The 205,130-nt window shown below is 37.9% G+C and overlaps 2 protein-coding genes and 1 long non-coding RNA gene across 15 annotated transcripts; 2 read left to right on the top strand and 1 right to left on the bottom strand.

The window, feature by feature from the left end:
* Window positions 1-5,032: 5,032 nt before the first annotated feature.
* On the top strand, window positions 5,033-115,620 carry PPP1R12A (protein phosphatase 1 regulatory subunit 12A). 12 transcript variants are annotated; one of them, XM_085045634.1, is made up of 27 exons: window positions 5,034-5,385; window positions 47,622-47,752; window positions 64,942-65,060; window positions 71,279-71,438; window positions 73,191-73,335; window positions 75,499-75,573; window positions 76,011-76,099; window positions 76,225-76,382; window positions 80,074-80,195; window positions 82,273-82,389; window positions 82,751-82,966; window positions 83,775-83,869; window positions 86,804-86,926; window positions 88,747-88,908; window positions 89,354-89,530; window positions 92,723-92,813; window positions 94,252-94,449; window positions 94,615-94,783; window positions 96,829-96,947; window positions 97,608-97,673; window positions 99,685-99,701; window positions 100,856-100,994; window positions 101,654-101,758; window positions 102,653-102,700; window positions 105,901-105,913; window positions 106,964-107,014; window positions 113,467-115,620. In XM_085045634.1, exons 1-26 carry the CDS (start codon window positions 5,149-5,151, stop codon window positions 106,993-106,995), a joined length of 3,123 nt encoding a protein of 1,040 aa, XP_084901760.1. In that variant the 5' UTR covers window positions 5,034-5,148; the 3' UTR covers window positions 106,996-107,014; window positions 113,467-115,620. The 12 variants fall into 12 exon arrangements, with proteins under 12 accessions (XP_084901721.1, XP_084901750.1, XP_084901785.1 ...); XM_085045612.1 differs by having other exon boundaries at window positions 105,901-105,931; XM_085045639.1 differs by lacking the exon at window positions 113,467-115,620 and adding an exon at window positions 108,611-108,717.
* On the bottom strand, window positions 104,436-106,378 carry LOC146443488 (uncharacterized). Its single transcript, XR_014847830.1, has 2 exons — window positions 105,959-106,378; window positions 104,436-105,325 (listed from the first exon to the last, which is right to left on the bottom strand). It is a non-coding gene; the product is annotated as an uncharacterized LOC146443488 (long non-coding RNA).
* Window positions 115,621-129,275: 13,655 nt separating the features above from the next.
* Window positions 129,276-201,889, top strand: PAWR (pro-apoptotic WT1 regulator). 2 transcript variants are annotated; one of them, XM_085045673.1, is made up of 7 exons: window positions 129,276-129,400; window positions 129,814-130,432; window positions 167,796-167,924; window positions 185,389-185,423; window positions 193,187-193,334; window positions 194,724-194,828; window positions 199,309-201,889. In XM_085045673.1, exons 2-7 carry the CDS (start codon window positions 129,983-129,985, stop codon window positions 199,393-199,395), a joined length of 954 nt encoding a protein of 317 aa, XP_084901799.1. In that variant the 5' UTR covers window positions 129,276-129,400; window positions 129,814-129,982; the 3' UTR covers window positions 199,396-201,889. The 2 variants fall into 2 exon arrangements, with proteins under 2 accessions (XP_084901799.1, XP_084901808.1); XM_085045682.1 differs by lacking the exon at window positions 129,276-129,400 and having other exon boundaries at window positions 129,754-130,432.
* Window positions 201,890-205,130: the final 3,241 nt, after the last annotated feature.

The raw sequence follows: 205,130 nt of genomic DNA, 5'->3' as shown, positions 1-205,130 counted from the left end.
AGGTTATGTGTCCTTTTGGACAAAATCAAGCAAAATAAAGCAAAGATACTTGTTCTCAATAGCAAGAGGACAAAATGGACAACTGTCACAGCAGTGTCTAACACTGCGTCTGCATCCATACACATGCAGTATTTCCAGGACTGCAAAGACTCAATAGAAACAGAGCACCTATACTTCTGTTACACAACATATGGCTCAGGGTTTTTTTTTTCATTACACGACTGGACAAAACGTACATTTAATTGAAAGCAAGAATTATTTAGAAAGCCAAATTTATAAATAAGTCTATTTTCCTATTTCTAAAGGACATAGTGTTACTTTTTAGTAGCCAAGACTTTAGCTTAACCCATGTACTGTTGCAACTGTCCATAGAACAAACGCTGATTTAACAGATGGGTAGACATAAAAATGTGTGAGAGCATCTCTATGTGAATCAAGTTTAAATGTTAGCTTGCACTGCCATTCAGGAATACAGAAATACCAGTCTGTGTAAAGCTCATGGAAGATGCTGGGAGAACAAGCCATTGCAAATCCAATAGAGAACTGCATAGTTTATAAATCTGTGCTCTGGTTGCTATGGTAGTTTTAGTTTAGGTTTTGGTGACTCAGGATTATGCAGCATGAAAAAGTAACCCACCTTCTTCTTTGTACAAGAATCTTACTCAGAACTGACTAAATCAAAGAGCAAGATGCCTGCTTCTTACATAGTTTACTTGAAAATGTTGATAGCAATTTGTGCATAGTCTTCTTACCTCTTTTTTTCTGGATAAGGATTGTACCAGCGATTTCACTGTTACATGGGTGGGTGTGTCACACAATCAGAGTAGAGAATACACCAGATTTAAAGACAGAAAAGACTCTGATTATCAAGTAAAACAATTAAAGAAATGCCTTATTTTTACAATAAATGTTTCTGTCATTGCCTTTTCATGTGAAAAGATACTTTTATATTTGCTTATCCTATCTCTCATTTTACCATCCCTGATTCTTTATAAAAGTCTGTCACGTTTATTAGGAAGTTTTATGTCAATATATATATGTGCAATATTTATCATAGCCTTCAAATTACCCTTTTATCCCAGAGCTGGAATTGATGGCATTAACTTTGATGTATTAGTTTTCCTTCAAGGGGAAGAGAAAAATGTTAAGACAAAAATTTTTAGAAATCACAATGTGTGTAATGCTGTTCAAGATGAAAGACAAGACAACAATTATCCTGTTGGAGGTCAGAACAATAATTCTACATCCCAAAATCTGATGATTTTGGGTAGTGCAAAAGCTTAATCTGTGAATTTCTGTGGTCTAGAAACCTGTGTGAAACAGCTTTGAACAATGGTTGTAATGCTTTCAAGAAAAAACAGAAAACCAGAAAGCACGCAGACAACAATCTCATTGCTAAATCATTGTATTGATCACTTGAAGCCTTCATTAAATTAACTGGAAATATGTACACACATAGATGCTATCTCTGCAAATGTTTACATGGTTATCTCTCCAGAAAAGTAGTCCTACCGAATTCGGTGCTAATATTTGTATGTGGAAAATTACATACTTAATCACCTTTAGTGCTGTGTATATACATGTAAACAAAGGATTTAACAGCATACCTATTGTGTTGTGTAGTCTGGTAGAGATACATCAAAACAGCCTGATAAAACTAGGTCTACTTAGCATGTCCTTAAGTTGCACTCATAACGTAGTTCAAATGGCTAGGTGTCTCTTGTTAGCTTACTATATTGTTGTAAACACACATGCACACTTATGCCATCATCTAATTCACTCTTGTGATGCTCCCTTGCAGTAGTGACTCTTCTAGAATAAATTTGATACTTTTAATACGGTCTTCAAAGACAGCCTTAATATATATTTGTTCCAACCCTCTGCACAGTTGAATATAATGCTCCATGCTTAGGTAGATTATTGGAAAAGAATATAATATTTCTACAGAAGTTATTATTGGTAGTTACATATGTTTATCTCGATTAGTACTGAGTTAGAAGCTGTAGACAGTCTCATCTTCTCTCAGCTACACTGATTTTACAATGAAATAGAATTACTTTAGACATGGGGTAGAATGGTGTTAGGATGGGGTAAAGAATATGGTCCAATATGCCTTTACTGTTGAAATTACATATATTTATGGGAGATATGAGATAGAAAAAATTAGAAAATTAAAAACTGATTGTTGTTGTTATTATTATTATTATTATTATTATTATTCACTTTTTGAAATGTGAACAATTGCAGAGATTAACTAGTTTACATTAATGACAGCTCTACATTTTGTGTAAGGAAGACCATATGCTTTGCTAGATTTAAGAACCACATATAATTTCCTGCAGAGCACACAGCTATCTCCAAAACACATTTATATTCAATATACATGTAATACCTGAATTTCAGCTGACTGTACAAATGACTATATCTTGCCTGTAGAGTCTGCAAACCCCCTCAAACGCAACATAACTCCCAATCCTGAGGTGCAATCCAAAAAAATTTAAAAGTCAAGGAAAAATAATGTCAAGAATGAGGAACTTACAAAGAGCAGCAGTATATGGAAAAAAAATATTTGTTGAAGTTCTTTGAAAAGCTGGAACTGAATCAGTGAAAAATCTTCCCTGGAAAGAAGAATAAAAGGAAAGTATGAGATCTAGTTTTTAAAACCAAACTGTATGATACTTAAAACCAGAATTGAGCGCTAGAAACTCTGCATTTCACTAAAAAGCCAAGAAGAGCAAGTTGGAGTTAAAGGAGGATCCATGACCAGAAAGAAAAAGCCAAGCTGGAAAACTGAAATCAAGGAGAGCGGACAGGAGCTCTGTTGAAAACTTGGAAACATGTTCCATGACATTGAAATTCCTGAGAGAGTGCATTTTGAACACGGGCCTATCGATTTGCTTAGAATTACTTTGCTGCTAATAAAGCACTCTATTTAAATATTGCTTGTGGAAGTCAATGTATTACATTCTTCAGCTATGAGGTTTCTTGACGAGTCAAATTTTCAGACAGCCAACTGAGAAAGAGAGAAGCAGAATGTCGAGGAGGTGACTTGTAAAATGTCTGACACATCTGGGGAAGGAGAAGCCAGCTTTTATCTTGCATTACATTTTTCTGGGTTATAGTTTTCAAGTCCTTAGAAAATGGCACTGTGTTGAGAGTCTGGCCCCAAGGAAGTTTGCCCACAAGGACAAGACCACAGCAGGGGGCTGGAGCCTGCACAAATTCCCTCCTTTGACATGAGTCAGGTGATGCAGCCAAGCTCCCAGCTGGTGACTGTCCATGGCCGATGGTACCAGTGCTATGCCAAAGCACAACTAAATCACTTGTGTAAGTAATAAGCACTGCAAAAACTGGTTTTGAAGTGTAGTCTGCAGTCACCCATATTTTCAAACCCAGGAATCTAAAGTGTACCCCTGGATAGTCACACAGGCTGCCAACGGGAAGGTATAAATTAGGTGCTAGGTAATCATTCATCCTCCTACTTAGACTGCAAATCTCTCTCTGGCAAATCTTTCATCTTGACTACCAGATGTTGTCTTTTGTTCTCAATCACATTACGCCTGCAAACTGTCAGTACATGTATCTCATGCACTGCTGTATGAGTAAGTCTGATGGATATTATGCAAATATCTCCAGATGAAAATCGGTTCTGAAAGACATTAAGAACAGCACGCTGCTGCAGGTACCTTGCAACTACTACTTCTTGTGAAATGTCACTGATATCTTTATCAATAAAAATGGAAATAAGAGCCTGAGTTTGTAGCAAGACTGCCCACCATAAGAAGGAGACATTATAATTAGAAAAGCACAAATCATGCAAAATTTCATGTGTATGAGGTTTGGTGACCCTCTCAAACTATACTTTGCTTCCTGTAATTAGTTGAAAACAAAACTTATTTTCCAGTAAATTCAAAACCACATTTCATCCCCAGAGATTATTCCATTTAAAGCAAAATACATATTGCTTTTAGCTACAGAAAACATGCTGTGCATAGAAAAAACTTTATTATCTGTAATAGCTTGGCTCCTAGAACTTGCAGCTCTGAAGAAAAACATTTTAGTCTTTGTACCTTCAAATGCTGCATGCTTTGTAACTGCTTGTTTTCTCCCAAGAGAAAGGATGGCTGTGCTACCCCAGGTTTTGACATCATGGAAGTGAACTGTAAGTGAAATGGACAATAATCACAGGGCTTTGTGTACTGCCATGTAGAATGATAGCATCGTAGAATGTTAAGGGATTGGAACGGATCTTAAAAATCATTTAATCCCAATTGCCCTGCCATGGGCAGGAACATCTCCCACTAGACCAGGGTGGTCAAGGCCTTATCCAAACTGGCTTTGAGCACTGCCAGGGCTGGGGCATCCACAACTTCCCCGGGCAACCTCTTCCAGTGTCTCACCACAGTCAAGTAAAGAGCTTTTTCAAAATATCTAGTCTAATTTGTACCCATTACTCCTGGTCCTGTCACTACAGCTCCTGACAAAGAGTCCCTCTCTAGCTTCCCTGGAGGGCTCCTAGAGTGTAGAAGCAAATGGGAGTTGCTGCTTTTGTACATCAAGCTGGTCTGACGTGGTCATGTCTAATCTCCCAAAACACAGGACCCTTAGCAAGTTGCTCCATTTCTGTCCCCTTTTCCCTTCAAGTGGCTGCACAGACAGCCCCTTCAGCCAAGCAGCCCGACGGAGGCGAGGCGGGGCGAGACTGCTCTCCCACTTTCACTCGCACTCCCACCCCACTCCCACTCCCACTCGCACTCCCACTCCCACTCCCCCTCTCACTCCCACTCCCCTCCCACCCCACTCCCACTCCCACTCCCACTCCCACTCCCACTCCCACTCCCACTCCCACTCCCCTCTCACCCCCACTCCCACTCCCACTCCCACTCCCACTCCCACTCCCACTCCCACTCCCACTCCCACTCCCACTCCCGGCCCCGCCCTGCCTCCCGCCCCGCTGCCCGCCCCGCGGAAATCTCGCGGGGTTATGCTAACGAGGCCGCCCCGCCCCGCCCCGCCCCCCGGTCCCGCCCGCCCCGCGCCCTCGCTGGGCGGGTGAAGCGCGCGCGGCCGCGGTGCGCTGTGGGATAGTGGCGGTATAAAGTGTACGCTCGGCGCGGCGGTGGCTGAGGGGGCCGGCGCGAGCGGGGCATGAAGATGGCGGACGCCAAGCAGAAGCGGAACGAGCAGCTGAAGCGCTGGATCGGCTCCGAGACCGACCTTGAGCCGCCCGTGGTCAAGCGCAAGAAGACCAAGGTGAAGTTCGACGACGGCGCCGTCTTCCTGGCCGCCTGCTCCAGCGGGGACACCGAGGAGGTGCTGCGACTGTTGGAGCGGGGCGCCGACATCAACTACGCCAATGTGGACGGGCTCACCGCGCTCCACCAGGTCGGTGCCGGGCCGATCGAGGGGCCCCTGGTCGGACTGGGGCGCGGGGAGGGGAAAGGGGGGGCGAGGCTGGCCGAGTGCCCCCCCTTCCCCGAGAAGGAGGTGGAGGAGGAAGGGGCCGGAGGCGGCTGCGCTCCCTCCGCTGGGGGGTGTCGGGGCGGGGAGGCGGCGGCAGGGTCAGCCTGGGACCGGCCGGAGGGGCCGCGGGCCGGGCCGGCGGGGCTGCAGGGGCGGCCGGCTGCACCCCCTCCCCGCGGGCCGGGTGTTGGAAGGGGCGGATGGGCCTCTCCTCAGGCGGGAAGGAGGTGCCGCTGACCCTCTTTCGCTTTCCCCTGTTGGCAGCGCCTCTCTCGGAGGGCCGGGGGAGCGGGCCCTGTCCCGTGGGGGCTGAGGGGGTCGGGGGCAGATGCCCCCCGGCGTGGGAGGGTGGCCGCAGGTGAGAGAAGCGGGCTCCTCCGGGAGGCGCTTCCGCCGCTGCCCCTTGCCCGGGATCCCGGTAGCAGTTCCCTGCTGCCCTCGTCTCCCCGGTTCCGCAGCAGCTGAGCCGATTAAAGCCGCTCGTGTGTGCGGGCGGGCGTGTTGAGAGACGGAACATCTATTTCTCTCCGGTTTCTAGGGGAAACCAGTGTTTTGTTCATTATACAGAAACGCGAATCAATAAGGGCTGCCTGTTTTCATTACCGATGGCTCCCGCCACAGTGTGAAAGCTGAACTTCCAGGGGAGCAGGGCTCTTAATCTTTTTTTCTGTTGGAAAGTAGTAAAAAACCCAAACCATATCGTTTTGTTCTGGCGTGGGTATGTGGGAGGGGGGTTGGTGCCGAGGGAGGTAACTTTCACTTGGGGCAGTGGGGGGAACGGACGTGAAACTAGCTGTGAAGTTTCCTCAAAATGGATGCTTTGTGCATGTTGAACTTCATAGCAGTCTGATTGGAATCTCAAAACGTTAGCCAAATAAGGAAAGGCTGTGGCAATCCGGAGATAATGCGGGTTTGCCTGAATAGTTTTTTTCACTGGAAGGCCGAAAGCTTCCACATAATATTAGATTCACTGAATATATGGAAAGCAAAAAATTATCTTTGACAGGCTGGCTTCTCGTTCTCAAGTTTAGAAGTTGTTCAGTAGTTAAAAAAAATCTTCATGATTATGTGTTGTAGGTTGATCAAGTAAAAATGTTCCCAAAATGGTTAGGTGAGGTAGTTTCTTACATTAAAAAAAAAAGAGATGGTGAATTTGTTTTCTCCATCTCATATAGATTTTTCAAGGATATGAGACTCTAGAAATACATAAATTGCCCTGCAGCACTGGATAGAATCCCCTCTTGTACATGAGATACACAATTCTACTACTCTTTGCTTTGTTTTCTGTGTCTAAGTTGTCACTTGTGCCCCTGTAAAGGGTGTTGGTTTACTTTCAGTTGTGAACTGAACTGGAACAATGTGTGTTGTGGTTAAGCCTGTCAGCGTGTTACTGCAGCACGGTTACCTGACTGCAGGCTAGCCTGGCTCTTCGTTGAGAGGTTTTCTGTATTTATCCTCCTCTAATCAAGTTATGATTGCTTCATGCTTCCAGGGAGCTCTGTATTAGAAGTCATACCTTAACTGGTTAGATCCTTGGGTCTGCAAGTTGCTGTACTCCAGTCATTGGTGGGAAAGGATGACGTTTAGTTTAACTCTATTGTTAGAATAAGAGATGGCGTTCTCTCTTTCTCATGTGCACATGGCATTTTCAAAACGTCTTTGATACTATTTACAAAAAAGCTTTCATCAGGATAATTCTGAGCTTCTTCTCCCCTTTTTTTCACTTTGTAGTCAGCTTGCAGTTTGGAAGGGCAAAGTCTGAGGGAACAGAGGTAAAGGTTTACATCACTGCTAAAATTCTTGCTCACTCTGCTCTTCCCCCCTCCCCTCCTTCCGTGATATCAAAGAGCCTTTTCTGATTTTATGATATTGGAAGCAAATAAGATCAGTTGTGAAGTTATAATCCTCTTGAGGCAGTACAGTGAGTGAATGTTGCCTGTTGCTATAAAGAAAAATACAACAAATCCCTGGCTATAGCTGACTCTGAATGGTTTCACTTCATTATTAACACAAAATCTTATTTTCCTCTAATATGCCATATAAAAGGTGCAAATCACACATGATGCAGTCTATAACATTAATTCATTTAATCAAATTTGGCTGCGGCATGAACAAAACTAATTTTTTTTGTTCCCAAAGCAAACTCTTCAAAAACTTGTCATTTGTCCTGACAGTTTTGACTGACTGATGGTAATTGTGTTCAAGTCCATGTTGTTGTGTTTAAGACTGCCATGGCTTGCTGTTACTTTGTGACTCTTTGGTCGGTTGGGGTTTTTTTGTGTCGTCTGTCAGATCCCATGTTGACATTGCTGCTTCAGAGGAATAAATTTATCTCAGCAAAGATAAAATAGTTGTGCTTTTCTGGCTTGTGTCCTTTTTGTCTTCCATCAATTTATTTATTTTTTTTAGTTACTGAGAGGAGATTAATGTGTCTGAAATAGCGATAAGATGAAATATTTAATATACTATTTTGCCTTTGATTTTCTTGCTACATATGGCAGTTATAGGAAGGGACTTAAGCTGTACTTTCTCTTTCACAGCCCAGATAGCTGGAAGTGCTGAGAGGAAAGTATCATTAATCCTGAAATTCTGGTGAACTTCAGATCTGGTCTCTAATGGAGCATCAAGCTGTGTTGCTAAAGCCATTAGCTAAGCTTTTCCACTGAGTAGGGTAGAATGCCATCACCATCAGAAAGCTGCATGTAGAATAATTTCTCTTTAAGCGTATGGGAAAGAAAAAATTACTTGACTTGGTAGCTGAGAGAAGGAAGGGGGGAGGATATCTATAGGTACTTGTTTCAGCTCTGGACACTGCCAGTGAGTGATTTTGTTTTCTGTCCACATGTGCATAAATGAGTGGACTTGAGTGCATCATATATGAGGACAGGTCAATTAAATTCTTTGGGATCATGCGGAAGAGGAGAAATTGTCAATAGGTGATGGTTATTGTCCCTCTATGTAATTTTGGGTTCAAATGTGCCTCACTTTAAGAACTTGTTCTGCACAAATTCTCAGGTTAGGCCTTCAGCACAGAGGACAAAACTGTAGTGTGTGATTTATATGCAATATAGGATATTGCAGCAGGATAGTGTATATTCAGCTGCATAGTCTGCATTACATATATATTGTGTGTATGTATGTGTAAGACCAGAAAATTTACTTTTAAATGAGAACTTAAATTTTCAGTCATATGTCAGTGCCATTACTGGGGTGGAGGTTGAAGTTTTGAATGTTGCACTCCCAGACGGCTGTTCTACAGGATGAGATATAACTTAAAGTGCAGCTTTTCTAATATGCCTTAACAATAAATGTAAGGGGAACTTGAGAGAAAAAAGAAGCCCAATGGTGAACTGTGACATTGCACATTATTAGTTTCTCCAGAGTGGGGGTAAAAGTGGCATATTCTGAAATCTTAAAAGAATATTTAATATTTTCAATAAAATCTGGTCCCTTAGGCAGGCATATTTCTTCAGAGTGGGGTTCTGTTCTCTCATCCTGAAATCTTAACACCTATCATTCCTCAGAGTTTGGACTTTCTTCTGCTTTCCTTGGCTTCCATGAAAGAGCACTTAGTTCACTAGCTCTGACTGGAATTTATTGCTTAAGTGGCTGAAAGTGGTTTGTGTAGAAGTTACGTAGAGCTTTGTACAGGAAAGTGGAGCTCACCCTTTCTGGGCATCACCATGGAAAGGCTACATGTAGTGGGGAGGGACCACGATGTGGCCAGTTTCCTGAAAGGCTGGATTTCCTGTGCACACTGCTCCCCTGGGAGTATGGGATGTGCAGTGTGGAGTACCTGTACACACCTCAGCTCTGGCTGAGGTTAGGCTGTGGTTAGGTATGACAATTTATGCAGCCTGCTTTTTGGCTGCCCTTTTTGTTTGAGGCTGGTCAGACTTAGGAGATGGCAACCTTGTTTTTTGGCCTCATTCTCTCTGGGTGAGGAAGGTGAACTCTGCAGCCTAATTCTATCACGTAGCATTAAAAGAACGTGTCCTCTGTTCTGATCTTGCCTCTTCCTGGGGAGGGTACTGCTTTTGAGGTAAGATAAGGGAAATTGTCTTGGCTGTTTATGCACTGCAATCATTGCATACCCACAGAGAGTGTTGCTGGTGAAGGCCCCTACTCCTTGATGAAGGATTCATGTGATCTTTTTTTGTCTGTGACAACTACAGTTTAATTAAACAAAATTCCGTGAAGGCTGTCTCTGTATCAAATAGTGGCTTTCTGCAGCTCTTTAAGTATTCAACTGAATGTGAAGGTGAGACTGTTTTACCAACATTATATTCATGTATTAGTTTGCAGACAGAGCAGTATGCAGTGTTAAATAGAAATTTGGATTTGCTGCCACTTTTGTAGAACTCTGCTACGTTTATCCCTAAATAGTAATTAGGATTCTCTCTGTTTCCTTGAATATTTGCTTACTCTTTCTGAGTAAGGACAGTTATTGCTGTCTTAATGTTTCCTTTGGGTTCTATGAGATTTATTTCTTAGATAAGAAGTACCTTACTTTGCGGGAATTTTTCCAATTGTTTATGTGAAAAGTTCTGTCAGGGCTTCTGGTAGCATGTTCTTGGTACCTGATATGGTAACAAGTATCCATACTTGTTACCTTTAGATACCTTTGGGATCAACTGTGTCCTTGTTACAACACCCTTTCAAACATGAGCCAGTGATATAAAAGGGACATAAAATGGCGCTATGTTTGCGTTAGAACTTGATAGAGGGCATTATGGCTTCACTTTCTGGATCTATTCTGATAAATTATAATACAGGTCATGTATTTGAGCTGGGGCTACAGCACATGCAGCATGTCAAGACATAAGAGCAAAGAACAGGTTGCTAGAGTCTTAAATCTCTAGGGTGTTTGCATCATAGGAGCAACACCCAACAACCAAGGGTAAGGAAGGTATAGAAATAGCTCAAAGCTATCCTAGTAACCTCCTAGCTATGACTTTTACCATGCCTCTTTTGGAGAATGAAAATACTGGTGCATGTGGTAAACTTTTTAATTTTTCAGAACTGTCAAGTAGGAGGACTTCATTTTGTACAGAAAGGTTTGTACACAGGTACAAAACTGGTGCCCAAGTCTTACTGTTTGGAGGGGAACCAACTTTTTAGTCCCCAAACCTCCTAACTCATTGTAGATGTTCTACCACTGAGAATTTTGGTTTAATTTTCTCAGTTTGTTGTATTAATATTTTATTGCGGCTTTTTTGAAATATATTTTTCATCTGTACAATAAAGCACAGAGAAAATTAGTCCAGAAATAAATGTAATGTTGACTTCACTCAGTGATCAGACTACAGAGGCATATTTGTTTCAATTCCCTTTTGTAATTAGTTCTTGTGTGGGCCACAGATCTTTCACTCTGTAGTTACAGTAGCTAGGTTCAGATGGTACAATAAGTACTTGTTAACTTCCTACTGATCTTGTCATCTAAGTGGTTTTTTTTTTTTTTTTACACTCTTTGAAATGGAGGCAAGAGGAGGGGGGAAAAAGGTGTGGTTTTTCATAATATACTGTGAGTGTAATAGTGGAAATTTAAATACTGTATTTAAAAAACTGTGTTCTCCTTGGTGTTTTATAAAAGAAATGTGTAACAATCTCTTCACCTTTTTAGCTTTCTTATTTCTGAGTGGTCTGTCAAGTTTGAACCTGGGATTTCTGTGTGTTCTCATTGCTATGGATATTTCTTGTGTGCAAACAGAATAACCCAAGTGAATTCTAGCATATAGAAATTACTAGTAGTATTTAAAGCTGATTTCCATGTTAGTGTAACTGACAGGTTTCTTAAACTTGCTAGTCATGGAGGAAAAGTTCTACATTCCAGTGTAAGGATGAATTCAGCTAGTAGGGCTTTAATATTTACTGAAGCTAATGTTCAGGGACAATTTCTGCTGGTCTCTAAATATGAATTTGCCTGTAGCATTAATGCTGCTTTTACAGTGGAGCTTTGTCTATGGTTTTCTGTGTGTTCTGGTGTATTTTTGGTATTTTTTGAGCACTTTTTCATAAGTCATCAAAAAGTACCTTGTAAGAGTAGATGAGATGTGCTTATGTATGTATGAATAAAATTGATATGAACAGCCTTCATTTAAGGCCTTTTTGATCTTTGCATTGTAGTAGCAAGAATGCTGTTATACCAAGTTACTGGACTTCAGTTGTTAGCTAAATCTGAGGCATGGAGACAGAAGCAGTCAGAATAAATCACTAATGGAGATGCCACTCTGGAGGGATCTGTACTCCAGGCTTAAGAATATATGCTACGTTTTAGTTGGAACAGATGGTTTGACAGGCTCTTGTCCAGTTCTTTACTTGTTTATCCCTTTGCTCATGCTCTCGCTTGCTCCCTTTCTCAAAGTTGTTACTTAGGCTAGTAAGACACTTAGTGCAATCCTCTCAAAAACTGAGAGCCCAGCAAATTGGTAGTCTCTCTGTGTAATTGTGTTTCGTGAGGCTGGGCTCACACCATGTGAACCTGAGGAACATGCATGTGTTCTAGCAAATACTGAAATTTTATCCAAGGATATATTCAGGTGGGTTACACTTAGACAAACTAATGCACTCTGAAAGGAATATGGTGGTAGTTTTGAACAACTGTAGCATGAGTACACCTTTCTGGGATTCTGGCAACCAAGAAATTGTAAATTAAGTCTTAGTACTGCTGTATTGTAGTATAAATATAGATCATACCAAGTAAGACATGCTGTATATGAGGACATTTGCCTAACAAATGTTTTGTCAGTGCCCAACAATTTTTTTTTTGTTTTTTTTTTTTTTTTCTTTATTGATCTTGATAGCTGTAAAATGCAAACTGGAATGCAGCTGTAAGGCAGTGGAGCCATCCATAAGCTGGGCAGCCTCTGATGCTGCTGGATGGGTGAAGACATTCCAAGCTCCTTTACTTTCCTATGTGCATTCCTGAAATAACAGTCAGTGGAAAGCATGGCATAAGAGTAGCAGCATTCCTCAGCTGTTTCCTTTCTAGTAATTTCAAGACTGTAAGACAGAACACGAAGGCAAAAGATGATCATGGTACTTGAAGGGCAGTGGGGTAGTGTTGTTAATTTTTTTTTTTGTAATGCATTGTTTTGACAAGGCATGGTACCCAGCTGTTGAGTTTCAGTTGTTGAGCACACTGCATCAGCCACTGTACATATCTTGGAAACCCTGAATCTTTGCCTTCTCATTGACAAAACCAAAATTAGAGCAATATGATGAAGTCTTTGAACAACACTGTTTCCCATTTATTCCTGAGTGGTGTTAGACTTACCCCATTAACAATGTATTTGTTAGGCTAATGGCTTCTAAAAGTCTGTTAAACAGAATGAAGAGTAGAGTTGACTTTAGGAAGGTGAGACCCCTGACAATCTTGACCAGTAAATGTAGCCTCATTTTGGGCCTACGCACAGGTTTGTCTTCAAGATAGCAAATAAATAGTTCCTATACTACTGTGGTTTCTGAATGCTTAAATTTGTTCTATAACTAACACATAACCATCTATTTTGTTAGTAAATTATCTGTAAGCTGTGGTTGTTAAAAATTATTCTAGCCCTAAAACATTCAAAAGGGCCAAGTCTGACTGATACGGTTTTTATTTTTTATTTTCAGATCAGCCTGAAATACACTTTATTTTCTCATGTTATGATTGCAGTTCAGGGTCTTGAGTAGGAATTATGGCAGCTTGCTTTGATGTGATCAGTTAGCCAGCCAGTGGTGATTATTATACAAGTTTTAGTTCTGAGGTGATTATTAAGTTTTGCAGTTTCTGTTTTACCACCCTGATATTGAAGCTAGAAGAATAACTGGAGTAAAAAATACATATGTATATTTATGTTTATGTTCTTTTATGTTAGTATATATATGTAATATATATTTCTATTTATATATTTTTATTTTTATACATACACTTCTTGAGTATTTGAGTTTTCTTTGTACATCAGGGAGATATTTGCAAGTGTTGGCTTTGTGTTGTGGATCTAATATATATATACACATATATATAATTTGTTTTCAGTTTGTAGGATTTTCTTTTTTTTTTCTTTCACAGAAAGACTGAGATAAATACTAGCATGAAACAAAGACTGAGATAAAGTTACATGCAGTCTCTTTGTTAGTAGTTCTAACACATCTCCAACCTTAAAGGATGAACTTACCTTACTATTTTTCTTACAGTTTCACACTTGAAGCAAGTATTTGTCTAAGGCAAAATAACAATACCTTCATCTGGTAGCCAAGGTGAGTGCAGCTGACACACTGTATGTGTCTGGTCAGTTCTGCCTTCTAAAACACTTAACTTAGATGAAGCTTTCACTGAGGAGCTGCATTCCTCTGTCAAATCCATGATTCTTGTGGGCCCCTTTTGAAACTGGAATACCATCTCAGACTTAGGGCTTTGAAACTTGCAGCTTGCAAATATCCTGACATTTGCTTTAGTGTTCTTCAGCAAAAACCTGTGCTTCTGTTACTGAAGTGGAAAAGTTGGTTTTTTTAAGGCTGCAAAGCATGTTGTCCCAAGAAAGTGTTGTTGCTTGCAATGTGTTTGCAAATAGATGCAATTATACTTGAATAAGTAGGCTTAAGTGAATCTTAATGAAATAAATTAGCATTCCAAAAGTGTGCCTCCCCATCCCAGAGATGAAACAATCTGAAACTACTTGTATTATTTCCTCAATCAGTGTGAATTTTGACTACTGTTCCTGTATTCTGTAAAATATAAGTAACCCTCCTCATTGTTTTTGGACCATTATGTTATTTTTTTTTATTTAGGTATGAAAAATCAATGCTCTTGAACTTGTTTTGCTAATCTGTTATTTGGAAATGTTTTTGAACATGGTGCTTTAGGTGCTGAACCCACTGCAAATAAGGGCAAAACTAATTACCTTAGGTTTTATCCAAAATCAGGAGTGAAAATTGGGGTGCCAACATTGTCTGCAGGCCAAATTTGTATTCTTGTTAAGTAATAATCTCAGTTCTATCAAATAATACAAAACAATGTCTTTAGAAAGTTCGGCAAACTTCACAATTTGCTACCACTTTTGTTTTGTTCAGCTGCTGTAGCGAATTGAATAGTTTTAGGTCCTATTTTTTTTATGACGAGCCTTTACTTCATTTCAGTAGAAAATAAAAGTGTAATGCTTGCCTCTGAAAGAAGAATTTTTGTGTAATGCCAGTTTCTTGGTTTCTGAGTATAGCAGAGCAGAGGGAGTGAGTTGTGCTAGCACTGGGACTCTCAGTGGGTTTTTGTTTATGAATCTCTCTATACATGGCTTTCTGGTCACTAATTTAATACTTTCATGCAGACAGCCTGGCCAAATGCTTGGCATTTGTGTCTCTATAGCTGTGCTTGTATGTGTGTAATAGTGGTAGTGCATGCTCATACTTGTGTGTAACAGTGCTTATTGGGTATTTTTTCACTTAGGAAGAGAAACAGCTTTCCTCCATCTCTGCAGAGGTGTGACTTAACAGGTCTAGTGGCTCTTGTACTTAACACTTCTAACAGACTTATGAAATATTGAAGGCAGGCTTTTCCCTATCTATCAAACATGACTCCAAAGAAAGCTCATGAAGTTACTGTAGAAACAAGTTTTATGTAGCTCTAGGTAAATATAGCAGTAGTGATTTAAAAACTACAGTTTTTGAAAAAAATAGGGAAAAACTTTATCTTGAGAATCACAGAAGATATATATTTTGTAAAGTGTTTTATCAGTTATGTATGTGACATCTTGGGGGTGGGAGAGCTGTTTCTCAATTGTGTTCTTAGCAGTTGAAGAGGTTGCTGTGCTTTGTAATAGTAAAAAATGTGTTGATTGTAATTACAGCAAATAGTATTTGCAATCCCAAGTAGCTGTTAAGACGTGACTGCTGCAGATAAGTACTATGAGAATTTTTTGCTTCAAGAAGCCTAACCTTGTGAGAATCACTTTACCTGTGAACCAAATCTGCAGCTGAATCATTAACAGATTCAATGGCACAAGGAACATGGAAACAGGAGTTTTTCTGGATGCGTATGGAGCAGTTCCTGAGGGAAGATCTACAGCTTCAGTTTGACTTACAAAAACTCTACAAAAACCAGGAAAACCTACTAAAACAAAATGTGTGATTAGTAAGATGGTGGATTTCAGAAGCTGTTGATGCAACTAATGGTTTGGCATCCTTTTTTAGAGTAAGGCACCTGCCACATCAGGTACATATGCTACATTAAAACGTAAAACTAAGAAAGCTCTGGCATGGAAAAGCTTGCATGATAGTAGTCCTATTACAAATACTTTAAAATACTTTTCCTTTTAAGTTTGTTTTTAGGATTTTTTTGTTGTTTTTCCTGTGTGTGTGGTTTGGTTTTTTCTTTTCCCCCCAAAACACAGCATATAAATAAAAGTTGAAGGCTTGCACACTATAGGGAGTCAAATAAAAGACCAAACAGCACTTAAAAGTAACTTCCTATTAAGAAACCTTGGCATCAGAGTCATAGATTCTTCAGTGACATCATTTATAATCAGCTATGCAGAGATATGACTGAAGTGTTTGCTTGAAGATCTGGTGTGTAAGTTCCCCCTTCTGGGAGATCCTTAAAGGGCTTTGTATCTCAACAGTTGCTTACCTGCACATATTGTAGCAAGTCCTTTGTCTTTTCAAGACAAACTCTTATGATGGCATTTGAAAGGCTTAGTTCTTTAATTTCATCTAGGATTTTGAGCACTTTTCATTTCTTCTCTGTAATTATCTAATTTTGTTTTATATTGCCAAGTTAAATGACTTAAATATGGGAGAATTTTCTTGGTGGATGTTTTTCCTATGCATTTTGCTTTGTCATTTTTCACTGCCGATAAGGTATTTGATAACATGCTTTGCATTCTGTTAATACTTGGAGAGTGCTTATGCAAAATTTAAAGAATTAACATATGTCAGCTGATTTGGACTGCTTTACTGCAGCTGAAACTGCAAATATTACTTGGGTTTTAAACTTTAGGTCAGAACCTTCAATTTTTAAAACAAAAATGGTTTAAAATCTGGCTTCAGCTGTTTTGCAGTTGAGCTCATGATAGGCTGTAGAGCTGAGGAGCGTCATTTAACTTGGAGTGACATCACTAACTGTTTTTATCAATACACTTCTGTACTTAGCTTTTGGTAGCTGTCTGATTCATGAGACCTGTATTACACCATACAGTTGCATAAGTTTCCCTTTAATAGGGAAAGGCAGGGTAGAAAACAATCTTCTGCTCCTAAGATAGAACAGTGACAGAGGTAGGAATTTTTTTAATCCAGGTAAATTGCCCTCCTTTCTCTTTTTCTGTCCACTTGTCTCCTTGCTTTACTTGTGCTACAGAAACTGAATTTTTGACAATCAAATCCATCTGCCTTGTAGCTTTCAATAAATAAGCAGCACTGGTTGGTTATTGGTGCTTTTAGAATTATGAAAGCAGTCTCCAAATTCATGTCTTCATCTGTTGAGAGCTTAACAAGGTGCTGGTGTTTATAGAAACCCAGCATGTGCTCTACTTTGATTTCTTCCTCCAAGAAAGGTCTAATGCAGGTTCTTTTCCTTTAGTACTGTCGGCAACCTTTGAGACACATGATCTTTACATTTCTGCTTCTCTTCCTCCTTGTCAGGATACCTAAGATGACTCTCCATCCCCCCAAATGATGTGCACCCCCCTATGAGTGCTCTATAAATGTCTCTCTCTGGAATGTTTTAACTTTGCTTACTGCAAATAATAGCAGAATACAGGAAGTTGTTCCTGTGAAGCCAAATATGTAAACCAAAGATTTCCATATACTTTGGCTTTTGTCACCTCAGAGTGTAGATTGTGAAATGCTTCTGGCACTTCTGGTGACTCTTGATTCACTGGGAATATTACAGCTCTGTTAAACTATTTACCTTAATCCAAATTATTTATCACAGAATCATAGAATGTTAAGGAGAATGTTGGAGGGGACCTTAAAGATCATCTAATCCCAGCCCAACCCCTGCCACGGGCAGTGACACCTCCTACTAGGTTGGTCCAGCTGCCGGGGCTGAGGCATCCACATTCACAGCCTGTTCTAGTGTCTCACCACCCCCATAGTAAAGAATTTCTTCTAATAGCTAGTCTAAATTGCCTCTCTTTCTATTGGCACCCATTACTCCTGGTCCTGTCACTACAGTTCTGACAAAAAGTCCCTCTCTGGCTTCCCAGAAGCCCCCCTTCAGGTACTGGAGGGTTGCTATAAGGTGTCTGTGCAGCCTTCTATTCTCTGGGCTGAGCAGCCTTGATTCTCTCAGCCTGAATCTGTGGGGGTGGTGCTCCAGTCCTTTTATCGACTTTGTGGTGTTCCTCTGGTGCTCCCAAAGGAAGGGCATGAAACTGTTGGAGCAACACAGCGCTCCAGGTGAGGTCTCACAAGAGCAGAGTAGATGGGGAGAATCTTCTCCCTTGACCCACTGGTCACACCCCTTTTGATGCAGCCCAGGGTATGATTGGTTTTCTGGGCTGTGAGTGCATGCTAACAACTCATACTGAGTTTTCAGTCAAATGTCACCCCAAACTGGCTGCAAGATCATTCACCACCGCTCTTTGGGCCCAGCCATCCAGCCAGTTCTTAACCCAGCAAAGGGTGCACCCGTCCAAGCCACAGGCTCCAGCTTTTCCAGGAGTATGCTGTGGGAGATGGTGTCAAAGGCTGATGAATAGCAGAGTGATTGGGTCTTCTGGAATAACTAGGGAATGGTAATATGTCTGCCTCATTTTCTGCAAGGGAGGTGGAGGGAATGAGAGTAGCCTTTAACTTGAAAGTTACACCTGTCACAGTGTCTAAACTGAAAAATGTGGCAGGGCTGTAATATACTGGCTAAATGGACTGGCCTGTCGTGGTAAGAGAATCCTCTCTTTAGCCAGCAAGGGGTGAGTTTCTGCAATTGAGTCAGTGGTCTGGCTACTTTGCTGTCTTGGATTTGAAAGTGTGCTCTGAGGCTTGTTTGACCTGAGGCTTTTGACTTGTCATCACGTGTTCCCTTTGTCTCTGTCACAGGTAATGTCCAGAAAGGCAAGACACAAAGGGAAGTGCTGCATCTCATTAAATGAGGGCAGGAGGTGAGATTGAACTGGTTATGGTAAAGGCTGTAAGAGTTGTGGTGTTGTGTAAAGTTTACTGAAAACCTCGTGCTGAAGGGGCTGAAGTTACAAGGAGCTGTGGTCAAGCAAAGTTACATTTTTCCAGCAGAAATAGATACCTTGTGTAGGTGAGTATCAGAAGCTTATAGGTTAGAGCAAACTTGTAGCGGCTTTGCTCACTTAGCTTTAGAAGTATTTGGAGACGTCTGAACTTTCTGATCTATTTCACTTAAAGAACTTCTAATTTCCACCTCAAAAAGTGGTAGTGAGTTTTTAAAACAGGCTGCTGTGATGATTGTGGTGTAAGTGTATATAATTTTCTCCCCTCCCACTTTAAGTGGCTTTTCTTTGCAGCTATTGAGGTGTTTTCATGCCATATAGTTTATTGATTCTTGTGATATCCCCTGTGCTCAGGATTTAATAGGCAGGTGTGCTGTAGAACTTCAGATGTATAGTAGTGATGTAACCAACCTGTAAGATCATGATGTCTTCATGCTATTTTTACTAGAGTTTACAGTTCCTACGGTTACTTTATGGCTAGAACAGGTGCTTAGCTGGTTGACTGTGCTCTTCAGCCATAAAACAAAGAGCTAAATTTTTGCCTTTAATGGTGTCTGAATCTTTGATACAATAGACTCTTTCAGCATTCTTTTTGAGCTTGGGAATTGAAACCAATGTCAGTAATTTTTTTTTTTTTAGAAGAATGTTCAAATTGACAAGCATTAACCTTCGAGTCTCTAAGTGTTGGCTTTGACCTGTGATTTCAATATACATGTCACATAAAATTAAAGAATTCTGAATTTTCTGTATTTTCATAATTCTTTCCTGTATTTTGCTAGTAGTCATAACAACTTGTACTTCCACTAAGTGTCATAAATCACTAATTCTTTTTTTTTTCCCTGAGTTCTTGCAAAGGACTGTGAGGAAGGAGAAGAATGGATGTTCTGCATGTGTTAATTGGTAAACATACCAGTTATACACACCACTGAATTTTGAGATAGTGAAGTCTTTGAATGCACGAAGCCAAAATCCTTACTCTCCATCACTGTGATATGAGATTATTTAATTTGTAATTTCATCCAGCATTTGACCTAAAACTGCTAGAAGTAGATATTAAATTCTCCAGTAGTAGCTGAATCTCAGTAGTAAAGTTCAGTGCAACTTTAGCCTCAGTTGATGAAGTTCTGGTGCACTTGCTATGATGAACTTAGATTTTATTTTGTGCATGTACTGGCACAAGCAGCTCCTTCAGCTTGTAACCGACTATGATGTGTAATCAAGTATAGTCAGATTGCTCTGACCTCCTGCAAGTTGGTCTCCTAAAATGGAAATTATTCATTTTGCAGATGGAAATTGGAGCCAAGCAGCTGTGAATTCCAGGAGACAAATAGTGAAGCAAATTCATAACTTTGTTCTTCTGTTCAAAAACCAAATGACAGTTGAGTCTTGCATTTGCCACTTGCTTGCAATCTGGGATTTTTTTCCCAAAAAGCCAGCAAGTACTTATATGAAAGCACTGCTTACTATCTGAAGATTTGTTTCTTTTTTCAAATAAATCTTTTCTTCACAATTCTTACTTTCCCTAGCTTCCTTCCCTAAAACAATGAACTCTTGCTGTTCCCCAGCCTTAACTTCTGTGGCTGCTGTTTCAGGGAGTTAGTGTGAATTTGCATTGAATTAGCTTTTATTGATTGGATAGCAGGAAACCAGGATAGGTTGACAAATATGTACATTTTCACACAGCAGTGATACTTTTTATCTATGGTTGTAGAGGGTGGTGTGGAATTGCTGAACTAAAAGGCCTATTAAAAGTAGAAGTGACAAACTATATGCTTAAAAGGACACTTCCATGAATCTGTGGCTTAGTATAAATATACTGGCTAGTTTAGCTTTGGAAATTAAAGACGAAAGCTGGGTGAAATTCTATTAGTGCTGTTGGTAGTGTTCTGCCCCGTTTCCAGGGGACTGACTGCTCATTTAAACTTACAAAAGCATCATTTAACTGATGTAGAAATCTTTAGTCTTGTGTGAAAGCTTGCTGCATATTTTAGGTTTTCATGGAGGCTTGCGACTAGCACTACCTCAGGTTTAGATTTTGACAAAAATCTTTTTTGTACGCAGAAGCAGAACTGGAAATCTATGCAGGCAAACCACCAAATAGTTCTACTAGCATTCCCAAGGGTCCTACATAAACTGTTAAGAAAAATTATGCAGCCTCCTTAATCTGCATTCCTGGTAGCCATACTGAAACCTTGCATTTAAAGAAAGAAGGCTTTTGTGGTTGTGCCCTAAGGCTGGGGAGAAAGCCAAACTAATGCAGTGAAAGATGCAAAATGGTAAGAATCTTATCCAATATCCAAATCACACTAAGAATTCTTTTTGGTGGAAAATGCTTTTTGGATGACCACTAAGAAGGTGAAAGACAAAATAGAGCTATGATTTGCTGGAAATTATGTAAAAGAAAAAAACAACCAAAAAACTTCTACTGGTCCTTGAAGACAAAAAACTGCTGTTGCACTGGTTTTACAACATTTCTGATTTAGCTCTCAAAGGGTAGACACTATAAGCATGATGCTACTTTCTGTTATGAGGTGGGCTGTATATAAAATTTATGAAGTACCTTTAGATGCTGGCTGTTGAGTGCCTGCTGGAAAGCTCTACTTCTGCCACTGAAGCATCTGGAAGATATTTACTTGGCTTTTGTCTGCGTACTTGTAGATGAAATAAAAATGAGAGTGTTTTCTTCTACTTTAAAGGCTTTTTTTTGGTTAGTTTCTAATCTGAGTTATGTGGCTTTTGATTCACAAGGTCTAAGGAGTTCTGACTTCCTCAAATCCTTGGCCATGGAAGTCAAGTACATAATTAGAGATGGGATGCTTACTGTAGCTGTGTACCAAACAATCTTCTGTTTCTTGCTGTATTCTGGTGCCTTTTTTTTTTTTTTTTTCTTTCCAAGGTTACCAGAAGAAATGAAATGATTTTTGCTTTGCACAGCTTTTTCCTATGTACATTTAGCCAGCAGTTTTAGAATGTTGTTTGATATTATATTGACCTTGGTAGCTTGTAGTGTGGTCTTCCCTGTTTGAGTCAATCCAAGCAAGGAGTTTCTCTCCAGTCTAAATGCAAGCATACTGACTTCTGCCTGCTGAACAGGGATGTCTTTGCTCAATCTATTCCTGGATCTAAGAGCTTACTTTTTTTGGCAGGTAGGTAGGCATGTGTTGTAATCTTTCCACCTACTGCAGAGTTAGTCTGGACAGAAGTTGTGTGGTCTTAATTCCTGAAAAGCATGATGTAGGAAGCAGAGAAATGAGTGGAGAGGAGAAATTGTGGCAGAATACCCAAACAGAAAAGGTTTGTTACAAAAAGAGAGTAACAAGTTTTGTTATAGCAAAGCATTCTTTGTTCCACAAAGGAGAAATGTAAAATGCAGTTGTTAATGTTAGTGCTGTGTTAAGTAAGCAAATATTTATTTAATGCATGGGTTGTCTTACATTACTTTCCTGGAGTTTGCAGCAATCTTGCCTTACATTGTCTTTTGGCTTTATTTTTTAATGACATGTGAACATTAAACTAAGAAGGGGACTAAGAAGAGGTGCTGGGGGCACTGGCTTGATGAGAAATGGGTTTGAACAGAAGGTGGTTTTTTGGTGTGGTTTTTTTTAATGAAAGTATGGTTTAGATTGTCTGCTTTGAATAATGATTCTTTGAATTGGATACAGAAACTCAGATGCCCAGTATAGTTCTTCAGGAGTATTGTTTGATCTACCTGACATACAGACACAGCAGAAATTCCTAACGAAACAGTGGCTTCACTTGTGCCAGGCTTTGTATAGACCTCTGGAGACATCATTCCTGCTCTACAGTGCATTGTTGTGGAAGATGAATATGAAGTCTGGGGAGGAAGAACACAATCAAATACATGAAATATGCTTGCTTGCATTTTAATGTTTAATTGTCCATTGCGGTGTTTTGTTTGTTTTTTAACTTACCTGACTAATTTAGAGTACTTGGATAGACATAATTATTCAGAACTTTTTTAGGATAACTTTACTCCAAGGAAACAGGAATGCTGTCACGTGAAATTATCTGATCCTGCAAAATGTAAATATTTTTCTGTAATAGCGTCTTCACACATTTAATGTAATAGCTATTAAAGACAAAAAAGCAATCTTGCTGTTCAAAGACTTTATTTCTAATGTGACAGAGAGGATCTTTCAACAGTCTCTAATTTTTATTAAGTTTTCATTCATATAAAGCCAAGATCCTAAAATAATAAATTAAAACTACACAATTGGTTACCTTCTAGCATATCAGATGGTTAAGATCCCTGGTGGCTAAAGGATCTAAAAGTTGGATTTCTAAAATCCATCCAAGAAGTGATAAAACTGTTGCTATGTGTTACTTGAGGGCAAAGAAGGAATGGGTTAAATTTTGTACTTTGGTGTTAAAGTGTTCTAAAGATTTACTTTTTAAAAGTAGATGGGCTGTAACTCTTGCTTCAAGCTCATTATAATTGTTAATTTCAGCAAATTTTAGCTTGCTTTAACTATGGTTTTGTAGTTGTGATGTTTCTGAACATACTTAGACTCAAAGCATCCAATAAAAACAAAGTAGCTTGCAGTAATGGAAAAAATGACTCAGTACAAGTTGAGAACAGAAATTAGCTAAAAGGCAAACAGTAATTCTTAAAACAGAAGCTAAGTTTAAGCACTTCATAAACTAGGTTGGAGATCATTCTGTTCTTCTGGTTTTCCAGTTACACGAGTGCTTCAGTCATAGCATTCATGTGCCATTTTTACTAAAATTTCCCAGCTTTGCCAAATGGATTTTATACTTTGGTATGCTAGAATTGATCTACTACTACCCCCTTAGTTCAAGAATCATAACACAACACAGTACAGTCATCTGAGATTAAGTTACAGTTTAACTGAGGAAACGCATTATTCACTCTTATAAATGACAGCTGAAGAGTAAGGGTGGTGCCAGTTTGCTTGTCTTTTGCCAATAGCTGTGTACTTCTTTGGAGTAATGACGAGGTTGCTGGTGACACAAGGGCCATCAAATGTTCAGCTTCTGTGGTACTCGTCTGCATGCCAGAGTTCTGAGATCTAGATCAATACTCAGATGAAAGAAATAAGCCATTTCCTTATGAGCAAGACAAATGATGTATTGCAGTTCCACATTTAACCTTCATTTAGACCTCATATCTTCAGTTCAAGACCTTAAGTACAGGGTAATTGTAAATATTAAGCATTAATAGGGAAGATTGCTGTAATTAGGGAGTCATCATGTCATAGTTATGAGTGAGGCTAGCTCATAGATGTCTCATATAAAGAATGATATTAATCAAATCAACAAAAAGGTGCTTCTTTGCTTGAATTCTTGTTTAATTCAAGCTGTTCTCACCGTGTGTTTGCCCAAGCTGAAACTAATAAATAGAATGTTCTTCCTAAACTACATAGTCATTCTGCAGTGTTACATTCTTGCTAGACCTGTAGTTAGACATGTAGCAGGTACCTACCAAAACAATACCTGCAACTTGTTTTGTAATGCACATGGCAATTGCGTAGACATTTATAGATACTTTTTTTTGGTACCTCAGTGCTCCCTAAATATGCTTATAAATTACATGGCAAGAACTAACTCCTGATTTTATGACATCCAAATGAGCTCCACGTTACAGTAAACTGGCTTTGTCATTGGGTTGCTCAGAAGTAAGTGGAAATTAAACACAGAATCACTTCTTTTCAAGGTGCTAGTTCTCAGTGTTACACTTTTACCTTCACATGTCCAGTGCTTGATGTTGGCTTCTGCATGAATGCTGTCTTCATTATGCAGATGACTTAAGGCACAAGCATGCATAGACTTCTTACCTAGATAGCATTAACTTCCCAAATAAGAATGGGGAAGTAATGGAGGAAGGGATTTGGTGTACCTTCATAGGCATTTGCCACATTTGAGTCCATTAACAGTTTTCTAATCTCATTGTTAAAATCCAGAGTCACCTGAACACAGCAATTTAAAACAGGGGGGAAATAAACACAGTGTGCCCTTTTTTGCTGTCCTATTTGAGATAACATCAATTCAAGTTACACTTGACAACTTCACCAATTCTTGTTGATCACTTTTAAGAACGTTATTCATCAATGCCTGACACCTTCATCTGAAAACCTCAGTTTTCAATGCTTGTGTAAGAAACAATAATTAATTTCTTTACAAGTCTTCATAGGTCTCTACTCTAGACAGTAGCGAGCACCGACTCAAGAACTGGATCTTGGTTCTACTCCTGGAAACACTTAAACTCTTGTAAATACCACAACGTCAGTAGGATTATACATAGGGCTTGCAGATTTGCAGCTAAACTCTACAGCCCATGGTATACTTGGAGCATCATTTTTCCTTGCTCAAGTCTGAAATGATATCTTCTAGATTCTCCAGAACTATAGCTGTAACTTAAACACATCTTTCTAGGTTTTCCCTATCTAAACAACTCCTATCCACGTACAGAGTTTGCATCTGTTTTAGCTAAATGAGTTGCTTAGCAAAAGGAACTATCTATGGTAATACCTAAAACTGTTTTATTGCAGTACTTATTAAAGTACTTTTTCTAGTCTGTTGTATAATTATGTGCTTTGCTTTTGGAATAGCATGGTTAAATGCAAACCCTAGAGCAGCGAGATGGTGTAAGTGTATTTTGAGTCATCATTGTTTTTTCTTTACATCTTCATGTGGGACAGCTTTGTGTTTGTTTGGCATAGTTCACTTTTCTTCAGCTTAGTTAATGACTTTACCCATTAATAAATGTGCTGGTGTCCTGCTGCTTTTCATTAAGACTGTAGGAATTGATTCTTGTAACCATCTTAAATATTTTTCTTCTGAACCTCAACATGTACATTGATTTTAATGCAAATATATACATATTTGATTGATGAGTATAACAATAAAGTGGTGTTGTATGAAGATACGAAGAACAGCTGCAAAGTTACTGGAAGTTTCTTGACCAGAAAGTGACTTGAAGTCAACTAGTCTGGATCTGAACTTTTCATTCTTAACTTTGAGCTCAGAAAGTGTTGCATTCTGCTACATACCTTCTTTTACAACTATCCTCTGAAGTCGAGATGCAATTTTGTGATTAAAATGAGGATGAGCACTGCCCCAACATGTGATCAAGGTCAGCTGTTAGTAGGTTTTGGAAGAATGCTTGTTTAGTTTTGTGATCTTACTAGACTTAAAACTTCTAAATTGTCATATATTAAAACTTCTAATTTTTCCAGACCTGAATTTCCATCTTTTTCCTGAATGATCCTAAGGACTGGTGGGCTGAATTTTGTTGATAATCAGTTAACGTATCTTCTCACTATGCCTATGCATCAGGCATGGAATGAGGAAAGGGCAAGATATTAACTGATTCTAGAATTTTTAGCTAATGACTGCTAGTGACTGGATACTAAGGCGCAGAGTGACTGTGCAGCATCAGCTTTTGTTTGTGTAGAACCTCACATCCTGTGCACTGCAGCTTAGGATATTTAATTGCAAAGTATGTGACTATTTTAGCAACCTGTTCTGTCTCAGAGATCAGTGATTTCCTTGGGAAGAAGGTAAACTATAGCCCAGACTAACTTGGAAAGGCAAAAACTCACCTGCCATCTCATTTCCTTCTCCTTCTTGCTCACTAGCACATTACAGAGGAATGTTCATGATGTTCATGTCTGCAGCGTGCTACAGTTGTGTTACATCTTTTGCCTAACCTGATTTATTCTAATGAGTAAGTCCTCAGCAGAGCAGTAGTAGGTATTTTCTGTGCCACTACTAAGGCCAGGAGTGTTAATGCTATATTGCTTCAGTTTTACTTGGTGCTTTGTATTTAGTGCAGGACTGATAGGGAATGAGTTTGATTCTACAAGTGTATCAATATAGTTCTTTCAAACAAAAGCTCAGCATCCCAGCTGAGGCATCCCACAGAGGCAATCTCTGCCCTAAAGATTTCTTCTAAGGAGAGACCATATATGTGGCCTTTTGAGTCCAAGACCACATAAAATGTGCTTTTAGCCAGTTGATATCCTGCAGAGCAAAAATATAGTTGTAGCTTCTCTAAATTTATCTGAAGTAGCTTGGTATAATGATATATTTTTCTGAACTAAAAATGCATTTACTTTAGATAGTTAGGGATATAGATACTGTGAAGTACAGTGCCATCATTATTATAGGCTGAATGCCTACACAAAGACCAGTGCTTACTTGTTGACAGCTCCTGTACATTTCCATGCCCATTCACTCTTATGTAGGGAAGTTTAATTTGTTCTCTTGACAAGTCATGTAGTGGATGAGCCTGTAGTTGGGGTGCAGTAACTTCTAAAATGGCATAAGAACTAACTGAGCAGTCCATTAAATTGCTACTTAGGACAACCCAGTGTCAGGATCTTGAGAACTAGAGTCTTAGCTCTCCTGTGGATAAAATTACATAAATGTAAAACTTCTTAAGGAATCTTTTTAATTTGAGGGAATGCTAACCAAATGAATTCCAAAATTGAGTAAGATGGCTCTTGATTCACAGTCTGGCATATAGGTTTCAAATGTGGTTAGCCTTAGGGCCAAATTTAAGTTCAGACTAAAGTTTCATCTTTTATACAAATATACTTGTAGTGTGTGTGTGTGTGTGTATTTTTACCATGGTACCAAATGTACTCAGTTTCTGTAATAAAACTGGTTCTGGGTCCTGTTTGGCTACACACTGCCTAGTTTTTCTACTTTGTTTTTGTCAATGTCTTTGTTAGATGGAATATATTTGCTGAGGTGCCAAAAAGGCAGCTAGGTCTGGCAACAGCTGGAATTTACTAGAATAAGTAGTTCTGTTCAGACTGTGTTAACTAGAAACATATTGTGTCATTATGAGTCAATAGACTATGTGTTGATTGAAGAACTGTATTCTAGTCCTAGCCTAAAGCAGGTGCAAAATGTTGTCGTTAATTCAACTGGTCTGGTCATCTGGTATACAGAATACTAGGAGGTTTGGATATCTGTTTGAAGAGGAAACCCATTATTGACTAAATTATGCATGGTATTGGCAAAATTGAGTCTTCATAAAGTATTGATATAGGAAATTCTTATCTGAAAAGATCAATGCGAATATTAAGTGGAGGTAGTATGTAAAAAGTTTGGCAGAGTTCTCTGGAAATTTTGGTACTGTGTTAGAAGTGTTGTTTCCCAACGTTTAAGTGCTTTATTCCTTCTGAAAAATAAACCCTAGAGCTAAGAAGATACAGTTGTCATGCTGGCACATACCTCTAACTGCAGGTTTTTGTATTCCTGTATTTATCTGTCTAATCTAGAAGTTTATATGTATTTCTTTTCATGCCCCTTCTTCTACAGTGATATTTCCTTTCAGTGTCTCAAAAGCTCCCTTGCCCTTCTCAAGTGTAAGCCCTGCAGTCCTTTCTATTTTGCACCCCCATCTAGTCAAGAATGTTGCTTTCTTCAGTTCTCCCAGTCCTTTCACTGTAGACTGTGTATTACCATCTCCTTATAAGCACTTGCTCGTTAGAGTTATTCTTGTTGGAATCTAGGCTACAAATAATCTTTCCATGAAGCATGTTGCTGCCTCTGATAAACGCAGGCTGTAGCCAGTAGCTGGCATGGAGATTCATTTGCTGTCAGACCCCTGAATCAGGCTTTTCTGGTACTTTTCCTTTTCACCAAAATCAAGGACGTGGTGTTCGTGAATGCTGCCTGCAGTTTTGAAATTGATCTAGTTTTAATTTTACATAAAGAAATGCATTCAGTTGAGTGTTAAGCTGTGGATTCTTCTGGAGAGCTACTTACATGAACTTAGGGCAAAAGTAATTATATATGTGTAAGATTTAATTCTAAAATGTATTAAAAATGTACTGGAAATGTTCATCTTAACTGTGATATATGAACTAAATAGACTACATGGGTAGATTTGTGTAAGCATTTTCCATGGGAATCCCAGTGCCTTATATGGTCAACTTGCTTTGTAGTGTTCCAGTGAAATGAAGGCAGCCATCCAACAACAGGAAAAAAAACCCAACAGCCCAGCTGGCTTTAGCTTTGTCTATAATACCCTCTTTCTTGGCCTCCTTAGTAGCACAGTAGCTAATTATTAAAACTGAAAATGTGGCAAGAGCCTGTGTAGCTAGTAGAAGAAATTTCTTTAGTGGCAATGACTTTGTACTAAAGATTTAATTAATAAAGAGTAGTAGCATATTGATAATACTGCTTTGTTGCATAATGCACTTTTACTATCTATAAGCTGTTGGACCTTTACCCAAGCTTGTTGTAAACTGGTCATAATTCCAGTAGCTGTTACAGACAGAGCAGAGGGGGACAATCCACTCCCTTGGCCTGCCGGCCATGCTCCTTTTGGTGAAGCCCAGGGCTGGTTTTCTAGGCTGTGAACACACACTGATGGCTCACATTGAGTTTTCATCATCCCTCACTCTGCTGGGCTGCTCTCAATCACTTTTTTGCCCGCCCCTGTGGGTGTGGCTGGGATTGCTGTGACCCCGGTGTAGGACCTAGCACCTCGCTTTGTTGTGCTTCATAAGGTTTGCATTGGCCCATCTCTCAAACGTGTCAAGGTCCTTTTGGATGGCATCGCTTCACACAGCACGGTGTCAGCAGCAAATGTGCCGAGGGTGTGCTCGGTGCTGCTGTCAGTGTTCCCGACAAAGCAATATCTGCCCCAGTACCAACTCATCAGGGATTCCACTTGGCACTGGTCTACATGTGGACAATGAGCCATTGACCACAACTCTTACATGCAGCCATTCAGTCAGTTCTTCATCCACCAAGTGATCCATTCATCAAATCCGTGTCTTTCCAGTTTATAGGGAAGGGTATCATGTGGGACAGTGTCAAATCATTTGCATAAGTCCAGGTAGGTGGTGTTAGTTGCTTTGCCCCATCTACTAATGCTGTAGCCCCATCAGATGCTAATAGTTTAAATAAGTCTCAACCTTTTGCGGCTTGTATATTAAGGGATTGCTTCAGAGTGATCTGTTTCAGGTTCTTCTGGAAAGACCATCTGAGTGTAGTAGCACCAGTGAGCTAAACTACCCTGTACTTACTCTCAAGTAGTAGGATGCACAGAAGCTTTACTGTAATTCTCCTTGTGGTAATTTATGTACTATACTTCAAAAAATGCTCCTGAATGAGAAGCTAGATTGTTAACCTTAGTTATTTCTCTTTATTCAGATACACTGAATCCTGTTGAATGCAAGAATGTCATTACCTTTACTTGTAGTCCTAATAAAAAAAGACAACATATTTTATATTTCAGAAAAGGAAAAAAACAAAGCACTTCATCACTTACCTACTGTGATGAGAGGAATATCAGTAAAAATGCTATAGTATTAATTTAACTTGTAGTGAAGAGTGGTTTTTCCTCTATCCAGCGGTCTGAGGCCTCTAGCATTCTTTCAGTTCATCATATAGCTCCATTACCTGATTTGTGGCAAAAGGAAAGGCCAGTCTACTGAGACCAGTTATAACTTGTCATTGCTTCTACTGATATGGAGCATTCCAATCAGTTTTCAGAAAAACAGCTTTTGTTTCTTTATGTGTTTTGGTCGCAACTTCTACTAGCTTCGTGTAATGACTTCAACTCATTGTATTAGCAGAAATGGTGAACAGATTTCTCTTATTAGTGATTTTTAGTCTTGTATTACATGGTTGTCAGCATTATTTTGTTCTAGGCTGAAGAGTTCTGGCCTCTTGAGTTCTTTATCTGTGAGAAAGTCCATTCCTTTGACCAGGACTCTGAATCTTTACGAAGTCGGTTCTCTTACTGTTTTCAGCTATGAAGCCATAAAGGAAGATGGAATTTTTTTAATACTGAATCAGATCGGAAGAAGCAAAAAGAAAATTCATTTGGATGGATCTATGTTTTAATATTCTAGCCTTTTGGAGTGTGATAGGATTTTTCAGAGGAAATCGTTTTTTCAAATATTTTCAGATTTACCAGAAGAATGCTTCAGGAAGAAGCTGATACCCAACAGAATTTATCATGACCTAAAACAACCTACAGTACCATACAGTGGTATATCTAAGTTAATTTTGAGTATGATAATTCAGAGCACAAAAGCTGTACAGATGTCAGGTTACTGTGGACTTGTAAAATTCATTTAGATTTACACAGGTACTATCTGTGCTGTGACCTCTTTGCTTCCACTAACACAGAGGAGGAAGCTGTAAGATGCAAAAATAGAGTAGGGACGTAGGAGTGAGTCAGAAGAGTGGAGGCAAAAGCAAGCTGTCAGATGTGGGCTGGCTGTCAGGATGAAACTGAGAATTAGGAAAATTAAGTGATAGTGTGGAAAAGAACGATTGATATTGGGAACACTGAAATAATGGAACTCGGGTGTTGGTATATTAGATGGCAGGTAATTAACGTGAAATCTGTACTTGGACTTAACATGCATTAACCTTTTAATACTCTATTACGTCATCATACCTAGACTGTAGGGCTTCATAGAGGATTTGCTCTTGGGATAGTCCAGGATATCTGATAAAAGATGCTGTTCCTTATGGAACTTTTGCTTTATCAGTGAGGGGGGAAAGAAGAGAATGGTGTATGGTTTAGGAGACTGCAGGGAAGTGTGTAGAAACGTTACACGTTTGTGATTGTAAGTGTAATGAAATAAAGCTTTCCTTTAGCTATATGAAACAGGGTATATCCTAAAATCTCAGTTCCATGGTATTTCAAATTGTATGGTTAAGTGAGGGGATATAGCTTATCCCCTTTTTTGTTTGTTTACAATCTGTAAAATTATAACTTTTGGGGCGGAGGTTTTATGAATACTGCTTATGTACCTTATATGCAAATAGTTGTTAAGTGGCAAGTAAGCACACATGAGAGAGTGAGTTCTATTTGGAACAAGATTTAAGTAGTACAGTCTGAACACTGAACAGCAAAGAAAAATCCATAATTTTGAATAGCTGCACATTATGAAAGTAGTGATCATCTCACAGATTGAACTAAGCAAGTTCCTTTAGCCTCTTCCAGGGAAGTAGAGATCATGCAGGGCTGTGCACAGGGCATTGGTTTGTGGGGCCAATTGCTTTGGCTTAGGCAGTGTTAATTAAAACATTTCCTAGGCCTGGAATATTTCAGTGTTTAGCCTTACTATTGCTTGTATATAGGTCTGTGCATAAATGCATATTTAATGTCAAAGTAGAGTCCTTAGAGAAGCATAAAGCTCCAGCATGTTTTGCCTAATTTAATAGTGCAAATTAAGCTGGCGGAACAGCTTTCCCCTCAAGAAGTTGTTTTGTAGAGGTGTGCACTCTAGAGGAGGAAAAGCAAGCTCAAGGCTTCAAAGGTCGTCTTCTGGAATGTCAGGGAGTGGGTTTCTCTTTTCTGTACAGCATGGAGTCAGTTTCTCACCACGTACTCTGAGGTATTTGGAGAAGAGCCCCTAGCCTGATGGATAGAGCTTTCATGAAAATAAATTGAGAACCAGTTTTCAAAACAGTTTGCATTACAGGAGCTTTCAGTTTACAGCATGAACAATGGATGATTGCGTAGTAGGAACAGTCAGATGGGCCTTTGTCCATTTGTTTGCAAGGAGAAAATATGAAAGTCTTCCTGTCAAACCCTACCACTATCTTTGCCGCTGCTCCTCTCCTTCCAGGACCACTGACTGGTTACCCACCAAAACTCTGCAGCGCTTAGACTTTCCCCATACTCAGGCAGTGTGTGTGCTATCTCCATGTAGTCAAATCAGTTTAATTTTTGGGGGGTTTTTTGCACTTGTTCCGCATTTGTTCTTAGATATTTGTGGGGGAAATGCAGTCAGTAAAGCCAGTGTGCACTCCTATGACTGATCTTGAAGCCAGTGTGCTTTTCAGCCAGGTTTTCATTTTTGTGCTCTTTAGTAATAATAATCTTTAACTAGCAGTCTGATGTACAAGAAGCAGACTTTAAAACATTTGTAATTGATTTCGTGATGATGTGCATACTGCTAAGGTCAGGTAAACAACAGTCTTCTGGGCTTTTGTTATTTCTTTCAAGCTGACACAGTCCTGGTAAAGAGGTCAGTGTGTTTTCCATCCTGGTGCAATTCAGAGATGTCAGCAGCCTCTCAGAAGTTAGAAGTCAACACAAATTAGTTACTGCATAATTAGAAATTTTTTGTCCCTTTTGTCCGTTTCCCTAGAATCCCTTTTAGACTGAACATTCAGAAGTGGAGTGCCAGCTCCAGGTGCAACTAAGGCAGTACTGTACTTCACTGCCTTGAAAGGGTGTGCTCTTGCTTCTTCCTCCCACCATGCAGTTTTCTTTCACTCCTCCTTTTTTGTTTATTTCAATGGGTGGGGAGGAAGAAAAGGTTGTTTCTGCCTTGCTGGTTAGTGAATTGGCTAATGGAGAGTGACAAATGCTTTTGGGAGTGTGCAGTTGAGAATGAGGAGGGAGGCTGGGACCTCCCTGTTTGTCAACAGTGAGCTCGTGTAGAATCATGCCCTGAGTGATTATGATTAGTGTATGTTAGCTCAAAGGAATTAGGGTTTTCTGGTTTTATAACACTAGCTCCTGCAGGGAACAGATTATAGCTTAAAACTCATCTTGAAACATAGAAAGGCAAATTATCCAATAGAGATGGTGTTTATTAAGTACTTTGAAATGGTGTCACCTGAATGTCATAGATTCTAAAGCAGAATATTCTGGTGAGGGTCTAATTACTATCAGCTGGGATACTGCTTTTGTGTAACTGCCGAAAATCAAGTGCAGCAGGGAATGAAGATCATGAAAGCTTACCTAAAATGCTTTCCTAGAGTGTGTGTTTTTATCAGCATTCGACTACGAGAACTTTTACCAAAGGTATATTCTCCAAATCTCTTAAAAGTGGTATTGTGTGCTGCTAAAGACAGTGAAAAAATACATTGGTGACAAGTTTCTTTAGTGCCTTTTTTCCTTGGAACTAATTTTTGAGCTTTCAAAATTTGGTATGCAGGACTGAGAATCTAGAAATGAACTGCTGCAGCATGTGTGCATGAATGCATGAATTCCAGGTTCTCCGGCAGAAATGCAGAGGACACCATGATTTTGCCATGCTGATTTTGGCATGTATGCTGTGGGTTACAATTGCTCATCTAGGTACAATATTTTTCTCTTGCTTGCTTGCTTGGATAAAATTGCTCTTCAGAAGGTTAGCAAGAAGTAGAAAATTTAGAATTTACTTGACCACAGGCTTGCCTTTACACACAAATATAACTTGATTTGCAAGGATCAAGGGCTCTGTAGAGGATGGGGAAAATACAGCTGTATCCTTACCCTTTCTCTAAGCATTTCCCTAGAATTGTAGGGACTTAGGGGATAGCAGGTATGACCTCTTGAGGCAGTGCAAGGTGGGGCACACAGAATAGGCATGACCAGAGCAGTGAGTTGGAGAGTCTTAAAGTCTTGCCATGTGAAATGCTGCAGATTTGCTGTCTTACATGTTTGGTGGCAGTGGTGAAGGTGGTACAGCATGAATCAGGGCGTACAAACAAATCAGCCACAATGAGGCTTGAGATGGTGCTGGTACTGGTGCACACACAGCAGTTTAAAGAAAAAGAAGCTGCTTTTGTAATACACAGACAAAAAGTATAACACTTTTAGTATACCAGTGCTTTTAATATAGTGACCAAAAGTCAGTGTATACATAATTCTTTACCTCTGTATCAGAGTAAATAGGGAGTCTGGTTTGTTGTTCTCTTTAATGCCATGAGAAGAGCAGTAACACTGGTTGCAAATGGAGTCTAGACAACTGCTTCTCAAAAATACCATTTGTGCTGAGTTTTCATGCATTCTGTGCCAAAACAGCAGTCAGTCTGATACTTGATGTGGTGAGGGTATATACTATGACCAACAAAAGGAGACATCTGTTTAACTCAGGTTTCGGGAGACATACTTCAAGGTATCCTCTCCTGAGGAAGCCTGTTCAGCTTCTGCACCTAAAGTGTCTTTGCTAGTAAGCTTTCATGAGCATTTATGAACAATTGTTCTGTGTAGGGTCAGCTTTCATGTGGCAACACAATGGGTCGTTGGACCCATGTTGCTTCAAAACTGTTTTGCTGGTGCCCCAGATCATAGGAGTGAATGCCAGCTGTGTTCAGTGTTGATCAGGTCTGGCTCCATGGTGCAAAAAAAGCAGTGGTGCTGTTTGTGAAGCTAAAGAAGCTTTTGGGACAGTATAACTGTTGACATGGTGTCTCCTTCCTGCTGATAAGCCTGAGGAACCTAAGTTTTCTTGGTATCTTTCGATGGACTATTTTTTGTTTGTTTGTTCATTTTTGATTTTATCCAGCATGGCTAACAAGCTAACACTTTCAGACATTTCTTTTACTGCTTGGCAGTGCTAGTACAGTGTTATCAGTCCTTTGCTGTTTACCAGGTATTTCACAATCTGTTTAGAAAACAAACACTGGCAAACTTGAAGCTGCATTAGTTCTTGAAAAGTGGTGAGGAAGCTGCCTAAGCACACTTGTGATATGTATTACCAGGATCTACTGAGTTAATATAGTGATCTGTGTTGTTTTAATGTTCTTCCTTATTACTAGTAGACTAGAAGGTATATGAGCCTCATTATGCAAGATAAAACTTTCTGCTTCTTTCAAAACACACAGAAGCATTTGCTGACCAATTCTCTGTTTTATATATATGTATATGTATACACACACACATACCCTATGTTGTTTCTGGGTTTTTTCCATTCTTAACATATCTAAAAAATGCTTTAGTATTCCTTCCCCTGCCAGCTGTGTTTTTTCATTGATGTTTGTAACTTTCCAATTTTCTACTTTGTTACTGTAAGTTTATACTGTTGATACCCATTTTCAGATTTTATCTTGCTTTTCTCAGTTTTACTTGTTTAAAAAAATATTTTTAACTGCTGCCAAACTTTTGCTTTGTATCTTTGCTACTGTAACTTCCTAATGAAACTGCTTTTTAGAATAATGGTCCGTGCAATACCCATTCAGAGATTAAAAAAAAAGGCTTGAAAATTGGCCCTTTTAAAATGCCATGTGTTGCATATATACGTACTGTTGTGGATGGGGCAAAATAAACTTAGATTGTTTAACTTGTTGGCTGTTGTCTTCCTCACCAGTTTTCAATGTAATTGGGATGTAAGTGGTTTCTTAGGAACTTGTGATTACTTGCAGTTTCTTTCTTAATCTGCCATAATGAGTTTCTAATAGGACAACTGTACCAAAGAATTTCCTGTTTAGATAGACCAGAGGGAGTCCAGTGTCACAGCTGGTACTTCTGTCATGCTCTTTCGGGAGAGAGAGGGTTCCAAAGTGGATGTTAATTTTGCAGCTCGAGAGAAATCGTAGACGTCTGTCCCTGTTAGGAAGTACTTATGGCTCTTTTCTTCTGCTAATGAATAATTTGGATACAGTCAAGAGATAGGTGTTGCCCCAGCAGCAGCCCCAGTCCCCCAGAGTTGGGACTGGGGTTGCTGCTGGGGCAAAGGATGCGCCCTCATGGGAGCACAGGTTTCATCTTCCCTCCAACCAGTGAGCGTTTGCTCAGCAAGTTCAAGGTGTGGCGAGCCTATTGAAAGGAGTGTTAAGTTACACTGTGGCAAAAATGCCTTTTTTAGAAGTTGCAAACTGTATCTGTGCAGAGGAACAGCTGCATAGCTGGCCTTTGAGAGACAGGGAGTTTGGTCTTGAATACTTTTTTTTATTCTTTGTACTGGACAGAGGTTTGTGGTGCATTTGATTATTATCTCTTTATTTGTTTGAACAAACAGTTTTGTTAGCTATTCAGAAGTGTGCAGTGTATTTCATGTGAGTTATTTTAGAAGATTATTTAGCAAAGGGACACCATGAATACACTCTTTTTTAACTTCTAAGGATCTCCTTAAGTGACTTGGCTGACTTGAATTTTGGCTTTAGGTATATCCTGATGTGATCTTACACTTGCAGAGAACTAGAGTCTTGGGGACCTTTGTCTTCTGCAAGTACTTTTACCTTTTGGAGACCATAGGGGCATTTCTTTGTGCAGATTAAATGAGAAGAAAGGCTTTGGACAGATTGTTCCAAATGATTCTCTGTGTGTACCTACAATGTGGAATATGAAAATGTATATGGAAATTATCTGACACTGAATTTTTAGCATTGTCTATACCTTATGCTTTCCCCTGAGTAATTCCTTAAAACAGAACAGAAAGCAAACCAGATCCTGGTTTCTTCTGGTTTTGTTCTGAATATACTTCTGAAAGCAGAAATGAATTGAGCTATTTTAAAGTGAAGTTACATATATATGTGTGTTCCACAGCCAGTCTTTTCTAAACAGGAAACTTGAAGAGCTGCTTCTTGGTTTTTTTTGTTGAAAAACGAAGTTAAAATGCATAAACATCACTATTATGTGTAAAACACAGTGCACTAAGAGGATTATTCTAGAGGTTTCCCTGCACTTCTGTGTTGCCCTGGCTCAGAGCTAGGCCTGTCCTGAGGTCTTACTGCTGGTACACCTGGTAAAGGTGTTGTATGACACCTGCAGGGTTGCAGGGACTGGAAGCTGCAGGTTTCTCACCTGATTGCCATCTGAGTGGACAAAATCTATATTAAAAATATAGTTTTGCGAAAAACCAAATGTTTGGTATTCACTGTAACTTAGTTAGACTGATTTGCTTTTGGATAATTTCACTTAAACACTATTTAATTGGGTTTTTGTAGAAAAACCTTGGTTTTCTGCTGCAATTTTGGGGAGACTGTCAGAATACTTACATTCATTCTGAACCTGCTGATTTACAACCTACATCAGCTTCAAGACTTAATAACATTTTTGAAAAGCTGAAAATTATTTCCAGTTTATCTAGTAAATTCAGTGAATCATAAGTTTGATCACAAATTGAAAAATTCACTGGGATACACATTAAAGAAAAATAGCTTTTCTTTTCCCAGTCTAGGAACGGAAAGTAGCAGGGGCAAGATACTCTTTTTTTAAACACAAAAAATTGAGAAACAGTTAGTTTCCTTGTTTATATGTAGTCCTACCTTTGTTTAAGTAACTGTGCACAGAATGCACTTTTGATAAACAAGTAGATTTACCACATTTAAGATCATCTGATTAATGTTTAAGCAATTTGAAATGCCAGTGTTACTTCTAATTTTATACTTTGTTCCATCCATAGATGAGGTTTTTTATTCAATTCAATTATTGACTTTTTATTAACTTTTTGTATAAAAAATGCATATAAATCTAACTGATGTATTATTCATACTTCACATGTACTTTTTTTATTCTATGTTAAATTGAGTTATTAACATTGCTTATTTATTTGCATAGATTCCCCTGCTTGGGGAGTAAAAGAGCCCTGACTGATACTAGCCTTATCAGCTTACTATATCTGCTTTTACTAGTAATATATTGCACAATGCTAAGGATAAAACCACACATGGCAAGTGCTAATTGAATGACTAACTGCAGTTTTGTACCTGTAATCTTGATTTCTTCTGTTGAAGGTGCTTTTTGTCATCAGCAGTAATGTGTAGTAGGAAAGTTAGCACACAGAAAGTCTGTCTTGATTACTCTGGGATGCTCTATCAACATGTACATTTTTTCTCCTTGATGGGGTGAAGGATTGTCATTGTTTTTCTTAAATTCAGTGTTGCTACTTTTATTCTACTCAGCTCTGCCACTTCACTTAGCTAAAATTAGAAAGCAGTGAAAACTTCCCCTAGATCCCGCTTAAGCAGAAGATTAAATGTCAGCTGATGACTAGAATACTAACTTAGCCTATGAGTTCACAGAGGAAGGCGGATAGCTATGGTCAGGTTTGCTTTCTTCCAAGGCAGCGCAGTCTTCCACTCTGAAGAACTCAGAACTGTATAGAGGCGATAGAAGCAGAGGAAAAAAAAGAAAACTTGGCACATGTGGTTCAAATTTAATACAAAGAACACAGAAGTGACCAAACCTATTTATGTAAACAGATTCCCCTACAAAGTTTTCTTGATGCCTATTTGTTTTGCTAGGTTATTTTGTTTAAGAAAGTGCGTCAGGGGATATCAGGATGTTAAGTATTTTAAAGTGAAAAGCTGCTTTGCCTCAAGAACCTGATTAGTCACCCATATGCTAAAAGCAGGTTTTGTTTACTCATGAAAAAAAACCCAACCCTATTTGAAATGGGATTGGCTACTGTTAAATTTGACTGGGACAAAAATGCATGTCCTATATGACATTGCTTCCTCCTTCTCAAATGTAATTCCTATACATTGTGTGACCATGAAAACTAATCACTATCTACCAAAGTTGGAGCAATAAATGCTTAATGAAAGTGTAGCTGCATAATGGCACTATATTTTTACAGTATGACAGTTTTCTTTACTCGTGAACCTTGTTTCATTTCCATACCTGTCAGGAGGTAGGTGTGGAGGATTGTATGTTTCTGTCCCACTGAGCATGGTGTGTCAGCCACAGAGCGTGTTTCAGCCTTGAGACGAGATGACCTGACAGGGGACCTCATCAATGTCCATGAGTATGTGAAGGGAGGGTGTCAGAGGATGTTTCCAGGCTCTTCTTGGTGGTGCCAAGCAATAGGACAAGAGGCAATGGGCAGAAACTGATGCATAGAAGTTCCATCTGAATATGAGGAGGAGCTTCTTTACTGTGCCCTGGAACAGATTGTCCAGGGAGGCTGTGGGGTCTCCCTCACTGGAGATGCTCAAGAATTGTCCGGACACAATCCTGTGTCTTGTGCTCTTAAGATGACCCTGCTTGAGCAGGGAAGTTGGGCCAGATGACCCACTGTGGTCTCTTCCCACCTGGTCGGTTCTGTGATCTGTTGAAATTGCCTCAGAAAGCAAGCTGTGAAGGCACAGGCCAGAAGAAGGAGAAAGCTGTTTGTGGAACAAATGAGCCTGATACTCAGTTCTGATTGTGACTCCCAAATTCACTGATTTTTGATAGGTTTCAACAACAAGTAGCAAAAATAAGGATCTGTCATACGTAATTCATACATACTTACTTGCCTAAGCCTTCAGAGCTCAAGACAGCTTGTGAATTTGCACATCATACTAGGCATAATACCATGCTGTCAGTCAGATCTTCATTTCTCCATTTTGTCCAGTAAACTCATGTTCTTTCACCTGGTGTGTGGTTATAAAGCTGCCTAAGAAACCTGAAAGTACATTTAAAAGCAAGTTCCACAGAATGTATTAGTGTTGTTTTTAAATTGAAAGAAATCAGAAGGAACAGCAGAAGTTGTTTCTCAGCACTTAATAGCATGAGTTTAAGAAAAAGCCTAGTTTGTGTGAACTTTAGACAGAGGTTGCTTCACAGAATCCAGTCTCTTCACCAGCTTTGCCAATGTGTTGAGCCAGGAGAAGAAAGGGCATTCAGGCAAATAGATCTGCACTAGCATCAGTAACTTAGTCTGTTTGGTTTGATCTCTTCCAAAATAATTTTTTTCCATGACATCTCATTTTCCGAGGATTAGTTGTGGGGTTTAGGCAAACATTTTTGGCAGGTTGTGTTGAGATTTTTCTTTGAGTTGAAGTAGATGAATACCATTAAAGTTTAATACTACACATTTAGTACAGTGGTTTTAATTAAGAGGTAACTTTTGGTGTGGGAATTTCAAGCATTCCTGAAAATAGATCTGCATGGAGCTAAAATAAGAAAACAAATATTTATTTGAAAGGACATTTGCATGTAATACTAGGTAGCCTAGAACAGCTGGGGTTATGTCAGCAAGAACAGGAAAGCAGGCGTTAGACTGGGTTGTTTTTTCCCTGTAATGTCTGTCAAAATGAGTCTTGATCCATTACTGGGATTGCTAACACTAAGGGTATCATCTCTGGTTATAGTAAATAACATGTTGCAGCCAACTCTTCTCTTCCCCTTAGTTATCTTGGCAGGAGGTTAGAGGGCAATAATTCTATCTCTACTTGAAACACTGAAAGACCACTCAAATATATGTATCCTATTACAGTCTTGGTTAAGAACTATGATTAAGCATTCATTAAGATTTAAATAGTGGGAAATCCCTGTGAGATCAATTTTATAACATGTAGTTTATATCAGTCTCAACAGTGATAAATTTTAGTATTTTTCATGAATTGTGCCAGTAATTAAACATACAGATTTAACTATAAATTACAAACTAGCAAAGCTTAAGGGCATGTAATTAATTTAGTAATTCAGTGTAGCAAAGAAGAGACAAAATTGGAGGATGCAAATTACATTATGCTCTTACTGCATATGTGGGTTGAACATATACTGATTTCATGTGTCTCCTGGTTTTATCTTGGAGCTGAAAAAAAAATGTAAGTGAACTTCTGTTAAGATATACTCATGTATATCTTAGAAAAGTTAGACAAGTTGTTTACATGAAGTGGAAATAATAGCTAGAGAAATGTGAGTTCTGGGATGATTTGTCTATTTTTGTCAATGTTTGACTGTTCTGCAGGATTTGAATTAAGTAATTGACGGTTAATGGGTGCTCAGTTTCAATAGGCTCTGCATGCCTTCCCCATGAGACTTGAATGGACATGAAACACTGCATCATCCTCAAGTAGTGTTTTCTTCTTAGGAGAAAGTGTCTTTCTCACCTGCTTTTGCAGGTGTCTAAAATGATTTTCATTTTCTACACTTAGAAGTGAAGTGTTTCCAAGAAATTTCTCTGGAGAAGAGTTTACTGAAACTTGTAGAAGCCATGAGGTACTCTTGAAATGCTTTGGTACTTTGAGTTATTGGATATGGTAATTATAATTTTAACTATTTTTTATGGGCCAGCTCTTCAGGATTTTAAATAGTAGATCGTTCTTAACTAAAAATAACACACAAGTGTGTCATGCACATAATATTTACAGGCAAGTTAAACAAAATAACACTAAGTACTAGTCTAGCAAAAGGGTAATATTACTAGTTTAGCAAGGATAATTGCATTGTAAACTATTTCATTTTTACTAGAAAGCATGCTTCAATAAAGTGAAATATTCAGTCCGAAAACTAGATTCTGTCAGTAGGCAAAGTATCCTGTATTACCACCATACACCAACAAATAAGTGCTGTGACTTCTGGGTTGGCTAAATGAACACTTAATTTCATAATTGAGCAACATTTGTCACCTGTAATACAAGATTGATGCCTGAAGTTCTGTTACAACATCAAAACTCTCCTGTTTCCTAATGTAAACATGAACATCAACAGCAGCCTCTCCACCCTGTTTGTACTGTATTAAACAGAATGCTTGACAAATGTGAAATACTTGCTTTTACAGTGATTACTTGAATAGTAAATAAGTGTAGTAATCACTAATATTTCATAACCTAACTTGTTGGTCATTCTTACTGCCCTTTGACCTGAAAGTGTTCCAGAATATTCAGTGAGTCTTAGGACATTGTCATTACTGGCAGGAGAACCTTAAGATATTATACTTTGTATGAAATCACTGAATTAATGACCTAGTGACAAATTTAGGTGCAAAAGAAAATATTCTGCCTTTGTTCTAGTGACTGTAACTCCCAGATTACTTTGGCTCTGTAGCTTGAAAGTTAGATAACGTTCATGTTTTCATTTCACACACCTTACTGCCAATTCACTTGTTGGTGCTTCATTGTTAATTAATGTGCAGCATAAATATGTGAGTTATTTAAAGTGGAAAGTGTTGCTCAAAGTTGATTTGATTCTTTTGACCAAATTTCTTTTCAGACCTTCTCAGTTAGTGGTTTATGGACAGAAGAAAGATTGCAATATGTAAACTTACTCTTTTTTTTCCCAGTATCAGTGAAGATGAGCAGAAGATGTGATTAGTCGACTCTACTTTCCTCTCTCGTAGCCAAACCTTTCCTCTTGAAGGCAAAAATCAATCCAGACTGAGACCAGTATTCAAACTGTGGGGATTATCTCCTGGTGCTGTGTTCACTAGGAGGTCAGCATGAGGACATGGGTAGAAGCAGTGATTGTCAAGTTGACACTGTGAATTGCTCTGTGGCACCATTATTTCATAGGACTCATGGTTAACCATCTTTTCGTGAAAACTGATGAGTTTAATTCTCTTCAGCCTCTATTCCTGTCTCAGTTTCAGTAGAAATTGGTCTGCAAGGGAGGGAGAGAGGACAGTGAGGTAGACAAAGCAAGTAATGTGATTTCCTTAGGAAGGCTGTACAAGGCCAGATTGGATGGGGCTCTCAGCAACCAGATGTTCCTGCCCATGGCAGGGGTTTGGAGCTAGATGAGTCCCGTCCAACCCAAAACGTTTTATGATTCAATGAAACACTTACAAACAAGATACTAGGCTTAAATGTGTTGTAAATTTAAAAGGACGAGTGGTAGAAGTGGTTGCTAATTTAAAAATAGGTCCTTTGTAGTGTTAGTTGGAAGCAAGCTTTAAACACAGGGTTTGTAGTGGGTGAAAATTCAGAGTGAAATTAAGTTTTGTTTCTCTGATAGTGGAGTTAGGACTTAAAAATGAGTTTCAGAACAATGCTGCTTCTCTGAATATAAAAATCATTTTCACATAATCAAAGCAAATAATTCTGCTTTAATCAGATAAAGATAAGAGTATATTGCGTTCTTTTTCTTATTTTATTTCATTTAAAGTTCTTATGATCTTTTTGATCGCGTTTAGATTTAGTTTAACACGTGTCAGCATAGCTGTAAAGGGAGTGTGGTATGTGATGGCAGAGGGAACAAGCAACCCAAGGTGAAGAGAATGGGAACCATTTTTAACCAGCTCTACTGCTTTAATTTGATTCTCAGGTACATTAACAAAGATGTTCATGTCCTGCTAAGTCCTGTTGGATGCCCTGGAATTACTTCACTCAAAAAATCGAAAGAAGGGATATGCTATTCTCTAGACCCACTGTGTGAGGTCTTCTTCCTGTTTCCGGTATTCACATGGAAATTCCAAATGATTGTTTGACTTATTTTTATCCCATTAAGTCTAATATATTTTTGTGTTCATGTTTTTGGCTCATTTCTGTACCAAGAGTAAATAAGAAAAAAATGAAATATGATGGCCAAGGAGAAATACATGTTTGTTTTCCTAATAGATGCAAAATATCTTAATTTATGGAATAGATCAGAATACTAATCAAATCAGTAAAAGGGTAGATTTTAATCCCTCTGTGGAAAATGGAGATAAATTTTACCAAGATTTATTAAAAAAACTGTAATGTCTAGACATCATTAGATGGCATTACCGTATTAGATGTTAGCATTGATGAAAATCAGTAAAAAATGTGGCCCTGTGTGAGGTACATGGTGTATATCTGTTTCATGTGTGTAGGACAGTAGTCTTAACTGATTGCTTCTTTCCCTACAAGATTTCTGATTTTTTTCAAAATAATTACAGACTTGTTTTTCTTGTCTTTTGGGGAAGAGTACTGTCTGCTGAATTCATTGGGTGGTTACTCACTGAGGAACCTTGCACTTTTGATGCTTCTTTTAAAACAATCTATTTTTAAGGCTGCTTACTAAGTTATGTCTCTCCTTCACCTATGTTCTTAATGCCTGGTAGTGTCAAGAGCCAGGTAGATCACCTGCCACTTGGACTGGGATACAAAGTTGTGGTGAATATAGTTAAAAGTCTAGCATGTTCAGTAGGTATCCAGTTATCCCCTTTTAAATATTTATGGGAAAAGGTTAAAATGCTGTTTCCAGCACAAGCTGGACCTACCTAGGACTGGTCTGTGTGGGAGCCAGGCACTGTTGATTGTTGCTGGTCTTTGCAGTCCAAGTTTCATGTTGTTGTACAAATGGAAAGTGGTTTTCTTTCCTGGACTTCAGTGTACTTCCTTTTTCTTATCACAAAGGGCAACCAGACTTTGTATTCTCAACTTTGCTTTGACTTTATGACTGATTAGCCTAGTTTCTAGATTGATTCCCAAATGAAACAAGGTTTATATTATTGCACTGGCAGCTATCATTCTGTTTCACACCCATTGGCTAACTTAGATCAAATTTCACAGGGTAATGGGTGCTTCATGCAGAAATGCTGCCTCTCAACCAGTTGGTGAGGCTGGGGTTGAGAGACAGAAACCACTGCATGGGATGAAGGGTATCTTGTGTGTGAGCTCCAATGTTCTGCTTGCCCCAGGAGCTGGCTGGTGTGTGTGCTCTACAGATGTGGTTTGCAAGCACTTGGAAAGAGCTTTAGGATGACTTGTGGTTTCACTAAGTGATAACTGAAGCTCTAGGTGGGAACTGTGGCCATGAAGGGAGAGATGGGGATGAGGGGAAATGAGCGCAAGGAACTGAGATGAATCCCGGAAGGCCTTTAAGAGATGTGGGAGACCCACAGCTGTCTGTGTCCTCTGTGCTGATTCTGGGACAGAATTAATCATGAGAATTTATCTTTCTAGGGTCACTGTAACATCAGTGGAACTCTTGTTATTTGCATCTTGCATGTACAGTGCTTTATCCTTTGTAATAACTTTCAGGCTAAGGTCTAGAAGGGCAGTCTATTCAGAGGCTATTGCTTTAAGTTTATCATGCTGCTCCAACAAGCTTTCCTTTTGTGGCTGAGATGTCAGTCTTTAACAACAGAGGCACTTCTGACACTTGATAAATACTGCTTTTAGAAGTGAGCAGTGCAGAAGTGGAAAAACATTTAGATAAAATTTCTTTTATAACATTTGTTTCTTGGCTTTCTGTCTTAAAGTACCAGCTGATAGTCAGAAGTGCCTTTCCTGTGGAAAGTGCGGAGAGTGATAGGGTCTACCCAACACCTACCCATGGTTCTGTTAAGGAGAAAAAGGGGACATGGAGACATAAGATGCAGTAGATTAGTGTTTTTCATCAATAGAATTAATTGCAATTGGTTTTATTCACCTTAAGATAGGTATTACCTTCTCGGAGGCCACAATGAGTTTTTAATAAAATAATTTTGGTTGTTATGAATGTGCAATCTCTGATAATACCTGGTAAGTGTATTTGAGCTCTCCTGATTCTTGCCATGTATGGCACAATAAACTTCCCAAATTTGGTCAAATATTTTTAGCCACTTAGTCATATGTCTTTTAATGTGCTGCATATGTAAGCTTTTGATTCACTTAGCAACAGCATTTTTATGAGTATGTCTTGCCAGGTTTTCTCATGTATACTTGAAAAATAGGCAAGGATTGTTCTGTGTTGGGTTGTTCACAACCAGATGGTTGAGCTTTTTTTTTTTTTTTAAATAGTGCTAACCAGTTTTAAGATATCCTTTTTTTCACAGATGATAAATTTTAGAGGATTTTAAGATAAACAAGCATGCAGCATATAAAATGTAATATTAAAATACCTACATTATAAAAATGTTTCGGGTGTAAATTTATTTTTCTTTATAATTAGCTGGTGAATATTATTATAGACATAGAATATCAGTGCTTGGACAGATTGAATATCTAGAAAAACTGGATATATGGCTGTATATAGTTGATGTTTCTGTTAAGTGAAACATCGGAGTTTCTTGAATTTGCTTTCCTCCTAAACTGATTTACCACGTCTTGTATTCAATTCTTTTTCATCAAGTAACAAAATGTCTTACATAAAGAGGTGATTAGATTCTCTTCTTTCACAGCTTGCTATAAGTGTATAAGCATTGTGCACTGATGATAAGTGGAAGAAATTGAAGACAAATATGCTTGAGGAACTTGTAGTCTTTATTGTTGGAGTATGTTAAGAAATTATTTTATTAAAAGAACTGCTGATTTTAGGGATGGATACGGCTAGAGTTTTCAAGGCGGTTTTCAAGAATACCTTAAAAGGTAGGAAGGTTTTCATTCAAGAATGTGCTTTTTGTTTTTAACTGAAAACTAAATAATGCAAGCAGCATATTGCAGTCTAGTTGCAGTCTAGCTGTACCTAACTAATGCAAATGCAGTTAAAGAAGGATAATTTGTTGCTGGTTTTGTTTGGCTGGTTACACTGGGCAGCAACATTCTCCTCGTGGTGTGGCTGTTGCCTCAGCATTGCCGAATGGAGGAAAGCTTCAGGATTCATCTTGGAATCATGGAATTACTTAAATAGGGATATCTGAATTGTTTTCTTTCCATAGTAAAACATTATGTAACTTGGAGGGTTTTCAGAAGTGTTCTGAAAAGTAGAATTTATACTTTAATTAGAGGCATAATTCTCTAGAAGGATTTAGGAGCCCAAGAGTAGAGGTTCTCATTTCAGCCTTGTGGCTATGTAGTATTGTTGATTTATTAAGCTAAAAAATTAATACCAGTCTTGTGGGGTCTAGCTGCTTGTAGTTCTTGCTGTCCTGAAGTGCAGAGGGACTTTTCTCTCAGTTGCTCTGCCCTTTTAAGGGCAGCAGGCTGGAAGTTGGCAAGAGAACTTACCAAGCACCCTGTGAGAAAAATACTCGAACACAGAGAAGAAAGGCAAAATAGGAGTCAGTCAAGATGGAGGTCTGGAGAATGCCAGTAGTTCTGCATCTAAGCAACGCTGTTTTCTTGGTAATTAAGAGATGTGGGCAGATGATAATATTTTTGCAATTGCCAGAATGATACTCAAGTAAGTTTATAAGCTAGAGTGATGATTAGACTGTTAAAAGATTTATGGTGGTATAGAATATGCTGCAGTAGAAGACAGTAGGGGGATGTTGAAATACTATGTAGCATCCCCTTCATACTTTGTAGTCTCATCTACATTTACAGGTAAAATCACATTATGGTGTTGTTTTTGAAGTGCTTTTTTATCGCTCACAATTCTAGTTCATGGTGTAGCTGTTTATTCAATTATAATATCCACTCAGGTAGCTGAGCCGGGCCTATCATGAAGTGAGGAGCCACCTTGTACTGGAGAATAAGGTTGTGGTGGTGATTGTAAAGGGCTTCTCAGAACACCAGAATGCATTTACCTGATAAAATAATATTTTTTGGCTCTTTTAAACTCTGTTTGAATTCACTGATTTAAAAGGTTGTATAAATCTGAAACACTTGCTGTTTATCTCTCAAATTCATCCTGTCTTGCTGTCAGACCCGAACAAAAAACTCTACTTCCTCATTAGAACTTAAAATACTTACCTTTTCTCCTGAAGATGTTGCTTAAAGATGCACAAGATTGTAGAACAGATTTAATATGAACTTACTTCTTAACTCTTTCTTTCTTTGTAGGCTTGTATAGATGATAACGTAGATATGGTGAAATTTCTGGTGGAAAATGGAGCAAATATTAATCAACCAGATAATGAAGGCTGGATACCTCTACATGCAGCTGCTTCCTGTGGATATCTTGATATAGCAGAGTAAGACTTTTTCCTCTACTTTTAAAATCTATGTATTTTGCTAAGACATTGCTAGAGAGACAGTAGAAGCAGATGGTATTCATAAATTGTCTTTTTAGTTGCCTCTGGGACGTGCAGTAAGGAAGAATGCTTTTATACTGTGTGAAGTGTACTGCATCCATAACTTTGTGCATTGCATTTTTTCTTTCTAGTTTTTTTACATTGCATCTTACATAGGTACAAACATAAACAAAACATAAAACTGTTTGACTGTCAGATTATTTCTTTATATTATTTTCTTTTGTAGAAAGGTTGTTATGGGGGAAGTCCCAGGGACAAAGTTCCAAATCACATTTATTAGTAGTCTGAAACATTATCCTGGGATAAATCTACGTGTAGGAGATAAGTTTTACAGTTGTATTTGCAGTCTTGAAATGTTTGCTTTTCAGCTATGGTATAGAACAGCTGACTAGTTATTTTGGCTGTGGAGCAAAATCCTACAGTAGAAGCTTGATGCCTGTTTTGGTATTAGTTTAAAGCCTACGCACTGCTGAATTCCAGGAGTGGCTTTGTTATTCTTGAAGTCTGTTGAGTGCCACTGAAGATGTGCTAAAATCAAATTTTTCCAGAGGTTGTTTGTTTGAGCCTGAAATGATGATTCTTTTGAGAAAATGCGTGGCATACGTTGTTCAACACACAGTTGTTGCAGTTAAGCGGGTAATACTGTCTTTTTTAAAACCCTTTGGGTAAACACAAACTTCATTGATTTTGCCAACCTCGTTGTGATATCTGATCTAGTGTAAGATTTGGATAAAATACAAAGTAGTATTTTACCTTGTAATGATGTATTAATTGCGGTGGTGAGGAATGAAAATTGTGAGTTTGTTCTGGGAGTTTGAGAGTTTTAATTGCCATAGTCTAAATGGAAATGAAAAAATCTGGAGACTCTAGTATATATTTTCCCTGGAAATTTTATTTTTTGGGTGTTCTTAGAGGGAAGTGCTTTGCATATCCTTGATATAACTGGGGCACTGTGTGACCACTAACCTTGTAATCTGCCTTTCTACACTATGCAGATGTTTGATGCTGTAATCCCCCTTGCATGAGTACTGGAAATGTTTACCTCTTGGCTATACTATGACAAGACTTTCCCTACTAACTGAGATACTATAAGCCTTTCTTCAGTTTAGTGGAGGTAAACACCTGCCTTTTTTCCACAATAGGAAAAAGTTCAGTTAAGTGATCTTGATTTAGCATTGCAGCCTAACAGAGGCACTTGTTCAGAAAAGAGAGAGCGATGTCCCTCATACACAAAACAGTTTTTCACTATTGACTTGGATATCTGAGATCTACCATCTGTTTTTTATTCTCTCAGATTGGAGCAGAACATGTCTGCATATTTTCTATAGATAGCCTTTAGAGAAATTAGGTTATTGGACTATAGTCCTTTGGGATGTGAGACATGTAAGCTGTTGGAAGAGCAGTGTTTTTAAAGTGCATGGAGTTCTGAAGATAAGCTGTTGAAACAAATTTCCAAATACAGCTGAGAAGGGTAACCTGCCCTGAGTGGAGCAATATTTATATCTGATGAGGCCCATAGAGTTTAGATCTTCTTCAAACTGCTTCTCCAGGAGCTCAGCTTCAATTAATTTACAAAAAGGAATTCTACAAACCACAGTTTGCAGCTGAAGCAAAACTGGGGGAAGGGGAAAGGATGATACAATAAACTATCAGAGATTAGAAGTTTTATTTTAATTTAGCCCATAGTATGTGCTGGATCCAGCATCTGCTTTAGTAAGGAGGTGTTCCTGGGAAGCATGTGAATGTGTGTGTGTGTGTGTGTGTGTCTGTGTCTGTGTGTGTCTATGACTGAATCTGATATATTTTATTTTTAGCCCTGAATTATCTGGTTCATGGAAAGAGGCTTTTAATTTGGGTAAATTATGGAGGTTATATAAATAGTTTAAAAAAATTACAGCTAATAGGTTGTCATCCTTCTGTTCTTTGTGATATAGACTAGCATTTTTGTAAATAACATCCATTCATTTCCTATTTTACTGCAAGAGAGAAGACAATCAGGGAATGAGTTCTGGTGTTTCCTAACTCTTTTAATAAAGAGTTGGGAAGAGTCTGACCTGTGCTTCCCTTTCTTATCCTCCTGTGGAGCTGCCTGTTGCACAGCTTTATAGTGCTTCTCAAATTGGAGACATGGCAATCTTATTTCTGCTTTCTCTGCTGCCATCTTAAGTTTCCTTAGGGCTTCCTTCAGATGTAAGTAGTTGGAATTTACTTATTGAAATAGCACAACTCTTTTAAATACTCCAAAATACTCCAAAATCAGTTAATATATAGAATTGGCTTACAATTTGCAATTTTACAATTTGTATTTTTAAATTCATAAGAAAAATATTGCATGATAGTATACTTTGATTTTTTTTTCAGGCTTGCATGTTTCAAAATCTAAAATTATATCTAAGAAAGCAGCTAAGATAGGAGATTCTAATTCTAATCTTAGAATTATAGAGTAGTTGAGTGGGCTGGGACCTTCCATAGATCATCTAGTGCAACCCCTCTATAATGAGCAGGGTCATCTACAAATAGATCAGGTTACTCAGAGCCCCGTTCAACTTGGCCTTGAACAAATCCAAGAATGAGGCGTCTACAGCCTCTCTGGGCAATCTCTTCTGGTGTCTCACCATAAAATCATTTGGATTGGAAAAGACTTGCAAGATCACAGAGTGCAACCTTTGACTGAACACCACCATGACAACTAAACCATAGCACTCAGTGCTATGTCTCAGTTTCTGGAATGCTTCCAGCAATGGTGACTCCACCACCTCCTTGGGCAGCCTGTTCCAATGCTTAACTACCCTTTTCAGTGAGCAAATTCTTCTGATGTCCAGCCTGAACCTCCTTGGCTCAGCTTGAGGCCATTTCCTTTTGTCTTGTTGCTGGTTGCTTGGGAGAAGAGGCCAACCCCCATCTGGCTGCAATCTCCTTTCAGGGAGTTGGAGAGAGGTTTCCCCTGAGCCTCCTTTTCTCCAGGCTACACACCCCCAGCTCCCTCAGCCACTCCTCACAGGACTTGTGCTCCAGACCCATCACAAGCCTTGTTGCCTTTCTCTGGACATGCTCCAGCACCTCAATGCCATTCTTGTAGTGAGAGGCCCAGAACTGGACACAGGATTTGAGGTGTGGCCTCACCAGTGCTGAATACAGGGCAATGATCCCTGCCCTGGCCCTTCTGGCCACACTATTGCTGATCCAGGCCAGGATGCCATTGGCCTTCTTGGCCACCTGGGCACAGCTGGCTCATGTTCAGCCATTGCTGACCAGAAGCCCCAGATACTTTATCCCTTGGACATCATTCCAGCTACTCTTCCCAAGCTTGTAGCCCTGCACTGCATTGTTGTGATCCAGCAATTTGACTTTACTGAACTTCATCCAGCTGGCTTTGACCCACTGACCCAGCCTTTCCAGATCCCTCTGCAGAGCCTTCCTACCCTCCAGCAGATCAACATTCCTAACTAACTTGGTACAATCTGCAAACTGACTGAAGGTGTTGTTGATAAATATATTAAACAGGGCTGGCCCCAGTGCAGAGCCTTAGGGAACACCAAACACCCCAGTGAGGAGTGCACCTGTCCAGGTCATGAGCAGCCAGTTTCTCCAGGAGAATGCTGAGAGAGACAGTGGCAAAAGCTTTTCTGAACTCCAGGCAGACAACATCCACAGTCTTCCTCATCCAGTTGGTGGCTCATGTCATAGAAGGGAGATTAAGTTGGTCAAGCAGGACCTGCTTTTCCTAAATCCATGGCTGGGCCTGATCCCTTGGTTGCCCTGTACTTGGTACTCACAGTGAGGAATTTCTTCTTAATATCTAATGAAAACCTTCCCTCTTTCAGTTTGAAGCCATTCCCCACTTTTTCTGTCACTACATGCCTTTGTTGAAAGTTCCCCTCCAGCTCTTTGGTTGGCCCCTTTAGGTACAAGAAGGCTGCTGTATGGTATATATATGTGCTATAATGTACACATTACTCTTAAGTAGTCCCTGCTGCTACTCAGATGTTCCTGAGTGAGTGCCCCCATGTGCTGGAGGTCTGTGAGATGTATAGAATATGTATGTAGGTGGTAGGGAGCTTCTCTAAAAGAAACTCAGGATATCTCAGGGAGCCAGCACTTCAGCCATGTTTTAGCATTGGTTCCATGCTAATTGCTAGTGGGTTGAGTGAATCTGTGGCATGGGTCCCTACTTGTTGGGGTTTTATTTTGCTTTGTAACTGTAGTGTCTGGTCAGTGGGCTTGTCATTGCAGGTGTATCCCCTGCCCCGTTATGCTCCACTGTTTTCACCAGTCCAGTGGCAGCTTCTCCCAGCAGTATCTCTTACGCCATTTCAGTCTTCTGCTCCTTCAGAACAGCTATCTTCTCTTGAATATGCTTCCTGGCTCTTCTAAAAAAAAAGAATGCATCTTCCTCTTTAAGAAATGTTAGTCTCGCAGAAGGCCACTTCAAGTGAAATACAGCAAGAGAAAGTGGTTCAGTGTGTAACAAAGTGTCGTCTGCTTGCAAATGGGGAGCTATGCTGTAAAAGTAAAATCTGGCATGGAGGGCAACTGCTTCTGCTGTACTGTTGTTTTTGACATCTGTAAATGCTGGTAGTGTTTCAGCTTACTGGAAATTATTTGAATACTTCAATTTTAGAATTGCCTAATTAGGTTGCTGTTCATCCAGTTTATGATTATGTAAATTACCATAAAAGTAACTGTAATATGAGCAAGTTTTAAATTAAAATTATTCAACAGTGCCATAACAGGTGGATTTTGCATAGTATGTTCTCTTTTCTGTTCTTCACCCGTTTTTTCATACATAGCTTTACCCAAAGGAGCCTTTTTTTCACTAATGCGCTGGTATGAATTAAGAAGTCAGCAACAAATGCTTTGTAAAATTAAAGTTATATGAAAAGAAACTTCAATGCAGGAGGACTTGAACAGAAATTTTGTGTACATTCTTTAAGATGGTATTTAATGGGGAGGACCATTAAATTTACCTTTGTAAGACTACTTTCTTGTGTATAATGACTTATTTTATCTGATAGATCTCTTCCACAATTGAAAAGCTTGTATATTTCACTATCAGGGAATAAACAAATTCCATTTTTTAGAACACAAAAAAAAAAATTACCAGGGAGGGGAAATATAGTGCAAAGTGACATTTAAGAAACAATTTAAAAATGCTTATTTTTTTATTTCTCTCTGCTTTGTATTGCACCTCATTAAAATAAACCTGAAAGAATAGAAAATTCTCTTTAGTTCAATAATTACAGTTTGTAATAAAAATTGTTTTCTTGTGGGCTTTGTAGGATGCCTGGTTGTGATCGTGTAGTTGATTTTGTAGTTGTATTTTGAATCTTGTTTGCAGCTATTTAGAGGATACTTTTTCATTTTACCCAGAATGAAAGAAGATGAATCTTCTAACCAGTGTAAGAATAGTATTTTTCAAAACCAACATAGAAGTCAGTGATAGTTACACTTTGTTGCAAAAAAAAAAAAAAATCCGGAAAACCAAAGGAGGAGAGAGGTGTCTGCTGAGGGAAGAATAGCATTTTCATACCTTCATGTAGTAGATATTACAACAGTTTGACAAATTTTGCTGTAGATACTAAAATTCCTCATGGGTTCAAGGGATGAGAAATTTATGGAGGTTGGATACATTAAAAAAAGAAAAATGTGGAATTCATACGTAAAAATGGGATCTGATTGAGAAAGTCCATGAAAGTAGTTGTAAATGTGTTATATGAAAAGTAGCATATATTTGCTCTATTTTTATTCTTCTTGAAGATCTTATGTCTGGTGATGGGCTAGAAGTTAACTGGATGCTTGGACTGAGTCTGTATGGTAGCTCTTATGTTTGAGAGGCATGTTTGATACATGTAGTTACCCATACAAACCCTAAGACTTAGCATGGTTTCAAAATACCCCTTCTTTATTTAAGAGCTTTTAAAAGCTGAAGCATATGATCACAGTCAGAAAGCGAAAAACACCTCAAGGTCAGAGTCTGCTCACGCAGTTTATTTAGGAAGAGAATAGCAGCTTGACCAACTCGGCTGCTGTTAAACGCGGCTCAGCCCCTTTCCTTTTTGCCCAAAGTTTCCTGTGTTGTATATCCCCTCCCTCCCCTAGTATTTTAAACAGACTTTGAAAGGCTTGTGTGTAACCACAGGCTTGCTGCTGATGCCCATCTGTTCTTTCAGACTCAGACACCTGAAAGTGAACCCAGCCAAACTCGTTTGCTGAAGCCTTGGCAAACCATTGTCCCAGGATCTCCTTATTTTAGTAACAGTCCATTAAGACTAAATGAGTGATCCATGTCTGATAGACAGAGGACTCTGAGACATTCCTGCAAACCTATAGTTGGATACCTAGATGTTCAGTGATAGGTGGTTTTCGTGCAGCTCTAATTGCCTTGGGGACACTGCTGCAGGTGCCAGCTGGTAGTGATTCCTGTCTGTAGTGCACAGACAGGACCAGTGCTCATCTGGCAACAGCTAGTCAAGAGAATTTAGTGGAGTTTGACAACATGATTAAAGTGATCTTACTTGAGACTATTGCAGAAATGGAGAGATAGGCACTTCCGCCCTTGGTTTTCCCTCCTCCACCTTCTCTCTTGCATTATCTAATGATCACACAACAGTATGGGAACTATTAGCGTAAGAATAGCCTACAGGGGGTTTGGAGGGTTTATTCTCTTTTGGATCACTGAGCTGACCTGGCTTGCCAGCAGCACATGGCATAGATGCAGGTAAAAAAAAAAGTCTAAGCTGCTTTTCAGACATACCTGGTACTTCTGATCAGAAGCCTGGCTGAGTAGAGCTGCCTGTTTAGTGGTGGAGTCCCATGCTTCATCTCCTACCTCATGAGCCTGAACCACTTAGTACTGTTGAGTGTTCTTTCATGGTATCTCAGGGTGTTAGTGCCAGAAAGTATGTTTCATAGCAATTGTTTTTAGTCCATTTTTCCTCAAAGTTTTAATAACTTGATCATCTGAAGCTGTTACTTACTGGAGGATTTTTAATCCAAACTCTTCTGCTGTAACCCATTTTAATCCTAAAGAGCAAAACAGTACTTAGGCAAAGCAAGCTATTAAAAATGTCAGGGATCACTTCTATCTCCTTCAGCTTGGTTCCCAGTTATGGTTTTAACTAAGTGAGTATGAAGTGATATTATTAATAATACATTCAGAAATGGATCTTTGGAGAATAATCAGAAATTTGGATTTTTGAATGACAAGGTAAAGTGTGGTCTGAGGTAAACCACATCCAAACTGATTATGCAAACTGGTATGGGGTTTGGTCTGATAGAGATGCTGCAAGGTGAATGGATGTTTTTGTTAGGATCCAAAATGTTTATTTAAGTGATACCAGGAAATGTTAACTGGAAGAGTAGAATTAAAACGAAAAGCAAGCAAAGATGAAACTTAATACAACCCACTCAAGAAAATGAAGACTTCAGAAGGATAAAACAAGCCACGTGACAAAATAAAAACAGGGGAAGAAGATATATTCCCAGCCAAAGAAAAACAGCTCTTCTAGAAGAATGACTGACTCTTACAAGTTGATACTAGTAAAGATGCAGTGTTTGCTTTGAGAGCCACGAAAAGGTTATTGCAGGCTTTGGAAGATTATTTCAGTTAATTTCCATTTGCTGCCTCCTTTCTTGAAGAACAGATAGGGGAAAAAACACGTGTCGCCTAGTGTCCTGTCCCCCTACTCAAAAGTGTGATGCTCTGTGCAACATAAAAGTTCCTCCTTCCCCAAACTTGTATTAGTTATCTGCAAGCATAAAGCTAAATTCTGTTAGGTAAAATAATGGACAGACTGGGAGAAGATCAGTGAGGTAGTATCAGTTGACATTTTCTTTTATGAAGATGTACTGTGGCAGTGTCCTATTTCCATCTTGTTTTTGCTGCACATATGTATGTCCTAAGAAAAATTAAATACTAATTAAGTTGTTAAGGTTTATGGTGACGTTCCCTTTTTAAAATCATGTTATTATGTGGTAGAGTTTAATCTTTTCTGCTGTGTAGCTGTGATCTGATGTGTGGCTAAAACCCAGCTGACAGAAATACACAGTAAAATATGGTTGATGGGTTAGAGGAAACTATAGGACTTAACCAATTTTCATACCTGCTTGCTCAGCTTAGGGAGTCGAGGAGAACTGGTTACTCTAGAATGTAGGAAGTGTGTGCTCCATAGCTGCATTCTTTCAGATTGGATTACTCTCTGCATTTCTACTTGTGACCCTAAATATTTTTAGTTAGTGTATTAGTATTTATTTATTATTAATAAAGTTATTAAATATAATATACAGTTATAAATAGATACTAATTATTAGTAGTATTTATTTATTAATAAATCAATAAAATTAATAAATACTCATTGATAAATTAATGAAATTAATAAAACATAAATTAATTAAACTTACTAATAAAATAGTAAAACTAATAAATGGATGCTAATTACTATTAGTATTTATTTATTATTAATACAGTAAGTATTCCTGTTCTTCTAAGGGTAAATGTACTAAAAATTAAGTTCAGAGTTATCTTCCTCAGGAACACAGTTTAATGGAAAATAACTTTTTTTATTTTAAGATGATTTAGCAGTTCTGTCAATCTAATGAAAAGTCAAGGGACTGATGCCCATTATAATGCTCAGAGCACTCTTAATTTTTGGCTGAAAAAGAATTCGAAAGTGGAGCCGATACCTAAAAAACCATCCTGTTTTGAGAAGTAAAGTAGGAGAAATCTTACTTGTTTCTCACAAAACAATAATTTTATTGGTATTCTGAGAACAATTTAGAGTAGATGCCTTACATCTCAGTTCTGAAGGTTGAATGTGATACATATGGAAGGGAACATGTATAGAAGAGTAATAGATATGAAAACCCAGGAGCTTGGATAGACTCAGAAGAAGCAACACTCAGATCCTTCCTGGTTGAGGGCTTGTAACTGCCCATTGCCACCAATAAGTTCCTATTTTCTAGGTGGGACTAGAACAAGGGAGAAGAGCTCCAGATAAATACATGAGCAACCAAGTTCTGAATTGCACAAATGCTTGATGGGTATGGCGTACTGTCACTTGTGAAGGCCTCATCAACCAATTCAAAATTTCTGTGTGATAGAGAGGTGGTGGTAGATTCTTCTTAGACTGTGGAATCGGTGGAATTACTGGTACTGTTGACCACTGAATATAGTATTTATTCAGTTATCTGATATAAAAATAATTTGATTTGCAGCGAAGTTGGTTTAGAGGACTGTTTTCTAGGACAAAACAAGGTTGTGGTATAGATTCTCACTTCTGTGCATCTCAGTTTCTATTTTCTTTCAGCTTTTACTTGAGTGTTTTTCTCTGTTGTGTTTGACCCTATTTTGACACATACAGTAGACTTTCTAATGATGCTAAAGCAATTTATGACCTACTTATCCTTTCTTAAAGCCGTGTCTTTTAGTGGCTATCCTAAACTGCATCAGTTTGGTGCAAATGATCCTAATCTGCATGTGTTTTCCTAGTCTTATCCCTAACTGAGGCAGGATAAAAGATGCTTGAGTTCTTCTTAAATGCATGTAGATGGAGCCATGGTATCTCTAGACACATAGGGCTGATGTGCATTGATGAAAGTGAGTTATTTGGATATAGTTCACATACTAAGACACAGAAACGTGGGGTTTTCCTCTGAACAGCAGATATGACAGGAAAAACGGGTAAAAAAGTAATTATTTGAAACGTCTTTATTACAGACAAGGTACTGCCTATCAAATTTGAATAAAGTGTAGGACTTTCTTTTGGAAAAAAAGTGATTTCAAGGAAATTCAAAGTGGACTGAACAAGTTCAGTACTACTGAGTGATCCTAGAAGCTGCACTGTGATGGCAATGTTGCTTTACAGAGAGGTCTGCTTACTATATTATTACATAATATAATTACAAACGAGATAAGTTCTGTGATGTAATAGTATATGCTAGGATCTGTTTAACACAGGAAAAGAGTTGATCTTGGTTTAAATTTTTCTGATGTAAATGCGAGCATGTGGCAGTTAGAGAAAAACAAGCCTGTTAAGTCCATACTCTTAACTTCTGCTGAAATAGAAATCAACAGGAAAAATCATTATTTCTGATGCTACCATACCCAAATATAGCAATGCTACTTTTGGCATAAGGCAGGAGGGATGATTATCTGCTTGTGGGATCACCTCTCCTTAGCTGAGGAAAGCAGGCAGCAGCAGTCTTCCTTCTTCCTCCTCCTCCTCTGCCTCCATGCTGCTGTTACCTCTTGTTCTCAACCAGTGTAACTCAATCCCAAGTGTTCACCTTGATGACAGTTCTGTAAATCACCACAAATGCTTGGAGACTTGGCACAGGAAAGCATTCCAAGCATAGTGTTGTCAGCTGGAGTTACAGTATGTCCTCTGCAGCAGCAATGAGACATTTTTCATACTCAGCCTTTATTTTTGCACAATAATGCTGCAAACTTCAAAATGAAGGGGAGAACGCTCATTCATCAAGTGCATCATGAAAATAACATTTGATATGCATTTGAAAAATACTTCTTGCTTTGCATAATTTCATTCCTGCTGAAATGTTTGTTCTGTATTCATCCTGGCAATGCCAGGCTCCCCTTCTATTTTTTTCTTGGGTGCTAGTTTGTTTGGGTTTTTTGTGGTTTGTTGGTTTTTTGGTTTGGTGTTTTTTTGTTCTCTTGGGGTTTTTTAGTTCTTTTGGTTTTGTTTTTTTTTGTTTGTTTTTTTTAATAGGCCATATGTTTCCCTATATGACTTTCTTTGTATTTTCCACTTTCTTCACTCACTGTTTATTTTCACCTGAACGTGTCTCTGCCACCTCTCAAATGTCTTTCCCTCTATGTGGATATGGCAAAACTGAAGGCGTAGTTGCTTTTCAGATGCTGCAAGCATAAAGTTTTCCCATTCCATCTTTGCACCATTAAGTTTAGCTGGCCACCTACGTACAAATATTTCTAGAGCTGGCTTCTTTCAGACGTTCCTTAGAACACAAGAGGACTAAGACTAACCAGATACTGTTATCTGCACTGTTTCTTTTATGCTCCTGCATACGGAGAAGGAAGACAGATGGGATTCTACTTAGTGTGCTTCCTTGGGCATACAAGTTGCAATGGAGGCTGGGAACAGCCAGCTTTGTGCAAACTTCAGTGCTGTGTTGGTATGTTATGGAATGTTTGCTTTATAATCATAAATAGGTTGTTTATGTAGGTATAGTATTTATAATTGATAGTGCTGTTTACATAGGATTTTTTTAAATAAGTTTGGTAGCTTTGGGCGTATTTGACAGTTTGAAGCAAAGATGTCTGTCAGTCCAAGATGCCTTTCGTAAGAGCTTCATGAGGGAGAATCAGAAACTGGATTTAATGCAATAGCTGGAAGAGCTGTTGCGTATTGAAGGAGATAAAAAAGTCTTTGCAAACTCATTAATTATTTAGAAAAAAAGATATATGCTGAAGTCTGGATTATACTGATGAAAATTCAAAATAAATGTCTCCTTCCATTTCCATAAAATCTTCTGGCCATTTGTTTCTTTACTGGTTTTTGTTATTCTTTTTTTTTTTTTTTTAAACATCTCTAGCTATCAGAAACTCTTGGAGTTTGTGTTCTGCAGGAGGAAATCATAAATTTACCTCAGGTCTCTTGTTGATATTGACTGTCTTAAAATCATCACTTCTGTATTTCAGGATAAATAATTGTCTAGTTATGCCAAATAGCCCTAGTTGGTCTGATTTAACTTGGTGTTTTACGTAGCTTCTAGCGGATAATACTGTTCATAGGGGGAGCATTCCTTTTTAGAAAGTGCTGCAGCATTCTATTTTCAGGAGAGCAAGATGTGAGTGAAGAGTTTCTGGATTTTGCAAAGCAGCATAACCTTAAAAGTGCCTGAGTTTTGTAACGATTTGATTTTAATTTAAATGCCATCACAGAAGCCTGTTTTTCTTGTGCTAGTCTCTATTGAGTTCTAAATGTTCAGAGGAAGAAGGTTGAGGCACAGCAGTGACTGACAGTGTGGGATGGCATTTTGCAGAGTGCCCGAATAAGACATCCCTGTGAGTTTGACTTTATTGTTTTTCAAGTAATTTGATTTGTTCTCCTTAGGTCTTAAAATCATGTAGGAGAAAGGATTCTAGGCCCACTTGAATTTCTACAGTTCTGGTTCCAATACTGAAACTGGAACCTTCATTTTCTTTTGTAAATCATAGGTTCAGAAGAGAGAACTGCTGTAGTAGCTCAGCTGTGGAGAAAGGAGGTGAGGAAAGTTTTTGGTTTTCTCTCAAGGGGATGAGGAGATCCCCACGGTGCAGAGCAGGTGCTGTGTGAGGAGCCCCTGTCAAGGCAGGCAGGGCTCCTCTGTGCCTCGCGAGACCTGCCCTGCTGTGCACCCATTTTAACACCCTCCACCAAATGCTTATAGGGATTAAAACACAGGTTTCCCAAACTCTGAGGTTGTGGTTTTTTGTCATTACATTTGTATGGGTTTTGAATTACATATTTAAAAGTGAGTGTAACAGTGAGGATGCAGGAGGGGTGGCTGGCTATTCTTACCTATTCAGCCAACCGTATGTTTTCCATAACACTTGATCACTGACACAGGGCATATTTATGCTGTATACCACAATGGAATTTAGCATAATGTTACTCTAATGCTACCAGATTTGCTTTAGGTTTGTATTATTCAAATCATTCAAGAAAAATAGAAAGACCAGGCCTTTCTTCAATATCTTATTTTGAGAAGTGCATCTTATCATTCAAGAATCACATAGAAGCTATAATTATGTCTCTATATATGTTGTCCATACAGGTAGGTATACGTTTGCTTACCTGGCCTTTAAGTGTTATTTTTGCTGCAAGTTAAAAACCAAAACTCCTCAAACCAATAAAACCAGACCCAAACAAAACTACATTTGGAAACAACAAGTAAGCTTGAGGTAGCATTTCTACCTCTGTCTGAGTTAACAACGTTGTTAGGAATTCAGATTGGAAGTGAAACTATTCTACAGTTAGAAAATATTTGAAGAAATATTTCCGGACATTTAAAGCAATAGAAGGTCTGAAAAGGATTAGGCTTTACAGTTTTAGTGTACTTCAATTTTAGAAAAAGTTGGAAATAACAATGTTAAAATTTTATTATTTTTATTTGTTAAATGTCTCTTGAAGGTCTAATTGTTTGGCGAGATTTATTATAGATGTATTTTTGTGCGTAATTTGAAAGATTTGCTAGGATGTACTTTTAAAAGTGCGTAGATATTTTGTATTTTTAAAAAAATAAACAGTGAAATAATTCTGAAAGGCGTTTTTTTTTTTAAAAAAGGCAATTGAAATACATATTCCAAAGATGTTAGAGTTTTTAATTTTTTTTTACATCCTGTGGACTGTGGGGCAATATTTTTTCATTTTTTGTTTCTTGAAATGAGGTTTTGCACAGCTGCATGAACACAGTGACACTTTTTCTGTCTCTGCTGCCCTGTTATCATTCAATTAAGATGCTCATGGAATTAATTTGAATTCCACCATCTATGGATTTTTTAAACCAGCTGGGTTTAGCTGAAATCTTAAATGTTAGCTAATTAGTTAAAAGTTCTTGGCAGACCAGTTGTGCTGTTGGTTGGTGCCCCCACTAGCAATTAGGCTATGTCTCTCAGGAAAGCCACACTGGGCATGTTTATTTTAAATGTTTATGCAACATTTTTTTAGGCAGGTCCCTCTTGTCACATTTTAGGAGTCAAGAACTGCTGTCCACTCTTCTGAGCAATCTGAAGGGGACCACTTACTTTCACTAGTGAGTCTCCCATGAGCTCAGTAAGGAGTTTGTAATGAACTGAATTCAGTGGCCACTTTTCTGCCCTTCCCTGTGCTTGCTACCCTTCTGGTGACCTTCAGGTTCAGCCAGTATTTCAAGTTAATTGTATCTGTAATGACTTTGCAAACTTCTTTCCAGAGACTGTGAACTGGGCCAAGGTTCAAATGTAAACAAATGCCCCCCTTTCTGGTGCTGAGATAAATAATATGAAAATGCTATCTGCTATATGTCATCCAAGTCTGAGCATCTTCCAGATGCTTCTTAAGTTCTAAATTCACAGATATTACTCTATTTTGTATATAAAGTTTCTTCGGAGAGAGGTGTTTCTCTCTCTTTACTCTGTGTCTATATATGTTTGGTTAACAGATGTACACATACACAAAATTAAGTTGTAAGGGTTTTTTGTTGGTGTGCGATTTTTTTTTTTTAATTCAGAATGTAGACCATGTTGCTAGCGAAAATTTTTTTATTTCCAGTTTCTGGGATTGGCTTTGGTGTGGACTGTTTGGCTTTTGTGTAGTAATCTCAGAGGATTGTTATTTATTGTCTCAGATATACTGAGATTCCAACCCTGCTTCCATGTTATTGAAATGTATTTTACATAAAAGGATAGGAGAGTATCTGGGTTTCATAATAATTCTAGAAAATATTTTTTTTCCAAAATCGTTAGTTTCAGTTTTCAGTAGCTATTGAGGAATATACAGCAATGACTCCTAAAAGAAGATACTGTTTTCTGCTCAGTTATGCCCTACAAACTCAGGGCACCATTCACTTGGTCTTGCTTACCAAATCTGTTCCCTTTTTGCACATGTTGCAAAATATACCCTTTTTGTATATGGTGCAGAATCAAGTTGTCTATGCATGGGAAATGATGGGTCTCCTTTCCATTGGTAGCACCTGTAGGTACCAGGCTGACTTCATGTACCATCTGAACCTTGTCATTCCTTTGCTGAAACTAGCTGTACTGTAAATAAACAAATGCATATGCTTTTACAGGACAGGGTAATCTGAATGACTTGGAAAATAAAAAAATGTAGATTTGGTTACCAGGTTTAAAAGGTGTCCTTAAATAGTTGGATTTTCAGTTACTTGGTTTATAGTGAATGTTCTTTCACTTAATTTACCTGAGGGGATCACTGTTAATTTTTTTGAGAGGAATAGCAGAAGGGAGGCCTAGTTGGAGTGGCTGAAGGAAGGCTGGGGAAGGAGTATTCTCACTTCTTTGCCAAGGACTGTGCTGCCCTTCATCTTTGTTCTGTTTCTTCCATCCCTTTAAATCCTCTGAACTTGAAGCAAGTTCACCTATCCTTCCTTTGCTGACCCAGAAAAACCAAAGCCCTGTAAGCACCTACAAAATGAAAATCAGATAACTCTACTTCTCCAACCCTACTAACACCCTAGCATTGCTGATATGATTTTGATCTGTAAGCAGCTTCATTTTTGAAGTTTGCTTTAAAGGATCAATTGATCATGAAGTTGTCCCTGTATAGAAATAATAACTTTTTTTAATGCTGTGGTCGCCTTCTATTTGTTCCCTACGCTTTTATGCGTTCCTTCTTTTATCATGTCTATAAATTATTTACCCAGTTGACCAAATACAGCTGCTTCAATGAGACATGTATTTTCCTTATAAAAGTAGTTTCATTTTCTGCCAGAAGTATTATATGTAAATACATTTAAAAATTTTCCCCCTGTCTATATTAGACTGTAAATATTGAAAGAACATGAATATTCACTCTGATTTTGTAATAAAGATATTTTTTGTAAGTGCTTGACTTAATTTTGACTATGTAAAAAAGTTGGTTTCCCCAATGCTGTTTTTGTCTGTTTAGCAGACACTTGCATAGCAATTACCTGATCTGTGGCCTGGGGGTTGTTTCACTGTTAATACAATTGATATTGTTGAAAAACATTGTTACTCTGTATTAATTTTTCATTCCTGCCGAAGTTAAATCTTCTAACTGGAGAGAGGTCAGTGTTACACCACAGCACTCTTTCAAGGAGAACAGGATAAAACGAACATGGTATATGAGCTTCAGAGTTGTTGGTGGCAGCTGAGATGATGGTTTAAGTTTCTGGGAATTAGTTTTCTTTTTGTCATCTACTTGTTCTTACCACTTCTTGACATAATTACAGAGATTTAGTAACAAGTACTATTTAAATAATACTTTAAAAAATAGAGATGTGAAACTATTTGATTCTGAGTTTTTGATTAAAGATAACAGATTCCAGATATCTAGGGTCATAATTAATGAGCAGAGGTTAAGCAGCAATAAAGTACTTCAAAGCATTTGTATTAGTGTTGGATTAATTTCGTGATTGTCTCCTGCATAATTTGGCATTTTGCAATAGTGAAGGTAAGACAGCACTTTTTATTTTGTACGCCTGCTACCAAATGGATGACTGATTCTTCAGTATATCCTGAAATTTTTTTCTCAAATATATGGAAAATATGAGTTAAGCTCTGCAAGGCAGGAGTATGTTTGCAATTTTTTTTTTGCTTGTGTTGACTCCTGTCATGGTTCAAACTGTTGAATTTTTTAGATTAGTGGAAATATTATGGTCAGAAGGTGCAAGACTGAGCTGTATTGATAAATTGTAATTGTTCATTAACTGTACCTTGTCAATAACTTCATAGGCTTATGGTTTAATACAATTAAATGGTGTAGTACTTTTGTGTCCTGTTGTTGGAATTGATCCTTTGATGTAATGGGAAATTTAGAATTTTGGATTCTTGGCTCCTGAGACAGTAATATTAAATAAGAAAACACAGAGGGTTAAAATATAAAGTACTGTTTTCTTTCTCCCCCTTGCCTCCTTCCCCATCAAGAGCTGACCTTACGAATACTTAGAAGGAGAGGTGATTTTGTGCTTATTAACTTCAAGAAGCTGCCTAAGAGAGCAGGAGTCATCATTCTGGCAAAGTGTAGAAACACTACATGGCGCTGAATTTGTGAGTTCTAGAAAAAGTGGCTTTCTAAGAGGAGGTCATAGGAATTGGTGGTTCCATCCCTATTTACCTTTTCATCACTTGTGTTCATTATCTAGCCATTTTGTTCTTTCAGGTATGTATTAAACATGTTAGGACTCTTTGTGGCAAACTGAACACCAGAAGGCTATTTGTATTAATGGATATTAGGATGCAAAGACATACAAGTATTCAGAGGTTGCAGACAGTCACAAGGGTTTTTATTTACACCCAATATAAATATAAATATAAATGTTCCTATTAGTTGTACGTGTGCATATGATATCCTAGTGGCTGCTATTCTTTTTTTTTTTTTAATCAGTTTTGCTATGTTATTTATGGTGTTTTTTTCTTTGTCTATTGGCAGGTATTTAATTAGTCAAGGAGCACATGTAGGAGCTGTAAATAGTGAAGGAGACACACCATTAGATATTGCTGAAGAAGAGGCAATGGAAGAGCTGCTTCAGAATGAAGTAAATAGACAAGGTAAATTTGAATACAGAGGGGTGGTTGTGTTTATTGGACACTAAATGTATTTTTGAAAATTTAGGGTAAATTGGGACTTTTAAAGTCACTCTATTTTCTAGAGAGTTGTCAATATAGAATGTACAGTGCTTAAGTTTCTATATCTTTAGACAGATTAACATAATCTAACAGTAAACTAGTAATTGTTTCAGGCTTTGCCCGGTTTTAATTTATGTGCTTAAACCCATTTAATGCCCAAAGCAAATGGTTAAGAGAAACTGGAAGACATGATCTGCAGGAAAATAAGAGATACCTACTGATACACAGAAGTAGGCAGTGGATTTGCAAAGGCTTTGATTCAATTAATTGGTAGTGTTAACAGAAATTTGATTAGCAGTTTTCACTTTTTAAAGTCTATCAGTTTTTTAGTTCACACACAATGAACATCAGATTAGACAGTTGTGTACGTTTTTTTGTCTGTACTACCATTTCTCTATTTTAATTAGTTGTTCTTTTTTCTAACAGTACTGTCAGTCTTTGCTCAAGATTTGTTTCTGGAATGTGCCTCAGCCTAGATTTTTTGAGGTTGTTCTTGAAATGTTTGGCTTTACTGATGTGTGATACTAATTGACTGCAGTAGCTCTTTGTAAAAGTGGAATTATTTGGGGAATGACCTCCTCCAAAATCTTTTATATATTATTGCTTTTTTTTAAAAAAGAAATTATTTGTTATATGGGATTTTACAGACATTTTTACAATGCAGATATGCAACATTACACACTAATTTTTATTCTTTTGGAAGTCTAATTAACTGATTTTGAACAGCCCAATTGTGAAATTAGCTTTACCAACCTAAACTAAATGCCACAAATTTCAGTGAGGTTTACATATTTTTCACAGTCAAAACTTAGCATAAACTGTCTACAGTACTGTCTTTATAAATCTGAGAAGAAGGTACATGTTCCCATACTGTAGCTTTTAGCTTCTAAAGGAATAATTTAGGGTATTTTAAAATACTAAATTTCACTTGCTCTGGAGAATCTGCTTTCCAAGATGCCTTTTGCTTTTTTATGCCAGTTGATTTCCTTGCTTGTTTCATGGATGCAGACAAGAAGGAATGCATTATCCCTCTTTCGAAATTTGTGTCTGAAGATGTAAGAACTAAGGTCTTTTACATGCAGAGAGAAAATCAAAGGAAGTATTTAATGATTGTGAATGAGAATGGAATAGAAAGGGTATGAATCTGGATGTGAACTTGTAGTATATGTCTTACTAGATCACATGACAGTTGTCTCAGCAATAAGGTTTTAATTATGCACTTTTGATGGCATCCTTAGCTTGAATATAGATATTACATAAAATAGTGTGTTAATGTTACATTAAAAAGGCTTGTTTAGTCATTATCAGGATCACTCAGAAAGTGCCTAATTGTGTGTATGTTGTGGCTAGAGAAGTTAATAGCTCTGAAATAGGAACTTAATTCCATGTGAAGAGAAACAATTAACAGTAAGGCATTGTGACAGTTTCATCTTTGACTATACATGTAGCTGAATACAATTAGCTCTCCAGCTGTCAGATATTTCATGTTCCTTACATATGATACACTCCTTCATATCAGATAATGCCGTGCCACAGTTTTGGTAATGCAAGTTAACAGTGGGGTCTGTGGAATGATCAGCCCTGGCTCAGTGTTATGGTTAATGGAAGACCAGCCTATTTATTTTGAAAATAAACAAACCTGGGTGACAAAGTATCCTATCTCTGTGTAGGTAAAATATACACTGTGAAAATTAAGTAGGCATTTTCCAACATTTTTGTCTGACAACCCTTAATGTTTATTCCTACATTCATTGTAGTTTCATTTTTGTGTTGTAGTATTCATGTTGTAAATATGGCTTCCTACATATTGGCAGTCAGAGTTGTTTGGTGGCAAAAGATTGCATAGAAAGATCAGGTTCATTGTGATTTCAGATTTAAGTGATGACATTTGATGTTTGTTTCTGTTAGAAAGCTGAGGAGAATAACTTGTTAGATCTCCTTTTTACTGTTTTTGCAGGCCTTATGTCTTTGTAGGAAAAGTCCAAACAGAGCCTTATTTGTGCAACTCAGCGTTCTACTGATCATCAGTTTGTACTTAAGCCAAATTTTTTGCAGGTATCCAGCTGTATTTTAAGGACATGTCTTATTTCAGGCCAAAGTGTGGGAGCCTCTGGAGACACTAAATTCACAAAATCAAACGGTAGAATGCAGTACAGTTCAGTTCTGTGTGACATTACAGGCTTAATAAAAGGAAGGATTTGCAATGTTTCCTCATCCTATTTTAGTGTTCAGGCTCCAAGGTCTGATCTGACTAGAGGGGAGATGGTCAGTGATCCAAATAATCTTCTTGTTATACAAGTTCTATTGTAAGGCGTGTTGGCCATTAAAGAAGTGACGTTTGCTAGTATTATCCAATGTCTGTTTTTCTTCATTCATTTTGATCCCCACATGCGACACCTCTAAATTGCAGTAAGGGTCAGGTGCCTTTTCATGTGTCCTCTTGTGCCCTGCTAAGCAAAGAGCATGACTTGATATAATGTGCAGGAATTGTGAACTAAGGGAATTGCTATCCTGTAACTAAAGCCATACCACTCTGATAGTTGAAAAAATATTTTTCTACCCTAATCTTCAATGGGGAATTATTGGCTTAAATATTTTTTAAGCCTAACACCTAACTTAGTTTTGTAACTTGTGAGATGGTAAATTAAATGCTCAAGTGAGGTATAAAGGTTTTTTGGCACAGTTATAAACACTTCACAGATAGCAAAATCAGGTGTTTTATGGAAATTATTACAAACTAATGCTGAATAAGTATTCTGTTTGCATTCCATGTGGTTTCACTATTTTGTGTATTGTACAAAAACTCTTCTTCTAGGATTTATTTTGTTGTTTCTCCATATCACTAATATCTTTAGCATTGGTCAGTCCCATGTATAAATATATAGGTGCTGCTGCAATCCTCAAAATAATTTAGCTTCATCAAAAATATTTAGTTTCTCAGTGTGATCTGTCATGGTTCTACTCTGCAGTGTTTCAACACAGTCATGGAAGTTGTCTTTTCCCAGTAAAGTTTTCATTTGCACTGGTGAAAACCAGCAGACTTGAAAGAGATGTGGCTTTAGTCCTGGCCAGCCCTGGCCAGTTTTAAATGCTGTCTCTCCTCAGGGCTCGAGTGGGGTTAAGTATAATGGGTTGAAACGATTTTTTTAGCTGTTGATCATCAGATGTCCTCTTAAAATTATTTTTAACTGCTTAAGCAGTTATTTTGAATTATAGGAAACATTCTCAGGAGGTGAGTTAGTGGGGAGAGGTGATGTGAGGTGAATCAGGAGTTCATGATACAGTGTGGTAGCTATTTATTCAGTAACTATCAGAGGGATCACTCCTCTTCCAAGGAGAAACACATGTTCCTCATTCTTAATTATAGGTAATGTAACAAGACTCTCCCAGATGTATTGCTTAACTCAGATTTGTTTATGTGGATAAAATGCGAACTATTACATTTGTATATAAACATTCACTTCACGAAGTAAAAAGTGGGTTGATCTTCCCTGCAGTATCTATAAAACATGCCTTTATATGGCAGAGTCGTCCGGAAACAATGATTCAGCAGTTAAATTTATGCTGAATTTTCATTAAATGCTCACTGAACGACACACTGTTTTCAAACCTGTTTGGAGCTGTTGAGTACCACTTGTTGATCAGAAAAAATGTGGAAGCATTTAGCAATAAATTATTTATGATTTAAGTTGTTAGGCTGCCAGAGAGGTTAAACGTACTGGTGGTGTGAGCGAGTGCTGCGGCTGAGGCTGAGCTGGGAGGCAGCGCATTGCCATCTATGGGCCGTAGGGAGAAACGGTTGGAAACGGATGATGAGCATTTTCTTTTCTCCTGGTATCTTAGTAGAGTCTGGAAAACAAAAGGAAGGAGAAAGGCCCATACAAGGTATAATAAAGACTGTTTACATTCCATTTTCTGTAGTTAATAATGGGAATTTTATATCGTTTATCTCAGAGCCCAGCTTTTTTTTTTTTTATGACACAAAGTTTAATTCCTGTTTTCACACCAGTTATTAATGTGGAATGTTTTATTTAGATTGGCAAGATTCTGCTACTTCTGTTGAAATAGGACCAGAAATGTACTCTCTTGTAAAATAATGTGTTGATACAGCCATTACCCCGCTGCAACCATTATATCTTGTTTGGACTTCAGAAATGCTATAGTTTGTGATATTTGATGGACATCTATATTATTAGTTACTTCTTCTGCAAAAGCATTGCTATTTTGACATAATAACCTGGGTCATTAGGCTTGCATGGAAAGTATGCTTATATGTAACCCATAAGAAGCTCACAAGATCAGGGTTTGGAATGAGTTTTTTCTCTGTTCTTCCTTTATACAAAAGTGCCTCAAAATAACCAGCAACATACATGAACAGTTTTACACTGATAGGAATTCTTCCAAATTCTTCAGGTGAAGGAGGTTACTCATGCTGATAAGGATTCACAGTTGGACTTTGGGCATGCAAAAAGGGAATGGACATAAATGTGACTAAGAGATGATGAAATATAAGCTATTTGCATAGCAGTGTTTTGTAGGTAACACTGACATGTAAATGACTGTACTCTAGAGTATGGTCCCAGGATCTGCTGATCACTGCTGTGTCATTCTGAAAGGCAAGCAGATGCTCAGGCCCACGAAGTTACAGTTTGCAGTAATTCACATATCAATATGTAGGAGCTTCTTGAGGAATGAGAATATGTGATTAACGATGCGTTATTGATTCAGAGTTCCTGGTCTTCACTCTTCCTATTTGTCATACTTAGAAAGTGTTTTGGCTTTTTCCGCTGCTGAGTCCTTCAACAGCCTTTATGTCTTCCTGTATCTTGCAGACTCAGCCTCCAGATAGTGGTTTTTCATCAGTTTCTGATAAAATGTAATTCTATTAATTTTTACCTAAATTGTGAAGATGAAAATGGTTTTGCTGGTCAATTAGTTGAATGAATCTAGGAATGTGGTCAACTCAGAACACTGAATGTTTAACCTGCTTCAATTACTTTATGGTTCTTGATGAAGTTTTATCTTTTGATTGTCCGTAGCATAAGGTTTTACAGTATATATCTCCCAAGTCCCTGCATACCAGTGTGTAAGATTAGATAAATTATATACATAAAAACATCTCACTGAAGGCTGGACCACTGATTTTCTGTTAGAAGTCAACCCAGATACAGTTTGTGCTCTTGATGATCTCAGTTTCTAAACTGCTTTTACTTACGAGTTGTCACCATTCAGCCATCATAGATAGAATTATGGTCATACAAAGTTCTTTTCAAAGCCTCTTTCCTGCTGTGTTCTTAAGTTTGCTCCATGTAGTAGTAATTACAAAAATGCTCGCAAATACATGTTTGAATTGCTCAGTCAGGGTCTGGAATTTATTTCCATCGGTTTAGCATGATGTATATACTTGTTATGATGGTAGATTGTATTTCTCCCTTTTTATCAGTGTAGGTTTTTTTTTTTTGTGAGACATAGTGTAAATAAAGTTGTCAGTATTTCTGGTGGTTTCTTAGTAGAGCTATGAAGTGCAGTATCCAAAACGTTGGCTATTTGTGTATAAGGTTTCTGATTCACAGTGATAGGAGACAAACCAGAAATGCTTGAGAAAGTATAAAATAGGTAGCTCCATCTTGTCATCAGTGTTGAGAAGCGAGATTGTTTCTCTTCCCATAAAGACTTGTTAATAAAACAACTTCAGCTGGTTCCTACTTTGTACAGATACATCAACACAGACTTATTTTGTGGTGCTTAGAAAATTAAAATAGAATTTTTCTCTTTTTTTAACAGGTCTCTTCAGTGGTTATTGCTGTGATGGTAGACATTCTTAAAAGAATGAGTTTGAAGAGTTTTTGTAGATTTATTTTTGTTATTGTTTATTTATAATCCTTCTTCCCCCCAGCTCCTCCTTTTGTTAACAAATGCGTTATGCATGCAAACTGTCTTAAAATATTGGGTGTTTCTACAACCTTGGAATTCATCTTCTAAAAGATATTCATATCTAACTCTGAACGTTATTCAGATTGTTTAGGTTTTATTTTATCAAATAAATGTGGCATAAGATTTGCTACATAATAGAATTTAAGTATTTGAAGTAAAGTATTTCATGTCTTCTCTTCCCCTCTTGCCCTCCCTGTCTGAATTAGGGGTTGATATAGAATCGGCTCGGAAAGAAGAAGAGCGAATAATGCTAAGAGATGCAAGACAGTGGCTCAACAGCGGCCATATAAATGATGTCAGGCATGCAAAATCTGGTGGTACAGCACTTCATGTAGCTGCTGCTAAGGGCTATACAGAAGTCTTAAAGTAAGTGTGGTTTAACTTTTTCATGTTTTATTGTATTGATGTAATGCTGCTTGGAATTGGGCACTTCTAACTTTTAGGGAGTGTATCTTGAAAATCCCAGTCTCTAAAAAGATCTGTTCTCAAAGCTTGATTTTTTTGTTTTCAAGCACTCATAAATCATGATGTTGTTAGCTTTCTATTTCACATAATTCAAAATATGAATACAATATACACGTTGAGCCTGAATACTTAAGAGAAGAAAGTTGATAAAAAACTTGCCTTGTTTCTAAACCCATCTATGTAAGCAAGCTTAAGACCATTTTATAATGCTAGTTAGCTTCCTGGTTGGTGCATGTTTTCAAGACACCGTATTTATTTCCATACATAAAGCAGAGTTTGTAATCCAGGCTAAAATTTTTACATTTAAAAACCAGATAATTTAATTTTGTGTTTTGATGATGATGTTGAAAATCATTACTCTTGAAATCTTCACTGGAAAGGTTTAGGCTTCTGGTGTCCCCTAATTCACCACTTTTCATTAATATCATAGCAGTACATATTGGAGCAAATTTAACTTCTTTTTCATCAAAGCTCTACTTTTATTGTAGTAAAGCATAATTAGTAATGCATTGCTTTAACGTGATTGTAAATTTATTTGACGGCTTTAGCAGTGCTAAAGGAGCACTTACATACTTGTAACGTGTGAAAATGAGCACACAGCCTGACTGAGTATTGGTGCCTTTAAGTTCTGCAGAGCGGTTTATTGAATGGGCGTTCTGTTTCAAAAAACCCTGAAGCTTTAACATGATGAAGACAAATTGTTCTGGTGGAAAAGAGTAATTTTTGTTTTAGCGTAGCAACTGTTTCTGTAAGGGAGTTGTATCTGTAACTGTTTGGTTGCTTTTTAGCTCCCTCAGTTACTGTCTTTTTTGAAGTGCAGTCCATATACTTTTCCCAGGAGAGGCAAAACATATGTGCAGGCAATTCTTGTGGTTCCTTCAAATTATCAAAAATGTATGCTGTGTATTGAATTCAAGACTGCAAGGCTTTGCAAGTATATTAATATAAGTATATTGGCTCTTGAGAAACTGAGAATTTTTTGAAAAGAATAGTTGTTATGTGATTTTTAACAGTTATGGACAGTGGTTCAGAGAGCTCTTAGCCCTTTACATAAAAATGTTTGTTAGGTTAAGTGTCCTTTGTCACTTTGATGCTCACCTGAGAACCATGCTGAATATGAGTGTTGAATGGAGGCAGAACAGCAGGCCCTGACTTTGAGGACCTCTGCTCCATCTCAGAGAACAGTTGAAGCATGTAAACAGTAGATTTTTGCAAAGTTAATAACAGGAGATGAAAGTTTCAAGCAGCTAATATTAGAATGGAAGGAGGTTTTAATACTTTACTAATAAGAACACTGTATCTAACATTTTTTTACATTTTACAACTCTTTTCCTTAAAAGGGCTTTTGTCTATTACTGTATGTACAAAGAAAAATACCTAACTGTATAGAAACAATGGTCTTTGAAGAGGAATAGAGAAGAAAATGGAGAAGGCTCTTTTTGTTGAATTTTCCTTAAAATATATATACCTACTGAACAATGAAAAGGCAGATGTTTCTGTGAGAAGTAAAATTAATCAATTCTCAATAGCCCAACTAAAATACCTTTGAGAAAAAGGGAGAAAAATATAATCATAGAACAATTCTACAATTTTTGTGAAAATCTATTTATCCCTGTCACCAGTGTCAAGATCTATTTCTTTTGATTTCTTTAGGCTTTTAATACAGGCTCACTACGATGTAAATATTAAAGATTATGATGGCTGGACACCGCTTCATGCTGCTGCTCACTGGGGTAAAGAAGAAGCATGTCGCATTTTAGTGGAAAACCTATGTGATATGGAGGCTGTCAACAAAGTGGTAGGATTTTTATGTAATCCTTGTCAAGATACAAAGTTCTGGTCTCTAAAGTGACTTTAGAAGCCAGGGTAAGAAAAGTGATGATAAACTGCTGTTTACTGTACGTGGAGCTTTATATAATGCATGTTTTGTCAAAACAGCATGGTTGTGTTCAGAACTAAATTCTCTGATTGTCTAAATTAGTTTCTAGGCCGACTCTATGCTTAGTTCTATATTAAATGATCCATGCAATCTTTGACATGACAATTCACAATAGAAAGAGTTTGTTGACATCTCAGAGGTACAAAATTAGTGACTTGATGGATTGCATTTCATGATCTCTGAAGAAAATGACGATGCTTTTGGGTAGTGTTTTAACTCATAAAATCAGCTTGTGTTGATATACTATAGAGTTGTTGCTATATTATGCTGATTTGGGTGTGGTGGAAGAAACTTGCAGGCATCTCTGGACCTCCTGGACATAACCTGAGTTCTTCCTGAGCTCTGTTTCTTTGACTTTTATGCAATGGCCTGTGTAACTTGCTGGCTTTGCAAGATCTTGCTCCAAATAGACACAAATTTATTCATGGGTCACATTGCCATCAAAAGGATCCAAACCATTCATTCAGCACTGCAAGTGCTGAGCTCTCATTCTTGTCTTTGCAGTGTGTTTTACAGATAGATTCTCCAATTTATGTGTTAGACCTTTTACTGGGGTTATGAAAATGTGGATGCAATACACTAGAGAGCACTCTCATAAAAGTATGGTCGAATGCACTGGACAAGAATAAGAAAAAAAGGAGGCATGGAGAGATATGAGCTAGTTTTTTTTTGTGTCTGGACTTGTCTATGCAAGCTAGGAAAGATTTGTCTGTTCTTAAGTAAGCTAGTAAGCGTTTTTGCTTTTGGAGACACAAGGATTAAAAACTAAGGATTTGGTTTCAGTTGTATGTGCTTAGCATCTCAGAGAACTCAGCCATTATGGTTAGGCACTTGACTTCAGGTATCAGCTGTTGCAGATTTGGGTTTAAGATGTAACCTTCCAACTACAACAGTTTTTTGCAAAGTGATTTTTTGTGGTCATAGTAGGTCTAGTTACCACATAATAGCTACTTAAAAATAGAAGGCCACATTAAAAACTGTAGTAATAATGCAAATATAAACTTGTGATAATAGTTCAAATGGCAAAAGACCTCAAGCTGTTTTGGCTTATGCTGTTGGAAAGGTGCACATGCTTCTGCTGTATGATCAGAAGCTTTATGGATGTGAAAATTAGTGGTTTAAAGGTTTAACCTTTCTAACTAATGAAGAAAGTCTTCACAGTGCTATTAGGAATAAGTTTGCCTTTAGTTAACAGTTTGAGAAATGGAAGTAAGCACAGACAAATGGGAACACCTTTCATCATTTTTATAAGCTGCTGTGGCCACTTTTAAATGACAGGTCTGATTTTATTACTAGTTATTGTACAGAAGTACTCTCCTAACATCTCAGTAAATCCACCCAACATGTTGATGGACCTGCATTTATGCCAGTGAATCTAGGACTTTGCCTAGATTCCAGCCTTCAACTACATGTCCCATGGAAATCATACACTAAGGAGAAATAAGAGCAAGTGGTTGTGCCATGTCTTTTATAAAATGGAATGTAAATTTTAAAATACAGGTTTACTGTAAAATGTGAAAGCATGACTACTTGAATTTAGTCTAACTTGCTTAAATAATTTAAACTTAAAAAATCAAGCTGTATGTGATAGTCTGAGATGGGCAGGATACTGAATTGCTCAGGATCCATACCTTCAACTGCCATTGTGAGCAGTTGTTTGGAACTGATACTGTGAGAATTATATTCATCAATCTACTTCTCATTTGTACTGGGTTGGTTTTTTTTTTCCTTCAAATGACAGCAAAATTTTATTGTCATGTCTTTATTGCTTCAAAATATGTTTACTCATCAGTTATAAATGTTTTTGTTTCAATTACCGCCCCTCAAAAAAGTAATATTGCAAAATTGTTTTCAAATACTGACAGACTAACAGTTTGCAATAGAGCTTGATTTATATTTTCCAATTCCTCTCTCTAAATGTGCTCCTTAACCTTCATCATCATACAATGAGAAGACATGGTAGTCCATTACATTTAAATTCTGTTGTACAATTACGGTGTTTTACTTCTTCCCCTTCTCCAGGGTCAGACAGCGTTTGATGTGGCAGATGAAGATATTCTAGGATATTTAGAAGAGTTACAAAAGAAGCAGAATCTGGTAGGCCTTGTGCATAGAAATATAGATATATATTTGTTATAGTTTATTATACATATGATTATGGTATCCGACTCAGGCCAGCATATAGATTAAACCAAAGTTTTAAATTCAGAGCTTCAATTCAGGTGATGCCACAGTCATCTCAAAAGGTCTTTTATGCCCTTACTTGGTCAACTATAGTGACCAAAAAGCCTTGGAAGAAAAAAGGTGATCCACTGCTTGCCTTGTCCAGTGGGCATTTTATGATCAGAAGTATCAACAATGAGCATCTTACTTGTAATAACAATTTCTGAGATTTTTGGAGATTTGAGCTTTCATATTTTGAGAGTTTGTACACATTCTAGTGTATGTAGTGTTTAGAGATTTGCCTCCATTTGTAGTTTTGTCACACTGATAACCATTCTAGCAATTAACCTACATCATTCTATGTCTTGAAGCTTCATAGTGAAAAACGTGAAAAGAAATCTCCCCTAATTGAGTCCACAGCCAACATGGATAATAATCAGACACAGAAAACATTCAAAAAGTAAGTAAAATAGGAAAAATTATAAACTCTTAAAAAAGATGACTTTACAATTGTCACAAAGTCCTGCTTAACAGGCTTTAGTAAATTTTTCAGTACTTAGTAAATACTTCTCTTTTCAAACTCAGTAAAGAGACACTGATTATGGAGCAAGAAAAGAATGCATCTAGTATAGAGTCTCTGGAACAAGAGAAAGCAGATGAAGAAGAAGAAGGAAAGAAGGATGAATCCAGTTGTTCTAGTGAAGAGGAAGAGGATGATGACTCAGAATCTGAAGCAGAGACAGGTGTGTTATTTGGAGAATTTCCTTTAATTAAATATTTACCTTATAAATGTACTTATTTAATATCACATGATGCAGAGTTAAGTATGTTACATTTCACTTACTCTTCTGTATTTCACTAAGTTTCCAGCCATTTTAAAGCAAGTTTATATATGTCTAAAGTCAAATCCTAACAGATGTATCAAATGGATGTCTTTACTGGTGGCTGCTTAGGTTAAAGCTGTTAACCAGCTTATTGATTGGCTGCTTAACAATTGATGCTTTTAATTAAATAGAGTAATATAAGCTTGAAGTAGCATGTCAGAAACACTGAAATGTTAAAAGACAGAGACGAAGACTTAGTAGTAGTATTTGCTTGTGAAACTGGTGTAGAGATTGGATCAGCAGAAGTGCAAACATTCTAATTTGTTCTTGTCGTCCTGCAGTAATTACCAGTTAATGAGGCTCCCATGTTCATAATGTAGTAGTGCATATATTTTCAGTGTCTACTGAGATAAACTTTTAAAGATGTCATTTTAATGTTACCTGTTAATTCATATATAACTTCAGTTCAAGGGAAATGGTCTTTGAAACGTTTTGCATTGTATCCAAAGTTGTATCCACATTACTCTCTCTTTCTGTCTTGAGAAATGGCATTAGTGGTTGTTTTTTCTTGAACAATTAGTTGCTCTTGAGTAGCAAGTACTGATACAAGAACAGCGTAGTATCTTGTTCTTTCAAACCAGAAAACAAATGTCTGGCAATAAGTGTTCAAAGATGTATGTTCAATCCTAGTAAAGAATATTAGAATTGCAATGCAGCTATACAAGATATAGACACGGATGCCATTAGAAATAGCCTGTTAATATTTTGTACTTAAACTTTTAAAAATAAGTAACCCTTTCTGGTGAGCTGTCAATTTTCATTTTAATACCTTCTAATCTTTTCACTGGAAAAGGTAAGACTAAGAAGGTGTTTTGGAGCTATCCAATCTATCATAAGCATTTTGTGTATGTAGAAGTAAAAATAACTTGTGAAACCAAACTTTCTATTATGATTTAATTATTTTTTTGTATTTTGAAATAATACAGCATTTCAGTATTAAGCTGAAAGAAAAGTCTGTCAAGCTTTGTAATTACTCTTTTATCTTTTACTTTAGTGTTCTTGCATCCGTTATTTACTGAGTTCTGCTAAACTCAGACTGCTTATAATATATAACATGTAGTAATTTCTCTGTCACTGAGCTGACTGTAATGTCTGCTAAACTTTATGACTCTGGTAACTGTGTTCTTTTCATTGCCAGTAGTTTGTGCCAGGAAAATTTGACTGTGACACAAGAATTAATTTATGTAAACTTCGGGGGTTTTAATATCAACAAGGCTTTATCATACTTTATTTGGCAAGATAGACTTTAAGCTTTTCCCTGTAGAGCTACATCTCTTAAGTTCCAAGATTGTACTTTCCCTTTTTTTACCATAATTCACCTTAAGGTAGAGAAAGATTTTTCTAGTGAAAAATCATATTATTATAAGTAGCATTCTGGCTGAAATATTTTAACAGTGTTAAATATTCTGAAGTACTGGAAACTGTGATTTCTAATCCCTTGCGATATTTAAAATATTTTCCTGAAACTTGTATTTTGTTTCACTGGTTACATGAGAATATAGTTTAAAAATAAATAGTTTTGTCTGTAAGACCAAGAAAGGAAGTATGACTATGAAAGAAGCATATTGCAAAGGACAGGGAAACAAGATGAAAAATAAAATTTTCAGCAGTTCAGGTTTTGTAACCTTCTTTGTTTGACATACTTCAGGATGGTTTTTTTAATTAGTCAATATTAGTTCAGTCATGCATACAACTATGTTCTTGCTGTTCTAGAAATAATTTTTGAATACAGTTGTGAAAAATCCATTTTTCTCCTTCCATGTTTTCATTCCTGGTAACTTTTTCTGTATATTTTAAAGACATATTACTTGCTCACAAATTTCTGTTAGATCTGCCTGTTAATCATCTCAAATTGTACTGTCAGCCCACATTATCTTGTTCAGGTTTTTATCACCTAGAATTTTACCACGATGTTTTTTCATTTGTGTTTAAAAAGAACTTTCCAGTAAGTGCAATTGGTCATATAAGCTGTTTGTTTATATTTGTATTTGTTTTCTGTATAACTAACATTCAATACAGCTATTCAACTATGTCATAACTAAAACCAGTGTCTAACAGCAATACCATTGATTTTGCTATTTGTAATTGTAGATTAGTACTTTGTTGAATTTAAATGTTAGTTGTGAGAGCACTGTGTGAAAACACTGAATACTTTCTAAATTAATTGCTCCTATGCTATATGGGTCATGTAGATGTAAAGATGTGTTTATAGTAGGGCCAAAACCAGTGGGGATTGAATCCCATGTTGCTTCATACTGCACAGATAGGAGGCAAGATCCAATCCCAAAGAATGTGCAGTTTTGGTAGGTGAAACAGAAGTGTTGTGTAACATTATGAACCTCTAGTGGAGGCAGTGACAGCAGTTTTTGTTATCACAATCATGACATCTTCTGTATGTTTGTGTAAGAAGGGTTAAGGTTCATAAGCCATGGACAGAGGAAGAAATTTGGACAAAGCAGAAGAGGGTAGGTAGGCTGGTAGACAGTGAAAATTAGGTAAGAAAAACAAGGGACAAAGAGGGAATGAAGCAAACTGAAAATCAGTGTTCTGGAAGGCAAGTCGCTGCCTCAGCTCATTCTGGTGACCAGAATTCCTGACAGTGTTCTCTGTACAGTTAATTATTTCTTTGAACTCAACATACATAGTTACCATAGAAGAAATGTTTCACTTTAAATTGGCACCTACCTTCTGTAGTTTAAATTAACTATTACAGAATCACAGAATCCAGGAATAGACAGGGTAGGAAGGGAGCTCTGGAATCAAGTCAAACTTCCCTTGCCAAGGCAGAGGCACCTTGAGCAGGTTACACAGGAAAGCATCCAGGTGGCTTTTGAATGTCTCCAGACAGGGAGACTACACAGCCTCCCTGGGCAACGTCTTCTAGCACTCTGCCACCCTCAGTGTTCTTCTTCATGTTGTGGCAGAGCTTCTTGTATTTTAGTTTATGGCCATTGCTCCTCATCCTGTCACTGGACATCACCAAAAAGAGTCTGGCACCATCCTCGACACCTGCCTTTGCAATACTGATATGCATTAATGAGATCAGATTAGATGCTAATGTGCCTCCTTCTGTTACAGTTTTTATGGTCATTAGCCAGCTACTAAAATACAGGCTGTCTTGGGAGACTGTGGAATCTCTGTCTCCAGAGGTTTGCAAGATGTTACTCATCAAAGCCTTGAGCAGCAAGGCTCAGGGACGTGGTCCATACACAGTACTGACTCTCCTTTGAGCAGAAGGTTGAATTAGGTGATCTTCTGAGGTCACTCACTTTGAACCTGAATGGTTCTGTGGTTCTGTCTCTGCATCTCTTCAGTGGTAACACTTGATGAATACCAAAAAATTGTTACATGCACAACCTTTTGGAAAAGAAGGTGGACCTTGCTAAGATACAGGCTGGGAGTGAGGGAGAAAACATGGAGGAATAAATAACAAAATGCTGTTCGTAAAGTTAACTGTCAAATTTGTTGGATAGAAATTCAATTCTGTGTTGTAAAGGTGATGAAATTGTGAATGAAAAATGAAGATAAAAATCTTGTAAATATTTTGCAGATAAGACCAAAACCTTGGCAGCTAATAATGCAAATACGACAAGTACGCAATCATCATCAGTAGCTGTGACGGCGCCTTCAGTAGCTGGTGGCCAAGGAGCTCCTACATCACCTGTTAAGAAGGTAAAAGAAAATACCCTTCTCATGATCTTCTGTGTCTTTTTTCTGTGTAAGCATATCTCTTGATTCTCATGTAAGTAGTAGATTTGGTTAACCAGTGAATTGATGAAAATATACACAAGAATCTTAAAATACTTTCTGTTCTTCCCCAGAAACTGATCATTTTTGTTAAATTTTGAATGGTTTTAATTCTGAACATGGATCTAAAATACAGAACTACAAAGTAGCTGGAGGTAAAATTGTTCTAAAAAAAGAAAAAATCTGTTGTACAGTGAGTGGAGTTCTTGTTTTTTCTGAAGCTAAACTTCATCTTTTGAGAGTCTTTTTAATGTCAGACTCCTCCAGAACCCTCCAGAATTTCTAAAAGGTAGACTTCTAGGGTCTTTGTGCCTCTATTTCTGATGCACTTAATTCAAGGGAGGCAGGCGTGACTAAATGACTTTCAGGAGTCCCTTGAAGCATTCACCTGTTGCTTTGGCACAGAAGTTGAAAATGATACCTGAAATAAGTAGAAAGTGCTGTAGATTTCATCTCTGTTTCAATATGGTTAGGACCTCATGGAAGAGCTAAATAATAGGGATGCATGATTTATTCAATGCACAGCTCAAAACCCACCCCTAGCAAAGCCATATTGCATGCTGGAGGCTTTTTACAGCTTGTAACTTTACAGGAAAAGTTAATTTGAATGAACCTCAGTTTTACTTGGTAACGGGAAGATAGGTATGCCTGGGGAAAAAAATTACTGTAAATAATAATACATAGTCAGAAGGCAATGTACAAGTCAAACTTTTAGAATATCAGAGCATACTGGATAGTAAGCCAGTAAGTCTTCATTTGTCATTGATTACAACTTTTCTATACACATCATAATTAAAGTGTAACCCTCTACTGATGCTTCTGAAAAACAGTGTTCAGGAGAAATGGTAGCCATGATATACTGAAGCCATGGTAGAGAGAAAAGACATACTACTAGGAGAATAGTATGAAGTGTATTTTGCTCCTGGGAGCTTACTAGGTTAAACTTCCATATTCACAGTAGAATCTAATAGTGATTTATCTTACAAAGAATAATGTAACAGATGCAGGTATATTATTTAATTATATGGGGGGGATATTTTTATAAAAGAGAAAATGAGCTTGATTTTAAGGTAAATTATTTGATTTTAAGGTAAACCTTTTATACATAAGTAATACACTTTTAATTTTATTATGCAGTAATAAATGGTTTATATTTTAGTCTTATAGGTAAAAGGTGCAGGATAAAAGTAGACTGTAGTTATCTTCCTAATACTGTGTGAAAAGCTCAGGGCCATCCGTAGCTTCAAAATAAATGCACGTCATGTGAAAACTGATTATCTTGTAGCAAAGCAGGTACCTGTGATCTAAAGGAGCAGTTACAGCTCCTATCAGTGAACAAAAATGCTTTAAACTATTTTTACCAGTGAAGTTAAAGCAGCACTCTCTGTGTGATCTTGCATCTACACTTGCACCTGCTTTTTCAGGTCTGCACCTGCTTTTTCAGGTCTGCACCATCTGTTCTACCGCAGCTGCACTTCTTTTACATCATAGATGGCCAAACCATATGTGCCCACAAAGGGGTGCAGATGCAGTGTATTAATCTGAAGTCAGGTTTTCTTCAGTCTGCATGGCATTCAGTAGTGCTGCTCTCTGACTGCAGGTACTGAAGAGGAGTACCTGCAGTTTGGGAGAATAGCAACTCTAGTGTGGGATGTGATTAAGGGATATAAATGATATATGGTAAGAAGATAAGGGGTATGTTAGTGTGAATCTTCCAGTATTCTCAACAGTGTGAGGATTTAGGCCATGGACGATGTAAGGTCACAGGCTTTGTTGTTCTCTTCTATGGAAGCTGTAATTCTGTTTCTGAATGAGCTAAACATGCTGTGTTAGTTGAAATCTGTTACTAAGCTTTTAAATGTCTTTCTGCTTTTACTATTTTGTGCTATAATAAGCTATGTAATATAAACCTAGGAGCAAACTATATGGTGTTAAAACAGCCTTTTGTTTCTATTTTCATTTCTTTCAATCTTCATCTTTGTCTTGTCTTAATTGACTTTAGTATGATTTCATTCCTCCTATCATGCCTGTCGTGGAGTCAGTAGATCCTGCATCATGGAGGCAGGGCTTGCGCAAAACTGGCATTGTTCTTGTGCCCAATAAGGGTGAAAAATCTATGGTGAGGTTCTTGTGTGCACAGGTTTATATACAGGTTGCAAAATAACATATTTAATCAAAATGTCAATACTAGATTTGCATGTTTCTAAGTTTGTATCTCAAGTTCACAGCGTGTATTACAAAGTGTGGGTTTTTGTAAGCTAACTTTTAGAGGAGTAGTATTCCTTGACTGGTCTTACATTTCTTATCTCATCAACTAATTTAAGAGAAAAGCGCATAGGTTGCGTCTCACTGCAACTTCCCTATGAATTCAGCACTTACGATGATTAAAAATAGTTGTGTTCTCAAATCTCTGCAAGGAGCATGAATTACCACAGGTAGTGTAAATTAGAAATGTAAATTCATTTTCATGTGTTTTATAGTTTCCAACATCTACAACCAAGGTTTCTCCCAAAGATGAAGAGAGGAAAGATGAATCTCCTGCTTCATGGAGGTTGGGTCTTAGAAAAACTGGTAGTTATGGTGCACTTGCAGAGATTACTGCTTCCAAAGAAGCTCAGAAAGAAAAGGACTCTGCAGGTGTTATGCGTTCTGCATCAAGTCCTAGACTTTCCTCTTCACTGGACAACAAAGAAAAGGTAATGATTTTCAGGGTAAAGCAACATTTTGAGGAATTTATATACCTTTATTAATGGAGATGTTAATGATGAATTTTAGAAGTAAGATTGTAATACATATCTGTTATTTACTAAAATCCCGAAAAGTTAAATTACTGAGTTTCTTTGTAGTATCTCTAAAAGTGTAATGTGTACCTTCAGTGTCTTGTAACCTGGTGCATAGGTCTGCCATTTAACCCCATTTTAGAACTTGCAAAGCTAGTAGTAGTTTTTAAAATTTGGGGACATCAGAGGTTTGATAGCTTTTGCATCACTTGGAGAATTATGCTAAAAGAATCTTACAAACAAAAGAGGTCTCTTTTGTATTAATTTTCATTTTATAGTGGTATTTTGTTTACAAAAATTGGTTCTGTAATTAAGCATGGATGCAACTGAACCAAGTGTTGTTCAGGTAGTTGAACAAAATAGAACTTACGGTTCTATTTCAAATACAGGTGTTCATAAGATCTAAAGATTAAGAATGATAATGTGCTGTACTATATAAAAATACTAAACCAGTTGCTTTCAGGAATCACTGTTGGAATTGTACTGCAGCAAGGCAGAAAAAAGATAAATCAAGTCATTAGCATCACTAGAATGGAAACATTAACAGTTTCCTTTTCCTGCTGTAGTCTTTTATGATATTTAACTAGAACTTAATTAGTTAATAGAAATTAGTTCATTTCTATAATTGAGTCACAATAAATACAGCTGTAGTTGTCATAATGATGATTTTCCAGACAAGATAATCAATAATAGTAACACTTAATAAAAAATGCATGTCTTTCAGGAGAAAGATGGAAAAGGAACTCGACTTGCATATGTTGCACCCACAATACCGAGACGGCTGGCCAGTACCTCTGACATTGATGAAAAAGAAAACAGGTGACTCTGAAGTTATTTTTTTTTAATATAAAAGTTAAGTAAGATTTTGGAATGGCTGGCAAACTTACATATTTTAAAACAGTGCTGATTTATAGCATTATCTGGCTGTGTAGATTATGCTAATCCTTATAGCAATCCAATTCCTGAAGGTTTTTGATCTTGCAAATTATTATGACCCTTTCTAGAGTCCAGATTATTCTATGACAAGACCAGAATTGGGCAATGAGTGTTGTCTTCTTGGGAAAGAAAATAAATAGAATCCAAAATACGAAGTCCTAAACTTGTAAGCTACTGAAGGGTGCTAAAAGTAGTTTACTACTTACTTTGTCTTCAGTCACAAAGTGCTACTACTGGGCTACGTTATTACTTTTGATTATAATAAAATGATGTGTTTCTTACAGACATTGCTGAAAACCATATTATGATGCAACAGCCATACAGAAATCATAGCTTAGATAAGCAATTCTTCTACTTTTCTTGTTTACATGCTGACCTTTCATTATCTTTTGTAGATTTTTATTTTCCTTGCTGCTATTGCTTCTGTAGCTTTCAGAATAAAAGAAATAGATAGTTAGGTGCATAGGCTTGCTATCTGGTAGGATTTGGGTTATTTTCATGGTGTATTTACACAGTCAGAACCTTCCTAATTTTAATTTCTCCTTTATTGAGGTTCTACTGGGATGTTTTCTGCAGTTACTGTAGAATGCATAGTACAAAACTTAGAGATCTCCATAATGCCTTGTTTTTGGTTGAATCATATCTAGGTAGTTGAATGTTGGATGACCGGAACTGAAAATCCTTCCATTGCTCAAAATGTGCTGTTATAATCCTTGTCTGTACAATTGATAATCTCTTTATGCCTGAAGAGGAATGTCTTTGTTGCTGTTCCTGAGAACTGTTTGTTTCAATGCAAGTACAAGATAAATACGATATTTTCTTATGCTTGCAGGAAGTTGCTCAAGTTTAGTCTCTGGGTGACAAATTCGGTTTCGAAACAGGGATATTTCAGATCTCATGTTCGCCTAAAGTTCAGTGTAATTTGTTAACATTTCTCATTTTAGTTGTCCAGATGTTTTTTAATCTGTATTTCTGTAATGGGGCAATTTGGAGTTTCTGTTTGTGCTATTATTCTCTGAACTACTATATTCTTTGAGGCTGAATTTTTCAGTTTTTTGTTTGTTTATAGAGAGATTATTATTGTTTCAATTTTTATTCTTTTGAGATCAACTAAAAAACTCCTGTTCTCCAAAAATGTCTTAGCTAGATGATACCTATTTCATTCAATTTTGTTCCTTAGAAGCTGTTGTTGCTTGTTACAAAGGGCTTAAGATTTTCTTTAGTATTGATATTTATTTGTGTTCTTGATGTGCCGGTCTTGACTTATTCACAGATGCGGCTCCAAAAGTTGTTATCACCAATAGTATAGTTTTTCTCAAATGCAGTTAACTGTTGGGTTAACTGCAGTCACCAGTCTTGTTACTCCTAGTGCTTATCAGTAAAACTTCCTGATCTTCCTGAGAACTTTCTGTATGCCTTGGTGTACCAGAGATGAAGCTTGCTTTTAGGCATCAGCACTTTGCCTGCTGTATGATGTGGTAGACAACTCAGCCTACCTAAAGCCATAAGAGATTTTTGACATTTATTCTGACCTTGTTTACCTGAAGAATTTAGCCATCTGCCCTACAGGTACCTTAATAAATTATTAGGATCACTGCCTTTGTCAAAGGTGTTTGTCCTTGCTGCTTAGCTTAATGCTGGGCTCTTGTTCTACCTAACACCTACATATCTTGTGACTTGGTGATGAAGTGTAATCCTAGCTAACATCCTAGTGTGAGCGATAGAAATTACTTCGAGATGAATCCCAGCTGGGCTTCTGGATGAACAAATCTCAGACACCCAGCCTCAGTTGAGTAGCCAGTGCTACAGCAAAGAAGTAGTGTCCTGGGAAAGTGAAACCTTGAGTAATTATGAAAAATTTGTTATGCAGCAGGACTTCTCTGTCGTAGATGAAATCTCATAATTTGTGTTTCTCTTTGCTGGTAAGAAATAACACTATATTGGTCTATTTCATCGTTTTCTAAAGTTGTTTCCAGCTGTAGAAGTGTTAACATAAATTGTCATTGAAAAAGATGTACATTCTGATGGCCAAAGGTATTTGAACATAAAATATATATTTTCAAAGTTTTGTTTTATTTTGCCTTGTAAATGTGGTTGCCTATACATGTAGTTTTGAGAAAGCCATGTTTTATTCTTCTTCTGTCTGAACTTCAAATCTTGAGCTGACATTTTTATTAGAAATTCAGGGGTTTTGTGACAGTTTTCAGGATAGTTTTTCTAAGTAGATTTTTGCAAGGTTATTCCTTGCTGCTATAAACTGCAACAACAGTCTGGAAATTCCTTATGTCTGAAGTCATGTCAGCTAGTGATACATGTCAGGCCCCTCAGGAATGGCTACTGCAAGCCTATTTACACTGGTCTACAGTATCATGAATTCTAAAGGCTTGTCAGCTTTTGAACATCTTATAACATCAAAGAATGAAAAATTCCATCAAATCATCGATTAAAAAGCACAAATATATTTCACTTATTGCATTTGATAATCTCAGGCGCAAACAGAAAAATGCCTTGTTCCTTTTATGAGAAAAACAGAGGCAGCAATGACCACAGATAAAAGCTGACAATTGATTTCATGTTGATTAAATCCTCTTTAGCAGTTTGCTTTTGATGCTGCTTTCTTCTTATATTTCTAATGTTAGTATGAATGTAGTATCTTTCCACAGAGGCTTGAAAATGATTGTCCATAAAAGCAATTTTATTCCTGTTCAGTTATGTTTAAATGTGTTACCCAGGATTTTAATTCAAAGCTCCTGTTCAGCTCACATCAAGAACAGCCTTCTTTAATATGAGTTTGCTAAACTAAAATCTCATTTACAGGGATTCGTCTGCTAGTTCAATACGTAGTGGCAGTTCCTATACCAGGAGAAAATGGGAGGAAGATGTCAAGAAAAACAGTTTGAATGAAGGTCCTACATCATTAAACACAAGTTATCAAAGAAGGTGTGGGATTTTCTCTTATCTTTTTTTTATCAAAATAAACTTAAAAGTTAACCAATACTGAATAATTTTGTAAGGTTAGTTTAAATTTGAATGGTGACATTGAAATGTTCATAATAATTGCAAACTATGTATTGCAATGGTTGTGCTGGTTTTGAACGTGCAGTTGTATGCTGATGCAGTGGTTGTGCTGATTTTAAATTATGTAATTAAAGTTAGATGCTTCCTTTTTCTGATTGTTTATTTCAATTTGGGGCTCATTTGACTCTTTCCAGATGAGTTTAGTAGACAAAGGTAATTATTTTAAATGTTGACATAGAAGTAATTCTGTTTGGTATCTGAAAAGGGGAAAAACACTATCTGTTGAATTCTGGTTATAGCATGACAGTCTTGGAGGTATTGGGCTGCTCTCCTTAATTGTAAATTATAGTCATTCCTATGTTGAGTATCAGCATTATAGTATACATAAAATTCACGTGAATGCAAAGTAAATTATGAAAATACAAGAACAGTTCTCAGGTGTGCTGGTTCCTAATTTGCGCAGTTTTCTCAGGAGGAATCATATGCTGCACATATATACATTATTAACTTTGCTGCATTGTGTAGTTTCAATGTAGCTATTTGAGTTGAATTCTTCATTGTAATTAGTGGGGCAATAAATAGCTCAAATGAATAGATCATCAAATTAACAGATCAAAGAGAAGGTTCAAGTAACTAAGCTGCACATTGGTACATGCTGCTGATGTACATGATAGGTACTTGGCATTTTTTTTGCCTTGACATTGATATTATCAGTAACCAGGCTGTCTCATACAGCATAATACCTGTTTATTTCTTGTTAACCTCTTGCCTTAAAAAGAAAAGCCTCCTCAATTTTCCTAATTTTAAGTTTAGGAAAGATGTTGCACAAATTTCTTGTTCTGGATGTGAAGTATCAACCAACAGTTGATATATGAGAACAATCTTTGCATGTTAGCTTTTTCAGTATTTACACTCCTGTCTTCATACTAAATGTGCTCATCGGTTTTAAATTGCATATGGTGCTTTATTAATGTGTTTCATTGTAGAGTTGTTTCTTATTTGTAATTCTAGAGTTGATAATAATACAAAAAATCATCAATTGCAGAGAAGAATCTTTTCTTAAGTCATTAGCAGTTAATATGATGCTTTCTCTGTCCTAACTGTGGATTCTGAGGTTTAGTCATGGACAAGCAACCTGACCTGGTAATGCAAGATTTATTCACACAGAACGGTGGATAAAAATGTGAAAAACACTGGGTCTGCTTTATAGCTTGAAGAGCAAGGGGAAAACCTGAGTGGGAGGTTATTCTTCCTGGGAATGATGAATGTTTTTTTTTTAATGAGGCAGTATATTTAATTGGTTTCAAATTATAAGAGGAGTGATGATATTGATGACATTTTCTTTCCTGACAAGCTGTGCAGTAAGGTTCTGTATTTTCTGAGGTATTCAGTGTGGGTGAAACAGCAGTTTAAAAATGGGACATTGGGGGCCCTATATGAATACTTTAGTAGATGTGATCAGGACAGTCTTACATAAAAGAGTGAGATTCCATTCTTTATCTTCTTTGGTGAAGAAATGGTCTGGACTAAGGGACACCTCTGCTGCCCTCCAAAGTCATAAATTAAAAGTCCTAGTCAAGGAGACAATGAAGAAAATGCTTCTTTTGCACCAGAAGTGTCCAAGACTCAACTGAGGCAGAGAATACATGGGCAGAAATTTAATGGATCAATCACAGCTTGGTGATATTTTAATGAGTAAATATAAGTAATAAATGCAGCCATTGTACATGTCTCTCCTTCAGCGGCTCCTTTGGTAGAAGACAAGATGATTTGATAAGTTCTAATGTTCCAAGTACTGCATCAACAGTTACCTCTTCTGCTGGTCTTCAGAAAACACTGCCTGCCAGCACAAACACTACAACGAAGAGTACAACGGGTTCTACTTCAGCAGGTGTACAAAGCAGGTAATAGCACCAGGACACTTCTTTCCCCCTTTTTTTTTTGTCAGGTCTACTGTGTGCTTATGTATGTGCATGCGTTCTTGTTTAGTAGATCCTGGGGCTCTGGATTTTTTCACTTGCCTGTTAAATTTGTTGCGATTTTGTACAATTTGGCTCAAAAATTGTGAATGGCTTTCTACTATAATGTGAAAGCCATGTTAGTATAAAAGAATAATTTGAATGTTAGAAGGGTGTGAAGAATTAAAGTTCAAATATTGTGAACTGCTAATTCTAATTTATTCAATTGATTAGCTCAAACTGAGCTTTCATAGTAGAGAAATTTCTCAGTTTGCTTCTTAAAAAAAAATCCATCCCTCAATTTACATGTTATTAGTTGTTTAGTAAAGTGCTTTCATTGTTTAGCTGTTTCCTTTTCTCTTTTTTTGTGTTGCTGCTTGTTATGCTGTAGTACCTCAAATCGTTTGTGGGCTGAGGATAGTACTGAGAAAGAAAAGGACAGTGTTCCTACAGCAGTGACCGTTCCTGTTGCACCATCTGTTGTAAATGCTACAGCCACTACCACAGCCATGACTACAGCTACTTCTGGCACTGTGTCCTCAACATCAGAGGTCAGGGAGAGACGGAGGTGTGTAAAGGTCCTAAGAGTAATGTTGCTCTTACACAAAAGTTGTTTTTTTTTTCTTATTTAAAGGAATGTGTTGGTTACCACAGATTTGAACAGTAGAGTGTGTAAAAGCAGTGTTGTTTTCCTGCTGTATATTGAAACAACTGGTACCTCTGTTTATCTGAGACATTAGTACTAGTACAGACCATTCATGAAATTTAAACTGCAGTATTGTGTGGTTTTGACTGACCTTGGGTTCTAATATGGTATATGGTATTTTCAGATTCATATTTCTCTTAATAGATTAAATGAGTCCTCTTAAAAATACCCACAATGGAACTCTGTAAAAATGCTGAATTAAAAATAATAAAATGAGTAATTAATTAATTGCAACAAGTACATTGCTGCTGATTGAGGCACTGTGCCACTGGCAGTATGCTAATAAGTTACAGTGTAGTATTTTTTCAATCATTTTGTATGCCTGGCATTATTGAGAAGAGAGTATTGAACCCAACACATTCTGCTTATTTCATTGCATGATTTAGGGTCTCTTCTACTTGAAACATAGTCATACAATTTTTTATGCAATGCTTTAAGAGATATTCAGTATGAAGAATGAGTAAGAAGGTGATGTAAATCATATTTTAAGAATATGGTGGGTTTTTCTGTTCACAATTATGTGAAGGATGAGTTAAGATTGGTGCTTATTTGTTTCCATAAAGAGTTGTATCCTGATATTTATGGAAGCAAAAACAAAACTTGAAAAGTTTGTTATTTCCTGTTAGCTTTCCCTCGTTCTTCTTTTTCTCGATATATATAAATGTTTATCCTTTAACCCTTCTGCTGAAATGCAAGTTCAGATTTCTGTGTTGCTCCTGTAGTAGTTTTGAAATGTATCTTCTGTATCAGTGCCAGATATATGTATCTCTGTATGTTCACGGAGGTAATGAAGCTGTTCCTTATTACAGAAGAAAACTTGATTCTTTTGGTTCACTTAAAGCAGTAGCATTTAAAGATTCCTTATAGCTTGAGGCCTAATTAGGGTAATCTGTTTTCGGTGGTCTTCTTTCCTACCCAAAATTGAGATAAAATAACTTCTATGATGTGTGGTTTCTGTTTTTATTATTCCCCACCATGATTCAGGAAGTGTCCACGTGTGCTGACAATCTGTGTCAATAACAACTGTAGTCAGAGCCTGCATTTTTCATAGGGAAATTTGAACTGAATCAAACAAATGAAAAGCTAAACAGAAAACATGCTTCTTTTTTATTCACAAATAGTTTAAAATAGTTCAGATTTTAAAATTCAAATGCTATTTGTCTTATATTAGCTAGAAAGGTAGATAAAATTAGAATTAGGCTTTTGTTGTCTTGTTTGCTCTCACTAGCGTGTGTATACTAATGTGCATATACTGCATATGTTTTAGATACCTGCAGATGGCCTGAAATTCCATGGTTTTCTCAGACTGGGCTGTTTGTGTAACATACTACTGCAGATGTCTTATTGGCATATTGGCATATAAGCATATCCATGAACCTTAGAAATCAAAATTGGAATAATTGCTGCATGCATTTGAGAATGTAGTGCTCTAAATATGAGCATAAGCCTATCTATCTGTATATATGCAGATAGATATATATGTGTGTGTATCTACATATGTTTCTATGCACATGAAAAAATGGATGTATACAAAATAGTACATGCTATATACTTTCTTAAGTGATGAAAGTATGCTTGGAAGAATATTTCAAAGATATTTGGAAAGTAAAGATGTTATAAAGTACTTTATTGATGAAACATGTAATGATGCATCATTTTGGAACAGCTGAAGAAGCTATATTCTTTATTTGACTTTTAGGATTGGTTTAGAGAAACAGGGAAGGAAATCACAAACTTAAGTCCCTGAGTCTTTGTATCATGAATAATACAGCATAGGTAGCCATGTGTGGCACACGCAAGGGATGCTAGGGAAGGGCTCTTTCTACTCTTGAATGTAGCTGCAGTGTGCATCTGAAAAGTTGAGCGTTTTCCTTTTCTCTCAGTGTGATTGAAAGTATTTCAGATTTATTGGAAGGTAGGTGTAGGTACAGCAGTTACTAAAAAGCAAGTTATGTGAGACAGTTCATAGCAATTGTCAAGGCCTAAAGATGATACCTTCTCTGCAGTCAAACTCTCCTAGGTAGGTGGTGTTTCAGGTCAAGTCAGCTAAAGCACCCTAATGGGCACCCTTTTCCTCGTGTGGATAGAGCCACAATAGAGTTCTTGGGAAGTGGAAAGTCAATCAAAAATGCTAGTTTCAAGAGAACCACATAAGGAAATCAAATTAACATAGTGTGGGCTTTTTAAGGTGTGCCACAAGATGAGAGTTGTTTCAACATTTTAAGTATAGCAGCTAATTGTAAATATTTTAATAGGGGTAGAATATAGGTTGTAATCCACAGGTCTGTGTAAATTAAGTTTTTTAACTCTTAAGATTGTTTCAGAATGGTTTTTCGTATGTGCTAAGGCTAACAAATATATTATTAGGTGAGCAAAGAACTACTCTTTCCATACATGAATTCTTTCAGTGTTAATAGATGATGGCATAATCACTAGCCAACTATAGAATAATTAACCAGTGATTCTTAACTATTCTTAACTAATGATTTATAAAAAGAGACAATTAGAAAATACTTTTTACAAAGGGGCTTGGATTAGTTAAAGCACAGATGATTAATGTGAAAATATGGTAACCACCTCCTTAAGGATTTTTAATTTCTGGTGAAGTGGATGATATAATTAGGTTTTCTGCATTAGCAATATGTTTAGGTTTTCCTAAAAGCTTACAAGTTATGTTAAAGGTTAATACACACACATATTTGATATATAAATGTCTAACTGGCTGAATCGCTGAGGTCTTCTGCCCCTGTGTTAGTAAACCTGTGAAATACCAAAAAGCTGGAGTTACATTTATAGAAAATGGTAAAAAGAAATCTAAGTTAAGTAAGAAAACTGTATTTTAATTGAATTCTAAGGCTGCTGTCTTGATGAATAAATAGATCAGTATGATATGGGTGAAATGTCTGAAATGTAATCTGTCTTATACAGTTAAATATTTTCTTCTGACAGCTTTGGTTTTCAGTGTGTCACATTTGGGGGGTGGGGGGGTTGACCATTTAATGCATTTGTACAAAAATTATCATGTGCCAATTTTGTTTGTAATTAACTCTTTAGATCATACCTCACTCCAGTACGGGATGAAGAGTCAGAGTCCCAAAGAAAAGCTAGATCCAGGCAAGCAAGACAGTCTAGAAGATCCACACAGGTATAGTATTACTAAAGCTTCTACATTTTTGAAAACGTACTTGTAACATAACTCTTGAGAAACAGGCATAGTGTACTGCATTTGTTTCCATTTCTAATTCCTTTTTTCTGTGCATGGGCTATTGTATATATGCGGTTGAGCTGATCAACACATGGCTAGCTAATAAGATTCATGACATAGGAAAAAAATTTTCAATCTAGTTTTTGTGGGGAAGGAAAAATACTAAGAGGTTTTTTTTATGTGCTAGTAATCTAGTATATAACTGCATGTCTCCTTGCAGTACTTCTCTCTCTTAGTTTACATACGGACATATTTGGAGGTTCTTCCCAGTTTCTATCAGTATCTATCTGCAACTAGCCCAATCCTAGCACAGGGAAGGACGTGGCAGTAGCAAAACAGAGTATCTCTAATGGTACTTGATTGCTGTTTGGGCAGTGGAGCAACTGCCAACCTCTATCTGCTGACAAACTGAGAATAATCAGCAAATAGTCCATGAATAAAACAGCACAAAGAAATAGTCTAGCCACTGTCCTTTCCTGTTTTCAGTCTGAGTCCATAGCTACATTGTTTACTGATGTTACTTTCGAATCTTTGCAGTTTTAAACCCCTCAAATACTTCTGGTTACCTTTCCTAATGAGGGATCTGTGCTGCTTGGTACAACTTCATCATACAGGAGTTATTTTTTACTTCTTAATACTAATTCAGAGTCCTGAATGATGGTCAAACTACAGGCCAACTCTTGCTGAATCTTTACAGTGAAGAAGCTACCAGGAATTACTGTATAAAACTTTATCAACACTAAAAGCAATTAAATAATTGATACGATGCAAAGTGCCTTTGAAGAATAGATTACAAAGTGTTTTGAGCAATGTCTCAGTAAGATACATCAGCTGAAAAGCATAATAGGGAAAAGCTGTCTTCAAAAAATTGTTTGCTTACTGAGCTTATTTCAAAACTAGTTTTTAGCCTCAAAATAACAAGAGACCTTTTAGTGTTGCTGACCTTAAAATCCAATTGCAAGGAATTAATTTATATAGTATCAACATTTCTGAATATATAAGTATTATATTTTTAGGGTTCTTTCAGAACTGTTTGGTATGCATACGGTCATATTGGAAGCATCTAGTGGATTCTTAAATTATTTCTTTAGGATCTTCTATGCAATCTGTATCTACTAGTTCAGCTAAAAATTGTCTTGCTAGAGAGTCTGTGGTGGATTGCATTACTGCAAATACTTGCTACAAGTCAGAGGGATGTTTGGTTCCAAGATTCAAGAGGCAAGCTTATAGGTAGAATATATAGGTAAAATTATTTCTTAATAGATGGATTTAATTTTCTTAAGTTGATTTTTTTTCTTTAAAATATTTTTGTAATGTGATAATTACATTAATGCTAATGTTATATTAAAATGGTGTTTGCTGACAACTGTTTTTACAGGGTGTAACACTGACAGATCTTCAAGAAGCTGAAAAAACTATAGGAAGAAGTCGTCCCACACGAACCAGAGAACAGGAAAATGAAGAAAAAGAAAAAGAGGAGAAAGAAAAGCAAGACAAAGAAAAACAAGAAGAAAAGAAAGAATCTGAAACTAAAGATGATGACTATAGACAAAGATATTCCCGAACTGTTGAAGAGGTATTTTCATGACGAGTCTCTTTAGATAGACAAATTATGCAAATCTTTACTCCAACTATATTTTTTTAATTTTGGTACTACTATAAGAGTTATTTATATAGTTAAATGTTTTTATATCCTATGGTTTGTATTTGTTATGAATTCTGACATTTTTCTGTTAAATAGCCATATCATCGCTATAGACCAACTTCAACTTCAACATCTTCATCATCCACGTCTTCGCTCTCCACCTCCACTAGCTCTCTATCAACTTCAAGTCAGCTAAACAGACCAAACAGCCTTATAGGTATAACTTCTGCCTATTCTCGGAGTGGAACAAAAGAAAGTGAGAGAGGTAGGAGTACTGTTTGTGAAGGGGATTTTGTTGTTTTAGTTGGCAACGGGCAGCTTATGTTTCTAGAGGTGTTTCAGAATGGGGTGAGATATGTAGGACCACTGGGGATGTACCTTGCTTCCATCTTCTGTACAAAATGTCAAAATTTGCATATAGAGAGGAAAAAAGACCTTCTGTATTTGGTGGTGTTTTCCAGCCGTTTAGTATTTTTCAATTGTTGGGTCATAGAAATGTCAAATATACTGCCATAAATATCCACATAATGCTCTAATTTCTGCTTTAACATGGCAACTGTAATAAAATACCCTATTTCAGGGTCTAAATACTTGCCGGTATTACAAAGGAATTTTACTTGATTAAAAAATTGCTAAAAAACGGGGTTTTTTTTCCAATCCTTCTGCATTGAAGACTTGAACGATGCTTTATTTCTTTAAGGACCTCTGGGTTATGTGAGCAGCTGGAAAAGGAAGGGGAATGTTTCCCATTGTAGTTCAGATGTAACCATACTTCTGGATACTTTTAACTAGTTTATGTAATCTTAAATTGAGGATTAGATGGATGGTTCAGAGATCACAAAAAAGTTCTTCTCTGATATTACAGAGATTTTGCCCTCATTTCGAACATGAATCATGTGCTGCAATTCTAAGAGATGTTGTGTCTGATTCTTTGGCTTTCAAAGGAGGAGCCTTTTAACATGCAGTGTAATTCCTGTTCTTGGACTTGACACAGTTGACTTGAGAGCAATACTTTAATTCAAGTTATTGATCAGTAACTTTAGAAAGGTTACTGATTGAAATTGATAATTTTGTTTTACAGAGGGCCAGATAAAATGGTCCACTGATGAAATCTCTGTGAATTTTATAGCAGTATTGCCATACTCCCTAGAATGGTGTTTTGTGAGGAAGTTATTGGGGCTAGGCCTCAGGCATATGCTTTGTGATTTTTTTCCACCTTTATCCTAACATGAACTGAAATGTGGATAAAGATTCTTTAGTAATGCATGTTTACTCTAGGAAACTCTTTCTAGATTGTTCTGTGAAAAAGTTTTTCATTGGTAAATATTAGCTACCACAGGTTCTATCTTTTTTTCAAATTATGACTTTTGGAGAAACAATACACTACGATCTGAAATCCCAGAGGTAAAATCCTGGTTTATTTAATTAGGAAAGGTATATGTTCACCACAAATATTTGTATTTCCCTTCTTTCCTATTTAATTCTTGCTTCCTAAGCAATCCAAAAAAACCGAAAATGTTTATTTACCTCTGGAGACTAATGATGGTAGTTATTAGTGATTAGTTATTCTTCCATCTGAACTCAATTCTGTGGTTTCTTTATTTAATAAAAGAACATCAGGCTGAATAGACTGTGTGATAAGAAGTAAAGAACTTTGATTTGGGCAGGTTTTTTTTTTGGGTTTTTTTTGCCCAAATTACTTGTAAACATATAGGGGAGCAAACACAATCATGAGTTGTTACATGTATTTTGAATTGTAATTACATTTATTTTAAAGAAAAAGGACATCTGTAAAATAGTACTAATCTAGTCTAGGAGGTCCTGTTTTATTCTTCCTTAGAGCAAAAATGGAGAGAATGGTGATGAAAAGGAGAGGACTTTAAGGAGGACTTTTTAAAGTTGTGTTTTGTTTAATACTGAATTCTTGATGGATGCAAAAAATCATCGTTGTTTGATGAAGAATAGTGAAGAATTATCTTCTCTTACTTCTATACATTTGCTGACACAGGTGTTACAATTATTACATGACAGTTTTGAAAACTGAATTGTAAGCCCAAGTTGTATTGTATAACTGTTACATTAAGACATTTTGTTTAGGTGACTGAGGTATAATTAGTATTTGCAGTATTTTAGAGCTATGTGTTCTGGGAAGTGTATATTAAAGCAAACCCTGTATGTGGTAAGAAGCTGTTTAGCAAATTTGTTTCAGGTAAAAAGAATTTATTTTGAGCATTTTAAAGTCTGAGATTAAGTATTTCATAAAACTAGATTGTGTCATAATTCAGTGAATGAGAAAGTTGTTATTAACAGAAGGGGGCAAAAAAGAAGAAGAAAAGGAAGAAGATAAGTCGCAGCCTAAATCTATAAGGGAAAGACGGAGACCAAGAGAAAAACGACGATCCACAGGGGTTTCTTATTGGACTCAAGATGTAAGTAAAATTCACTTGTAGCAAAATGGAATGTATATAGTGCACTCTTAAAATAGAGAATTGTTTAGAGTAATACAATATGTGACTAATAATTTTAGAAAAAATTATGCTTTTCAAGTTAAATATTCTTTGTTTTTGTTTTGGTGCTTTCAGGAGCAAAATTAAAATTAAGTCTTTTTCAGCTGATACTGCTAGTAAGAATTCTAGAACACTGTAGTAACCATAACTTTATAGGAATTAATCATAAACTAAGGAAAGAAATAATTATTGACTATATGTTTTCTCTTGCATGCATATCAGAGCTGTAAAAATGAGACTTGTCATTTGGCACATTGCAAGTAGCTATATACTTAGCAACTTAAAGAACTGCTGTGAGATTAGAAGGGTTATAATTGATGTCTCAGACTAGTCCTTTTCCCTTTTCTTTGTCATGGGATCAATATGTAACGTAAAAGCAAGATTTTCATGTGTCTAAGGCAAAGTTGTTTCATCTCCTTCTGTTACTGAAAACATGTACTTACCTGTTAGAGAATTTTTGTTGTATTCTCTGTGGAGTATTCCGCTGCTCTTACATTTTCATAGTAAAAGCATAGAATGCATTAAAATCTTACAAAGCTTTCAACACTTTAATTATTTTTCCTCTCCCACCTCTTTCACCAGAGTGATGAAAATGATCAGGATCACCAGTCCGATTCAGAAGAAGGAACAAATAAGAAAGAAACTCAGGTAATTTAAGAAAGATAATTTGTTGATTAACTTTTAAAAGATACATTTTGATTGTAAAATTTTTGTTGCAGTTAAATTTACATATCAACAGTGACCATAACTGGCGATTTTATCTTCCATTCTGATTATGTAGAATTAGCATCCAGAAAGTGTAGATGAAATTTTTGACACACAGGCCAGGGACATGATGCAGCAGGTTACTGGAGCAAGCATTCAGTTTCTACCCAGCAAAAATCTTTATTTCATCTACACAGTTCTTTTCATAGAAATTATGTCCAATTACTTACACACACTAATTAAAACCTTTGAAAATTAAACCCAGTGCTGTCATTATTACAATTAACAAATAATGTGAGAAGTTAATTTAATGAAGCACAGAGAGTTGAAGAGCACAATGTATATAATTGCTCCATTGAACAAAACGGTTTTCTGAACATCCTAAATCAATGTTACTGGTCTTGTTAAAAAGTCAGTGGAAAACAATATAATGGGCTTGATTTGATAGGAAAAGTCCTTAAAAACAGAATGGTATGTGACAGTGGGATGAAGAGGTGTTAAAACGGAATCAGTAACATAAGCTGTTCTATAAGAAGAAGGTATTTCTTTTTACCTAAACCCTGGAGTAACACACTGCAGAATCAGGTTCATTACTGAGGAATAAAATTCAAGTGGTATTTCTTTCTTTTTTGTAAAAGTTTTCATTACCTATTTCTTAACTGTTTTCATTAAGAGATTCATTCTGTGCCATTTTGATTTGCTGTATTTTTAATTTCCATGTCACATTAACACAAATGCTTAGTCCTCTTTCCTTTCCTCCCAGTACTACATATCATTATCCTTAGAGCTGTAATTACTTCACATTCTGTTCTGTAGAAATTAATTTTGGTAGAACATGCTGTGTGATGCTTCTGACAGAATTAATAAAAACTACAGTGAAACAGTGGTAGATCAGTCCCAAAATTATTAATATTAAAAGGGTGAGTGTGTTGGGCTGGAATGGTGGAGAAGCATAGAATTGACTGACCAAGAGTTCTTGGGCAGGTGCACTTCTTGTTGTGTGCCGGTGGTGAATGAAGTTCCATCCACCTGGCAGCTGGTCGTGAGTGGGATTCTCCAGGGGTCAGTGTTGGAGCCAGTCGTGTTTAATACTTTCATCCATGACCTGGCTGAGGGGGTGTAAGGCACCCTCAGTCAGTTTGAAGATAACACCAAGTTGGATGGGAGTGTGGATCTACTGGAGGGTAGGAAGGCTCTGCAGAGGGATCTGGAAAGGCTGGATTGATGGGCCCAGGCCAACTGGATGAAGTTCAGTAAGGTGGAGTGCCAGGTCCTAGACTTGGATCACAACACCACCAGGCAGTGCTACAGGCCTGGGGAAGAGTAGCTGGAATGATGTCCAAGGGATAAAGTATCTGGGCCTTCTGGTCAGCAATGGCTGAACATGAGCCAGCTGTGCCCAGGTGGCCAAGAAGGCCAATGGCATCCTGACCTGGATCAGCAATAGTGTGGCCAGCAGGGCCAAGGCAGGGATCATTCCCCTGTATTCAGCACTGGTAAGGCCAGTAGAAACATTGATCCCGTATCTTAATTTATTATTTTGAACTGAAGTCATTGTTATGTTTAAAACATTATAGCTAATGTTAAAGAAGTGGAAGAAGAAACAGTGAATTTGGGGAATACCATTCTAATACCTTTGATAAAAGGGAAGCAAACCCACAATTCACCAGCTGCTGAAATGACTCCAATGTTTAGGTGTACTCCAGACTTTTAGAGTGTAATGTTAATGTCCTTGTAAATAATTTTTTGGCAAGCATATTCAAGCACACATTTATTTTCTTTTCCGGACATAACAAAATTGAACCTTGACAAGGTTCAGGTAATACATACTGGTGGATAGCATGTGCATTTGATATAACTGTTTAGTTGTATTTGTTCACAGGTTGTTACATATTTTAATTAAATTATTGACTGATACACTCCTTTTCTCTTTTCTCATCTCTCTCCACTTCAGAGTGAGAGCCTTTCAAGGTATGTGCAATTTAAACAAATTAATTTAGAATTGTTACACTTTCTGTCTGCATGTTGTCATTTGAAGTTGTTTATGTACAAATTCAGCTTAACTCTGGTAGTTGGGTTGAGCTTTAAAAGGCTGTAGTGATACTTATGTTTTGTACGAAGTATGATTGTAAAGCTGCAGTACTGCCATGTGTGGGTGTAATATGCCATTCTGGGTGATATATTGAACTCTGCATTTGTAGTGCACTGAAGGCAGTCTGGGCATTTTGTAGAACATGGTGGATACAGTAATATTCCCTGCAGATTTTTCAGCATGGACTCAGCTTTTACAAAGAAGACAAGGAGTTTTTGTTGCCCTGCTTTTAGAATATCCTACTGAAAATTTTATACATAACCTCAAGAAAAACATTACAGCCTCTGAAAATCGTATTTCCTTAAGATCTGTTAAAAAGTAAATGCTGAAATGTTGATTTTTTAAAAGGAATTAATTTCTTCTTGGACCATTAGCTTTAATTATCAAACTTTATTATGTTCTGACTCTGGTGAATATCTGTTAAATGAAACTGCTTTAGCACATGATTAGTTGAAGAGTGAACAGTGTGAAAATACTCTTAACTTTATTAATACTGGTTGCAATATACTTATTAGGATAAAGACTACTGAAGATTTGTTTCATCAGACGCTTCTGCTGAATTACTAGAATTCACAACAAATAGTTTTGCAATCTTGTTTTCTGTAATAAAGCTTTGTGAATTCATCTAGGCTATTCATCTAGTGGTTTTTTTAAAACACTTGAATTAAACTAATACGTTTTAAAAATATATATGTTCTTTACAAATAAAGAATTAAACTACCTAAGCTAGTATAAAGTATTTAAGACATGTAAATATTTGCTTGCATAAAATAATTTAATTATATTTAAAATATTTCTCTGCATGCATTGCTCTGCAGACTGAGCAATTTGAAAACATTTTCACCCAGAATATTGATGTACTGGAGAATGTCAAAATGAAATTTGCATCAAATTAGAAGACAGTGGTCTAACTAAAATACATAATTGCATTTGGTTTTCGGCTGGATTAGCAGCAAACTCAAACTATTTGATACAGTCAGTGGTCTCAGTTTGGCTGCAAAGACAAAGAAAAATCACAACTTTTCTTTTACAGATATGATACAGGATCGCTCAGCACGTCTTCAGGTGATCGTTACGATTCAGCGCAGGGTAGATCGGCATCACAGAGTTACCTTGAAGAACGAAAACCATACAGTAGACTAGAAAAAGAAGATAGCCCAGATTTTAAGAAGGTATCTGATCCAATAAGTTCAGTGCAAAAATAGAACTTTACTGTTTTTTGTATATTGTGTGAAAACACTCTCACATTGCACCAGAAATGCTGCTTAAAGTGACTCAGCTGAATGGAGAAGCATAGCAACTGCTGCAGTGGGGGAAAATACACGTTATGAAACAGCTTCTGTCTTCTGTACCTTTCTCTTCAAGACTAGGGAGAAATCCAGAGGAGGCAAGATACTTTTCTTATGATAAATACTATCATATTATTTTTTTATTTGATTGTATCATTAGAAATTATGTACATGTATGTGAAGCCTTTTATGTTTGCCAGCCTATATACATAAAAGGTAAAAATATGTTTAGTTCTTGCTTTAAAATAGAGGAGGAGTTGTTGAAAAGTTTAGTGTGGTGATGTAATCTGTGAAGTTTGATGAAAAAATGCAGCAAGTATGTTTTTAATATTTGTAAGGTAAGTTGTGTGCTCCCTATGCAAAGCTGCTTGTTTTTAGAAATATTTAGTAACCGTTCCTCACAGCACTTGCTAATTCTAAACATCTTTATTTTACTTCTTCAACTGTTGATGTATTTTTTGACTTTTCACATGGTTCAATCATAAGGTTTTTCGGCTAATCTCACTATTATCTGGTATTTTTTAACAAGTATTTTCTCTTAGCTTTATGAACAGATTCTAGCTGAAAATGAAAAACTGAAAGCACAGTTACATGACACCAACATGGAACTTACAGATCTTAAGCTGCAGTTGGAGAAGACCACTCAGGTTTGTATAAAACAAAAAAGCGTGTACTTAGCCAACAATGTAGGTAGTAAACCAGACGCACCCCATGCTGTGGGCTGCTCTTTGCTAGGCATCAGCTTTTTTTTTATCCAAAGATGGGAACGGAGAAGAGTACTTCTGTTTCTAAAGAGAAAAGAGTGCAGGATTCTGGTCTTCCGCTGTGAACGAAATGTGTGAGAATGCTTCCTGTCCGCTTAAGTAGTAGCGGTTCTCGCCAGCATATATCTGCATGCAACTTCTTTGCAGGTTAGGGATAAACACTTTCTACACTGTTACGCTTATATTGAAGCTGACAGTTGGGATTGATTGATTAATTCATAAACCTGCTGGCAGATTGGCATAACCTGCCAGTTCTTCCTGGCTGGTTATCTTGGAAATGAAGAGCAAATAGTGCATTTGTGTTATCGATAACTGCTGTCAGATAACAGTGCTGCATACAGGAATACAAGACACATACACTGAAGTTACATTTGTCTAAACTTGTCTACTCTTGCTGTAGAGTTTTTCATATTCTCAGATCATATTTACCACAACTTACCTGTACTTAATTGTCTCTCATATGCACCCTGTAAAGTGAAGAACACCTGTCAGTGAAGAATATTTAAAAGATGCTTGTTTTGTAATGCTTTTACATGGAAATATTGTATTGCTCCTGTTAGCCAAAAGCTGTGTAGTGATTAAATAATAGGGATAGTAACAGAGGAAGTGCATGATAAATCCAGTTCAATCTTTATCTCAGTGTCACTTCCCTGAACACACTTTAAAACGTTTTTGATTACATACTTCAGACAGAACACTAAGATGTCTAATTGTTTTTTCCTCAGTTCTGTGTTGTTTAAAACACATGTCAATGTCTTCATCAATTTTGTGTTTCAGAGACAGGAGAGATTTGCTGACAGATCACTCTTGGAAATGGAGAAAAGGGTGAGTTTTAAATACTCCAATCCAAGCTTTCTTTTAGTTTGTTTTGCAGCCCCTGGTTTGGATATATTTTAGTAGGAACAGAAGCCTTTCTTATAACTTGCATTCTTTGGAGGATTTGGGGATTTGAGGTTTCAAAGTGGCAATGAATGTGAGATGGAATTACTCTTAAGAATTGCCTTTAGTTTGCCTGTTCATTTGTGGTAGCCCGTTTCTAAGCTCTGTGGCCCTCCAGGGATCTGCCACTTGTTCCATCTCATCCAAAACAATGTTGACATTCCAGAGGGTTAAGCAGATTCATTGTGTCTCATCTTTTAACACATTTCCAAGATTCAGAGAAGTTAATTTCCTCAGAGCTTTGCAGAGGCACCAGTTACTGTTGTTAATGAGATTGCTGTTTCTGCCTCACAGACATGAGACCTTAAACCTGCTAATGATATAAAATTATCTGCCTCTTTCCTTGTACTGCAACATTTTTCAGAGCGAATATGATACTGGGGCAGGGGGAGAAAGGGGAAGAATGAGTCAGCCGTGTGGGAAGAGGCACATCAGAGTCAGAGACAACCCTAAACTGGATGGGAAAGAAGTAATGTAATAAATTCATATGTGAGGTAGACTACAGGAATTATTTCAGAAGTTGGACACATGATAATTTTAGGCTGTAGTTTCATGCTAATTTAAAATCCAACCCTGTAAAAGTTCCGTTTCATAGCAGTGTAAAGCAAACTACATTGATATTGTGGTGGTCTTGGCTTCCTTCATGATTGACCATGTGTTCTTTTCCTCTCCCTTGATCCTGGAGTGACACATTAGAGACAAACAGGGAAAAACAAAATTTAACTTTGGTAGTAATAAGTCATGTGGTAAACATTTATTTATCCCTGGTAAATTTCATACTTGTTAGCCTTTTATATTTACTTTCCAGTATTTTAGGTTTAGAAAACATGATTTAGTTCTACAAAACTGTCCGGTATGTAAACAAACACATGGTAGATTTCATAGGAGCACATGAAGATGTAGAAATATTCTCAGGCACTTCCTGAAGTTTCATTATCTTTATCTTAATAGTCTCTCCAGTTAATTGCTGCTGTTTAGCTCCTGGTTGTCTCTCTCATTTTTTGGCAGTCTGCTGTGGGCAGTGATTTCACCAGTAAAAAGGTTTCATCAGCAGATTTAATTGATTTCTTTCTTGCTGTCATGGCCACACAAGTGGACATTTAATTATTTAATAAGTGTAGCTGCATCCATTACTGTGTAGGTTCATAGGTAATGTATGGAGTACTGCATAGTAAGACATTATTTCAGTTTTAAATTACTGCTTTGCTTTCTCCCAAAATAGGCTACTGCATTAAAACAATTGGCTTTATTAGAAATTTTTGCACTTTTTTTTTTAAGACATTCAGTCCAACAGCAAAATGTCTTTCAGAAATGTAATTTTTCCTAAATATATTAGTATTAAATCTAGTGGGTAAAAAAATTACCTTAGTGATGAATGTGTGTAACTCAGGTGCTGTATGGCTGAAACAGGATTTACACAAAATTTATACATCTAAATTTTATTTATAAATACACACTTCAGACAGGAATTTAAATGAGGAATATATTTATGATTGTATTTTCTCTGTTGTTTAAATCTGAAGTTTCTTTCACTTTGAAAGCGACTGAAGCAGGTTTCTCAGCTGCTAGTCATCAATAGCTGATCTCTAGAAATAAGCATATCAAATTCAGCATTTAAAAATAATTTTAAAGACACTTTTTAATGTGTAATGTAACATTATAAGTGCAAAAATTAAAAGAAACCGTAGAGCTTTTCTAAGTATACTTCTCCAAGAATATGACTTCAATAAAATAAAATATAAAACTAAAGATGTTTATATAAATTACATAGAGAAAAGGGGAGTGGAAGAGTAAAATAGTGAGGAAAAATTGTAAGAAGTCAAAGGTTGACAGAGCAAAGCCTGAAGGCAGCTTCGGACTATGACATTTTCAAGCTGAAACCTGCCTTATCAGTGAAGAAAATGACAATATGTGTTAAGCCTAGATTTGCACAATAGTAAAATTCAGAAAATACTGGCTTTGAATTTTATTTGAATTCAGCCTTTCAGAACTGGGTTTTCATGATGTGTCTTGGTGATGCATTGTCAATATTGTTCATTTGAAAATTCTTTACCAGAAAAGGGCTATTTCCGTGGGGATGGGGGTACAGATCAGAGCACAGATGGAAGATCCTAGCAATACATGGGCAAAAATAAGGGTTTCTTTAACAACCTGTCACTATTCCAAATATGCTGAAAGCCTTTTGCAGAATTTTGTATGATGTGGTAATAAAACTTAAAACCAAAACTTAAACTTCCAAGGTTCTGTGTACCTCAGTCTCACTGCACAATCCTGTAGCTCCTAGTTGCTTTCATAAATACAAATGAGCAATTGTAATTCATAAGGTGAGATATTAGCATGTATTTTTTTTTTTGAGCTATAGATGTTCCTTGGCGTAACTTACAGAGTTGTGGAAGTAAATAATAAAATTTTAGACCACAAATACTTTCTTTGAACTAATCAAATAATACTGGCAAATCTTCTCAATGAAACTGCAGTGCGTTATTTCGTTGGCATCCCTCAAGCCAGTTCCTAAAAGAATAAGCAGTTCAAGAAAAAGAGGAGCATAGCTTCATCTAATTGGAACAAAACAGTTTTACAAAGACTATTATATCTAGACCACTTTATTTTATATAATGTGAAGTATTAAAAGTTAAATAAATATTTTACTGAAATATTTTTTATTGCTAATAGACAAGCTCAACTTGCTAGTTAAGCAAATGCTTCAAAATGATTAAGAATTTATAGACACCTGAAATTTTGAGATTTATTTGATCATCTCTTGATAATCGAAAGAATTGTTGACTATTGCTTCATATAAGAACACATATGTTATTCTAAAAAACTAGTAGGTAACACTTACAATTCTAAGTAATGTAAGACAGTGGGATTTTTTGTTAGTTACATCAGTTAACTCACTGGTACTTAATGCCCATTACTATCATTATAAGAAAAGTCTTAACTCGAAGGAGTTAAGTACATTAAGTAGTAACAACTGCAGTAATGTATTAATCTGATAAAAATTAAGGTTGTTTGCTATAATGAGAAAATGTTGGGGTATAACTGCACTGTGATTAAACTAAATTCAAATGATTTATATCTGAAAGGTGACCGGCAAGAGTCAGTATCTACTGGGCGGTATGATCTAACCAAAGTTTTACACACCTCAGTCAATGCTGCTTGCTGTTTGCATAACACTGTTGTATGCAGATGCATATGTCCACTTTGCAATAATCTGTTGCTTCTGCCTCACACTCTGGAAAAATCTGAATGTAGAGTACTGATAACTGCAGCTGCTTTTAAATGAGAAACACTGCATTGTCTGACACAGGAAAGCAAGCAATCAAGCTATAAACCCCAAAGTCTATTGCATTAGCTGCTCATCTATCAGATGTGTTGAAAAATAGGTTTAAACAAAATTATTTGTTTGTGTGTCTGCACTGCAGACTGCAGTGTAGTATGGAAAACCCTAAGCTAGCTTTCCATCAGCTGGCTTGGTTATAAAATCAGTGCAATCAATTTCCATACAAAAGATAATTTCTCTTGTTTCTCAGGTAAAAAGGGAAATAAAAGGAAATTTAAACTATACCAGAAATGCAGAAAATATTCTGGGAAACATTTTCTCAAGAAGCAGCTGATCTTACGTAGCTAGATTTCTTTGATACTCAGCTAAGTCTTATAATGTCAATTGGTTGTATCAACACCAGGTTGCAGTTCGGAGTGTGGACAGATCCCACTGAGCTGACACAGATGTTTCGACTACCTTTGTTTGTCTGTGAAAGCTTATTTTTTGTGCTTGTATCTTTTAATATTCTTGTTTGTTTCCAATCATTTTCTGCATTTCTTGGATATTAAGGTCTTACAAAAGCCTAGCTCATGAAAAATAAATCCAAACAAGTGGTACTTAAAACCTTTCTAAATTAATTTAAAGGAGGGGATATGTTTTTTAGGATCTGATATGAATTTCTATATTTCTTTCTCCTTGGATATTAAAACTCCATATTGACCAGATTTTCATATATCACTGCCATCACAAGTTTCCTGTCCACACTATGCTTTTGGTTGTATGATCTTTGAAACTTGAAGTATTTCACTGTTACCACAGTATTTACAAGCTTTAATTTTTAAAACTTTGTATTGTTCAGCATTAACACACATCTTCTGATTTAGGAAAGAAGAGCGCTAGAAAGAAGGATATCTGAAATGGAAGAGGAACTGAAAGTAAGTAAATTAGTACACTGTTAATACTATTAATAATAAAGTGTATTATTATGTCAGTGAGATGTAGTCTGGCAGTATTACTGGTCTCTGTAACTTCATTAGAACTAAGTTACAGCTGGATGTCAAAGTCACTAATGTCACACAGCTTGTAGCGAAGCTGCTGTGCCAGTAGAAGCAGCTGTACGTGTAGGATTGAGAAGATGCTGAGTCCTAGCCTTCTATAACATATGGCTAACAAAAAACATTCAGTGATGCTTGGAGTAAAACATATCTAATGATCTAATCAAGATGAAACTGCAAATCTACAGTTTTGATGTGATACTCAAAAGTTTTATTAACTTACTAATTATATTGTTAAAATCAGTTATTAAATAATGGTAGCATCTAATTCTGTAGATATTTAAGCATTAAATGCTGTTTCAGTCTTTATCTCATTCTTTATTAGTTAGATAGCATGTTACAATATCAAAAGAAAAACTTCTGTTTTAGTGTGAATAATAAGCAGGTTTTAGTTAACAAAATGCAGTAGATAGATTCCAGATGTTGACCAATAAGTAACACTTACCATATTAATTACTGCTTTTTTCAACTATGTATAAAGTGAATTCCAGAAGCAAAATACTTTAAAAAAAATAATTTCTATTTTGTTTGACTTTTTTTTAACCAGTCCTTATCAATGTTAAACTCTCTGATATGATTAAGGGTGAGAAATTGAGTGGGTTTGTTTTCTATTACGTTCTTTGGTATAAATATTGGACATGACCAATCAAACTGATAGAATTTAGGTGGAATGTGAAAGTATCATTATTTTGTCATTTGGCATTTGCCATTGATTAATAGAAAGCTTCCTTTTGAGCTCACTCTGGTGCTTGGAAATGGCATTAACTTCCTAATATTTTTCATTAAAATCCATGCACCTAGTTCTGTTGAAGTAATTGGGGCTGACAGGCAGATGTAGGCAGAAGGCAACTGTGATGCCTCTAACTCCCTTGGGTTCAGACCAAGATAGTTTGCTATAAGGGAGTACACAAGGTCTGTGGTTCCTTGGGGGGTCTTCACAGGTGAAATACAGAAAAAACAAGCTATGGTAGAGGAAAATAATTGTCTGCCTAAGAGTGGAAGACAGGATGTGAGCTTCTAGGGAAAGGTGCGCTTCTGATAAAAATAGAGAATGCAAATATATTGCTTTTTTCTAAAGTTTGCTTTCAGTAAGCAGTAAGTTTTTAATTAAAGATTTAATACTCTTTCTTCCCATCGTTTGTTGCACAGTCATTAAAAAGTTATGTTAAATGTGTCATTACTTCCAGAGTTTTGAACAGGAGATTTAGTTTGTGCAATTAGGATGTTAAGTGAAGAATTCCAGGAATAGCTCTCATTGTTAATGCATCCTGAACTGTTTTGGAAAGCTGTGACTAATCGCTACTGGTACTTAGATTGCTTTTCAAGAATGTGCCACTTGTTTGATACTTTCCTTTCACAGCAACTTATTTACTTTAAACAGGACTTGTTTCTTCTAAGTTTTCTTTCAATTCTGCTCATCTAATATACATGTGGGTTTTTTTCTTGTTTTCACTCCTCTTTCTTTGATTCCTGCAGAACCTGCAACAAATAAAACAGATTCAATCTTTGAAACACATAAATGAGCGACTGGTGACTGAGAATAGGGCCTTGACCCGAGTGCTTGCCAAGTTGTCAGGGTCCTGTAGGCAACTGCGCTCTGTGGACTTGTAATGTCTTCCTTCTCCTTTGTTTAGCCAGGCAGGTGTTGACATTCAGTTTGTGCTTGGGCAAAATTTTACTATTAACACTTGTGTGACAGAACTGACTCGGTGCTGCTCCGTTCTGGAGGTGTGGCTAAAGCTAAAGCATGCGTCGGTATGCTTTACCATCGTAGGTATGCGTCGGTATGCCAGCTACAGGTGTTGCAGATGATTTGGTATGGTGTGGTATTGTCCCTGCTAGCACTGAAGCTTGTCCTTGAAGATAAATTGGCAAGGATCTAGGAGACCTTTGACGTGTTAAAACCTTGGCAACAACTGAAAGGATTTGAGTTTGCATGAGGATACGCTAAAGTCAGTCTCTTGTTTTGATGTTTGTGTAAAGGCCCAAATAGATTTGCCTCTAGTTTTCTAACAAATTGAAATTAAGATTTGAGCTTTCTTACTGCAGTTTGGTTTAAGTGCATAGAATTGATAAAAGTCTAGTCTTGACAAAAGAGTGTTTGAGAACTGGTTTCAGTACTGTGCATTCCTGAACAGTTGCATTAGCAACCATTTTCCTCACATTTGTGTGTTACAGTGTTTAGAGGGGACCAAAGCATGGTTTTTTCAGAAATGTATTGGAATTCCAAGTTGATTACTGTTTTCATGTACTAACTTCCCATTTGGATTTTGCAAATCCTTATATTTACCTAGAAAGCTTAAAACATCCAGTTCTAGTGCAGAGTTAAGATTATTGATATATATTGCTATATATATAAGCATTCCAGTGTGAATGAGAGTCCTACAATGCATGGACTGTAAAATCAGAGACATAAACTGCCTAGTGTGTCAGATTGGTTCGGACCCCTTCTGATAAAGGTATGAACTGCTTTGAGTTTCATCTTGGAGAAAAATGCTAGTCTGTTATGCTAGTCTGTTGTTCTTAGTGTTATTGCAGGGCTGTTTCAGAAACCCATTGAAGGTTCAAAACGTACATGAGGAACAAAACATAGTTTCATTCCACACCAAATCTATATGCCTTTCTTCCTCTTAAATATAACAAGTGTCTAGGCTAGAGGTTACAATGAGCTTTTAAGATGTGTAGTTGAGAAAAATAAACCAACCTTCTGCACAGTGACTCTTGCTAAACTGCTTCCTCTCATCTGTCCCCTTTCCACTTAGGAAGGTGATGAGTGTACATTCTGCTCAGAATCTGATCTCAGGTTTTCCCCACTAAGAGATGTGAAAGAAAGAGAAGGTTTATCCTTTTGCTTGGTGTCTTCCTGGAACTGGACTAACATTAGGATGTGGTGTTCCTGGTCCACACCCTGCATGCCTCAATGCTCCCTTGTTTTAACCCTTACTGAGCAAGTGAAGGCAGCTCAATGACCTGGCTGAAAACAAATCCCTTCTTTCATTGTAGTACTTGATCCATCTCACCCCCGTATTGTTGAATCACTAAACTAACTGTGCAGAAAGCAGCAGGAGCACACTGCTGCATGAGGAAGGAGAGCTGTCCCTTTAGGGCAGTCTGTCTTACATCAGCCTCAGCTAACAATGTGGTTTTTCAGCACATCTGAGCTAATATAATGACTGCTGTCCACAGCTACACATCCATACTGTCTTTTTTTTTGCCAGCACTGGCATTCCTTTAACCATGGTAAGCCATTTGGGTTGTTAACCACAGAAGACCGTTCAGTGTTCCTTTCCATGGCTGGAGTTTTCAATGGCAGGTCGTTGTGGAGCTTGGGTAGCCTGGCCAGCAAAAGAGAAGCAATGGAAACACAGCAGGGAGCCTTGACACTATAATGGTGGTTTAACCATAGCAGTGTGCCTGAGTAATCTAAACAGGTGCCTTAACAGTTTATGAGCTTTTTGTAATCTTTATTCATCAAGTTGTTTTGTATGTAAAAACTGTTTAACAGCAAACACAGACATGATTATTACTGTACCGATCTCAGATGGCTCCACGTATATCAGATGATTATTGAATTATTATTTGCTCAATGATAGCACTGCAAAGTTACTAGCTAGTCATGATACAGATAGACAAAATAGTATATTTTTAATCTTATGCTAGAATCTCATCCCAGGAAGATACTTTGCTATTTTAGCAAAGTGGGATTCAAAGTGTAATATATAACTGTAATTTGCTGAATTTACTGCAGAGGGGTTTTTCCTGCCTCTTGACATTAAAGGTGCATGGTGTCACCTCACGAGCAGTTTGAGTACCATAGAAATGCACTACTCCAAGAGAATTGTTTAAGTATGTGGGGATTAGTAGAGATGAGAAGCTTAAGTATTTTAGGTTACTTGTACTTACCCTTCCTGATGAATCTCCTGGTACTCACAGAATTGCAGAATCATTTAGGTTGGATAAGACCTCCAAGATCCTTAAGTCCAACCATTACCCCAGCACAACGAGCCCTAAACCATGTCCCTGAGTGCCGCATCTACATGTTTTTTAAATACTTCCAGGCATAGTGACACCACCACTTTCCTGGGGAGTCTTGCTTGACAGTCATCTTGGCGAAGAAATTTTTCCTCCTATCCCACATAAACCTCTCCTAGTGCAACTTGATGCCATTTTATCTTGCCATATAACCCTTTTGTCTCCTACCAGTCATCCCCAGTTCTCTAGCAGACTCACAACAAAAGAGAAAATATTTGCCTACTATCTATTCTCCCTATTAATTAAATCAGGATTAAAATCTATCTACAGAGATTTGCAGATATGTAATGGTACTGGATTGTGTTAAAGCTCTAATTTTGAGCAGTGGATTTTATTAAAGTAGAAAATATACACCAGAAAATATAGTTCTCTGTGGGTCTGTCTGTATGTGATTAACCATTATGGGCTGCAGCTCCCTCCCTACTCAGTAAGTTGAAAGAGGACTGTGACATTCCTGGATTTGCTTTGAGTTTCATTGGAATGCATACACAATACTACTTGTCAGGTACCTATGTAAAAAGTACAAAACCAGACTCCCTTGATTCCCTGTGAATGGCCAGGTGAAGGTTGTTGTGGTTTCACCCAATACCTTTGGTATGAAATCTGTAGCAGAATGTAAAGGAGGAAGGAAAGGTTTTGGTTGATCTTCCTGAACAAGTGGCTGTTCCATTGTTTGCAGACACATGCATATTATCTGGATATGACCCCTGTCTTGGACAACAGTAGTTATTTTTTGCAGCTTAGAGAACTTTAAACGATAATGCTTCAAAAGTTCAAAAATATCACTTGTGTTGCCCAATTTCAGACATATTGAGATGGTTTTTGAAAGTAATCAGCATTTTACAGCTCTGTTCAGAGCACAGCTCTCACTTGACTATAATGGAAGCTTCCTTGTGACTCTCTAAAGAGCTCAGCTTAGGCTTCCCCTAAACTCCACTGTAGAGTAAAGTTGGAATGAAGAACAGCAGAACAATTTTTGTCTACTCTAATTGTGGAGACCACCTTGTGATCTCCTGTCAGCTTCCTTTCGCATACTTTGGTATTTGCGGGGAAATAAACTCGATACCTACAACCTACTCATTTTCAGTTCACTGTGTTTCACTGTGAAAGGGTCTGCAGTTCAGTGAAGTGAGAGGACAGAAATCCTATTGAGATATATAAATGAAGCCTCTAGTGCAGAGTTACTTAACTCTGCATTTTTTACTTTCTCAGTTCTTTCTGTTCCATTATAAAGTTCTGAATATAATGGGATTGAAAGTAAAATTTTGCTTGAATAAAAAGAAAACAATCAGTGCCAAAAAGTAACGAAAAATGGTTGTTACATAGGTTGATAGCTAAACTTAGACTTCCTGCATACACTTGCACTTGAGGTTACTGAGTAACCACTCTGCAGGAATAGTTACCTCCTGTGTAAACCTGCTGCTGGAATCCATACGTGTAAGTTTAGCCCTTCGTGTGATAGGTGGTTTGTTATCAGTGTCTGAATGTAGATCTGGAGAACTGCTAAGATTATTTCTGGTTTCTCTGGCAAGCTGAATTCTCCCAGTACCAACCTTTGTGCCCTGACTTGTCCTCCTTTCCTATCTGATCCTGTCTGCCTCTCACCTCATTTGGCTTCTGCCTTGCAGCTTTTGTGCTTGTGTGTCACTCATCTCCTGTGGCAGCTGTAACTTGCCATCCCCTAACCTGTATGCCTGAGTATGCAGCCTGGTGTTGCTGTGATCTCTTTCAGTGATCTGCTCTTGTGTGAACTATGCTATTCAGGGACGTGATCTCAAATTACAGGATGTGTGCTTCAACATGAGCTGGGAAGTGGTTGGAGGATTAATGCTGTGAGCTAACAAGCTGAATCACACGGTATCTGATCGGGATGAAATCATTCAAGAGCACAGTGGTAGAGATGCTTAGCCACAGCATGTTTTTTTGAAACTCTGCAAGTGCAGTATAGACAAGTCTCTTAAAATTGTTGGTAGTTAATTTCCCCCTGCCCCCCTTCCTCCCCCCTGGAATTTGAAGTATTTCATTACTTTCCTCATGGTACTATAAATGCTTTTGTCAGAGGCTGGTCATCTGCACCACCGAGTTTTAGTGCATCTAGTCCAAGCAAATGAAAACTCCTAATCTCTAACCCTTAAACGTCATGCTAAAAGGGGAGATTTTTCTAAACTGCTGATATGAAGTTTGAAAACTGCCAAGATACTTAAGCTGAAAAAATATTTTTTCCTCCCAATGCTTGTCTAGTCTTGTTGCTTTTACTGGGGGTGTACCAGTAAATAACTATCATGTTTCATTTTTCATAGATGCTACCAGACCTGAAGGCAGACAACCAGAGGCTAAAAGATGAAAATGGGGCCTTGATCAGAGTTATAAGCAAACTTTCCAAATAAAGGGTTTACTACAGCAGCAAGTAACGGTATTGCACATCACTAGTAGCTCCAGTGGACCATGGTATGGCAGTCACTGGAAGTGTGGGAAGATCCTTCGGAGACTGTCATTTTCAGATATCCTGCCAAACACCCTCTTACCTGTGTGTTTTTTTGTATCAAGATCATTGTTTCTGTTAAAATGCAGCTGCTGAGAAGATAAAATGACTGAGAAATCTTGTTTACAGCCACAGCATAATAAGGAAAGTATTCAAGGCCAGATACGCCTCAGATATTTAACCAGTAAGCCTTAGTTGTACATAAACACTTTTACATCAACAAAAGCTTTCAGCTCTCACAGACGACAGTTACTCAATAACATTTTTGTTGTGCCACAATTCCCATTTTTTTCCTATATTCAGTTTCTCTTTAAGACTTAAGTTTGGATTTTTTCTCCCTTCTAATTTTTCATGTACCAGATTTTCTTGTACAGTGTTTTCACAGCTTTACCAGTTGCAGAGACCACACACCCTTTTAAATTACATAATTTGTGTAGCTGACTAGAGTTGTATTGTCCAACCACCTGGAACAGAGATGTTTGGTGGAACATTTGCTTTCACTGTTTGTGCAATATGCATTTATTTCCTATACAAAATGCTTTAAAAGTCAGTTGAAACTAGAAATATTTTAAGAGTCCTGTTTTCTGCCTTTATTGGTCACTTTAAAAAAAAAGAAAAAAAAAGAAGTTTGTAGTGAAAGATGATGTTAGATCCTGTAATCGTCACATTCATTTGAGCAGGTACTGAGTGATGCTGTATATATAAATGTGTACTGGTTTGATTTTTCAGACCACCACGTGGCATGCTTGAATATATTTCCCTATTGCAAATGTCTGTTAATGCAAATTAGGCTATCCAGAATAGTGTGTTTAACAAAGTTCGTTAATTTTTATGGTATAAAGAATTTAGACATTGTACATTGTATGGAGCCCTATCTTTACAAAAGGTCTAAACTATATAAAATACTTTATTATCTTTTTGTCCCTTTTTTTTTCATTTGATAGTGTTCACCATAATAAAAAAATGCATAAATATAACTGCTTCACTACATTTCACATACCTGTATTTATCTGAGTGCTGTCCAAAACTGTTGTGCTAGCCAAAGTAATGTACTAAATCATTTGAAAAGCATAACCCATTACACTCACAATAATGTTTATATGCACTGTTGTTGCCATGTGAGAAGGCATCCAATTTGATAACACCATCATGTCAGATCATTTTATACATTTCAGTGGCCTTTAAAAACAAAAAAAATACTTAAGTGAAGATCGTTTTTGTTAGAAACAGCTTTTATATTTTCACTAAACCATTCAAAATATGACATCCTATTGGCACATAGTTTATTGCCTAAAACCACTGAACAGATCAGCCATTAAAACAAATTGTACATTGTAAAGCTTGTAGTAGCTATTGTATTATTGATTATATTGTATACTATATTAAATGTGAATTTGTACCCCTTCATTTAAAAAGGTCATTGTGTTCTACTGCCTACTTGGGTGGGGGGGAGGGTTAGCTTTACAGGGGTGGGATATGTTTTGGTAACGAAGACATGATGTCCTCTCTCTGTTGATTGGTTTTTTGAAGATGGAAGGTTATGCTCTTACTACCAAGCTCAGGATTTTTGATTTTAAAGGTACACGGATAGTTTGAGATATCTTATTGTAATTGATCTGTATGAGAGGTGGGTCTGAACCATAGGGACTTCCATTGTCTTATCCTAACATAAAATAAAGAATTGAATGGCTGCAACGTATTGAGTTCTGTTACAAGACAGTTAGGCATATTCTGGATTATATTTGGTAAAGTTTGGGTGCCTGTGAATGATTAAATACGTGTTTCTAATATTTTAGTGTTTTATATTTAGGTTATTTATTCTTTATATCTAAAAATGAATGGCTACTGTGCTATATTGATTTTATTGGTAGTACTGAGCAGACCTTGTATCTGCATGAAACTAGTTGCAAAACCCACTATTTTGGAAAAAAAAATGTATTTTGACATATACAAATAAAATGAATACAAAATATTTTAAATGTGTGAAAGTTTTACTGATGAGACATTGAAATTTGTTATGAATTTAAACCATGTTATAAGTTTGCTATTTAAATTCTTTGGTGGGCATTTTTCATTCATTGCGTTACTTGGATGCAAGGTTCAAGTACCTTTCAAAGATTGTAATCAGATTGTGATTATTTGCACATCATTGTACATGCACATCTGTAAATGCAACAGTAAAAATGCCATATTTATGCAATCTGTAACAACTTGGACAAATGTTTATATATTTTACATAAACCTGTCTGTGTGCAGAATCTGAGAACCATTTTTTACGTGATCTTAACCTAATCTCACAAAGCAATTGCTAAACTTGTGTCATTGTCTTATTGTTCCTGATTGTGTTGAAGATCCAATACATCCCCAGAAAATCCAGCTACAATAGAGAGAAAAATGGGTTGTGGAAGACTATTTTATTATTTAGGAGACTGTTTGCCTGCAAGAAATGAATTATTGCTGGCTGGTGATTATGACAAGCTTCCTTAAATGACTAATGCCTTCAAGGTCGTTCAAAACAGCAACTTAGATTTTCAGAGGACTTGTCACAGTGTGGAAAGGGATCTCTGCATCCAGAATTAACATCAAATACAGAGGCATGGAAGTAGCAAGTGTGGAGTGTGAAGAGGGAAGGGGCCGGCCCCGAACCAGCTCCAGCCATGAAGGGAGCCATAAACTGGGGAGGATGAGCAAGTGCAGGTGGGATGGCACTCGAGTGGGAGGAGAGTGCAGGAAGCATGGCTGCATAAGGACTGCCTGACCTTAATGGCTCCAAACAGCAGCAGTTACCTAGAAGCAAAAACTCGGGAGCTGGAATTCCATTTTTGTCCACCTTGTCTCCCTTATAAACAATTTCCTCTGAGCCTTCCTACTTCCTACTACATACTGCTTTCAGACTGCTGTTATTTCCTTACCAGATCCCCAAAAGAGTAGTTAGGGTTCATATTGTGCAGGTCACTGCATTTGTTTACTCAGTACCAAGTACAAAATGTGAATCTCAGAATTCACTCATTTAGAAATACTGTTCATGCTAAACTTGGGTTGTGCTTATGTGAACATTAACCTAGTGGGAGTTAATCTTACTTGTCGTGTATTTCTGGCCACTGTTCATCTGCTGCCATAAGTGCAAATGGGTTGCCATATAAGGGTCCTCTCCTTTCTATTTTAGGAAGAGTAGTTACTTACAATTGTTTTAGACAAGAAGACATGCTTTTGGGTTTCCTGCCCTAGGAGATGTGCACTGAGGGAGAAATTTTAATTATTTCACCTCTATCATACACGAATGGACTCCATCTGAGAAGGTTCCTACCCCTGCTAGCTGCCATAACCATGAGGTGTATAGTCAAGATAGCATAATGCAAAAATATGATAGACAGGAAATCTGCACCCAAAAAGAGCAGGGGGTGAGGAAGAAGTATGCCATGATGTCACACTAGCAAAGGCAAGGCCATGTCAGAAAATGAATGGTTTGCATGATGGCATGGGAACAAAATTGGCCCCAAGGCAAGAGTTCAAGGCCCCATCTCATCCAAACTCCTGAACAGAGAAAAGTCCAGTGCAGCCAACAGTATGAGTTATGCCTTGCTGCTGGCTCATAACACTGCTGAGAGGAGGTATTCATTTATTTTCAAATTAAGTGATTATGAAATAACCATTACACTGACTTATACTTGATCTGGTGATCCTGGAAGTGTCTTGACTTCCCACAGCTGGCAGTTTACCATTCTTTTATGACCATCTTGAGGTATTACTCATCTCAGTAGCACAACAGCTCCTCAAGAAAGGAGCATGCACCTTTTTGTCTCTGCCCTGTTGCTTATGGTCTTGTGGCAGAAGTATAAATGGAGGTGGCCAAGTCTGCCACACTAGAATGTGGTGCAGCTATGGGTCCTGGGAAGCTCTGGCTGGGCCTCCCTAGAAGGAAGAGTGGGCAAGAGCTCTTGGCAGCTGTAGCCTCAAGCTTGTGCAGTATGGAAGGTGTAAGCAGCCTCATTTTCAGTTACACTGAAAGTCACTTTTCCCCTCTTAGTAGTAGCTTCAGCTTCTCTAACTTGACATAGTAGTGTGGTCAGTAGATAATGTCAATGCTTTAATTATGCAACTGGGAGGTTAATAATGTTTTATAGATGAAATTTAATTTCCAGTTAAAATCCAGAGAATTGTCACAGCAGAGCATGACACAAATTCACTATATAATATCCATTTAAGAAGACTGCAACAAAACAACAAACTCCATAGTCATACACGCATTACACAATTTGGGGGGCTACTTTGAAAGAGGGTGAAGAAACAATTGTCACTGCATTGCACAGGGTTGCTTTCCCACTTGCTTTGAGTCTTTGAACAGTTTTGTTGGAGCTCTGCTTGTCACCTCTGTGAAATTACAGGGCTTTTTTCCAACATAGGGATAACCAGTCTGTCTGCTGGACAACAGAAGAAATGCTCTTAAGTTTTTCAGAAGTTCTTGCTGTTCATGGTTATGTACACACTGTTACATTTAGATATGGTGGTTCAGCTTCCTCAAGTTCTTAAATCAAAGCCACTAATAACATCAGTGAAAAAATGCTGGCAACTGGAGTTACTTGCTTTACATTTGTTTTCATTGCAGGAGCAGTAGTGGAGCTGGTTAGAGAGTAACAGAAAATAATACTGTGCTCAGCCTCAATCTAGATATAAAATAAGACTAGAACAGTCCTAAAGGTGATTGCAGGTTCCTGCACTGAAGAGAGAATTAAAAAGCAAAACAAAACCTCCCAAAACCACAATTAATTGCTCACTTTAAAGGGAGAGCTGCTGCCACACTGATGAGGTAATCAGCTATTCCTGCTTGTGTCAGCACCTCCCCATTTTGTATCACTGATTAGATAGGAAAAGTATGTAGTCTTTAGAGAAAGGAGGAACTGTTCAGTTCTTTCATCTGAAAACATCACCTGTTGGATGTCTAATGTTTCTCATCTGGCCCAGGGACAATTACAGCAGGGACAAAAGCCCCACATTCCAGCTCTAATTATTTCACCCTTCTTGCTTGGGCTCTACACGTCTGTTTTGCAAACCTATTCAAGCTTAGCAGAAATAGTTAGCCAAGACAGTGCAATTCATCTTCTGGTGTGGTCTTTTCCCTGTGCTTTATTTGCTGGAGAAAAAACCCCAAAACAATCAAGTATGGTGGATAGTGGGAAATAACCTATTATTTTATTTATTTATTTGGTACCATATTCCTGTGCTCCACTTATTCCTCTGCAGAGGCCTTGGAGCAGAGACTCACTGGGCTGAATTGTTCTTTTAGCAAACCAGTGCCTGCTGCACTTCCTCTGGTGCTACCCCAGCACAGCTGGCTGCTGCACCTCCTCTTGCCCCTCATCTCTCCCCAGACAGAAAATAGCCCTGTTGCCCTTTTTTGGGGCTGCTTATGTACCCCTGTTTTAATGATGTCTCTCATTCCAGAAGAGGCAGGCCTGATCTGCAGCTGAAATAAAGTTAGGCTGTCTATGTGTGGTTACTTGGGCCTATATGCCAAGTCTGCCAAAGCAAAGAGCGTGATTTTTTATATCAGCTGGTACAAAATACACACTTACACAAAATTTACACAATATACACATCTTGCCACACAGTCTTGTCACTGCCCAAACAGAAGAGTTAATGAAAAAGTTTGTTTAAAAATAAAAATCCAAATTTACATCAACTGCTGATACTGTGGGTGACTCTTCAGCTCTTAGCATCTCGCCTCTCTATTTTCAGCTGTATGAAAAGCAGCAAATTAGACTAAGTTCGTTCCTCCCACTTAACCCATGGCTGTAGGTGATGCATTATGTTGAGTAATTGCCCAGTAATGTATCCTCTGCCTCCCTTTGTGCTTTATGAAAGTAAGAGAGCTTTCACTACCGGCTTTTATGATGCTTCTTTAGTCCCGTGCACAAAAAAGGTGCAACTCTACTTGAAGTATAAGGGAGAAGGAGGGAAACGATACTACTAAAGCGCTATTATTACCTTACCAGTTCCTGCCTAGGAATACTGGCGCACAGGTCAGTTTCCAGCCCGTGGAGGAGCCCCGAGCGCCGCAGGGCCGCTGGCGGGCGGCGTAGCCGGGAGGTGGCACCAGACGGCTTCGCTTCTCCCGGGCTGCTCCGGGGCTCCTCCGCGGCTCCCGCGGGGCTCCCCTGGGGCTCCTGCCGGCCAGCCGCAGCTTCCCCGCAGGAGAGCGGCCGCCGTGGCGCCCAGCTCTGGCCAGGCAGAGAGGCACGGCGCCTGAGCCCGCTCCCTGTTGGGCTGGGAGGGCAGCACGGCTTCTGCACCTGTCCCCCCTCCGCTTTTCCCTCGACACCCGTACGTAGGAATGGCTCAAACGACAGTGACAAGAGGAAGCTCTGCCTAACTGATGTAAACTAAGCCAGGTCTAGTATGACCGATGAAGCGCGTCAGAGAACAGCAATCTCAAATTCATTGACAGAAGGAACGCACTGGGTTAGTCTGCAGATGTCAGACTGCTTTTAAATATCTTACACTGAAAGCTGCGAAAGGAGCTTGACACCCTGGGAACGGCCGAGTGCGCTTGGCTCGGCTGGTGAGCTGAAATCCATCCCATCAGGAGGCAGAAACTGTAACCCAAGGAGGGCTGGCCAGGGGGTCTGGCGGGACGGGTCCCCCTGAGTGCGGGCAGGGACCCACTGCACAGGGAGTGCTCCCGCACTGTGGGAAGAGACAGCCTGGGAACAGGCACCAAGCACCACGGGACAGCCCTGCTACAGCGAAGAGGGACAGCAAAAAAAGTAATCCTCCATATCAAAAAGTTGTCAAGTCAGCAGTTCATAGCAGCACTGCGCTTGGCTGAAATTCCAAAATGCTGGTTAACTCCTTCTTGCTCAGCTACCTTTCGCTATCATCTGTGTGTTGCTTCACTGTGTGACCAGAGAGCTCTGTATGCTGTGAGGCCCTTGTAGTTCTCCTTTCAGTCTCTCCTCTGGTGCAGCACACCGTGGGCAGTCATATCCTTCTCCTCAGCCTTTTCTCCTCAGCTCTGCATGGATGTTCTGCCTTATTTCCAAGCCACCATATAGAACTATTTTCTGTGCAAGAGAGGGCTTTGAAATCTAATTACATTCCCTGTTATCCCTGGTGATAGCCATAAAAGACCCCAGAAGTCACCTCCCCTGGGACCTTGAGCACTGCCTACAATTTCCCTTTGTATGGGGAGTGGCACTCAGAACTGCTACATGCAGGCACTGAGTGCAAGAACTCCTTCATTTTACCGACAAGTCACTACAAGCTTACCGACATGCCACAGCTGCTGGAGAGAGCAGCCTCTCCTCCATCTCCTCCTCACTTCAGCTGTCAGCCTTCTCCGTTGCTCCTGACTGCCACCCTGACCATCCAAACTCCACTTTGGACATTTGGTTCCCAGGACTCTCCTTCAGTCTTTGTCATACTTGCTGTGTATTTCTGGCCTCTCAGACCACCTCCCATCCTTCTCCTTGCTTTTTCACTTTCTACTCATTTGCCACTTCTCCCTCCTGTTTTCCTCCCCCTGCAGACCTCGTTACTGGTTGCTTCTTCCAGAGCTCATTGCTCCACAGTTCTATCTTCTGTTGAATTCTCTGCTGTCCACAATTCTCTGCTCTCCACAAGTCCAGAAGCCTCAACACTGCATGCTCTCCCTCAACCTCTGTTCCTCACCTCCCACTCCCCTTTCCTCACACTGCCTTATCCTGAGCTTCTTAGATCCTTAATGGTTTCAGAGACCCCATTAATCTTTTCCTGACCACTGGATCTTTTTTTTTTTCACTGATAATCTAATCTTTGCTCAGCAAGAATGTATTTACCCAGCCACTGAGTTTCCACCTACTCTTGGTTATCTCTAATGAAAGGGGGTGGTTTTACCATAAACTAAGCCCACTCCTAAAAGTCACCTGTTCTCCCACTCAATCCAGTTATTCCCCTCCTCAAGAATTAGCACTACTTTTCATAGGCCCCTTTCCTGTTTTATTCCTCCATACCTCAAAACAGTTTCCAGAGTGAAAGCTCTTAGACTTCCTTCTTGTTTTCAACCCATCAAGGTGTTTGCAAGCAAACCATAACTCACTATTTTTTAGTTTTCTTTCATCTGTTTTTGAGTGTCTAACAATAAAGCAAACCCATAAGGGGATGCCTGTTGGGTCCTAATGCTAGGGAATAAATAAATTGAGCATTGGCTGTGGGTTTGCTGAAATATGCAGCTTGTCCTCTTTCAAGTAACTTCTTAACTTAAAACTTCCTTTAAATATTTCTTTAAACTTGTCATCTTGAAACAGCAAAACTTGTATTATGAGCAAATCACAAAATTTTTTTTTAATTGTGTCCATATTTGTTTATATAAAATCATTACAATGGCACATAGATTTTGTTCCAATCGTTCACAGTCTCAAACTTTTATCCTAAATGTTTATAGCATGGCCATGTATCATTGAAATTAATTTTGTAATATAAAATATCAACACAATTTTAACAATAGGATGTATATTTTATGTTCTTTAAACTATTTGCTGCCTTGTAGTCTGTTTGGTTTCATACACACTCACTCTGAACTCTTCCAAGTGCTTCCCCCTCCTCTGCTTACACTCACTGACACATCACTGCCATTGATTGATTGTTGTTTGTGTTTGCTTTAGACACTTCCAGATGATTGCTACTAATAACCAGTACTAAATTCCTGAAATATCTGCCTGATTCCTTTTCCAAGGCAACTTCATTATGGTGTGTCATATGAAGCACAGTAGGCCCTAGAAATATTGTGCTGCAGGAGCAAAATAATCTCCAAATGAAGGGATAGCTCAAACAAAGCATTGTAAAAAGCCATCACACTAAATTCTGCATGCATCATCTACTGCATTTCAGCAAAAGCCAAGCTTCTTAGTCAGCTCTCTGAGGAGATCCCTCAGCCTTAACTATGATTCTTTTGGGGCATAGTTTTGTGCTCACTGCACTTTCCTACTGCCTGCTACTCACCACCTGCATGAGGTTAGATCAAAAGGATGAATTATAACAGTTTAACCAACAGGTACACCGTGACAATCAAGAGGCCTAATTAATTTTTACTGACTTTGTATTGGTTCATCAAGAAATCAAAATAATTCTTATGAGTTAGAGTGCTGTTAATTAAAAAAAGCAAACCAAACCAAAACCACAACACAACAACCCTGAAGGACTATGAATTGTAACCAGTAACAACAAGACACTGACTGACAGTGAGCCAGTAACCACTGGATTTGGTTTCTAATTATTCATTTGCCTGCTTACATTTGGAGATACAGAAAGACAGGAACAGAATTGTCTTTGGTGTAGACCAAAAATCTGTTTAACAACATTTTAAACTTACGAGTTAGCTGCATAGAGGTCATACAAGTATCTTGAGCTGGAAGGGACCCATAGGATCATTGAGTCCAACTCTGTTTCTCGCAGGTCTACCTAAAACTAAACCAGGCGCATGGTCAGAGGCTGCTGTCTTTAAGAAGAATGAATATGCTCCAAAGGTGCTGGAAACATCACAGAAAGGAACAAAGGTGGTATTATTCAGATAACATTATCTTATAAGGGTAGTTTACCCCTATGGTATTATTTCTGTCATAGGGATAGGTACAGTCAGCTCTTTATTACCAAGGTGATAGACAGTATCTTAGATGGCACAGCATGAGGTAGCCTGGCAGCCCCTCCACTCATAAAGATGATGGCAGGCCAGCTGCCCATTCAGGGTATTCCTAAGAACTCAGGACTCTAGAGGACACTGTGGCACAAACACAGGCCCTAGAAAACACCCAAGGCTGGCTTACACCCTGTAAGACTAGAGAGGTCTCTTTCATGAAGGAATGTAAGGAGAGAGGAGCACGTCTATTTGTTCCCGAAAGGGCAGGTCTGGAGCTGGACTAATAGGCCAGCATATGGCCAAATCCAATGCCTCTATGTTATGCTCCCTGGTATTCTTAAACTAAGGAAGAACAGGCATTCTGAAGAAGCATTTTAGTTTGATAGACTCCATGCTGCTCAACCATCTCTAGGCAGTATTGTATCTTAGGAAATTTGTCCCAACACAAGTCACTTTACATTTATCTACACTGAATTCCATCTGCTACTTTATCACTGCCATTCAGTTTGGCAATTTGTTATTTTTCACTTTCTCAATTTGTTCTTTCCAATACTTTAATTTTGATGGATCCGCCATAGTGAAGAGCTCTGCTGCGAGTTGCTCCCAAGGCTCCTTCACAGTAGGAAAAAACTTTTTAAAAAAGTGCTTCTTTTGTATGGCAATGGTATCCTGGCCCTATTGATCTGCTATCAGGGGAATTGCTTCTATGCCTTTGAAAACTGGTCCTCAAGCACACTTACAGCCTGCCTTACAGCATCCACCTCTTCGTCCATTCTTTCCCAAGCACTGTGAGGCTTGTCAGCATCAGCTTTTTCTATCTCCTACCTCACAGTTTAACATTTTGACTCTTGTATCTGTTCTCCCTATTCCTCAACAAGTTGCTCTAGGGCATACTCACCTGGTTCACTGTTCAAATCTGGCCCTCCAGAGTATCTGAGTGAAAAAAGAGGTACCATGGTTGCTCAATAAACTCTTTCACAATTATGCTGGCTGAACCTCTTCACAAATAGCAAGGAGTAGTAAGACAAGCCAAGTCATTGCTCTACAGCCTCATGGTGCAGGACATGAGCAGCAGCAACAGACCTGACAGAGTCAGACTGTGAACTATGGCAGAAAACATTCTCATCACACTTTTGAAGTCATCTGCACAGATACAGAATCCATTCCCCACTGTCATTCTGATCCAACAACTGCCAGCTGGAGATAGATGGCAATCTCTGCAACAATTTTTCATACTGTAAGATGAAATACTTAGAAAAAAATCAAGCAAACTTCTGTCAGTTCGGTTTTTTGCCTTTTGACACCATCAGCCAGATGAATAAACTTTGTTGCAAGAAACAATACTAGTTTGTCTGTCAAACCAAACTAGTTCAAAGAAACTACATAGTTTTTTTGGTCAAATGAGAGCAGAGTTCAAGAATGGTAAAACACATACAGAAATCAGACTAGAGGATGCACTCTAGGACTGATCTCGAATGCTAGTGCCTCCTGATAAATCCAGCTGTTTCACAAAGCTCTATTTACACACAAGATTTTAAATCAGACCCTAGCACCTAAAAAAAAAAAGGTTTTAAGCATCCAATAGCACAGAAAATAGGACAAAATTGGTATTTCAGTAAAAATGGGGTTGTCACATTTGTACAAGTTTGCAGGCACAAATCATAGGAAAGAAATCCAACTAAACCACTGGCTGCAGTGCCTAGAACATAATGAGTTGCTAGAACCTTACAGAGGAAAGAAAACCTTGCCAGAAGGTTAGCACTATGACACCAATCTGTAGGGAAAAAAATAATAATTTAATTAATTTCTGGAAAAAAAGTTCAGGAAATGAAAAATCCCTTATGATAGGGACAGTGTGCATAGCACAGAAGTAGCAGAAAGTGGTATTTAATTGAAAGGGATAGCAGTTCACCTACCTTTAGACAAAAACACAAAAACACCCAAGACCATTAGCAATACAAGGTTAAAAAAGAGAACTCTATGCTTGAGGATTATTTTACTTTTGAGGGAGATTTGGCATTAGAAATGTCATCGAGCATAGGTAGGGAATTTACAGGAAGATTAGATGAAAGTTACAGCCAGAGGTTTAACATGAAAGGTTTAAAAAGAGGTTTTTGAAATGTTATGGATAAAAAGAAGAACAGATATTTCTACAAAAAAGATGGCAGTAAGATTTCACTGAGTCACAGCAATTTTAAGCAAGAGCATTTCTGGACAGATAGTGCAGACATAAGTAGATGGGTACAGTGATGTGGGTGAGCATTATCCAACAGGTAAAACTTAGAACAGCAGAGAGAGAAAATTTAATGGGACAGCACCGGAGCAAGCTAAATAAACCTAGTTTAATTAAGCATGACTGATAAAGCAGGTAGAACAAGTATGTGACTAAAAAAGTTTGGATTGAGAGAAGAAAGATGAAGAATGCTGAGTGAATGAACTTCAAAGGGGATCAGATATGGGAAGCAGTAGATTGGTGCACTAAGTGGAAGGGTTTCACAGAAATTCAGGTTATAGGCAGAGGCAAAGTAAAGTCTGGAGCAAAAGGAATAGCATGTGTGTTTGAGAATCAGGCAGGTGAACACAGTAAACTCAACAGAGACTTTGGGGAGAGATGCTGATGAGGGTAAGATGAAGGGAATGTTTCAGTACAGAACATACAGGCAGCAGTGTGTATAATAAATGTTTGCTAAGCTCAGAGCACGATGGCAACAAATCAACAGACATTGGGCTGCAATTTGCATGTTGTCCTTAATTTCCTCAGCCATCAATATGTTATTATGTTCTCTAATTCATTTTCCAGACCTTGAAAATTGCTGCTTCAGAAAAGATTATGGCTCAGATAAACTTGTATTCAGAACCTTAAAAAGGTTGGATAATTTGGTTGAATCTCTAGAAGAAATTACAAAAATTTCTTTGCAATCTCAAGCAGCTTGCAACCCTTTACAAAGAAGCCAGCTTTGAAGTGCCCAACCCCAAAAGGCACTTCATTTCCTTGAGATTTTAAGAATGAGTTATGGTCTTTACTCTAAATTGAAAAATGAAGTATTTTTTTGCATGACAAAGGAGACCAAGACCATCCTACTCAATCCTGGTGGTAATTTTACCTCTAGGGAAGAATCTCATTCCAGAACATATAAAAACCAACATCTTCAGGCTTAAGGACCCTTGTCATTATGCCAGTTTAAAACATAGCTAATATAATGAATTGTATTTCTAGGACTTAAGAATATCCTGAAGATTTTTTCCTCCTTTGTAAGAAAAGAGGAAAGTGTTGTTCTAAAAATGTATGCAAACTATTAATCTGTTCTCCCTTGTGGCAGAGGAAAACATGCAGCGTGATACTTAAACTATTTGGGACTTTATCCCTGAAAGCTCTCCAGCACAGACAACCTTATTGAGATGCAAACATCTGACAGTCAGCATTTTTGTATTGGGCACTTAAGCCCAACCTCACTCACCACAACATAACTCCTGTTAATTTATAACAGACTGTAAGGCACACAAAGCCTTTTTGGCACTAAAAAAAACCAACCAAAAAAACAAACCTCACAATGTTTTTAACAGTAGAGGAAAAAAAATCCAACAGCAGAGTTTGATGCAGCTAAAGCCTGGACATGTCAGCTCCTACACATAAGAAAGGTGGGCACATGGCATATGAAACAGGACAGGTACATCTAAGCCTTGCTAGCTGCTACAGACTGCCACAGAAAGAGGGGCTCAAGGGGCAGCTGGCATGACCTGGGGTAACAGAGAACAGAAGGTGTCCTAAGAACTAAAACACACTGTTATATTTCTCTAAATACACAACATACTGTAAGTAACAACTAATCTGACTTTTTGGCTAATATTTGGCCAGCTCTGCTGCTCATGGTGTGTAATGGTGAGGGTGAAATACTGTTATCGTCAGTTACGTGATTCTCTCAAGAAAAGCTCTTCATTGTAGAAATGGAAAAAAATTACAGGATGGGAAAGACAGACAAAAACTCATATTAGAAATCCTTTTCTAGATTATATTCTATAGAAATACAGTTAAGTAGTTGTCTAATTTAAAAACTCTAAATATAAGAGTGGAGGTAAAATTTGTTTTTAGGCGAGTGCTTAGTTAAAACTTTTGTTAGGACCAATTTTACTAATTTTATACTGCTGACTAGTAAAGAGTAGTGCTAGTACAGAACTGTGTTTTCACCATCTATTTTTCTGCCTATTTACAGCTTTCCAGCACAACACAGAATATCTAGCTGGTTTTGTTTTGGGACTTCCCCTTGGCCTGAAAGATAAGAGGTTTCATCTGCAGTGATGAAACTGCACCTTAACTTTCACACATACAAACATTTAAACACCCCTTCAAAACCAACCACCACACCAAAACCACCCCTAAATCCAAACCAGAGCAGAAATCAGGTATGAGTTCAGTGAAAAGTCCAAGTAAATGAATGATCTGGTGATCAGGGCAGAGAAGGCTAGCAGGGTGAGACTGTGCCCACTGCTGTGAAACAAAATGAGGTAGAGACTTATCTAAGGCACGAGTGGCTACACATGGACTAAGCCCGTTATCTACACTGTGCGGAGAGACTAGCAACAGATATTTGGAGCTTCATTTTGATAGAGATCTTTTATCCCTATCACCTATTTTTTTTTTCTGTAAAAAGAAACCAAAAGCCCTTGAGAAGTTTATATCCTGAAGTACTACTGAATTTTATTAACTAGGTAGACAAATTCAGGACTGAACACGAAAAAGGGAGAAAAGGTGATGATGTGCTCTCAGCTAGGTAAGCCCAGGCTATATGCATTTCCTCTAACTGATGTAAGCTTGTATCTTGTCCTGAGCCAACTGGAAAAGTAGCACCGAAACACTCCTTTCCCTCAGCAAACCACTTATAAAGCAGGACTATGCAAGCCACAAGTCTGTTGAAAGATGTGATTTTCAAAAGCACCACGATCAGTTTCCAGGGTGCTACTAAGACACAGTGAATACGGGCAAACAAAAGCTGAGTCTTCCATGCAGGTTTACCCATCTTATCACCTACATAAACTGTTTAACAGATACCGCATACTCCCATCGCATTCCTTGCATGTCCGTTTTCCCCAGCATTTAACCCAGTCAGGTTTCTCCACTGAGGGCTGTTATTATTTATAAACGAGACATCTTTCGAGCCTTAGCAGCGTGACTGGCGGAAACCCCTCGAATCCCGGCTTCGTGTAACATCAGGAAAACACAGGATCTTTCCCAACCTTCCGCCCGCGGGAGTGAACTTCTAGCAGCCAGCAGCGCTCTGCCCGGCAGCCGAGCGGCGCAGAGGAAGTCATTACTGCGGGAGCCACTGCCCGCGGGCGCTTTCCCACCGCGCACCGACCTCGCCTCACGGCGCACCGCCTTTGGAGGCCGAGCCGGCGCTCCCGTCCCAGCGTGTCCCTGACGAGAGCGAAGCCGCGGGCTGACCGAGCCGGGCTCCGCATGCGGCTGCTCGGCTGGCCGCCGGTGACAGCGGCCGGCGGTGCCGGAGTCTCCCCGCCTTGGGGCCGAGCCCGGCACCTGCCCCGCGGGAGGCGGCCGCACGTCGGGGCCCTTCAGCCGAGGCTTGGCGGCAGGTGCGGGGCGGGTCTGCGGAGCCCCCCGCGGAGGGGTGTGACACCGGACCGCCTTCCCCGGCCCCTCCTGGCTGGGCTCCGACAGCCCCCGCCCGCCGTCAGTTAAAGTCTCCGGGAGAGCGGAGCGCGGCCCGGGGCTGGCGGCGTGCCGTTCCCTTCATCCCCGCCGCGCTTCTCCCGTGCCCGCGGCGCCCCTCGCCCTCTCCGGCCCGCGCTGCCGCTCGTCGGAGCGCCCAGGTCCGTGTCCGCTCCCGCGCCGGCGCTGCCCGGGGCAGGTGCCAGGGCACCGCCGAGAGCCGGCAGCCGGCGCGGTCGGGTCGCGGCGCGTACCGGGCCGGGCGGGGTCTCCCCGCCCTCACCCCATTGTCGAGGCCATCTCGGCAGTTTCCGCCCTGGCTTCGGCTGTGTCCGCGCCGCGATGGGGAAAGGGGAGGGAGCTCGGGAAGGCTCGGGGCCGCGCCGCTCCTTCCGGGACAGCGGGAGGCGGTGCTGCTGCTCACCTGGTGCCGCCGGCGCTGTGCAGCGCCCGAGCCGCGGCCCCGCCGGGCGGGAGGTGAGCGCCGGCCGCGCTCGCCCTGTCCTGCCGCACGCGGGAACGCAACTCCCGGGCAGGCAAGCGGGCGGCGGGGGGATGGCACCGGCGTCGGGGGGAATGGCACCCGGGGGCCCGGGGGCGAGGGACGGCGCTGCCCGGCCGTCGTGCCCGCTGCGGGCGGGCGGGCGGAGGAGGCGGGTACCGCCGGGCGGCCCCGCGCCGAGGGGTGAGGGGAGCCCCGGGGAGCGAGGGGCGCCGTGCCGGGGCCGCGCGGCGCGGTCCGAGCCGTGGGAGCCGAGCGTGCGAGGGCGGGCGGTGATGGAGACCAGCGCCCCGGGGCCGGGGGGCTTGCCGGGGAGTTGGCGGCGCGGCGGGACGGGAATGGGCAGTGCGGCGGGACGGCTCACGTCCCCCCTTTTGTTTCTCTCCAGGGTGTTTGCGCTTCTCCGAGCCTCTCTCCCCGCCCCCGTCCCTCCCGCCCCCGTCCCTCCCGCCCGACCCGCCGGGACCTCTCCTCTCCGGGCGGCAGCAGAGCCGCCTCGGGGCGGGCGGCGGCAGCGGTGCTGGTGGGGCGCTCTCACCGTCCAGCCCGCCGGGAACATGGCGACCGGCGGCTACCGCAGCGCCGGGGGCAGCACCACGGACTTTCTGGAGGAATGGAAAGCTAAGCGGGAGAAGATGCGGGCGAAGCAGGCGCCGCCGGCCCCGGGCGCACCGGGCGGGGGGGAGCCGCGTCCCGCGGGAGGCTCCTCCGCCGAGCTCAACAACAACAGCAGCCTGCCCCCCGCCGGCGGGGCCCTGAACTGCGTCAGCCTCGCCAGCGCCGCCCTGGGCCGCGCTGCCCCCGCCAAGGAGCCGCCGCCGGCCCTCGCCGGGGGCCGCGGGGCCGAGCCCGCCGCCGCACCGGGCTCCCCCGAGGGCGAGGAGAAGCTGGCCGCCAAGGGAAAGAGCTCGGGCCCCAGCGCCAGGAAGGGGAAGGGGCAGATCGAGAAGAGGAAGCTGAGGGAGAAGAGGAGGTCGACAGGTGTGGTGAACATCCCGGCCGCCGAGGTGAGCGGGTTCGTGGGGCGCGGGCGCAGCCCCGGTGCTGCAGTGCCGAGCGCTCCGCTCCGCTCCGACCGTGCCCGGCTCCCCGCGCGGGGCGAGCGCTCTCCACGGACCGCGCGGGGTCGGGCAGGTCGGCTTCCCAGGCGACGGACAGATGAGGTGTCGTCTATCCCAAACAAATTAGACCTGTCACAACTTGCAGCTTTTTTTTTTTTTTTCTTTTTTTTTTTAAGCAGCTTCTTGTCGACGGAAAGTAAGGCTAGGCTTTTGGAGGATCAAACTGAGGCACGTGCCTGTTAAAGTATGGTCAAAACAATAGTAATGAGAGAAAATTGATTTATCAGGTTGGAATAGATGTTCAGGTGTAAATATTATTCAGCTTGGAACCCAAAAGAATTTCCTGCACTGGAAAAAATGTGGTGGTTTAAAGAGCATTTTTTTGAAGGCAGAGGAAGATATTTTTATCAGCCAACACCACTGTCCTCTGTGGTTTGCTACTAGTATAAAAATCTGGCATTGATTTGTAATACTCCTAGAGGAATTCAGAAGAATGATAACTAAGTTTTTAGCTTGTTTTGCAGTTAATAAGAAAGGCCACGGGAAACTTTGAACAGAGCTGAATTGCTGTCTACAGTTTTGCACTGGTAATGGTGACCACCATGTTTTTGTAGAAAAAACCTTGTAGTTCTTTTGGTTAATATTATAGGTTATTAAAGTAACTCTAGAAAATTAAAGATCTTTGTTTCTGAAGCAGGAGGAGAAGATGAAGTAATGTTCTAAACACCTGAAGTCACTAACCCTTGTCTGTGACATCCCAGGCACTTTCACAGCACACACGTTCATGCCAGGTGGACGGTTGAGGGTCTTGGAAGGTTGAGGAATGAGTTTTAGGAACAGTAGAAATCTTTATAACTGTGTTTTTTGAGAGTAAATACTTGCATACCCTTTAGTTGGAAGTGAAGAATTTTGGCATAGCTTTTCAATATTGTTTTGGAAAGTGGTGAATATAAATGAGTTCTTTTAATTTTTTTTTTTCAGAGTGTGCAAACCTCATAGACAGTATCTTGTTTGTTTTATACGAAGCCCCCTTAAATACCTGCCCCCTGTGCCTTTTATAGGAACCTTAACATGCTGCATCTTTGCGTCTTGAAGTGAACTAGTCCTAGTCCAGTCAGTAATGGTTTTGCACTTTGCAGCAGGAGTTGTATGACGTGATATTTTAGGGGTCTCTGCTGTGTACCATCTCCCTAGTTGTACCAAACAACTCTTTGGTTGGTTTTGGACAGTGGGTTTCTTCTTGCTCTTTGAGACTAATGTCCTAGTTCTTTGAACTAGTTTCTGAACTAGTGTTTCTTTGGTGGTTTCTGGGTGGTGTGGTTTAGGGTTTGCTAGCTTGGTGGGTTTGGTGGTGGTTGGGGTTTTTGTTTGTTTGTTTTGTTAAAGCATTACTCAAAGTATGTCATGCTTTCCAGGAAAACACACTCCTTGCTCAGCAGCCGCTAGAATCCTGTGTTTGACTTTGCTACATTGTTAAGGGTATCTTTATTTATTGAGGTTTACATATGTAGGCATTGAGAAGCAAGTGCTCACCCGGTCCCATGTTTTTGAGGGCCTGAACTTTGCTGCATGTCACCATGTGTTGATGCTTCTTGGAAACTTCTTGTACCTTTTTACTTATTGGTTCTATAACTAGCAATTAAACATTTCATCACATTTTTGGCATCAAATTTTAATAAGCACAGGTAATTGTTGTACAAGGTATTATTGGGGAAGCTTCCTAGTAGTAAGTGTTGCATTTTTTACTGGCATACACTTACACAAAGCTGTCTCTTTTCTGTATTTCACCCTTCTTAAATGTTTTTATTCATTGCCACATGCATTCCTAAGAATTGTTTAGCTAGGGAACACTGGATCATTCCTGGTGGTGAACAGCTTCAAAAACAGTCTCCAGTGTCAAGTGTGAGTACCTACTTACCAGTTAATGCTTTGCAGACTATTTACTTGTCGTGTCTTTCATATAGCTGTGTAGTCATGAGAAAATGCCTTAAAGTATTGGTTGAACCTGGTCAGCTGAAATTCTCAGACAAAAGAAGGCTGTGAAGGCTACAGATGATGGCTTGCTGGAGTAATCTGCAACACTGCAGTTTCTTGCTGTCTTTCTCACTAGATGTTAGGCATAGCTTTCCTGTGCAATACATAATGACTTGGTAGTAGTACACCCTGAATTTAACCACTTAGCACTTGTTGCTCTGCACTGTGTATGTTTTAATATTACTTCTCAGAAGATATTATTATAGAGCTTTGCTGGGTGTTTCATTATCTTATTTTTCAAGAAAATAATTTTTGTAAGAATGAAGTAGCCATTTCATGCTAAATATCTCCCTTTTGTGATCATCATGGCACCGTGGTGGAGACTGATAATAAGATCTTCTGAAATGAAAATGGGTACCTGTTGAAAAAATGTGCTCCTAGAAGATACAAAGTGCCTGGAAGCTTTTCCACCTAAAACTGAATAAAAAATAGATTTTATACCCAAAGAAATAGGATTTTAATTGCAATACAGCTGAAGAACTTAATGGTAGCAAAGGTGACAGAGTAAGAAAAGTTTGTGTGGTCTCAGTTATCTTGAAATAGGCATGAAAAATATTAGCAGATTATTACTCATTAATGATTAATTTCTCTCCTGTTCAATGGGAAGCTAATAGAGCCAGTTCTTAAAGAGTTCTGTGTCTCAAGTGTATTTTGTATTGAAGTTGGTGGAGGACAGAAACCACAGTGGAAGCTGTGAAAATAGATGGTGACAGGTTGGGAGTTGACAGTGCTTTGTATTTAGAGACCACCATGATAAAAATAAAGGCTGGTTTTTATCTTTTCAGCACTAGTGCTTATCTAAGTAATGGTGACTTTTGAAAGTGGCTTTGGAAACACAGTATTTTTCCTTTTCAGTGATAGTAGTTTTTTGAAAGTTGGATTTGCTCTAAATATTAAGTGCTGTGGGATTTGGGTTTTGTTGACTCATAATAATTCTTCAGGTTGTAAAAGGTAACTGAATTATATGTAATTATCATTACTATGTGTGTTTCCTTCTTTAAGTATTAAATTGTATAACTGTTTTTAATCATGTTTGGAATGTGTGTCTCAGTTTGTAGGTACCCAATGCAGGTGTTGAGTTTACTTGCAGCACTTTTCTCATTTACAGCTGTGCTAGTGCCTATCCAAGAAACACAGAGCTTCCATTATTCACTGACAGTGCTTTGTGAGGACCCACATATAGGGTGAGAGTTATGTTTTCTATTGTTACAGTAATTCTGTCCTGCTCCAAGCAAAACAAGCTGCACTGGTGAAAATGCAGCTTTTCTTCTGTAACTGTATACACTTGAGGATTATGCTGGTATAGCTGCTTGGGTAAGGTTTTTTTGGTTTGTTTCCTGAACTCCAACAAGGAGAATAACAAGTATTTTTGTGGTTACTCCTTTAAAAAACATGTATATATAATCAAAATCTAGGTTATTTAAGAAGGACGGTTATATAGCTGGGTTTTATGTAATGTGTGCACTGTAGATGAAATTTACATTTTTACTTAACCAGATGAAAGTAATCTATGCTCAGAAGTATTCTTTTGTTAATAACAGGGTGATGAATGATTTAGAAAGGTGTAAGGAACGCTGATCTGTGTATTTTATACCTGAGGCTACCAGGCCTGACACACAACAGTCTCCTAACCTGTTTGTGGGAAATACTGCAGTGAAAGGTAGAAGTGATTCAGATATGGACTCTGCAAAGGATGTTTAGCCAGTCTGTGTTCATGTCTTGTCTTATGAACAGTAATAAGGATATAACTTCTTGCAGCCCCACTGACACTCCCTGTCAGGAGTTTGTCTGTGTGTTTAGAAGGCACTGCATATGTGGTGCTTGGGAGGTGTCACACTGAACAAGAACCTTGCAAGTAAGCAGAGCACTTTCTGTGGAGAGTTCCTGCTACTAGGGAAGTTCAGTATGCTCAGTTGAGGACACTAACAGACAGTTGCTGTGATCCAGTTGGAAAAATTTGAAGAAAATTTAACTGCTAAATGTGTCAGGCATAGCAATTAGTGGGTGCATTGCAAAGGAATCGAAATCCTTCTGTGATGGCTGGAAACTAGAGAGAGGAGTGGAATCCTGTGCTAGCTGTTGAGCTCTTTTGATTAGAAGTTTGCCTTCAGTATTATCTTTCTTTGTGATTCCCCACCTGAGGTTCCATATTGTATCTTGAGTTTAATCTTTCCGTTGTCTGACATCTGTTGTATTGTGAAACAACTTGCTTCTTCTTGCACGTGTTGGGGGAAAAAGAGCCTCAGTAAGTGTTCAAAGTACTAGAAAAACCCCTACATCTGACCACTGATATCCTTACCACTCATGCAGATGTAGTAGTGTTATAATGGAAGTCTGAAATAAATATATTTGACCTGGACAACTGGTCATGATAGACCATTCTCCTGCTGGCTTTGTCTAATGAACACATTTTATTATGATTCCATTTATGGTTCTTCCTTCAGACGTGGCAGGGTGAATACAGGCATTTTCAGATTCTGATGGAAGAATTGTGTTGAGATTGTTTCTGTCCACATTTATGAATTTTGATTTTGTCCAAGTCTCTTGACAATACCTGTTCAAAGGGCAGATTTTCTTCTTTCCTTCTTTTTTAGCATGATAAGCTTATCCTTATTTTTTTTTAAGTTTTGTTTTGTTTAAGAGTATGGACATGAGGAGAGCAGACTTCAGGCTGCTCAGGGCACCGGTAAGTAAGGTCACTTGTGAAGATGCTTCTAAGGTGCTGTGGTCTGTCAGTGCTGGTCACTTAAGTACCACCTTCTAATAGTACAGGAGCAGGTAATTTGAAAATGTTGGAAGTCAAGCATGTGAGACAAAAGGCTAACATGGATGAGCAGGGATCTTCGTCTGGAGCTAAGGCAAAAAAGAAAGTGTATGTTCAGGGACACAGAAGGATTACAGAGATGCTGTTTCATCTCTGTGGGGAGAAAATTAAAGCTCAGTCAGAGTTGAAGCTGGCCAGAGCTGTTACTGTGAGACAGTAAAAATGGCTTTTTAAAATATGTTAATAGCAAAAGGCAGTACAGAGATAATACTGTCTTGTTATGTGATGAGGATGGTCATGTCACAAACTGGAATGTAGACGAAGCAGAGATATGTAATGCTTTCTTCAGTCTTCAGCATTGGTGGTGGCTGCTTTGAGTCCCAATGCCCTGGAGAGCTGTGACTGTGAGAGTGATAAACTCCCAGTGAACTTAAATCTTGTGCAGGATTTTCTTTTCAAGCTGAATCCCTTGAATTGTACGAGACCTGATGGGATTCATCCATGGGTAGTCAAAGAGCTGGCTGATGTCATCACAAGACCTCTCTCAATGGTTCTTGGATGGTCTTGGGAATCTGAAAAGGTTCCAGTCAGCTGGAACTGGACAAATGTCCCAATTTTCCAGAAGGTCCACAAGGATGCCCCTGGTAACCACAGGTCTCTCAGTCTCACTTCAGTTCCTGGTAAAATTATGGAGAGGATTATGTTGGGAGTAATGAGAAACATCTGAAGGACAATGCAGTCATGGGTCACAGCACAGGTTCATGTGGGGCAAGTCCTGCTTGTCAAACTTAATTTCCTTTTATGACAAGGTGGCTCCTAGTTCTGATCTTTTTGGATTTCAGTAAAGCTTTTGATGATGTCTGTTACAGTATCCTTCTGGACAAAATGTCCAGTACACAGCTGGATAAACACATCACATGATGGATGTGAGGAAAGGGTTATGGTGAATGGGGCTACATTAGGCTGGGACCTGTCACTAGTGGGCTTTCTCAGGGCTCCATCCTTGGCCCTGTGCTCTTCAACATCTTCATAAATGACTTGGACACAGGACTTGAAAGAATGCTAAGTGCGTTTGACACCAAATTGGGAGAAGGCAACCCCAGACAGCCTGGGGAATGTAGTGCTGGAGAGCAGCCCTGTGGAAAAGGACCTGGGGGTCCTGGTCACTGGCAAGTTGAACATGAGTCAGCAGAGCCCTGGCAGCCAGGAGGGCCAACCCTGTCCTGGGGGCATCAGGCACAGCATTGCCAGCTGGGCAAGGGAGGGGATTGTCCTGCTCTGCTCTGCACTGGGGTGGCCTCACTTCCAGTGCTGGGGGCAGTTTTGGGTACCACAATATAAAACAGACATTAAGCTATTGCAGAGTGTCCAAAGGAGAGCCATGGAGATGGTGATGGGTCTGGAGGGGAAGCTGCATGAGGAGTGGCTGAGCTCATTTGGTCTTCAGCCTGGAGGAGATGGGGGTAGACCTCATCTGGGTCTCCAGCTTCTTCCCAAGGGGAAGCAGAGGGTCAGGCACTGATCTCTTCTCTGGTGAGCAGCAATAGGACTGGTCATGTAACTCTGTCAGGAGATTTAGGTTGGATATTGGGAAAAGGTTTTTGACCCACAGGTTGGTTGGGCACTGGAACAGAGTGCCCAGGAAAGTTACCACAGAACCAAGCCTGACAAGAGTTCAAGAAGGATTTGGACAAAGCTGTTAGGCACATGGTGTGATTTTTGGGGATGTCCTGGGCAGAGTCAGCAGTTGGACCCTGATTCTTGTGCAGCCCTTCCAACTCAGGATATTCTCTATGCTCTAGGATAACACTGTTTTGGAATAAGGCTGGGCAATGCAGTAGTTTTTCAATGGCAAAGATCCTCAGAAATTGTTTCTCTTTAAGAGGCAGTATGGATCACTTACTAAATTCAATAAGTCTGTTTTAGTAGATTGTAGGCCAGTACCTCCATGTGGAATTCACCAGACTCTACCAGAAAATACCAATTTATTTACATACTTAATTCCTTTCAGTTCCAGCCCTTGTTTCTGTTGGAGTGGGAAGGATGGTGATGGAAAAGTGGCAGAATCTGTTAATTTCCTCTCTAATTCTTTTGACTCTGCATTTTTCTCCAAGTGTAATTTTGGGAAGGTGAATTTTTAAAATGAAAGGAAACTTTCAATGTTTCTGGGATTGCTGGTGCAGAAAACCCTAATATGAGGGTTGTGTACAGTAGTTGTTGAAGCTGAACTGTAAAATTGTGTATATGAGAGAAAACGTTTAGAGTTTTCTAGTTTCTTCTTGGCAGTGGAAGTAGTGGAAAACTTGCTCTATCCAAGTCAGCAGAACAAAAAAATTGATCATTTGAAAGATGGCAAGAGCATCTTTTGAAAGATGGCAAGAGCATCTTTTGAAAGATGGCAAGAGCAGGGAGGTTGGACCAGATGACCCCCAAGCAGAATATTTATTGTCATGAACTTCTCATAGTTCATTGCATCTCTGGAGCATATTGTTTTGTAAGTTCTTTAGCTTGACATGTACGGGGGACTTTTGGAAGGGCCACTGTTGATTAATTACATACAAGTTTGTACTGATTTCTTAAAATTATGTTTATCTAGTTTGCATTTGTTACATATATGTAAATTCATGTATGTTTTTCTCTGCAACTTTTTTTCCCCAGAGTTGGAGCTGTGTATTTAAAGAATTTCCATTGGAAGACTATAAGTGGATGACTTACTTTCTGTGCTACACAAAGTCATGGGGAATTAAAAGCCACAGCCCTGACATTTTATTTTAGGATTTTACTGTGTTTTCATGTTGCTGTGAAGGACTGAATGGAAAATTTAGGTCTCTCTTACTCCAGGCCTGCAAATCTTGTGTTCAACTCTGTTGTATAGCCTTACCATGTAATCACGTCATCTTAGATGTAGTCAGGTTTGGTACAAAATATAAGAATATCATCCTGGGTGAATGTAAGCTTAAAAGAGGAATGAACTAACAACAAAAAAAAAAATCCTCAGAGTAACAAAAAGAATGCTGTGCCATCTGCAAGTTTTACCTATCTTAACTCCCAGCTGTTACTCACCTTCAAACCAAAATATGAAAAAAAAATTACTAGACATGGGCTTTACACAATGTTTTATGCAGTATTTAATTAATTTTCTTGATCTGAAACCTAAGTAAGTGACTAATGTCTTGAATCTCTTAAGTCAGAAGCTTTTTGGTAGGCGAGAGACTTGTAGAAGTATAGTCTGGGGCAGTGCTGGGTGCCTTCTTTGTGTAGGCATTGAATCTAATGTAATTAGGGTTGAAAGGAACCTCAGGAGGTCTTTAATTCAACCTTGTTGAATCCAGTCAGATCTTGAAAATCTCCAAGGATGTAGTCTGCACAGCTTTGGACAGCTCTACCAGAACATGACTGTCCTTGGGATGAAAGTGTTTTCCCTTCTTTTGGTATGTCCTTTAAATTTACATCCATTGTCTCCAGCCATGCACTGCTGCAAAGAGCCTAGGTTTATACTTGGTGTCTACCTGGGATACTTGGAAAAAGGATGAGTGTTTTTTTTTTTTTTGTAAGAGCAACAATCTAGGCAGACTTTAGTTGGCAGAAACAGGTAACATAACAAGATTTGAGATACAGAGGCAGGATAGCTGGTCCAAATGCATACAGCACTCAGATGTGGAAAAAGTTGGGAAGTAACAGCCAATTATATGTATGGTGTCCAAGCCACATATATCCATGAGATGTGTGAGACAGCATAGCTGTAGGCAGAAGCTAAGGAAGCAGTAATTGGGATTTCCCCTCTTTCACTGTTCGTTCTCTCAGTGCTTTCTGACCCTGCTACTTCTTTCTGTGAATTACAGGAAGTGCATGTCCTCCTTGTCCACTGTAGTTACATATGGTACATATTTTGTGAACTATTTCCCATGCAATATGCAGTTTAGTGTTTGTAGGAATGTGGGATTTCAGTTGAAACCTGTAGTCATTTGGATTGGTCTCTTCCCACTGTACACACTTAAGATGTATTTGATTACTTTGTAAAGCTCTTTAGCCTAATTTTTCCTCTCTGCACACCAATAAAATAAGACTAATTGTAGTGGGTCTGACTAAAGAGCCACCCAGCTCTGAGTCCTGCTCTTACCATGGCCATAGTCAGGAAGAACTCTGCAGAAATGCTGTGTGGTGTTTCCTGTGAAATAGTTTTCTAGCCACTTGGCAGTTTTCATCTCAAAGACTTGCGACACTGTATAAAGATTGCTAAATAGATAGAAATTAAAACAAATTTATGTACAAAATACTTGTTCAGTCTCCTCTTCAACTTGTATAAACTGTTAGCATACAAAAAATCATCTGACAGTGAGGTCCACGTTTCTAAGAACCCTTACATATGATGGGACACCTCTGATTCTTATTTCCTTCTCTTCCCTGCAGAAACTGGATATAGTATCTGTTAGCCTCATGTCAAGGTCCCTGTTCACTAGTTACACTATATATTCCTCAGGATTGTTTGGCTTCTGAAAGATGACCTTTATTGCAAAGTTTAGGAGCAAATTAATATTCTGGTGATCTGATTTAGATTATTAAACAAAGTGAACATCAAAAATGTCTTAAACCAACAATATATTGTGAGCAGCCATTTCAAAAGAGCTCTAGGAACTCTTAGTCTGCTCTTAGAACAAATTTAATCTGAATAATTCTTCCAAGATGCAATGAACAGAGTAATCAGTGATACAAAGTGTAACCTCAATTTCTTCCATAAACGTACTTTTTTTGTCTTTACAGGTTGAACTAGGAATTATTATTAGTATTGATCAGTTAAGCAGTGCCTTGCCCAGCCAGAGCTATGCCAGTGCCTCTGTTTGAAGTTTGGCAGTGGTTGTGCTTGTAGTCTATGTCCCAGACTGTTACTCACAAATTGAGGTGCAGTGTGTTTAGTTTTCACTCATGGTGATGAGGCTTATTAAATTTTACAAACTAAATCCAGTCTGAAATAGGACCATGACTTCATGTTTTTAACAAGTCTGATATCAAAAGTCATATTCATCTCTGATCAGATGCAGTACTTATTCATACCTCAGTTATATCTTACTCATACCTCAGTTAACTGATCAGCTCTCCTAATTTTGTGTTATATGACACACATTCTCCAGACTGTAGGAAAACAATTTCAGCACTTGTAACCTGGAACCCAGCAAAGATTCCATGCATGACTGCTCTGTCCTTTGTACTGGTTTAGTAACTATTATCTTTTCACAAGGGTACCATTTAATGATCTGTAATTTTTCCTGAAGCTGGTAGCTGCTAGAGGTGCCTCTAGAACACAAAGTCAAAAGCTTATCTTTATTTGTTTGTAGTTTTTTCTTTTGAGGAGTAGTTTTGAGTAAGATCTGTTGTGAGTAAAGAGCTAGCTATTTTGGAATGTGGGAATTGGAGTGGAACACAGAAGGTCTAGGTCCTGTAGAAAATTGTTATTTAGTCCTGTGCTAAATGAATTGTTTAACTTATCTGTTACACAGCCATGTTTAGGGTTACCATTTTTTCCTTCCTATAAAAGTTCTGAGATGCTTATGTAAAAATTTCTCTTCAAATTAATGTACTAATTCTAAGATGAAAGATTCTGTGTGTGTATGTCTATAATGTGGTACTTCAAAGGATGATTGTATGACACTGTCATTTCAATTAGACAAAAGCTATAAACATCTGTAAAATGCTGAGAAATGCTGAACGATTTAAAAACTGAATGTAGAGACATTTGACAGAGCAGTCCTTTGGGTTTATTTGTTAAGGAAAATAGTGGAGATGTGATGAATTGAGATGGTCCACATTATTTTTTCATATTTTAAATTACATTCATGTCTGCTATATTATTCTGAGAAGAGGTAAAGGATATGTTTGGAGCTTAAATTGTTAATTTACAGATTTGTCATTGTTTTTCAAGATGTTTGAGCCTAGAAAATTCTTTCACAAAGGTAGTAAATACTATAGTAATCTCAGAAATGTGATAGTTTTTCAGATTTGGAATTCCATAGCTGAATGTTTAAGTAGCATATGTTTAGTGTGTTAAGTACTCTGATAAAGCATTCCAGTGAAGTGTATTGGAATTGGGCACTTTGAGCATTCTTAAGAATTAAACTCTTTTGATCTGCTACTAATAGAAAGAATTGAAAAAGGGCAAAGTCTGTAGTACTTTTTAATGGCTAGAAAGGCATAGAAACCCTAAAGGTAATTCTTTGTGAAAACAGAAATAAACTACAACTTAACAAAACTTGTACAGTGAGGCATGTAAAGATACCTTGTATCCTCTTGAGTGTGACTGCATTGTAATTACCTTGTGTGGAGTAAAGACACCTCAGGCAGTTGACTTCTACAGCAAAATATAGGAGTTATTTTTAGCCTGAGGCAGAAACTGAGGAGCATCTCCTTATCTGACAATCTTCTTAAGTCTAAATCATAAATGGGTGTTTTAATATATCCCATTTGTGGGCTTGCTTTTTCCTTTAAAAAAAATGGGGCTAGTCAGATGTCAAATCAGTTTTTGTCAGACTTACCCAGAGGCTATTTGAATGCAGGTGTTGCCAAGCAGCTCAATACAAAAAAACACTTTTCATAGCATATTGCACTTTTTATGAGATGCAAGAATGTTTCAGAATCAAACCGAGAATTTGGAAATGGGGATATTGATGTACTTTTTCATTCATGACATATTCCCAGCTATCATTCTGCTTCTCTTTTTGATTTTTCTTTTTTTTCTTTTTTTGTGGTCTATTTATTTAGAATGATCTGGAGGTTGTTTGTACATTTTTATGTTCTAAAGCTTTCATCACATACTGCTGGCCTGAGCAGAGAGACCAGAAAATGAGCTCTGAAGCCTGAACTACCTACGTTGTGTAAGCTATCAGTTCATTGTCTATTCCATTATGATGAGTGTAAGCACCCCTACAGCTTTGTATTTAGGTGCTACAGCTTATTAGTTTAGGTTGAGGATAGCTGTTCTTCTGTTTTGAGTTCCTTCTTGGATCAATGTGGAAGGACCAGGATGATGCTCATGCACTGCTGAGCTTGTGGCTAATAAATCATGCTAACCTTACCTGGCTCCATCTGGAAATACTGGGAAATGTGGGTATGCAAATGTGTGTGGTCAAGCTTACTCTCAGACCTTTGGATGTCAGTGTTGCTTCCCACTTCCAAGAGTGTTTGGTGGGCTTGCCACTGCATTGCATAAGTACAGTTGTTCTTCAATCAGTGCAGATTGTGCACTGCTGCATGGGTCTGAGGTCTGTGTGTCAGACCTTTGTTTGGAAGCAGCAATAGTAAAAATAATAGCTTTTATACCACTTTGACAGAATGGAATGGTAAAGATATATCTGGAAATGTGTTTCTGTCCCTTCAAAATGTACCTGTAAAAGTCTTTAAGTATGCTTGGATTTTTTAGCCTGAGGCGGAAACTGAGGAGGTGTTTAGTAAATTTACTGAAGTCATAGTAAATAACAAAAAAAAGGCTAAACTGAAGGATAAATTCAAGATAGGTCTATCCTGTAATATAATACAGAACTTCAACAAAGATGACAAATGCCCTGATATTTAAAAAAGGAGATGGTAAGAAAAGATAGCTAACTATAGATATAGTTTATAAGAGACAGTTTTGTTGGTGTGTCTGGAGAGAATTGATGAATCTGATAAATAAAAAGCAGCTCACTAAACAGAGGTGATTTTCTTTTGTGCTATCAATTGGTTTATTATTATGTTAATTTTTTAAAAAGTTTTTGGTCTGTTGAATGTGTATTGTATCCAGTACTCATACTTGCATATGAGATAGTGTTTGTAGAGCCTTTTGCATTTTTTCATATTATGGAGACTGAGATAAACTTTTTTGAAGAATCCTGGGAAAAACAAGGCAGGGTTGCATAAGTGTTAACTCTTTTAGATCTGCAGTGACTGTATGACTGGATTCTCCCTTAATTTTTCACACCACCTCCAAAATGAGTATGGGATAGACAAAACTTGTATTGGAAAAAGAGGTGAGCACGTGACAATGAGAAAGTAGAGCAGCAAAATTTGAGTGTCAAAAGGGAGAAAGAAAAGTATGTTCCAGTCAAGTTGGGTATACCATGTTATTTAATTATAGGTTCTGAAATTGAAGGTATGTTGCAGCCATTCTTAAAACACAGGTGACCAAAATTTTTGTTCATATAAATGTGTATGAATCTAAGCTTAAATGTGAAAATTATTTTCTTTACGTTTATATGAGCCAGTATTTAAAATTTCAATTTTAAAGAAACCTCTTTTTTCCCCCTGAAATTGATTTGGTAGCATTTACGCAACCAGTAGTTCTGGGTAGTGATCCAAATCTGAAACAAAACTAAAGAGTCTCTTTTTATTTCTTTGGTTGCTTGCCACAGTCATTGGTTCTGCATAGCAGGACTCCAGTGGAAGCATGGAGGGACTGTATCAACCAAGATCTGTGGCTGGACTAGTATTTGGTCAATATCAAAAGCAGATTAACAAAAAAGGAAGTAGGGCCTGTAAAGTATTTTTCCACAGTTTTAAGTGGATTTTTTTTCCATTATCATCTGCTTTTATTCAATTTACAGAATTCAGATTTTTCTGTATTTTGTGCAGGGATGGTTCTCCTACATGGACACTGCTTATTAGGAAGCTGTGGTAATCATGAATGAATCCCCTTAAATATCACAGGATAGTTGGGGAGAGGGACTTTGCATTTTTACCATTAAGATTTGTGTTCAAAGAAAAGCTTAAAAATAAATGAAAAAAATTGTTTGGTTTTAAGTGCAGCTTAGATAAAATAATAAATTTAGAACGTTAACATTACAAATATATTCTTAAAAAGCAGGTAATTTTTAGTCATCAACAGAAAAGTAGACAGACTAGGGAAATACGGAAGGTGTATCTGACAGGGGAATTATAAAATACATTTTCTGTTAGCCATGCATTCATAGCAAAGATTACTTTTTCTCCTCTTTAGATTAAAATCAGTACTCAAATGTCATATTGGATCTTCTACATGTTTCTAGAATGCTGGATGCTTTGGAGGACTAATTTTGCATGTGGACACAGCTATAGAAATTGCATAGATGTGGGAACTCGTGTACTGCTGCAAAGAGGTTGCCATCAGGGATTACAGATGCTGCCTTATATCTGGAACTTAGCCTGGACCATACTTTTCTAGCTATCTTCATGAACTATTTGTAAGTCAGCACTCTGTGAACTTCATAGCAGATGGGGTGTAAGAAGTGAGCTCAGAGGGAATGGTGCTGGCTTGGGAACCAAGTACACTGAATGGGATGTGCAAGAGTGTGCTGGGTGAGACAAAGAAGCTTAGAGAATCCAGGGATAGATGACAGATGTTTGTGCTGGGGATAGCCACTGGACTCTGAATTCAGCTCTGCATCTGGGCTTGAACCAAAGTAAGTGCACTTGGTTTCATTTGAAAGGTGTTGGCTTTGAATCAGCTACAGGTACGAGAAAGGATGTGATTTCTCTGTGATAGGCAGCCCTTCCAAAGAGGACTGTAAATAATACCTTCTGTGTGTTCCTTTTTTATTTTACGTATAGAGAAAGCTTGGTTGAAAATAAAGGTTTTGCAGTTTACTTTGTTTGTAGTTATGGAAATATTTACCTTGAAATACTTTACTCTTGAAAAAATGAAAAATTTTCGTGAGTTAGCAGCTGCTGGTAGAAGTTGATTTGAAAGGCACAATTGTAACTGAAGATGAAAATTTCTTGAGAACAAAAGAGGAGTAATCACTTTATTTTCTCAATTTTTGCTTCTAAGAACTTGGTTGAAATTTTAGGTGGCATACATCATGTCTGTAAGAGGACATTCCCTTTATTAGTTGTAGCCACAGGTTTTATTTAACAACAGTCTCAAAATGCATGTTCAGTCATGCTTTAACTGTATGACAAACAAAATGCCTGAAGCTGATAGAGATAACAGCAAATGGGGACTGTATTCTAGCAGACACTGGCTTGTTAAACAGTCATGTTCATCCCTGGTATTCCAACCCTTTCTTTTCTTCCCTCAAAATTCTGGTGCTGCCAGATACTGGTGGTAGTATTCTCCAGTAATTAGGAGGCAAAAGAATATGCAGCCTATGTGCCCGACAAGTTAATTTAGTGTAAAAACATGTGACACCAATACAACATTCCTTATTGATCACTGAGGGTATTTAATTTGTAGCAAATCTGTTTCCCGAAGTAGAACAATGAAGAACCACACATAAAATGCACCCATTTAAACTGTAGCTAGCAATCTTCAAAAGTCCTTATTCTTTGTGTGTGTGTGCATGTCTGTATAATGAAGGAAAGTAGGAAGGTGGATAAAAAGCTAGAATAATCTTTAAGGTTCACTTCTAAAAGTGTATCTTAAAGAAAAAAAAAGGTAAAGGTGCTGGTATTTGAGCCTTTGTTTGGCTTCATTTAGAGCAAGCAGGTAGACCCTCTGTTTTATAAAGTACCTGGCTGCATTATTTCTGATTTGTCTTGTAGCCTGATCCTCCATTTATCTTAGTAATTTGTTTCTGACTAATTTTTTAATAGCCTGTTAGGTACCATGTCCACTTCTGTAATCAATATATGATTTATTGTTGTCCATTCTCTAACATAGTGTCCAGTATAATTAAAGGAGACTGACTGCTTTCATTAGTTGTAGTAGCTATTTAATTCTTAAATTCACCATAACTCCTGGGTGTATGCTACTAGGGATTTATTTTTTATTTCTTCATGTCTTCATTCTTAGTACAAGTTTGTAATGTTTATGCAAAGCAATGGTTGTGGGGAAATTTTTATTAAATTACCTTTTGAAGTTTTAATGGATTGGTGTTTTTAAAGACTGTGTGCTGGGAACTTTAAAATAAAACATCCTTTCAGCCTGTGAATGCATATTGCATGTCTTGGACTTTTTTTTGTGTCTCCAGGTATGTCTGAGGTAGAGCAAAGGTCAAATGTTAACCATCTCCTCAAGTTACGTTTCAGATTAAGAAGACATGAATGTCAGGAATTCGCAGGATTGAGTTTAGTGAGGCCAGTAATGTCAAAGTATTAGTTGAAAAAGTGAGGAGGGGAAGAAGGGAATGTGGCAAGAGGGAGGGGGATATTTTGCAGATACTTAAATATACTTCACCCAGCACAGACAATGTGTTACAAAGGATCACAGAACTGGCGGTGTTGGGATGAAAAAGTGTGTTGTGTGTGTTTTGCTTTTAAATTAAAAACCAGTTTTATCAGTTGTGGAATGGTTTGGTTTTGAACAAAATTAGCATTTGTTGCTGCATGGGTGGATTTTTTGTTTGTTCTTACTTTTGGTCAAGTGTTTTGAAACCTTTGAAAGTCTGCAAAAGTGGAGGTGTAATTGTGGGTATTTAGTTTTTTGTATTTTTTTCTTTTTTTTAATTGGAAAGCTTTATAAGAATGTGCTTATTTTCTGCCTAAATGCATTTGCTGCTTTATAATTTAAATGAATTTATAGATGAGTGCTTTTTACTTTCAAGACTAATTCTCTTCAAAAGATGGAGCTGTCCTTGAAAGGTGGATTTGTAAAAAAAGCCATTTATCTCCAGAAGGCTCTTTTTATTGGTCAGAACATAATCCTGTCCTCTAAATATTTAATCTCTTAGTCAGAGTGTTTTATACACAATTGGATTGAATTCCTGGATTTTTAGGGAAGGTTGAGCTTGAAGATGAAGAAGCTGTCCTCTAAATATTTAATCTATTAGTCAGAGTGTTTTATACACAATTGGATTGAATTCCTGGATTTTTAGGGAATGTTGAGCTTGAAGATGATGGTTGAGTCAGTTCTTGCTGAAATATTAGTAGATGTCTACTGCTGAAATCAACTGATCCAGGACTTGAAGAACTTGATAGGAATTCAGTCCATATGGTCATGTTACATTTCAACTTGCTACTCTGTTGGAGCAATTTACTTGTTGTGGGTATGTCATGATGCAACAGCACCAAAACCTGGACAAAAGATAACAAGAAAGAGCAATTTCCACTCAGCTGTTCTAAAGTATTTGGAAAGAGAACTGCAGAGCTAAGTGAAGACTTGTGAATTTTTGTTCTAAGCTTCAGTACCTTTTACATCAAGATAGTTAAATGGGCCTATAATGTGGCAGAAGGAACTGCTATTGGCTGGTTACCCACTTCAGACTTTCGGTGGCTGCTTGGTTAGTCCCCATAAAAAGTGCTTTGATTGTCATCTCTTGACAGTAAATAGCAAGAGGAAAAGGTGTGAAGCTTAGACACTGCAAATCTCTGTGCTGTATCTGCTGGTAGAGTACTGTATCAGAAATGGGCATATCACTTCCAGGTGTTAATGTCTGGTAGAAGGACTAAGTGTAGTTTGTTTTGACAACTGAATAAAATTAAAATACACTGAAGGGTGTACTTTTTTTAAATTTGAGCTTAATTTGGAGGCAGCCTTAATTTCCAAGTCAAACTTTACTGATTTTATTTTATACTGCTATAAATTGGTCAAAAATTTCATTATTTTTGTCTTTGGTTCCTAATTTTGCTAGAATATCAATTTCTAGTGTGACCTTTGCCAGTACAGCCATTGCTTACTGTAGTTACTGATTGGAAGTTTACTTGCTTTCATCAAATAGCCATTTCTTATAGAAGGGGAAAATTTGGTGAATTCTCTTGAGAAGGTACTTCATAATGGAGTTAAAAGCTACACCCATGTATCCCTTAGCTTCTCACTAAGATCATGCAACAATCCACAAGGAATAGGATTTGCAGAGTATGTGACCAACATGTATATTGTCTCTTACCTTATTGAAGATGAGCAGGGCTTTTGTGGTTGGTTTTCCTCTGCAGCTTTTAATCCATGAGTCCCTTTTCTTCTCTTCCTTAAATCTGAGAAAGTTGCTGCTCTCAGTGATAACAAAGCTGTTACAAATTTCATTATGGAAGGCCAAAAAAAGAAGTGATCATACTAGAATGAAGCAGAAGGAAATGGAGTGTAAGGGAATGCACCGAGAGAAAGCAGCAGAAAATAATTGATGCGAAGAGGAGAGATTTCTGGTCTTGTCAGTTTTGGTTTGATTTCAGTGAGCTATCAGATCACAAATCCATTGGAAGCTGACCTTCACTGAATTTGGTGCATTTGGAACACCTTTCCTCAATATGTATAGTCTTTATCATATGGTGTATGATGAGAGTTGTGACTTTACTGTATATCTGCTTTTGTAGCCATGTATTAGAGTGAGAGTTGGAGCAGTGAAGAAGTAAAGTTCATTGGGATAGGGCGGCTCACTTTTTGGGGGTGGGTAACTTTAGCAAATGTTACAGGAAGAAGTATACTTCTATCCAGAAAAATGTGTGCATTTTAAACAGTCCATCTTTCTTCATTCCCTTAATGAATAATAATCAATTGGCTGCTTAAAAACCATAAGCTTTGACTTTTAAAACATTTTCCTTTGCATATTTTAGGAGAGCTTTTCAAATGTATGTAAGTACTTGTTTGTGTAGACTCTTTTTTTTTTTTTCCAAATTGTTTGCTTCTGCATGTTTTTTTAGATGCATCTTTGGACCTCTGCCTGAATGCTTCTTTGCACAGAGCTTTGAATCACAGAACATTTTGCCTGAATCATCTCAGAAGGGAAGCATTGATCTTAGTTGTTGCCCAAATGTAAGAAAAATGAAAGCCAAGTGAACTCGGAGATTTCCACTTTGTGGGGTAGTGGGTGACAGGGCATGAAAGAGAAATCAAGCAGCCCTGGTGCTGTAAATGCATAGAAATATCTATTGAAGAAGGACTTTGGAAGTCTCAGAGCATTACTCTGAACAGCCTTGGATCAGGTCATCCTTGGTTTTTTTCTTACTGAGGCTTGAAAACCTTTTAAGATGTCACTCTGAGTAGCCTGACCAAGTGCTGCGCTGCTGCTCTAATACTGAAATATTGTTCCTAGTATCCAGTTGATGCATTTTGTACCCTTTGCTTTATCATCTGCTGCTTCTGAGAACAGCCTGGCTCCCTCATCTTTGTGACTAACCTTCAGATAGTTTGAGGTTGCTATTAAATTGCTTCTTGACTTCCTCTTCAGCAGGCTGAACAAGCCCTTCTTCTTCATGTGCTCTTGCTGTATAGACCCTCTCCAGTTTCTTTTCCTGCTGTTTACTTCACTTCGTGTTTTCAGAAATTACACTGATTTTGTACTTTAATCATGTTTTAATAAGAGTAAAGGGAGTATAAAGCATTGCTTATTTTTGTTGGTTGTCTTAGTCCCTGTTGTCAGTGAGCTGAAGCGTATCTGAGAAAAGTGTCTTTTTGCTGGTTCTCCTTGCTGAAGTTACTGATCATCAGAGACATATCAGAGAGAGTGTGGGTTGTTTCTTTTTTATTAAGGAATAAGAAACAAGTAAAGAATTATCTGTTTCTCAAGGTAACTTTCTCAGAATCTAGTAAAAGTTTACATTTTTCTCAGATCATTTTCTTTCCAGATGTTTCAGGGGCCTAGGGAACCTTAATTAATTCAACTGCTCTTTCAAAAAATGAAATCCAATTGAATCCAGAAAAGATACATGCAATCCCGTAATTGCAAGTAGGAAATATCTTTTAGGTTGTTCCTCATTCTTTAAACAGAAGCATTTTAGTTGCAAACAGAACCTAGAGTATTTCTAGTAACAAAAATACTCCTTGTTTATTTGGATAGATATGTATTGTCATGTTTCTAGTATTTTAAAGGATTTTGCTATTGCTTGCAGGAGCTATCTAGGAGACTCATAATCTTGGTCAATTATGGAATGCACACACAAATGTATCTGTTCTCCAGTTACAGATAGTTTAAATTTGAATGTGAAAACAGCATTGAATATTTATTCTGACTAGTACAAAGATTTAACAATTTTTCAAATCCATCCCAATATCTTAATCATCTGGTAGTGCTTATTTTTATAAAAGCTATACACTGCCTTTGTGCTGATAAAAAGGCGTGTACTCCACTAATGTAAGAATATATGTTCTTTCTAAAGATTTAAGAAATATTTAGTGATAGAATGGATTGCATAGTGGGTTTTTTTGCAGGATGGTTTTGGAAGCTGAATGATACTACTGTTTGTGAATCACTTATCTTAGTGTTTTTTAAGAATGATGTTTTATTTCCTTGGTTTCCATTCAGAAAGCCAAATTCCAAATTATGTGATGAATGAAATTTACTGGGTTTTGAAGCTCCACTTAATGGGCAATATGAATCCTCACATACGTAGTTTTTGGTGATGAAGTTCTTTGTTCCTAGGTTGAAAATGAGGTTCATCCTTTGATTTTGATTTGACTCTCTAGTCGTGCTGTTACTAAACTTATATGTGGGCAATACAAAAATAAACTCTCTTCTTGCTTTGTTAATCAGAATGGTGTAGAACAGGTGGTTTGTGAATAAAGTGCTTGATTTAGTTGTGGAGCCCAAATCTGAGCAATTTGGGGAAAGCTCAAAATAATGTTGTCATTTTAATACTGCTTCATATTCTGTATTTATTTTTCTATAAAATGTGCCAGGAGACAAGAGCTGACTATTGAAATGCTTAAAGGCCTTTTCCTTTGACAGTTTTTCAAGGGGCATATTCAAGTTAGCTCTGTCTTCCAGTAGTGGATAACTGTGACAGCCATAATCTAAAATTTGCAGATGGGATAAAGCTCGATAGTGTTCAATAATAATAATGTTAGAGTAGTGATAAAGTCCATTTGATTTTATTGTTGTCTCCTCAAGTAGGGCTGCATAAGCCCTACTTATGTTCTTCTCCCTTCAACTCTTTTTCTTTCTTCATGACTTATGTGTAAGGTATGCAGTTTGATTTCTTAAGTATTTTGCTATTAAACTAAACGTCGTGTGAGAATCCCCTGGAATCGGCTGTTTCTCCTGAAAGATGGTCTGTTGTAACATACTGCTTCTTCAGCCATGATGTGCTGCTTGTCAGAGTAAATTGGAGCACAACTTATTCATTCTTCTGCTACATCACAGGAGCTGGGATTTTGAATACCCATTACTCCTTATTCTTCAGACTTCACTAATAGTTTTGGACCATAAGTAAAGTTCTAGGTCACTGGCCCTTTCCCCGTTTGTGTTAATGGAGCCCTTTCTAAGTCTGCTGGAATGTGAAGAATGAAGTTTTACTTCCCTTTTTGGGAACTCCTAATTTTTGCCAGTTGTATGATTACTTCAAGCTTCTGCATTGCTTTAAGGAATAAAAGAGTATCACTAATTTATTTACTATGAATAATTAGAATTTACAACACAAAGAAATGACATTTAAGCCTTAGCCTTTGAGGTAGCTAATTATCATGTATATGAAGATTCCCTAGAAGATGGGAACTGAATGCTGAGAAGACTTGTTTTAATGAGGCTGGTTTAAGTTTCTTTTTTTATGTTAAGGCCCATCTTTATTCTGATGCCCCACTCATAAGCTGAACAGTAAAGTGAGATTTGAGCGAACAACAAAGAAATTATTTTAAGCAAACATGTCTCAAATCATATTAAAAAAAAATCAGGAGTTGAATTGCAAATTGAGATGTGCAATTATAGTCCTTAATGTACAATTGTCTTTTCAAATGTCAGTTTAAAAGTAGCAGCTTCAACTTCAAATATTGTGGGACTTTGTGAAGTTACATTCCATAGTAGTTTTGAGAAGTACAAAAAGGTTTAACTTGGTGTAGAAACGATATTGTAATCAGTATTTTTTGCTTCCCTAAGGTCCCCTCACATTATCTTATTAAAACGGACTTTGCATGTTGAATGTTGTGGTTTTTCAGGGAAAAAGATCAGGAGGAGTGAGAATGTTCTCTTTTGTGTGTGTGTGTGTGTGTGTGACTGTATCCAAGTTACTATCCCTAACCCAGGTTTTGTTCTGCGGCAAACTAATTTAAATCCTCCTAGGAATGCGCAATATCCTTGCCAAACGGTTTCACCAAGCAATTGAATGCTGTGTTTCAAAATAGGCATTCTTTACAAATACTTCTATTAAAATTTTGTCTTTAAGAATAGACTGTAGCAGCTCATGTGCTTTGTGGCAAATAGAGGTAAATGTTTAGTCTGTGCTGTTGAATAATTAAAAGCTCAGCATGGGTAGCTTTGCCAGGAGTGTTGCTCAATGGAGGGTGGCATATGAAGAAAACCACAAATTAAAGCACTGTAGGAGTGTAATAAATAAACCACTGGATTGATTAAAAAGAAAAACAAAAAAATTACAATTCTTGTCTCTTCTTTTAAGACTTTATGAATAAGTGATGTATCAAAGCCAGCAGAGTCAGATAAATCCTCAGTGTTTCCAGCACTTGGCTCCACACACAGACAAACATCTCAACGAGTAGTTTTCACATGTTTCAGCTGGAAGTGTATAGCAGCATCTCTTACTGAGAACTGTGGCCACTGCAGATTGGGTTGGACCTGTCCTGCTTTCAGTAAAACCTGCATTTATCTGCCAGGGAAGATCCTCAAGGGACCGACTGCTTTAGACTTGGGCTTATGGTCAGTCATCTGCTGTGATGGTGTTAGTATGGGGTTTTGTGCCTCTTGCTTACCTATCTCATTTAAGGTAGAGTTACTAATAGTGGGTGTGCATGTGTAATAGGTATAGCCCATTACAATGTGAAGTAAGGGAGTTGTTTGAAACAGTAGGTTTGGATACTTTAAATGAATCTTTTCAGTTCCAAGGTCTGGTAGTATGGCCATGGCCAAGTCCTATCTTTCATTTGGAGGACCCATCTGACTTAAATGTGCAACTTTTTTCCTCAAACAATTATTCAGTCGTAATGTAAGTTGTGTTGTTGTGTTAGATTTCTGGTTAGATTGGTATTACTGTGCTACATGGATGAGCACTTGTTGTTAGGAGTACATGTTGAAGAAATATTTCTATTTTGTGCCCAGTGGAAACAAGGGTAAGTGTTCATGTCAAAAGAGGTTTCTCTAGCAAGTTGGTTCATCTCCAGTAAGGATAAACATTTGAAAATGATCATGTCTAAATAACTTGCTCTCAAAGTAGTTGTTCAAAATAGTCTCTGCTCCTTTAATACTGATTTCTAGGAAACCTTGCAATATTGGAGAAGTTGTCACAGAATTTAAGTATAAAATTATGTTTATAATTACAAAAGCAATTCCGGGTACATAAGTCCAGATGAGCAGATATTAGCTAGGTAGGAGTCGGTTGCAAGTAAATCTATTTTATTTTATTTTCTTGACTAATGAACAGTCAGTGTCATTTAGCAGATCATTTTTTCCTAGTATTTTAACTGAAACCATCATAGAAGTATGTTGTAGTCATCTTGTAAATAGCTTGTGTTAGCAGGAAGGCAGAGATTGTAAGAAAGGTAGTAATTCTGATTAAACAGGGAGAATGGATGTGAATTAATTTCTTCAGGAGGTGTGCTAGACTAATAGTAATTGAAGTAACTGACTGTGGTGCAGTCACTTGAATAAGGTTGAGAAGGGGAAAGTGTAATTTAGGAACTGATATTCTGTGCTTCAAAAAAAAGAGCCTGTAATTGAAGTGACATAAGAGCACATTGTACTCATTCAGGGGAAACACTCCAAACATCCCGACATCCTTTCTTGGCAGGAATGAGTGGGAACGTGTTTGAAAGCAAAGCAGGTGTGGAACAACTTTTTTATTTCCTTTCTTTTTGACCGTTACCTTCTCAGATTTGAACTGTGTTCTGCTTAGGGGAGTACCTGATGTGTACCTGTGTCTTCTGATGAAGAGCCAGAGTGCTGCAATCCCATAGGTGTGAGAGCAGAATTGCCCTACTTCTTATGCTTGTTTCTCCCAGTTTGCTGTGCAACTGCAGCTAGTTTCTGTGGACTGTATTCATGAAGGTTGATGGGGATAAATGTGTTCTTGGTGCAGTTTGTTATCCTTCTTTGTTGTTTCTGTTGCCACTGCAACTCTTCCTGTGAAGAGTTTACTGTTTAAAAACTCCCAGAAAATAAGGCTGCAGGGAACCTTGAAGAACCATCTCATTTGTCATCTTGTCCTAACAAGATTCTTGCACCTGTGTTATACTTGACATTTATCTTCCATTGTTGTGTACTTTAAAATCTCCTGTGATGATGTTTGCTTTTCTAAGCAAACTGCTCTATGCCCCTTTTTTGGATGTGGCTTTTTGTGTGTTGTTGGGGGTTTTTTTTCTGTAATGTATTTGTTGTTTTTGCAACAAAACCGTATTAGGTTGAATGAGATGCATAAGTGAATCAGTGTGCATCCCATTTGCAAGGTGTGGTTTTGTTGTCACTAACCCAGTTGGTTGTTTATAATGTGAACCGAGATTTTGGGAGAAATTCTTTCTTACTGCATTTTGTATCAGTAGTAAATGACCATGAAAGCCTTTGGAGGTGTTTGATATGAGAATGCATAGATGTACCTGTGTCTTGCCTGCCTCTTCACATTTTAGAAAGTCTTTGAACCCAAACCATAAATTGAAAAGTAGCTACAGAAGAGAGTCAGAGCCTTTCATTATTCCAGCTCCATTTAATAAGATACAACAGTTTATAGAAATGAAGATAGCCAGAAAAATCCTAGGCCATGCTTATATTCCAGGCATAAACTCCTACAGCTAAATTACCGATACCTTCTTTTTGTCTTTGCAGTCTATGTCATAAGTACAGTTACAAAAAAGGCATGGATGTGTGTATGTGTACAAAGCTCTACTTATTTTAACAAAAAGGAGTTCCCTGTTAAAAAATGTGGAAATTTTTGCTTAAAGCAGAAATAAGAAACTACTAAAACCCTAGTAGCATGGGGCATATTGCAGTAGCTGTGTTATGATCCTTTGTGGTCTTGTTTTCAATGGATATTTTTTCCTAAAATGACTTGCATATGTTAGCAGGAGAAATCATTAATGTGAGGAATGCTATTATACAAGGTATATATATTTTAATGTGGTTTTGTATGTCTGTGCCAACAGAGGACACGGATATAATTGATTACAAATTTCACATGGAGTTAGGCCATGTCCTTATGCTATCACTTGTGTTTGTGCACGTGTTGTAGTAACAGGGCAAGTGGCAGGTCTGAAGATTAGAATTTTTTGGATTTATTGAATTAATTTACAGTGGGATCAGTGCCTGTACAGGTAACCAAACATTGTGCCAGGACAGAAGAATGGGCAGTGCTGACCTCAGGATGAACAGAAGATGAGGCTGGGCTGTTTGACCAGTCTATGGGTATTTCTGACTTCATGCTGTTTGTGGTGGACAAGGCAGGTTAAGCCCAGCTTGTTCTTGTCAATCCATTCTGCTCATTTATATTTGTGTTGCAGTTTTCTTTCAGTTGCAATGGCCCTGCTGTGTGTGCAGCCAAGCTGCAATAAGGAGCATGTTAATCCAGTCTTTGACCCTGATAGGCTTTTTACCTAAGGAATGACAACACAGGGCTATGGTGGTGAAACTTGCAGTGGTTAGATGGATGAGCTCTGCAGCTCTGTAGTAATCTTCCCTTTTCAACTTAGAGTAATAGCAGCTGTGCAGCTTGCAAGGGGAAAACTGCTCTGAAGCACATACAGCCTGCAGATTCAAGAAATCACCTTGGCCTTGTGTCAGAGCTCTGAAGTCTGAATCAGTAGTTTGTTTCCCTTTGAAAATACATGGTGTTTAGTATTATCAGGGACACTATTTATATCCCAGAATAGTTAATAGCGTCAAATGTTAGTATGTGCTTTTCGATGAGTTTCTGTTGAACCCCTGTTACTCTGGTTTGAATTGCTGAGGTTTTAATTTTATGAGATTTATTTTCCATGTCCAAGCTGCTTTAGATCCTTACTTTTACCTGACTTGCCTATGCTGGTCCTGGCACTTGTTTGATCCTGTAGTTAGCTAGACCACGGTGTACAAAATACTGTTCACTTTTTATAAAGGTACCTTTCTGCTAGGAAAGTAGCCTGGCATAATTTGCCAGTGTCAGGGGAGGGGATGCAGAGGACTGGTAGATGCCCATGGGCAGGAGCAGGAATGAGGGAGAGTTGGAGTATGGCTAAACAGACACTTGCTAATTTAAGCTGTTGTGGAACCTCAGCCCTTGTCCATTATTTTGTTAAATTTCTTAGGAATCTTGGGGGAGGGAGAAGTCTTGTTTTCTTGGCTGGAAAAAGCAATTACAGGGGGACATGAAAATAAAAAATAGGAAGTAGAAATAAAATCAAAGCAATGCAGAGTTATTCCAGTGTTGAAATAAAGTTTGGCTCAACTTTAGGGTGAAGGTTCAGTTCTGATTATATCTAGAGTAGTTTCCTTTCTTTAAGTTGTCTGGTGCCCTCATACAGTTAGTCACAGATATGCAAAGAAACGTGGTGTTTCCACATTATTTTAATATTGTTTGTGAGACTTTAGGATTCCTTGTTCTTCCAGATCTGCAGAATAGAGTCATGTGGCAGGGAAGGGGAAGAATTTTAAATATTTACTGAACAGAAAGCTTTATATATAAAGCCTTCTGCTAATTTTTGTTCCATTAAGTGCAGGTGCTAAAAGGTTAATAACTACACTCTCACATCTATTGTATCAAGAGATTCTTTCTAACCTAACACAATGTTAATTTCTATTTAAGGAAGAATGTCTGCAGGAGCCAGTGGTATTTACTAACTGCGCCTGTAAAAACATTCCTTTTCACCCTCAGATGCTCACTCAGCCTTCTGTTTTCCAAGCAACATTATTACAGGCTTTAGCTTGTAGTCTGAGAAATTAAAAGCATGTTTTAATAACGAGAACAGCAGAATCCTCTTTCCTGACTCCTCGGATACTTGTTCACTTGCTTTCCTCTGGTTTGGATTGGACTATAAGTGTAGCAATGGCTGGGGGATTACTTTTGTTTTTGTGTGTGCATGTTTTCCTGTTAACAACATGCAAATCCCTACTGTAGCATCAATTTATATTTGAAAGGGTTTTTTTGTCATTAGGATTTTTTAAATCAAGAGAAAAAGGTCATTTAAACATCATTTGGCCATGATGAACTGAAAGGAATCCCATTTCCAATGCTGTCAACTCATACGAATTTCTCTCCTTGTCCTCTTTGGTCACACTGACAGGCTGTCAGGTTGGGCACAGTAGTGGCCCAGGGCTTGCTCCATGGTAACAGAGTGAATGCTTCTACCCTGTGGTACCTACAAGATGCATATAATTGTTTACCTTTCTTTCACTGAAGAATGGTAAAGTTTGAATTATCTTGTGTTTAGCACAGTTTGGTCTACAGAAAACAATGCATGTGAACAGTTACTATGGCGAACACGATGCATGTTAATTTTGCATCAGTCTTAACCTTAACCTCACGCTTTCATTACACTCAATAGAAAGGGGGGAAGGGGTGTAGCCCTTCTCTTCTGTGCCTCAGCAAGGGAGACCCTTGCCAGTGCCTTGCCTCTGGTGCACAGAGGAAATTCCTGTCACCTTGTAGCAAGGGTTCCTGGTCAGCGGTAATGGGCAGATTTCTGAGTATTTCAGAAGAGAGGACTTTACCCAGTATTCCTGTTTTGCAGTTGAGAAATGCTTGTTACAGTTGATGTTATGAATCAAGATAATAAATGCTTTATAAGCTGCAATCTTAATGATTTGCTCAAGCTGGCTGGTCTAAAAAGGTAGATGGGGTGACATACAAATACTTGATTGCTGAAGACCTGGCTAAGACTTACACTGTATTGGATGCAAGTAACTCTATGGCTAAAAAAACCCCAAAACCTTATCAGTCACTCAACAATTAAAATAACAGTAATGGAATATTGCCTTTTTTTGTATAAGCTCTTTCTGCACTTGTGAATATAAGCTTTTATTTATGCAGCGTTTTCCCCTGCTTTGTTCTGGTTTGATTTCCTGTAGAAATAGCACTGCTCTCTTTCGCAAGGAGTTACAGTAGTGTAAGATTCTAGTGAGTGCAGTTGTTTTGAACTGTGTGATGTGACTCATTCCTCCCATTATGATCCTGTGCTAGGATTGCCTCACACCTGGATGGATTTTTGTGTTTTGTGTCTGTGCATGTTGTTCTCTGTTCTGAGGTCACCATATTCAAGTACTACTTTTGTACTAAGGTTCTTGAACTTGCTGGTACTTTTTTATGGACTTAGTGTGCACAGGAAATACTCTAGAGTAGTGAAGTCTTGTCTATCTGCCTCTTCCCGTCCTGAAGTCCTAGTTCTTCTTACCTGCTGGAAGTAGGTCTGTCTTAGACCTGATAATTGAAATATGGAAATTTTTGAATGCATGCTGCAGGGGAAATTAGGCAGCCCACTCTTGACAGTGACAGAAAGGCCACCAAAAATAAGTACTTTGTGTAGTTTTGCTTCTCAGACTGATTGAAACAGATGCATCCTTTGCTTGCTTGCTTATTTTTGCTGCTGTTATATCTGTTTACTTGAGTAGCTCCCTCTCACCAGGCATCAGCTACATGTTCTTTCTGTGAGCCTTTCCCACAGCTCTTTCTGTCTCCCACGCTTTCTCCTCGTCACTCCTAAGTCAATACCGTAGTTCCCTTAGTTCCTCACAGAGCTTTTGAATGGGAAGAGTCAAACACCTGCTGAGCTGGCACAGGGCTGTATACAGCACTGACTGCTTAGGTGGAAGGGTAACTGCCTGTTCTGTCTAGTCCTTGAACTACTGTGGCAACTAATCTGCATGTTTCACTTTTAGCACACTTGAATTAACCCCCTCCCACTTGTGCAACTTTCATATCTTAGAGAATCTATTATTAAATATTAATTACTGTCTGGAGCACACACACCCACACACACCCACACACCCCAGCATTAGTGACTTCAAAAAGATACGGATACCAAAAAGCTGTGATTTCTGAGCCCAGTTTCCATAAGAAGCAAGGGTAAAAGTGGAGGGAACAGAAGATTCTTATGCTGTTAACATGCAAGATTGCACTGTGAGACCTGGACTGGATTTACATCAAGATCCTTGGACACTGATATATTTTTCAAAAAGTGTTGGCAATGCCCCTGAGGAAGAGGACTTCCCTCCAAATACAGAGCTAAAGAGTGATTTTGGAAGTCTAGGTTGGGAAACAGCTTCACAGAATTGTCACTAGGATAAATTTGATGATACAATGTGTTCTACCAAGGAAATAGTTACAATATTGACTGCAGCAACAACTTTAACTTTGTGATCTTACCTGGTTGTATGTCCCCGGGAGGCTTCAGTACCACAGATGTGCTGTGTCTGCCTGCGCAGTTTCTGTCAGTTCTGTCTATACCTGACAACAGTGCTGAACCTGTCAAAAGTGTTTATTTATTGCCTTGGAAGTCAAATTCAAACATTTTTTTTCATCCAGATAAATGCCTATCCTGTTTGAAGTGCTTTTCCAGTGCTACTTCTCCCTTTCTGCCCCATGGCTGAATGTAGAATCTATCTCTGGTTAGTACACTTACTTGCATTAGGACTCAAAAGAAGCATCTGGGGGAGCAGAAATTATGATTGATATTTTTATCAGTTTTTCTGTAGATTCAGAAGATCTCACTCCTAAATGAGAAGTGTAGTACAGCTCTCAAAAAAGCATTGTGCCAAAGTTTTCTTTTTCTCTTTGGGCTTGTTTCGGAGTCTGTTGTCCTGGCTTGCCTGTGCTCAGTTGGTTTTCATCAGCCTTTTTGTCTTTGTTTAGTTTGACCAATCCCACACCCACTGTATGTAAACAATGAGGGAGATTTAGTGAGTTGAATAAGAAAAATTACAACTAGCCCATTAGGCAAGAGAGCAAAATCCTATGAAGGCACTGCATTAAAAATATAATTAAATGCAACTTGATATTCAGACAATATAAATGGCTACAAACTGCATGCTTCAGGGGATAGGATAGGTAGGAATACAGTTCCACTGATTAACCTGTTTGGTCTCCTTTTAGAACATTCTTCAAGTACTGATCTCATCTTTATTTCTCTTCAGAAGCACCCTAGATGTACTAGGGAAGAAAACATTCTTCTGTATTATGTGGTTGCATTAGAGGAACAATTCTGTTTTGAAAAGAGTGTGCTAATCTTCTACAAGATTTTTTTCTCTCCCTGTTTCTGTGGCTATAAAGAGAAGGGTGCTCAATCTGTATGGTCTTTTTCTACATGACAAAAGATCTTTCTCTCTTTTTGAGCATTGTTTCTGTTTGCTAAGTTTTTGTCAGAAACACATGGCAGTGAAAGTCAAAATGGTGGTGGTTACAGAAATTTTTTACTCCATTATCTGTTAAGTGGCTTTTGTTCAACCATTGTTTACATGCCCTCTAATACCAACATCTAGAATCTTTCCTAATACAGGAGCAAGTTTAATAGGAAAAACAGCATAGGCAGGCATCAAGTGTGTAAACTATCACTTGTTTTCTGTACATCCAGGATGAATTCTCTTTTCTGCTCTGCAGTCTGTTGATTGTTGTTTCCTAACATCTGTGGCATGATGCAAACTGAGAAATATTTCTTCTGTGAACAGTACAAATATTTTTAACAAATGTCTCTTTTTCCACCTGGCTGAACTGACAAACTTTGTTTTACCAAATTTCTTCTGCTCAGCCAGTGGTTTATCATCTTTGTTTTGGATAGGGTGCATCATTTCAGAATGTTATTTAGGAGGTTAATGAGACTGGTTTGGTGACTGACTCCACTTCTCTGTGTGTGAGGTTTTTGGGAACATATCTGTGACTTTCAGATTCATATGTTCAATGCTATTAGTGATTTCTGTGTACAAAATGTAGTCTTTATAAGCTCTATACCAGAAGTCAGCCATCACCAGAGGAGGGAAAAGACATGTTGTTACTAGCAAAGTAGAACTAAGGAGCAGTGTGCAAAATTTGAATGAGGAGCGCGATGTTTAATTTTACTCTTTTAGCACATAGAGATGTCCTGTATAAGAACCCTATAGTTCTGGAAGTCAGGTAGCCTGGAATTGATTGTGGATCATACCAACAGCATTAGGAGGATTTGGCTGCTTTTTTCTTAGACCCTTTATTTGATGTTGATTTACATTTTCATTTTGAGAACGTGGGATTGGGACTTCTGAATGAATCATTATTATCTTCATATAATAATTTCCCCATTATGTTACACCTTGGCAGGTGTAAGCAGTTTGATGTCATTGCATCAGGTTCCTCAGTCAGTGTTGCTGCTTTATACTTCTGTTCTTAGGTGTTGATCTGTCAGAAGGGCTCAAAAATTATAGCTGTGAGTTCAGTATTAAATGGTTTGGTGCTTAATTCTGAGAGCTTGCAAATCCATAGTTTTTATTATGTCTTTCTCTTTTCTAGAAATATTTTAATAATGGTAGATAGCTTTTGCAAGACAAGTTTTCTTGTATCCCTGGAATTTTACTCTGTGACTTTAATGTTGTGGACTAAGTAGTTAAATTAAGCATATCCACCAATCATTCTTGACAAGCCTTGTGATAAAGGATTTTTTGGCGATTAGTTTAAGTTAAACATTTGACTTTTGAACTCATTCTTGTGGTATGTTTGAAAACACTGGTGACCAAACAGTATATTTGGATGAATAACAAACTGCAAACATTGCTGCTTTTTGTTATTATAATGAGGGATAATTGACATTCTGGTGTTGATGCCGTTGATGTTTTACGTAAAGCTTTAAAAGAATTCAAAATACTTTGTTATTTTGCTCTTAATACGGACAAATATGTTGGGTTTTTTTCCAGAAACATTTTTAAGAGGATTTTAAGACTTTAAATTGTATTTGCTCTGGAATATGATTGAGTGTACAAAGTAGGCACTTATAAGTTCTTACTGTGGGTGAGAAAAGGGTAGAGTTAAAAAAAGAAGGTAAATGTGACTTATAACTAGGAATGCTGTGACTTTTGCAGAGCAAGATGTGCCTTTCACTGATCTCTAAGTGATGCTCGTCTTTTTGCATTGCTTTGTTGGCAGCATGGTCAAGGATGAGCGAATTCTATGGCTGCAGTCAGCTGTGCTCTGGCCCACCTGCTGGGCACTGACCCATTGCTGTTGTTGGGTCTCTTTTGATCTCAGATGCCAAAGATTCCTGCCTTTACTCTTCTTCTATGTTAAAAATCCATGCTTGTGATTATACTAATTGTTGATACTGGACTGCTCCAGTTAGAGACGTAGACTTTTACAAGTGCACAAAAATAATGCATATAAGGTGTTGGAGTTCAGTATCCTTTTCTGGACTCTATTAGTGTGAGAATTGAGGTCTTAAAAAAACATAATCTTTTACTGGGTAATCCATAAAACTGTTTGTAGGTTTCAGAGAGTTCCTATGAATAACAGGAGCTCTTTTCACTGCTGTAGGAACAGTTTTCAACTTGTAAAAAAAAGCACTTCAGCAAGTGAAATGTGATGAAAGTCTTGCATAGTGAAAAAGGTGCAATTCTTCCAATTATACTGTCATTCTAATAAAAGATTTTATTACTCTAAACCAGTTTTACTTAAATATTTTGGGTGCTGTCTGGACATGGTAATAAAAGTGTGTTACAAATATGATTAAAATTAATGTTTCAGAGGGGAAAAGTTATTTAATCTTAAAATCATAAAGGTTTTTGGGATTTCTGCTTGGTTTTGATGGGTGTTTTGGGAGGTGATGATAGAAAGGTTTGGTACTATGCAAAGGGTCAGTCAGATGGTATTTAGCTGATATCAAAGTTGCGCATGGTAAAGCGAGGAAGCATTTGGTTTTCAGTGCTGCAGTAAGAAGAGTGATTATAGAGAAATGGTGTGTAAAATAGTTGTATTTTATTTGCAGTTAACTTCCAGGTTTTTTCAGAATGGTCAGCCAAGGGAAAGATGATGTTGATTCCCAAAATGTATGTTGCAGTAGTTAATTGTCTGGATAAGTCTTTTTCAGAGTTAAAAGCAATTCTTATATCTTGTCTTATATTTCTACCACGGAAGCTTTTAGAAAATATTTACATTTAATAGAAACCTTTGCAGTTTTGTGACATCTTGAGATGAAGTTGTGATAGTGCACTTTGAACATTTTCTAAGCATGCAAAATATCCTTGTAAAATTGATTTTTTTTTTTTTTTTTTTTTTTTTTTAAATTGCCTTTTTAAATTGTTCATAGTTGTTTTGGGAAAATGGGAAGAAGCCTAGATTTGTTTCCTCTCCTAGATTACTACCATGATTAAGCTAGAAAAGCCCATCAAGGTAACTGGTAGTGTTTGTGATGTAGTTTCTGTTTATTGCCCAATTTGAAGCTGAACATGGGGTTTTACCGAAAGTACATGTCTGCTTGCACATCTTGCTGTACTGGTTAAATATGGTTTTATCTCATGTGCTCATCATTTGCAAAAAGCTGATGTAGCACAACCATTCCTGGAGTTCTGTGAAATAAGTAGTTTGAATGGGGTTGTATCTGGTCCAGGCGAAATCAATTGAGCTAATTAAAACTGCTGAAACTAACCTGACTGACCTTTCATGAAATGAACTGGGAAGCCCTTAGTTATGTGCTTGGCCAGCAGAACTCCAAGGCAGAAGCAGGTTGGTGCAGGAAGGGGGGTGGGGATAGGGACATTTTGACTCAGCACGATTTCTTGTGGTGAGAGCAGCTTGTGAGTGCTCATAAACTGATCATCTGCACGTAGGAATACTGCTTCTTCCCAGGGAAAAGACAGTCTCCCCAACTTTTGCTTGTTCTTAGCAAGACACAAATATTTATAGGAAGCAAACCAGTGAATCATTAGAAATGTTCTTTGTACAATGCCTCTTTAAATAGAGGCTGGTGGTATGCTGGAATGTGGGGATATCTTTGTGGCTGTTTCTTTCATCAGTCTGATTTTTTTGAAAGCATCTTATTCTGCTTGTATTTTCCATACTAGAGGTTTACAGAAAAATGTTTATACTACAGCTTCAAACATTTACTGAAATGCTAGAAAACCTAAAGAATTTCTGTGGATTCCCTGTATTAAGATCAGATGTGGGAATGTCACATTGAATATCTGCTGTACAAAACTCAGATGATTTTAATGGAAAATAAGAATCTGAAATGGTATGTGCCTAGCGGCAAAATAAAAAAGCAGAGGAAAGGGAATGGACAGAGAGAATTATATAATGGGTCAGAATTACACCTTGGTGGTTACAAGTCCATTTCTCTGCTGTGCTGGCAGAGAAAATAATTGCTGCACTTACGTCTTTTTCAATGATGTGAAACTAGTTTTTACAGCAAAATGCAACGCAGTAATCCAGCTGATTGAAATGTCTTTTGGGCTGAGGCAATTTCAGTTGGAGGGCAGTTTGAAAAGCTCAGTTTTTAAGTGTGTAACAACACTTTGGATATTTAAATTTTTTTCAATAATAGTATATCAACCATGTAATGTGGTTTTATTGATATTTATTACTCTAAAAGTTATCTTAGGACATAAATAGTAATAATACTAGCAGACAATAACTGAAGATGAAGTGCATAAGCAGGGTATTTTCAATAAGAAAGCCCATTTCATCATGAGTCAAAACAAACGGATTTCCCTATTAAGTCTAATGGTTACTGAACCAAAACTTCATAACTTAGTAAAAAGCAGTAAAAGGTTTAAATGATGTAGTTGTTACCATGTTGGCTTGTACTCAGCCTGCATTTCATAAACATTGTGTAAATTGGTGTGTCTGCAAGTTTGGAAGGGGAACATAAATCTTGTGCTTGGGAAACCACAGAAAGCCTCTGACAGTGCCTAGGAATCTGCTTTAGGGCAGCAAGGCATTGGCAGCCCTGGCCAAATGTGCCATGTCAGCTGCAGATGGTGACTATCAACCTGTGCCTGGGACTCTTCCAGCTCATCTCTTACAAGTAATAAAAACCTGGTGCTTCTGTGGTTCTAGCCACCCAAATCTGGGCTGGCCTCAGCTGGCGTGGCACCTGCTGCAGTGAAGGGAACTGGAGTGGGGAGCAAGCCCCAGTAGTCTTTAAAACAGAGATTATATGCTCTTCATTAGATATACATAAACTGTTTAACCAACCATTCCATGCTTGGGAAGAAGGCCTTTAACTTTAAAAGTATGGATTATTTGGGGTGATTGAATACTTTTTGATGGTACTGATTAGCAGACTTTGGTGATCTTGGACCTTCCTGAGAAGAAAGGAAAGGGTGGGAATGGACATTGCTGGCAAATCCTAACTTGAAAATGTTTAGTTTAAAATTTTGTGGCTAGAGTTTTCATACCAGATTTTGTTCCTATCCAAAATTGCTAGAAGAATAGTTAGTAGCAGGTGATCTTATATTAAAGGAGAGAACATTCTTCATTACAGACGTAATTGTATTCAGCAAAAAACATTTCTGTGGAATGCTGATGGTCTCTGCAAAGCTTATGAGAAGCATGGATCTGAAGGAGAGAATTTGTGGAGAAAGGTACAATTGTCTTAGTCACTACTAAGACTTCTTTTCCTGCAGTATTGATATTTGAGCTTCATTTTTGGTGTTAAAGAATGTTGTTCCTTGAAAAGGCAAAGTTGTTGTGACATATGTGAAGATTACTAGTCTCTTCTGCCTTGAGTCACATTTCTCCTGTGCATTCTGGAGGCTGCTTTTCCAAAATAGTTTCAAACAATCTCTTTCATTTGAGTTTATCTGGGATGTCCATTCTCTGTCATGACAACTTGGAGACCAGAACAATCTGAAAGTTTTCCTATTTCTCTAAAACAGTATCATTCTTCATCTTCATTACATTAGTTATAATTTATATTATACCTCTTGTGAGCCTTGTAGTTCTTTCTGAGCAAGACTGGCTTTGTAAGAGCTGAAGATCACTCTGTTTCTTTTTGCAGTAGGGCTTTATTAATTCTTATTGTGTCACTTCATAATGGATTAATACAATAATGGGATAAATTGGGACTTCAGTTTATGTTATCAAAATTTTTAAGTTTTACAGGTAAAGGTTTTAAAGGTAGAGGATGTTGATTTAAAGATAATTTCCTAGAATGTGCCATGACAGTGTTTTTTAAATGCTTTGTTATAAATCGACCCAAAAGAATGAAATTAAATATTTGTAATTATTTTACTAGAAAAGACTCACTGAAAGTGTTTTTGAATGTGTAATGATTCAGCCATAATCATCTTTGAAGTGTGCCTTTCTTAGTGATAGGAGCAGGTCTGCATCAGTTGCATTGAAAGGTTAGTTAGAAGTAGACTGGTGAAATTGCATTAGTGTTGCTGTCATGAGCGCTGCTGTGGAGAGTTTAAATGGCTTTTATTCAGGTTCACTTGCGGAAACATATCCCTTTCTGGTTTGTCAGTTTTCTAGCACTTGTATCACCATAGTGTTTGCTTTGGAAGAGCTGGAGTTAGTTTTTTGATATACTAGTGCTATTTTCAGCTAGGAAATAACACTGGTTTTATTTTATTTTTAAAGATACTGTATTCCGGCAATCTCATTATATGCTTTTGACTAGTTTTGTGTCATTTGGGTAAGATGATGACAGAGATTGCCAGTATCTGAGCCTCAGAATAGTGACTTTGTTTTTTGTGCATTAGAAATTGCAACTGAAATAATTTGACATTCGTCTTTGTCTCTACTAGTCCTGTTCTCTGTTTCTCAAGGTTCTGTACATTAATCTAGAAGCTTTTTCTGATGTCTTAAACTGATTAGTTCCCTGTGTTTCTGTAACAAGGTTTCACACATCTCTTCTTCTAATGCAGCACACTGGCAAACTGCTTATGAAATCACTTTTTTTTTTAAATTTTTTTTTTAGCTTTGTCTGCTTTAGAAGTTGGTCTTCTAACCATAAGATTGTGGGGGTTTTTTTCCTTTCTGTAAGTTTGTGTACATTAAATTAGTAGACTGATTTAGGCTTAGCTGACTTAGCCCAAAGCTGGTTGAGTCCACATTTCTACCCTGGCCTTAAAGTGGCTTTCAGCTAGAACAGAGGCAGTAATACTGATTATTTTTTAATTTACTTGCCTACTTACCTTTCCTGTCTCTTGCCTTACAGCAGTCAGTGCTTTAGAAATGCAATCCTTTCAAAGCAAGTACTTCAGCAAATCTAGTACGAAACATTTGTGTTGAAGAGTCAAAATGTTATATATGCATGTTAACTGTTAGTAATTAATGACTGTCCAAGTAATTTAAAAATTACTGATCTTCAGTGGTAAGTTTTCAAAGACAAAATGAAAACCAAGCAGAGCAAAATTAAGATGTTTCATTGAGGCTGACACTTCAACCTCAGCAGTTGCCAGTGTCAAAAAAGATCAGCTGTTGCGTGAAGAGTACAATTAACTTTTTTTTTTGCCTTTCTGGACTTCCTCAAAATCTTTTATGTGTAAAGGTAATGAAATTGCATATGGCAAACAGGGTTGTAGAATCATTCAAATGGAAGGGAACTTCAGGTATAGTCTGAGCTCCTGCTCATAGCTTGATTAGCACTGAACTCACACAGCGTTGTCTAAACCTTTGCCAAATAGGATCTTGTTTAGATTATTTTTTACTTCTGTGATGAAGAGAAAGCAGTTAGTTGGAAACAAAAGAATTTAAACATTTAATTAAAATTTTCTGAAATATGAAATTAATGTTTAAAAATATTCACTGTGAATTGGTGTGTGAATTTTGTGAAATATGGGAAGCATGTGAAGCAACACACAAAGACTATAACTGATAACTGAGTATTTTTTGTTGTAGAGCCTTGATGAGTACGAAGATGATGAAGCAGGGCAGAAGGAACGAAAGAAAGAGGATGCTATTACCCAACAGAATACGATACAAAATGAGAGTTCCAGTGCAGATACCTCTGGCTCATACTTACTCCAGGTAAGATCTTAACATTGTTCATTTTAGTATTTTACTCAGATTTAAAACTCGTACTGCCTTCTTTGGCTTTCTTAACTGTAGATTATACCCTACATGAAAAAACCCTAAAGTTCAGGAGTTGACACATTATTAAAAACACAGTATGAGGTTCCATTCCTTAAACTGAACGCTACTGAGATGAAGATTCTATTTCTGTTGAGGCCTTGAAGCATTTGATGTTCATCATAGAACTTGCTGTTTAGTGGGGGGAAGAGAAACTGGGAGGTTCAAGTGAAAAATACTGACAGGTTTAGAAAATTCAATTGTTTGGAGGTAGGCTTTTAAATCAAGATATGTTTTCCTAATTTATTTTGTCAAGTGACTTCTAATTACTGATTCTGGGATTGAAACCAGTGCATAAACGCCTAGGAAAAAGGCCTTTGGCTCTATGAAACCTTTCCTTTTTATAGCTCTCCAATCCCCTGACTACATTCTTTCCTGCAGTGCCCTCCCCCTGACATCAAAACATTGCCAATCATGCCCAGTACACCCCTCCTTCATACTGTACTACTGTGGCAAACATTCTGTCTCTTTCCTGGGTGCACCAAGTCTCTTTAACGAGTCTTGTTTCTTCTTATGTTACCTCACAGCATGTACAAACCCAGCTGTACAAACTGAGACCATCCAGCTCTGTCTGTTGACTCCACCAGAGGCAGCAGCACATGCACAGGGAGAAAAACACGCAAACAAACCAAGCACGTGGTGATCATGGGTAGTTTTCAAACTATCCATAACTAGAGGGGGCATGGCTGGATTTGGTGGATCTGGATGCACTTTCCTTCTAAAAGTTTTCCCAGTCTTTCATATGCTCATGGATGCTTTTAACATTGAAAAGAGCCTGTGGCAGAGAAGTCTACAGCTTACTTACCTGGAATGTCAAGATCAGTCTCCTTTTGTTATAGTTGAATCTGTCATTTTCCATCTGTTTTCGTGTGATTTCAGCAAAGTGTCCCAGTGAAAGATATGGGGAACAACTGCTTTCTCTGTATGTGACTGGATGCAGCAGAGAGAGGATGGCGCCTCTCATCTGCCTATTCCCTAGGCTGAAGAATTCTATTTTACTTGGTTGTTCCTCATGCAGGAATTACTCAGTAATGTTCTGTTACTTTCCAGTTTGTCTGTATTTTGTTTGGTACCCGAAAACAGAACTGATGAAACATTCAGTATGGCATGCAGTCATAGAGTAGTTTAGTTGGTGGGGTTTGTTTTTTCTCTGTTTCTTTCCTAGTAATTCCTGATATCTGTCTGTTTGTCTCCTGAGCACTGAATGTACTGTTTATGTCGTGTATGCCTAATCTAATTTAACATTTTGGAGTTATCTGTGAGTGAGAATGACAAGCTCAGAGGCCAATGCCTGTGTAAATTTAGAAACATGTTTACCTTTTGTTTCACTTATGTACACTGTGCTTATGTACATTAAATTTAATCTCCTGTTTCACCTCCCAGCCGCTCCCAATAAAGGAGTCCTGCATGTTTTTACAGTTGATCTGTATCTTTTCTGTTCTGAGTAGCATCTGTGAACATCACCTCTCCAAATACATTGAAAAGCATAGGTTTCAGCACAGGTGACCTCAGTGCCATGGGTTCCTGTGACTGTATTCTGGTTATTCCATCCACTGTGAAAGCTGACCATTGGGGTTCACCATTATTTCCTGCCTTTTTACCAGTGATTTAGTCACAGAAAGACATTTGCTTTTATTCTAAGAGGAGAATAATTTCTTAAAGAGACTTTGGGGAATGTGTTTGAAATGCATTATGTAGTCGATCAAATTTCTGTCCTGGACACATTTTTATAACTTAAAAAAGCTGTAGTAGATTTGCGAAGTGCAACTGTTCTACAAATGCCCTGGTGACTCTTGTACATGCTATCATATTTACTCACTTATTCCCTAATTGATATAGACTTACTAGCAAAACTTTATCCAGTATAAATATCAAGTTTACTCTTCTATAGTTCCCTGTTTGTTTTAGAATCTTCTTGAAGATGGTGTTCATGTTACCCTGTGGTACTAGGGCAGTTTTAAATAAGAGGTTTTATTTGATCTCAAGCAGTTTAGCTATCATATTTTTCAGTAACACCAATAGTTTCTTCAAAGCTCAAGGAGTAATTAACTGCCTCATTCTGGCAGGTAACATTTTAAAATTTATTTTATTAATTTGTTTTCACATTCTAACAGTGCTTCTGCTGGAAGTAGACTCTTCTCCTGAGGGAGTGTTCTGATATGACACCCTAACCATTCTTTTCCATGGTGAACACCAACAAAAATATTTCTGCAAAGCAACTGTCTCCTCTGAGTATGCCTTATATAACCGGATCTGTTGTCTTTGCAGATTCATCCAGATTAATCATTCTGTAAAGTTTTTGTGCTTTTTTTCCAACTTGTTTGTTAGACAATTCGTTACAGTGTTCAGTCTGTTTTCACGTCTTCAGCAGATATTCCAGAAGTTGTCATTTTTAGTTTCCCTTTATGGTATTATTATATAATGCCTTGGCTATATTCCCATGCCCTCTTTTTTTCATCCCTATTTTCTATTCTTCTTGACCAGCAGTCTCAGTTTTTATTTACCAAACTGTCTGTATTAATTGTATCCTACATGTTTCCAAGTTTGTCACCTCTGTATTCCTACAGGCACTACTTCTTTGTTGACAGAGCACAGCGGGTGTGTCCTGTTACTGACAATACTGAAAAGAGTCCCAGGCTTCAGATCTGGCAAAAACCCAGAGTGGCACATGTACAGAACAGATGGAACCTTAGAAAGTCATAGCTACTAAGACTTAATCAGTTTATTACTGGCTCTTTCAACTCACTTTTTATTAGAAGACTTAGAACTTGCCCAGTCTGAACAGAGTTTGACAGCAGCGTTATTTCAACTTTGATGACTTACTTTCCTTTTGATTCTACTCTGTCCAAGACTAATACCTTTTTTAAAAGTAGAGCCTCTGCTGTAGATCTAAAAATTCAAATTGCCATTGACCAATATATGTTTTACTTCAATGTATTAAGCAGAATAAATGTGTTTCTTTAGTTACAGCTAATTTCCCCACTTGTGCATTCTTATTATAATTTAATAAAATTTGTAAATACATAATTATTGTGAGTATGGTAAACAAGATGGTATTGACTTCATATTCAAATGGGAACTAGGTTACTGAATAAGGTTTTCTTTCCATCCTTAATCTGATTTTTCAGTTCTGTTTTAATATTGTCAGAGGTTGCTGTTCTCATTTTCTTAGGCAAAATGTACATTCCTTTAAAACTCTGTCTGAATTTGAAGTTCTTGATCCAAAGCACAGACGTACCAGGTTTGTTTAAGAATAGATCTAAAAATATAGCAGACTTGGGTGTTTTCCCTGAACCAGAGCTATTTGACTGAAATCATCTGAATTATTTTATATTGGCAATATGGAAGATGGTAGGTCTGGCAGAGTTACAAGCACTGAAAAACTATTACAATCACAACTATTTAACTTTAGCAAAAGATAGTGTGGAAAGCCACACCTCACCAGGTGAAACAACATTAAATCCACTCTCAGACACAAGTGTTTAATCTGGCTCTGACTTTCTTGCTTGGTTTTCCTCCTATTTTTAATGTTGCACTTCACTTGTTCTAATCTTGTGAGTTACAGTGCTGTGGCCTACTCCAGTAATGTGTGTGGGGATGCAGACTGAGACATAGGTCATATATCAGTAAGCTTGTAACACAAATGAGCTAAAAATCTGTAATGCTAAGGACAATCATAGTTAAAGCTATTATTTAAAAGTTACTAAAGTTTCTACTTTAACTAGAAATCTTTGGAGTCCATTGATTGTAGAAATCTATATTAATGTGCAACGCCTTCGTATCAAAGCTTTAGGTTTGTTTATACCATGGTCTTGTGCCTCTTGGAATTCAGTTGTTTATGCATCTGGTCTCTTAAAATATTCCTCAGATGTGTGCCCTTCTTCATGTAATCCTATGGCAGTAGGGTTAACATAACCTCTGTGTCATTACAAAAGTGATATCTGAGGATGGTAGCATGTTGTGATGTCTGTATGTCACCTTATGGTGTTCTTGAAAAATTGGAGAGCAAATTGGGGAGGCTGAGAAGATTAATTCAAAGCTAATAGAAAACCTTGCAGTGGAAGACACATGTATAGGTCCTCCATGTGTTAAAACCTTCAAATTACAACTGCCTGTTTTTCTGGCAGTTATGCTGTAATAATACAGAAGTATCATTCTCAATACCTTGCAAAGAGTTTGTAAGCTTTTGCTTTATGTTATATTTGATCTCTTTCTGCTTACATTTTATTTCAAACGTTGTAATGTCTGTGAATGCTAGTTATGCTGTGCACTGAATGAGTACACTGCAAAAAGTTTGTCAGCTGTGAATAATTGACTTTTAAGACATGGGAGTCGAGCAAATATATATTATAAAAAGCATCAAGAGACAAAAAGGTGTTTGAGATCTTAAAAATTATTTTTGTCATTGGCCATGAGGATGGAGTTTATTGTGTTCTAAATATGTGGTTTTTTTCCTCACTGAGGACAAAAAGGGTCTTGCTAGATGAGCTGAATCCTTTCCTCTCCCTGGAAAACTTGAACCAAGCATGTCAGGTTGATTTTTTGCCACTAACATAACATGGAAATAGGAATCAATTAGAGTGAGAGGTAGTGATTTTTGTGCCTGTGGTCATGGAAAGAGGAAATTCTGAGTCACTTAGATAATGAAGTTCAACCTTTGTGAAATTAATACTCTGAATCCTTTAAGTGAAATCACTAGAATGACTTAGAGTATCTTACTGTAGAAAGGGAATGCTGATCTTTATCATTGTCACACAAAGGTAAAATTTTTCCAGTGTATTTCTTAATTCCATATTAAGAAATTGAAGATCGTAACTGTCACAGTTACCAATATCTTTTGTGTCTATATTGATTGCCAGAGATCTCTGTGCAGTCATCTGCTAGAAACCTGCCTTGGTATTTGTAGTGCTGGTATGAAAATGGTAGGGGAATTTTGCCTCTCAAGCATTATGAAGCCTGGGACCCCAGTATGAGACATGAGTCACTCTTTCTATTAAGCCATGACAACTGTTTTGCTGTACCTAATTGTATATTGTATATTGCTGCAAAGCCCAAGGCCTCATTCAAGACTCTTGCACTTCAGTTGGAAATCACAATAATTTTGTTCCAGCCATTAATTTGTTTTGTGTATGCAATTGTAATGCACATTTCTTGGTCTCCCTGTACTGTTCTTAGAATGTACATGAACAAGAAATGCAAGAAATTAAGATGTTGAATCTTACAAAATTATTTTATACGAGGTACAGCTTTGTGAAATACATTTTAGTATTAAACATCCACACTGAATTGCAGTCACCAACACAGAATGGATGTGCTAGACAAAATAATGTTGCTTCATTTGTAGCACTTAACCTTGTTAGACTGTAAGTTGTATTATATTCTTGCAGTAAGTACAAATTATGTGCATTAGCAGGCAGCCTAAAGCTTGATCCTAGTACTGAATTCCTGTGGAGCTGTTAATCCAAGACAATGAAAGGCAAAGCTGCCCTAGTTTTCAGCTCACAGCACTGACTTACGTACACAATAAGTATTGCCATGTCTTGGATTGCTCTCAGTCCTCTCTGTAGCATCAAGGCAGGTTTTTGTTCTCTGGAAGGTTAGCTTGTGATACATGCTTGGATAATCATTCAGTTTAGTGTAGAAATTACTCAGTACCTTTGAAAGAATCCTTGTTGATTGGATGTTGAGGATAGGATGAACTATCTACATAATCAGCATTAATGGTACAACTATGAAATTGTGTCACAGTAAGTTGGGTTCATTGTAGTAACTACTGTATGTTAGATGGCTGGTGAAGTTATCTAAACTTGATTTATTAACATGACCCTCTAGTTATGCCTTGTGCATTTAGTGGTAAGTCATTTAAAAGCCTTTGAAAATGGAAGGAAGACCACATCTGATCTTTTTTAAACCTTTTTGTCCTAAAAAAGTTTAGCATTTCACCAAAACATTGCAGGCACTTTCTAAAAGGAACATCGTCCACGGATATTTCCTCAGAAGGCAGTTCTGTTTGCTTAATTACTATTCTTTTCTTTAAATGTGACCTAACAAATAGAAATTTTTGGAAGCAATGATATATGTCAGTGTTACAAAACTATAAATGTTTAATAGAGGCACCTTAAGAGCTTTGCTGAAAGCAGTAAATAAAGGGAAGGGATAAAATTCCCTTGTGTCATCTTAGCTGTGTGGCAGACTGTGAGAAATGCAGGGATCTGAGTTTGTTATGTGCATCCCCTGTTGGAAAGACAGCATACCTGTTTGACACAAGCTTCCCCAGAGTTTTGTATCTTATGCCAAGATTATACTGCCAAATAAGCTAGTCAGCTTGAGTTGCACTTTTTGCCAAGTTTGCCTTTTCTGGCTTTTTGTTTTGCACAGCAGTGTAATGTCATATAACACTATTTTACAAATACTCTCATTATGCAAAGTATGTGGTAATAATATTCATGCCTATTCATACATGACCACATCTTTTCAAAGGTGTCTGGCATCTAGATTTCTTGTATTGCAAAGAAGAACTGTGCATACATACAAGAGTAATTATTCATCTTTTGTTGTAAGTATATTGCTGTGATGTTGCTTGATGTTAATTTCCATCCACAGAGAAAATGTGGTTGTGCTACACTAGTCATGCCCAAATGTATTAAGCATGTCTTCTTTTCAGCACTGCATTTCTTTACATATTAGGCCAAGAATTATTTTGCATAGTAACATGATTGTAATATTGGTGTTGTTTTAAAAAGTAAGGAAGTAAATGTGATTAAAATACAAAAATACGTAAATTAGGGTGATGTGTGTTTGAGTTGGTGAAGTCGTAAGTAATTCTGCCGAATCAGGTTGCATGACTCCAGTGTTTGAGAGTATTTGAACTACCAGATAATATTCATCTTGGGTTTTCTGTTTGCAGGTTTGAAGTGTGATGCACTTCACAGAGGCGATGTGAGAGCAGTCATTAGTATCCATAAAGCACTTAAGTAGTACTAGTGAGTGCAGTAGAAAGACTCATGAGGAAATCTGGCTGCATGTCTAAAAGTGTTTGCATAAAATTAGTTAAAAAGTATTAAAATTTAATGTTGTTTAAGTATTGAAAGATCACTAATTTTTAAAATATATTTGCACTTTAAGTCAGTTTTGCGTGTGTGTAGTGTTTGTAAAGTGACATATTAGGGAAAGGAGGGAATTGCTGCCCTGTACAAGTCATGACATGAACCAGGTGCTTCAGTTACCATCTGCCATCATTGCTATAGCTTGGGAGATGTGGACGATTTCTGTGCTCTGTATTAAGGGAAGAGGAACACAGGAATTTCATGTTTTCATGGTCACACATGATCAGGCAATCACTCAAGTAATTTATAGCAATATGGGCTTATATTCAGAGCAGTTTGAGTATGTTAATAACAGTAATTAAGGCATGTGAAGAGCTAGCAAATGCAAAGTACTGAACATTACTCACTGAGTACTGTTGTGTTCCCCTTAAGAGATGTGGAAAAATACATCATGAAGTGATGTCAGGAAGGGCAGTATCATGAGTTTGAATGAAAGTTACATGAGTCTAGGACGTTCTGACCTGTTCTGAACTGGTTGACTTTGCAGTCTTGATTTGCTTTAAGTGCTTTTTTCTGTGTGTATTATTGGAGTCTGGAAATCCCCCCCCTCCCCCCCCCCCCCCATATAGTAACTGTTCGATTAATCTTCAAGGTAACTTTTCAGTTTAGGAATAATTATGTTGCATGGTTCTTGTCTGGTGTAAGTGGAGGCTTTAACTCACTCAGTGATTTGTTTTGGAGAAGGTTTTTAGTTACATTGTATGGATTTGTGTTTTTAGTAGAACAGCAGTTTTAAAACAGTGGAGTCTGGATTTCCTATTGGAATGGGCTATGTCATGAGACGTTGTAGCAGCATAGGTTTCTCTGCCAAAATCCTCCTGCTCTCCTGTCATGTGAGCATATTTAGTATATGTGTGTCTGTTGGTATAGTGCTGCTGATCTGTGTGTGTTCAGTGGGTTTTACTGTGCTGGAGGATCTTCACATGCTCAGCAAATCTGATTCAGCTGTGTTGCACATGCACTATCCAGTACTGCTGCTTTCACAAAGTGCTTTCAAGTGAAACCATGGTCCTAAGGAATCAGGCAGCTGAGAGCTAGCAGTTACTACTGTGAGACCAAAGGGAAAGAGGGTGACCCTAAGTTGCCTGTGAGCCAGACCACAGTTGCTGGGCTAGCAACATGTAGCCTTGAGGATGCAGCTTGGGCATCCCTATTTTGAGTTGTCTGACTTCTGCTCTTGGAGGGAAATACTGATAATGACTGTCCAAGATTTGTCTTCCTGACAACTGATCAGGAAAAGAAATCTTTCAATTTGTTTGAGGAAGGCATCATTTGTGTTTACTGCTTGATCACTGTCAGCAAAAACTTGATTATCTTTGATCACAAACTTTGCTTTTCTTAGAAAGAAATACAAAATTAACATCTTTAACATCTGAGCTCAGTAAAATTTAATTTAGTGGATAAGTGGTTTGAGCTTAAAATTTTGTTGGATGAATGCATTTCACTCTCAGTAAATAGAGTTAAATGTATCAATGAAGTCTCTTAAAATTGAATATTTGATTTTGTGTGCCTGTGTATGTGTGCACAACTATTTGTCACAGGACCTACATGAAAACTGAAGTTAAATCAAGCCTGTATGTGTGCAGGCAAGTTGATGTGAAGGCTTCTTGTTCTTACTTAGATTCACAGTTGTGCTTAGAAACCTGCAGGGTTATCAGCACAGCCTGCTCTTCAGGTAGTTCCTAAATCCTTATGCAGAGCAAGTGTGAAGCAAAGCATATGAGTTATGATTTCTTCCTTGCAGTTTCTCTTAGTGGAGGTAACACAACCAAACTTAAGATTTCATCTTCTGGAGGCTTTTATTACTTTTATTCTAATTTTTTCTTGTCTGCAGATGTTGCTGCTATGTACTCAGCTTCTGTGAACAAATATTTGTTTTGTTATTGCCCTGTTTGCTTCTTCCACTGTGGAGTTCATGCAGCTGTGCTCCAGAATTTCACCAGCATTAGCTGCCTTAGCTGCCTTTACACTGGTCTGGAGCCTTTTTTGGAACCTTTATACTGATGTCAGGAATAGGAAACAGTTTCTCAAACTCCTGGCTGATGTTTTGAGCAGTCTAAAGGGGTCTCATGTAAAGGAATTTTTTTTTTCCCCCACATGTTTTGTGTTTTGGACTGGCATGACTTTTTAAGTCAGCTGGGTTATAGTGGGTATCTCCTCCCAGTCTGTTGTTGTTGTTGGAGAAAAAAAGAAAAGTGGTTCTGTAAGTATAATGATACACTGTAGCTGAGGTTTCTTTGGCAAGAAGAGTCTTTGAATACATACAAGTTTATTGAACAGGAGGGTCTTCCTGACATATCTACTTGTACAAATAGATTACACAGCTTGACTGATATCAAAATGTGCTGTAAGGTATGGTAATACTCCTGGTTCCTGCACTTTTCTGCTCTTCTGCTCTAGAGAGAGAATTTTAATTAATATTGCTTTCATGCCAGGAACAAGTCTGAAGCCTAGGTTATGAGTACCTGCTGGGTGTGTACAGAGAGGGAGGAGACTTTTCTGCAAGAACCAACAGAGACCATGAACCAAGAGTATCCGTGCAGCTGAGTGTCCTTGTGCAAGGTGCAGAAGGGAGACAACTTTCTCAGTATTGCAGAAAGATGAGCAGAAATGTGTACAGCTCTGCACAAATACACATAGCAGTAGTTGTCAGATGTTTTCTAACATGTATCATACATTCATGTTATTAATACCAAGTTAGAGAATATCATAGCTATAGTTAGTCAGATGTGCTGGTGCGTTTGGAAGCTGCATATTCCAGTTCCATGGTGGTGGGAGGATGGTGGGGGTGGGAGAGCCTGTTTCTCTGTCTCTACATCCTTGCAGTCTGGTGTAATTAATGGGATGGCTCAGGAGGGAGGAGGAATCCGTAATTCACCGTTGTTTGGTGGAGACAGTCTGACTATGTTTATACTGTTAAAAAGTGCAAGACCTGGGTGTGAGCTCAACTGCTGCACTGCTGATAGAGCCTGTGGCTTAATTATTAGCAACATTTTCTGGCTTGGTTTTGGTTCATGCTACCTAATGCTCTCTTATGTCATAACTGGGGACTGTTTGAGGAACAATGTACCAGGAGCCACTCCTCTTATATAGTATGAACATCACAGCACCAGTTCGGGCAGCCCGTGTAGTGCATTAAAGGACATTATTAGCCTTTGCTAGCTCAGAAGCAACTGCATACCTTTAATCAACACAGACTGTTCCTTGCTCTGAAAACACTGCTTTGAGCTGTAGTTCAGCCCTTGTGTGATTTCAGATACTTTTGTCTGAGGGGAACCTACAGATTCTTATTTCTTAGGGATACCACATTGTCCTTTGGATAATTTTTCCAGCACTGCTTTTTCTGTGAGTGACCTGAGATCTAGTCAGGTTTCTTCAGCCTGATCTAATCAACTTCTTGACAACTTTTGTTCTGTGTGCCTAACTGCTTGTCCTGAACTTTTTTTCTGACTCTTTGGTGTTGAATATTGCTTGGGTGTAGAGAGCAATGAATAAAAGAAAAGCTCTGTTCATGTGTTTTAATGGGTGTTTCTGGTTTTGTTATTTCTGGGAGTTGTTTTCTTCTGGAAGATGCTTGACTTACCTGGGAGTTACTTGTGTTACATGCAGGTATTTCTTGAATTATTTTCTCTCACCTAATGTCCTTAATAGATTTCTTCATAGGTACAAATTGAGGATACTTACCTTTCTGTTAGAACTGATTGATTTCCTAGGTGTTCTTGCAGTGTTTCTTCGTGGCCCCCTGGCTCTGTGTAAACAGGCAGGTGAGTCATAACTCCCTTGGCTTCATAGGAGTAATATCTATCACTTTAACCCAGGCATTATAGCACATCCGTTAATTCTTGTTTGAAGTCCTATTAATTGCATATTAATTAAAGGTAGTAGATGAGGCTGTAAAAAATATTAAGGCTCACATAAGTAAGGGGACTGAGTTAAGGACACTGAACCTATCCCTGACTGAAATACCTTTTCCAGTCTGGTTTTCTTTATTTTTTTTTCAGTTGTTCCCTGCTGCACACCTCCCCTGCTATTGGAGTTTAGTACAAGTATTCTATTCAAGAAGAGATCTAGAAAAACATGGCATTACAAGAGGGACAAGTAGTTGAATTGCTGCTTGAACTTTATTGAAAGCACTTTTGAGGGCTTCTGGGAAGAATGGTTTCTGTGGAGGTAATGAGTTTTTTTCCCCCTCCTCAGAGGTGAAAGCATTTTTGTTCAAAGCTGAATTTGTGTTGCATTTCCGTGAAAAACATCTCTAGATGTTTTCAAAGGGATGACACAACTGAGAGCAACTGTCAACTCCTTCAAGGGCAGGCATGCCCTGTGGAGAGACCTTGACAAATGAGAGAATTGGGCAATCACCAACTGTATGAAGTTTAACAAGGGCAAGTGCCAAATCCTTCCTCTGGGATAATTGTGTGCATAGTGCTGCATGGGAAGCAGCGCTGTGGAAAGGGACCTGGGAGTCCTGGTGGATGGCAAGTTGAATATGAGTCAGCAGTGCCCTGACAGCCAGGAGGGCCAGCCCTGTCCTGGGGACATCAGGCACAGCATTGCCAGTCAGGCAAGGGAGGGGATTGTCCCTCTGGGGCAACCTCACCTAGAATGCTGGGTGCCACAATACAAAACTGACATGAAGCCATTAGAGAGCGTCCAGACGAGAGCAACAAGGATGGTGAAGGGTCTGGAGGGGAAGCTGTATGAGGAATGGCTGAGGTCACTTGGTCTGTTCAGCCTGAAGGAGACTGAGGGGAAAACTCATTGCAATCTTCAACATCCTCAGGATGGAGGATGGAGGTACAGATGTCTTGACTCTGGTGACCAGTGACAGGACTTGAGGAAATGGCATAAAGCTGAGTCAGGGGAGGTTTGGGTTGGATATTGGGAAAAAACACCCCAGAGGGTGGCTGGGCACTGGAACAGGTTTTCCAGGGAAGTGGTCATGGCACCAAGCCTGGCGGAGTTCAAGAAGTGCTTGAACAATGCCCCTAGTCTCATGGTGTGATCCTCGGGGTATCCTGTTTAGGGCCAGGAATTGGGCTAGATTATCCTGATGGGTCCTTTACAAGTCAGCATATTCTACAATTCTGTGATTCAGGAATGGAAGGTAAATGGTATCTCTTGACTCCTGAGGAAAAATTGCTTTTGGGGAATTTTGATGGGAGGGGGAGAAAGGTATTTAATCTGTCTTCTTGCTGCTTTTCACACCTGCAGTTATTCCCGGTTTGTATTAGGATCAGATTGCCTTTCATTCAGATGTTATCTCACTTTAAGAGCTGAATTGTCTGCATGGCAGAAGATATGTAACTGCCATTTGCAAACAAATCCCAGTGCAGAGTTGTACTGAATGCAAGAAATAGCTGTAGTTAATCAAGATGCGACTTAAGGTGTGGGAGTTAACTTGATTTGCTAGATGGAGATAGAATCTACCTTGATATGTAAAAAGGCAAGAAACTGCAGCAATAGACCTCCTTCCTCCCCACACTGCAATTGTATTTGCTCACATCTTGAAGAACACACAGGAAACTTTATTGGAAGCCCATATTTGGAGTATATATGAAAAAGAAATGGTTTTGATGGCCTAATTTCAGTCAAAATTTAACCTTGCATGTTGCTGGAATATTATTATGTAGTGATAATTTGCACTAGCGTATGCTTAAATTTCAAAACTGTGTGCATATTCTTCATGTCAATATATATACCAGTGAGCCCTACTAGCCTGATTTGATCCGGTGAATTTGCTTTAATTGTTTGCAAAACTTTTAGGTACTGTTTCAGGGGATTCCAGTGAACAATTTTCATACTCCAGAGTTTGTACTTGTTTAAAAACAGTGTTTGTTAGTGCATTTTAACTAGCAAATTTGTAATAGTAGGGTTGGTTTAACATCTGGAAATCTTTGTCAGACACTTGTAAACACTGACAATTATATTTATTTAAAGCCCAATGACCAGCTTTTTAATGTAATCTCTCTGTTGGCCAGATGAAATACCAAGATGAGCCAGGAGCAAAGAGGAGAGTTAGCCAAGTTCTTTGCATCCTAGTTTGACAAAAATTTAATTGGCAGTAAATGATTTCATTAACTGAAATGGTTTCAGCTGCCTTTTCTGTTCTTATATATTCTCTTGTGCAGCAGGTGTGTGTCTGTGTGTTAGTCTGTGCAGTGAATCAGATGAAGGAGCTCATGTGAAATGAAACAAATCTTTGCTTTTTCCTTGTTTTTTTCATGTAGATCACACCCTGTCCTGCATTAATACCATCCACACAATCACTTTTGTAGACATGACAAAAAGGGAGCATGACCAGTTTTCTGGAGCAATGCTGGAGTATGTCTCTCTGCACTGTTTCTGAACATAATTTGATTTGTTAGTGAAATAGGTACTTTTAAAAGGTAATGCAAGCTGCATTATGAGATGATGAGCGAGATGATGTGTGAGAAGTAAAAGTAGTTTTAAAGCTGTGTTTGGAATACTGCATTGAAACAAGTGTTTGATTTTAACATTGGACAAAGAACTGATGTTGGTAGATGTCCTTGGCAGCAGTATTTTTTCACCAATATGAAAGAAATCATTAGCATTGTTATGGATTGCTTCTTTAGTTATTGTTTTTCCATTCAGGATTTCCAGACTGTAAAAAGAATTCCTGTTTTAAAGGGAGACATTCAAATAAACCGATCTCTTCATTGCTTATGACAAATCATTCACTTTATTGTAATGAGTAGATATTTTAAATGTGGGTTAAAACTCAGAGTTAACAAATACTAAGGAATAGAATCCAGATTTGTAAATAAATATTTATGCACAAGAATAATAATCTGCTTTTAGGTTAATTCTGTGTCAGAACAGGGATGTCCCTCCTTTTCTCCTTTCTTCATATTCTGCCAACCTTTGCTCTCCAAAAGTCGAGGACACAAAATCTTATTATAGATGTTTACCTCATGATAAAATTTCTGAACAGTTTGAAATCTTAGATTAAATTTTGATTAATAGGCACATAATGCTATTTACAATGTGACTACATATATTCATGTTGCTAGCATCTTTTGGATAAAGAACACACACAAAATAAATTTCATAAGATTAGAACACTGGTAAATAATGCATTTTCCTAGTGCTTTCTTCATCACTTTAAAGAATGGTTTACATTTACATTAGAGATTCCAAGTAATAAAAGTAATAATTTACCAAGTCTGCAATATTAATTTGGTGTCCAGAGGAATTCTTTTTTATGTATCAGATGTGCATTTTTAACATTTTGTTCCTAGTTAGTTTTAACTACAGAAATAAAAACCACTAATGCTTACTGTAGAAACATCTGTTACAAAGGACTTGTTAATTGGTTTAAAGTTTTTTTGTTTGTTTGTTTTAACAGCTGTCATTTGTAGCAAATGAGAGTATTTGCCATGCACTTTGTCTCTGAGCATTTGTTTGCTTTCCCAGCTTTTTCTGAAGGACTGGCTTTTCTGACTAGTACTGCCAAACTTTTAAGTGTCTGAATTACATGTACAAGTCTGTGTATTTGTTTTACAGTTTATATTTGCATTTATTATATGAATATGTCTTAGTAAATATGAGGGCATACAGTGCATTCATTGCATCCTTTTAGTGTGTAGAGTACAAAACAAACATCTTGGTACCTAAAGATTTCTTTGTTCAAGGGTATGTGTGCTGCACTAGGCTACAATCTCAGGTGCAATTTCTCCCTTTCTTGTGCATTCTGCCTTTCATTGTAAACAGAGGCTTATGTACATCAGGAAGCATTTTCCTGAAAAAAAAAACCAGCTGTTAAAAAAATAAGAACTGAGGAAGATTAGAGCCCTGAGTTCCTACTTCATTGAATCTGTAGGCAGTTAGGCAAAATTTAGACCCAATGTAACTCTTCCATCCAAGCCTAGAAAGACAGTTGAACCACTTGTCCATAGCTAATGGGGCATCATCAAGAGCTGTGTCTGATACTTCTCATGTGGCATTTCCATTTTGAGATACAGTGAACATGTATCTTAATGTGTTAGATGAAACAATTTGAATCTCTTCACATAGCTCAGAGTCAAATCACCTGATCAGTCATTGCTGACTGTCTTAAAGCTAAAAATCATTAACACTGGAAGGGGTCTTGTAGACAAAGCAGCATCACCTGTAGCAAATTGCTTAGCACTGTAGCCAGTTGGGTTTTTATTATCATCATGGATGGAAATATGTCTCCATCATCTTTACCTCATCAGGAGTTTGTACACATTGGCAAGATACTTCTTGAGCATTCTATTCTCCTGGCTGAACATATCCAGCACTTTCAGCTTCTCCTCATGTGTCAGATGCTCCAGACCTTTAATAATATGTTCATCTTTGCGTTATATTTTTCTCTCCAGTATATTTTTCTCATACTGAGAAGTCTGGAACTGGACCCAGCACACCAGCTGCGGTCTCACCAGGGCTGAGCAGAGGGGAATTAGAGAATATGCTGAGTTGGGAGTGACCCACGAGTCCAGCTTCTGACCCTGACGATGGCAGGCAGATGGCATGCTTCTGGATGGTAGCACAGCCACCTGATGTGTAGTTAACCTCTCATCCAAGTTGTCTGTAGTGTGCAAACTTGCTGAGGATGTATGTTGTCTCATCATTCAGGTCATTAATGAAGTCATTAAACAGAACTGGCCCCTGTATCAATCAATCTCTGCAAAGTGACTGGCATCCAGCTGGATTTAATGCTGCTGTTCATAACCCTTTGGACCCAGTAGTCATTGCATCTCATGGTCTACTTACCTGGTCCATATTTCCATATCCATATGTTGTGTGGGAAGGTGTTGAAAGCTTTGCTAACATTGAGATAAACATCATCTGCTTTGCCTTCATTCACCAAGCCAGTCCTCTCATCATAGAAGGCTGTCAGGTCAGGCATGGTTTTCCTTTCATATATCCATGCTGATTGCACCTTCTTGTCCTTGAGGACTTTTTCCATTTCCTTCTCGGGGACTGAGCTAAGGACTGTCCTGTAGTTCCTTGGATGCTCCTTCTTGAAGAATGCAATAACATTTACTTCATTGTAGTCCCCAGAAACCTCCCCCTTCCATGACCTTTCAAAGATAACCTGACCCTAGTAAACTTGAAAAATACCATTGGTACCATTTAAAATTATGTTTCTCTGCTGTTTTAGAGGTAAAATTAGGTTGCTGTTTTACAGCTGTGAATCACTAATTTTCAGATGCTGTTATCAGTGTTAAACCAACAATTTTGCCAAGTTTGTGGGTTTCTTTAAATAGTTCTCATGACTTTGTTGAATTTTGTTCTGCTTATCTTAGGGATAAAGTATAGCACATATTGCAGAAGTTGAAAATGCTTAATGAAATAAAATGTACTTTCAGATCAAGTTTTTTGTATAATACAAATAATGTTTTCAATTCTACTTTCTATAGTAAAATAATATTCTTGGTATCCTAATTTTTAGCTTATTTATTTACAAAGTCACTAGTGTGCTGATCAGTGAAGGTGATGTAATATTTTATAGAATTTTTAGAGTGGATGGAATTTCTGTTGCATCATTTTTGAGAGCTCATTTACTTCTTTGCCTGCAGTAAGTGTTGTAAGTAGAGAGGATTTCATACTTTGCCATTTTTTTCTCGTAAAGGCAATTGTCCATTAACTCCTTAAATGTTCTTTCCTGACTTCTTGTCTGTTATTTGCTGAGGAGTGTTTTGCCTATGACTAAGAAAATAATTGGTTCATGTTCTTACAACATCCTAAAAAATATTTATGGTCTTACTCTGTTGAATCTGAGCCACTGTTTACCAGCTGAAACGTGTCTTAATTTTTGTAGCTGACAGCTTCAGTTTTTGTTCCTATCTGGAAGGACAGCAGTGGTGCTAAGGAATTGGAACAGTTTTACTCTGCTGCTCTTGGACAAGCTGATGAACAATTATAAAAGTGCACATGTGTTTCCATACAAGTCAATGGTAGTGGAGGTGTACTGGTGGCAGGGTGTGAGCTGTTTCACATGTTGTGCATGTGGGGATGGAATAAGTGCATCCAGCTTTATGATGTAATCAGATGCAGACATTTAAGGCTTCTGAGGAAATGTTCATAAGCAGTAACATGGTGACACTAATCCTGGTATTGTCTATACCTGAGAACAAAATAGTGCAAAACTGGGTTGTGGAGTGGCATGGGACTGCTCTTACTGCAGACTTAATTTTCTCTGGAATGATATTTTGGCAGTATAGATACAAGAAAAATATTAATTAGTTTTTCCTTTTTGTTTCTTTTAGGACTCCTCCAGGATGGCTTCAAGCAGGTATAAAAGGTATGAGATCTTTGTACACAGCTTTTTTTTTTTTTACATTTCTGCCAGAAATAATGCTGATTAAATGGCTGTTTGTAGTAGAGGCCATCATTCTGCTACTGTAGATATGTAGCCTGATGGATGGGCAAAGGACCTGAAAGATGCACCAAACTTATCCTGGTATAGAAAAACTTTAGCTTTTCTAGCATGGTGTCTTTTATATTTATATTCCTGGATTCTCATAAACCTAGCTGCGAGCGATGCTTTTTATTGCTGTAGGGTGTTTTTTAAAATTGTTTTGTCATTGCAGAATGGGTGGGCTTATTGTCCCAACCTTAATAACTGTGTAACTTCATGATTCATTTCTTATTAATCAAGCACATTTTAGTTTAGTCTTCACTTCCTCTTCAGTCCTGGTGCAGAACTTTATTGCTGTTTGTATCTGCCAAATACTTAGTGGTGTGTGTCATACTTTTGTGTTTTTTCATAAACCTTATCTCTGCTTGCATGCTGTATATATTCACTCACTTGCAAAAAACGCGGGTGTGTGTGGGATAGTAATAAATAGAAGTTTGCACATGCGTAACTTATTTGAAAATAATCTAATTCTTCTGATTAGCTTTGCAAAAATAGGAAATGCCAAAGCTAGAAAACACTAAAGACTTGGTTGTGCAGTCTTCCCTCAGTCAACTTTAGTTATACGTGGGATGGAGACTGTCAACTTCCCCTGTCAGGACTGGCATCACATTCAGGAGGAATCTACTTGCTGCAAGCTGCTGTTGAATATTTTATGGATACTGCCTTCTCTCTTACTCATTGAATAGTCTTGAAACTTCATGGTGAAAGTGAAGGATTATTTTCCACTGTCAGCACAGTGCCCAGTGCTCACAAATACTCCATGGGTTTTATTCTAATTGTATCTCCTTGAGGTATACAATGCCCACTGTGATTACAGTTAATAGTGTCTATTAATTTTCTGCTGTATTTGAAAATTTCTACCTCCTTGAAGTAATTTTTCCTGTGAGGGTACCTAAGGTATGACTCCCAGTGGTTTTGCTTTTTTGGTATGAGTGGTTTTGCTTATTTGATTTATTTGCTAGAGGAGTCAGAATCAGAATTGTTCTGGGTGTGTTTGCTTCTTCGAACATCTGCAGTAGGTGAAGGTCTTGGAGAAAACAGCCTCCTCAACAGTAATTCTTATTCAGATCACTCAGATCTCACTAAAGTCTAAAATACAGTAGGAGTCCTTTGGAAAGTCACTTGTTTAGAGCATGGTGCAAATAACACCAAGATTGTGGATTCAATCCCTGTATGGGCCATTCACTTAAGAGTTGGACTCCATGATCCGTGTGGATCCTTTCCAACTCAGAATATTCTGTGAATCTGTGAAATGGAAAATGCCATTCTGTGCTTGCACTTAGAATTGGAATGTGGATGCCTAAAGGCTGAATTGAGATCATTAGCTGCTTCAAGGCTCAAATATGTTCAGCTTAATGTGCTTTTAACAGTTTTAGATGTACTTCCTTAGGTTTTCAAAGCAAACTGAAAGTGAAGCATGTTCTTACACAGGGACAACCACTTTGAGATCCTATTTGAAACTTACTTGCAACAGGTGGTCAATACTTTGTGGGAGGGAGATTGTTGATAGACCTCATAGACATGTGGTAGCAAAAAGGAACACATGTTTTCCTAAAATGTTGGGTTCTGTTATAGATTCTTTTTCCCATTTACATGCCAGAAATATTCAGATTGCTTTCTTCCGTCTTTACTACTCCTGCTTCTTCTCTTTTGCCTTCTTGCTCTTCCCCAGTTATTTCTCATCATGAGAAACATGACTACTTCTCAGCATTTTTCTTCACGTTTCCATTTCCTAGCCCGAATAGGCACTCTTTCCTTTCTGTCCCCTTTTTTTTCTTACATCCTTATATTTAATCTTTGAGGTCCTAGTCTTCTCTTTGTTATTTTTCTGATTTCTTGTGGGGTTTTTTGTTTGGTATTTTTTTTCCTTCCTGTTTTGTCTCCATTATCTGTCCTTTTCTGATTTGTAGTCCTGGATTACTGATACCATTCCTGACTTCCAGTACCTTTCCTTTCCCTTTCCATGTAACTCTTTTCATATTTTATGTTTGGACTTGATGATCTTAGAGATTCTTTTACAACTTCAGCAATTTTGTGATTCTGTCTCTACACTGAGATACCCAGCCTCCTGTACCTGACAAGAGAAGAGAAACTTAAGAGCAGAGATCTGTTATGTGTGTTCTTACGGAATCACTCTTCTCTGGGAGTGTTCCAGGAATCAAGGAATTGCACAGATTTTACACTATGAATTACATCAGCTACTTTCCCTTACATGGATGCAACAATCAGTGGCTAAACGTTTATATGACATTGCTGGGAAACCTGTTTCACTGAGTGTGCATTGACAGGAAAGCATGTTTATTGATTAACTCTGCTGGCTGCTGTGTGTTGCTGTGTGCTTAGTGACGTGGACAAACTGAGCCTGTCTCTTCATGCTGTAAAGTAAATAAAAGTTTGTGATGAGGATCTTAGTCTATAATTGTAGTCTTCCTTCTGAATTAACTTCAGAAATTTTCAGACCCCCCTAAAAGTTTGTGGAGGGGTTCCTTTGTGGTTGCATGATTAAGTGCATAAAATATTTTCAAAAGAAAATGGTTTTGTTGTGATCTGGAGTGGTACTGTGAGATCTGTAAAAAGCATGACCAGAATCTGCAAGGTCATGCTGACATGAAGGCCACAGGACATGCAGGAGAGTATTTGGGAGCTGTGGTCAGTCATGTGTCCTGACTGTGAGCTTCATGTGTTTTAAATGTGTAGGTAGACTAAAGTTGTAATAGCCCATATCAACTTCCTATTCTTCCATTTTCTTCTCAGATTTTCCTAATGTGATACAGCTCATATTGGTAATTTCAAACTGCTGTTGTGAAACTGGGTGTGCCATTTTTTGCACTGCTTTATGAGTAGTTATTTTTAAGAATCAAGCACATTGCCATTAGTAAGAATGGTTTTCTGATTTAAGTCTGGTGGTATCAGCATAGTTGGTGTTACCAATGATTTCTCAAACATGAGAAGGACAAAGTGCATTCTCTTTATTGAAGTATTTGAGTCTAATCTACATGTAAACATGAACTATGTTTCTGTTGTGTTCTGTGAACTAAAAGGTTTGCTTGCAAGTAACAGTAAAGCAAGCTATGTGTTTGGACATAGGAGTATTTTTATAAAGACACAAAGTTTGTTTTATCAGCTTACTTTAAAGAATGTCTACTGGCTTTTGAACCAATTTAGTTTCTTTTAAAAAAATTGTAAAGCAAACCTCACCGATTGGGATTTAAAGATTTTTGCATGGTACTTGTATCAGACAGATCAAATGGATCAGTTTGCAGAAAGAGCTAGATTAAAATCTCTTCATGGTTCAGAAGTGTGTTCCCCTTATAAGTTTGTTTACTAGTGGAAATGAATACAATATGGTACAGTTTCACGGCTTCCAGTCAGAATGTCAGAGAGGATTTTTGCCCTTTCTTTTAGAATAGTACAGAACATTTATATGGAACCCTAGAGGTAGATACCATTTAGCACTAATTGTAAAAGACTACATCATGCTTGAATTAAGCATTCATGTAAGAGTTGGAAAAATAAATGGGGAAATGGAGACCATAAAAAAAAGGAGGAGGTGTGCCAGAGGGTTAGGGTTAACCCTCAGAAGGTTAGGGTTGGAGGGGCTCTGAAGGAAATGTTTGAACAATGCTGGAATTACCTTGCTCAGTGTTTTTAGATAATTATAAAACTTAAACTATAACAATTTACTTTCCATCATACTAACCTTGATCTCATTAATTAAAAAAAAAAATGCAGCTGTAAAATACTGTGTCATAATGCTATGTCCAGACATGCCTGCTTGCCTGTGTTTAGGAGTTTTGCAGTGAGGGCTGGCTTTGGAAGCATTGTCTCATCTAGCTTGTTACCTTAGGACCACTACTTTGCAGATATGATCATTTTGTTTCAAACAGGGGTCACTCGAGGTTTTTCTTGACTTTTGTAGCCCATCTTGAGCCACTGCTGATGTTATGAGAAGGCATAAACACCTAGGGTTTATTTCTGCAAAAGGTTTTGATGGTGTAGGTTGAGCTGGCTGGATTCTCTCACTGCCCCTTGTGCCAGCACTCATGCAGCTGGGCAAGGTGCTGCTTCAGGGAGCCACTGTGGCTGGAAGTTGATAGCTTCCTTTTGCTTGGCTGCTGGATTGCTGCATCAGCTCCTTGAGTAGTTTCCCATTCACCTGAAGGCCAGAGGCAGGAAATGTGGAGGAGGCTAGGAACGAGTAGCTGTAGAGAAGACAAGACTAACTTTCCTTAGCTCAACTCTGAAAGCCACAAATTTGGCTTAAGCAGTCTGAAGTAACAGAAGTCCAAGGTGGCCTATTTAGAAATAATTGTCATTTGCTTCTTCTTCCAAAGAAGCTGTTAGCAGCTGACTGGATTGCAGTAACATAAACAGCTAGGAGTTTCGAAATCAGGTATAGTTATAAGATTCTGGCAATAAAAATAAACTTGTTGTAGTTGAAATACTGTTTTGACAGGGTGATTTTAATTGGGTGAAATGGAAACTTGGACAGTGCTTTAGAAAGACATTGAGAGAATCAAAGAGGCATTGCAAGGAGCAAGAGGTATTATACCTTGCTGTAATAATGCTTTTAAACCTGTTCCTGTATGAATAATTGATTTTATTGTAAAGGAAATAACTAGGAAGATCATTCCAAAACAAAATTTCTGTTTCTCTGTAAGAGTAGTCAAACAGATTTTACTATATGGTTTTTGTTTAAGTACAGCCAGAAAAAAATGCTTTCAAAATGTATTTATATTTGTATATTTTTATAGATAAACAATCTACGGGTATATGTCCATAGACAGTATCTTTGTTGGGGGTGGTTCATAGGTACTTCCTCTTAGTAAAGAGACACCAAATTCAGTGATACTGTTTTTCCAGTCATCATTGTGCCCTGGCAGCCAGGAAGGGTCCTGGAGTCATCAGGCACAGCATCACCAGCCAGGCAAGGGAAGGGATTGTCCTGCTCTGCTCTGTGCTGGGGCAGCCTCACCTCCAGTGCTCTGTGCAGTTTTGGGTGCCACAGGATAACAAACACATGAAACCATTAGAGAGCATTCAGAGGAGAGCAACAAGGATGGTGAAGGGACTGAAGCTGTGTGAGGAATGGCCGAGACCAAGGAATCACTTGGTCTGTTCAGGCTGGAGGAGACTGAGGGGAGACCTCATTGCAGTAACAACTTCGTCGTGAGGGGAAGAGGAGGGGCAGGTACAGATGTTTTGACTCTTGTGGCAGGACTGGAGGGCAGGGCATAAAGTCAGGGGAGGTTTAGGTTGGATCTCAAGATGAGGTTTTCCACCCACAGGGCAGTTGGACACTGGAATGGGTTTCCCAAGGCAGCAGTCACAGCACCAAGCCTGGCTTGAGTTCAAGAAGTGTTTGAGCAGTGTTCTCAAGCACATGGTGTGGCTCTTGGGATGTCCAGAGCCAACAGTTGGACTTAATGATCCTGATGGGTGCCTTCCAAATCACAGACCCCATTCTATGATTCTGTGATTCTTCCTCATTTAACACTTGTAAAGTGGCATTGCATCTGAAGCCTTAAGTTCCATTCTTTGTGAAAGATGTGTCTGTTGTGTCTTGGATAGCACATTTTTTTGCCATTGCTGTGTAGTAGCCACTGGTTGTAACAACCAAAATAATGAACTTTTAATCTGTCACATTCCTTGTGTTAGGTTATGGACTGATGGCTCCTTAAATGTTTTTTTAAATCCCAATTCCTAGAAGTCTCCTCCATTGTATTTCCTTACTACTTGCTTACAGTGAAGAGGAATGTGTTCAATAGGGTCTGCTGCCCAGTGGAATAGGTAAGAAAATTCTTGAGTGTGAGTTTCAGGAAAAAAAACCTTGAAAATGAAAGCATTTTCTGTGTTAATGAAACCCTTCCTGTCTAGGTATTCTTTCTTTTAATCTTTGTGTAGGAGCTTCCGCCAATATCACTCACTGGAGCTGAGTTGAATATGTTGGCAAAAGTGTTCACTTTTGAGTGATGAAAAATTGACTTTTTTTTGGTGTGGTCTCAGTCCTTGAGACATTAACAGCATGAAACTGCGTGTCTTTTAGAAAGCTAAATAATCTAGAATTTATAGAGTTAAGTTAAAATATTTCTCTTAGGTTGTGTTGCAACATGCATATCCGGTCCTAGAAATGTTTTTTAAAGATTCTTCTGGATGAAGAATAAACAGTGCTAAATATGGTAATAACATTAAGCTACAAAATTCCTTACAATTGTGTCAGTGTGTCTTGGAAACTTCACACATACTGGAGCAAAAGAATATTTATATCCATGAAAAGATATCCCTTTGCCAGAGTACTTCTGCTTTAGATTTGCACTGAATCCGTTTAAATCTGCATGTTGTCAGCAGGGGTTTTCTAGAGTTATGAAATGCAAAATTGTTAAATGAACACATTAACCATGCACTCTTCTGTGTTTTAAAGGAAATGTTGTAGGGATGCTCACAGTGTTTTTCATTCTTTTCCTAAGTGGTCTAGAAAGCCAGTGTATACATACTTTGGCTATGTGATTTTGCAGAATCACAGGCTGGTTGACTTCAGCAGGGACCTCTGGGGTAAATCTTGTCCAGTCCCCTGCTCAAGCAGGGCCGCCTAGAGCTGATTGTTGGGGACCCTCTCCAGGTGGCTTTTGAGTATCTCCTTTTTTTTTTTTTTTTTTTTTTGGGCTGGGTGGTATGTCTGTATATTTTCAGTCTAAGAAGGGCAGTCTGGTGAATTGGAGAGGGAAGTAGCATATAGTTTCTATATAGTTTCTATATTTTCCTGCTCTCAGGGCACTCTATTCTGTTCTTAATTATTCATTAGAATCTTCATTGAAAGTAACTAACATGACTATTAGGAAGGAAGTAGCTATGGGATATGGGAAGGACACTTAGTTTTGTGACTAAAAATGCTTGACTTGTCTTACATATTTTTAAATTAGGATTGGTTTTGTGCACAGCAGTAAATAGGTAGAACTTGCATGCTTTTTTAAAAACCAACTTATGGCACTTTCAGTGCTTGTATGTTGATTCCATGATGGTGATTTTTGAGAAATAGACACATAAGCTAAACCAAAAAGCCCCATAGGACCACTTAAGGAGGGAGTGTCTACCAGCGGAGCTATGACATACTCCTCTGTATCAAAGTTCTGAAGTAAAATATCTGGAGATAGCATAAAATTAGTTTGTTGGGTCACATCAATTTCTCACTTCAGTTTGCTTTCCAGTCCCTTACAGGCCAAATCCACCGTTCCCAAAAAGTCAGTTGATATTCTTCTTATGTTTTGGACATGTACTTGTTTTTCATCCTTTATGTTTTCATCTAGTTAAAATGATGCTTGGTTTAAATTCTGTAGTAGCGCTTTAGTTCTTGAAATAAAGTTACTTAGCTTGGTTTTTAATGTGCATAGTTCATGGAACTTGAAAAATAAGATGAGTATGTGTTTATAGTTTATTACCTATGTGATGAAAGCTGCATTATCCAAGTATTTGAATCCCTGAGGCAGTGAGTGTATGAGTTCTCAGCCACACAAGGGCTGTGAAATACATTCTCTGCAGTTTGTTAGACTGACCTGTTGACTGCTTTGGAAAGCACTTCTGTGACTACTCTCATTTCCACTTTGTTCAGTGTGTAAATAGGTGTCTGCTTTGCTCTTTGCCTTTCATAGTACAGCTAACACACCAGAAGATGATGCTCCAAGTAGATATTCCCGAACAGAGAGGACAACTTACAGCAGATACAGCAGGGATGCAAATTCCTCTGGCAGTTCTCTACCAAGTAACACTTTGGAAAAGAGGATTGAGGAACTTGAAAGGGTAAGTACCAACTAACCTTTCCATGGCACATATCTGAAATAAAGTACTTTTGAAAGTCCATGGGGAAATTTACAAGTAAAATACAGAGAAATTATTCTAAATGCTTGAAGTAAAGATAGTTATTTCTGTAAAAATGTATAAAGAGTCAGACTGACTGAGAAGAATGTGAACTTTCAAATCCCAGATGTTTAGTTTTCATTTGGTATATAAGTGAGAAATAGTTAAGGTAAAGATTACACACTTAGGAGAGGCAGCAGTGCTCTGTATACTTCTCCTATGTACCTTGTGACACACCAACATAAAGCAAATATCTTGAGGGAAGAAGGGGCTCACTGGCTTTTCAGAAGGTTACAAGCCGGTTTCTGATCTACTTGTTATTTTGGGTTTTTTAGTATACCAAAATATTATAAAATTTAATTGCTATCCTGTTGTTTGTTAAAGCTGTAAACATCTAAAATACATATTTTAAACGGTTTTTATTGTTCATGTTCACTTCATACAAACAGTTTTGGGAAAAAGGTAATAATGTTAAAGCTGAGCTTTTTACCTAAGCCAGCGTTTTGCTAAATAATGTCATCTGTGTAATCTATTACTGGCTTCTCTGTCTTCCTCCAAAGTGGGTTTTTTGTGGGTAACTTGCCAAATATTCTTGAATTGTATGGGTAAAAGTTACTAAGTAAAAACAACCTGAATAAGTATTTTTTTTGAAAGGGCGAAGATAACATTGATTCTTTTAGAAAATACTATTTTAAATTTAGGAGTTCAGGAAGCTTCATTCGAGTAAAGTACACCATAATCCTCCTTTCTAAATCAGCTCTTTTCTGAAATAATTTAATTGCCAGTAACTGAATATAGAAATATATGCAAGGGCTTTCTTTCAGTATCTTGAATCTTGACGTACTGAGTTCCTAATGAATGTTTTCATTTTTTCTTGCATTCAGGCCCACAGATTTAAAAGTGAGTCTTTATTTCTTGTTAAGGGTATTGTAAAAAAAAAAAACAAACAAAAGAACAAAGGAACACCCAACCAACAACAAAGACTAACCCTCCCAATATAAGAAACTCTGAGGCTGATACAGTACATTTACTTCTCTTTTTGGGCCTCTGTCCAATTCTGTGTTCAAGCTTAAGTTAAATATCTATTAAAACATTATCACTTGAATTAGATATCACACAGATTTGCTGTTGGTAAAATGTTATCTTAGATGTGATGCTTTAGCTCCTTGAAATGCAAAAGGACTTGAAGATGTGGGTTTGACTTGCTGTAGAAAAGGAATTACATGTAAGTCTGTGTGTGTTCTTTTTTCTTTGTTTGTTTTTGATAGTATTAACTTAAAACTATCTATTAAAAATTTACATCTCCAACTTCTTTCTGTATTCTGGTTATAGGAACTTGCAAAGGAAAGACAGGAAAATGCAAGATTAATGAAGATGGCACAGGACAAAGAGGAACTAATTGGAAAGCTGAAAGAAGAAATTGATTTATTAAACAGAGTAAGCAAATACTTTCTTACATGGCTCTATAAAGAGGGAATAAATGTTTCTGCATTCTCTAGTGTATTCTTTGGGCACCTGCCTCCACTGGGCAACGTCAGAAGAGAATTAATTGAGGGCTTCTTTGTATTTGTGTAGCTTTTCAAAAGGTATGTCAGTAAGTTATATTTTTTTCCAAGGTGACTTGTGTTTGTCATGATTAACTTCCCTAAGTCTGGTGTTACTGGAGTACCTCAATTCCTTGTTGCTCTAAGTGCTTGTAGAGCAAGGTTATAAAAGCAAAAGCTCTTTCTATTCTGGCACATATTCTTATACTCTTTACTGTTGACCCCAAGTAAAGGCAGAGCAAGAAAGAGGGCGCATGAGGTAGCATCAGCAGGCAAGGTGTGAAGGCAGAAGAGAGGTAGAAGAGTGAGGCATGCTTGGAAATGGGACAGGATGAGAAATTTTAAAATTGATAGAAAAAGGTTGCACCAGTTTTAAGGACAAACAGGAATTCTTTTGTAGAGTGGATTATTGACCTCATCCTCTACTTTCTGGCTGAGGTATGGAGACTGGATGTACTAGAGATACATGCATCCCTTGTAGTCTAGTGAAGATACAGCTTTGGTCAATCCATCAGGGAAGGGAGGCAGTAACTGCATGAAGAGTGTCGAACTCTCATTTTACAGCTCTTCATCTGTAGCAAAGGAGGATAGTATTCACAAGTTTGCAAACTAATCTAGAAAATTAAATGAGATGAGATTAATCTGAAATACGTTTCATTTTTTTATGCAGAAAGTTGGAAGTTAATCTGTAGGATAAATAAGGTATTGCCTGTTTTGAAGAGATTTATATTTTAACTGAGGCATTGGTCTTCATGCAGTTCTTTCATTCTGCAAAGAATCTGTCACATCTAAGCTGATGACCTTATTACAGTTGAGGCAGGTGTTCATTCCTTCTACATAATGGATGGCAAAGCTATTTAATACTGTTGGTCACGTCTGACTTGCTGACTCAAAAGGTCAGAAAGAACAAATCAAAAGAACCTAAATCACTGGAATCCTGTGGTTTAGGACCATGCCTTTTTGAGAAGAGGTTTGCTGTTCCAGAAGCAATTTTTTTTGTCTATGTTTGAAGTATGATGTCGTAAATGACATCCATCAAGTGTCTAACTAGAAACTGTCTTTGAAGATCTCTGGTAAAGTCAGGCACTGTCTGAGCCTTGCCTGTGTTAAGTACAAGGGCAGTTTCTGCTTGTTGTGTGGAAGAAAACATTAAACTGAATATAGTCCCTTCAAAACCAACTTTGTTATAAGTGACTAAAATTGTACATTTCCATGAGTTCTACAAAGCTATCTTACTGGTACTCCATAGGTAGATACTTTTAAACACAGGAGAGGATGGATTTTTTTTTTCTCCAGATCAGCATTTTTCATACCTTTATCACTGTCTGTTTGCTCAATAGAGTGCAAGTTATTTATGTCTGTCTCCTGGACTTTTCTTAATGATGAAATAGCTGCCTTTTGATTTTATGACCAGCATAATTATTTGTCTTCTTGAACCCATGTCTCAAGTGATGCTTCCATTGAAACGAATACAGTTTTACTTTCCTGTTTATTAACTCTTGGATTTGTGATTGCTTCTATATTGGCTATCCATGTGGATTTAGAAAGAGAAAAGGTTTAAAAACTAAGAAGAGCTGCAGAAATACTACATAATTCTCAAGATGGAAGGTGCTGGAAGTTAATAGGGCAGTTATATTTGCTTCAGGTTTATTGTCATAACTGAGAACATGAGAGCCAGCACTTGGACATCCATCTCTGCTTCATGGAGTGTCACTCTGTAGGCCTAGCACCAGAATCAGATGCTTTTCATGGAAGAACAGTTGTGATCTTCAGCCTTCTGTTCAGATGAAAGGATGTCCTGGGGACTAAACTTTATTTAGTGAGTCTATGCAGAGGTCTTCTTAAAAAATTTTGCTGGTAGGCATCCTAAGTAGGGGTCTCCAGATCTGACTATCTACACTTTCATGGATTTTCTCCAGCTTTCTGTTCATAAAAATATATGATTATTGCATGTTAAGATGCACAGGTATGGAAAGAATGTCACATCAAAGACCCTAGATAACTTAAAAAAAAATTTATTGCATATCTTTGTGACTGCTCACTTCATATTTAAAGGAATGCTCTTTCTAGAAGTTTCAGTTAGTTCATAACCACAGATGCATCCCTGATTGGCAAAAACCTTGTGTTGCACTTGAAAAACTTCTTCCAAGAATCATGAAAACTTCTTGGTAGAATCTTTCTCATTTTGAGTAAGTATATTTATTTAATGTGATGATATAATGTTTCTGAGATCAGTCAGTACCTCACAGAGATACTTAAAGAACATGAGCTGCATTTGTATTGAGGAACAGGAAAGGCTTTCTGCCATAAATGGCATTCTCTCATTTCAGTGTATTAGACACTAAAATTATGTCTGCCATGTTCTTTGTAAGAAAGGGGCAATTGCTTCATAAAAACCATAAATGTCTGAAGGGAAAGGCATCTCAAAATATTTAAATACTTTGTAAGCAAAGTTCAACTGTCGACTAGTTTGCAGTTAGTCATCTCTGACCTCACTAAGATGTCATTGTGGTTAAGTGTGTTTAGAGAGAGTCTGTCAGTGAGGATTTACAGTCCAATTAGTGTCAGTTGTGTAGTTCAGTGTGGGAAGTTCAAGCTTTCTTGCTATTGCATCCTTTCTTTGCTAATAAGCATAAATTAGTGTTGTAATTTCGAATAAGAAACTTTAAATTTCAGAGAGACAAAATCCCCTCCATCTCTCAGCCTGTTTGTTTCTGTAGATATTTAAACTGCAGCAGTTATTTTTCCTGGTTTCTATTCAAGAAACTCTTATATGTAGTAAATTTTGGAATTTCATTTCTGCAGAATAAACATTTCATAAACTTCTAATATTTTATTTTGAGTCAATGATACCAGAATTTCAGACAGGAGGTTTTTGGGTAAGCTTTAATTGAAGCATCTGATGGCTAGGTTAACAAGTTTGAACATTATTTTACAAGTGTTATGTATACGAAGAAAATAATTTTATTGAAAAAAATAATTTAAAAAAATAATTTTATTGAAAATTTGTTGTCTCTTCCATCTTATTATTGATCTGAATTGCACAAAAGAGAATATAAAGTGTGTTTGTTTATAGTAAATGGTGTTTATAGTATCTGTCCATCAAAACTGTCCCTGTTTACATGTTTAAGTCACTTGTATGTGTTATGTTGGAGTGGTCAAATGCTTTTCCTGGAAGTCATTCGTCCTGTGATGAAGCGTTACTTCTGTGAGGCAAAGAGGAATTTCAGCTAGTGATGTCTTGATTCCACACTAGAAAACAGTAAAGTAATTGCAAAAGTATTGTGGTATGGATTTTAGCTAGGCAAACTGAAGAGGCTTTTAAAAATCATTATACCAATTGAACATATGATCTCTACTGTGCAGTTCTGGAATGACATCACTAAAAAAGAAATAAGAAACTAGGCTTTGTATGCCAAACACTGCTTAACAACTTAAAGGGATAAGAGAGAGAAAATATTTTCTTTACTACCTTAAGGCAAGAGGACGGTTTTGCAAACTTGAATCAAAAGACACCTAGGATCTCCAGTGAGAATTCTGGTTCTTTTTCCTGTGCCCACCTGCCATTTTTCTCCTTAAAATCCCGTCCTTGACATAATTATTCTGTTTCTTTATTCTTTTTTAATTCACATTCTGTTTCTTGCATATGATTTTTGTACAGTAAAATTACTTTTACTGATGTAATATTTGTATTAAGTAGCCATTTTCACTGGTTTTTTTTTTTTAAAGGCTTAAAAAAACTTGGTAGGCAGTGAAGAAGTGAGATGGGAACTGGACAAAAATGGGAATTAGTGGAAAAGAGACAAGCCTTTGGGGTTAAAGCAATCTATTTTGAGCACCCATGTGCACTGTCTGTTCTTTCAGTAGCAGTTTAGACAGAAGGAACAAGATCCATTTTTTTTTTTCCCCCACAGAAAACTGAAAAAAGTGGACAGGCATATGTTTTTCTGAAAATTTTGGTACTTAATACACAAAGCAGGTCTTTTTGCAGTAATAAGCATGGTCTGTATGTGTGAGTGCCATAGTTGCAGACAAGCAACTGGGGCAAGAGCAGGAGCTGATTAATACACTCTCTATATATGCCAGAAAAATAACCACCCCCATTCTATTTTGGTTTCTTTGTGCATTAATTCCTGCTGTAGCTTTGATTTTACCATGTTTCTATTTAAGGTGCTTGGGAATATAATATTAAGTTTTCTAATTACAGTAACACTTGGAAACAGGCTGGTTTAACAGTTCTAAGGGTACCTACTGTGACACTAATTCTTCCCTACCCCAGCTTCCTCATTGCAGCACTAAGATGCTAAATGCCTGCTTCTACTAACTGAGAGTTTGTATTTCTGTCCTGAGAAGTGTTTATTTTTCTTGTACAGGACCTAGATGATATAGAAGATGAAAATGAACAATTGAAGCAAGAAAATAAAACCCTGTTAAAAGTTGTTGGACAGCTGACAAGGTAGAAGATTCAGGCATCAATGAGAAAAGATTTAAAAAACTACTGATTGAACATTAAGGTCAATATAGTAATATTTCCTGTGTTGCAGTACGTTATTATAACTGTCTTTGTATTTATTGTTAGGAAACCAGATGAATGTTTATTTTCATAGTACTTTCGCCTTTGTTCAATGAAATTACATAAAATTTGGGGTATATTTTTAGCTTTCTTTTCACATAAGGATAATTAAAATTTTTGGCATGTTTCAAAATACTAAGTTCAAAAATACTTGGATTTTGTATCTTTAGATTACAACTGCATAAATTACAGTAAACTAAAATTCATAGCACCGAGTTCACTTTCAGTCCATGTGGGTGTATATTTTTGAAATGAATGGAAGCAATACATATAAGCTTTGTTTACACAGATTCAGAATATGTATTTTGGGAAATGCTTCCTTTTTTTCTTCAAACAGCTGTAAAGTGGATGCCTTATTACTGATGTATAACATTTTGCAGATTAATGACTTGCTCTAGAACTCTTGTATGTTGAGTTTTTTTACTGTGTCTTAAAGATTGACAGTAATAGAGAATAGAATTTTTTTTCTGTGTTTAGCAGTATTCTGTCAGGAGGGGAAGGTTTTTACTAAAAAACAACAAAACAAACAAATGCAAAACACCATGAAGCCAAATAAATCACCTCTGGTATCAGCATTAATAAGTTCTTAGAATCATATTGAAGTTGTGCACTGCAGTTTATTTTATAGCTTTTGCTTTAGCAATGAAATACAAGTTTGCAATCAGTTTGCTGTGTTGAGAACTCAAACAAAGCCTGGAGCTTTCATTTTAGCAAAGACACTTTGTGTTATCATCTTAAAATTTGTAGTGATCATAACTCTTACAAGTTTTTTGAATTTTTTAAGCTGAGTGAAAGTTTTTTGTACATAATGAAGTAGAGTGGCGTACTAGTGATTAATGCCTTTTTGAAACATCAAGTGGTATAAAAACCTGCCTTTTTATCCTTGATTTTAAACTAATATGGTGTTTAAAAAGTGCCTGGTTAGATGTTACAATCCTGTTATGACTGTGTACTGATTCTTCATAATATGATATGATAGCTGACAAAATTTTACTTATACTTCAACCACAGACCTCAGTGAACATTTAGACTAATTATTTGTACTTTATTTCATCTTAATACAGCACATTTTTCATTCTTGATCAGATTGTACATGTCCTTTGAGGAAGTACACTAGAAATGAAAACATTTCAAAGAGTCCAGGCTTTTGTTTGGCCATTTTGAAGTTTGGTGTCAGAAAGTTGAATACATATAGTTCTTGTTACCTGAAAAACAACTTTAATATAACAATATAACCGTATTGTTATATTAATATAGATCTGAAATTTATGTAACAGTTACCTTTTCAGATTTGCCAATTGTTTTCATAATGTATATTTAATGACAGTGTTTCTTAAATTTAAAATCCAGCTCTTATTGTTACATTTTGGATTGTTTTGGATATAGGATAGGTTATTTTGCATTTGTGCATTCTGATGAGGAAGAACTTTTCAAAGCTTTAAAGTATTTTTCAATACACTTATAGTCCAGAATGCCTCATTGTTTTCCTTCACAGTGGATGAGATCCCATGGAACACCGTTTAAGACCTTTACTCAGGGGTTAAATGGTATAGGGGGTTTGTATAATCCCTCTGAACTACAGTGTACACCGATGAGTATTGCTTGCAATATTATTGAAACACTAAGAAGCCCCTTAATTTATAAGCTTCGTGAAGTTAAACATTTAAAGTAATAAAGTCAGTTGAGATGTATGCCTTCTGAATAAATGTGAAACTTTCTCTGGAAGAACATCAGATTTGCTTTTCTGTGTACTAGGTAGGAAGTACACATACCCCTGTACTGCATGGGATGTCAAATATATTGAAGCATCATTAAGGACATACTGCTGTACACACAGATATCAATATGAAGTTACAAATGAGATGTTTCATAAAATGTGTTTTGTGTACATTTTAAACCAAAGAAAAATAGCAACAAAGTACATAAACAAGAGTTGTCTTCATATTACCTCTTCTTGGCAGCAGTAATGCCAGAATTAGAATTATTTTTTTTTTAACTTGTACATAAAACTGACAAAAGTATTTGGCAGAATTTCTGGATTTCTAATGTAACTGTTCTTGTTCAGGGCTTTTGTTCAGTGATTTTTCTGCTGTGGAAAACTTGTCATAGTTGAGTTTTCCTCTGAAAACAGTCTCATAATCATAATGCAGAGTAATTTTTCAAAAAACCCATTTCATGTATTTAAAAAATTTAAACATCATTAACCTATGAGTAACTTAAGTAACTGAATATCCATTTTAGCTTTGAACATTGACTAGTTGTGTTGATACTTGTTATCAGATTAAAAAATGATTTTGAGATTCTTCTACTGCAGGTGAAAGATACATGTTTAATAATAAAGATTGTTTGCCTTTGTTCAAATAAAACAAAATTCTTTTTAATCCAGGCTGAGTACTTACTGTCTTTAAGGGAGAATTAATACTGTCTGTCTAAAATTCTGACTGGATTTGTCCCCCATACCGGGAAGTTCCCAACCTGAACTGCTAAAATTAGCTATGCATTCACACTGGAGTTTTCAAGTGTGTATGTATATACAGACACACAAGAGAGAAAGCTGCTTATTTACACTATACTTACTTTTTGCTTCATGTATGTAGTGAGTATCCTTCTATCAATTAGACAGAAATTCTTTCTCCTACTTCAAAGTAGAAGCATAACCCTTCCCAGGCAAAGGGGCAATATTACAGTGCTACTTCTATAGAAAGTGAATTGATTTAACTTGATTTAACTTGATTTAAGTACTGAAAGTTCTCTATAAGTACATGTTCTCTTCTCCCACACAAGCAGAATCATTGAAGACAATCTCCTTTTCACTCATAGCTGCAGACTACGCATAAAGAGAACTAGTGGATAATCAGTAAATAGCAGGGAGATAATAACTTCATCACAGTGTATCATAAGGTTTGTAATGTTGTTGTTTTAAAAGAATGTAAACATAAATACCACAAACAACCATGCATTCAACACTGTGGTTACTTTATGGATAATATATTATCCATTAAGGGCATTTGCACATAGCAAATTAAAAATGTTAGATGAATTTGGTTAAGGATGACTTGCTTTATGAAATTGTGGTGGCTTTCAGATTTTGTTTTAAAATACAAAATTATGTCTTCCCTCAGTTTTTCCCTTTGGCCTTTTAGGTTCCTCAGTCTTGGTGGGAAATTTTAGCTCCAAGTACACAAGTGCCTGTTCTGTGCTCCTCCTTTAATCACTGGATTTGCCATACAATACCTACCTGATCGTAGTACTTGGTATGTTTTCCTGTGGACATTCTAATTTTTCTTTCATAACTTTACTCTTCCTTTCTTTTGGTATATTCTTCTTTCCCTTGTTCTTCTAGAAATTCAAGTGGTATCTGGGAAGTGTGACAATGTCCATAAACTTATTTGCTGGATTTTCTCCTTTCCTAAACAGACCTCAAGTATTTATATGAATTTTTTTTTCATACACTGGGGAATGTACTGCTGCTGAAAGGTGGACACCAAGAGCTTACCAAGGGTTTAAAAGGAATTGAATATTGACAAGGATATTAAGACAATCTAATGCTCTAGTTGCACCATAAAAAGTTCTGTTAGTCTCCAGCTGTTAAAAGTGAAACATTGTGGGAATATCATGTGTAAGAGTAATGGTGATGTATAGAAAGCATTTGAATAGGAACTGATATCCTTCTAACGTGTCTAATGTGTCCCAAAGTATCACAACTCTCTATGGAGGTCTGGTGGATTTCCACCTAAATCTGCAGGTTTGCAGCTGAGCACTTCCTGTGTAGCAGCTGACAGCCCTTCATGTATGGAAATTGCTGCCTACATCTTGATGTATATACAGTTGCCATAGTCTCTCTTGCTGGTATCTCAGTAGAGATTTCTGTTTAAACAAAATTGACCTTCAATTTCTGGATTCACTGAAGACATTTGATGTAATATTAAGCAATTGACATGTTTTGATAATTGATTGGGAAATGGGTGACATCTTTTATACCACATAAAAAGAGGATTTCATTTTCTTATGCAATGTCAAGTCCACTAGGTCTTTTCTTGAAGTGAAAGTTGCTGCCTCTGGAAAAGACTCTTAACACCTTTAAACTGGGCTCATTTCATAGCCTGATGATGGTGCTCACCTCAGTAAACCCAAAACCACCAGGCTTTCTTTTAACAGCACTAGAAGTTAAAGTGTCTCTGGAAGAATTCTAGGAGCAGATTTGAGGGTAATGTCTTAAGACTGTAAGTCCTTGTTTTCTTTTGGGCTTTGAGCAATCTGGTCTAGTGAAAGGGCAATCTGGTCTAGTGAAAGGGCATCCTTTTGCATGGCAAGGGAGGGGGAACTAGATCATCTTGAAGGTGTCCCTCCTTCTAACCCAAACCTGATTCTTCATGGAAGAAAATCTGGCTAAAAAGTTAACACACAGCAGTGTTTCTGAGTGACTACCTTGGTAGTCACCAATGGGCTTCTTAGGTAGCACAACTGTCACTTCACACTGAAGTCCTGCAAGTATCCTAGGATGCAAGTATCTGCTATCCCATAGCAAAGCATAGCAGAAGAGTTCTAGAAATGTCTTAACTTGTATTTTGTACTGGTTTGGGCCAAACTCTGTAAACCAAGGTTAGCAATTAGTGATGGAATTGTCGTGGATGTTGCCAATGAAGGAGTTGGAAGAGTCTTATTTTCTTGTCTGTACTTTAGGCTTGCTTCAAGAAATCTTTTTTGTGGTTATAATTATTGAGAGGCTAAATAGTGAACTTTGGCAGTAGTTGTGTAAATGTAAGAAAGAAACTTTAACGTAAGAAGGGCCATCTTTGATATCTTTAATTGACGTCTTTGACCCTTAGGTATTTGTTCTTGGTAAAGGTCTTTGTCATCTACAGATAACAAAAGATAAAAGCCATGTCTATACTGCAGAGATAATCCAAGTCTACCTTGATTTTTAATTAATATGTTGTAAATGTTAAAAAATATTAAATAGCATAGGAATCAAACTTTGTTTTCAGAACTGGAATTCCTGTAATAAGGGAGGTAATGAAAATATATCCACATTTGGTGCTAATCCTCTGCCTCATTTTCTGGTAAACAGAACTGCTGTTGAAAATGAACAGGTTTTATAAATTATTTTCTCTTTGTTGACCTCTTTAGGTGTTACAGCTAATAAAATCCATGCTTTCTGAATTAGCAGTTAGAGGCACTTAAAAAATGGCAGCAGCAAAAATGAGAATTTAATCTCTTATTCTTTTAAGGTGGGAACTCAAGCAATTTTTGTGGGTTGTCCTTGATTAAATGACCTGAAGATATTTAGGTATTACAGGCTCATTCAACAAGCTATTGTGTAATCTGCAACAAAGTAGCATTAACTGTTGTCCTTTCTTTGTATCAGTATTTTCTAAGAATACTAAGCATAATTTAAAAGACATTGGTTTTCTGTTACACAAGATTATATTTTAGAAATCTGGAGCTTGATAATTGGCGTCTTGACATATTCTCCATTAGTATTTTTCTCTGGGAGTCATATTTTGTAGACCAGTAGCCTGTGGAATGAAGTCTTTGTTTTTCTTTCTCAGAATTGTTAATCTCTGCTTTTGCCTGAAGGCTCATTATAACAATGATACATTTTACAGAGCTTAAAATTTT

Source organism: Lichenostomus cassidix, chromosome 1Aa (assembly GCF_008360975.1).
Source record: "Lichenostomus cassidix isolate B80296 chromosome 1Aa, HeHo_3.0, whole genome shotgun sequence".
Classification (NCBI taxonomy): domain Eukaryota; kingdom Metazoa; phylum Chordata; class Aves; order Passeriformes; family Meliphagidae; genus Lichenostomus; species Lichenostomus cassidix.
The sequence above is the reverse complement of the archived record's forward strand: the minus strand, read 5'-3'. Positions and strand labels throughout refer to the sequence as shown.

Coding starts and splice junctions, on each gene's coding strand:
- PPP1R12A (XM_085045595.1), top strand. CDS start 5,149: ATGAAGATGGCGGACGCCAAGCAGAAGCGGAACGAGCAGCTGAAGCGC. Junction 80,196..82,272: donor CTACATCACCTGTTAAGAAG/GTAAAAGAAAAT, acceptor AATTGACTTTAG/TATGATTTCATTCCTCCTAT. Junction 100,995..101,653: donor ATAGCCCAGATTTTAAGAAG/GTATCTGATCCA, acceptor ATTTTCTCTTAG/CTTTATGAACAGATTCTAGC.
- PAWR (XM_085045682.1), top strand. CDS start 129,764: ATGGGCAGTGCGGCGGGACGGCTCACGTCCCCCCTTTTGTTTCTCTCC. Junction 185,424..193,186: donor GCTTCAAGCAGGTATAAAAG/GTATGAGATCTT, acceptor TGCCTTTCATAG/TACAGCTAACACACCAGAAG. Junction 193,335..194,723: donor GGATTGAGGAACTTGAAAGG/GTAAGTACCAAC, acceptor TTCTGGTTATAG/GAACTTGCAAAGGAAAGACA.